The sequence below is a fragment of the Podarcis filfolensis genome (genome assembly GCF_964270895.1).
Source record: "Podarcis filfolensis genome assembly, chromosome: 3".
Lineage (NCBI taxonomy): Eukaryota > Metazoa > Chordata > Lepidosauria > Squamata > Lacertidae > Podarcis > Podarcis filfolensis.
In genome coordinates, this window is record NC_139606.1 from 97,836,320 (window position 1) to 98,050,488 (window position 214,169).

Genomic DNA, 214,169 nt, shown 5'->3' on the forward strand with positions numbered 1-214,169 from the left:
ATGTCATGAGAAATGTCTTACAGTGAGCCAAGACACTCGGTAGTTCACACCTTCCAACATGCAACAACCAGGGGAAAAAGACCAAATCAGTACAATATGTTATCAAAATAGAATCTGTAAACATTTTTTCCTCCTAAAAACATGCGGAATAATGAGTAACAAAAGATAATAGTATCCAAAAATCGTCTTCTCTTCAAAATTTCTAAAATCGAAGGATCCTGCTTCCAGGTAATCGACTCCTGGAATTCTGAGGGTGAGGGATGTAAAAATGGTACTAGAATACTGTTTGGAGGTGTTTTGTATTTTTATTTTTGCCAATATTACCTTCCTGGCAATCCCAAAAAATGGTGGGAGGAGAATGAAGGTGGATAAAGTGCTTTTTCCTACCCCCTGCTAGGACCAAAGGATTCCAATCTCAAATTTTTATTTATTTATTGAATTTATATACCGCCCTATACCTGGGGGTCTCAGGGCGGTTCACATCCTTAACTTTGGCTGGGTCTCGTGAACTTACCAGATTATATAGTCATACATATCCACATTAGATAAAGGTAAAGGACCCCGGGATGGTTAAGTCCAGTTGAATTCGTAAAATGCTAGTCAAATATGGGGTGCAACGCTCATCTCTGCTTTCAGGCCGAGGGAGCCAGCATTTGTCCGCAAACAGTTTTCTGGGTCATGTGGCCAGCATGACTGAACTGGTTCTGGTGCAATGAAACACCGTGACGGAGGTCAGAGTGCACGGAAACGAAGTTTACCGTCCTGCTGCAGCGGTACCTATTTATCAACTTGCACTGGTGTGCTTTTGAACTGCTAGGTTGGCAGGAGCTGGGACAGAGCAATGGGAGCTCACCACCATTGTGTGGATTTGAACTGCCGACCTTATGATTAGCAAGCTCGAGAGGCTTGGTCGTTTAGATCACAGCGACACCCACATCCCCATACCTACATATATATATATTTTTAAAAAACCCACATTAAAAACATATCTTCAAATAGTTATGATCTATAAATAACATCTTGAGAGACAAATACATTTTTAAAACATTTGCATTGATTTAATGCCCCCCCCAATGTATCTTACAATGACTTCCAGAGTTTCAAAGGCTTTGGCAAATGCATACAGATGAGAAATTCCTACACCTCTTGATGGGCAGCATGTCAGGATACACTGGTATACTGGCATGGCATTGTACATCGAGAGACACAAGATGGGGTTCATAGGTCAAAGGTCCCTTCTTGAGAGGTCTAGAGGGCATCCCTTCCAATAACTGCTAATGCCTGCTGTAAGTCTGTTGCCATTCAATCCCAACATGAGAGTAGCAATAGAGGAATCCCCAAACAGAGAGTGTCACCCATGGCCAGCCTGTGAATAGAAGAAACAAGAGATTAGGCAGATGCAGAGCACTAGAATCCAGTGAATGAGTCAGAGATGCAAAGCTCCTGCAACCCTAAAACACTTTAAAACTAATACTCATTTGAGGAAAGAAGGGAGGGAACACACTCATTTGCAAATAATATTTTCCCTTGATCTTTTGTTGTCCTAATCGCTCCTTATCCCCAGGCTATGGCCTCGTGTAGAAGGCTAGTCCGGGTTTAATTTGCTTTTGACAACATTGGAGGCTTTTCGGTTTAGAGAAAAGGCAAGTAAGAGGCTTAAGAGAAGCGTTTAGAACTATGCAAGATGTGGAGAAGGTGGAAAGAGGTAAGTTCCACCCCTCCACACACACCTCATTGTTGAATGGTTTCTTTAAATGTAAAGGTTCATCATTGTTCCACCCGATGTGTATGTCTTTAAGGGGCCAGAGCAAGATAACGAGACCCAGCTTTGCAGCTGTGAAGCATAGCAGGTGCTGCTGAGTTGTATTTGATTAAGGTGTGTCAGCATTTGGGTGTAGTATATAAGGAGCAGCACCTAGCTCTCCCATTACCCTGGGGGATGGGTTGGTGGTTGGGTCTGGTTTGGTTGTTAATGTATTTAGTGTAAAAGGAGTTTTTGCTTTTCTTATTAAAACCTTGTTTAAGTTATTTTTGAGTCCTTTTTTTTAATGCATGGTCTCCCCAGCAAGCTCTCTGCAGCGCTACCATACTGCAAACAGCCAACACTCATGACACTAGAACACTAGATGTACAATGAAGCTGAACGCTGGAAGATTCAGGGCAGACGAAGAAGAGTTTGGATTTGATATCCCGCTTTCTCACGACCCTAAGGAGTCTCAAAGCGGCTAACATTCTCCTTTCCCTTCCTCCCCCACAACAAACACTCTGTGAGGTGAGTGAGGCCGAGAGATTTCAGAGAACTGTGACTAGCCCAAGGTCACCCAGCAGCTGCATGTGGAGGAGCAGGGAAGCGAACCCGGTTCACCAGATTACGAGTCTACTGCTCTTAACCACTACACCACACAAACAAGAAACAACTTTTTCACATAGCCTGGAAACTTGCTCCCACAAGTGGCAGTGATGCCACCAACTTGGACGACTTTAAAAGAGGATTGGACAGATTTATAGAGGAGAAGGGTATCGAGCTGGCTATGTTCCACCTCCACTGTCAGAGGCTATATGCCTCTGAATGCCAGTCACTGTGAATGAGCTACTGCCTTGGGGCTTCCCTTTGGCATCTGGTTGGCCACTGTGAGAACAGGATGCTGGACTATGATGGACCATTGGCCCGATCTAGGAGGGCTCCTCTGAAGAATAAGGATGCCTGGAGCAGATCTGATGCTACCTGGCATCATCTCAGCAGATGCTCAAGGTAGCCCTCCAGGCCTATTCATGTAATTGAACTGATATGAGCTCAGTCCACCAGGCCCTGCTGCCTCATACCTTTGATTCATTTCAAGCTCTCTCTTTTATCTTTGTCTGAATGGAGAACTAAAAAGAAAAAGGAAGGTTAAGCACAGATGACTTTCTTTTCGGTCTTGGCAGAATGCTCCAGGCTTTGGAAGGAAGTGAAGCAAAATAAGGCGTCCTTTCATTTAAGCCATCTCTGGAGAGTGGGCATCAGGGTGAGTAGGAAAGAGAGGAAGACGGAAAGAACACAGCTCTCCAGAAACACTAAGGGGAAATTTCATTCCACTTAGACTTGATATCAAATGCATCATTACAGGTTTTTGTTGCCGAGATGTGCAAGGACTCTGTGATTTAGGTAAGGCCAAAGCACCCTTGAAATGACTGCTGTAAATGAATGGTTCGTGTGTTCTTATTATTTGATTATAGAGAAGTGTACGAGATGACATGCAGGTCATCACAGAGAAGCTGAATTCTTCGGTGACATCATTGGAGTCTGCTTGTCACATTCTCTCCTCCTCACATTCTCAGCTCTTCTTGAAGCACTTGCCTCTACCTGGATTTCTACAAACATTTCAATTTGCAAAAATAGAACAAGTGTTCAGAAGTTAGGGGAAAGTGTAGAAAAGTAGACTTTTCTTTTTTCCTTTTAAAAGTGATGTTAGTTGCCTTGTGTGCTTCGTAAGTGAGCTAGAAAGACAGGTCATAAAATATTGTAAAAAATCAGATATTAATGTCCTTGAACGAACAAGAGTTGCTAGCTTAACACTGTGAGTTAAATGAGTGATTGTGGATGTTGACAAAAGATGAGCAACGTTTCTTAACTTGAATATCTGTGCATAGACTTCTGAATGGGCAACAGGACTTTTTTTCAGCCGGAACTTGCTTTCGCAGCGATGCTGGTGGTGGAGCAATCAGGTGGAGAAGCGTTTCCCCCCCAAAAAGTGTTGCTTGTTTGCCTCCCCGTCCCCCCCCCCAAAAGCCAGGAGTTCCTGTACCTCTTTTTCTAGAAAAAAAACACTGTTGGGCAATATACATGCACTGGTGTAGGTCTCAAAAATATGTGCTTTGCTGGACACGTAGTTGAGAAAGAAGAGTTTGGGATTAATAAAGGTTGAACAAATGAGAACCCTTTGAACTTCTAGCTGGAGTTAGCTGAGACTGGAGGCAAAGCCTTGGGGCATGTGTGTGCTCTAGTAGCTGCAGGTAAGGAGTGCCTGTTTCCTTCCATTATGCTCTGCTGGTATATTGCACAACTTTCCCCTTCCAAAGGAAACTAACCCTGGGAATGCTGCTCATGGGAATTCCTAATGTTCAGGGAAGCAAGGAATGTAAAACGAGAGGAAAGAAAGCATTTCTGATCACTGCTGCTCAAAGCAAAACCAACAAGAATGTGCCGATTTTGTACAGCACCAATTTCCTTTGGAAATCATAAAACTGGAATGCAGGTTCTGCTTTAGAGTTGCAACACCTGCATTACAAGCAGCAAGGAACTGCATGTGGGCCAGTTGCGTGGAGTTGCATGCAGGCAAGTCAGGAGCTGGAGTCAGGAGATGGTTAGCAATAAAAACACCAATGCCAGTGAAGTTAACTCTACATTCATAGAAACCCAAACAGCTCAGGTGATCACAGAAACTCTTCCCAGCAGGTCTTGCCCCAATGAGCCAGTTGCGAGGACTCAAGGTCCCTGCCTCCCCACAGCTGCCTGTCTCCTCCTCTCCAGAGTTTTCCCCAAACAGCCAAAGACTGTATCTGCATGCAACTAATCTCCCCTCTGTGTGTTCTGGGAGCTCAGGGGGGGATGGGAGCTGGTCGCAGCAGCAGGGGGAGACTCTCTGGGTTCTTTTTCTACATATAATTTTTATTAAATTTTCTGTTTTACAATTTAGAATACTCATTTAAACATCCGTAAAATATCAGTGACTTCCCTTCTTCTCTTTCCATGCATCATTTTGCATATCACAAATCCCTGCATTTACATAAACTAAACCCATTCAGTATTCCATTATTGCATCCATCAAAACTTATTTACACTGCTGAATTTATCTTAATGCTGCCAACGTTTTCAAGAGTACAAAATCCGCCCCCACCATATATTCAATAAACATTTCCCAAACTTCTCTAAACGTACAGTGGACATTCGGGTTGCGAACGTGATCTGTGTGGCGCGTGGGTTGCGATTTGGCGCTTCTGCGCATGAGCAAAGCGCAATTTAGCACTTTTTCACATGCGCGACCCCCAAAACCCGGAAGTAACCCGTTCCAGTACTTCCGGGTTTCAGTGGGTCTGTAACCCGAAAAAAACACAACCTGAAGCATCTTTAACCCAAGGTATGACTGTATGTTCTTCTTGTTTTCTTATTCTATATGTTAAGTCCGCAAGTTGCACATATCCCATCAGCTTAAGTTGCCATTCTTCTTTTGTTGGGACCTCACTCATTTTCCATAGAGACTCTCTGGATTCTTCAGCAGCCTGCCTCATCTCTGTCTCCTGCCTGCCCCCTACTCTCCTGCCTCTGAGTCTAGACTGCTCTCTGTCACAGCCTCTTCCTGCTCACTAAACCCTGCTGCCTCTTCATCTTCCAACACCTCCTCCCCCTAGTCTTCTACCTCTGACCATGCATCGTCATCCCCCACCAATCCCCTAGCTCTGAGCCTTCTCCCCCTACCCCAGGATTCCCTGGGGGGGGGTTTCCCCAGCTGGGGCCTCTCACCACTCCTCTGCATCCAGCCAGTCCATGCCACCACCCCAGAAAACAGTAGGAACATTCTGAGGTTCTTCTTTTCCTTCTAAGGTAAAGGTAAAGGGACCCCTGACCATTAGGTCCAGTCGTGACCGACTCTGGGGTTGCGGTGCTCATCTCATTTTATTGGCTGAGGGAGCCGGCGTTTGTCCGCAGACAGCTTCCGGGACATGTGGCCAGCATGACTAAGCTGCTTCTGGTGAACCAGAGCAGCGCACGGAAACGCCGTTTACCTTCCCGCCAGAGTGGTACCTATTTATCTACTTGCACTTTGACGTGCTTTTGAACTGCTAGGTGGGCAGGAACAGGGACCGAGCAACGGGAGCTCACCCCGTCGCGGGGATTTGAACTGCCGACGTTCTGATCGGCAAGTCCTACCCTCTGTGGTTTAACCCACAGCGCCACCTACGTCCCTTCTTTTCCTTCTAGGGGGAAAGAATCTCAAGGAACTTTCTCGGGAAAATGTCTTGAGAAACTTTGGCTCAGCTCAAGGAAGAAGCACTAGCATTGCTGCAAGGGAGAGCCTCAGCTTTCATTAGGATACAGCGGGCAATGGGGAAAAGGACCCGACAGCATTCTAATGAGGGCTCTGAATTTCTCTGCACTGCAGCATCTGTGGAGCAAACCTGAGCAATTGCATGCAACTTCAATTGTTCTGAATAGAACTTTTCCTGCGTTAGAGACTTCTGGGCTATTCAATAAAAGCTGGGAGAAAAATCAAGCTGTGCTCCTTTGGCCCAATAGTAGCAGCACTTGGTAGGATTGTTTTGCAACGTTGTCCCCACCCCCACCCCCCACACAAACAAAAGGCAGAGTGTCCAAATGGTTGGTGCAGCTTGATTCTATTGCAAGCCCAAAAGGAACAAATAGATGTTGGCTCTCTCAGCACCTTCCAGTTATTTATTGCATTGCATTGCAGGAAAATAGGACTCTGCTTTAGGTGAAGGTCAGGCCATTTCTTCATCTAACCCGGCATTGTCTACTCTGACTGGAAGCAGCTCTCTGGGCCAGTAAAAAAAAAAAGGTTGCAGGTGATGGGAACACATGGTTCCTTCCAATTTAATTGCTGGATTAAATACCTATAGTGGTATTCAGGACACGGGTGATGCTGTGGTCTAAACCACTGAGCCTCTTGGGCTTGCCGATCAGAAGGTCGGCGGTTCAAATCCCCGCAACGGGGTGAGCTCCCATTGCTCAGTCTCAGCTCCTGCCAACCTAGAAGTTCGAAAGCACGCCAAAAAAAGTGCAAGTAGATAAATAGGTACTGCTCCAGCGGGAATGTAAACGCCGTTTCTGTGTGCTCTGGTTCCCTTACCCTTTTTTTTTTTTTTTAGTGTTATACAACACTAGTCCTACTCAGAGTAGACCCATTAAAATTAAAGGACACGACTAAGTTATGACCCATTTGAATGGGTCTGTTCTGAGTAGGTCTTATTCCACCCCTACATTTTGAGTTTTATTAACTGGTTGGGGGCCAAATTTATTTACTGGGACCTTAAAAGCCAGGAGACACTTGTTTACATTTTGAAACTATTTTGGTTCTGGTTTGTTACAGCAATAGGACCTGGAAAAACGGGAGAGCCAAAGTATGCAGGGGTGCTATTGAAGTCGTATTTGTTTAGAATTCTTCTTTATCTACTGATGTATCCACTGAGTGCTGTGTCCTGCTTATGAATAGATAATGGTTGTCTTTGACCAGGAACAATAAGGGTGGTGTTTTTTTGGGGGGGTACATTAGGAATCACCTTTTCCCCCAACCTGATCCTGTTCTTGGGAGGGGGGAAATCCACCCAGAAAAGTGAGTTTTGGTCAGGATATGCAAAACCTAGCTCAAAATCCTAAACTCTCTGGGTGTGGGTGGGTGTGCATGCATACATGCACATGTGTGTGATGCTACCTTTATGTGTATGAACAAGAATTTATTCCCTACTCAAAGCAGCATAATTAAATTTAATTTTATAAATGGGTTCAATTTATATTTCACCTTTCCTCCAAGGAGCTCAAGGCCATAGGTGTGGTTCTGCCCACCTCATTTAACCCCCACAGCAACCCTCTAATGCAGGCTAGGTTGAGAGGCCCAAGATCACCTAGTAAACTTCGTGGCTGAGTAGGTATTCGAACCCTGGTCTCCCAGACCCATCACCCTGACCACAACACACTGACTCTCACATATATATATCTGCATGGTGCATAGAAGATGCCTCTTTGCCAAACACCTTCTCCCCAGCATCTATTTATGCTGCCAAGGACTAAAGATGGCATTTGGCTCCCAAGTCCCTTTTCTAATTTGAATCCTCTGCACAATGCAGGCGGCAACTGTGCATCAAACCATACATGTGATCAAAGGGGCGGCTGCCGTTGCCAGAGCTAAAAGTAGCGCAGTAATTGAAAACAACCATTTCCTGCAGTGAATCGATGTTGCAAAACTTGGAGTGGGATATTCTGCCCCCCCGTCCCTCCCCCACCCCCATTCTTTGTGGCAGGCAATAGATCTTCAGCAGTGTATAAAGCAGCAAGCCCTTTTTAAAAAAAGCACAAAACCAGGCTGCATGAAATCCAGCACTCAGCTTGCCCCCAAATCGTTTTTGGGCTTTTTTTGTGCTTTGTCAGATGGCTATGCTGCCAGGAGGAGATTTCTTGAAAGAACAATGCCTTGCTGTCATTATTTTCTTTTCCCAGCTCGAGAGGTACGTGCAAATTAATGCAGGGAGGACTGCGGCGCAAGTGAAACGCAGAGTGCAGGGCTCAGAGGTTTCCATTAAATTTTCCACAGCTTTTTGAGAAAGCTCAGCTTTAAACAACTGCTTCGGTAATTGATTTACGCAGGGAGAGAAGAGCCCAAATCCTAACCAATCTGTGATCAATAATGGTTTTTTCTGCAGGCTGAAAAGGACGCTGGGGGCTGGGGAGTTAACAGTAGGTGGCATGTAGCTGACTTTGATGCCTTATTTTCTCTTTTCTATTTGTACTTACTGTAATAGTCAATTGAAAACGTAGATCTAACTCTGACCTCCTCTGTCAGCAACACTGATTACCAGCCAGGAGCCTGTTTGTTTTTCAGTTGCCAAAAAAAAATGGGGGCGGTGGGGGGCAGAATCAGTAATTTTCATCTGCTCCACTTGCTTCTGACATTTTAAATCTTAATTTGAGTTTAAACATCATCTAAAGCTAGGGCCAGGGTAGATAAGATTTGCAAGACTGCACAGTCAAGAGCCCGCATTGTGTACACCACAGGAAGGCACCGATAAAATTTGAATGTTGCAGATAGAAATAAAATTGGGGGGGGGGGATACAGCCCTGCAGCAATGAGTCAAAAAAAGAAGTACAAACAAAACCAGCCCTTGACCGGTGTAGTTCCAGAATCACGAAGGCTATGGAAACAAGGCAAACTCAAATGCTAAAGAGGAATGTGCCAGCCATGTTTCTGAGAAAATGAACTTTCAAGTCCTCGTTTTATCTTACTTCCTGACAAATGAATTCACAGCAGAAGCGTATTAGCTTCTAGGGCAGTGAATGAAGTGGAAGAAGAGAAAGCTTTTACAGTAAGTACCCAGGAACAAAGCAAGATCGTCGTGGCCCCATCTGCATGACACGTACAGTGGGAGAGCATCTCTTTCGCATACCTAAGTTCCCAGGCTCAATCTTCCTCAACATCTATGTGGCGTTTGCCCCCCTAGGTGGGTCATAAGGAAAGGTTTAAATGCATGTGAAGTGATTGGCCAGTGGGAACCCAAGGGGAGGAGTTAGAGTTAGAGTTGGAGTTGTGTGGAAGTCGGTCGGGTGTTAGAGAAGGGAGAGTGAGGATACGTCTGTGGGTTGGGATAGTTTGATGTGAGGGAGATAGAGAATCTGTTGAGAGGAGTCAGATAGACAGTTGGGGTAATCAGTTAGAGGAAATACGAAGGTATAGGCCGGTAAGAACCTAAGATTAAGAAACTGACAAGAAAAAATATCTGAAACCATAAACTTGTTAAGGCTTATAAAATAAACTTGTTTATTTGCTTTAATGTTAACAACTGTCTGGACTCTGTGTGTACCCAAGAGAAACAGGTTGGTGGCAGTGGGGAAGCAATCACAGTGGTGGCACAGGGATCAATAGACCGTCAAATGTCTGGGGACCCTGTGTGATCGCCACAATCTACAACTAGGGGTGGGAGAGACTCCTGCCTGAAGCTCTGGAGAGCCACAGCCAATCATTGCAGATGATACTGAACTAAATGGACCAATGGTCTGACGTGGCCTAAGGCAGCTTGCAGGGTGTTCCGAAGACAAGCTCTTCCACACAGCAATGAGAGTTTCAGGAGCCTTGTTCTCTTCTGTATCTGGCCACCCTGATAAATAATCAGTGACAATGTTGTGCTGCTCTACCCCACACTTAGCAGTAATAGTTGGCATGTTTGTTTGGCAGCATGTTCACACTTCTGTCTTGGTGGCATCTATGCTGGCTCTGTCACATGCAGAGAATGGAAGACGTCAGGATCCTCAAATAATGTGCTCTGTGGGGAGCTGTCCTCAGGCACCAGGCCTATGGGCAGACCAAGTCTGAGCCACAAAGATGTCTGTAAACATGACACGAAGGCTGGCAACATCAACTCTGCCATGAGTGCCTGGAGACACTCGACAGTCAGGTCATGTACCCGCAGCAGTGATCAGAGGAGGAACGACTGCTGGGAGAAGTGCAGAGAGAAGAAATACCACTGTGTATCTCAGCAGTGAATCCAGACGGCTTCATCTGCCCCAGCTGCAATAAAACATGTCTCTTTCACATGTGGTTTCTACAGCCACAGCAGGCACTGTAACTCACCAATGGTTTGACTTTACCCCCTCTGGTACGCTCCTCCATTGTCTCCCAAGACAGGCAGATGCCAACAGAAGACTACCTAACACTATACAGTGGTACCTCGGGTTAAGTACTTAATTCATTCTGGAGGTCCGTTCTTAACCTGAGACTGTTCTTAACCTGAAGCACCACTTTAGCTAATGGGGCCTCCTGCTGCTGCTGCTGCACTGCCAGAGCACTATTTCTGTTCTCATCCTGAAGCAAAGTTCTTAACCTGAGGTACTATTTCTGGGTTAGTGGAGTCTGTAATCTGAAGCGTATGTAACCTGAGGTACCACTGTACATTATTTTGTGTCATACAATCTTTGCAGGAAACGAGGCCAGTGCAAATTGCATTAACCCTCTTCAATATTGCATTGTTTTGGTGCAGGGCATGCAAGGAATCTTATACACAAACAATAGCTTTATGAGGGGGACTAATTAGGAGCTGCTACTCCATTTTAAGAACCAATCTGGATAGCTCCCCAGGAATGCCAGCAGCATGGATCGCTGCCCATGGGCAAGGGCTACGTAACAAGGCTTAGGAGCACATCCTACTTAGGAGCGGACCCCATTCTGAACTTCTTCAGGTGTCCAGGAAATTAACCCGGTCACTCTGGGCTTTCCAGAGTGGATGTGGATTATTTCACCCAGTGCCACATTCAAATGGTCTCTCGTCCAATGCATGTTTGCATGTTAGATATATAAGCAGATAGACCAACTGTGCAACAACCAGAACGTATAGATATTCTCATTGATTTAGACTGCAAACCTGCAACAGTTTCCTGTCAAATTAATAATTCCATTTACCATCTGCTTCAGTTTTTTGGGGGGGTGGGGGTGGCACACACATTATCACTGACAAAACAAAAAATTTTTTTTTCTTTCCAGTAGCACCTTAAAGACCAACTAAGTTAGTTCTTGGTATGAGCTTTCGTGTGCATGCACACTTCGTCAGATACACTGAAACAGAAGTTGCCAGATCCTTCTATATAGTGAGAAGGTGGGGAGGGGTATTACTCAGAAGGGTGGTGGGAATGGGTGGTTGGTAGATAACCACCCATTCCCACCACCCTTCTGAGTAATACCCCTCCCCACCTTCTCACTATATAGAAGGATCTGGCAACTTCTGTTTCAGTGTATCTGACGAAGTGTGCATGCACACGAAAGCTCATACCAAGAACTAACTTAGTTGGTCTTTAAGGTGCTACTGGAAAGAAAAAATTTTTTTTTGTTTTGACTATGGCAGACCAACACGGCTACCTATCTGTAACATTATCACTGAGGTAGACTACCTGCTATAAAAATTCAGCACAAAACCCATTTGCATTTTTAAAAGACCCTGAGAACACCTTTTAATCCATTTGGGGTGGGGATAACAGTCCATCCAATTATTTCTTGCAGTGTTTATACTCAAGTGTGGACCAGTGTCATCCAAGGCACACCATCAATCATTCCTCATAAATTATAATGGCCTTAAATGTAAAATGCTTTGCACCATTTACCGTGTAAATACAAAATCAATGTAATTTTCCCTGATAATGACAGGATCTCTCTCTTTCTGCAATCAGCATTGTTCATTTGACTGAAGTCCTGATAATTTAATGTACTGCCATGCATGAAACTGGATTGTCACAACAGATTTAGAGAGAATGCCGAGTTTTAGCATTTCATTATGGCGAGTCTGAGCTCCCAGAGTATCTTTCATGTCTGAAAGGAGATCCTGAGAACAAGCAGGCCTCAAGAATTTTGATCATAACACATTCTGGCAACCAGTAAATATTAAATAAAAACTGCAACTCGCCAATTTTATGACTGGAATGTCAAATTTCAGGGAATGCTTCGTGAAACCAGTTCACATAGATGTTGATGCGGCAGGACTATACTGTGATAAAAGAACAGAAACCGACTCGAACGTATTAGAAGCCTTCCTGTACTAACAGGTGATCTGAGAAGAAGTTCTTTTACTGCACCCAAGTTATAGAAATGCTTGTCTGCTCCCAATGAAAGTGTTTCCGTTATTAATTACATGCATTTTTGCAACATAGCAATAAAAGCTGTCAAGCTACTGTTCTGTTCCTCTGCTTCCTGCTTCCCTGAGCACAGTATAAAATTCCAAGCAAGCTTTTACATGATCAACTCCTTTGCATGGACAGGGCTGGCTCAAGGTATTTTGCTGCCTGAAGTAAAACAAGATGGTGCTCCCCTCCCCCCAGTTCCACACCCAGAAGCCAATTGGACGGGCAGTTGAATTTTGCTTTGACACTAGCAACAGGACAGTGTCATCCACTGCACCACAGAGGAGCAGGCTAACGCAGGCGCATGACAGGCCACGAGGCACACCGCACACTATCTTCCATCAGAGAACAACAGCCACCTCATGCCACCTGCCACCTGTAGCAATTGCTCCCCTCTTGTCTGATGGTAGGGTTGGGCCTGTGCATGGAGGAAGGACTGGAGACAAAGGCCACACCCACACCATACAAATAAAGCACTATGATAACACTTTAACAGTTGTGGTTCCCCCCAAGGAATCCTGGGAGCTGCAGTTTATTATACCGAAGATTGTTGGGAAAGCTCTATTTCCCTCCCAGAGATACCACTCCCACAGTTCTGTGGAAAGAGGGATTGATGATTAAACTCCGTATTTGCAGCCAGCGTCTTTGAAGATAGTATCCCAGGTACCAACTGATCCTTGGCATGAATACCTGAGACCTAAGGACACACACGGCTAATGCAAAGCAATGACTGTAAAAGCAAGCATGGACTACAGCTTGCTCCAAGAACTAAATTTGGGGAAACCTCCTGCATTTCTTAGCTCTTCTCTTCTTGCTTGCTGCCCTGGCATACAAATTGAAATCACCACATCATCTCCCAACATGTTGTTTATACACTGGGATAAATTCAATAGGTTTTGGTTATGTTGCAAGCATATCCAATATGGGGCTGTGCCAGCTTAGAAATATACACAGAGAGGCGCCATGGTGGAATCAGGGAGGCAGCCCTTTGTGTGTGTCATTCTAGAAGCCTTTTAGCCATCCACAGAATCAGCGACATCAATGCTATTGTATGCTCTTGACAGACCCTTTCTAGTAAGCACAGGTGGTGCTGTGGTATAAACCACTGAGCCTCTTAGGCTTGCCGATCGGAAGGTCAGTAGTTTGAATCCCTGTGATGGGCAGCATTGCTGTCCTAGCTCCTGCCAACCTAGCAGTTCGAAAGCACACCAGTGCAAGTAGATAAATAGGTACCACTGTGGCAGGAAGGTGAATGGCATTGTTCTGTGTGCTCTGGTTTCCATCATGGTGTCCCGTGGCACCAGAAGCAGTTTAGTCCTGCTGGCCACATGAACCAGAAAGCTGTCTGTGGACAAACATCAGCTCCCTCGGCCTGAAAGTGAGATGAGCGCCACAACCTCATAGTCACCTTTGGATGTACTTAACCATCTAGGGGTCCTTTACCTCCCCCCCTTTTTTTTAGTAAGCGGCTATAATGAGACTGTAGCTAACAAGCAGGCTGGACTTACACAAGGGATGGGCCACCAGATGTCACTGGACTTCAACTCCCATCAGCCCCAGCCAGCATGGCCAATGGCCGGAGATGATGGGAATCGTAGTCCAACAACATCAGGAAGGTCACAAGTTCCCCATCCCTGACTTACCCTGTTGGATTTGCACTGGGTGAGACTGTAGCGACAACGGAGCCAAACAACACATGTGTTGTCTCAGCTTTGTGTATCTACTAGGCTGGTGTGCAGAAAGACACCATAGCAGCTGGTGAATGTACAAACATTTCCAAAGGCACGGTAATTTGTTTTCAAAAGACCATGTTTCATAATGCAAAGCGTACAGATGCCCTGTGTATCTAGAATACCTGAAGTGCTCAGCGCTGGGAGGGGGGCAGGCAGAATACTCACAAGCACCACATGGAAGACCAGAGAAAATATCTGCTTTGCTTTTCCCCTGTCATATTAATGGTGCTGATTCAAGAGGGTTTTTAATACGTGCGAAACCAAAAAGAAATATCTTATAATTACTTTAATTAGTTTCCCTTCCAAACTACCTATAAAAATGATAAATGAAGTTGATGAAGCTGATTTGCATATATCTGCCTCTTGGTGGCTTCTCTTTCCACTTCCCTTTTTAAATCCATGGCATGAAACAGACAGATTGTGCTCCATAAAACTCTCATCTTTCTATGTCACTGACAGGGATATTATGTTTATGGCAAACTGGCAAGATTAATTAGGGATGGGCTATTTTCATTTTGGCATCTATTGCTCTTGTACACATGCTAATAACTTAATGGGTGGTGGGGTAGGAATACTACTTTATTTTTTTACCACGATGGTGAGGTCCCTTGGAAAGTCCCTTTGCAAATAAAGCGGCGGCGTCACTTATATACAGTCCAACAGCTAGACTGACTTTTATTAAGTTGGTGGCGTTGGAAGTTAAATCAGGCCTAAAGTTACGAGAAAGGCTGGAACGGTTTCTGTCATGTTCATGGGCTTAGGTCTACCGTGTGACAGACATGTGTTTGGTAAAAGTATCCTTAGAAATATTTGTTAGGGTAACAAGCACATATTCCAAAATTAGGGCAACTGCAATTTCTAACTGTTTTATTAGAAGCAGTAATGGAAGCAATTGAAATTATTATTGGGCTAAAGCAACCCTTGACCTTATGGTAAGCAATGAAGAGGAAGGGGGCAAGACTTGTTTGCTCAGGTCTGCTTCCTTCCCACCCCACCTTTCATGCTTGTTAACTAAGATCCTGAACATGGAATGGAGCAATAATCATTTTTTTAAAAAAGGTTGTTTGACAACTAGGAATGGCCACATATGCAGATTTCTGTTTTTCTTGGCTTCTTAGTTTTTTCAATCTTGACTTCACTTCTCCAATATATTCAATATCAGTCTGGCATTTCCCCTGCAATGAAAATTCACTAGCATTTTGGGGCAATTTCCCCTCCCAGCCCCACAGTATAGACATTTTCTGGATGCTATTTTGCTCAATACTTTTGCCAAGCAATTCCCCACAATATAATGCATTTTTTTTTTATATTGCACTAATATACACATTTGTTGGATAAATGCACTAATATATGCATTTTTGCACACTTTACCCTGGTATGTGCATTTTTGCAAACACCACTTGACGGGGGAGCTGCACTGCAAAATTCAGAGAAGTGCAACACAGATTAAAGTTTTTAAATGTTTCGGTTTGCTGCTTGTAGTTTCAGAAAGTGCATATTTGGTAGATCTGCCTTTAAATCCAGGTGGAATAAAATGTCTCCCCTGACCCTAGCAACAGTGCTATGATCCCGAATGCCTCCTGCCTGGTCGTTGGGCTGCCCCCATCCCACTTTGAAAACTGAGCTTGGTGCTGCAAATAATTTGAAAAGACTGGATTGTTCCCATATCTTGTGGATATGCAGTTCAGGAAGGAGACCACCGTTTCCTCAGTAGGATGCGTACTTGTCTGTAGCCAAGCATATAATATCTGCTCCCCCTTATTGCTCCCTAATGAAATGCTTCATCTGGAAAAGATAGCCGGGAAGGAAGCGAGATCCGAGGTGCTCAGCACACACAGCCAGAGGCGCAGAGAGGCTTCTGCAAGCAGCTTTCCTCGCAGCCAGCTGCTCAGTGCATCGTGATCCCTGCCAAGGCATCGCTCTGGTTCATCAATTGACAGCACCTGCTCCCCTCTCAGCTTACTGGATCAGAAACGTCGGAGAACCTGGCTGAGTAATGGCACCAGTGACTCAGCGTTGCCTCCCACAACCTCAGCCCACGGCAGCCGAGTGCGGGAGCCTGATTCCTCCCTTCTCTTTTTGCAACCAGAGAAGCAGACGCATAAAAGTCAGGCTGCACAGTGGCTCTCGCCGTCACATCCTCAAACTGTACACTGGAGCTGTCATCAGATAGTCTCGTATTTGGGTGAAACCACCCAGGGAAACCAGGGCTGGAGTTTCCAACATGGATTCAGCAGAGGGTGAAGTTTAGAGCAGCCTTTGTCAACATGGTGCCAGCCAGGTGTTTTTTTAAAAATACAACTCCCAAAAGCCTCAACCAGGTGTTTAGGAGTACAGTGGTACCTCGGGTTACAGACCCTTCAGGTTACAGACTCTGCTAACCCAGAAATAGCACCTCGGGTTAAGAACTTTGCTTCAGGATGAGAACAGAAATCATGCGGCGGTGGCGCGGTGGCAGCAGGAGGCCCGTTAGCTAAAGTGGTACCTCAGGTTAAGAACGTTTTTAGGTTAAGAACGGACCTCCAGAACGAATTAAGTTCTTAACCCGAGGTACCACTGTACTACTCCATGGGTAGGCAAACTAAGGCCCGGGGGCCGGATCCGGCCCAATCGCCTTCTAAATCTGGCCTGTGGATGGTCCGGGAATCAGCGTGTTTTTACATGAGTAGAATGTGTCCTTTTATTTAAAATGCATCTCTGGGTTATTTGTGGGGCATGGGAATTCGTTCATCCCCCCCAAAAAAAAATATAGAAAAAGTTTGCTGACCCCAGTACTACTCTCATTAATGCCCCCCAACCCTAATATCTGGAGGGCACCAAGGTCAAGAAGGCTACTTTACAAAAGCAGGTAGTACCTTTTTTTACAAGCCAAAAAGAGGGAAAATATGACAAAGTAGTTTGTCAGATTACCGTGTGCCAGAAGTGAGAAAAGATTCACCCACCAAAATTACCTCTCATGCACAACTATGGAGAGGACATGAGTCAGATCCTCAACTGTATCTCATCACTCCAGCGCAGTGCCTTCTCAGTAGTATCAAATGACCTCTTGTGCCAATATGATGGTTTCTTTTATATAATGGGTAGCCCAGACACTGCAGAACAGAGGGGAAGAAGTCTCTGGTTCCATCTCTCAGCCAAGGGGCTGCTGGTGGGTGGGTGTGTGTGTCCGTGTTCTCAGCAGCAGGGAGAATCTGTCCAGATTGTGATGACTCTGGCATCAGACTCTAAAGGATGAGGTGAGGACTCGGAGTCAGAAAGGGAGCTGCATACAAGGCCAGCCCTGAAGTGCGTCTGCAAGAAAAGCCTGTGGTGCCAATGCCCCTTTGGCGAGAGGATGTCATACTGCTGTCCTCAGGACTCCTTTGCAGAAGCTCTGGTTCAATCAGAGTCTGCCCCACTATTTTTTTGGGGGGGGCTGTTGGAGCCCCTATAACTGAAACAGCATCTGTCTGTGAAGGGGGAGCATGCAAGCTGAGAAAACTATTCTCCCCCCTCCTCTCTAATACAAAAGAATCAATACAATTTATGCACTGCTTGATTGTAAAAAAACAAACTCAAAGCAGTTTACAAAAAAGACGAAACCATAAAATCGAGAAAAATTCACGACCCTAATTTTAAACATACAAATGTTAAAATATTAAAACCTATTAACATTACTTCAACTTTCTCAGCATCTGGGTAGGCTTGTATAAACAGGAATGTTTTTAGCAGGTGCCAAAAAGAGTGAAGGGACCTGCTTGATCTCAACAGGCAGGAAGTTCCAAAGTTGCTGCCACACTAAACAAGCAAGTTCTTAAAAATGTGGAACAGGCATTATATAGTACCTGTAGTTGTAAACTTCTGCTCCTATACAGGGCTCAGCCTAAGGAAGACTGTTGCTGAAGTAACATTACAGCCTTGGTCTCTTACAACAGCAAGACCAGCGCTTGCTGGCTACACATAAGCAGTCTTTACACATGCATAGTGCTTCTAAATATGGTTTCTAAATAAAGATGCATATGATAGCAGAAAGAGTATACAAAAATACATTATACTATAGAAAGTAACTTTGCAAAAATGAGTATATTAAGGAAAATTGCATACGAAGATTTGTATATTTGGAGAAATGCTGCTGAAAGTTCATGAGGACTTGTTTTTTTAAAAAAATTGCAAGCTGGCCTGGAAGTCTGGAGAACTGAAGAGCAGAAAAAGAGAAAACAAGAGAAACTTAACTTGTCAGATTCATCCATCCCTAAAACTGAGAGCTGAACAGAAATACCATGGAGCTTACTAAGTTTCCAATAAAAATCTTCCTTCTTTTGCCTTGCACTGTAACTAGTTTCTCAAATTCTACTGCCTCTCTAAGGATATTATGGCTCCCCTTCTGTGTTTACAAAAATAAAAAATCAAAAAATCTTTGGAGGCCAGTTGCAAGATGTATAACGAACCAACTCTCAGTATCAGGGGAAATTTTTGCATGAATGAATCTGATTTGACTTTAATTACTGCTGTGAATAAAGAAACCTCTCTCTATTTAGCAAATGTTATGCACTTGTAATTGTCATGTAAGTGGAAAATCAATGTTCTCTTACTCTCCTTCCCCCCCTCCATCTGTAAACATAGCCATGTATTCTAAAAATCAGTTGAAACAGTCACAACAGGAAAAGGGATCCCTTAATTTATAAAAGTTGAAAACCACTGCTGTAGGATAAGACACTCTCTCACTTTTTGTGCACTTGGATGAACAAGCACCAAGCAGAGATGCTCAGCGACTGTAATGTGCTTAAACACAGCCACAAATTCTCAAGGCCTAGAGCCTGCCCATGGAGAAGGGGGCCGTGGGACTATACTGCTGGTCCTGCCCTGGTGTACTCAATGAAACTTGTGCAGATGTCTCTGTAGAGAGACTGTGCCCTGGATTCTCAAAATATTAGGACCTGGGCCTATTCAATGAAGACGAATGTTGAAAGGATGGACAAAATAAAGTACTTCTTCACACAGCGCATAGTTCAGGGGTCAGCAAACTTATTCAGCAGAGGGCCGGTCCACTGTCCCTCAGACTTTGTGGGGGGCTGGACTATATTTTGAAGGGGGGAAATGAACGAATTCCTTTGCCCGACAAAGAACCCAGAGATGCATTTTATTTATTTTTTATTTATTTTCCATTTCTTTTTATTGAATTTCACTTAGATAACCAAAAGGGAAAACAAATCAACAATTACAAAAGAAATATCCAAACATAACATAAAAATAACATCAGTTTCCGTTACAGTTCTTTGTCTTCACACTTGAATCTTTATATCTTTAAATGTTTAAATCATTCCTCTACACACCTATTGACCTCCATCCCTCCCAATTTCAGGCTTCTTAGTGTAAATAATTTCTTTCTCCTGCAGCCGATAATTGTTGATGGTTTACACATCGTAAGATCTATATCAAACCTGCTATAGTTTTTAAGTTTCTATAATTCCCTTCAATGTATATCATAAATTTATTCCAGTCGCTAATAAACTTTGTATTTTTTTTGGTTTCTGATTTTTTGTGTCATTTTTGCTAATTCAACAAATTCAAATAATTTTATTTGCCAATCTCTAATCGCTGGGGTGTTTGGATTTTTCCAGTTTTGGGCAATTAATATTCTAGCGGCAACTGTAGCATACTGGAATAATGTCTTATCTTCTTTTTTGATTTCGTCCCCAATTATTCCTAGTAGGAAGGCCTCTGGCCTTTTGGGAAAAGTGTATTTAAATATTTTTTTTAACTCATTATAAATAAGTTCCCAATATTTCTTCATTTCTTCGCATGTCCACCACATATGGTAGAAATTGCCTTCTTTGATTTTACACTTCCAGCAAACCTTATTTCCTGTTTTATACATTTTCCCTAGTTTTGCCGGTGTGATGTACCACCTATACATCATCTTTTCCAAATTTTCCCTGAGTGTGACACATGCCGTGAATTTCATTCCACTAGTCCATAATTTCAACCACTTATCATATTCTATATTATATCCCAGATCCATTGCCCATCTTGTCATGACCTCCTTTATTTCTTCATCTTTGGTGTCCCATTCTAATAATATATTATACATTTTGGATAATAATTTGGATTTGCCTTCAATTATTTCTATCTGAAATTTAGATTTCTTCTCGTTCATCCCTACTTTTTTATCTTCTATCCATGCTGCATTTATTTGATGGAATTGTAGCCAGCCTGTTAATTTATCTTTCAACACCTCATATGTTCTCATCTTCCATCCGCTTTCTGATCTTATCAGTAGGTCTTCATAGGTCAGTCTTTCTCCTTCCATATTTGCTTTTTTAGTTATTAAAATATCAATTGGTGATAACCACCAGGGTGTTTTCCATTCTAAAAGTTTTTTCTCCCACACTTCATATAGAGGCCCTCTAATAATATGACTTGAAAACCCTTTATGTACCTTTTCTTTGTTTTGCCATAAATAGGCGTGCCAACCAAACCTATTGTCGAACCCCTCTAGGTCTAACAAATTGGTGTTTTCCAAATTAATCCAATCTTTGATCCAACAGAGGCAGGCGGCCTCGAAATATAATTTCAGATTAGGTACCGAGAATCCCCCTCTTTCTTTCCGATCTGTAAGAAGTTTAAATCTAATTCTCTTTTCCCTTGCCATATAAATTTCGAAAGAGTTTTTTGCCGATCTGTAAACATTTTAGAGCCTCTAATCACTGGGATATTTTGAAACAAAAATAACATTCTTGGGAGTATGTTCATTTTTATTGCCGCCATCCTGCCCGTCCACGAAAGCTTCACTCTGTTCTGCGTATCTAGATCTTTTTTAATCTCCTTCCATGTTGTAAGATAGTTATCTTGAATCAGATTTATGTTTTTTGTAGTTAGCCAAATTCCCAGATACTTTATTTTTTTTACCACCTTAATTCCATTCTGTATCTCCAATTTTTCTCTTTCATCTTTTCCCAAAATTTTAGTCAGCATTTTTGTCTTTAATTTATTTAATTTGAAACCAGATAGCTTGCCAAATTCTTCTAATATCTCCAAGGCCTTACCAACACTTTTTTGCGGATTTTCTAGGGATAGCATCAAATCATCCGCATACGCTTTTAGTTTATATTCTTTCGTTCCTATTTTGATCCCTCGGATCTCTGGTGTTACTCTTATTTTATTTGTGATTACCTCTAGTACCATAATGAATAAAAGCGGGGACAGAGGGCATCCCTGTCTTGTTCCTTTTTCAATTTTAAATGAATTTGTTAGATTGTTGTTTATAATCAGTTTAGCAGATTGGTTCGAATAGATTGCTTTTATTCCTTCCATAAACTCGCCCTCTAGCCCTGCTTTCTCCATACTCTTTAATAGGAACTGCCATGAAACATTGTCGAATGCCTTTTCGGCATCGATGAAAATCAGCGCCGCAGGTATTTCGTTCTTACATTCCAGATATTCAATAATGTTTATGGTATGCCTTACGTTATCTTTAAGTAACTTATTTGGAAGGAATCCTGCTTGATCCTTATGTATTAGATTTACTAGACATTTTTTTAAGTCTGCTTGCCATCACCTCCACGAAGATTTTATAATCGTTATTTAATAGTGATATGGGTCTGTAGTTTTTAATATTTAATTTATCCGTGTCTGGTTTAGGGATCATCGTAATGTGAGCCTCTTTCCATGTCTCTGGTGCCCTTCCTCCTCTTAATATGTTGTTCATGATGTCACATAGCACTGGCGCTAATTGGTTTTCTAATACTTTATAATATTTGGCTGATAATCTGTCTGGTCCTGGGGCTTTCCCTAGTTTCATCTTCCTTATCGCATCTTGGATCTCTTCTGCTTTTATGGGGTTATTTAGTTGAATTCTTTCTTCCTCTGTTATGGTCCTCCCGCAGTAATCTTCTAGATATTTTTCTATTCGGGTTGTTTCTTCCTCTTCTTTTTTGTACAACTTCTCGTAGAATTTGAGGAAATTTTCCTTTATTTCTTTTGGATCTTCTATCAATTGCTCCTCTATTTTTATCTTGTTTATCACGTTTTGTTTTTGCCTTCTTCGCAATTGCCAAGCTAATAATTTACCCGTTTTGTTAGCTGACTCGAAATATTTTTGTTTCATTGATTTAATTTTCCATTCAATTTCTTGACTTGTTAACATTGAGTACTGTGATTGTAACATTTTTATTATTTGCATGTTTTGTTCATCTTTCGGATTTGTTGTTAATTTTTTCTCACATTCTCTTAGCTGGTTAAGAATTTCCTCTTTCTTTTGTTCTCTTACTTTCCTCTTGTAACTATTTTGCTGAATATAAAACCCTCTTAAAACCGCCTTACTGGCGCCCCAGACTATGTCCATACTTGTTTCTTTATTAAGATTCAGGCTGAAATAATCTTTTAAGGTGGCTTTGGCTTTTTCAACCACATCTTCGCTCTCCAATAGATATTCATTCATTCTCCATCTGAACCCGCCCTGTGTTTTGCCTTTTATTTCTAAAACTACCGGGTTATGATCAGAGTGTTCTAGGTTGGATTTCACACTTTATAGTTCTTAATGTAAGTTCCCTTGAGACCCAGATTAGATCAATTCTACCCCAGCTCTTATGTGGCTCTGAAAAGAAAGTGAATTGCTTCTCTATTGGATGTTTGTATCTCCAGATGTCTATTAAATCTAAGTTTTCTTCCAAATTATTAAAGGATCTTGGCATTTTCCCTTGTTTACTTTTTTTCTTTCCTGATTGTCTGTCTATTTCTGGTTTCGGCACTCCATTGAAATCTCCCAATAATATCGTCTTGTTACACTCTAACTCCAGTAAAATTTGTTCCAGTTTCCTAAAAAATTCCGGTTTATTCAGATTTGGGGCATATATGTTTATCACATTAAGTTTTTCACCCTGGAAGTTAATTTGTACCCCCAAAATCCTTCTTTCATCATCTTTACAAATCACTTTGGGTTCCCATTTTTCTTTAACGTATATCGCTACCCCTCTTTTCTTTTCCGCAATACAATTTATAAACTCAACCCCCAACTTTTTGTGTATCAGGATATGTTTATGCTTTTTAGTCACGTGTGTCTCCTGTATGCAAATTAAATCGAGATTCTTTCTTTTCAGCACATTTACAATTTTATTCCTTTTGGTTTTTTCATTCAAACCGTTCACATTCCACGACAAAACTTTCAAATTCATTATAATGACTACTTTCCAGTTTACAGATAACTAATAATTTAAATTCGAGTGGTTTTGTTTTCTCTATTCTCTTCCTCTTCTTCTTCTTCCTCTTCCACTGCTACCTCTTCCTCTTCTTCTTCGTCTACTCCTTCTTCTCTTCCTTTATCTTCTTGATCTTTTCCTTTCTCTTTTTTCCTTCTTCTCTCCTCTGGGTCCTCATTTCTTCCTTCATATCTCTCCTCTACTTTTCCTAGATCTTTCTCGTATCTACGCAAAAATTTCTTCACTTCTTGGGTCTCGGCAATCCTAAATCTTTTATCTTTATAAAAAAAGGAAATCCCTTCAGGGAACTCCCATCTATATTGTATACCATTCTTTTTTAGGACGCTTGCCAGCTGTTTATAACCTTCCCTTTTGCGCAGGAGTCTGGTTGGTATCTCTTTAAAGATGATGATTGGTCTGCCATCAATGATTAATTTTTTTTGATAGCTTATTCTTAATATCATATTTTTCATCTCTATCAAATTGAATATAACTAAGCAGTCTCCTGCGACTTTTTTTGATTTTACTTGTTTGGTCTTTGTTTTTATTCTGAAAGCGTTTTCCATCGTATATGCAACCTCTTCTTCTTTCAGTTCTAACCATTTCGCTAATTCTTTAGTCATTTTTTCTTTAATGTTTTCATTTATTTCTTCTACTCCTCTAAATTTCAAATTTAACTGTTTTTGTTTCATTTCAATCATCGCTAAATTGTCCAAAACTTGATCTTGATTTCTATTTAGTTCTCCTATCTCATCCTTTATCCTATCTGTCTCCTTTCTTTGTTCTTTCATTTCTTTTTGTATTTTTGTATTTGTTTCTTCCATAGTCTTTGACCAAACTGTCAAGTCTTTAATTTTACTTGACAATTCTCCTACTGCTCCCTCTATTTTCTTATCTATCAACTCATGCATCTCTCCTAGTTTTTTCTCCATATGTATTTCACTCTGTTTGAACTCCTCTTTTATTTTTAACCATAGAATATCTAGGTCCTTAATCTCTTCTTGTCGGGATGTTTTCCTTTCCGATGGTGTTCCTCCTATCTTTTTTCCATTTTCCCCCGACATTTTCTCCTTCTCTAATTTTTTAATTAAATCTCTTGCAATATTTGTTCTCTCCCCTAGAGGGCGCACAATCTAAACCAAATCTAATTAATTATCAAACAATATATTCAAAAGCACTTTCTTAAACACTCAAATTGCAATTTTTTACCATTTAGAGTAAAAAAATGTATGTATAGGATGACTCTATAAGTGTAGTAAATCAGATTATTCTCAGTCACTTTAGGTTCCTACAAATACACTAAGATGTTAATCCTGCAAAATTAGCTTATATTATTTCCAGCTTCAATTCTAGGATCCCAGATATCAGTTAATTTCCAAAATTAAAGACCCAGTTGGTAAACTTACAGTCTATAAACTCCAAATTTGGATAGGGTCTAACATAACCTCACAACTAATACAAGTTAGTTCAAATTATTTCAATAATAAACTTATTAGGAGATTGTTAATTATGTAGAGATAAAGGCCTTATAAGAAGACCATTAATAATCTATTAATCTTACAGGGAAGCCTTTATAATGAAAGAAAGAGCGAAACAAACAAACAAACAAAACAAGAAGAACAACAAGCAAACAGTAAGAGCAGCAACGTAAATTTAACATATATCTAATTTTTGTTTTATATAAAGGCTCCCTTTTCTTCCTTCTATTTGAACTTCAGCCACTTGGTCGGCTTAGTCCGGTTCCAATATTTCACCAGGAGAGTGCGTTAGTGTTTAAGGGTTGGTCTCAATAGATAAATCTCTAAGGCCAAAGAGAGAGCGGAGAGCATCGAAGCAGTTCGTAGAGAGAGAAAATATGGATAGATAAAAAAATAAGAAATAAACCCAATCTCTACTATACAATTTGATAGGCTCCACACAGTTAGGCCTCCACAAATAAGGAAAAGAGGGGGAGAGAGTTATTTACTTAGCTTCTAAATTCTGTGCTCTTCAGCCACTTGCTGGCTTAATCCAATATTGGGCTATAATTAGAGAAGATCCAGAGGTCCAAAAATCCAAAAATCAAATCCAGTCCATCAAATGAGTAGGAATATATCCCCCAATGATCTTAAGTACACTCCTCTCTGACTCAGTTCGAGTATATTTCAGTTCCAAAAAGATCCAAATTTCCAAACCTTTAAGAGTCCGGGGTATTCAAATTTTAATCCAGTCATTCAAAAGGAGGAAGTAGGTGTTCAAGTAAAAATTGGTCTATGTCCCTGTGAGCTCAGTTCATGAAGAATTCCAAACAACTCAGAGAAAAGAAGTAAAAAAAAAAAAAAAAAAGGGTCAAAAATCCAAGTTCTTTGGGGGGGGAGGGGGTTAGTGTCCAAATTTAAAGTTTAAAAGAGGAGGGAAAACAAATTACACTCTTGCTTAATCAATTGCCCAAGCTGTACTAGAGATTTCAGTATTTCAGTATTTAAGACAAAAATGGCAATGAGTGGAAGTTATTATTTTGTTTTAAAGCCTTTATTTTATTTCATCCTTTCTCTTCTCCCCTCCTTCCCCCTTGTGCTTCAGTATTGGCGTTTAAGGCTTCAGAATATTTGTCTCTTTATAACCACTCTGTTCAGTTCATTCTCTTGTTTTTAGTGTCTTCCCCCCAAAAAGGATACAAAGTCTCTAAAGGTCTATTCAATTACTTTTATATTACTTAGTTTCCTTCGCCTCGCTTAAAAGATTGCTGAGGACTTTCACTTTTCTGTTTTCTACAGCGGGTGAATAGCCACTTCCTTTCTTCACTCTTACAACTACGTATCCTGCGCCATTTTCACTCTGAAAAAACAGGTCGGGTTCCTCATTTGAATCCTTTTACATCCAGATCTCACTTAGTGTTTAATCAAAAGTTTTTGCACAGAATTACTCCAAAAACACTAAGGGTTCTGTTCTTAAAGTTACGGAGGTTTGTCGCTTTTTCAGTAGGAGCTAGAGGCATCGCTACACGGGGTCCGCAGAGCTTACCATTCGCGTTTCTCAGTTCCGTCGCTCTCGAGTCCTTAAGAGAAAAAACCCAAAAAAACTTCGGAACCACTCCAACGCTGCTGGATAGCTTATCCCTCAAGGGTATCCCCCTTGAGATTTTGGGGGGTCGCAGTGCCTTTGCATCGCCCCCAAGTCCCCGTGAAGCTCGGAAAAGCTCTCAGCGGCTTCTCCGCGCTCCCTGCTGCTTGCGATCCCAAACCGGAAGTCATTTTAAATAAAAAGACACATTCTACTCATGTAAAAACACGCTGATTCCTGGACCGTCCATGGGCCAGATTTAGAAGGCGATTGTGCTGGATCCGGCCCCCAGGCCTCAGTTTGCCTACCCATGGCATAGTTCAACTATGGAGTTTCCTCCCACAACAGGTAGTGACAACTTTAAAAGAGGATTACACAAGTTCTTGGAAAAGAAGGCTATCAACAGATTCTAGACACAATCAGGGACACAATGCGGGAGCCAGGCCATCTCAAAATTATGCAGCGTCTGTGCCAGGGATTGAGCCAGAGTCAATACATGCAAAGCAAATCTTCTCCCACTGAAGTGTGGCTCTTCCCCAGTATACTTCTGAAGTTGATGTCACACTCAGATCCTACTTGTGGACTTCATGCAGGCGTCTGTTTGGCCACTTTGAGAACAGGTTGTTGGGGCAGAAGGCCCTTTGGTCTGAGCTAAGCACTCTTAAGTTGGAGGATGCATGGCGGCTAATGGATTGAAGTTGAATCCTGACAAGACAGAAGTACTGTTTTGGGGGGACAGGGGGCGGGCTGGTGTGGAGGACTCCCTGGTCCTGAATAGGGTAACTGTGCCCCTGAAGGACCAGGTGCGCAGCCTGGGAGTCATTTTGGACTCACAGCTGTCCATGGAGGTGCAGGTCAATTCTGTATCCAGGGCAGCTGTCTACCAACTCCACCTGGTACGCAGGCTGAGACCCTACCTGCCCGCGGACTGTCTCGCCAGAGTGGTGCACGCTCTGGTTATCTCCCGCTTGGACTACTGCAAGGTGCTCTATGTGGGGCTACCTTTGAAGGTGACTCAGCAACTACAACTAATCCAGAATGCGGCAGCTAGACTGGTGACTGGGGGCGGCCGCCGAGACCACATAACACCGGTCTTGAAAGACCTACATTGGCTCCCAGCACGTTTCCGAGCACAATTCAAAGTGCTGGTGTTGACCTTTAAAGCCCTAAACGGCCTCTGCCCAGTATACCTGAAGGAGTGTCTCCACCCCCATCGTTTTGCCCGGACGCTGAGGTCCAGCGCCGAGGGCCTTCTGGCGGTTCCCTCATTGCGAGAAGCAAAGCTACAGGGAACCAGGCAGAGGGCCTTCTCGGTAGTGGCACCCACCCTGTGGAACGCCCTCCCATCAGATGTCAAAGAGAAGAACAACTACCTGACATTCAGAAGACATCTTAAGGCAGCCCTGTTCAGGGAAGTTTTTAATGTGTCATATTTTAGTGTATTTTTGGTTTCTATGGAAGCCGCCCAGAGTGGCTGGGGAAACCCAGCAAGATGGACGGAGTACAAATAATAAATTATTATTATTATTATTATTATTATTGTTGTTGTTGTTGTTATTGTTATTGTTATTGTTATTATTATTCCTTTGCTCACTTCTCATGAAGAAGAGGACGATTGGTTTGGCAAAGTGGTGAGTTGTGAACAGGCCACGACAAATCCAGCGGCTCTTGTTCTTCCAGATGGCAGCAGAGGCCAGAGTGTGCCTCCCCTTGCTTCTGTGGACCAAGGGCAGCTGACCATTGTAGCACAGTCCTCTTCCTGGTGGCGAGACAGAACTCCTTGCAGTTACTCCTCCTCTAGCTGATGGATGGGAACAGGTTGGTCCTCCTCCTGCTGTGATGTTCTTCAAGGGAGGAAGGTGTGAACCTCACAGCAACCCTTGGCTGCCTGGCCAGTGGCAGAGGGCAGAGTGTGCCTGCCTTCAGCTCTGCAGTCCCAGAGCAACTGCAGTTGGAGCTGAGAACTTGACATCCACACCAAAACATACATATACACTCATGAGCAGAGCTGTGGTTATGCTTCTGTGGGTTCGTTTCACCTTTCCTTGGAGGGTTAGAAAAACTACCCAACCCCGGCTGGTCATGATGGGTATTAAGAACAACAGCCATATACTGTGAGCAACGATGGCTATGCAATGCCTAATCCAAATGGCTAGAAAGCTATTGTCAGGACACAGCCTGTGTTCATCCATCCCTGCTGGTGCTTGAGAGATGGAGGAGCAGAAGGGTGGCAGGTGAGAGGCCACTATGAATAGACAGTTCTTGGCTAAACAGAGATGGCCAGGATACATGCACACTATCTAAAGCATTTAGAGCTTTGCAGAAGAAAGCCAGCAAGCTGGATTTAATACAGGATCTTTGCGCTGTGTAGGCGCTGGAAATAAAAGTACAATTACAAGGTGCTGTGACAGCTGCAAAACAGTGTTGGAGGCAGCCTCAAACTGTTATGCAAACACTGCTGTGTGTTTAGCATCATATTTGCCCCTCAGAGAGAGAGGAGCCTGAAATAAACAGCATTTGCGGCAGTATTTCTCCCCAGATCATTTCTTGTGATTTATTATATATGCTTATCTTTCTAATTCTAGCATTTTAAAAAACACACCATCATCATCACCACCAGTGTGCACTTGACCTTTTCCTTCAAAGAGCTGCATTACCAGAAGTCGCCTGCGTAATAAATGAAAGTGTCTGTCTGATAAGAAAGTCTGTGGAGGCCAGCCCTCACATTTCCATAAAATGCATTTTATACAGTTGAATTATGCCATCCTCTTAAATTTTTTCTCCTTTGTTTTAAGAGCGGCAGTGTTATTTTAACTCACCCTTTCTCCAAATATCTTAGCATGTCTGCAATGCATAAGCAACTTTTTAAGACTAGCCTACTCCATGCTGAGGGGGCGCGGGTGGCGCTGTGGGTTAAACCACAGAGCCTAGGACTTGCCAATCAGAAGGTCGTTGGTTCAAATCCCCGCAACGGGGTGAGCTCCCGTTGCTCGGTCCCTGCTCCTGCCAACCTAGCAGTTTGAAAGCACGTCAAAGTGCAAGTAGATAAATAGGTACCGCTCCGGTGGGAAGGTAAACGGCGTTTCCGTGTGCTGCTCTGGTTCACCAGAAGCGGCTTAGTCATGCTGGCCACATGACCCGGAAGCTGTACACCGGCTCCCTCGGCCAATAAAGCGAGATGAGCGCTGCAACCCCAGAGTCAGCCATGACTGGACCTAATGGTCAGGGGTCCCTTTACCTTTTACTCTATGCTGGGGGCAGTTAGGCTTGGCCTCCAAGGCGGAGAGCAGAAGAGTATGCTAGCCCTCCTTCCTGTCCTCCTTTGGAAGAGACCCTGGAGGTTAATATGAGCAGGGGTTGAGACCCCGGAACTTTATTTTGTATAATGAAAACGTGTGAAGTAAGAGTTCAAGTCTCCCACACGTGAAATTAGGTGGCAAGGGCATTAGGTTTCCTCAACCTGCTTTCTCATTTCGCCGCCACAATGAGAGTCATGTGCCCCACCTCCCTCTCTGGTCCCACTTCCCTCTCCACAGCTGTTGGAGCCAGTGTGGTGTTGTGGTTAAGAGCGGTGGACTCGTAATCTGGGGAACCGGGTTCGCATCCCCGCTCCTCCACATTCAGCTGCTGGGTGACCTTGGGCTAGTCACACTTCTCACAGAGTGTTTGTTGTGGGGGAGGAAGGGAAAGGAGAATGTTAGCTGCTTTGAGACTCCTTTGGGTAGTGATAAAGCAGGATATCAAATCCAAACTCTTCTTCTTCTTTTTCTTCTCTGACACTTCCATGATACCTGTCCCACTACCCACCCCGACAACCTCAGATACTAGGAGTAGCTCTGCCTTTCCATAGGGGGATGTTGCCTCAGCCTCAGCCACCTCTCAGGAGGCAGACACCTGCCCCGTCCCCTAGATGTAGGAGGAGCCAAAGGCACAGTGAGAGACTGCAGAAATGCCTACTGCACTAAGTTGGGCCAACTCCAATGCTATATATAGGATAGCAAGGGGTGCGTGGTAGTATTCGATCAACCCCTGCAGCTTTGACAGTTAGAGCACCTGACTTTGTTGCAGCTGTATTTTGGGTTAATTATGTGTATTGGCTGAAGTGCCTCAAACCAGCGATTTGCATATCTAAACATTAAAGCCTTTGAAAAGAATCCTCCTTTGAGTCTTTGTTCTTCATCAGCTACGAGTCAAGACACTAAGTCAGATTAAAGTCCAAAAATCCAGAGGTGTTTCGCATTTCCAGAGGGAGCCACAGCTATACCTATATCTGTACAGTGGTACCTTGGGTTACAGACGCTTCAGGTTACAGACTCTGCTAACCCAGAAATAGTATCTTGGGTTAAGAACTTTGCTTCAGGATGAGAACAGAAATTGCCCGGCGGCAGCAGGAGGCCCCATTAGCTAAAGTGGTACCTCAGGTTAAGAACAGTTTCAGCTTAAGAACGGACCTCCAGAACGAATTAAGTTCTTAACCAGAGGTACCACTGTATCTATATACATGTATCCATATATCATATGAAGGACACCCCTCTATAACACCTTGTCCATTGCTATGATAGACAGGCATTTCTCTAGTCAGCCAATCAGGGAAGAATTTTAGCTGTCAAGGACAGAGCTTGGATGTGTTTGTAAAGTAGGGTGGGGGCAGAGGGTTCAAGCCAGTAGTGGATGGCATGGTGGGGTAGAAGCTCTTCCCTGATCTTGCTGGTGCTGACCAGGAGGGAGAAGGGCAAGGCGGCAGTGCAGTGCAATTGTACCGGTAGGGGTGTCAGATTGACTCTGCTGCTGCATTTGCACTGCACCAAACTCACGGCCTCATTGCCCCTCACCTTTCAGGTAAGGAGCAGTAGCACGTCTACCAGGAGTTTGGGTAAGTTCCTCTGCCCCACCAACTACTTGCTAAAGGAGGAGACGAATGCTGCCTACTTGCCAAGCACCTTTTTATATCCACTTAATGAGCGGGCAAATAATAAATACATGAAATCTAACAAACAACTTGGCCGAAGTAAACATTATGGAACCATAAAGTCAGCCCCAACTACAATGCTAGTTTTTTTGTCTGATCATTTTGGAGGGTGGGGCTGACCCTCTGCCTCCCATTCTAACGGGAGGGGCTTCAGTCCCCCTTCCCCCCTCATTTCCAGGGACCTGTGCTGACAAGGGAGTCCTTTTACAAGGGAGAATTACCAATTCAGCTCATCTTTAGCCTTTTTTCCTCTTTCCACGCATTTGGGCTTAATGTGTCCAAACTGTGATCAGTTTCCTATCCCATTCGAGATGATATTTCAATGCTAATTTTAATTTTGAAAGTAACTGCATACTTCAAACGAAGGTGATTTAGAAAACAGAAAGCCTTTTTAGCAGAGGCTCTGAGCATTTTCCAAGGCCATCGTTCCAGCACCTGGCCACCCAACACTAATCTTATTTAAAACCAGGGAAGAGAGAAAGAGAAATATTACCATTTTGTTCCCCAGCACATCACATTTCTTGAAGCTTTTGTAATTAGCCGTGATTTATTTAAATTTGGCCTTGCTTGCATTTACTAAACTGTGATGTTCCCTACCATTCCCCAGTCTAATAGGGATGTCTGGCCTTGAATTAATGAGGGACAGCAGGAATTTCATACAGAAGCCAGCAGGCAAAACTCATGTGTGTATTTGCAGGATTAAGTGGTAAAAATGGTTCCACTTCCCTCTCTTCAATTTGTGTAATTAAAGTGGGGGGAGGGACACCTTATCTGACAATTGCTCCCACTAAAAAGGTCCCCATACCCTGAATTAAGTGTGTTCTGCACTGCCAGCAGAATCCTCCCTCACAAACAGTACAGGAGTATATAAAGGAGAGCAACATGTTTTGCTGTATTATTAGAAACTAGCTTCTGGGCATACACCTCCTGTGTCTAGAGAGGACACTTCTCAAGAGGTTGCCAGTAAACGAGAATATTCAAACTAGCAAGCAGAGGGAACAGCAGCAAGCATCACTCAGTTCTCGTTTTGTAATGTGGCAGACCCACCTGCCCAACAAATATGGCAGCAAAGGCTACAGGATATACAAGCTACAGAAGAGATCAAAGGGGAAGAAAAGTGGAAGTAGGACTTAGTCTAAAAAAAGCAACAGGTAGCCATAAATAATACAGTACTTTCAGATTTGCAAAATTGAGTGGTAAATAAGCTGGCAAAAGCTACTAGTCCTTGCTGTGGGCTGTCCTAGGATGGATGGTGTGATGGCCTGGGATTCGGACTCAGATGCTGAACCTGAGGGATCCCAGCCTGCACAGGATTCCCGCATCCAGAACCAGCTGAGCCGGGGTTGGGGCATGGGCCTGAAGGGTCCTCACCTGTGCTGGATCCTCAGGTGCAGGCACCAGCTGAGTCTGCTCTGGCTCCTGAGGTGATGGAGGACCCATTGCCTGCAGGTGCTCCACTCAGCCCCGTCAGAGGAAGCTGAGGTTGCCTCTGGGTCTGGTAACCCTCCAGCCTCTCCTGAGCTGCAGAGGCTCAGGCCAGAGAGGCGGAGCGAACTAAGTTCTCGCAGGAGGAGTGCTGGCCTCTAGGCCAAGAGAGGCGAGTCACCTGAGGATCGGGGCTGCCCTATGCCTCGGGGCAGATAAAAGCCGGCCAGCTCCAGTCCCAAGTTGTGGGAGCAACATTGTTGGTTGCTAGTTCCTGCCTGAGCTTCTGACCTGCCCTGGCTCCCTGCTTGCTTGCCTGTTCCTGACTTCACCCGACACCCTGCCCTGCACTTCAGCTACTATGGACTGCCTCCACGTTGCACCTTTGACCACGGACTGGACTTGGACCTTGCCTTTCAGGTAACCCACAGGACCAGCACAGATGGAGACCTCTGTCCCTTCCTCCAGAAGCCCACTCCAGCCACTTCATCATGGTTCCTGCACTGCAAAGGGTTGGACTTCAAGACCCTTGGGGTCCCTCTATAATTCTATGGTTTGTTTGTGGGGAGGTTTGATGAGGTCCAATCAAGTGTTATCCCACACTTCCCAATGCAAGCTCCCAGTCACTTTCCTTATCTCAGAAATGCCAACCTTTTGGGGAAGTGGGGAACCTCCCAACCAACTATAACAGCATAACCTGAATTTGCTGTTATGTGACTGAATCCCATCTGAAAACAGAGGTGCAGAAAGCACCCTGCATTCCCACGCTGGATGCTGCAGAAGAGGCCATTTTCTTCTTTTGGCTTGCTGTTGATGCTGGACAGAGTGCTCCACTCCTCCGCTGCTAGTCCACTCACCTAGCAGCCTATTGCTCTCTGTTGCCTACGGCTACCAGCTGTGTGCTTAAATACAGCACTGTGCCAATTCACAACAGCCAGCGCTGCATGAATATTTATGTCTGCAAAATAAACCAATGAATAAAGCAATAAGCCACCAGAGCTCAAGTATACCCAGATGTGCAGTGCCTGGCTACGTTTACTTAGTCGTGAGTCAAAGCACTGACACACATGTTCCTGATGTGGTGTGGCATAATGTTCTGGTCTTCAGCTGGTGGGATTTCCAATGGCATAATAAACTTCAAAGCCTCCGTTCCTCCCTACGGATTTTAATTTACAAAGGACGTTAAAATCGGCACCAAAAAAACCCCCTTCATCTTACAGTGACTCATCAAGAAGAGGCAAGCTTTTAATCTCCTCTGGACAGCATGGGAAGAATAAGCAACAAGCTCTCGCGCGTCCCATGAATGGACACAAAATGTCATCTGCCACAGGTTGCAATAAGACAGTTGAATCCCTGAACTAAATCCCTGTCCGGGGCAACGGAAATCCATCCAGGCCTAGGATCTTAATCTGGCCATGCAAAATCCAAAGCAAAAACAGAGACGATGAAAAATATTTCAGCTTTCAACCTTCTCAGGTGCCCCCTCCCACCCCATTTCAGTTCCAACCCCTGTCTAGGGGGCAAGAGAAGGTAGCTGTGCATCAATTTTAGGCTTGGGAGGACAGAAATCTAGAGAAAGAGGATGGTGGAAATTTGGGTTCCAGAGATAATGACATCCTCAGGCGCCAACATTTCCTTTCATGATCGCCATCACTTTTGAAATCAAGTGTTCTCAAACTCCACCCTCCATGGTTGAAAACTGCTGAGGGTCTTGGCAAACCACTCAGTGATTTTTCAGCCCATCATAGCAAATGTAATGTGCTGTGCTAGGTGCTGCATTATCTTTAATTGCATTTTTACAGAAAAGCTGTGGTCCACCAGCTTGGGGAGCGCTGGTGGTCTGTGAATCACATGTTTGGGAACCCCTGCTCTAATCTCTCGTGGTCCCTTGCACACTGCCAAAACAGATCATGAAAGTGGGCACAGATCTGTGTAAAATTCGCATATGCTAATTGATATGAAAATGCAAATATAACACAAACACTTAAACAGAGTCATTGGTCTATCTGGCTCAGTGTTGTCTACACTGACTGGCAGTGGGTCTCCAAGGTGTCAGGCAGGGTTCTCTACCTGGAGTTGCCAGGTATTGAACCTGGGACCTTCTGCATGCAAAGCAGATGCTCTGCCCCTGAGCTATGGACCTTTCCCATAAATATACATGAGGAGATTATCCCAGGAAGCTGAAGTATTATTCAAAGAGGGTTTTCCCTTTGTGTTATTCATAAGTGCCAAGCGTTCCACATATCTAGCATATCTCTAAAGTCAAGATTACAAAATAATATAATCGCTTTTTAATTGGACTATATAATTTAAATAGAAACCCAATCCACCTCACCACCTGCTAATCAAGGTACTAACTGCTGAGGAGCAACTTCTTTTTGTATAATTTTTTATTAAATTTTCTGTTTTACAATCTAGAATACTCATTTAAACATCCTTAAAATATCAATGACTTCCCTTCTTCTCTTCCCATGCTTCATTTTGCATATCATAAATGCCTGCATATTTTACAAAAAAACTAAACCATTCAGTATTCCATTATTACATCCATCAAAACTTATTTACACTGTTGAATTAATGCTGCCAACGTTTTCATGGGTACACAATTTCCGCCCATATATTCAACAAACGTTTTCCAATTTTCTCTAAACGTATGTTCTCCTTGTTCTCTTATTCTATATATTAAGTCTGCAAGCTGATGGGCAACTTCGAAAGCCCTGCTCTCTCTCCTTTCTTAGGGTTGAAAACCTTGCTTCCACAGGACAGGCCTTGAAATACGAGAAATAGATTACTGTCCACTGTCAAGCAAGATGCATGGCCACCCAACCCTAATCTGAACCCTGTGTAGCTGTGAGTCTTATGTGTCTTCCCCAATATCCTCTCGTTACTAGAGTATCCATTGGGACTGGTAGGCAGAGGGACTAATAGTAGCTGAAGCCAGAGCCAGTGGCAGGAAGAGCCTTCTCATGACTGGTTATAGGTCAAAAGGCAGGCAGCTTGAAGCTGGTCAGCGTGCCCCCAAATAGACCAGCTCAATGAAGTAGGAAAGAAGTGGACACATTTCAGTCTTGAGGGATCTACTCTGTTTATTACCAGAACCCAAGAGACAGATAGAAAACAGTGGCATGGATACAAACTGGCATCTAAGGAACTGGGAGGTCGCTCTGCCCAGGGATTTTTCAGTATCAGAATTGAACTCTTGGTGCTTTTATAGAAAAATCTACTCCTGATTTCCCCCCAGTCTATCTTAATTTAGAAAAAAATGGGGTTTTTTTAAATGCTGCTTCTAAACAATTATGGGTTTGCTTATCTACTGCAAATCGCCCAGAGATCTACCAGTAGATCTTGATCTTTTTTACTTTTTTTTTTTTTTTTTGCATAACCCTGGTTTAGAAAACTGCAAGGCAAAGATCATCAACATAGCCAAGAGGAAATTACTTTTGAGGTTGTTTTGAATTTGCTAGCTGTCTTCACTTTTTCCAAAAGAAAAAGAGCCAAAGCTAACATTGATTTTCTGCTTCTCAGTAAACCCCCAAACAGACAGTTGTTCAAAAGAACTGACAGAGATGTTGCTGGTGATCTTCAAGGAAGCTCCCTAGATACGGTGCCCTGGGAGACCTCAACGTCACGTTGACAAGAACTCAGAAATTGGGCCTGATATTTGGGCAGACAGTGGAGAAATCTGTTTGTTACCTATCTCCAGCTAAATATGACCAGAGCATGGATTGTTCCACGCTGAGCTGGTATCTACAATGCAAGCTGCACAAAAAAGAAAAAAAGAAAGAAAGCAAGGAAGTTGAAATACTGAGGAGAGAGGGGGAAAACAGTGTGAAGCTCCTCTTTCCTGTCTTGCTTCCCATTTTAATGAAAGCCTATATTAAAACCAAACTCCCTGTTCATAGGTCTGATTATGTTATTTTAGAATCCAATGCTTTGTAAAGGTTGATTATGGAAATTGTTTTCATGTAAATAACTTCTCTTGTAGTGACATGAAACAAGCCTTTTTCAGTGGTGGCCCCCTGTTTATGGAATGCTGTCCCCAGTACTAGCTGTTTTTAGGCACCAGAAAAAAACATTATTTTTCACCCAGGCCTTTGGACCTTAATTTTAGCAGAGTAGGGTAGAGTTGTATCCCACCTTCTCTCTCTCATTTGTGTATTTTAGGATGTTTTTTATACTTGTTTTCAACGTTAATTTTTTGTAAGTTGCTTCGAGTTTCATTTTTTGTACAGAAGCGGCTAATATGTATGAAATTATTATTATTATTATTTCAACAAATAGCTTCCTATGAGGCACCTCTATTCTCAAATTAGAAAGAGACACTGAAACAAGCATTACCCAAACAACTTTCCTAAGTGTATCTCATGTGGCTTTTTAAACTCAGGTGTACAGGGGCGCTCCTCAGGAAAATACGTAAAATGCCCTTGCGTGAATGCACATTTCCCCATGCACATAAGGCCAACATTTATTTCCCCCTCGAGCTGGTCACTCATAATGGCCCAAACTGATTCTGTCAGAAGAAAGACTAACAGATAACTTTTGTTACTATCCTGTCAGGGGTCCCTTTACCTTTTTAAGTACTAATCGTGAATTCATTCACCGTGTGGACGCTTATGAAACCAAAATGGCAACATCCTTTCACAAGGTGAGTGTATCAGTATGCTTGGTGGAACTTCAATATTTGTCGGAGGGGGGTGAGGGATAGAGAATGAGGTGGGGTGGAATGGAGTATCCTGTACAGTAAATAGGCATGGCTGTCTAGATTCCCTGATCAGGAACATTCACAATACCTGCTCAGACTAGCAGAATAGGACAATTATAACAGTATATACTGTAGATATGATTTTTAAACAAGTATGTGAAAAGGCTGGAACAGGTCAACCTTGAAACAGGCTTGTAAAATTAACCCAAACCCAAAACATATGCATCAAACTTGTTCAAGAGCCAACCTTCACAAAGTGGAGGTGAATGTAAAGCATTCATTGACTACACATGCATTAGTCAAAACTATTTCCCATATCTCTTCCCAGAATCCTGACCGCACCAACGCCTGTGTATTTCCATTTCTTATTCCTTTAGCTTTACCTTATCAGTCAGACAACAAACTTGATGATAAAGCTGAAGACCCTGTATTTTCATTTGGCCTATCAGCAAGGAAAAGAAGGATGAGAATTAAAAACCTTTCCGACAGAGTCAACAGACGCGACTCTACAGCTTCATTTTTATGGAAATTTAGAGAAGCAGAGATGTTATGTCCAAAGCAATAAAACTTCATCCTAAAGTGTGTGGTTTTTTTCTTGCTAAGGCAGGATGCAGGGCCTGAGCTGAGGTGGGGAAAGGCATGATCACATCTTACTCTACCGGAAGCCCACCTCCTCAGTAAATATATTTTCTCAACTATGCCAGAAATTGCATCTCACTCTTCCTGCATCTAAATAAACTCCTGGCTTCATTTGAATGCATTATTGTCTGGTGAGAATAAAGCAATAATTATTGAGTGCCGGTGTGATTTCTATTCTTTTCTGAATGAAACAGAGTCAAGGAAACAGTGGTTTGCAGTTAAGAAGCTATTTTGGTGCAACAAAATACATCTCCTGGAAGAGGAAAGACCACGCAGGAATAACTGTATGCTACTGCACACATTCTTCTGGCGCCGTGGTCTAAACCATTGAGCCTAGGGCATGCCGATCGGAAGGTCAGAGGTTCGAATCCCTGCGACGGGTGAGCTCTCATTGCTCGGTCCCAGCTCCTGCCAACCTAGCAGTTCGAAAGCACATCAAAGTGCAAGTAGATAAATAGGTACCACTCCGGTGGGACGGTAAACGGCGTTTCGATGCGCTGCTCTGGTTTCGCCAGAAGTGGCTTAGTCATGCTGGCCACATGACCCGGGAAAACTGTCTGCGGACAAACGACGGCTCCCTCGGCCAGTAAAACGAGATGAGCGCCGCAACCCCAGAGTCGTACGTGACTGGACTTAACTGTCAGGGGTCCTTTACCTTTTTACTGCACACATTCTTCCCCTGCAGTAAGTTCCCATCTGTAGTCTACAGTTAAAGCAGTATCATTCCATATTAAACAAAAATGGCTTCCTTCAAAGAATCCTGAGAACTGTTATTTAAGGGTGCTGACATTAGGAGACCCCCATTCCCCTCAAGGAGCTACTTCAATAGTGTTATTATTGTCTTGTTTGCTGCCCTGGTCTCCTTCGGAAGCAAGGGTGGGATAACAATCCAGTAACTCATCATTATTATCCTCCTCACCATCTGGCCCTTTGCCCCACACAGAATATGTCTTAGGCTACCCCTGACATTTCCCTTTTGTTATCACAGCGCAAGATTTGAGCAGGCTACCGCTGAGCGTTCCTCATATGCTATTTCTTTTCTAAACATTCATTATCTTTGTTGATTGCTTCTGAATCCCTTCATTTTTTTGACACTCAGTAAAGCAATCATCAAGAATGATGCAACGTTGGAAAGATAATGTGTGTTTCTGAATACAGTGCTTTTAAAGCAAATAAAAGTGGCACATGCCTAGTCACTCCTCTTCTTTGAACATGGGGTGCTAACTATGTTTTGCATAGGAGATACCTGTCGGCTGCGATAAAACATTACCAATCACATTGGCCTGGAATTAAACCCAAACTGTAGCTCTTTAAATCCACTGTGTTTTCTGGTCTTGTGTTTCCTTTCCGCACCACAGAAGTTGGTTTCAACAGGGATCACCAGTAGGCATATTTTGAATTTTGAGAATTTTGAAAGTCTTGGGGAACCAGTAAAAAATAAAAAAGACAGCGCACTAATAGCAAAAGCAACCTCAACACGGTTTATGCAGCTATGGAGTTTTCCACTAAAAAATCCCAAACCTCGCCCAACACGAACAAGACAGAGCTCATATGAATTGCGCATTCATTTCATGACATTAAAGAAGCAAACCTCTTTCCACATTTCCCTCTCCGGTACAATTAGTTTCCAGTCTCTGATATGCCATATTACAATGCATGTCAGGAGAGACACGCCAGGATGTTCAGACCTGTCGTCTCCCAAGTGGTCTCTGGTGCTGCAGGGGGCAGCTGCCACTACAGTGAAGTCAAGCGGTTGTCTTCTCTGTGATGTTTGAAGGCTCCCCCTCCCTTCCTCCTTCTTCTCTCATTTGTTCTCACTTACTAAGCTCACAGATCCAAGGACAGCCACTTACCGGTACATACTTTCTCCAGCTTTGCTATCTTAGTATTAAGTATAGAGTAAGGTAACGTGTTTGCATATCATTAAGGCGTATTTGAAAAACAAATATCACACACGAAATAGCATGCACACGAAAGCTCATACCAAGAACTAACTTAGTTGGTCTTTAAGGTGCTACTGGAAGAATTTTTTTAAATTATTTTTTTTTACTATGGCAGACCAACACGGCTACCTATCTGAAGCTGATAAAAGTTAGATTGGGCTAAAGTTGTAGATTTTGTCGGCCTAGTTCTATTAATGGGAGCTATCCCACAACCCAGTGGCAATTTTTGCTTTTGGCTGGCATCTGTCTGTCTCGGGAGACAATGGAAATGGCTTGACCTTTCTTTCTTTCTTTCTTTTTTGCAATTGGGTGGGGAAAGCCAATCTGTGTTGATTTCAGCCAGACCAACATGGTTGAAGTCAGCAGAGGCTGACTGCAAAACACAGCTGCTATATAATGCATTGCAAAGAGAAAATGCATCAGTCCCAAAAAAGGACATATATTTGCATAAAATTTGTATATGCTAGTTTACATGCATACACACAGAGAGAAATACTTAAGATACTTTAGACAGAAATGTACTCAATATAGTAGGGAAAATTGTGACCCGTGGCTGCTCCAATGGATGGGCAGTTTCCCGCACCCTGGTTCTTTGTCCTTCAGCTGGAAGTGGTTTAAACAGCTGATCACACAGAGGACTATTTCAAAAGGAAGACTGCCATCTGCAGATGGACATATTGATGAAGCTACAGGCTGAACACAATGTATAAAACTGCCTTTACTACCCTCCAGAAGTGACGCAAACTTCTTTTCTTGTTAAAGGAGACCAGTGCTGTATTTTCTTGGGTAAGTTCATTTCCAAGATGGTTAACATTTTACAAAATTGTTTTAAACAATGCAGGCACCTCACTTTTAACCTTTAAGGATGTCTTGGATTAAAAGCCTAAATAAACAAGCAGATTGAGCTGCCATAACACCGCTTAAGAATCTGTCCCATTGATCGTGCCTCGAATTACACTTGCTTTATTCTTGCGTGATTTGAAGAAACCTCACTCGTAGTGTTAAGGAAAATCCTATTTGTGAATAATCTCTCTCACTAGAGACATTGTTTGCAAATCTTTCATCCCCTTGTGTGGATTAGCTTGGTAATGCTACCCAAGGTCAGTTTGCCTACGCTGGCTATCTCAGCCAGCCATGTAGCTTGCCTGCTGCTGCCCAGGAGACTTTAATTTGTACAGTCTGATTTATAAATTCCCTTCCCCCACCCCACCATTTTAATTCTTGCTTCATGCAGGTGAGGGATATTTATTTTAGCTCGACACACTGTGTGCAATCAGATCTGTTTTGAACTTTGCACTCTTCATAGCATCCCAGCTGAATTTCCCTCTGCCTTTGCAGAGAGAATTACTCTTTCAAATTAAGGAACTTAAAATGGAATAGATGTGCATCAGGGGCCATTAATCCTCATGTGAGGGGGCAGCAGTCATAAACCACACGGGAACCTGTTTTTCAGGCTGTTGACAGCTAGGCCTGAACACAGTAGCTTGCATTCATATTTCGAGCGCTTCCTGCTTAGATTCCCCCCTGCCCCCCAAAATGAGGAGCGTTCTTTGAGCAGTTGCATCCTGGTAATTTTCAAAAGCCAAAGCCAACTGGTGCCCTCAAGCAGTCTTCTTTTTAAAAGAAAAGAAAACAAAACCATAACTTTCATAACAGACAAATTGTTTCCGCTTTATCTGTCCCCTGAGGCAGCTGCCACATTCTGCCTAACGGCAGGGCCAACCCAAGACAGAGTCACTTTCACTATGACAAGCCTTAGAGTGATCTACTCAATCTTCATGGCTGATTGAGAGTTGAAACTGAATTAGCCCGTGCTTTTTAAAAAATAGGTACCAGTGGGTGGGGGGGACATGGAGGCTGGACAAACTAGTTCTATTGCTGGGGCAGACACTGAAGACTAGGTCTTATAGATATTAGTAAAATTTTGAAAGCCTGTGTCTCTGTTGTAACCAATAAAGGTCATGGCCACTTTAAACTCCATTTCCAGTTGAAGTGTCACTCTTACTCTCTAGTTGGCCACTGCCCCACACTGCAGGTACTGGGAGAAGGGAATGACTAAAGACTGCTACTCCCCAAAAAGTGTAGCATTAAGATTAGTAGTGAAACTTTTACCTCTGGAAAGAATCCAACTGGAAAGAGTTGCACTCTGCACTATGTCCCTTCATCAACCTTATTCTCCACAATAATAATGCTTTCTGTATAAATACTAGAATGGGAGCCATTTTCATCTTCAGAAGAAACAGAAACCAGTATTTTTTTTTTGGGGGGGGGAGCCATTTTTCACATTTAGAATGTCTTTCAAAATGATTTTTTAAAAATGCGTGATTTCTGCACACCCAGTGGGTTAACGTACCCACATTCTTCTGCTCCCCACGAGAGCAGAGTTTCCTACCGGAAGGATAATCACTGTTCTTTACTGCAGCTGGGAAAAGGCGATAAGTAACAAAAGTAAATATATGTAGAATTTCCGTCAAAGTCTAGCTTCAAGAATAATGATGCTTACAGTTAAGGAATGTGTGTTTTTCTTTAAAAAAAAAATACCAAAGATATGTAATTTACAATAAGACAAAAACACTTTTTGCAAATGATTTTTTTGTGCAAATATGTGGAAGACAGACTTTGCAAAGAAATTGCTACATTTTAAACAAGTTTCAGCCTTAGTCTAATAAAATATTTAAGGCGATGGGGATTAGGCTGGAGTGTAGGGGAAGACATCAGGAGTCAGTTTAATATTATTCTGCTGCCTTCGTCACCACAATGGTGCCCTTGAGGTCTTTCCTGGGTGCTCACAAAGCCTCTGTGCCCCCCCCCATTGCTCCCTTGGTCATGAGGTGGGGAGAGCAATTATCTTTCTCTCCACTTAAGAGCACATTATGTGTATACTACCCTTCATCTGTAGATCTCAGGGCAGTTCGCAGCATAAAAATACAAGATAAAAACACAAAATGCATAGCAGAAACAAGAACAAACCAGTAACCCCATTCCTCAACCCCATGGAGCAGAAGGAGGAAGATAGAAGAGTGACACTCTTTCCCGCTTTATCTTTCAGCTCTATGGTGCTTTCCAAGGTTCGGATTAAGGGCTCTTCCAGGCTTCCACTTGTCCCACCACTCCCCGCCCCTGGGGAAACCCAACCTTTGCTGCTGAACCACAGCAAAAGTCTGTTGGATTTTCCACGGATTGATGTTTGTTCTGATTCAGTGCCAAAGAGCGAGTTTTCTCAGGGAAAGCCATGGGACAAACAGAAAACCGCTCAGACCTGCGCTTTCTAGACATGGGACAAGTGGAAGTGTAGACAAGCCCTAATTCTGCTGGATCCAACTTTTATCCAGATACATTGGGAAAGGGAATTGTGTGCACATGTGCTTTCCTTCTGTCTCTTGGGGGAAGTGATGGGGGGAAGAAAAGTGAGCAAAGGGTTGGAGCCCAGGGAACCAGCTCAAAAATCCAAATTCTAGCAGGAGCAACTAATATAACATATCCTTGTTGTTCACAGGTACGTCCAGAATATGTTGTTATTGTTTAGTCGTGTCCAACTCTTCGTGACCCCATGGACCAGAGTACGCCAGGCACTCCTGTCTTCCACTGAGTTTGGTCAAACTCATGTTGGTAGCTTTGAGAACACTGTCCAACCATCTCGTCCTCTGTCATCCCCTTCTCCTTGTGCCCTCAGTCTTTCCCAACATCAGGGTCTTTTCCAGGGAGTCTTCTCTTCTCATGAGGTGGCCAAAGTATTGGAGCTTCAGCTTCACAATCTGTCCTTCCAGTGAGCACTCAGGGCTGATTTCCTTAAGAATGGATAGGTTTGATCTTCTTGCAGTCCATGGGACTCTCAAGAGTCTCCTCCAGCACCATAATTCAAAAGCGTCAATTCTTCGGTGATCAGCCTTCTTTATGGTCCAGCTCTCACTTCCATACATCACTACTGGGAAAACCATAGCTTTAACTATACGGTCCAGAATATGTGGCAATACAAACAGCAAGAGCATCCTTTTAAACAGTACAAGCATAATTGGGCTGCACATAGTATTGCTCCTCTTTGCCCGAGCATCATCGCACCTACTCATCCAGGAATCAAAGCCCATGGCAAGAGGCTACCATGTCTGGATCCCAACTGCATGGGGGAATTGCACACAGAGATGAATGGGAAGGGAATAAAATGTCCTGCATGCTGGATACACCTTATCCCAAGTGTCTGTGTTTGACAATAAGACACTGTGGATGGCCACAGCATAAAAATGTTTTAAATAAATAAAGCTTGCTTGGTGGTGACTGGGGTAGCTGGAAATTGCACACCTCCAGGTGGAAGATTAACCTTTCAACAATTTTTGTAGTTCAGGAGAGCTGGTGAATGGAGTAGAGGCCTTGCCATGCATATTTTTTCTCCACTCTGACCCAATAGCTGGGTTGCATGTATGGACGGGGAAATCTCATAACTATAAGGCATGGATGGAGAAATCTCTCAGTGTTGGTTTCTCTCAGTTAAATGCAGTCCCCCACATTTCCACATCAGTTTGCAACGGTGATGATGTTGGGAATGATTTTAAGAAGTCCTCATAAAAATTCACCAGCAGATTTTGGTGTGAGTTTCTCCACCTATATCTGTATGGAGTCTTGCATACAAAAAGGCTGAAATCGTTCCACTTAGCATCAGAGGAACATTACAGTCTGGAGCCTGTACTAGAGCACCCAAAGAAGATCGCGGTTCACCAGATTACGAGTCCACTGCTCTTAACCACTACACCAAAGAGCTGATTAGTGAAAAGCCTGCTGTGTAAAATAGGACAACACGCAAAGCACAATCCCAATGGTGAACTCTTTCGGATCAGCACTCTGTTTTTAATTTGTGTAAAATAAAAACACCAACCAATAAATTATTGGAAGTAGGGAGCTAAGTAACATGTGTATGCAGGGAAATAAGTGTTTATTGCCTTGCGTCGTTATTTCCTTTTTCAATCCGTAATTTGTCTTTTGGCTCAAGCAGGTCCTTAAGGCAGCTGACAATCATTTATCAGAAAACAAACCACAACAGCCCATATAACAAAATAGGAAAAGAACATTAATATCTCAGCAGAACAGAGCAACAGGCCTGGCATCTCAATTATTAAATTTCCTGAGGCACGTCAGCTCACTACTCCAAGCTAACTATTGCTCATTTAATGTTTCTTGAGTCCATACTCAATATTTTATATACAGTTACTTCTCAACAACTATGCTTCTCTCTTATGTTATGTTTCACCTTGCAATATCAAGCAGAATGCTGCAGGCCAGGATGCCAAAGTCCTCTACAAAAAGTAAAGAGGCACACTGAATACTATGAGCTCACGTAAAATAAAGAATGAAGAAAATTTAGAGATCATACGGTAGTTTTGGGGTACCCAGAAACTACAAGCATTTGCAATCACTCTGACCTAAGGTGGCAACTTATGCGCATTACCAAAAATGTGGGCCAAAGAGGGCACAGATTTGCATAGCAGTTGCGTATACCAATTTATGTGTTGTATCCAGCTCTGTTGTCCTGCTCCCACAGGGGACCTCTGCTTGTACAACTGAACTTCCCCCTCCTCTTCCCCACAGGTCTGGAGGACTCTCTGGAACAAATATGGGGGGCACATGGGGGAGGAGAGGAAAGAGGGGTCCTGTTTCACATGCGGACGTCCAGTTGCATAGAACTGGAATACAACCCTACATGTACAGATGTAAGTTCAGAAATAATTACTGCAATTATTAGAAATGCAGTTGTTGCCCCACAAGGGGACAACTGGGACAAGGGGGCTTGTGGGCCTGCTCCGCCTGCTACCCACATGCTGCTACTGATGGGCAACTTCAAGGACCTTGTTTTCCCATTAGATGGCTCTTTTATCTTTAAACTGTTCTTGGACCCTCCTAACAGAGGATGATCATCTGACAGCCCTTCAAACAGAGGACAGTCCTCTGCAAAGAAGAGAACAGGGCCACCCTAATCTGATCGCAGGTCCAGGGCCTGTGAGAGTAGATTAAGTTGTACACTTACAAGTCCAAGTAGCTTTCTTTGGTTTAAAATTGCAATGTTCCAGTTCATTATTAAATACAATGCCTGCCCAAAGTCATTTGATTCAACAGAACCCTGAGCAGTCAAGACAATCGGGTAATCTGGGAGAAAATCATGCTTTCGTCTCTTGCCTCTAAAAATAGTGTGTACATCTTCTTCTTTTTAAAATGCTGTTTTACCTTCCCTATGACAATGACTGGTTTTTCAGCTCTATGCAAACAGACAGAACAAATACCAGGTTATATTTGGCTACGTGCCAGGTGGCTGAAACAAGAACAGACCTTCATACTATGAGCCTGTTCACCCAGTTCTTCATTCACACATGTAAAGGATCCTGACAGCTGAAGGACAAGACCCTTTCAGACTACTGTAATGTGTGAACTCAGCAATTCTGGATATAGGATCCAACCATTCCTGTGACCAAGCCAGCTTTTGCTATAATGAGAATTATTATTGCCGAGTTTACAAGCTACATTTGCCCTGCATTTTGCTCACAGTGAAATTTCTGAGCCGAGAGGGTTGTGGTTGGTACACGTCAGAAGACATTGGAGGGGACTCAAGGAAGTTTTGATGTAGCTGAAACGCTTCTCAAGAAGAGTGATGGTGATGGTTCCATAAACCCTTATCTGGGATGTCCAAATAACATTGATTCTTTCAACTGGGCTATGTACCTAGCAGAGGTTGGCGCAGAGAGTGGTGTTGCTCTCTTGGCTTCCCAATGCCCTGAATTGCTGCCGGTCACTGCGAGGGGAGGACAAGGCATAGGGAGCTCAACATGCTGTATGAACAGTGCCACCCTGCCTGTACCACCCTGCTCAGGCTAGCTATGTCATTTGCCTCCCGATGACATTGGATGTCCAGCTGAAGACTGCTGTTGATACGGTGTTGGTTCATGTCTGATCTGCTTTGTACATAATCTGTAACAATGCAGCCAGCACCTAATTCATAAAGATGGGCCTGATTATATAGAAACAAAACATAAAATGTCCATTCTGCTGTACTTCAGATTTAAGCTACTCTTGCAAATGGCAAGGCAGAACATTTGAAGACAAAACAAAGAAGTTCCCATCCAAGAGAAAAGTCACCTTTCTTCTGCCGGGTTCAAAGATGCAATTTTACATATTTCAACCACGATCAGGAAGGATCTTACACTTTTCACAAAAACACCAAATTCACATCATTTGTGGACTAAAACACAATGACAATTTTCAGATATTGAGGCACGTGGTTTCTACTTGCAATAACATTTCTACTTGAGCATGATATAACACAAAGTTACGTATCTCTCTAAAAACATGATATGGTCCCAAAGCTATCCTAGTGTGTTCAATCATGCAACTGTATTGTTTAATGTGTTTTATATAATATACATGTGCAAATGCACAAATGGGAGAACTGTGAAAAGTTCAGATCTGGACCTGCACTATAAGAGGCCAGCCGAGGAGTAGCAAACGGATGCTCACACATTTTAACTCAGAATTACAGCATAGTGTGCTGCAATCCCAATGCTCCCTGCTCTCTATTTATAGAGCTGCTTGGCCTTTAATGTCAGGGTTGCCACACGTTGGGAATTTCCTGGACATAGACGGTATTCAGCCCTCGTAAACAGCGTCCAGGCAGAAATTGCTTAAATGTCTGGGACGTATGAAAGCCCATGTATGGCAACCCTATATAATGTGGAAGACAAACAGCAAAGAACAGTGTCCACAGCACTATGGTGCTGCTCTGTGTTTCTGGGATGGGAAAGTACAGAGTTTTTCCTGATGCTAGTGGTGATTCCTTGCTAGTTGAAGCAATGGGTAATTAGGTGGCTGTGAATGAGGGAAGGAACCGCACAATAAAGAATTGTCGGTGGTAGACTGCCTTCTCACAAACTATTATTTACAAAGTTCTTCTTCCTCTCACATAAATGGAACAGAGGAAAGAGAGAGTCATAGAAAGATTATTTTTAACACTCTGTAATTTAATGTCTCTTACTTCTCAACAAGGAAGATGTAGTACCATTGCCCTGAGCAGTTTTGAAATTGAGTTATTCACTTTTCAGTACTATGGGTCTGACCAGCAAATTGCTTAAAAGTGATATTTCATATCCTATTTACTGCACAATGGGGGCAGTACAGAAAAACAATTATTGCTGAGGCACCTAAAAAGTCTGTATGATGCATACAGATGCAGCGAGTGCCTTCGATGAGGAGAGGAAACATTTCGGGCATCCTAGACATTCTCTGCATCTGGTGACATAGTCCCCTGCCTATGAAAGTTCATGCTACAATAAAAGTACAACAAAGGTGCAAAATGTTGTGTGAAATGAAAATACATGAGAGCTGGTCCAACTGTGATGCCTACTGGTGTAACGGCACGTTTGAGAACTCCTGGCACCGACAGAATCTCTGAGCCACCCCATACACACTCACTGCCCCCTTCATTACAAGGCAGCAAGGCTGGGTACCTTTTTCTCCCTCGAAAAACACAGCGAGCTGAAAGAGGAAGCAGGAAGTGCGACACTCTCTCCCACTTCCTCTTTCATCTCTATATGCTTTTACATAGGAACACTGGAAGCTGCCTTATACTGAGCCAGACCATTGGGTCCATCTAATTCAGTATTACTGGCATTGACTGGCAGTGGCACCGAACCCTACCTGGAGATGTCACAGGTTGAACATAGGACTTTCTGCATGCAGAGTAGAACTTAGTTGGATGCAACCCAATATTTTTTTTAATGCTGCTGCTTAGTTTATCCAACTTTGGTTTTAATGCTTGTTGTCCACTTTTAGGGATTTTATATTATTATTTTTTGTACTGGTCCATTGTGCTAAAGGACACGCCAAGTACCAGCAGGAAATGCTTCTAAAAAGTGCCTGAAATAAAAATAAATAACAAAGGTTCAGGCTGAAAGCCAACAAGCCCTGGGGAAATGCTACAATGACTACTGCTGAGATGATGTCAAGGACAAGGAGGACTAGCTGAACAAAAAGCATGTAGTGCAAGACACAGGGAATGGCGTCTGAGAAAGCTGCTCATGTGTTTTGCAATGCTGAATCAAATTCGAGGGAAGGCATGAATAATAATAATAATAATAATAATAATAATAATAATAATTTTAAAAATCAGATTGCTATAGCTTGCCTTCTATGAAGATCCTGTTCCAGTAGATTCTGCCAACATGATTCCCTCCGAGAAAGATAAGGTTGGAGAAAATCAACCACATGGTAGACACAGATGCCAGAGCTGCATGGAGTCGCCGACAGCCTCTTGGGGACAAAAAATGGTTCTGAAAAGAAGGTAAGTTGCATTTAATATACAAGTTAGGAAGGGATAATTGCTGGGCATGTGGAGAAGTAAAAGCAGATTACAGCCACATTTTCTGGAACTGTCCCCAAATACAGGGGTGTGTTTTTCCTTGGAAATAATATCAGAATCGTTAGGAACACAAATCCCTATGGAACCTAAGACATTTCTGCTTGGATACATAAAAGGTGTTTTCATAGACAGTGATCAAGAGATGGCAATCAATTTGATTACTTTAGCTCCTCTCACTACTTTAAAGAGATTGAAAAGATCTGGACCATGGTGAAAATGGTCAAACTAACCTACTACCGGAGAATACAAGCAAATAAATTCATGGAGAAACGGGTATTTTTCTTGATATATTGGAATAGCAAGTATAATAACGTAGACATTATGTTGCTTTCAGTTTATTGTTAAGTTTTCAGGTGAAAATTTTGTTACTGCGTTGTAACCTTTTTGTTTATTGCAAACCATAAAAATATCAATAAAGTGGTTCTGAAAAGCAAATTTTAAACAGGCAGCTAACAATAAAATCTTAATACTGGAAGGTTAGAAATAAATCATGGTGGTGTTAGGGTGACCGCTATAGGTATAGTGAAGTCATCAGAGTGGGGAGAAGCCCTTGCTCTCCTGTAAATGTTAATATTTTTTAAAAAGAGATGGGGAACCTGTGACTCTCCAGCTGTTGCCAGACTACAAATCCCATTACCCTGCTCCTGGCCATGCTGGCAGAGGGTGGTGGGAGTGGGAGTTCAACAAATCTGGAGTGTGGCAAGTTCCCTATCCTTGGTTTACAGCAATAGGGCATCATTCTAGGAAGAATTATCCGCTGCATTGAAAGTAATGCTGGAAAGCACCTTGGCTTAGTGCACCACATTTAAAGGAAGTGTCCTGGGATTTATATAGGTTTTTAAAAAAACACACCCCAACAGAGTCAATAGTTGTCTTCCAGGGGTACTACACAGAAAGTTTCATAGCACATACAATTAGAAGCAGCTATATTTCCAGACAACTCACTGGTTTTGCAAACTGTATGGTTATTGTGCAAACCAATTAACAGGGAACTCCAAACCCAAGATCTGCTGAGATGAGAAGGTTTGGATTCAGCAGATCTTGGGCTTTCCCAACTGAGATGTGTACTCAGCCAGGGCTATGGCAGCCTAAGTCGCTCACCCCACTTTAGCTTGGACTCAGCTGACAGAACTTGACTTACACCACAGTTAGTTCCTAAAAGGGGTTGTTCCAGCAGCTGGACAATGAGAGACTTTCATGTATTCCAACCCCGCTCTCAGCTCAGTCATGCAACTGTGCAACCCAGCAGAACATAGCTCATGAAAAGGGTGGCGTAAGTCAAATTCATCCAAGTTCCTTGTGAACAGTCTGGAACGGGGGAACTTACAATGGCGTTAACTTTCGCCATTGTAACAGTAATGCACGTGTGTAGTTATCATATAACTATGATAATTATGCATGGTGATAGTGTTACAAGATGTGGAGAAAATGGAAAGGGAGAAGTTTCTCTCTTTTTTTATAAATAATATTTATTCAGAATTTTGAAGATTACAAAGAGAAAAAAGAAAAAAGACAGAAAAAGTACAATCATTTTTTAAAAAAAGAAAAACAACAACAACAACAAAAAACAGATTAAACCTTTACATAACTTTCTTCCTTTACTTCTTTCCTTGACCTCCTCACACCTCCCATTTTTGTATTCTAATTCAAATTGTTATTTCAGCAAATCTTTCCAACCTTGTTTTTATCTTAATAATTTGATTTAATATATTGTAGTTTTACGTTCACTCTTTCATCAATTCATTTTTACTTATTCCTTATATATCATTACTACCAAAGCCATATAATTTTCTTTTTCCAACATCTTTCTAACAATCCTTAATTTTACAATATTTTTGAAGATATACTTTAAATTTTTTCCACTCTTCTTCCACCAACTCTTCTCCTTGGTCCCGGAAAGGGAGAAGTTTCTCTTTCATAATAGCAGAATTTGGGGTCATCCAGTGAAACTGAATGCTGAAACATTTAAAGCTTTCAGTGGCTGCTAGCCATGTTGGCGACATTCTTTTTTCCACTGCCAAAGGCTATGTGCCTCTGAATACCAGTTGCTGGGAATCACTCAAGTCCTGCTAGAAGGCTTTTGACAGGCATCTGCACTGCAGGGGGTTGGACCTTGGGTCCCTTCCAACTCTACAATGCTATGATCTGGTTGGCCACTGTGAGCCCAGAATCCTGGACAAGATGGATCTTTGGCCTGATCTAGCAGGCCTCGTCTTATGTTCTTGCTTTTTTCATGAGCAGGGAGTCTGGATTGTGCTTTACAGCTTGAATGTTCAATATGCATTTCAAAAACAGCAACACAGAAGTCATTATAGGCTAAGAGACGTGAGTAGGAAAAATTAAATTCACATAGCAAATTAAGCACAGGGAAGTTAACTCAAAATATAAATACCTTTCCTGTCTCCACAATTTAGCTTTATGATTATTCTTCTACCATAATTGCTTTTATTGAAGGATCCAATTAATATTACTATATACCTTCCTCTATTAAAGCTGCTAAGAATTCATATCACTGGGTTAGCAGATTGTTTTCCAAAAAATCAAATCAAATAACTTTGGAAACACAGGTTTTATGTTCAAACTTAACAACAGAGAACTAGACACATCTGCTCAGATGTTCAAGGGAACTCACTCTCAGGTAAGCAAGTATAGGTTTGCAGCCATTTAAAATGTGCAAGCAACAGTATTCCTACTTCTGTTTGTTTCAAAGATAGCAATCCATAATTTATTACATTTTTTACATACCCTTGGCCATGTTTGTGAAGCTTTCAATGTTATGCATGTATAAAACATTCAGAGCTTTCTTATTACAAGGTTGACACCAACCACAGAGTACATTAATATTAGAGTGAACAGTCTGGAAACACATTTAGCCCTTTGTTGCACTTGCAGTATTTTTATTTGAAATTTTTAAAACTAGCCTTGCAGTGAACTGGGTTAAACTAGCCATAGTTTACTGCTAAGTTACATGTTTCAAAAAAGTGAGAAATGCCATTCATTTGATCGGTTTAATTGCTGCTTTGAGTCCTCTTCTCATGTTATCCATATGAAGGGTTCTCTGTGTGTAGAAGGGTGAATGGGGGCTGACTCTGACCCCAAAGTTGCACAGATCCCAGGTACACCATCCATACGTTGATGTCTGCATAAGAGAATCCCACATTCACAGAGGAAAACGTTGTGATGGGTAACTGAAGCCGTGCTCAAGTGTTACTTTGTGACAGAAATTAATAATAGTGTAGGCAGTGCTATTTTTCTAGAAAAAGAGGTGCCAGAACTCACCATGAACACCTCCCTCGTTCTCTTAGAATGGCAATGGCACCCACCTGAGAGGTGCTAGAATGGAGTTCCAGTGTGTTCCGGCTGAAAAAAGCCCTGAGTTTAAGTCCACCCTTTTACAAAACCAGCTAATTCAGTTCAAGTTCATCCAAATAAACTTTTTCTTTATAAAAAGTTCATCCACAGCCATTTTCTTTCAGCTTTTGGTATGTTGCAAGCCGCTGGGCTGACGTATAGAGTCCGAACCAAATCAGAGTTCATACACAAGTAAAAAGATGTCTGACAGAGAAAATGTCAACAGGTGAAGCTTTCCTTGTAATTGTATTTTTATACAGGAAAAAATTTACCCTTGTTTACTTTGTGCCAGCCACACAGCTGTAAAAGGCACAAGGCACCATTTGCAGTGTTCCTGTTATCCTCACTGAAAACAGGTCCTGTTTGAAGAGAGTAAATCTCTTCAGCAGAAAAAGATACAGAAAATGCCTAACATTCATTCCCTGAATCCTGAGTTGTACTCTGGTTCCTACCTACACTCAAGCAAACACAGTAAAAACAATCCAATCAAGCTTGGAGGCTGAGTGACCAAGGCTGGGAACACTGGAGGATGGGGCCAGCATGTGCTATTTACATGAATTATTTGTTAGTAATATCACACCTTGGGGTGTCATGAGAGTTCAAGCAGGGGTGTTTGAATAGGTGAGAAATCCTGCTCAGCCAAACATCAGTTCAAATCTTGCCAAGCAGAATCAGGGCTTTGTTTCTACTCAAGCCACCTTCCGTTGCCTGAAGGACCCCAAACTTGTCTTGTGGCAAGTCAGTGGGGCAACATGAATTCCAATCCTAATGTATTGTTATAGAAAGTTCATAAAAATACAGTGGATACCAACTTAATTCGTCCCGGGGGTCCGTACTTACCACGAAAAGTCCGTATCCAGAGGCACCGCTTCTGCACACATGCATGGCGCGATAGAGCACTTCTGCGCATGTGCAAAGCGTGCAGAGTGCTTCTGTGCATGTGCATGTGGCAAAACCCAGAAGTATAAACTTCTGGGTTTGCCACGTTCGTAACTCAAAATTTCATTACCCAAAGGTAATATAATCCTGTAACTGGGATATCAAATGACTTACTTCAAGCACAGTAGGGTAACTATCGTGTGTGTGTATAACTTTTAAATATAGATTTGAAAAGCACATTTTTATTATTTCATGGACATTATCATCTTATGTATCAATTTTCTGACTGGCTATGAGAAACAGCACTAATAACAAATATGCATTATATTTTTACAAAGTGACTTATCCTTGTTAGCTCATCTATACCTATATATATCTATATCTACATCTATACATCACCAGTCAAATACAGCTTCAAAACTGAAGGCAGGAATGACTGATATCTGTACACAGACATTTATTCCGTCAATCCAAAACATTTTCAACATATTTTCTTAATATTTACAGTTGCCAAAGCTCCCGACCTATGAACAATCCATAAACATTCCAAACACGATAGGAAAGAAGCTAAATGTGGTTATTAAATATTCTACCGACAGATGTATAGATACTGATAGGATCAAACAGTGGTTCTGTATGCGGAGACAAATCATTTGTCCATATTCAAACATAAACCAAGATCATCAATCTAGGCCTATCTTCAATGGTTTTCCAGGGTATCATTAATTCATATATGACACGGGTAACTTTGGGATATGCCCAAAGTACTTAAAATGCTACAAGTCGATGTAAGCATAAAAATTTGGCAGTCTGGAATATGATGAAAACGGAAGGGTTAAGCTGCCATATGAATGGAAGGCGTGGGTATAAAAATACCATGATAATTTGCTTTTCTTTGCTTGAAATATGGTGTAAATTGATCGTCTGCCACTCCTGGTACTCAATCTAGAGTGTGTGAGTCAGCACTGTCCAGGCGAGAAGTGTTGGTGAATATTTTGCAGTAGACTCACATCACAAAAACAAACAAGATAATAACAGAAAGCAACATATAATTTCAGCAGTGGCTTTGACTCTGTGGAAGGAAGATATTGCACGCAATTCCCCGCAGGGCCAAAAATCCTATCCCTTGCAAGAGGGGCACCAGGGAGCCATCCTGGAAGGTGCTCTAGGAATTCAAACTCATTTTGCAGATTTCTGTGACAATATAAGCCACAGAAGAAATATCTTACTGCAGAAGTTGTAAATGTGTGTACATGTCATTTTCATGCCGTGATAAAAATGCCATCAGTCAACAGCATTAATCCTAGGGTGAATGTGATCTGCTCATTCAGCAAACAAATAAATCACCCAGTGGAATGTCCTCCAACCTTGAAGGCTCTATGGATTATGATCATTGTCTGCTAGTGGTTCATCTGCAAATGTCCTAATCACCAGCTGCGACTACATGAAGCAGTTTGCCACTGTTGAGAAGTAGTCACTGAAAACTAACCGGGCATGGTTTCATCACACTGCAATGCTGGCCTCCTGAAGGTGATGCCATCAGTTCATGCAAGGACACACAGCAGCAGTCTTTGGTTGGAGATACAAGAGGGATGGACCCATTCATTTACAAGGTTACTGCTGGCTATTAACCAGAAATGGGGAGAGAGACCAGCTCATGAAAAGCCAGTGTCTCCATGCTGCTGCAATTGCCTACTTATCGAGTGATGTCCTCAGTTCGTGCCAAGGCACAAAACTACAGATTTCTGTGGGAGGTACAGCACGGGACCGTATCTGCATTGCATGATATGCCTTCTTCCTTGGTCATCACTTGCCATATTTTCTTCTTGGCAACCAACTGCAACAAGAGCATAAGAACACAAGAAGAGTGCTGTTGCATCGGGCCGAAAGCCCAACTAATCCAGCCTCTTCTACGTGCATTGGTCAGCCAGATGCCCATAGGACAGCCTTTCTCAACCTGTGGGTCCCCAGATGTTGTTGAACTACAACTCCCATCACCCCTAGCTAGCAAGGCCAGAGCTCAGGGATGATGGGAGTTGTAGTCCAACAACATCTGGGGACCCACAGGTTGAGAACCACTGCCATAAGAAGTTCCACAGGCAGTGCCCTCCCCACTTGCTATTAGCAGCAGTTTCCTTAGAAGAGGACAGCAACTCATAGCCAAAGCTGACTGTGGAATTACCCATACAAAATCATCCCATCAATGAGAAACAGGCATGCAGCTCCACCTATGGAATCATGAAAAAGCTGCCCATCCATTAACCCTTTCCATACCAGATCAGGTGAGGCTTCCTGTGCTCACTGAGTGTCCATTGAGGGACAGAATTTGAAGGCATAAAAATCAAAAGCAGCAATTTAGAAAGTATTAAATCATATGTTTTAGTCAAAAACAACTTAATTGCATAAAAAGTGCATCATCTGTTGATTTCTCCCCCATCAAAAAAATGGTAAATATCTTAACATCTTTAATAGGACTAATTTTTAAAATGGGTATCCAACATTTAAACGTTACCCCCCCCCATTGAAATAATATCTTTATTGTGCCTTGTGTCATCTAAATACACCTTTCAAATTAAACAGATGGAATTTTTATGGACGTTCACATATGACTTCCGCTGGCATCTTTAGCTTCTTATCATGACCTAACTTTCAAATATCCTTCACATGTCAAGCAGAAAAAGAAAATATGGGAGTGCCTGGGCATTTATTCTGCTGGAGCTGGCACAGAGGAAGCAGTAATTTACTGGTGAAAGGAGAAGGGTGGACAATCAAGAGAGAAGGCAAAACTATTTGTGCTTCAAGTGCCTATAAATCAATCTGTTCATTTGATCAGACAGTTGAAATCCTTGCACATTCTTGTCTGCTGGATGATATTTCCTAATGCAGTAAGAACACTACAAAGTACAGACAGCTGCGGAGCATCTTGATAATCCAGTACCACTTAATAAATTCTATTAAAGCGTGTTGCGTTGAATTTTCATGAGCTCTGATTGCTGCTGTGAAAGTTGCCCTTTTGGAAAGCATGAATATTTGTGAGAGGGGATGGGTGCGTGAGGTGTAGGGTCAACGTCCATCCATAAATATAAACAAATGTGCCAAATAGACTTATCACTGCTTGACTCATCTGCCTGACACAGCAATTACAGGCAATGATTTTTGATCAACAAACCTGTGATGAGAGAGCTGTTATGAAATGTGGCCCTAGGACTGAAACACAAGCAAGATCTGCATTTGTGTGTTTGTTAGGGCTGTTGTATAGTCACTTGTAGATGATAAAAGTGTGAGTGTTAATCTACTGCAGTCTCAGGCATTCATTAAACAATAGTGGCAGCCTCAAATTTTACTTTTCAACCATCACATCACTAACCGAACAGATACAGTAATTAATATATTCCTTAGGGTCAGGGATAGGTGATTTTTTTTTTTAGCCTGAGGCTGTGCTGCCTCACAGGTAATAATAATAATTAACAACAATAATAAAAAATTGTTATTTATACCCCGCCCTTCCCGGTTCAGAAACCCGGGCTCAGGGCAGCTAACAACAAATTTAAAACACTTAATACAACATAAAAGCAGCATAGAATACAGTATAAAAGCATGAATAACAATAAAATTCAAAGTTCAAAAATCAATTTGGGGAAAATCCATCCAATAAACATTAGATAGTCACCAGAGCTAGCTGGTTAAATTAGTCCTACTTGGGCCAGAGAGGAGGCATGGGGAGAATTAGCTGTGGGGTCCCAGAGCGGGTAATCTTCATAAAAAAAGGGGGGAGAGAAGGGAAATAAAAGATCAGGCTGAGTTCAAATTAAAGGCCAGGCGGAATAGCTCTGTCTTACAGGCCCGGTGGAAGGCGGTTAAATCCTGTAGGGCCCTAGTCTCATGGGACAGAGCATTCCACCAGATCGGAACCATCACTGAAAAGGCCCTGGCCCTGGTGGAGGATAGTCTGACTTCCTTAGGGCCCGGGACCTCTAAACTATGGTTATAACCATGCCAGTGGTGGGTGGAACCAAAATGAGCTGTGCCCACACTACACACATGCACGTAAGTGGGGGGCCCGTTGCAATACAAACAGTTTCACGCCCTACAGTTGTTGAGCTCGCTCACACCATTTTGGAGCCCTTGAAATCCGTTTCCCCCCTGGACCTTTGACTCAGTGACAAGGACTTTCCACCACTCTCCCACCATTTCAGGTTAGAATAAGATTATTTATTTATTTTCCCGGCATCACACATATATACGGTCATGAGTGAGTCAATCGCGCCTAAGAGGTGTTGGTGGGGATGCCTGTCTAAAGAGAAAGCCTGGATTTATTTGTATGTTTACAAGGTAAGCTCTCCGTAGCTTTCCCCCAGAACTTATTTTCACTGATTCAGAAATGGGCTAAATAGTTAAGAGGAGAATGACTAACCTTGTTCTCCAAAGACTAAATCATAAAGCTGGCTTTTTGGTTGTTGTTGTTGTGGTTTTTTAAAAAAACTTGAGATGGATTTTTCAGTCACCCCTTAAGATGAGTCATCTGCACGTAGTTTCATTTGATGCTTGCTTTTTGCATCACTCAGTGCAGGAATGTTACTGCTGTAAAAGTGGTATGTGTCCTGGTTCTTTTTATTTCTGGTCTGCTGGGGATTGCTCTTCCGGCACGAAGATTTATTTAATTATATTTTTACTCATTTAAAATAAATTACAGATTGATTTTCAAACCCATTGCTACCCAGAGTGCTTTATAAAAAGAATAACACACACACACACGAACATATAAAGCACAGCACAGTTTTAAAACAAAGTTAAATGCAGACATTTCAAAACAGTGCAAAATGTTACTAAAGCCAGCATGAACGAACATGATTATAAAATCATAGAATCTTAAGAGTAGGAAGGGAACCAAGGGTCATCTAGTCCAACCCCCAGCAATGCAGGAATCTTAGCTAAAGCCGTGACAGATGACCATTTTTCCCCCAATAGGAAAAAACAACCCACAGCCACAACCAGATTAGCGATCGTAAAAAATCGTAAAGGTAAAGGGACCCCTGACCATTAGGTCCAGTCGTGACCGACTCTGGGGTTGCGGCGCTCATCTCGCTTTATTGGCCTAGGGAGCCAGCTTACAGCTTCCGGGTCATGTGGCCAGCATGACTAAGCCGCTTCTGGTGAATCAGAGCAGCGCACGGAAATGCCGTTTACCTTCCTGCTGGAGCGGTACCTATTTATCTACTTGCACTTTGACGTGCTTTCGAACTGCTAGGTTGGCAGGAGCAGGGACCGAGCAACGGGATTCGAACCGGCAACCTTCTGATTGGCTAGTCCTAGGCTCTGTGGTTTAACCCACAGCGCCACCTGCATCCCACTATGGTTGTTAAGAGCTGTTTAAATGCTGTCAAGGGGTGGAGCCTGCTGAACTTCACACAGAATTGAGTTCCAGTCCCCATGACTGAAAGAGCATGTGCAATGTACCTACACTGGGTATCTTCTTAAGTCTAGATCATGGATAGGCAAACCAAGGCCCGGGGGCCGGATCCGGCCCCATCGCCTTCTAAATCCGGCCCGCCAACAGTCCAGGAATCAGCGGGTTTTTACATGAGTAGAATGTGTGCTTTTATTAAAATGCATCTCCTGGTTATTTGTGGGGCATAGGAATTCGTTCTTTCCGCCCCAAAATATAGTCCAGCCCCCCACAAGGTCTGAGGGACAGTGCACTGGCCCCCTGCTGAAAAAGTTTGCTGACCCCTGGTCTAGATGCTTGCATGGGGAATCTAATGTACAGTGGTACCTTGGGTTACATACGCTTCAGGTTACAGACTCCGCTAACCCAGAAATATTACCACGGGTTAAGAACTTTGCTTCAGGATAAGAACAGTAATCGTGCTCTGGCGGCGCGGCAGCAGGAGGAGGCCACATTAGCTAAAGTGGTGCTTCAGGTTAAGAGCAGTTTCAGGTTAAGAACAGACCTCCGGAATGAATGAAGTACTTAACCCGAGGTACTACTGTATATGGAAGTCTCCAAATGGGCTTACCCAGAAGAAAAAAAGTATATGTATTGATACAGACCTTCTAACCTGCAGTGTACACACAAGGGCTGCTGATGTGGTCATGTACCCCTGTGTAAGCAGGGACTGCCCATTTGTTTCATTGTCCAGTTACACTCTGCATGCACCATTATGTTTTCTGAGTGATAAGCCTACTGGATTACACCAAAGTCACATCCAGTCCAGTATTCTATTTCCACAATGGCCAACCGGATAGCTTTGAGAAGCCCACCACCAGGACATAACTGAAATGGCTCTCCCCTACTCATGATCCCCAGTAAGGAACTGGCATGTTCTCTCTGATCCAGGAGGTAATAATATACAGATATCACGATTAGACAAATCACAGGCACAACTAGAGTGGGCCCTAAAAATGTATCTCAAAGCAAAGACCACTTGATCATTTGAAGTTTCTAAGTCGTTTTCAAGGGCAACCCCATGTAGGGTGCACTGCAATAGTCCAATCTGGAAGTTACCAAACATGAAATATCAACACTTCTGCCCAAAATGGGCTGACAAACCAGTTTTGGCCACCAAGGCCACCTGAGACTCCAGTAACAATGTTAAATCCAGGAGCACTCCCAAGCTATAGACTTGCTCCTTCTAGCATTAGTACAACCCCATCCAAAACAGGTTGTCTCTCTACCTCTCAGACTCGAGAACTCGGTACACGTAACACCTCTGTCTTTTCAGGATTGAGCTTTGATTTATTGGCCCACATGCAAGCCATCACTGCCTTAAAACACCTCAGCCACCTCTCCCAATTCAGATGGAACAGAGAGATAAAGCTGGGTGTTGTCTGCATATCAACAACACCTTGCTCTAAATCCTCTGATGACAGATTCCAGAGGCGTCATAGAGATGTCAAATAGTATGGGGGACAAGATGGAACCCTATGGGACGACACAGGACAACTTCCATGGTGCTGAACAGTGCTGCCACCCCCTTCACTACTTGCTGGAAATGGTCCTGGAGGTAGGATTAATAATAATAATAATAATAATAATAATAATAATAATAATAATAATTTGTTATTTATACCCCGCCCATCTGGCTGGGCTTCCCCAGCCACTCTTTGCGGCTTCCAACACAATATTAAAATACAGTAATGCCTCAAACATGAAAAGCTTCCCTAAACAGGGCTGCCTTCAGATGTCGTCTAAAAGTCTGGTAGTTGTTGTTTTATTTGACATCTGATGGGAGGGCGTTCCACAGGGCGGGTGCCACTACCGAGACTGAAACCACTGAAGTAGAGAGCCTCCAACCCCCACCTTATATTTCACGATTTTGTTTCATCCATTTTTCAAAGGTGTTCAAGTTGGCTTTAAAATGGTCTGTGATGACATCAACGTTCAATAATATCTGACTCATAATGCAAATGAGTTTTTGACGCAAGCTCTCTCGTTCCTCTGCAAATGGTTTCCTGCGTATCATTTAAATGGAGCACTTTGAACTTGTGTACCTACTTTGCGCCTGTACTTTCTGCATTCAGACTAAGTGCTCAAGAAAGGAAGCTGCTGTGCTGGCAGTTGGTTGACACACATTTCGTTGCTTGAATGGACATGAACTTCTCAAAACGGAATGCAATTTACGGAAGAAAATCCAGGTGCATACCAAGAGAAGAGCATTCGTTATGCAAATGCGACTTTTACAAATGCAAACCACCCTTGTGTGTTGGGGTGGATTGTGTGTGGTAGGGTAGCTTTCGCATCAGCTTCCGGTATGCTCTTCAGTGGGGAAGGTTGGATATTATGCCTGGATGCCTCTCACTTCTGCCTGAGACCCAATACCAGGAAGATTCTTGGTTGTCTCATAGCTGAATTGCCTTGCTGGTGCTTTTCTGGAAAGCAGGCAGGCGGACAGATTATATCCTTCCCTAAGTTGCCCCAGAACCAGCTTGAAGCACAAAACACAACTCTGGGTGGGGTGATGATGCTTACTTGACCTCCCAGCAGCAGAGGAGTCTCAAAGCGGCTAACATTCTCCTTTCCCTTCCTCCCCCACAACAAACACTCTGTGAGGTGAGTGAGGCTGAGAGACTTCAGAGAAGTGTGACTGGCTCAAGGTCACCCAGCAGCTGCATGTGGAGGAGCAGGGAAGCAAACCCAGTTCACCAGATTACGAGTCCACCGCTCTTAACCACTACACCATGCTGGCTCCAGGAGAAAGAGTGGAAGGGGGCAAGGTGGTGGGGAGGTTAGAACTATGTTCAATACACTGGTGGGAACATGGCTGTACAAATGCACTGGAAAGTGTGCAATAACAAGTTCCTTTGATGCAACTTCACCTAATCTCCCCACAAACAAATCAAAACGAATGCTCATTAAATAGCTGATGTCATCTAATCTTCTCGCAAACAAATGAGGATGAATATTCAATAAGCAGGCCGCCTAGAAGCACCCAGTGAGAGAAGATGGGATTTGCACAAAAGGATTTGATACTCACACAGCAAGAATATATATTGAATTGCACTTGTGGGGGCGAAGCTTCACAACCAACACTGATGAGGTGGAGCTGTTGAGCATGTGTACACTTCTGTCTCACTAGCAGGGCTTCTAGCACAGATCTCTTTCAAGATGCTTGCCTTTTAGGTTCCTCCCTTGAACTTCCCAAGCTATGAGATACAGGTAGACAGGAGACCCAAAGAACTTCCTTTGCACTAAATCAGGGGTAGCCAACATAGTGCCCTTCAGATGTTGTTGTACTACAAAATCTAATATCCGTTACAATTGGCCATGCTAGCTGGGAGTGATGGGAATTGAAGTCTAGCAACTTCAGATATATGAACAAACAGCTGCACTAAATTTCTGATGCCATAAATTATTTAGCAGAAATCTATGATTTTTAAGGGACGCAGGTGGCGCTGTGGGTTAAACCACAGAGCCTAGGACTTGCCAATCAGAAGGTCGGTGGTTCGAATCCCCGCAACAGGGTGAGCTCCCGTTGCTCGGTCCCTGCTCCTGCCAACATAGCAGTTCGAAAGAACGTTAAAGTGTAAGTAGATAAATAGGTACCGCTCCAGCGGAAAGGTAAATGGCGTTTCCGTGCGCTGCTCTGGTTCGACAGAAGTGGCTTAGTCATGCTGGCCACATGACCCGGAAGCTGTACGCCAGCTCCCTCGGCCAATAAAACGAGATGAGCGCCACAACCCCAGAGTCAGTCACAACTGGACCTAATGGTCAGGGGTCCCTTTACCTTTACCTTTATGATTTTTAAACAAAGTAAAATCCCCTGTTAGATGACCTTCAGGACTTTTAATTACCTTTTGTTGTCACTGTATTTCACAGCACACCCACTTTCTGTATTATGTAGCTCTAGAAAGTTGCCAATCCCAAAACTCGAGTCCAGCAGGTGGCCGTGTTCTGATAGCACTGAACCACCTGAAGTCTCTAGTAGAGGGAGTCTAGTCCTAAACACAGTTCTGAGCATTACAACATGAAAACCAATGAACTTACAATTAAGTCAAGGACAGCTGGAAGAGAAACCAGCCTCTTCACTCCATTTTCGGCTGCTACTCCAAGCCAATTAAGTATCGCCCAGGACCAAAGGTAGCTATAGCCGCCGTGCCAATAGCTTACAAAAGCGAACGTGATTGCTGTGGAGAACAGCATCTTCAAGATGCTGCAGCGGGATCCTCCCATCGGGATGTAAATGTACCTGCCAGGGAAATTATAAGCAGAAGTAATTAAGACTTCATTGAAATCACAGCAATACAACTACTGCAATATAAATTTGTTTTCACCAGCAGCTCTAAAGTGCTGCCTTGACTAATTACCTGACATTTTCTTTCTGAAACCTCTATAGTTTCTTAAAGACAGTGGATGAGTTCGTGTGTGTGTGTGTGTGTGTGTGTGTGTGTGTGTGTTTTTAATAATAATTCATGCTTTTTGGCAAGATGAGGCATCTCCCTCCCCCTGCCCCCACCTGGAAGATGCCAAAACTGAATACACAGGCTATGCCACATTCCCAGTGAGGTTAAACTTAAATAATAATAATAATAATAATAATAATAATAATAATAATAATAATTTATTACTTATACCCCATCCATCTGGCTGGGCTTCCCCAGCAACTCTGGGTGGCTTCCAACAGAGTATTAAAAACACGATTAAAAAATAGACATTGAGGTGGAACAGGATATTAACCAGGACCAAGCAGTCATCTACACAGCAAATAAATAATTCCATACTTACTTGCATGGTTTCTTAAATCTTTCCACAATAGGTTTCGTGAAACACTATTGTTGGATGAAATGCTTTGTTTGAAAAGTTTTGGTAAAATCTTGTTTGGTAATTTTAAGTAAATTTTAGTAATGTCTTTGCCTTCGTTCACATTGTTTCTTTTTTACTTTCTGTTTTATTTGCAATAAGTATCTATACAGAAGTATTACACAATGTTCAGAGCTGCTGCTGAGAATGGAAGCATGCAGTTCTTCCTCTCACACCTACAATTTACCTGACATCATTGCATCGTATGTGACGATGTCAAACTCAGAGTAGGCACACTGAAATCAACTGACTTAAGTGCATGGATTTCACTGGGTCTCCTCTGAGTTTGATACTGGCTCTTCTCCACATTGGCAGGGATGCTGGTGGAGTGGGGAGGATCAGGCCATGTAATGGAACCCGGAGCGAGGGTAAGTTGTAATGCATGTCACACAGAGTGGGGAACCCAACCCAAGACTTCCATATTTGTAATATGGTCCCAACTTAGGTTTTCCTTTTGAGGTAGGAAATGCAATCAGTCATTTGATCCATAATGTTTACATTTATAGTTATTATTACAGCTCCACTGGTTCTGAGGGGAAATGAAGTCCCCTTCCCAAGCGATTTCAAAGAAATAGAAACAAATTGTACAGGATTAAGGAGATATAGATCTAACTGAAGAATGCAATTAGAAGTAGCAACATTTAATTCTCAAATGCTTACGACATTTCAGAATCACTATTCATCTCTCTGTATGATGGTCAACACCAGCCTTTGAGGTCTTTCTGTTCCATAAATCAGGCTTCAATCCTCAGCATACATCTTCTTAGTGAATAAACCTCATTGTATGAGGTGGCATCTACTTCTGAGTAAACTGGCACAGGGATGCATTGTTAATTAGTGCCATTTCCCCCAGGGAATATTTGATTATTAGATCCTGGTCTCAAACACACAACAAAACTAGGGAATTGGGGAATGGGAAGTGTAGTAAGAGCACTCTACTCTTCGTGTAGTGGCTCTGCAAGTGTTATCGTAGCTGGAGGTTATGCAAGCAGCCCAGAAGTGCTTTCTAAGTGCTATCCGTCCTTGCAATTTAGACATTCCAACTGAGAGACTGCCAGGCTTTCGTCAGTAGTTCTGCGCTGGCAGAAAACTCCATCTGGGGAAACAAACCAGGACTCCTTTGAAGAACTGGACATGATCTATCCTGTGTGGTTTAGATTCTCTCATGTTATTCTTGCATACCTTCAGTATGGAATACATACAAGCCCCCCCCCCCCAATGTAAAAATCAGTTCTAATGATAGCTAAAACATGGGACATAAAAATTTCCAATTGACAGTTCAACAGGGTGCATCTTGGGTTCTTTTAAAGGGATAGGTCTCCCTTCCTCAACCTGCAGTTCCTATTGGGCCCAGCAAACACAGTCAATGGCCAAGGATTATGGTAGTTGTGGTCTAAAACATCTGGATTGCACCAGGTTAAGGAAGGAAGCTCTGTCTGGCCATATATCTGTCAGAATCAGGGTTTGGAAATCAGAAAAAGCAGCGCACTGTGTGTTTCCGCATCAGTAATATGCTGTTGTGTTTGTTAAGCTCATCTGAAGTTTTTTTAACAGCCCTAGCCAGCAAGGTGAACATCGCAGGACACAAGCTGGTCCCTGAAAGGATAATTCAAGAATGTTTTCCACGAAAGCATCCTCTAACTATAGCAGATTCAGGCTGCTTCTCATCAGGAAACTCCTCTGTTTGTGCAAATGATCTCAATTGGCACTAATGTGACCATCACTAGGAACAGCCTTAGATATGACAACTTTAATTTAAAAGCGTCCTTTCAATTACAGTTCAGTTTACACGGTGTCAATTGGCTCTCCTTAGGTGACTGCTCAGGCAGCTGTACAGGAGGGAAAGAGATTCAATTATCTGACTTTTACAATCTAGTGCCAGCAGTTGGTTAATTGAGCATTAATTCCGTTTTGCTTATGAAAAGTCTTGGATGTGAATCCTTGAGGGGGGTGGGATCTAGGTATAGTTTTAGTGTAGACAGTGGAACCATTAAGAGCTAGATGGTAACACATTGCACAAGCGGTGGTGTCCGGCTGTGACTTAAAATTGATGAAAGATTGGACTCAAGCTATACTACCAGGTTAAGTTCAAGGTGCTGGTTTTGGTGTATACAGACCTATACAGATGGAGACCTGGAGACCTGAAATGTCCCTGGGGAAACTGGATACCTGATGGATACCTCATCAATCCCTGCACTCTGCAGGTGAGGGCCTCTAGCAGACAGCATCTTATCAGGAGGTCAATTCCACCCAATGTAGGAACTGGGCTTTTAAAGTTGTGACATCCACACTTCGGAATTCAGTCAGCTTGAATATTAGCCAGGCACTCTCTCTGCTGTCTTTCCAGCACCCGCTGAAGATCTTCCTTTTCCAACAAGCCTTGTATATAAAGGTCTTTCCCAGTCTGCATTGGACTTGTTTCTAAATGTTTCATATGTTTTATTGTTTGTGTGTTTGAGGTCCTGAACACAAGAAGGAGGAAGAAGGGCAGGATATAAATTTAATAAATAATAATGATAGTGGCAGTTAGTTCCCAATGAAATCATAGGAGACTTAATTCACAGCTGATTTGTCCCACCAGCTTCACGGGAAACTGTGTAATTATAGTCCTGGTCTATCCTTCCAATCACATTTATGTAGATAATGAAGTATTTGAGTAGTACATTGCCTTGAGTAATAAAATCTGGAGAACTCAACCGTTTGCCATTAATGTGTGACATTTTGTTTGGTTCTAACAAAAGTATTGCCCAGTCATGGATTGTGAAGTCTTTTCTCTAAGTTATAGAATTTTTACCTACCTAATGAAAAAAGCCTGACAATTTAAAGTACAATAAAAAATTGTCTAGTAAGCTTTCATGTGCATGCACACCTCTTCAGATACGTTGTGTATCTGAAGAAATGGGCATGCACATGAAAGCGTATACCAGAACAAACTTAGTTGGTCTATAACATGGGTCAGCAAACTTCTTCAGCAGGTGGCCAGTCCACTGCCCCTCAGACCTTGTGGAGGGCCAGACTATTTTTTTTTGGGGGGGGGGTGAATGAATGAATTCCTATGCCCCACAAATAACCCAGAGATGCATTTTAAATAAAAGCACACATTCTACTCATGTAAAAACACACTGATCCGTGGGCTGGATTTAGAAGGTGATTGGGCCAGATCGGGCCCCCAGACCTTAGTTTGCCTACCCCTGGTCTACAAGGTGCTACTAGACAATTTATTTTCATTTTCATTTCGACTGCATCAGACCAACACGGCTACCTACCTGAATTTAAAGTATTTCTTACTGAAAAGTAGCCCACCTTGTATTGGTGGTGATTGTGCAAAGCACTCCTCCTACAACTGCACAGCATCCTTTTTCAAGTAACTGGGCAGCTTCTTAAAGTCAGCTTATCTCTTGCAGGCAAGCTGTTCCATTTAAGCAGCACATCATAATTTTAACTCACAAGATGCCCATTAGTGAATTGGACAGATTATGTAAATACTACCCTTCAAATCCCTATTGCATCACAAACATAATTACTGAAATATTTAAGAATGACATTTCTTGAAGACGTAAAACTTTCAAACCCAATTACCACTTCCTTAGTTTCTTACAACTGTTAGCTGCAGCATAGTGAGACAGCCTTTTGCAAGCATTTGTTTGTGCTTGCAAACTTTGCTGCTTAATAGCTTCAGTATTAGACTTCCCAAATCCATCATGCTTTCAATGAATCTGCTTACAAGCTGCCCCTGGATGAATAAGCACTCTGAATTCCTGCAAGATCTGCATTTCTGTGGCATTTTCACCTTATTTGCATCAAGCCATCTGGTTTTGGGTTGCTGTTTTTTTTAAAATATTTTAACACTTTCACACCAAATCTTCTTATTTCTTATTAATTAAACTTGTATGTGCCAGAGAACTGCAATGTGCAATATGAAAACATCATACATATGAAGGTGCAGTGGGCCCACGCTCCAGCTACATGCAAGATGAGAGAGAAAGGTGGGTGTATGAGCAAAATGCTGCAAGAATCGGAGTGGGGATGTAGAAGCAAATTAACATGCCTACCCCCATCTCAAATGTTACATTGCATGTGCATTGTGACTGTATGAGTAGTCTCTCTGTTCAATCGTGCACATAGGATTTTCAGTTTGGAGACTGCAAGGATACTACGAAGTCAATGATGCAGGGCGACCGCAAGGAACACTTTCACACACAAAAATTGAGGGCTTTTAATTACAAGGAGAACCAGGGCTACAAAAATATGACTATGCAAATTTGTTTCCCCCCAGAGAGGTCTTGATCAGGGTCAAGAAAACAGAATTAAAAATGGAATTCCACCTGAGCTTTGCATGCACTTTATGGAAATCAGAGAAGGTATTTATGACTCTTAATATGATTATCTACTTAAAGTCATCCAACAGTGATTTAAAGGACACACTGTCCATTATGGAACTGTAAAAATCTATGACAGCCCTCTCTACCATCCATGATTGCTTTTCCTTGGTTGACATTTGTGTCTTTGAGACATGCTACATGGATGTATTTCAAACGAAGGTAGGAATGGCTGAAATGGCTTTTGGAGAACAAGGAGCTACAAAATGGCTATACCCAAGTTTCAGAGAAGGACAACTAATTTTTTGAGGCAGAGGAACAACTGCTCCTAAGTGCATTACAATCTATCCAGTATTTAAATTCTTAAACACCTTCCTTACTAATTTAACAAGCTTGCCTAAGTGCTTGCTAGATTTTAATATTTTAATGGGCAAGAAGATGGAGAGACTAAAGCCATGAACCGTAGAAACTTTGCTAATGACCAAATGGAAGAAGACCAGAAGTTGGAAGAAGACGAGGGAAAATAACTAATGAGCATCTCCCCCCCGCCCCCCCAGGATTCACATTCTACTTTGCACTTCATTTGAAATAATACACCAAAAATCTCAGGGGTCATCATAATAATATACGGGGCTTCAATTTCTTTCACTCTTCTGTGGTCAAAGTAGGAATGGACAAATTTGTCCTTCTATTTCTTTCTCTATCTAAATGTTTCCAATCCCTCATTTTTTAATCAGTTTGCAATGTTTTTTTAAAAAATCAAATCAAATCTTCACGATTAATAATAATTATACTTCATTGTGAAGTAATTAATACTGATCTACAGCTGATTACTACACTGCAAACAACGGCAAAACAGAGTATTACAAGAATAAAGACAACCCCCCTACAACTAATTGGTTGAGGAAATCTTGTCTGATTATCTTAATGATAAAACATACAGATGAGATAAAAACAATACATGATAATCAGGAGAACAAAGTTATTGAGAGGTGGGCTTTGTTTTTACATTTTTGAAATGGCAATCAAAATGCTGATATTTATCCTTTTAATCTATTCACCGCATTTTAAAGTTTTTTTGTGGGCTGGGTTTATGTTTTTTTAATCTGCTCCCCTTTTTCTCTTCACATGTCATTTTTATTCTATTTTCTTCTTTCCCTCACTACTTGTTTTCTTTCTTCCTGACAAGCAAGCTTGTTTGATGTGTAACGATCTTGGCTACAAAGTGTAATGATACAATATTAATAAAATTATTTTTTTTTAAAGAAGAATATAAAAATTCAATGATATATTCAACTAAAGGCAATGGCATAGAAAACTTAAATTTATTAAATAATAACATCCTTTCTAAAACCATGACAACCATATTTCTCTAGAAAACGTAGGGGGAGATACCTGTAAATCTGAAACCAAGCTATATGAAATATAATCCCACCATACTGAATAAAAATGATCAGGATCTTCCTGTCCCTTAGAAATCTGTAACTTATGTGTTATTCTTTTCTGAAATAACTGAATTCCAGACAGGAATTCCATCATGCAGGCTCCATGATGCCCACACTGGTGCCCTTAGGCAGGTGCCCCAGACTCTGAGTTATGCGGCAAAATGTGCAAGTATTTTCTAGGCAATTTCTGTGAAATGAGAGTGAGTGCCGTGTGGCCATCTTGTATATTTTTCCTGGTACTTAGGAATGCTCCCTGTTGCCATTAGATGCAGTGTGTGGATGTGGGTGTGTATATAAAATCATTATTGTGTGATCCCCACAACCGGGAACAGCAGGCCATAAATGACCTCCTATGGTAAGCGTGAAATTGCTGTCTCTCTGATTTTGAGTAATACCACACTCCCCATGGCAGCCATCTTGTGTTCTGCCGTGCCCTACATAGCAGCTATTTTGCCACTGGAACCCCCAGCACTCTTGAAAATTTGCAATGTGTCCACAAGTCCAAAAAAGTTGGCGACCCCCGCTCTTAATACTCTTGTGCATACGTGGTGCTGTTTTGGCTCTGTAGGCAATGGGTCTCACAGCCTGAACATCAGAAAGATAACATCAGAAATCCTTGTCTAATATTCCAAAATGGCACAAAAGGCCCTGTCCAACATTTTACAGTCTAAACACAGAAGTATTCTGTTTAGACTGCAAAATGGTGGGCAGGGCCTTTTATGCCGCTTCAGAATGTTAGACAACGATTTGAAAACACTTCCTTCAGTGCTTTCTCAGAGTTTCTTCTGACACCAGTTAGACACATTTAATCAACGAAGTGCAATTTAATTAAGGGTGTGGAGGGAAAGAAAACCCAATAATGTGGCACTGATTACAAAAATAGATATCTTCAAAGTAATATACTTCAAAGATGATTGCTGTGTGTGTGTGTGAGAGAGAGAGAGAGAGAGAGAGAGAGGGAGGGAGGGAGAGAGAGAAGAAACTGGAATTAAGTAATGCATGCTTCCTAATGAGCAGCTGCTCTTCCATGCAATAAAATGGGTTAGAATCCACCCCCCCAGTCTTGGGATCCACTCTGGAATCCATCAGGTGATGTGCAAACGTTCCCCACGTTTCAAATGCACAGATGGTTTTGCATTAAGTTGGATGTTCATTTTTATGACCTGTGTTTGATGCTTTAAAAAACCCAACTACTGTGAAGATGGTACTGGCCTCAAGCCAAGTTCTTCTAAGTCTAAGCACATAGCTCCATTGTTTCAAAGTCCTTTTAAAAAATAAAAAAGAAGCTTTAAAAATTGTGGCTTATAGTAGATTTGTGCTGCAGGAAGGGGTGATAAAGTTGACACCTTTTTGCTCAATGTCCTTTGTAAGAATTCAGAGCCACGTCTACTTTTTTCCATGACAAAAATAAGGTTGTTTTCGGCTGCTTTCTTTTCCTGTGTGCTCTACAGAGAAATCACAGCTGCTTAAATGGAATGGATTTTTCTTTTCCTTCAGCCCATCAAGTGAATTGGTTTAAACCTGTGTAAACCCTTGCAAGATGCTTTGCAAAGATGTAAGGAATAATTTGAAGGCAATAAGACAGCAAAGTGTTTTATCTCTTGTGATCAAGCATAGAGGGAAATCTCACATTATTGTATCTGGGCTGTGCCTGTTAGTTCATTCCTTCTTTCTTTCTTTTGACCTCAATATCTGACATCCATATAATTCTACTAAGAAATCTGGTATCATGAGACAGGATTACTTAATTGTAACTAAACCTAATGCTTTTTTAAGCTGACTCCCTATGTGTACATGCATTTGTGTCTATATTGGTTCTCACATAAGGCATGCATTTGCAAAAATCACTTGGGAAATGAAAACTTTTATATGTAATTTTCAATGCACAACTCTGTGTTCCTTCACCTTCAAAGAAGACAACTGTTTGGGACCAGGAGACTGAAAGGGTCACCTTCATCCTCAAGAGCCTGACTGTCCACTGTGCCTCATCAAAGGCCATGCTCTGTGTCCTGCCTGTGATCAGAGGTTCAGCTAGCTGGGATGTATGACAGAGCCTTTTTCGTTATGGCACCCATGCTTAGAAGCTCACCTGGGCCTCTCTTTATTGGCTCACCAGCATCTAGTAATTTCTGTTCCAGCAAGCTTTTGGGTTGCCCTGAGCTTATATATGTACCTTGCTGTTGTAGAACTGGCATCCTATTCCCAGATCACTGACACATGGCTTAGACAACTACCAGTGCACCCGAGTCCATAGATACCTGCCTTGGGGACCACAAGGTCCTCTCTCTAATGCTGCTGAAATGATACTTGAAAGAAGCATTATACTGTAGTCAATGGAATAACTTGCAGTGTGTGTGTTGTATCGACAGCAGTTGGCAACTGTGCCTGAGGCTCCAAAAAGGTTGGTTATCCCAGGCTTGGCTTAATCCCCAGCTTCTCCAGCTAAGGCCATGAAGGATCAGCCCACTTTGTAGGTAGCCAATGTGGTGTCCTCCAGATGTTGTTAGACTACAGCTAGGGACTGCCGATCAGAAGGTTGGCGGTTCAAATCCCAGCGACGGTGTGAGCTCCTGTTGCTCGGTCCCTGCTCCTGCCAACATAGCAGTTCGAAAGCACGAAGTGCAAGTAGATAAATAGGTACCGCTCCGGCGGGAAGGTAAACGGCATTTCCGTGCGCTGCTCTGGTTTGCCAGAAGCGGCTTAGTCATGCTGGCCACATGACCCGGAAGCTGTACGCCGGCTCCCTCGGCCAGTAAATCGAGATGAGCGCTGCAACCCCAGAGTCGTCCGCGACTGGACCTAATGGTCAGGGGTCCCTTTACCTTTACCTTTTACCATCAGCCCTAATCACTGGCTATGCTTTCTGTGACTGATGGGAGTTGGAGTTGCAGTTAACCATCACTGCTGAAGAAAGAAGGAACTATCTGGGTCAGCGATCTGACTCAGTGCAAGGAAGTTTCATATCTTCCTTTGCACCCTGGCAGAGTGCAGCAGGGTTTTGCCAGATGGTTCAGTGCCTCCTTCATTTTGGTCTTCAGGGGGATGTGAGCAAACCCTCTGGGGTGGACTGAGATTTGTCTGCAAAGCATTTGAGTATTTAAAAAGATTGTTTGCACCTGCAGTAATCTTGGCCATACTAGTTCTGCACTTCAGTTTAGGAATGTATTCGGACCTCAACTTTCATTCACTTTTCTTTGTTCCAAAGCTCTGTCACCATTATCGTCAGTGATACTAGCTGCAAAAGTGGAGAGGGAAACATTTGGAGCCACCATGTTGAAGTATACCTGAAGGAGAGTCTCCACCCCCATCGTTCTGCCTGGACACTGAGGTCCAGTGCCGAGGCCTTCTGGCGTTTCCCTCACTGCGAGAAGTGAGGTTACAGGAAACCAGGCAGAGGGCCTTCTCGGTAGTGGCACCCGCCCTGTGGAACACCCTCCTATCAGAGGTCAAGGAAATAAACAACTATCTGACTTTTAGAAGACATCTGAAGGCAGCCCTGTTTAGGGAAGTTTTTAATGTTTGAAGTTTCATTCTGTTTTTAGTGTTCTGTTGGGAGCTGCCCAGATTGGCTGGGGAAACCAATCTGGGTAGCAGGGTATAAATAAAATTATTATTATTATTATTATTATTATTATTATTATTATTATTATTATTATTACCAGCCTCATGCAATCAGACCATGTGGTAAACCCAATGACATTGTTGAGCAATGTGGGAACCCGTAAAACATGGCATGGAAAAAAGCAGCCCTGGTGTAATTTCTGAACACAGCTTCTGTGCTTCCCCTGTATGAAATGCATCCTGCAACTACAGAACACAGAAACTAGACAAACTTTTGTTAAGTGTTTGCATAGTCCCGTCCCCCCCCACCTACTTTCCTTCAAAAAAGCTTTTTGCTGCAAAAAGCAGGAAAAGAAATTATTGGTGAGGAATAAAATGCAGCGATAGAACATTTAATTAAGATAGTGCCTTTTTTTCTGCCTCAGCAAAGTTATATAGAAGCTATTGAATAATTCAACATGCAGGGATCCTATTGCGCCTACCCAAGTCACTGGAATGTGTCCAACAAACTGAAGTCAATGGCCCAGAGACCAGACCGACAGAAGAAATGGAGCGTCCTTAAAGATGGGCAATGTTGAGAAGCAGAGGGAAACACCATAACGCTAGGCTTAAGTATTACCTCCGTTTACATTTACCAACAGAGATTTAAAGTTTACAGAAACCTCAACCATTTCCAGATAAAGTCAATGAATGAAATCCACATAGGGATCGTAGAGCAGGGATTCTAGGCCAGCCTTTTCGAGAGCAGACACACACACTGGGAACATTCCTTGAGTGTACTCTGACTTAACTGGAGATGCCAGGGCTTGGATCTGGGACCCTCCACACACTAAGCATGTGGTCCACCACTGAATTATGCCCCATATGGACCCTCCAAATAACTTTAAGCCATAAAAGGAAGATGTCTGCTGGAATCTGCTCGGGGTTTCTAATGTTTGAACCACAAGCTTTTTCCACCTGGTCTGGGAGGGCAGGGCCCTGACTGACTCCAGCTACAAAAGCTGAAGCTGCAGAGGAGATTCTTGGGCTGAAGTGCTGTTTGGGTTGTTGTTGCTGCTGCTGTTGTTGTTGTGAAAGTGTTATTGATTTTTGCATCTTTATTTTAGCTCTTATAATTATTGGTGTGGACGTTGTCCAAATTGGCTGTGTATATTTTGATGTTTTGTTTACTGCTTATGACGACTTTTGGGACAAACATGGTTCAAACTATGGAAAGGTGGCATACAAATAAAATTATCTATGTATGCAAACCTCAGAGTCTTGGGCTGGGCTTAAGCAGCTGAGCAGCCACGGAGCATGTAGGCAAAAGCTTCAAATTTTTGTTTGCAAATCAAAAGAGACAGGAACATGCATCATGAGCAGGCTGTTATTCATATGGCAAGTATTAGGAGCTTCATGTTTGCACAAGGAATCCAAACCAGAGTGTTAAGTGTAGGGGTAATGTCTGAGATTGATTTTAATGAAGAGTGATTTGTAAGTTACCCGAATAAATAAACCACTGGAACTTAACAAAGATATTTCTGATTCAGTCACCCTGAAACACCATATTGTTGAAACACTCAATTGTTGAGTTGTTATTTGGTTTAAAAATTCATGTTTGATTATATTTTATATATATATATATATATATATATATATATATATATATATATATAAAGACAGACAGAAAAACTCTTTTATAAACACTGAGATGAGTCTCCAACCAGACTGAAAAATGTTCTCCTGTGGACCTACATCCTCTTAATCTTCATTTCTAGGGGCTCAGGCTAATGGATACAGGGAAAGGAAATGCAGGCCATTTCAAGGAGTAAAAAGGAATCATGACATCCTAAAGGGCAAAACAAAAAAACCTAATATTGAAAACACAAGGGAGATGATCTTTTAAGGTGGAAGAGTAAAAGCTTTGAAGATTTACAAGTAATACTGCAGATAGACTGGAAGGTTAGATGGTAAAATAGAAAACAGGAAAGGGAGGAGTGGCATTTTAACTTCGAAAATTGTTCAACGCTGGGGCAGATATCAACAGAAACATTTATACTGGTATTGATGTTTCGAGCGAGTAATTCCACACATTTTTCCCCCACCTGCAAATATGACAAAGCATGTTTTCTATGCCGTGTCCAATGAAAATGTCAAGCGTAACTGGGTTATAGGTACCACCTCCTTTAAGTGGGCAGTTCCCAAATACATTTCTATCCAACTTTACAAGGTAACCATCTTGTAATCTTCATTTCTTTTGTTAACTGATGAAAATATTGCACATGACTCAAGTCAAGGCATTTGCCTTTAGTTGCCAAAAGAATTTCTTCAAAAGCAAAGCGAGCAGATTGGGTTAGTGCATTTCTCAGACAAGCCAGGAGGTTGCATCTAAAGCTTGGGAAAGCAGAAGGCAGCTTTGAAAAACCACTGTCTTTCTCTCCCTGCAACCACCAGAAAACTTCTCCAGAGGATTAGGGCCCCACTTCTGATTGGTGTGCACCATGTTGAACTGAGCTGCAATTTGGAGCATTGCCCCAAACCAGACAGAGGGACCCTCCATGGAACAGTGCTTGGCTGGTGCACCCATTGAGTATTTGCTCCCATGCACTACAGTGGTACTTAATTCGTTCCGGAAGTCCGTACTTAACCTGAAACTGTTCTTAACCTAAAGCACCACTTTAGCTAATGGGGCCTCCTGCTGCTGCCACGCCACTGGAGCACAATTTCTGTTCTCATCCTGAAGCAAAGTTCTTAACCTGAAGCAATACTTCTGGGTTGGCGGAGTCTGTAACCTGAAGTGTATGTAACCTGAAGCGTATGTAACCTGAGGTACCACTGTACTGTCCTGTGTAACATAAATCATGCTGGCTGAAAGGGCCTTCTAACCCTCTGGAGAAGCCATATTGAAGATTAAAAAGGTAAAGGTAAAGGGACCCCTGACCATTAGGTCCAGTCGTGGCTGACTCTGGGGTTGCGGCGCTCATCTCGCTTTATTGGCCGAGGGAGCCGGCGTACAGCTTCTGGGTCATGTGGCCAGCATGACTAAGCTGCTTCTGGCGAACCAGAGCAGTGCACGGAAACGCCGTTTACCTTTCTGCCGGAGTGGTAGCTATTTATTTACTTGCACTTTGACGTACTTTCGAACTGCTAGGTTGGCAGGAGCAGGGACCGAGCAACGGGAGCTTACCCCATCGCAGGGATTCGAACTGCCAACCTTCTGATTGGCAAGTCCTAGGCTCTGTGGTTTAACCCAAAGCGCCACCTGCGTCCCATATTGAAGGTTATAGGTGACTAAAACAGAAAGAGAAGAGAAAGGCTGGTTGTGCAAGTGGCTTTTGCTTGTACTGCCACTAAATTCAGCCCATAGTGTCAATATGAGCAGCAATCTCCCCACATTCTCACAATACACAGCCAAAACTTTAAGCGAGGCAGTGGTGGACTTTCAAATTTCAGTGGCGCCCTGTGCAGCAACAAAATTTAGTGTACATCATTGTTGTGGCCCCCCTCTCAGCTCAGCACCCAGTACTGATGAACTGGTAGGGCTCTCCTAAATCCACCACTGGACCAGGTTTTACTTCAGAGACAATTCACTGGAACTAGCTATCAGGTGGTGGCGTTTTTGACCCAGAATAGTTGCTCCCTGGGAAACAGCTAAAGAGGAATAAGCTGGGTGTGCTATGTAGCTTTCAGTACCCTTTTGGTAATATATGACAGACTGATATACCTAGCCAGTGTGACTGTGGGCCAAGCACAGCACATCTTGCAGTGACAACCATGTACCGTAAATATCCCTTTTATTAGCTAAGAAGATTAGGGGTTGTATCTGACTAAGTCAAACTCAGAGCAGATAAATAGACATGAGTAACTTAAGTGCACTGATTTCAATGGATCTGTTTTGAGTATTTCTGACACATACTATACTATGCCTGAGCTTAGACACAAATCTAAGATAGGAGAGGGCACCCAATAAGGAACTTACAGGAGTCATCTACAAGTAACCACAATAAATAGCCATTAAATGTTGAAAGAGCCACCATCAACTAGGAGGGAAGAATTAGAGGTTTTTAACCTCTATTTGCCTGACAGGCCTCTGATGTAGGAATGGCAATAAGATTCCATTTGTGGAATAAGCATTTCAGCTGAAAAGGCTCTTCCCTGTCAGAAACAGGTCAAAAGAGTGAAGGAAAGATCTTTATATCTAATCATATAAAGTGCTATTTTTCTAGAAAAAAGAGGTGCCGGAACTCACTATGAATGCCTCCTTTGTTCTCTTATACCTTGGTTGTCAAACGTAATCCGTTCTGGAAGACCGTTCGACTTCTGAAACGAGGCACAAAGAGTGGTTGGCAAAGTCAATGGAGAAAAAAGAAAAAAACTCCTTGGAAGCCATTCGACACCTGAAAAGCGTTTGAAAACAGATGCAATTACTCCCACGTTTTCGGTGTTCGAAAACCGAAATATTCGGCTTCTGAGACGCTCGAAAACCAAGGTTGCACTGTAATGGCAATGGTGCCCACCTGAGAGGTGCCGGAACCGAGTGCCGGTGAGTTCTGTCTGTAGAAAAGCCCTGATCATAGAATTGTAGAGTCGGAAGGGACACTGAGGGTCTTTTAGTCCAACCCTTTGCAATGCAGAAATCCTGCCCACACCCCTCCCTGGGCGGGCTCAAATCACCAACCTTCTGATTAACAGCTAAATGCACTGACCCATGGTGCCACTGGTTATAACAGCTACCCTTTGTGCACAAGTTAACAAAAAATACAGAATACGTATTTTTACTTACCTTTATGCAATTTAATAAAGATCTGCAGGGGAAGTTCTGCTGGTGGTTTCCACACCTAATGCAATTCTAAGTCAGGGGCCCATGGGTGGACTCTCTCTACATGGCCTCTCACCTTTGTGAGGACCTCCCCTCTGAGGTGGTATCTCACCAGTATCCTTGGTGTTCTTTTGTTGGCAAATGAAGAGGATTAGAGGGATGAGGTTTATTGGGCATTTGAATTTCTGTCACTACTGCTAGTTTTAGTTATTATCTCAGGGGTTTTTTTCAAGTAACATTCCATTAGTGCAAGGATTATCACTAGTACAATAGGATTTTCCTTCCTTCACTCCCAAATCTGCTTTGGAAGACTGGAGGAAGCCCTAGAATATATTTAGGAGGCACAGGGAGAAGGGGGGGGGAAATGCCATCACACTAGCAGTGTTTTATGCTGTTTTAATCTTATTGGTGAATTTTTTTGGTTTGGATTGTGAATAGTTGTATCCTGGGGCCTTTGGGTGAAGAGTGGATTGTTGTTGATGATGATGTTATTTTACAAACGATTGTGAGAGTCTATAGTTTGCAGTGTTTAGCAAAATGAGAACATATTCGCAATGAAATTAAAATGGTCAGAAACCTGGAGCAAAGTAGGGGGTCAAGGTCCTCTTAATTGCACACTACAGTGGTACCTCAGGTTAAGAACTTAATTCGTTCTGTAGGTCCGTTCTTAACCTGAAACTGTTCTTAACCTGAAGCAGCACTTTAGCTAATGGGGCCTCCCGCTGCCACTGCGCTGCCACTGCACAATTTCTGTTCTCATCCTGAAGCAAAATTCTTAACCCAAGGTACTATTTCTGGGTTAGCGGAGTCTGTAACCTGAAGCGTCTGTAACCCGAGGTACCACTGTACTTGTTTCACTACATTCTAGAAAGTGATGAACCTGCAGCTCTGGAGACCTTTGACTGCAGATCAAATAACAGACTTGCCTTTTGTCAAATGACTTGTTTTAAAAAGTAACTTATTAGCATTCTCTCTAGGATCCACCTTTGGTCACCAAAGTCATATCCACATTTTATTTAAACTTGAAGCATGTACATTACCATAAACAAATTACCTACTAAATAAGAAAATCTCTTCTACTACATTTTCTGTTATTGATTTAAAGCTAACCACATAATATAGTAGATGAGTGAGCTTGAAATTAAGTTGACAAGACAGTAATGTGATGATGGAAACAAATGTCCGCACACATTTGAGAGACTCTCTGTCTCCATCCCTTGCTGAAGTGGTGCTTTTAGTAAGAAGCAAGATGAATGACTGCCGTCGGGGAGGATTTACTGCTTAAGATCTGACCATCTGGATGGAATGCAGACTACTCACATCCAGGATTTGCTCCAGTGTAAGAACACCTTAGACTGTTTGTAAAGTAATACCTATTAATTATATTGCTGTCAGATCCAGCTCCTGTGCTATTGAGAGAAAGGCATCAAAACAAAGAGAAAGACTTTGAGTGCTGAGAAAGTAAGAGAAGTCTGCTGAGTTGGGCCAACAGAGCATTTAGTCCAGTATCCTTTCAGTAACCAGACAGGTGCCTGTGGGAAACCTGCAAGCAGGACCTGAGGGCAACAGCATTCTGCCAACATGTGATTCCCAGTAACTGCCCCAGTGACTAGTAGCTCCTGGTAGCCTTGTCTTCCATGAATTTGTCTTTGCATCATATAATTTTAGAGTTGAAAAGGACCACAAGTGTCCAACCCCCTGCAATGCAGGAATCTCTTTGCCCAATGTGGGGCTCGAACCCACAACCCTGAGGTTAAGAGTCATGCTTTTACTGACTGAGCTATCCTATCTATTCCTCTTTTAAAGTCACCCACCTCTGCCTCCTATAGGAGTGAGCTCCATAGTTCAACTATGTCCACAAGTTCCAGTGTTATTTGAGGGGAGGGACTTTCTGTTAGAATTCCTGCTCCATGATTGCAGTCATGGGATTGTTGTCTTTCACATGACGGTATATGTTTTGACTCCACAGAGTGGGAAGTGACAAAGACAGGATGTTTGTGTTACTGTGTTCCGTGAAGTGGGACTATTGTCCTTTGTCCTTTTTCTCTTTGCTGTCTGATGCTAGAGAGGGAGCCATGTTGCAGTGCTCCATGTGTGTTTATATGTAAATAAAGCAGATTAGCCAAAATGCTGAGTTGCTGAGGTCTGTCATCCAACATGCACAAACTCTGCGGATCCCTAAGTGTGTTGATATCTGTTGGCATCAATTGCTGTGATGTTCGGGCAGAAGAAAGCTTTTGAAGCTCCCGAATGAACGGCCAGGAGGGAGGGAGGGAACATGCCAGTCGGGCATGTGTCTCTACCAGGGTCCTACTCGAGTGTAGGCTGAACTCCTGACACTTTTGCTCATCCACTTCCTCTATGCTATGCATAGTTATGAACTTCTAACATGTCACCTCGTCCTAACCTTTTCTATAAACTAAGAAGTGTCATTTGCAGTAACTTTTCTTGACTGGGGTGGTGTGTGTGTGTGTGTGTGTGCGCTCTAGCCCCTTTATTATTTTGGTTGCACTTTTCTGAAACTTTTCCAATGCTACAATATCCTTTTTGAGGTGAGGCAACCTGGATTACACACTAAAATAATGTGATAGAAGATGTAGATAAATATATATGATTGTCTAATCAATTTCACTATGTAAACTCATTTGGCTTTAAATTAAGCATAGCAGAACCTTTTCCTTGAATGTATCTTTATTGGCATCTGGATGGATTTGTGAATTTGGGATATGTCTCTGCTCATTTCTCATGTGAATGACACCTTTGCCTTTTCCATACAAAAAAAGAAAGCTGTAACTTCCAGTTGTGCATGGCTGGTGCTGGTGCACACTGTAAAGGGGACACAAAAGTCCTGTGATCCTGAGACTTTCACCCCACTCCAGTTTACTCTGACCTCAATAGCAGCATTTTGATGCATTAGATAAGACTGCACTCCTACCTAGGAATAAACCTTGTTGAACACAGTGGCTTACATTTAACCAAGAACTGAGAACTTTCAGAAAATACCATTCTGTTCTGGAAGCCAACAGGGCAAGGTGTCAAGGCAGGTTAGGAGTTTCAGGACCATGGAGAGCTCCAAGTGAGCAACTTGCTCCAACAAAGGCTAGAGATTTACTGTGACCTTTTGGGTCTCCTGTCCACCTCTCCTAGGCTCCAACTCCTTTGTGAGAGGAGTTTTGCCTGCTGATGAGCACTCCTCTTGAAGGGAAGCTGCCTACAAGGGTTCAAACTCCATGGGTTTGGTGCTGTGGAATCTTGTCCCAGGAGCTCCTGCCCACCGGCCTTGGATTTAGCGGCGCCCTGGTCACTAGCATCAGGCTCAAAGTTGGATACTTGGTCAGACTCCTTAGTCAATGCTAATGCAGCCTTTGACTTTGTGTCCTGATCGCTGCTGAACTCTGGGGTCATGACAACTTCGCCTTATTTTTCTTATGCTAATGATGAACAAGTGCAACCGAGGAATGAACCTTATCCTATGTATCTTTAACAATTTGACGTATTAATTCCTTCTGGAATTACCTTCATGAATATGCCCTTAAGGCTCTGCACAAAAAACTCATCTTGCTAACTGATCGTGTAAAAAAGAAGAAGAAGATAGCCTTGGCTCAATATTGGATATGTAAGTGTAATTGGACAGGAGCTTAGTTGTGGCTTTTGTTCTGCTGAATAGGTGAAAGCTCAGCCTATGCAAGTGCAAACTCTGCTCTTTTCAAAACCTCATTGCATTCTCTCACCCCACACTCTGTCTCCTAGATCTGCAGTGTTTTTGCCAGAGAAATGACAGCTATTACTGTTTCTCAAATGCGAATCTAAAAGGGGGGGGGACCCCTTAGATTTAGATGCTGATTTCAAGGACCTCCAAACTGTCCAGCAAGCACTAATGCATGTGAGTAACCCAGAACCTGCCAGATGCATGCACCCCTCAAAGGCCTGTAGCGAGGCCCACAAGAGTGCCCAAGCCACCCCACCCCACTCTCCAGTTCCTGTCTACCAAATTTTGCTTCCTTCTCCTCCAGGCTCCCCCGCCCCCCATCCTGCCCATGAAAATAATGCTTCCACCAGTAAGCCAAACAGTTGTTTTACATCAAGGTGGAGAAGACTTTTCAGCATGAGCGACAGGGAGAGGCTGGCACTGCAGCAAAAGGCTGCTGAACACGCCCCCTCCATGGCACCTGGTTGGGTGGCCATCGGGGGGGCGTGAGTGCCAGCCAGGTGAGCTGGAGGCAGGGGGCAACGCCCCCTGCTGGGCGGTGCTCGGGCTCCCGCCCACAACCACTCCCCTCTCTTTCAGGGAGGAGAGTCTTTGTCCCTTCTGGAGCACGCAAGCCAGTGGGCAGAAGTGAATAGAGTAATCAATAAAAATAAAAATACTTCTGTACTATAGACTAGTTTCTTCACACTCATACACCCCTCTCTATCTTCCACCTAGGCTACCATTGTCAGGATTCAAGGGCAAAGACTCCCAAAGAGGGTACAAAGTCAGACTGTGAGGGATGTGGCTTGTGAAGATTGTGGGCTGGGGAAGATTGGTGGGATTTGATTTTCTAGGTGGTTAGTAGTTTTACTGACATGTTACATGTTTTGAATGGCTCTTACAGATGTGTTACTGTTTTAACTGTTGGTGCACTGTGGGTCAGTAATTTCTTATTGTGTTTTTTGTAAATAATAATAATAATAATAATTGTAAGCTATGCTGCCCTTAAAGGATTTTATTGAAAGGTGTGGTTAAAATTAATTTAAATGACTGTTGCACGGCTGGTACAATCTGCTTTTAGAGCAGGTTGTGATTTCACTGCCACTCCCTTTTGCTACCTTGGCATCTTGAGACATTTGGATTGTAGAGCAAAAAGTATTTGATGATTCAAAGCAGTGACAAATCCTGGCTAATAAATTATGCCCAAACTCGGCAAACACCCACTTTCCTGTCACCTTTCATGTTTTTCAAAGTCCAAAATAGAACGTATAATAAATGTAAAATATAAAAGGGCAAGAAATATGAGCAAAATGATAGGAAAATGGCACGCAGGTAGATGTGAGTTCTTTGTTTTCAACAGGTATCACCTTCTGCAAAACTGACACAACATCAAAACAGCAGAGACAGCAACTGGAAAGAACGGGAACACAGAGGGAGACAGACAGACAGATTAGTTGCACAAATTAGCTATGACAGATAAGCCCAACTGGATCCAGCAGTTGATGGTAATTAAGGCTCCAGAGTTTAGAAGTGAAAAGTTTGTTGATGGCTCTGCGTGCAACAGAACAAATGTGTTATGTCAATTAAGGCACGCAAATGAAGGCAAGGGAGAGCTAATTGACAGAGGTCTATGCAATTACTGGCGATATGAGCCATTATTACAAGATTAGTATTGTAAAGAATGGTAATGGTAAGACCTTCTCGGTGGCTGCTCCTAAAGTTTGGAACTTCCTCCCCAGAGGAATCTGACTGGCTCCCTCCTTGTTGTCGTTCTGCCAGCAGGTGAAGACTTTTTTTGCTCCCACATAGGATTTTGGGGACTGCTTTGAATGAAAGGGCTGGTGCCATGCTATTCTTATTGTGATTATTTCTATGGTTTTAATAGATTTTATATATGTACATAGTTGTTAGCTCTGACAACGTTTAATGATTTTTAATTATAGTTCTTTTTCTATGTTTTTAGCAGCTCTCATGTTTACATGTAAGCCACCTTGAGTCTCCACAGGGGAAAAGGGAAATAAAACGATGATGATGATGATGGTTAGAAATTTAAAGAAGGCAGATTTATAGTTAAATGCCAGATGGGTGAATGTCTAATGGCAAGCACGGCTCAGCAGTGGAACAAAACTGCTAAAAGAGGATATGGAATTTCCACCCATGGAGGTTTTCTTCAAGCAAAATCTGTATGGGGATCTGTTAGAAACACTTTGAGGTATATATATCTTGCCTTGGGGCATCAGCTTTATAATTCCCTTCCACTTCTCAGATTCTGTAAACATGATGATCCCGAAGACTAAAAGCAAATATTGCTTCCCTGGCTGGCTTTGGAAAGCCAAAGCACTGTAAACCCAGGCTTGAGAGCCTTTCTACAGCTGACAAGAGTGAGAATGCAAGCAGAGGTGCTTGAAACATGTAAAAATTAGACAGATGATTCTCTCCCCCCCCCTCAACTGCTTTATCTTATTGGGAGGAAAAGCTACAGCTGTGAAATTTTGGTATGTCAGCCTGATGTTAAAGTACAGGAACAGTGTCAATTAAGGAGCTGGCAAAACGAGTTACAAGCAGTGACCTTCTGGATCACAGAACACTGACAGCTTATCTCATCTCTAAGAATTACATGGAGACAATATCCTCCTTGATATTAACTTGGCAAGGGTTATAGTTCTACACTAGTCTCTGGTGGACCATAGATTATAAAGTCCACTTTGATCTATTTAAGAGAGGGAAGGAAAGAAGTTCAAGAAGGCACCTTGGCAATTAATCTGTATATTGATTTATTAATTGGGACTTGATTATTGGTGACACAACACATTCCGCCTCTCATTTTGTTCTTAGGCTGATGCATTGTTTTAGAGGGCATGTGGGAGGCGCTGTGGTCTGAACAACTGAGCCTCTTGGGCTTGCCGATCGGAAGGTCGGCGGTTCAAATCTGCCCAATGGAGTGAGCTGCTGTTGCTCTGTCCCTAGCAGTTCAAAAGCACACCAGTGCAAGTAGATAAATAGGTACCACTGTATATAAATTCAAACAACAACAACTGGCGTTTCTGTGCGCTCTGGCTTCCGTCATGGTGTCCCATTGCACCAGAAGCAGTTTAGTCATGCTGGCCACATGACCTGGAAAGCTGTCTGTGGAAAAATGCCGGGTCCCTTGGCCTGAAAAGCGAGATGAGCGCCACACCCCAGTGTTGCCTTTGACTGGACTTAACCGTCCAGGGGTCCTTTCCTTTATCCTGAGAGTACCTGCTTCTCTTGGCTACAATTATCACAGTGTGCTCTGCATTCAAACCATCCCTATTACCCCCAGAACATGCCTTGCTGCAAAGCAAACCTAGTGGGAATCCATTACCTCCAAAGATCAGGGAAGGTCTGGAGTTGAACATTGGTGTGATGGCCTGGGAATCGGATTCAGAGGCTGAACCTGAGGAATCCCAGCCTGCACAGGAGTCCCCGCCTCCAGGGCCAGCTGGGGCTTGAACCTGAAGGGCCCTCACCTGTGCCGGATCCTCAGGAGCAGACACCAGCTGAATCTGCTCTGGCTCCAGAGGTGATTGAGGACCCATTGCCTGCAGGTGCTCCTCTCCCAGCCCTGGCAGGGGAAGGTGAGGTTGCCTCTGGGTCCAGTAACCCTCCAGCCTCTCCTGAGCTGCAGAGGCTCAGGGCAGAGAGGCGGAGGGAACTAAGTTCTCTCAGGAGGAGTGCTCGCCTTAAGGCCAGGAGAGGTGAGTCACCTGTGGGCCGGGACCGCCCTAGGCCCCAGAGGAGATAAAGGCCAGTCAGCCCAGTTCCAGGTTGCGGGAGCAACATTGTTGGTTACCTGTTTCCTGCCGGCACCCTGACCTGCTCTCCTGAGTTCCTGACCACGCCTGACTCCTCGCTTTGGACCTCGCTTCACCCCTGACGGACAGCCTCCTTACCCTCGACCTAGAACCGGACTTAGACCATGCCGCACGGTAACACCCCCCCCCCCCCCGGGACCAGCACAATTGCCAACACACCGGGGAATAAATTACTTTTTTTTGGCAGATGTTTATAAATAGAAGTATTTGATGGCTGAAGCTGCTGCCGGGGTCAATTATTGCTGTTTGAGAGGGTGAGTGCAAATGCTACCAGAGTAAAGAGTTTTGAAACATTAGAATTCAAACTTTGCTTTGGGGCCTTATCCCAGAGATGGATAGGTTTTTAGGGCAACCACTGGCAATGTGGTACCTGGCATTAACGGAGAAAGTAGGGAGGAAGTTAAGAAAAAGTGCACCAATCCCAAGAAAAAAAGATGCAACTCTCTCTCTCCATATACAGCTGCCCACAGATAAATACAGCTATTTCACAGAATCATAGCGTTGGAAGGGACCACAAGGATCACATAGGTCAAAGCTTTGAGTTTCTTCTCTGGGAATTTAGCCTACGACATCTACAGGTAAACATTAAAGGAATAATCTAATGTTTCATTAGGGAGATCTTAGGGTGTGAGCCAGCATCAGTTACACACAGAGCAGACCCGCTGAAATCAATGTGTATTACTGACATTGGATATCACCCACAATCTTTTCTTTATACAGGGAGAGTATAAGGAAAGTTCTCTAAATAACATCTCCCACAGGAATGAAGTGGTGCAATGTGCCTCCCTCTGGGCTTCAGATAACCTAAGAAATTATTTGGACATTTGGACAGAGTGTTCTATTATGCTTCCTTTTTATTTCCCTCTTGATTTCTTAATGTTGGCCATTGACCATAACAATAAAGATGTGACTTGATGCTAAGAAATTGTAAAATTGCAACATCTAACAAGAAGCTGGTTTCCCACGAACAAAAGTTGCTCCAATAATAAACTATATCCCCTAACTCAAGTTCATTTTATTTTTTTTTGGTCCCCCTTCCTTTATCCTGCCTTGGCCTTCTCGTCGACAGCAAGAGAACTGAGGAACTGATGAGTTCTGCCCTCAAAAGGTTCGTCAGGAGGTCTTTGCAATCACTAAGAGAGAAGCCCTACACTCAAACATATTGTATGTCCTGGAGGCCAACCATAAGAAAATATAATGGAGAGGTTTGCAATAAAAGAGCACAAGCTGAATAGCAATATCGAAGGCCTTTATTTCAAAGTAGCTGCTGCCTGACTCCTGGGTGTACATGCTTTCTGCTCTAAAATGGGTTGGCCTTGAAAATTACTTGGACTGAGCTGTAGAAATGGATCTTTGGCCTAGCCACATGGTCAGCTAACTCTATTAAGGAGCAAGAAGGCTGCCCGAGGCAACGGGTGGGGGGATAGTGGCAGGTGCCAGGAGTGACGACTGCCTCATTTGTGGGGGTGAAGAGATACCTAAAAATTGATAGGGAAACTCTTCCTCTCAAGGAAGATAGAGGATCTACTTCTTGACAACCCAACTAGATTCTGTAACTCTCCTGTGCCACATCTTTTCTCAGGACCATGAGGGGGAGCTGCAGTGGGGTGGAATGTGAGGCAAGAATCAGGTGCTCCACCTTGTGTGAGCTTTCCGCTAGCTCAAATCCACCACTGAATACAATTCATGAATCAAGGAACTGACTAAGACTACAATCCCGAACACACTTTCAAGGGAATAAGGTCCACTGAACACAACAGGAATTGCTTCCACGTGAAGAAATGTGTAGAGGATTGTGTTGCAGAACTCTTATGTGCTGTAAAACTAACATGATAACTGGGGGGGGGGGGAGAGGTTTCTTAAACTGAATGACAGCCCTATTCATCATTCCTCTCCATGAATCCTCACACTTTTGAAACTGTTATAATATATACAGCATTTTACAGAGGTTATTTGCTTTGTTCTCAGAAAGTCATGTGAAGTTGATCGCAATCATACACATTCTATGGATGAGAAACTGAGGCTGTAACTTTCAGTGTAAGTCACCCAGCAAGCCCATGTCAGGAGACTGCTGTGAATCCCAAATACCAAGTCAAACCCAAAAGTTTTATTTACTGGATCCCACTGGGTTTCAAAAAGTTATCTGAGTATTATCAGGAAACACCCAGAGTCCATTACAGGCAAAACATTTACTTTTCCAGTAAGAATCTTACACAATCCAACCACAGCTAATTACAGATGGGCAAAGATATGTCAATAATGTCCATGCCTTATGTTAAAATGAAATATACACTGAAAATGATCTTTCTGTCATAAAAAATTGCTATAGCAAACAGAAGACAGCTATGAAAAAGTTTCCTTGTTATGTTCTGATGCTACCAAAGGGACCAAAATCTGGTTGACTAGGACTAAAAAATAACAGTAGCTTTGTCAACAGAAAGTTTTCAGCAGAACTGCTGACACCTCACTCCTTTTGTTACAGGGGGAATTCAAGGTCAAGGAAATAGGGGAGAAAATCTGGCGAATGTCCACAAGTAAGATTGGCATGGAACTGCAAGACACAGAAGACACTTGGGAGATGTTCCTGTCCTAGGCTTCATTTGAACTATTGACGTCAAGATGAAAAGCCATGCATCCTATTACCAGCAGCTGCATCCTATTATTAATTCGTGGGGTGGGGATTGCCAAGGCACACTTCCCTATAATGGGATTTCATTAATTTCCACAGAGGTCATCATCTTTAGGTTGTTACCAACCAAGCTAATAAGCATGCTTGACAGCTTAAAAAAAGAGAGAACATGTACTTTATTTATGTTCTCATTACGCTATAATAGCTCAGAGCATTGCTAACTGCATAAAGCTCACAAGTTGAGAAATGGAAGCCCATGTCATGATATCAGTCTGATAAACCATGACGTACCAGTTGGAGAACAAGTTATGTGGCTATGGACTCCCTCCCCGCTTTTCCACTCACATGTCCTACTTTGATCTTCATTGTGGTTTCTTACGTCACAGTTTCCTGTGATGCTCAAAGCAAGAAACTGTGGTTTAATCAGTTGCATGGCTGCCATAGGAATTTCATCCAGGTGATCAGTTCTGAGTAAGCAGGTGATCAGGAAAAGTATGGTGCTCTTGGCCCCTCTCTAGTAGCCCATCATGTTTTTATATCCGGCCAGAGGGAAGTGGAAGCTCCTTCTCCATGCCTGGTGTAAGAACCAAGCAGGCTTCCAGCAGAGGCATAAAAAGCTGTATCTCTCCTCCAGTAACCTACTGCAGGTTCATACCCAACCCCAGGTGATGATGCAGCATACAAACTAAGGATGTGTTCACACTCCTGCTTACTGTGCATTCACTGCATTTCCAGTGCTGGGTTTTTGATCCATGTTCACATGGTGTTATCCAAAATGCATGTGTACCCTACACTTCATTATAAGATATGAGATAAGAAAGCCAGCGTGGTGTAGTGGTTAAGAGCAGTGGACTCGTAATCTGGTGAACCGGGTTCGCTTCCCTGCTCCTCCACATGCAGCTGCTGGGTGACCTTGGGCCAGTCACACTTCTCTGAAGTCTCTTAGCCTCACTTAGCTCACAGAGTGTTTGTTGTGGGGCAGGAAGGGAAAGGAGATTGTTGGTCGCTTTGAGACTCCTTAAGGGGAGTCAAAGGTGGGATATCAAGTCCAAACTACTACTCCTCCTCCCCTTCTTCTTCTTCTTCTTCTTCTTCTTCTTCTTCTTCTTCTTCTTCTTCTGTTTTATGCCAGTTGGAGTCTTTAAGCCATTCCTAAATCATCTCTCGCCAAGGTGTGAATACCTTTGCATAGGGTAATGAGATTCCCCACCCTGCTGATGCTCCCCTGTCCATCCATCAGCAGAAAGCTTGAAATGGGGAATTCTGGGGAAAGAGAAGGATTGGGCTGGCCCAGGATTATGAACTGGCCCCACTGCATGCACATTCATTCATTCATTCATTCATTTAAATATACACTGCTTGGTTGTTTAAAAAAAAATCCTCAAAGCAGTTTACAAAGTGAATTAAGCAACAAAATTGTCTGTAAAAACAGTAAAAAAAACCCCTATTTTTAAAAATTAAAACCAGCAATGAACTAAAACAGATAAAATACACATCAAATTTCTACATATCGGGGGGGGGTGTTGCCTAACCAAAAAGATTTTTAGCCGGCGTCAAAAAGGGTACACTAAAATATTGATTTCTTACAAATGTGAAATGGGTATTATGAGGCACCTGTAATAGGGCCAGTGTCAACACACACCCAGCCAAGGAGGACAAACAGACAAAATCCTTTATTGACAAAAGCAAGCACTTACAGCAGCTTCTAAGTTGCACAGAATACACACAGAATAGCATGTTCTTCAGGCACCAATGTCGACATTTTAAATAAAAAACTGGGAAGACGCAAGGATGTGTATGTTCAAAAGCGTGAAACATTTTAAAACAACAATCTGGCCCTAGAACGCCCATTGTTCCACCTATTCTTTCCGTTCCTCATTTACAAGCCAATAGCTTATACTTGCTGCCAAATCCCACGGAAGCCAAAGCCAAACTGAAGTGAGGGCCAAAGCTAACCAGGGGCAAAAGCCAAGCAATAGCTCTCTGGGCCTGTCAAATTAAACACTTTCTAAACTAAAAATGATTGCAAGGACATCAGAATTACCTTGCTGGATCAGACCAAGGCCCACCTAGTCCAAAAAGAGTGATCAGATGATGAATAAGTAAACCAAACCAGGGGGGATTTTTCAGCTGAATTATGGAACCTCATAGGTGGGCACCATTGTCATTATAAAAGAACAAGGGAGGTGTTCATGGTGAGTTTCGGCACCTCTTTTTCTAGAAAAAAAAGCACTGAACCAAACTGAATTTCTCTCCCATTCCCAGCTTAGTCAAAACAGAGGCTGCGGTTAAAAAAACAGTGGATTATCACCATGCTTTGACATCATTTTGAAAATCTTTATTTTTAAACAATGTTTAATATTTCAAGGTCAGTTTTTAGTGCTCCAATTTCAGAGCATTGGAAGCATCCCTCACCTCCTCAAAGATGTCCATAACATACAAAATTAATCTGCTTCTTCTATGAGACAAACATGCATTCTTTCTTTCCCTTCCTTTTCTTGAACCGATAAAATAATATTGATTGTCATTTCGAGAAAGAAAACTCTGAAGCGCTTTAGAATTACAACTGAACCTGGAAATACAAAACATCACTCAAGGAAAGTGTCGTCTCTGCAACCACACAAGGAACGGCCTAACCCACCCAACGTCCTCAAAAACCTGCTTCCTAAAAATAACCTTTTTGTGTGGAGCATTTTCTCAACATTCTCGTCCCCAACATGCATATTTTAACTTTGACATTTCAGTGCCATCTGCCACTTAAAAAGTCCAATCTGCTAAACTGTCAACATTTTCCCAAATCCCATGTAGATCAGCCAAGTCACTTGATTATCCAGCCATGAATAGGGACTCTAATTTCTCCTCTGCCTCAGACCCCATGTAATAGCTTACACCTGTCTGATATGGGTGTGAAAGTCAGCTAATGAGAATGGCAGTCGTTTACACCCACATTGTTCACACGCTAATGATTGCAAATGGCAAAAGCCACACACACAAAAAGCTGGAGCGTCGGGCGCATGAGGATTGGCACATGAGGATTGCCACATTCCACTTTTACAACGCTGCATCCAGTCAATAATGTGCAATGGAACTCAGCAACCCGTTCACACTTTCCACCAAGGGCAAGGGAAACAGGTGACTTTCCAGATGTGGTTGGAATTATGATTTCCATCAGCCCCAGTCAGCATGGACAAATGCTGGAGGTGATGGAGTTGTAGTCCCAAACATCTGGTGGGCCACGGGTTCCCCACTTCTGCTTTACACAATGAGAACATTTGCTTACATACACAATGGAAGAACAAATATCATAAAGTGTGAAGCAGAAAGTGGCATTTGGCCACAGCTCCCCACCATACATCAACTTATGGGTGTGCAACCAGGGCTTCTCAGTCTGCATCTACAGAGCTTTGTTCCTGCACCACAGTTCACAGAATAGATCTTTCACAAGCATATGAATCAGCCCCACCCATGATTTCCCCCTCAACAAATTGAGATTCCCCCCCCCCCCATTGGTATCTGCATTGGCCATAAATGAATAGAATATCATTTATTACGGCCATAGGCCCATACAGGTAAAAACAACACATAAATAACAGTTTGTGCCGTAAGGAGGAAAAAAAAACGATCGCTAAAACACCACTATAACAATAAAATACTATAAAATGGAAAGGCATGCTACGCCTTAATTAGCTTGTAGAGCTCCTTGGCGTCGCTTTTGGGAAAGGACAGCAACTAGGAACCTAGCCACCTTCAGGGTCGTGTGGGTATCCTTGTCCTGCAAGATTTGGGCAAGGTGGAATTTTGGTGGGGTACCCTCTAGTTTCTGTATGATTGATCCCAACAAATTTGCCCGTGGCACATTAAACAAGGGGCAAGTGAACATAATGTGCTGGAGCGACTCCGGCGTCACCTTATCACATTCGCACACAGCGGGGGCTTGGCCCTTTGAGAACCTATGTCTCAGGACATTAGAGGGGAAAACATTAAACCTCGCTTTGGTGAAGGCCAGTCTATGGGCAACAGTCGAAAGGGAGGAGAGGTATGATGGAACGCAGTAAGTTAAAGTGATACCAATGTTCTGGGGCGAACAAACACCTCCCCCCAGCGTATAATTTCGCTGTAAATCGATGTCATCCAGTCTTTGGCGGATCAGTCTCTGAGCAGTGATTTGGTCTAGTTTTAGGGAATCTGAGGGAGAGATTCCATAACTCAGGAGTTTGGCATGAATTCTACTAGTCCAAAGGCTAGAGAATTCATCTCGCCATAAGCATTGGGCAAGGTAATGGTTTGGTAATCTATGCCACAATGATAGCCAGTAATTGAAGACTTGCTTCCACAGGCAAGTTTCTATGGATGCGACCTTCAATTCTAGTCGCATGGCTGTGTTGCTTACGCACAGGGGGAGCATTAGGAGCCGACGTAGGAATTGGCTTTGCAGAGTCTCAAGGGGAGCGAGATCTGTCATCACGGCCCAGAGCGGGGCAGCATAAGCAAGCACGGCAACCACTTTTGCCTTGAACACCTTTAGGGCCGAGGGAACATGCAAAGCTCCGTCCGAAAAGAAGAATCGGAGGAGCGCATATGACAAGGTTTTGGCCTTATTAAGTAGGTGTTGAATGTGAGCTTTCCACCCCAAATTGTATTGAAAAATAACTCCTAGGTATTGAAATTTTAGGACTTGCTCTATTTTTGCCCCACCAAGCTTCCATTTGTATAATCTCCGGCTTCTGGAGAAGATCAGGATCTTGGACTTGGCATGGTTGATGGTTAATTGATTGAGTTGACAATACGTGGCAAAGATCTTCAGAGCTCTGTTTAGTCCAACACGTGTATAAGATAGAATTACCGCATCGTCCGCATATAAAAGGAGTGGGCAGCGGTAATCCGCTAGTCTAGGCGCGTGTGTACTTGGAGATGAATTGACTAGGGGTGCTCGCATGTCGCTGATGAATAGGTTGAATAGGCAGGGAGCCAATATACATCCTTGGCGCACTCCCTTGTTTATTGGTATCGAATTTGTAAGGTCGCCCGCTGGAGTGAATCTCACTCTGGCAAGGGTACCTTCGTGGAGCTGGCTTATGAGCCATAAGAGTCTTCTGTCAATGCCCTGTTTCGCAAGTTTCTCCCAAAGAATATTTCTAGGAACGCTGTCAAAGGCTGCCTTTAGATCTAAGAAGGCAGCACAGAGGTAGCCCCGGGGGGGGGAGGAGTACTTCCGAGCCAGATGATAAAGAACTATCGCATGATCGGTTGTGGAGCGTTTAGTTCTGAACCCTGCTTGTTCATGGCCAATCTGGTTAGTCTCATCTACCCATCGCAATAATTTAGTCATCAAAAAGCTGGCATAAATTTTCCCTATGATCGAAAGGAGGCTGATGTTACGGTAGTTTTCCGGCTCCGTTGGAGAACCTTTTTTATGAATTGGTACAATAATGGCCTCCTTCCATGTTTTGGGGATGAGACCGGAAGCGTTGATTGCATCGAAGGTTTTGGCCAAGATGCCGGCCCACCATTGTGGGTGTAGTTTGATGGCTTCAGCAGGGATCAGGTCGGGCCCAGGGGCTTTGCCCGGTTTCAGCTGAGCTATTAACTTGGCTATTTCGTCAGGATCGGTGGGAGGCCAAATAGGTAGGTGGGTAAACAGGTGCATCAGATGGTCGGAGGGAGCATCTGCCTGTGAGAAGCATTTCTTCAGGAACCGTTCCCATGTCGGTGCAGAGATGACTGCCCTTGGGGAATTCCTCCCCCTTCTGTTAATCAAAGACCAGAATTCCCTGGAACTGTGTGGTTTTGAAGCAGTAATCAAAGCCTGCCAACGATTATGTTGCCACTCACGCTTGGCAATTTTCTGCGTGCGTTTGTAAACTTGCTTGGCTTGTGCATAGCTAGCTGGCAGGGTAGATGCATCAGAGGTCTTGTATGCATTATATATAGCACGGAGGCGCTGTCTTGCTTGTTTGCACTGGGAATTATACCAGGGAGCACCGTGAGTATACTCGTTTCGATTTAAATTTTTGGGTGGTAACCTGAAGAAGGACGTAAGATCAGTCATATGATGGTAGAAGCGCTTCAATACTATGCTATGCTCGTCTGAGGGAGAGCCTATGTTGGGATAGGGCCCGAGGATTTCTTTTTGAAAGAATTCCAGGTACCTTTGAGCCTGTGTCTCCGACCATTTGATTCCTCTTACTTGGAAAGATTCGTTGGTTACCACCTGAGTCACATGTCTATGAGCCTCCGGCTGCCAGTTCAGGGAAAGCTTAGCAACAAGGGGAAGGTGATCACTAAATTGTACATTCTCGATCTTAAAAGTGGAAATACACTTAAATAGATCCCTAGAGACCAACAGGTAATCGAGGACGCTGTTTGATTTAACGCTCAGGTGAGTGAAATCCCCTGGAATATCGGGGAGGCATGTGCCATTTAAGGGGACCAAATTCAAACGGATGGCCATTTGATAGAGGAGTACTCCAGCCTCATTTGCTCTGTGGTCCTTAGAAGTTCTCTTCACGATGTGTTCCAGGTCATAATTATCAAGGTTTGGGGTAACCCACCATTTGGCTTTGGTCAACGAGTCCCAATTTGCTGCCGTACGGGCATTAAAATCGCCACCAATTATGGCCGGGGTGTTAGGAAACTTAACATAGCATGAGAGCAAATGCTCTTCTAGCGAGCCCCATTTAGAGCCCAATTCAAGGGAAGAACCCCCGGGTGGCAAGTAAACATTTGTAACTAGGAGCGAGATCTTTTCCCCCGCAATCAGCCCGGTGAGGGCGTAGGGAGGCAAGGCCTGTACTAGAGTAAATTTGGAATGTAGGTTGAGGGAGATGCCTATTATTAGGCCCCCTTTAGGGCGGCCTCCTTTCAGGGAGGGGCAGGCAGGGAGTTCTAGAAGCTCAAAGCCATTTAGAACAATTTTTTCTACTTCCCACGATTCTTGGAACAAGATGATATGAAACCGATTGATATACTCCAAGAATTCTGGCTCATGTTTTTTTCCCCTCCAGCCCGCAATGTTCCAGCTGAGGACTGATAGGGGGGAGTTCCTGTTGTGTTCAATTCGCTGTCATTTCAGGGAGAGAAGTGGGTCCTTTGGAGGCAGGGCAGACCCCACAAAAAAGTCAGTTATTTTACTTTGCATGGCAGGCACCTGCTGGAGGAACCTAATCTTGGAGTTGGTAGTGGGGTGTTTAGACTGGGACAACAGAGCGGGTCTCCCGCTGGCTAACCCTAGGGTGGCCACTTCAGTAGGAGGCTCCACAGGATTTGCAGAGACTGCCCCACCGCGAGGTCTGAAGGTCGCCAATGAAACCATTTGATTTATATGTCCGGCCGGGTCTTCAGACAAATCCGGATCATTTTTTGATTTAGGTGGAACGCTCCCCTGACCTGATGCTAGCGAAGGTACTGGGGGTGCTCGACGTACAGATACCGTTTGTATGTCGTGTCTGTGCCGCTCAGGAGAATATGAGGACTCCAATTCCGGCATTGATGGATTAGATGGTAAAGAATTGTTTTGGTGGAGGGGACTCTGAATTACACTCTTCAGCGGGGGACTCTTGGAGGGCGAGTCGAAATTTATCAGGAGTTGAGATGAAAGGCCAACTTGTGAGGCAAAACCTGGGTCTGCCAAGCGTCGATGGGCTTTGCCCACAGGTGAGGGAGGCATGGGTTTAGGAGCCGGACTGAGGTGTGGAAGTCTTCCTGCTTCCTTAGAACACGACTCTGAAAAGCTGGCATGGTTATCCTGAGAAGTGGGCAGGACTTTTCCGTTCTTCTGGACATATATGAGCTGATGATTAAGTACTTCTAATCTATCAATTATTTCTTGTTGTTCCCTCGGTGGAAGGTTGCCAAAGGTGGCTAAGAGCTCTCTTTCCTCCGGCGGGGTCAGAGAATTACATGCACCAGTGGATTCCTTTAGAGCTCGTGGGGACGTAGGGTAAGTCCAGTTTCGGTACGGATGGGTATCCTCCGGAAGAGGAGGCTCAATATCCCGAGATGCTCCCGACCTCTCCGACAGGGTCCGCTCCGTGCCGTAGTCGGCAAGTAGAAGGGGATGGCTCATGCTATCCATAAAAACTCTTGTTGGGGTGATATCGTACCTAGCCAAGAGTGATTTCTGCCTGATGATAGCTGAAGGGATCCTTGGAGAGTAAAACGCAAGCATCACTCTCTGTTGCCTGAGGTGCTGGTTCAAAGGTAATACTGCAATAAGATCGCATTGTGTGATTTCTATGTTTAGGAGGTTGCTTAGTTGTTTTTTAACCCCTCCCAAGGTGAGCCACCTTGCTGACCCTACCCCGATATTTAGGCAGATTTTCTTAGGTTGCAGGGACAATGCTTGATGTTTCAGTGCAGTATTTAGTTTATATGTAGGGATCTCACTTCCTTTTTTGGTTGAGTGTAAGGTCCTCTGGCACTTCATTTCCCCTGAATCTACAGTTGGTTTAGACATTGACCCGAGGTTGTCAATTTTCTGTTCAAGGCTAGATAACTGGGAGGATAGCGCATCAATCTTCTTGAATATGCAATTAAGGGTTCTGACCACAAGATGGAGATGTTCATGTTGTTCTAGTCTAGCGCAGTCCTCGGCTCCGGCGTCCTGCACCACCCCCAGTGGGGGGCTCCCTCTTCCTCCGAGCTTGCCGTCCGCAGTTTTAGTCTGGGGTAAAAATAATTCCTCTGGAGTTGACGTTGTTTCTGGAGACGTTAGAGGGTAGAAACGGTTCTGAGTTTTCACCCTATAGCAGTGATCAGTGGGGATACTCCATTTGCCAGACACGGGGGGGTCGGTTTTTGATTGTTTAGTTCTTGGGGAGGGCGAAACCTCGTCACAATCCCTTCGGCGTTTGCCTTGGCCCATCGTTGTGAGTCTTTTAAAATAGCAGTACTTAGAAGGTAATAAAAGTGGTAAAAATAGAAATACAGCTGGGTGTGGGCCGGCGCAAAGCCAGTGAGACAAAGGTTGCTTCCAAGACTGCCGGAGAACACAGTTATCTGCTCGTTAAAGCTAATTTACGATGCAGGCTTTACAGTTATCAGTTATCAGTAATGTGAGCTCCTGGCATGGGCTCCAACACCCTGGTACAATCTTCAGCAAGAGCTTGAAGGGCTGGGAGCCGCAACACAAAGTTTAGGGCGGATTCGAAATGAACTCCGGCAAATGCGTCTTACCTCGTCGCCTCCTTGCTTCTGCCTCGCCCGGCCATAAATGAATTTTATGTATGTGCTGTATGGTGGTGATGTTTTAAACAGGTTTCTTTTTTCATTCTTTTTTTTAAAAAATGTTTTTATATGTGAAATTTTAAAACTGTTTTCATATATAGCTTTCAGAGAAAGTAACCCCTCATTTTATGTGCATTTGACTTGCACGATTTCAACCATACGCAGCTGAAGATCGGTTGATTGAAATTGAGGAAGTCAAGTCTAGCTTGGGATGCTCTCGCAAGATATTGTGGGGCAATTTGCATTCCTGTGAGATCTCGCTGAGAGCCAGTGTGGTGTAGTGGTTAAGAGTGGTAGACTCGTAATCTGGGGAACCGGGTTCGCGTCTCCGCTCCTCCACATGCAGCTGCTGGGTGACCTTGGGCCAGTCACACTTCTTAGAAGTCTCTCAGCCCCACTCACCTCACAGAGCGTTTGTTGTGGGGGAGGAAGGGAAAGGAGAATGTTAGCCGCTTTGAGACTCCTTCGGGTAGTGATAAAGCGGGATATCAAATCTAAACTCCTCTTCTTCTCCTCGCTTGAGCATGTCTAGACTTCTGGAGTCTGTGCGCTCTTTTCACACCAGGTAACCCCAAGCAGACTTGATGCAAAAAGAGCTTTCAAGATCTTGGTCTTGCTTCGAGGGCAAGGCCCACTCAGCCCAACAGCTCTGGAGGAGCTGATGATGATATCTCTCCACCCACCCCTCTCACCTGCTAGCCATGGGCTGGCTCAAGGGTTTGGGTGTATGAGATTTTTGTGTATATGCAGAACCCTTGGAACCAAACCCCCATGCAAGATGAGGGATTACCGTATAATAAATTGCTTTGGAGTCCCTCATGGGAAGTGATTAATAAACGAAACAACAATACAAACAGAGTTAAAACACCAAGAGGAAACTGCTTCTGATGAATTGGAAAGAAAACCTTCGAACTTATTGTAGGCCAATCCAACATACTTATACTGCAAAGCAATGTTAGCACTTGACACTAATTTATCACAGGGCACCGCACATTTATAAATGCACGCTGACAAACGTTATCTTAAGCATTGTTGCCAATTCTGAAGGTGAACAGCACTCTGAATTAAACGACTCTTGCATTTCTGCGTACTGGGACAAGCTAATTAAACCCTCGGTGTTCGGAGCAGACACCTGGAAATTAAGATCGGAACCACAGACAACCTTCATGCTCAAGAACACAGAGTTGGTAACAGCAAAGGGCTGGCGCACATGCTGGCTTTCCACAATTCACTGTTTTTAGGTGCATTCGTGGGCAGGTAGGACTAAGGGAGGCCTGTAAAGGCCACTTCTATTATCAAAAGGGCCCAGGGCAGGTATTTAACAAATTGTTCCACGTCTAGCTTAAAGTAATTCCAGCTCATCTTATTTCATTTCATTGGGGGTGGGGCACGGAATGCAGGTAGCAATAGCCTAGGACAGCCTTGAACATACAAGCCATAGAAAAATGGTTGTTAGAAGCTTTCCCCCAGGTGGAAAGCCAAAGGGTGGCATGTAACTAACCCATTCTGTCAGCAAAAGGATTTCCACATGCACAATGGAACTTCCTCCCTTTCTTCTCCTCCCACCAAACCTGCTCCTTCTAGGCGAGTACAACCCCTCTCAGAACAGGCCGTCTCCTCTCCTCCTGGAATTAAGAACTTTGAACACATAACATCTCTGCCTTGTCTTAATCATGATTCAGCTTCAGTTTATTGGGCTGAGGGTTTTTTTTTTATGGGGGGGTGCTTCTTGAGGAGGTTGTTGCTGTTGCTGCTGGTGGTGTTTTTGTATCTTTAGATCTTGTGATTTCTATGAAAATTGTTCCATTTGGTTGTGGGTTGTTTTTAAAAGTGTTTTATTTATTGTTTAGGATTCCTTTTGTTATGTGGCAGTTAGGTGCTTTTTCATGTTGTAAGCCACATCGAAGCATGGTTTGAACATTAGAAAGGCAGCAAACAATAAAATTATTTATGTATGTAGGTATGTATGTACTGCCACACACCCAGGTCATCTCTGCCTCCAAGGACCAGTCTACCATTTCAGCCTCCTCTCCTGATTCAGATGGAACAGAGAAATAGAGCTTGGTGTTCATCTGTATATTGATGGCACCTCACTCCAAATCTCTTGATGAGAGCTCCTAGCTGTGTTGTTAAACAGCATGGGGGAGAAGATGAAACCCTGCAGGACACCACAGGACAATTCCCATGGCACTCAACTGTAGTACCACATAACTACTTTCTGGAAACAATTCTGGAGGTAGGAGCAAGAACCACTTAAGTACAATACCTACAACCTCACTGGGCTGCCTTCAGAAAAATACCATGGTCAATAGTATCCTAAGCCACCAAGAGCTAAAGGAGAATGAGCAGGACTATATTCTTTCTATCTCCCGCAACAAGAATCATCAACTAGGGTGACCCAGGTGGTTTCAATGCCATGTTTGGACATGAAATCATACTGAAGATCCAGATTGTTCTTGTTTAGTCATTTAGTCATGTCTGACTCTTCGTGACCCCATGGACCAGAGCATGTCAGGCACTCCTGTCTTCCACTGCCTCCCGCAGTTTGGTCAGACTCATGTTGGTAGCTTGGAGAACATTGTCCAACCATCTTTTCCTCTGTCGTCCCCTTCTCCTTGTGCCCTCAATCTTTCCCAACATCAGGGTCTTTTCCAGGGAGTCTTCTCTTCTCATGAGGTGGCCAAAGTATTGGAGCCTCAGCTTCAGGATAGGTATAATTAGGTAATCAGGTAGATTATGATTATTTGACACAGGTAGTATTAACTGAAGGACTGTTGCTTATTCAAACCCTCTCTGATACTTGAAAAGTATGTGTCCAGTAAAACAAAAGTGCACTGTAATGAGCAAGGAGTGATGGTTAAAACATGCACTGTCCTGTTGTGTGTTTCTCCAAATGATTTAACTCGGTCAGCCTTCTTATTTGCAATCAAATAAGTAATGTTAATGAGATTGCTTGTTGAGTCAGCACTTCATTTTATTATACATATTAGATCTCGTTGTGTTAGACCTTCCAAAGGAAGTAGGATTAATTTCTATTGACATGTCTTCCAAAGGAAGTAGGATTAATTTCTATTGATGTGTCTCCTTTTTAGAGCCTTGATAATATTATTGGCACGTCATAGCAGCTAGAGGAAATTAAGCCTTTCCGGCTTTACATTCTAAGGTCCAGTACCTTCCATAGATTTTCATCCTAATCATATATATCTTGGGTAGGTAGCCTGTTTTCTTTTGAGGGCTGTGTGCATTGGGGGAAATTTGCTGGGAGGGCTGAAACCAGCAGTGGGCGGGGCCTGTTCTAAAGGTGGGCCAAACCACACCTTTTTCCCTTTCCAGAGACTGCTGTCTTGTGGTACCAGAATGAGAAAGCTGGATACCACCCAGCGATTACACATGTAGCACATTAATGGCAAGTTTAACACATAATTTTAAAAGCCGGAAATCCCATACATTTCTTTACTAAAGGTATTTTGCACAAAAAAATGTATTTCTTCATCTGCATTTCTTTCTGATGTGAAACTCATTTTTCATGTGCTTTGAAATTCAAATAATGTATTATTTTCTATAAAACATTTTTTAAAAAACAAACAAAACCCTAACACTATAAAGCATTAAGTGCATTGTCCTGTGTAGAAATGCAATTTGTGACTCATATATACATCTGTAGAGGATTCTTAAATGAAATTATTCTTATTTTGAAAGTGAAAAATAATTTGCCTTTAAGATGCAATCTCTGTCCCATTTTTGAAAGAAAGTATAATGAAGTTGCCTCCAATTTTAGTAATTTTTTAAGCCTTTCTAAATCATTCTCAAAGCGCTGTGATTTTTAACGCATTCATTTTCTTCATGAGATTTCTGGAGTGTCTTTATTCCTTAATAATGGGGATGTGAAAATCAGGCCAGTTGATTGGCGTAAGGTCACACCTGGAGTTTTCAGGTGCCAAGGAACAACCTGAATAACACAATAATTATGACTGGTTTGGATCAGGACAATCATTAACTATTGTTAAGGAAGCAACTCCATTGTCCGCATAGAAGTGCACAGCTGACACAGGAAAAGAGCTGCCTCTTAGTTTACCCGCCCCCCAAAACCCCCATCATCTACAATTTTTATCAAACCATATGATTTTGGGGAAACTGTCTTGATTATTGCCACACATTTTCATGCCTTGAGCCTTTAAACAAATGAATGGGGACAGGAAATAGAGCTGTAGAAAAGGTGTTGCATCCCTGTATTCATTTAAAAAAATAAATGATTGCAGTCTTGTGTGTATCATCTCTCTCTCTCTCTTTCTCTCTCTCTCTCTCTCTCTCTTTCTCTCTCTCTCTCTCCTTCCTTCCTACATAAAACATTTATTTATAATTGAGTTTCAGTTCATTCCATCTGCGCCTTTTTGGGCTATTGCCGCAAAACAAAAAGGTACCAATTAAATATTTATACACAGGCACCTGGCATTTTGGAACTGTGCACTTGTGGGAAGCCGTGCCAACTTTCGGAGTGGGCTCACACTTTTTGCAGCTGGAGCTAACGGCAGGCAGCTAGTGGGAGCAGCCTCCTTGCCCTGTTGGGAATGAATAATGTTGCTTGTCGTTCAATGCTGTTAGTGGAGGGGGAAGTTATTTTCATAGGGATTTAATAGTTAGGGGGAACAGTAGATTGAGGACACTTTCCCTCTCCTACATCAAAGAGGTGGCACAGCTCAATCTTTTCCAGCAAGCTATTTCTGTGTTTTCACTGACAAGTGACCTAAATGATCAAATTTGCCGTTGAAATGCACATTATTTAGATGCTGCTTAAATATTTGGCATTGTGACATGCACATGGTGAATGCTGAAGCTCTCCTAAAATGCTAAAAATAAAAGTATTGTATATTTATTTGAAACAGAAAAGAGCAATGGAAAAATAGGCCACTGCAATCCCAACGAGCAGTCATATAAAAAGGGTGTAGGAGACAATTAACACGAGCAATTAATATTAATGTTGAAAGAGCAAAACATTTTTCATTAGGAGGAGACATAATTACTTTACATGGTTCTAGTTACAGGTAGGTAGCCATGTTGGTCTGCCGTAGTTGAAACAAAATAAAAAAATTCCTTCCAGTAGCATCTTAGAGACCAACTAAATTTGTCATTGGTATGAGCTTTCGTGTGCATGCATGTGTGTGTATCTGAAGACGTGTGCATGCACACGAAAGCTCATACCAATAACAAACTTAGATGGTTTCTAAGGTGCTACTGGAAGGAACTTTTTAATTTACAGTAGTACCTCGGATTACAAACACTTCAGGTTACAGACGCTTCAGGTTACAGACTCCACTAACCCAGAAATAGTACCTCAGGTTAAGAACTTTGCTTCAGGACGAGAACAGAAATTGTGCTCCGGCAGCGCGGCGGCAGCAAGAGGCCCCATTAGCTAAAGTGGTGCCTCAGGTTAAGAACAGTTTCAGGTTAAGAATGGACCTCCAGAACGAATTAAGTTCTTAACCCGAGGTACATGTTTATTTGTAGAGGAAGGCATCATGCTAACTTTTTCATATGTCCAGGAGGGACTGAAACAAGTTAATAATTCTTATGAAAACTCTTAGACTTGCCTGACAGATCTTCATAAATGTAGGATGGGAGTACAATCTAAAATATCAGAGTTCTCTGAACAGTATGGGGTTTAAAAGTAGAGTAGAACTAAGGAATGGAAAAAAGTCCATGTTGCATTCCCTTAAGGGGATAATCTTAGAAGCTACAAAATGAAAACTATCAGGATATCTCTGCATTAATTCACAACAGAGTGCTTTTCATTTTAAATCAATTCATGGTAGCTTCTTGTCTAAGGGATCAATAATATTTGATCAGATCCAGACGTCCTCGGTATCTGCTTTAGATACTCCTACGTCCATTTGCTGCCCTCTCAAATACAACTGCCCATCAGACTGAGAATGTCAGGAGTGCGTGCAGGAGCCAGGCCCTGTGACCAGTAGGGCTTCGCAGGACTGGGGCCTTCCTAAGTTTGTTCTGGAGAGGCAAGGCGCAGCCGCACAGGTGAGGCCGCTTGGTAACTCACTGCACCTGGTGGCAAGAGCCGAGAAGGGATATAAGGTCAGCATTTCCCTTTGGTTCTTTGCCACAGCAACATGCTTCCTGCCTTGCTGCGTTTGGCTTCTTGACTCCTTGCTTCTCAACCCTCGGACCCTTGACTTTGTGACTCATTGCTTCCTGACCCTCAGACCCCTGGCTTCTGGACTCTCGTTCCTGCTCCCACCCCGCCATCTTGCCCCTGGTCCCGACGTCCTCAGCCGGGGCTTCGATTGCCCGTAGACCAGACCATGACAGAGAATCTTTCTTCCAACACTGAGATATTGTCGTCCACTATATCAGAGGGTAGCAGGCTGGTTTAGGGGGTGCAGGACAGGCTACATGAACTCACAACACTGTCTCCCTGTCCACTGTTTCTTTGCCACTTTCTGCTCCCACCCCAGCATGTGCCATTTGAAGAAGCCCCCACACTCTGCCTAATGGCATGGCCAGCCCTGCCGAGATTAGATCCCTATTGAATACTCTAAATCAGTGTTTCCCAAACTTGGGTCTCCAGCTGTTTTTTGACTACAATTTCCATCATCCCTGACCACTGGTCTTGATAGCTAGGGATGATGGGAGTTGTAGTCCAAAAACAGCTGGGGACCCAAGTTTGGAAAACACTACTCTGAATTAAAAGACTGAGTTGTTTGCAACTAACTCATTCCATCAGTGGAAGGATTTTCACTTGCACAACAGAAGTTCCCCCGCTCTCCTCTCTCTGTGCGTGCCCCATGTCCTCCCATGGATTGGCTCATGGGCAGGAGGCTCCCCAGATAATAAGACAGACCACTGGGCTGACATTCATTCTGACATAAAGCAATTTCCTGTGTTTCTATGCTGAGGGAGAAACAACAGAGCTAAGGAACAAAAGCTCCATTTCTACAAGTCACTACAAACACGAGAGAAAGATCTTGATTTACTTTTGGATGTTTGTTTGAAAACCAGGGTTTGGATTATCAGAAAACCCAATTTAGCCTCAGGTTCACACTGCATAGGCTGGGAACTAACACATTGACTGTCCACCCGCTTGAAATACGGCTGCTATGGAACCATAAGAAAAGGCAAAGTGACCCAGATAGTAGATGTACATGTAAATAATGTCAGGAGTAACTATATTTGGACATGACAGCATGCTTTTAAATAACATACTTGGAACGGAATGTGCCAAAACGTTGCACTAGAAGTAAAGGAAGGTGACACAAATGGGTTTTTTTTAATAAGGGCACTCGTCTTCTACAATTAGTTGTTCTAGTCATTTAAATGATAAAAGCTAAAAGGGACAATGTCTCCTATGCATGTTATATAACCCATGACACCCAGAGATATACAGTACTTAAATTAAGGAATTAAAAAAATGGGGGAAGGGGAAGCCCAATATAAATAGTAGAGATTTTGAGTTGCTTATTTATTCTTTTTTATTATTTCCATGCTTATTACATACAAAAAAGGGAACAATACTGAAAAGGGGGTACAACTTAAGAGAGGAGGGAAAAGGAAAGAAAATGAAATTTACACAATCTGTTATTTAGATAAAAATTATGACAAAAAATTATGATTACAATTTCATGTTACAATAAAAGTAAAAAATCTCATTATCTTTTACACCCGACTTCCCATTTATTCCTTAATTCTTTTTACATAAATTTACTGCCATTATTTATTCATTCAACCAGCCACCTGAATTCTTTCCTGATGTTGTCTATTAACTACTTAATAGTTAATTTTTAATAGTAAAAAGTGCCCTAAGATACTTTGGACTGCAACCATGATCCAGCCCAGACAGTACAGGAATTGTAGTCAGGAGCATCTATAGCAGAGGTTCCCAAACTGTGGTCCACTTCATTTCTTTCTTATATTGTATTTTATTTTATTGTATTGAGAACTGAATTCTATGGAAAGCAAGCCTAAACATAACAAAATACTATTAAAAATCAATACAGCCTCCAGCACAATGCAATACAATTGCTACAATAGGCAGAAAAATCATTACGGGACCCACCAAGACCATCCACAATTCTCAAGCAGGCAATGGTTGGGGGAGGGGGGTGTAGAGTGTACCAGCTTGGTGAAGGCTGGAAGAGACTATGTCACATTTCTGTAACAGCAGAATTTTTGGAACAACAGAACTTCTGGAACAATTTCGCTAATGGTCTGTGGTAAACTAATGGAATAAAACTTGTTTAAGGTCATAGGAATTTAACCATATTAACTCCCATGAAGCCATTTTGTTGCTATTTTCTACTTCTCCCATCCAGGAGCTCATTCACATTGGAGTTTAATGTGGATTAGAAGCTGCCCGTGTCTCTTTTTTATTACTTTTTTCCCCCAGCATCCATCCGGTGGGGGGAGGGGAATGTATGAATTCCTGTGACTCACGTGTGTGAGGTAAAGGACAAAAGAACTGGCTTGGTGCCTGGATTCACAATGTGCGGCTTTGCACACTCCCCAGCAAGAGAGAGCCCCCAATAGCAGAGTTGAAACTCACAAAAGTAGAAGAGAAGAAGAAGAAGAGTTTGGATTTGATATCCCGCTTTATCACTATCCAAAGGAGTCTCAAAGCGGCTAACAATCTCCTTTCCCTTCCTCCCCCACAACAAACACTCTGTGAGGTGAGTGAGGCCGAGAGATTTCAGAGAAGTGTGACTGGCCCAAGGTCACCCAGCAGCTGCATGTGGAGGGGCGGAGACACGAACCCGGTTCACCAGATTACGAATCTACTGCTCTTAACCACTACACCACACTGGCACTTTGAGGTTGTTGTTGTTGTTGTTTTACAATCAAGCCATGCATAAATTTTATGAATGAAAGCAGTCTTGCCGAACTTGATGCATTTTTGTATTTTTTATTCTATGCTGGATGTGGTTATGGCCACTTTATGGCACTTTCTGGATGAGACCTGAGTTGACCTTTGCATAGAGCGCTCCAGCTACATGCAGTATACTTGAATATTTATTTTATTTGTCCACATGCAGATCCTCCCCCAGAACGCTAAAGGCTGCTTGAGAAAAATGACTTGGAAAGAGTCGTCTCAACTTGCTACCCTACAAAGTTTTGATTCGGTTATCCAGTGGAACTGATTGGCAATAGGTACAGGACAAACAAAACGAAACAATCCTTCTCAGAACGCAATAATTAACTTATGAAACCCATCATCCCAAGATGTTGCAATGGGCACTGGCACAGATGGATTTTTAAAAACAGATTAGACAGGTGTGCCAATGGCTATTAGTTACCATCAGGAAGATTGGAAACTTATGTTCGGAGGAACTACTGCTCTAATTATCAGATACTGGGGGATAAGCAACACAAAATCCATCCTTCATGCTACATTTGTGAATATCCCAAGTCCATATGGCTGGTCCCACTGAAGACAAAGTGCTGAACTAGTTGGACCTGATCCAGCTGAACAAGTCTTCCATTCTTATATTTCCATTTGGCAGAACAGAAAAGTTGATGGGCTACAACTCCCATGATCCCCCAAGCTTGGCTGTACTGGGGAGTCCAACTAGAACTTGAGTGGCTCTCCATAGAAACAAACATGGCGGGTCAGACTCAACTAACTGGTCCTGCTAGCAGATGTCTGCTCAATGACTTTTGCTAGTACAACAGGCATTTACCCATCTCCTTGCCCTCGCTCCTCTAAATTGGTTGGTGGGAGGTCAGGAGAAACACCCCCCCTCACACACAAAAACCAACCATGTGGTGACAGAGGAGGGAAGATCATTCCAACAGGCACACAAAATGCTTGCACTCCTGAGGCAATCTCCTTAGCACTATGTTGAATCCCTCCCATCAGGCTGTATTCAACTACAGTGGTACCTCTAGTTGCGAACACCTCTGGATACATATCCTTCGGGTTACGCATGCGGCAAACCCGGAAGTAACAGAAAGGTTTCCGCCCCGCACACGTGTGCAGAAGTGGCGCCTCTGGATGCAAATGTTTCAGGGTAAGAACGGACCCCTGGAATGAATTAAATTCGTATCCAGAGGTACCACCGTAAGTCCAACTCGAAGTAGACCCACTGAAATGACTGCACCCAAATGAGTCGTGGTGATTAACTTCAAGGGGGTCTACTCTGAACAGGGCCAGCATTAAATACAGTGGTACCTTAGTTGCTGAACTTAATCTGCTCTTGGAGTCTGTTCGACTCCTGGAACTGTTCGAAAACCAAGGCGTGGCTTCCGATTGGCTGCAAGAGCTTCCTGCACTCAATCGGAAGCCGTGGAAGCTGTGTTGGATGTTTGGCTTCTGAAAAACGTACGCAAACTGGAACACTCACTTCCAGGTTTTCGGCGTTCAGGAGCCGATTTGTTCAGGAGCCAAGCCGTTTGAGAACCAAGGTACCACTGTACTACCCAATGGGCTGTATCCAACTTAGTTCCACTCAGAGCCAACCCCTTGAAAGATAGTCATGCACATTTATTTTAATGGGTCTACTCTGAGTAAGTAGATAGATCACAAGATCTTCCATTTCTTCCTCCATGCCACCAAATAATCCCCCACTCCACTTGACTGGCCCATGCTCTCTTCAAGAAGAGCCCCGTTCTTTTATTTATCAGTGCTGTCTTCCATTTTGCTCCTCACCCTTTGATTCCTCAGGCAAAAATGATATTGTGAAGATATTGTGGTTGAAGGGCCAACCTATGATTGTGTAGGACCTCAAACCTAAGCATCCCTGCTACAACATTCTATCCTAGCTAATATTTATTATGAAAAGTTATATAACCATCTAGCTACAGAACAATTTTTGATATTCAGTAGGTTTTCAGACTATTGCCAACATAGCTGTCATGCAGACAAATACTGATTATGACATAATCACCAAATGGTGATAAACAACGTTTAGCAATATACCACGTAAAAATAGTTATGGGAGGGTATTCATGATGTTGTAAATGAAGTATATAAATACTTCAAGAATTTAAAGTTCATTCTTGCATTATAATAAACTACATTAAAAATAAATAGCTTTGGGGGAAAGATAAGTATAACTGAAATATCTATGTTTTGCATGCAATATATTTATATTACTGCTGTATCTTTAACATTTATATTATCTTATTTTTCTGTTAATATGCATATGGGTATTCCATAATTATAAACCAGTCTTTGTACACCCATTTACCATGCAATCCTTTGTGCCCAAGAGACTCACTAAAACACAGTAAGAATTGAGGCAACAGTTTTACCACATCATATATTTCTCTTCATTTTCAAAAAGACTACTATGACTCAGCACCGCAGCAAACAGAGAAGGGCAGATGCCTGGCCTACTGAATTGCTACAGCACAGAAAACTGGACCAGCTGAGCTTCTGCCTGCCACATGCTACAAATTATCTTGTCTGAATTCACAAAGGGGAGGGGGATTCTGTTCCTATCATGGTCCTGTAATTTCATGCAAGTTCACATAATCAAGTGAAGACTCTTACTTGTACAGAGTGGAGTGAAAGTACGGGTTCATTTAAGATGCTCAGTTGATTTCTACATCTGATAAGTTTTCTCACCATCCAGTTCCAGAGAACTTAGAAGAAACTGTTATGGTGCAAATCAAAGCCAACTCTGATTTATGTCAGAGTACACTGTGGGCGGCAGGAGGGGGAAAAATAAGGCTTTGAGTTAGGGGGGTTTCCCTAACTGCTGTCTCCAGTGCAACTGAGAGTGTTGTTTGACACCACCAAGCATCAGGCCAAGGATTAAGTAGGTCCCTAAAATATTAATGCAAGGTTTCCCTCTAGTGGCAGCAATACTTGTAATAGCAAGTCAAAGTTACCTCACACATACTGCATTAAGATAATATGGCAGCCTCCCAAATTTACCAAGCTCTTGTACACAACTTTCAAAATTCACTATTGCTGCCCAAAGCAGAGACATCTATTGATTCTGATGCACAGTAATATCTGCCCAGGACCTCCATCTTTCGGTTTAGGAAGAGGGTTGGAGTAGTTAGTTTACTTCACAGATTCTGAAAGGATGATAGACTCTTGACCTCAGTTGACCATATGTGTTTGGTGACTGAAAAGCTTAACTGTACCCCATTAACATTTCAGAAACTTTCAATACTGTTGATAGCAGCAGTTAAGAGAAGACATGGAGGCTGACAGACATCTGCACTGGACATTTGAAGCACTGTGATAACACTTTAACAGACCCCTTATTCCCCTCACAGAGCTTGTCAAACCACTCTGGAAGTTTTGCTCTGTGAGGGCAATGGGGGTCTCCTGACAACTCTTTGTACCCTTAACAAGCTACATCTCCCAGGATTCTTTGAAGGAAGCCATGACTGTTAAAGTGGTACTATGGCATTTTAAACATACAGTGTGGATGCGTTCATAGAAGATATGTTTGCCCTCTACAGGCCACAAATCTGGTGGTTCCAGGTTTCTAGTCTCCTGTGGGTTTTCTGAGCACATTCCATAAGCCAGTTTTGTCCTGAAAACTGAAATCTTTATGAGAAGAGCTCAGCTTAACACTGGAAGGAAGCTATAGCAGTAAGTTCTTCCTCTGAAGAATCAGAAACAAGCAATGTATTGCCAAAGGGGGATGATTCTGCAGTCAAACGTGATCCGACCTTTGAGTAAATACCTTCACATTCGGATAGTGCGGCTGGTCAGAGTTTTGTGCCAACAATGCCATTGACCTTATTGACCCCTGGGAGGAGCACAGAGAGAAGAAATGCAGCAACACAACTGGATGCCTTCATCTGCCCCAGCTACAACAAAATATGTCTCTCCTGCATCGGTCCCTACAGCCACAGCAGCAAACGTCCAACAGTTTGACCTCACCAGATGGGCGGGGTATAAATAATAAATTATTATAATATTTTTATTATTCACCCCCAAAGGCACACTCCTCCATTGTCTCCCGAGACAGATAACCAGAACAGAAAACCAATAACCAAAGATCATAAATAAAACATGGAAGTGGAGTTTGATGGTTAGATAAGAAAACCTCAATGCAACTGTTACTTAAGAGCAAATGGGGGGGTACCAATTTTATCATCATCATCATATTCTCAATATCCCTTATTTCAAAGTAAATTTACATAAACCGCTATCAGTGCAAAGGTCCAAATATACAATACAAGCCTCATTTACCAGAACTAGCGAGATGCATGTAACTCTTGTTTTCCCCCCACTTTCTGCACAATTTTCTTTCTGCTCATGTCCACGTCCAACCCTCACCAACAGATGATTGCGCAAGTCTGACAAGCTGCTTTTTAAAGCGTGCTGAAAATGTACAAGTCCACGCTTATGAAATAATTGTGAAACCAATTGGCTGGCTTGACAGCATAGTAATGAGCTCTACGTCAATTGAATCCTAATCACCTGGAAGCATAAGCTGTCTTCCCGTCTGCCAAAGTCCAAATGAGAGACAAAGAGTATGAAACTAAAATGAGAGAGACAAAAGGCACTTTACAGACAACCAATTGAAAATAACTAATTTGGGAACCGATATCACTTTTAGACAGCACACAGCTAACTGCATGCAAAACAGGAGCCAGAAAGCAGCAAAAGAAAAAACTCTACACTTCACTAGCATAAAATACAGGGAACTTTTATTGACACAGATTCCATGCTAATAAATATCAAATTCTGCAACCCATGTTTGTTATAATATATAACACAAATCAGACACATTTCTATATTATTTAGTTTGGGGTTTTGTTTTGTTTTGTTACGCTCAATGCAACATTTGGGTTGGGTTGTTTTTCAAAATATTTTAAAAATGAGAGTTTGGGAGAAATGTTCCATATGGACCATATGTATGTAAAGATGCTGACAGCAACCAAAGGCCACGTGTGATGATTTTAAAGGGAGTTTTCTCCCGTCTTTAAAAGGAATTAGAAATTCCTATAAGAAAACAAAAACCAAGGCATTCAGGAATCTGAATGAACGACCAAGTTACAAAAGAAATGTTTTCAAGACCAGATACACACAGAACATAATTTCATCACAACCGCAGGGCATCTTTAGAAAATTCACACATATAGAGTAACAGCCATGTTTTTCAGATTTCAAGTCTTCTTCACTTGAATAGCTTGCATGATGTTATGATGTGCCATAGTATAGTACCGGTAATTTATTTAATATTTCACAAATATGGCACAATAAAAAAGCAGCCATCTGGTTTGCAGTTGTCCCTTGGTACTTGCCTGCAAATGGCTAGGTAATTTCCCCCTCCCCCATTGGAATATTCCTACATTCAAACTAGAAATTCATTCATGCAGATTGGACACCCTGCACTGCTCTAGTATGAGAATCAATGAGACATTAGGGGTGGAAGGAATAGTGCAGGTTAAAGTGTCTCAAATATCTAGACTATGGAAATACTGAAAGTATCCTTCTGATTCACCAGTTAGGACCAGCAGATGCGACTAAAGAACAATTTTGCTAGCAGGGTTTAGCTAACCTACACTAACAGCTTTGCCTCGGGTGGCGCAACAGGAAGTGTCGTGGATTTGCAAGCCTTTCCCTAACCATGTACCCCACCACTCCAGGAGCATCAATGGCACATTGCCATGCAGTCTATGGTGGCACCAGATTGCCCACGCCCTGCTTTGCGGAAGTTCTTCCTTAGAACAAAGTGTCCAGTGATATGAGAAATAAAGATTCAGGTAGGTAGTCATGTTGGTCAGACGCAGTCGAAATAAATTAAAAAATTGTCCAGTAGCACCTTAGAGACCAACTAAGTTTGTTCTGGGTATAAGCTTTTGTGTGCATGCACACTTCTTCAGTTACAGAAGTGTATCTGAAGAAGTGTGCATGCACATGAAAGCTTATAACCAGAACAAACTTAGTTGGTCTCTAAGGTGCTACTGGGCAATTTTTTAATATTTTTAATTATATGAGAAATAAAGATCCACATGGAGTTAGTTGGAAGTCAACTTTTTCTTTCTTTCTTTTCCTTTTTTTCTTTCTTTCTATTTTATTTTCTTTCTTTTTTTAAGGAGAATATAATGTTTATATTTTTGATTGAATTTACATTACTATGTTGGTATTTTTGTATTTTTGCTTTTGTATTTTTTCAGTTTCGGTAATGTTTGTTTTATTTGGCGTTTGTTTGTATGATGCATAAGTATAAATAAAATATTTTTTAAAAAGAAGAACAAAGTGTCCTGGGTAAAGCCTCAGAGATCATATGGCCCACTGCTACACTGCCATAGCAAACACTATTTAAAGTTTAGCATTAAACTTCAAACACTATTTGCTCCCACTGTGGCGAAACCACAGCAGCCCAGGCATTCTTCAGGGCTGCCTCACCCACAATGCCTCACTCTAGAAGGACATTCCGTAGGGGCATTTATAAAAACAATGCTTTGGATGGGAGGCCCTGGAGAGCCTTGACATACCCAGGCAGCTGTCAAAACAAAAAAAAAAAAGGATGGAGGTCAGCGTGCAGGGTAGTGACATGGCTCTGTCTCTGTGGCAGAATGTCTTATGGCAGATCTGTTTGCTGGGACGCAAGTTCCCATAAACTCCTGCAGGCCATCAGAGTTCCCCTGATTTCCATTTCAGCTCCAGTGTTGAACTGCAAAAATTCCAATAGATACACATGGCCCTTTGGATTTCAGCCACTATTATTACAAAATTACCAGGAATGCTTCAAGCTGTATACTTTCTCTTATTAATAACGGGGGGGGGGTGGATTGGATCTCTTAAAGCACCTTTAATTCACAAGCCAAGGAGATGACACAAGCATGACTATATCTACAGCTTTCTTAATCTTGACTTTGCCACTCCATCAGTTTTCAAAAGTTAAAATGCTGCATTTACATAAATATGTGCTTATGTTGATGCAAGAACGTTACATTTATTTTCGCAACATGCTCATCAGCTAATTCACTATATAGCAAACAGATTGCAGTTGGTTTTTCTAAAACTGTGGCTTAGATTTCATTCTCTTGAGGCTATAAAGGGAAACTATAACAGAAGGAGTTTTTATGGTGTCCTTTTGTTGTTTCCTAGATAACAAAAAAATCATTTCTATTTAAACTCAACATTCCTGCAGTATGTGGAAATTTCACTTTAGGATATTTGTAATAATGTGATACTTATAGAGCAGGAAGGACCAAATATCTTCCAGTCCAATTTTCTATAATCAGGATGATCTCAGATGATGCATTCTAACACAGTAGAACTGTTCCGCTTATCTATGATCATTCACAGATAGAGGAAGAGTAAAACATAATTGCACTGCTAGTAATTCAAATATTTCTCAGTTTCATTTATACTTTTATTTCACTTCCACCCCACTCTTTATTTTTCAGATAACTCAGAGCAACTCCTAGTGGGTCTCTCATCCGGGTTCTGATCAAGTTTACATGGACTTTGCTTTCACATTCACTTTGCTTCAAGAATACCACAACAGAACCTTCACTGAGCAAATCTCCGCTATTGTTAACGAACACAGACACAGTGCCAAATCATAGTTTAGCACCACATAAACCAGCCATCAACGAGTCTTGGGTCACACACTCGGTCTTCCCAATATACACAGAGGTCCCCTTCTTTTCCTGGATCTAAAGTAAACTGAATGCTTTGTGTTTGCCCTTCAGGCCAGGACTGGAAACAAGAATCAAGCTGTGGCTGTCAATCAAGTTTGCTTTATGTCTGAAACTGGCAAAGGTAAAGGAGGAGTCTGATCCCATCCAGGACAGGTTGACTGCCCAATTCCTGGACTCCAGAACCACTCACCCGCAACCCAAACACTACTTCCTCCTCCTGTCTTGATTTCCTCTTTTAATCAAACCACAGTTTGCCATTACTTCTGAACCATGGTTTGAGCAAGTCCTCCAAACCAGGGTTTCAAACCAAGAAGTAACCATGCATGGGAAGAGAAGAAGAAAGGAGAGCAAAGAGAGATGAAGACTGTGCCTCATTTCCAATTGTCTCAGTTCAGCCAATTCAATTCAGAGTCTATAGAGAAGCCTTCTACATAGTGAAGGAAGAGAAAAAGCATGTACACTTTCTCCTTAAAATCAAGCAGAAATAAATATACTGTACACTATACTCACTGACTATGCTGCACAATGCCACTTTTCTGATGCAACGGGGGTAGACAGTGTTGACTAACCAGCAGTTTCCTCCTCCTTACCTTTGCCAATTTCAGGCACAAAGCACTTAGCAAACCAACAGATGGTTCATTATCCAAATTCTGTTAGTCTTTGGGCAGCACTGGAATAGGCTGGACCCTGTGGGAGTGCCAATCCCAAACACAAAGAATGACAACAAAGGATAACTAGGCTGGAACACACTTCCCTTTGTATCTTCTGGCCTGAGTGCAGTTGCGGGGAGGAGAAGGAGAAAATGCACCTAAAACTCTACACAGACTCTTTTTTGCAGGACAAATTCTGCTTTCACACACAGGTGCTGCATTCGAATGGGACAAACAGAGGATGGTGCTGCATCGAAACAGTTTTCCATAATTTTTTCTTTTCTTTTGATGTTGAAAGAGAGAACAAGAAAATAGACATGAAAGCTCACTCCCTTCTATGCCATGATCCTTAAACTAAAACTAAACATAGTAACAAGTAGCAACTAGATCCAGAGAATGGACTGGGATCACCAGATACTATATCACTGCAGAAGCTAAGTGGATGTGGACCTCATAAGGAACTGGAATGGTTATGGCACAATCAAGCAATTCACTAAAATATTAAATACCATCTCAAAAACGGTATGTACTGTCAGTCCTGATCAGCGGGACTGATGAATCGCATGTGAGAGCATGGTAGTATTAACTGCAAAATGTCTTCAAGTTGGCTCGTCTGAAACAAACCATAATTAACACTAACCCGTTTGTACGTCTGGAAAATAACAAACTGAAGTTGAGCAAAAAGAGGAAATGACTCCTCCTGAACTCTTTCTCCCAGCCATGAGGGAGGAATACAGGGAAGGAAAATGTGAGCACTGAAGGCTCCCTGTGGTGTGGTGTATCCCTGGTCATTCACATAGCACTTAACTATGGTTCACTGTGATACGAAAACATGGCTGCAGGTTTGTGGAAGAGCATGTGTATTGTATCCACCACCATCGTTTTGCCCAGACACTGAGGTCCAGCTCTGAGGGCCTTCTGGTGGTTCCCTCACTGAGAGAAGTGAAGCTACAGGGAACCAGGCAGAGGGCCTTCTCGGAAGTGGCGCCTACCCTATGGAACACCCTTCAGATGTCAAGGAAATAAACTACTATCTGGCTTTTAGAAGACATCTGAAGGCAACCCTGTTTAGGGAAGTTTTTAATGTTTGATGTTTTATAGCTTTATTATTAATAATAATATTCGGTTGGGAGCTGCCCAGAGTGGCTGGGGAAACCCAGCCAGATGGGTGGGATATAAATAATGTAGTTGTAGTAGTAGTAGTAGTAGTAGTAGTAGTAGTAGTAGTAGAAGGCTTCAGGTTTAATCCCAGGCATCTCCAAGTAGAGCAGGGAAAGATTCCTCGTTTGACATTCTGAAGGGCTGCTGCCAGTCAGTTTAGAAAAATCCTGAGCTAGATGGACCAATAGTTTGATTCAGTACAAGGCAGTTTCCTGTGTTCCTATTGCCATTGTGTTTAGAGCTAGAAGTCATAAGCAGGTTTGCCTGAGTAAGAAAGAGCATGTCATCCACTTCAAACCAAAGAGAAGGCTACCCACTGGTACTTCTTCTGTTGTCTGTGAAAGGTCTCAGTAAATAGCCCACCAAAAGCATTATATTTATTGTTATTTGAATTTCATATCAATCTCTTGATAGATGATAGATTGATTTTCAGTGCATGAGGCTATTTTCTCTTGCTGCTTAGTTTCCACTGCCTTGGTGTCTCCTACACACACCATTAAATATGGCCACATTTTACTGGATACCAGGATCAGACACCCACCACACCTCCCTTTCTGAACAAATAAAAATACTACCTGTCACCCCAAACACATAACATCCCCTGGCACTAGTTGTTTTTTTCTTCCTCAGCCATAGCACGCTGAAACCTCAGAGGAGGCAGACTTTTGCATCACAGGAGCAAATAATCTCACATATTCAAGAACTCATTTCTAGTGGATTTATTAAAAAAAAGACGCAGAAGCTTATGAATTTCCAAAAAAGCACAGCAGTCACACCGACATCATAAACTGGCTTTGCAAAACCTGGAAAGAATGAAGTAGCTTCTCTTTTCTGATGAAAATATTCCCACAAATCCCATTATCATGCATGTCTAATCTTAATAAAGCACAGAGAAGCAAGACTGCAAATCACCTATCTATTTTTCCATTAGCAGAAAGCAAAAATATATACCCTCTTCACCTCAGTCAAGTGAGGATCCTAAATAGTTGCAGAACAAAAAATAACAGAGTAACAGCCTATGATATCTTTCTGCCAGGTACCTGCCACAGGTACACACACACAAACACATTTTTGTTTACGTTTTTTTCAGCTGGATGGGATTCTTTTTCTTTTAGGTATCTGCATTCATCCATATTGTTTTCAAAATGTATCTTTTGTTGTTTTCTGTATTTTTGGTTGTAGGGTGAGAAAGGCAATTCATTAAATGACTGAATGAATGAATGAATGAATAAACTTACTGTATTATAATAATAAAAATTATTTCCATTATTCCAAAATTTGATAAACTATGGTGAGTCTTTGGTCATGGTTGTAGGATTTTTCTGCCTACTTTTTGAAAAACTAACAAGATATTTCACTGTTGGTTTTCCAAATTTTATTTAAACATTCTGCCTCTGAAAGGAAATCATTCTCTCTGCCAAGATCTTCAAATAAATAAACAAACCTTACTGTGAGAATCATTAGGAGACCTTTCAATTTAATTTGCTCTCTGGTAGTTGAAGTTGTAGGTTATAATCAGGTCCTGTTTTCAAACAGCACTGAGAAATCACCTGCATGTTTCTTGATGTGATGTCCTAATTTGTTAAGGGAGGAAACTGACAAACACACACACACACACACACACACACACACACACACATTGTTGGATCACTTTAGAATGCATAACTATGAACAATAAACCATCAGAGGTGGTATGATGAAGCCATACCACCAATGGCAGCTGCTTGTTTAAAGTCACATAATCTAAGGTGATCCAACAGTGTATAACTGTTGTCAGGTGGCGGACTTCCTCAGAAGGTTTGCCAACACAGAGTTTGGAAAATTATCTTGAAATGACTTTGATATACAACAGAATCCAGAGGCAAATAATAAATATTGACTTACCTTACAAGAAATGTGTGCAGTCCAACATCAAAACTTCTGTAAAAAAAGAAGAAAGAAAATATTTTAATATGCAAGTGTACTATATTAGAAAGCGGAATCAAAAGCTTTTTAGGGAATAAGCAAATTGGGGGGGGGGGATTCAGTCCAATAAATGCAGAAGACCACAGAAGCAATATTTTCATAGGAGAGGCGGGTGGGCACTTTCTGAGAAGAGTCCTACGAGTTCCACTTCCATCAACAAGAGGCGTTGCAGGTCTAATCAAGCACACAATCCTGTATCCACTTCTGTACACTTCTGTGCAGAAAGAAGGATGGATTCAAATCAGGGGAAAGCGCAAAAAAGAACAATTGCAATGATTGCGATAAAGCAAATATTACAAGAGGAAGCTGAAAAAACCCTATTTTTGTACCCTATAGGTGTGAAAGGCCCTACAATAGGCTCCTGCCAGTGGGAGGGGTTTTTATCTCCCCCATATGCTGTGGGTCAAGTTTGACATACAATCGGGGCAATCACCTGATGTCATAGTGACAACAGGTGACCTGTTTTGACGTACACAGCTTGAAATCCAACTGAGCTCTGGGCCTTCTACCAGGAAGAAGAAGAAGAGTTTGGATTTGATATCCCGCCTTTCACTCCCCTTCAGGAGTCTCAAAGCGGCTAACATTCTCCTTTCCCTTCCTCCCCCACAACAAACACTCTGTGAGGTGAGTGGGGCTGAGAGACTTCAGAGAAGTGTGACTGGCCCAAGGTCACCCAGCAGCTGCATGTGGAGGAGCGGGGAATAGAAGCCTCAGAATGGCTTCCCCCTCTCCAAATCTCTAACACTGGGCTGCGTCTTTTCGTTTTCAAAGAGGCCATCCTCTGGGTGAAACTCTTTGGATTAGGGAGCAGGGCCTTCCAGCAGTGATTTAAAACTATCCATCAGGGATTCTTTACCTGTGATTCCTGCATTGAAGGGGTGGCCCTTGGGGTATGGTTACCAGATGTCCCCGCTTCCTGGGGACAGTCCCTGGATTTACAAATCTGTCCCCGGACAAAATCCGTCCCCGGAAAGTCCCCAGATTTAATTTAATGTCCCTGGATTTATATTTTAAGTGTTGTAGATTTATTAGTAGGGTGTGAATGTTGTGTGATTGGTTCAACAGCACAAGATACATCATATGGGGACTTCTGGCAAGGCAAAATGGCGGGTGCCACAGCAGCGAGCAGCTCCTGAAGCCAGCCAGAGCCAACTGTGCTACCAGGCTGGCTCCGGGCTGCTGAGACTGCCGAGGGGGAACCAGGGATGCCCGGCACGTTAACTGGGGGAACCGCTGACACAAATCCCCCATGACCCAAACCGAGCCAGGAGCGAGAGCGCCCGACCACCTGACAGATGCCCATCGGCGCTCCAGGGCCAGTAAAAACCCTGGAGCCAACGCAGGGAGAAGGAGGAAAGGAGAAGGAGAAGGATGAGAGAAAAAGAGGAAGGAGAAAAAAGAGGGGACCTTGCCGCGCCACTGCCACCACTGAGGAGAGGTAAGAGAGCACTGGGAGGGCAAGGACATGTGGCCGAGCCCAGGCCTACTCCATGGCAGATAGCGCTCCAAGAGATCAGAGGAAGGCCGCATGACAGAGGAGACCCAGAAGAGAAGATATTCTTATTTTAAAAAAAAAATAAAATGATTTTTTAAAAATAACTTTTTTCTCTTTTTTTTTAAAAAAAGATCCCCAGATTCTTTGAAAAAAATCTGGTAACCTTACCTTAGGGGTCCCTTTATGATTCTGTGATTTTATTATCTAGTGCCCTGTTTTGGACTATAGTTCCCATCAGCCTGAGCCAACACAGCTGCAGTCCAAAACATCTGGAGGGCACCAGATTGGCAAAGCCTGCCCGAGAGGATACTTCACTCTTCTTGAGGGCTGTTGGCAGTTATTTCAAAAGCCTGCTGTTTCTCCTTAGCTTGTCACTTCCGCATTGGTATTCAGCACACAGTCGTACACAAATCCCCACATACAAAAAAAACCCCCAAACCTGGGGGAGACTCAAACGCCCTCATGCAAAATGTCCACGCTCTACTGGTAGCAATAACCCATTTGATTAAAAAAACCACACACACACACACAGACACAGACACACACACACACACACACACACACACTGCCAAACAGCAAATAATAAAAAAACAGCCCTCTCCACCCTACTCTGAAATAGCAATAACATACACATCTGAAAGTCAAATCATGTGCAAAACTGTGATTAGTTTGCATTTATGAGATGGCCGTAGGAAATGATGAGTCAGCTCCAACTGTGTCGCAGGTGCCCTCAAGCCATTTCCCAACAGTTGCATTTCATCCATGCAACTCCTTATCACCACAGCCCCTTTGAAAGTAGGCTTAGCAGCATTATTGCTGTATCGTGCAGCTCGTTAAATGTAAGGTATAAACTATATTATGTTTATGATAGGCCAACTTGTTAACTGGGAAACAAAACTGGCTTAGCCTCCACCAGGTCAAATGTGCCCTTCTTCAAATTCTGCGATGCAGTTCTCCACTCAGAAAATATATACAAAAATGTATTAATTAGGAGGGAAGTCTGTATAAAAATGAACATGAAAAAACAAGCAAAAATGCATTATACCAGGGTAAATTGCTTGCAGAAATGTGTATGTTATTCCAAACTGCATATTTAAAAAAATGTGTTTCTTAGGATAAATTCACCCTTAAATAACAACTTTTCATAAGGCCGAAAATTTTAAAAATGCACATTGCTGCAGAAATGTGGAGATCAGAATTTAAGATTAGAAAATGAGAAACAGAGAGAAATAAGATGGCTAGATCTAAGTAGCACACAAAACATCACCATGTTGCAGAAGATGCCACTGTCACACACAAAAACCAAACACACTAGTCTTTCAGCTAGGCATATTCCTAAAATTGAAGAGTTGTGCACCACCACATAAACCAAGTGAGGTGACCTGAAATTTATGCCCTGCCACTCCTTCAAGCAGTTCAAGGTAGTATATATGGTCCTGCCCTTTTTATCCTCAGAACAATTCTGAGAGATATGTTAGTCTGAGAGCTACAGTGACTGGGCTAAAGCCCAGTGAGCTTCACAGTTGACTGGGGATTTTAATGTAAGTCCTTCAAATCCCACTCCAACACTTTAACCAGTAAAACACACTGGCACTATTTGTAAAAGAAAAAACAAAACTGCCCTGAATGGAATAAAGATTGAGAAATCTCATTCAGCCAAACACTTCCTATTATGAGACTTGCAAGATCTCCATAATGCCACTTTAATGGGTAAGTAATCAAGTGTTACAGACTAGCCATGAAATTCTGGCATAAGTGAAGTCTGCGGGATCCTTGCCCATTCATTCCAACGGGGCCAGAAACTCACGCCGTGGTTTTATTTGTTTTGGAAGGAAGGAGCAGTCAGTCCTAATACCACTCAAATAGTACTAATGCAGATGGAATTCAACTGCTGGAACTTCAAAGAGGCCAACAGTACTCAGTCAATCAATCAGTGAGCAGTGTTGGCCAACAATATTTTTTAAAAGTTAAGCATAATCCCAGATACCGTATAAGAAAAGCGGTAACAAACAAAACACAAAAGTGGTAACAAAAAACAACAACAATGCACCAGTTATCCACACACATGCACCTCAGATAAATAAGAAGAGCTCAAAGCCATTAGCACAGCAGGCAACAGCGCAAGCTATTAGCCACCAGCAGAAGCTGACATTAAAATGCCATATTTTTAGGAGCAGCCAGAAAGCAACTCCTTCTTCTATCAGTAGGGCATCCCAGGAAACTGATGCCGCAACTCTGCAACTCCCCGTTTGGCATGGCCACCAGTTGAACTTCAGTTGGCAGGGGAACGTGGAGTAAAAGGGTACAGAATGGATGAGGAACATCAGGTATGGGGGTCAGATTCGGTTCTCCAGGCCTCACTACCTGATCCTCGAAACTCTGCCCAGGTCACACTCCTTTTTCCAGGTTGTGCCCACTAACTGGTCCTGCTTCACCCCCTGTGTGCTTTTGTGTGGCTGAAATGTGTCCCTGAACTCTAACAAATGCCTGCAGGGAAACCAGCAAGCAGGATTCGCACACAAGAGCCTTCTCTCCTGCTGTGGTTTCCCGAAACTGGTATTCAGAAGCCTTGCTGCCTCAAAGCCATCATGGCTAGTAGCTCTCAACAGCCTTCTCCTTTATGAATTTGTCTAATCCTCTAGTACAACCATCCAAGTTGGTGGCCATCACTGCCTCCTGTGGGAGCAAGTGCCATAGTTATGCACTACATAAAAAGGTACAGTGGTACCTCGGAAGTCGAACAGAATCTATTCCGGTTTGCTGTTCGACTTCCAAAACATTCGGAAACCAAAGCGTGGCTTCTGACTGGCTGCAGGAAGCTCCTGCAGCCAATCGGAAGACACCGACGTTGTGGCAGACGTTCAGATTCCAAAGAACATTCACAAACAGGACGAAGAAGAAGAAGAAGAAGAAGAAGAAGAAGAAGAAGAGGAGGAGGAGGAGGAGGAGTTTGGATTTGATATCCCGCCTTTCACTCCCCTTCAGGAGTCTCAAAGCGGCTAACATTCTCCTTTCCCTTCCTCCCCCACAACAAACACTCTGTGAGGTGAGTGGGGCTGAGAGACTTCAAAGAAGTGTGACTGGCCCAAGGTCACTCAGCAGCTGCATGTGGAGGAGCGGAGACGCGAACCTGGTTCCCCAGATTACGAGACTACCGCTCTTAACCACTACACCACACTGGCTCTCCGAACACTCACTTCCGGGTTTGCGGCATTCGGGAGCCAAAACATTTGACTCACAAGGCATTCGGGATCCAAGATACGACTGTACTTTCTTTTATCTCCCAACTTTCAGCTGCACTGGACGTCCCCAAATTCTAGTGTTATGAGAGACATGATAAAAGCTTTTCTCTTAGCATTTTTGACATGCCATGCATAATTTTATAAACTCTTATCATGTCACTTTTACTTGCATTTTCAGTGGATTTCCAAGGAAGTTTGCCTTAGTTCACAGTCGGATCTTTGGTTCATGTACTTCAGTGCTGAATATACTGACCAGCAGTTGTTCTGTGGGGTTTCAGACACAGAACATACACAACCCTACCTAGAGATGCCAAAGGCTCAACGTGGAACATTCTGCATGCAAAGCAGATACGCTACCACTGAGCTACAGCCCTTCCATCTATTTATCTACTTGCACTGGTATGCTTTCAAACTGCTAGGTTGGCAGAAGCTGGGGGTTCCTTTACCTTACCTTTACCTACCTTCCATCACTAGATGGATCAGGTACAATGATCAGGTAGTCACTCAGTCCACTAACTGTTGATGAGCAAAGGCCCACCTTTCCCCTTCTTCTGATACTTTTATCATTGAACTGAACTTAGAAAATATTGAATCACAGAATGGCGGAGTGAGAAGGGACCCAGACTTAGGGACTTCCCCTGCATTTGAAGAAAGGCTCCAGCAGATTGAGTGGACAAGACCAGAAGTGGGTCTAACGGTCAAGGAGGAGGTTTCTGCATGTGCTGTAGAGGGAAGTGAGGAGCAGAGGGGGCTTGTCAACCTGGGAAGAAGGAAAACTCCGATCCAAAACATCAGCTGCCTTGCGGGATATTGTTGCAACAAGAAAAGACTAAGGAGTAAGCCTGTGATGGCCTGGGACTTGGGCTCGGAACCGGAGGAGTCTCAGTCCGCACCAGATCCTTTGCCTCAGGCGGCATCTGAACCAAGTCTGGGGCCTGATTCTGAAGAGCCCCAGTCTGCACAGGTTCCCCTGCAACAAGCACCACCTGGGCCGAGTCAGGGGCCTGAGCCTGCCCTGGCTCCAGATGCGGGATTACCTCATTGCCCTCTGCTGGACAATCACGTACAGCTGCTCCACTACCAGTTGTGTCAGGAGAGGCTGAGGCGGCCTCTGGGTCTAGTAACCCACCGACATCTCCCAAGCTGCAGAGAATCAGGTCTGAGAGAAGGAGAGACCTGAGTACTCGCAGGAGGAGTGCTTGCCTTTGGGCGAGACAGGGAGGTGAGTCACCGGGGGATCAGGACCGGCCATTACCCTGTCAGAGATAAAAGGCTGCCGGACCCTACCCCTGGTTGCGGGAGCAACGTTGCTGCTTGCTGGAACCTGCCTGACACCTTGTGCCCGACCTAGCCCAGTTTCCTGCCTTGGACCTGTTGGACTGACTCCTCGTGGAATCCTTGGAATTGGGACTGGATCTGGACCGTGTGGCTCGGGTTAACCCCCGGGCCCAGCACAAAGCCCTACACAAATCCAGAGTGGAGTCCCTAAGGCGGCTAGGTGTTGCAACTCCTGCAACCAAGTTGGTGTCAAACATATTGCCCTGTTTTCCTTTGGACCACACCAGTGAGGCCAAGAGGGAGGGTCTTGTCGTCTGGGCAACGGAGAGATCACTTCGGCTGCTAATGCTGTGGTTTGACTTCATCCCTGGAGGTGCACCCTATTGTCTCTCAAGACAGAGGGATGCTAACAACAACAGAACTTGGACCAGGCAGTCCTTCAAAGAGAGGACACGTGACTATTGTACATATAAGGAGTTTGGGAGACTGGATTTGGACCACAAGGATAGGCACATGAGATGCAGATGCACCATCAGAACTAGGCAGCAAAGCCAAAACATATGAGAGAATCTGCTTAGCGAGGACTGATAGATGTTTTATGTAGGGTTGCAAGAATATGCATGCCATTTCCGAGGCTGTTTAAACTGATAGTTCATTCAGTTCCCCCAAGTAGGGACCATCTAGGCTTTTAGGTTTGGATTTCAAAAGCAGCCACTTACTCACTGATGGACTGAGCCCCTGAAACTAGAATATCTCAGCACCACGGGTGTCTCTTTCAAACCCAGGCCTGCTTGACAAAAGGAACCTTCAGGGACCATCCACTCTTTGAAGTGGAACGGGATGTGGAACAGCTAGGTTTGGAAGAGCTTTGCAACATTAAAACTGGCTTTAATGAGAAGCCTGCTCCTATGGGGAGGAGTCAGCAGGATTCTAATGCCCTCAATTAGTTTGAAATATTTACTTGATTCAGCTGCTTAGATTCCTTCCTTTAATTTAAAGACAGTGCGAGGGGTGGGGTGGTGGAATATTCCCATCACACAGAAAATCAAAAGACGGGGAAACGTCACAGTGGTGCCTTTCTGAAACCGGCGCACAGAGGAAGGGAGAAGGAAGTGTCAGCTCGTCTTTGCCCTTCCTTTCCTTTTAAGCTTCAGCTGCTGAATAACTCCCAGGGGGGGTAAAGAAATGGCTGTTTGGTTAGCTATCAGGGAACGAAGAGGGCTGCAGATGGGATGCAAGTCAGAATTAGGTGTGCTGTGGAAAGCAAATCATGCCAGGCACTGCAACCCTCACATTAGCAGAACGTTAGAAGGGTTAAGGTGCTTATTTTCCACCTTTTGCAAAGCATTCTTAAAATAGATCTAGAGCAACACAGCCCCAGTGCTGATGCAGCAAAACAAAATCCTCTGCTACTTTCCACAGGATTAGCAATTATTCCTTTACTATGGGGTGGTGGGATCATTTGCCATGGTATGGGGACGCTGAGGCCTGTCTGCACTCAGCTATACAGCTGCACATATTACGTTTTAAGTGCAATTGAAGCACATTATACAAATGTGACACTAGATGGTGATGGTGAGCTTATGGCAAATTCAATATATTTTTCAAAACTTTTCTTTTTTTAAAAAAAGCATTTTTTTAATATGTGTCTACATTCCACTTCTATCTGGTTTTTGGAAATACACCTTCAATGTTGCTACCTAAATCATGGTTCAGTCAGTTGTGCATAAGACTTAATCTTAGGGTCGTGGGTTTGTGACCCTCATTGGGCAAAAGATTCCTGCATTGCAGAGGGTTGGACTAGATAGCCGTTGTGGTCCCTTCCAACTCTACAATTTTATGATACTACGCAGTGCTTTTTTTCTAGAAAAAAAGGTGCTAGTACTCACCATGAATTTGTTCCAGTAAGTGCCAGACTTTTTAACAACAACAAAAAAGAGGTGCTGTTGATACTGCGTACCCTGGAGTACCCCTTGGGGGGAACACCACTGATTCTATTAATGTCCCTGCTTTGCACCGCCAGGGTGAAGCAGCAGCAGGAACAGGTAATTTTTTTGCCATTTCTTCTTGCTTTGTATTTCCTGCTGCTATATTTGCAAGAGTTCTCAGACCATCTGACTTACAGCACAGCTGGCCTTGATGCTGGACTTCTTGGAGGAGAAGGTGAAGAGACGGAAAGAGTTAAATTGTTTTGTTAAGTTGTCTTGAAGAGAAACTGCTAAAGTTAAAGGTAAAGGACCCCCGACAGTTAAGTCCAGTTGCAAACAACTCTGGGGTCGCGATGCTCATCTCGCTTTACTGGCTGAGGGAGCCAACGTTTGTCCGCTGACAGTTTTTCCAAGTCATGTGGCTAGCAGGACTAAGCCACTTCTGGCAAAACCAGAGCAGCGCACGGAAACACCGTTTACCTTCCCGCCAGAGTGGTACCTATTTATCTACTTGCACTTTGACATGCTTTCAAACTGCTAGGTTGGCAGGAGCTGGGACTGAACAACAGGAGCTCACCCCGTCATGGGGATTCGAACCTCCGACCTTGTAATCGACAAGCCCAAGGCTCAGTGGTTTAGAACACAGAGCCACCCGTGTCCTAGAAACTGCTAGGTGGGAAGAAAACAATGCCATGTTTGATATGATTGAAAGGGAGCGAGCAAGCTATGTTACTGATAAGAGAACATTGGAGACATCGGGAGAAGGAGAAGGAGAAGGCAACAAGTCATGCTGTAGGCAGGGTCTTCAAGAAGAGCTGCAGATTAACCACTGTGCATAGCTGATGCCTGAAAATAAGGTAGCAACACAGGGGATTGACTGTGCATGTGAAAAAGTGTAAACTGCTAATTGGTTAGTGGCTGAAACGAGGCTTTACGGCTGTGTAACAAAGGGGTGAGTATGATAAAGTTTACACTGCTGTATCTATGCTTGTATTGCCTTTGTATCCTTTGTAGTGACTTCCGCATTGGGGTCGCCACTTTGCACATGCAAAATAAATGTTTACTTATATATTACCATATTGTTATTGACCTCCAGCAAGGGAACCACTGCAGAGGAAGCTACAAACAAAAACTGGGTTGATGTGGCTGACTTTTTTGGGTTAAGGATTTCTGAGCTAGGGAGGGGTATGTGATGGTGCTCAAGTTCTTATTTTTCTCCACTGGCTAGAGGGTGGGGGTATAAGGAGTTTTTTTTGCTATCGTGCTGCCAATATTGTTATTGCTGTTGGCAGGGTACGGTTTTACACACACACACACACACACGAGTATGCTATGTTAACATTTCTACTACTTTCCTTTTCTATTCTATAATGCAATTATGTATACGTTCCTCAGTGTAAGTCACCTGAAGACCTACAACTAATAAGTTCAATAAATAAATAAATAAATGTTTTTGCCTAGCTTGAGTGTACCACTGAAATCTGAAATTGCCTGTCAAGATGTGTCTGACAGGGATTTTGTTGTTGGGGGCACCCATACTTCAAGATCCAAAGGGGGATTCAAATCATCTTCTTATTACTGCGTTAATGTCCAAATCAGTCCCAATCAGTCCAGACAAAGTTCATAATTCTATTCAGTCTTATCTTGGTGTTTCCACATCATATCTTGTTCATATAATTTCTATTTTTCCTTTACGATCTCTTCTGTTAGTCTCCTTAAGCCGATAAGCAAAATAATAATCCTGTGTGGATTTCCCGTTCCTCCACTAAGTCCAGATGGTTTCCATATATCTCCTTCGTAGATAGCATCGCTCTTTCCATCATGAATTTGGCATTTGTCGCTCTTAAGTCCCACCAATCCAACAAAATTTAAAAATTTGTCTTTGTAATTTGGAATTATGTGATGTGATTTAATTTGATGTGATTGGCCAGTTAATAAAAATTATTTTTAAAAAAATGACAGGGAGAGGAGAAACTAGACTACTGTACAGACATTTGCCACTGGTTCTTTCCACCACTGACATGTGGCCCTTGGAAGATTGCCCAGAGGGGAATATGGCTCTTAGGCCATTGCACTAGATATACTCTACCTGCTTCAGTTCAAACCCAAGCACCACCACAACTACCAACTTCCATCAGTTCCCCTTTTGTTTATATTCAGAATCAGTGACAAAGGTCCCCACATACCTGCTAGAATTGCAATCCCAACATGCTCTGCACTCCCGTGAAGAGGATCCCTGTCCAAACTGATTGCAGTTGAGTAGCGAAATGTGAAGCTACTCAGAGCCAAAACAGCAATGCAAATGCCTTCCAATTTATTAAACACTTCTGCCTCCAGCCGGATAATCTCTTAATCGCCATGAGCCTGGAGGGAGCTGTCTTTAGGGATTTCGAAAACTTCAACAATGCCAGTTTTCGCGCTATATAGGATTAACAACTTTGATGTTCTAATACACTTGTGAGTACTTCAGAACAGAATAAAAAATTATACTCTCCAAGTAAAAGGTTGTGTGTATTTTGGGGTGGGAGGAACAAGACTCATTAGGTCAGCTCAGGCTCAGACTACAAGGAACTCCATATTAGTGATTTGTTCATGGTGTTTCTGGAAATCCGCCCAAGCAGACTAAAAGCCAGAACAGAGGAAGGGTGGGTGGAGAGAGGAGGCTTATTTATTTCCCTCTGTCCCCCCCCCCCACACCTCTGAGTTGCTTTCTCTCCCATGGGGAAAACCACAGAAAAAAATATAAGGATCTCATATATCATTTCTCCCATAAGTGGAAAAGGATGCTTGAGGAAAGAGAGTTTGACTCAGAAAACGCCCAGAGGCAAAAGTGTTAAATAGCACTTCTCCTGCTGTGCTTCTTTTCCCCTGATTTACAGCTAAAGATGGGTGAATTTGTCAATTTTGTTTTCTATCAGTTTCTCTTCCCCCCCCCCCCTAGAAACTCCCTTCAGGTCTTTGCAACAGACACACACAGGTAACAGAAGCAGGTGGGTTGTCCAATGTACAGTACAGGAGCTGGTGGAGCTGGTGTGTGTGTGCGTGCATGGATGCATGGATACATGGATGTATAGATGCATGCCTGGCCTTCATGCATGTTTAGCATCCCACCCCCAATCAGGCTGAATGCCCAAACAGGACTATTGTCCTCCGTTTGTGGCATTCCAGTCTGAATCCCAGGCAGTGCAATCCCTTGCCACCTCCAAAGCTTTCTGATATTGAAGTAAGTTCCATTTCAAATTGAAGTAAGTTCCACTGAGCAATGTTTGACCTGCACCTGCAATAGCCCAGACTACGCTCTCATTGTGAAATCTCTGTTTCTGCCTTCCATCACTGACGACCAAATTCCTATAAAAGGCAGCGGACAAATAAAATATCTCTCTACCCTGTGGGTAGCCGTGATCCATTATTTTAACTGTAAGGGCATGAAGGAGTCATAATTCAAGAGAAGCAGAGGGCAAGCTGGGTAGGTTTTCTTAGATAATTGAAATTGACCCATAATTCACCGGTAGCCATGGGAGATGTTGCTCCTCGCGTAACTCTTCATAACACCGTTCGGCATGAACTGATTTTCAAACACACACAGACACACACAAAATCCCATCTGTGAAAAGATCACATTTAATTTTTTTGGACAGGCGTTGCTTGCTATGCATAACGGGACAAAACAGCAATAAAAAAATATGTCTGCTGAATGAAAAATAAGGACAGAAGAGGCTGCTGGATCAGGACAATGGCCAATCTAGTCCAGAATCCTGTTCTCATAGTGGCTAACCAGATGTGTGTGAGAATCCCACAAGCACCTGAGAACAAACGTACTCTCCCTTCCTGTGGCTTTTAGCCTCCAACTATGGAGGCAGAACATACCCATCATGGGTGGTAGCCACTAATAGCCTTTGAACAATCCCTTTTAAACCCACCCTTTGGTGGTCCAACAGTCAATCTCTCTTCCCAAGTAACTCTGGGACTTGCAACTCTGTGAGGGGACGAGAGGTCTTCTCAACACACTTAAACTACAGTTCCTGAGATTCTCTGTGGGGAGCCAAGACTGATTAAAGTGGTACGACACTGCTTTAAACATATTGTTCCTTCCTGTGATTATTTTTTTCTGGGCACTCCTGTGATTTAGGGTTAACATTTGAACTAGCTACCTCAACATTTATGCTAGAACATACATAATTTCAAGATGCTTGTTCAGACATTTCATCCCCTTCACACCAACATGGCAACACCTGAAAGTTTCTTCAAAACCAAAGAATTGCCCACAGAACAGCTCAGAATGCAACTGTGGTGTACATATGGAGGTGGTTGCAAAATTCAACCAGTTCAAAGATTGAAGATTGGCAAGTGATTGAGTCATCAGGAGGAAGGTTGTCAAAAATTTCCTTTCAGTTGGAATAATTAAACAAGAGCAATTGAGGAGTCTCAAAACAGCAAATTTAATTCAAATGGGTCCATTGTTAGCCACTCTAATGATTCTCTTTCTTCCAGAATTCATTACTTTCTTTCTTTCCTTAAAACCACAGAAGGCAAACACAGAAGCGCTTCGGTAAAGAGTTTTTACCCTTTATTAGTCTTTCCTACAATATCTCATCAAAATCAATGGAGACAACACTGCATTGTTTGAGGTTATTGCTATTTAAACACTAAGAACCAGAGAACGTTGTTTCTCTATTACAAGGAGAGGTGCATAGAGTCTCATGGAAGGAGACTTACTAATGCACCTTAAGACATAATAACTATAACCTGTTTATTGGAGAAGCACAGGCAGTTTGCTTTCTAATAAGGGGATTTACTGAAACAGAAGTCATAATTCCCAAATTTCCATAGCTAGAATTGTACTAAGCACAGTTAAAAACAATTTTCAAGATGAATACCTTAAGGCCAAATTAGACTTTATATGCAAGGTGTGTGTGAGAGAGAGACACTTTCAATTATTTTTGTTTTTAAAAATAATAATAATCTGGTTTGAGAGATTGCAAGCAAGAGCAGAAATGTTACTTTCATCACACATTTTTCTCAATCAAAACACACACAAACAAACACACACAGAGAGACAGAGACTTTTATTCCTGCTATGAAATATTTTCACCCATGGAGGGTGAAAACAGCCTGAAAGAGCTGGGTTTGATCAGCAGCCGAAACGAAATCCTTTGCAGAAATAACAGCTCCTATCACCACACACACATAACACAGATTCATATACAAATTTAATAACTAATTAAGAATAAGAATAAGAACCTAGGCTGCATTTCTGATCTACAAAGATTGTAATCTCACCCCTTTCAGGTAAACCTTGCTTCAAAAGCTGCCAAGGACCATTAGATTTCTAATAAAAACCCAACTGGAGGTGCAAAACCAGATAAAAGCCTATGGAAATCAGCAAAATTTTGAGGCATCTCTAAAAGTTACTTTTTTTCTGAAGCAAACCCATTACCTTCCAAAAAGCACAGTGAAAATGATCATCCTCAACACTTTTGCTGCAGGGTCACCTAATCAAATATTACTTATCCTTCCCTGCATGAATTTTCCACACAAAGTGTCTTTTTCAGGGGGGACAATAATGAAAAATGAATCGTATTTCATAAAGATGTGGGGAGAAAATAATTATCCGATCAGTGGAGCTAAGCGGTTTAGATCCAATTCTAATCATTAAGATGATGAACATCCCAAAGGCAGCCTTCTCCTCACCTCTGTGGCAGGAGAAAAGTAATTATTAGATGGAAGGGCGTTTTTCAAAAGATTAGAAAGAGAAGCAGTTGGGAATGGAAACGCAATGCTGCTTATCAATTTGCAAGTTCTCCTGTAGGTGCAATGTGTCATGTGGCACACAGGTGGAAGGCCACACAGCCCATACACGCCAGGCAGCCATTTTGTGAAAATTCAATCTGCAATAAACCTTTGCAATAAAAAGCAAAACTAACCTCCACATTCCGGAAAAACTGTACATGGTGCTCACACAGCGTGGCAAGTCGGGAGACTTCAGCCCATCCAGTCGGATAACAAGTGCAGGAACACCGAAAAGGACGAGGTATTTCACATAAAAGAAGAGGACCTGAGCCAACGCCAGCCCACCTGAGAAGAATGCAAGGCGGGAATATTCAAGTCATTATTTTAATACTCATCGTCCTTCCCTCTCCCCGTAAATAAGGTCATATCGTCCAAATATACATCATTAAGGTGGTCAGTGTCTATTATCTCTTTCTGCCTCAATCAGTTGCAGATGTGCGTGCTGCTGGGGTTGGCCTAGTTGACACCCTGAGTCCCTTCCAACTCTACAATTCCATGATTCTGATGCATGGAACACGTACACCAACTGTGCCTATTAAACAGGTCAAAGCAAAACTTTTCCTTTGGCACTCCTTTCTTGTGGCTTGAAGCCATTGGTTCAAGTCGTACCCTCCAGAGCAGGAGAAAACAAGCTTGCTCCATCTTCCATGTGGCAGCTTTGTAGATATTTGAAGATGGCTGCCATATCTCCTCAGATTCTCCTAATAATAATAATAATAATAATAATAATAATAATAATAATAATAATAATTTATTATTTATACCCCGCCCATCTGGCTGGGTTTCCCCAGCCACCCCAACAAAATATTAAAATACAGTAATCCATCAAACATTAAAAACTTCTCTAAACAGGGCTGCCTTCAGATGTCTTCTAAAACTCTGGTAGTTGTTCTCTTTGACATCTGGTGGGAGGGCGTTCCACAGGGCGGGTGCCACTACCAAGAAGGCCCTCTGCCTGGTTCCCTGTAACTTGGCTTCTCGCAGTGAGGGAACATCTTGTGTGCAGTTGTATGCAATGAAGTTGTCCCATTCAAGCAAGGAAGTCTGCTTGCATAACAGAACTTCCCTTCCCTCTCCTCCACCCTATGCTTCGCAAATAGATACCTTCCACATCAAATGGGACAGGCATGAGGAGAGAGGAAAGGGGCCGGGGAGTTCCATTGTACAAGTAGAAGTTCTTGTGCAAATAGGACAAACTTCGTTGGATATAATCCAATGTTTTCAGAACTCTGTCTTAAGGATTCCATCATTTTCTGGATGGATATTCCAGCCCTCTGTGCTTCCACAGCTAAACCACTCCCTGATCTCTTGAAGGACTGTTTCAGGAAAAGCTAAGTTTGGAACAGAACAAACTGTTTCAGTGATTCTGATCACAAGCTCAACCTGGGTGGAATCTACACACATATAAAAAAACGTTGTGAAAATGCTTTTTTTTTTAAAAAAATTGAATTTGCCATAGCTCACCATCGCCATCTAGTGTCACGTTTGTATAATGCACTTTACAACACACTTAAAACGTTTTATTTGCAGCTGTACAGCTGATTCCCCAGTGGCCACAGTGCTAAACATGGATCTTAAGATGATTTTGTCAAGAATCAGCTGGAAAGCAAAATTTCTTCATGGTTCATTAGCATAACTGGCAGTCATCTCTGGACCTGCAGTAAGCCACCCAGGACAGGATCCCTGACACATTCCCACACAGAAAGATTGATTGCAACCACACTGGAGTCTGCTTAACGTAAAGCAATGTTCCCTTTTCAAGTCGTGTTCTTCAAGGAGTAAAACATGGACCTGAAATCTCAGGTGCATCTCATATATACACATAGAGCATCAATATGTTAAAACCTCTTCCTTCACTCATTCTAGTTTATGAACCACAGCAGGTGTAAGAAAACATCAGAAATGTCACACTTCCTTCCAGAATCTCAGCTGGGACCTCCAGGTTTGGATTGGTATAATAAGCAAATATTGATTTTCAGCTCAGCGGAAATCAAGAACTATTGATCTGGGAGATAAATATTTACCCTCAAAGGGCTATAAATCTTCATGTGCCCTAAATATAAAGTCAATAGCTGGTGTGTTCAGTGTTATTACAGACATTGCTCTACTTGTCCGTCCAGAATTCTCTTGGTCTTTTATAGCGGGTGTTCCAAAAAAATGTGCTTTAAGCTGCCCACACCCCACCACACTAGAAAAAAAGCCTGCCAACTGGCTTTCATTCTGTGGAAATTTCTGAGCTCCTAAAGACAATCTTCCCAACATTCAGTTCTGAACATTTGCTTTTCTGTGAATTCCTACAATTCCCAGAGCAGTTTAAAAACTAGTTCTTCTTCCCAGGGAACTCTAGGGACTGTACCTCTGTGAGGGAAATGGAGGCGGGGGTCTTTTGGCAAACTACAGCTCCCAGGATCCCTTGTGACTGTTTAAAGGGGTATCACAGTATTTTCAATGTATTGGATAATGTAGTGGGTTTGGGACAGAGAGGGAGAAACACACTTTGCACATTTCAAAGGCACTAAATAAATATTATTGTTGGTTTTGAAAAGTATCACACAGTTAGAAATATTTTAGCATGCAATCCTGAGCATACACACTCACTGACCTTGGTGAGCTTTACTTGAGGAACGGTGGTAGCCTAGTGGTACCTGCTTAGCATGGAAATGATTCCAGATTCTCCAGTAGGGGGTGGGAATGTCCCCAGTCTGAGACACTGGAGAGTCACTGCCAGCCAGCGTTGACAGTACTAAATTTGATGTGCCAACGGTCTGACTTCGCATACGCCAGCTTCCCACATCCCTACGTTCTTCACAAATGAGGCTTCTGCATGCACGTTGGCACCCATGAAGGCCACCAAAAAGAAGCGGGAAAATTGTGACTCTTAACTCTGCCCGCTTTGCCTCACACAAAATATTGCTGTAGTGGTTGCTGGGCAACACCACTCACTACAGGAGACAGGAATTGCAGGCTTGCTTTTTCAGCAATGGTGGTGGCTAAGCCAAATAGTCGAGTCACCAACCCACCACTGCCACCGCTGTCTCCCGAGGGAAAGGCCAGAAGGAACACGCACAGTTGGATGCTCCTTTCCAAAGATGCAGAGTGCACCCAAGTAGCAATAGCCAATGCTTCTCCCTCACCCAACTGTTGTGCTCTGGAATAGGAAACGGCAGCATGGCTAAGGGTCTTGGGGTGTTTTTTCCACTCTGCTATCAAAGAACCCCCTAGCCTTTCTCCCAAATCTGGAGCTGTGGAGCACCAAACAACTGCTTACCCTTTCCTCCACACATCTCACTCGCTGGAGGGTGATGCTGTCAGTTTGCATTTCTTAGTGCGCAAAGTATTGATCTGATGTACAGAGATCTTTCCTTTTCTATTCTATCCTATTCAGGAGGGTTCTGGAAGCTTCTCTGTGTGAAAGCAGAAGGTTCACAATGTTTGGGTTATTCCTTCAGAGAAGCTGAGTACAGTTGGTTTAAACTGCTTCTGTTCTCTCTTCTGTCGAGGTCATGATGACTATAAATGTAGGGCCAGAAGGAGCCTGGGTTTCACTTTCTCCTTCTATCACTTTTCCTTCTGGTGTGGTGTTCTATACATAGTACAGTGGTACCTCAGGTTAAGTACTTAATTCGTTCCGGAGGTCCGTTCTTAACCTCAAACTGTTTTTAACCTGAAGCACCACTTTAGCTAATGGGGCCTCCTGCTGCCGCCGCGCTGCCGGAGCACAATTTCTGTTCTCATCCTGAAGCAAAGTTCTTAACCTGAGGTACTATTTCTGGGTTAGCAGAGTCTGTAACCTGAAGCGTATGTAACCTGAAGCTTATGTAACCCGAGGTACCACTGTATGCTTAGTGTTAAGGTTTAGACTTATTATACGTTTAAGTTAAGTCTGCTGCAACTGGATTTCTTATGGACAGTGCAAATCCTGAATGTATTGTGACCATTATGCTCATTTGCTTTCAGTAGCAGTAAATAATTTACTTCAGTAAATATCACACACTGATAAAAACGAAAGTTATTGCGCTAACTGTTTCCCATCATTCACTTTCTGGGCATGAAAAGGTCACTAAAAAAATTCAAACCACAATTCTAGTTTATCCAGGGCTGGTCCTGGACTTAGGCAAAGTGAGCTCATGACCTTGGGCAGGAAATCTGTGGCAAGAAATAGTTAATCGTTAATTATTTACCAAATGATCCTATTTTTTTACTTTGAGGTCATCCCTTTGGATTTTCTGCCTCAAGCACCAAACCGCCTTGGGCCAGTTCTGCATTTAGCATCAAGGCCAATAACCAAACTACCTTGGAAAACATACATCTCCTTATGTGTAGGTGTGTATAGATAACTATTCTGAAGTTTTCCATGTGAATGTTTTCTCTCCAGAGAGTTCTCCTGCAATACATGCAGCAGCAGCCACCATAACAAGCACTGTTAAAAACAAGAGCGTTGGCCCTTAAATAATTTACTTACAATTCCAACCATCCTTATTTAGCAAGTGGCTGTTGGCACACCTGCTTGAGTCATCTTTGTGTTAGTACCAGAGATGCTCCTCTCAAAAGAGAATATTCTATGCGCTGCTTCAATCGATCGGCAGAAGCGAGTAAAAGATTATGAGCCAGGGATTAACAAGCTGCTTCGTTTCCAATATAACGGGGTGTCTGGAAACCATATCGTTTTTGATGTAGTTAGGCTAGCCCTGCAAAACTGCCAGCTGAAAACAGCTGCTTCTGCCCCTAAAACAGTACTGATATGTCCAGGAAATGGGACGCGGGTGGCGCTGTGGGTTAAACCACAGAGCCTAGGACTTGCTGATCAGCAGGTCGGCGGTTCGAATCCCCACGACGGGGTGAGATCCCATTGCTCGGTCCCTGCTCCTGCCAACCTAGCAGTTCGAAAGCACGTAAAAGTGCAAGTAGATAAATAGGTACCGCTCCGGCGGGAAGGTAAACAGTGTTTCTGTGCGCTGCTCTGGTTTGCCAGAAGCGGCTTAGACATGCTGGCCACATGACCCGGAAGCTGTACACTGGCTCTCTCGGCCAATAAAGCGAGATGAGCGCCGCAACCCCAGAGTCGGTCACAACTGGACCTAAGGGTCAGGGGTCCCTTTACCTTTACCTTATGTCCAGGAAAACATATGGGGCAGATGTTTACTGTGAACAAAACTTTGCCGTATTTCCCTTCCCTGGACAAATCCAATCCCTCTCACCACAAGGTATCTTTCTATTTGTTCATTTGAAAGAGTGTTTCCCCCCTTTTTGTAGGAAAGCCAAGACGGCTGATGTCACTTTTGCAAGATGCAATCAGAACAATTATGAAAAGAAATGAAAGTCTAAAGAGCAAAATAATCACGAAGCACCGCACTTTAATACAGTCAAACGAGTAAACTTGCAGAGAAGCTCCACTGTGTTCAGCGAAGCTTATCCCAGGTGCAGAGGATGGAGACCTAAATAGAGTAGTGTTTCCAGTTCCTTCCAGAGGCCGGTAACTGTCAAGCTCAGGCAGGTTTGCTGGGGAAGGAATTTCACTGACTGATTTCACACAATTGATAGATGGTATCTGAAAGCAGGGCCTCCTCAGGGGAGCTAAATGGATGGGAAGCGTTTGTATAGCGAAAGACGCATCCTCAGATATCCTTTCAACTTTAAACAGCCTTGATAAGCGTTATCTAGATGCCCCTGGTAAGAAAAGCGACCTGACATTAGAAAGAGACTTACTGGGATAAAAACTGCTGTTGAGAGTTCTCCTCTTGCAACTGGGAAAGAAAGAAAGGGAGCTCCACGGCCAAGTGCATGAGGTAGAATTGGGCCTGCTTCAAGCAACCAGTCATGAGGCCCTCTGGGCTCCAGCAGGAAGGGAACTAAGCAGCCTAGCCAGTGCTCAAACTGCTAAAATGCAGTAGCTGGATCAAGATTCAAATCCCCACGCAGCCCTTAAGCTCACTGGGTAACCTTGATCTAGTCTCAGCCTCACCTGTCTCACACGGCTGTTTGCGGGAGTTGCATGGCAAACAGGATGTACATCACCTTGAGCTCCTTGGATAGGTGGGATAGAAATGCAATAAATAAGTAAATAAATAAGCGAGCTCCCATTGTGTTCACAAGCAAGCTGCACAGAAATGCATTCACTAGTCAAAGTGTGCACATATGAGCGGAAATATCATACAAAAATACACTGTATTAAGGGAATTTGCTTGCAGGAATGTGTGAGGAAAATTTTGCACTAAAATGCTGACAGATTTTCATGAGGAAGAATGAATTTGCATGATTATTCGTTTATTAATAAAATCTAGACACACACACACTCCTCACAAAAGACCACAGGGTAGCAATGTAAAAAGTGTCAAGCTGAACTTAAGCCTGAAAAAATGAGTAACTGGGAAAAACTGGAATCGTCTGATTCACCCCCTCCCTAGTTTATAGTGCTGTGAGCCTCTTTGTCATGTATCTTCTTTTGAAAAGTGGGTATAGAGTTGAGATTTTATGAGTGAGTTTTCCTTTATCGCTCTGGGTCGCTCTTCCAAATCCAACCTTGAAAGAAAAAAGGAAGGAGTAATTTTTGCTGTGTGTCTTTCACAGCTAATTTTCTCCTTTCAAAAAACACATACTGGAAGCGCCTTCAAATTTCCCTCAAATGCAGGAGGAGAGAGGGAAAAACATTTTGATAAACAATGAAAAGCAAAGTTGTTTAAAAGCAAGTAAATTATCTTTAAATCATGGGTCAGTGTTTGGGGTGGGGTCCAATGTTTCCTTTTGCGATTACCTCACAAAAGAAGATGGGAGGCACCAAGCCCTATTCGTGGAAGAATCTAGAAAGTGCATGGAAAAATATATCAAGCCCAACACGCTTCAGGCTAGAGCCCTTTTTCAAGAGGGAAACTAAATACAAGTACATTTTAAAAAAACCAGTTCACAGTGCCTAATTGTCTGAAACTCAGGGAAAGTTTTCTGCCCACAGCATCCCAGGAAGCTGTTGCCAGATCCAACTATTAAAGGCAGAATGGGTTACGGGGTTTCTGAATCCCTGAACATACATCCTACATAATAAACCACCAATCTGAATTGGCTTCAAAGAGTGAGGAAAGTCTTGAAAGAAGTATCATCAAGATATGCAATTTTCTTTCCTACTGCCTCCGCAGTGCTAGCACTCCTTCGCATCATGACAAATACACCCTCAGCAACCTTCCACTTATTTAGAGGGTACAGACTAGACAAAAGATGAGAAACATAGCTTGTAGCAGCATTCTTTATATGGATCTTCAGTCTTGAAATCTGTCGCATCAGAAACAGAATGCAACATAGCTAAAGACAGTTTATTGATGCCTCCCCTTGATCTATCCTCTGGGCTTCAGCTGCTTAGTATTGATATTATTACATCTTTGTAATAATGGGCATTCCAGATATCCTTTGAACGCTTCTTGGAAAGTTAATCTGGTTGTAGTGGAAGGGTTTCTGAATTTGGCATAGAAAAAACAACAACACTTTTTGTAGTTATTTCAGGAAAACAACTTTGTTCACCAAGCCCATTCCTGAACTGAGTCCAAGGATGAGAGCCGTCTGCCAGTAATGAGGAGCTTAAACCAAGAGCACAGAAAACACTGCAGTTTTTTTCTCTCCAGTCAAGATAATCTCAAAAGGCTTGAGAAAAACAAGCACCAAGCCGTGAACTATTCAACAGTTGTTACAGACTTTAAAATGTTCTGCATGGATAGCTACTTTTCACCTGCTGGAGGGCTTTATATATATATATATATATATATATATATATATATATATATATATATATTCCTATTAATACTTTTTATGAAGTCCTCACTTGTCCCTTGTTTCCTTGTTTGGGGAGGAACATCTCATTAAGCACCCTAAATTATATTTTGTATTGTCTGTTTTCAAATGCAAGATGCCAAATATTTCGCTTCCTCCTCCTTATCTCGTGGAATAATAATATCACACCAAAAAGCCCAAAACAGCAGCGAAACAGATTCCTTTGTTGACTTTCCATTAGTATGTAGATGAATGCACAGACACTAATATGTTCAAAAACAAAACACTGGAAGCTTTAAACCTGAACTCACCCAATTCTCACTTTATCTTCTGGATTATTAGACAACAAATTAAAAGACACCAGCTACAGATAGTATTCTTAGACACAATCAGAATCAAGCTCCACTTTTAATTTGACAATAATAAATTAAACAGCAATAAAATTTAGCAATTATAGAGCACATGACAGTGTGCAAAGCAGTTCACATACATCAGCTCAATTATTCCTTAGCACAATCCTGTGCACCCGCCCCTGTATTATTAAACACTATGCTGAAAAGGCTGAGGACCACACAAGATGGAATGTAAAATGAGTCTTTTAATGTTATGTGAAGGTGTTTTAAAATGCAAATAGCATCAACTGGGCATGTTCATCAATATCAGGATTGCAGCAGGCAGAGTGGCCTATCCTGAATAATCACAGTGGCTTCCAGGAGTCCTGTAAATTGAAGGGATTTAATGCATTGCTTCTGTGGTCCTGAGGAAACTTCCACCTCTGAAGGTGCTCCCTGCATTAAAAGGAGACCCATCAGTGGTGCAAATGAAAATAACAGATCAGAGGAAGTACCTTCCTCAAGACCACAGCACAGAAAGAAAGGGTTAAGTTTCCCCTTCCCTCCAGTTCCAATCCCAATAGTAATCACACACCCTTGATTGATGCCATTTGCATTTTTAAAATATCGGGATGACCCTCGGGATCACTTCCATTTCTAAGATTCTATGAAACTGATGAACACACAGGCTTCACATGAAAAATAGATACTGCTCTCACCACAAAGAAACCCTCTAGATTCCACGTGGTTGCTTTCAATTTATTATCTTTTGAAGAAGAAAAAAAGGACCCCTGAACAATTAAGTCCAGTCAAAGGCAACTATGGGGTTGTGGCGCTCAGATAGCTTTCCAGGTCATGTGGCCAGCATGACTAAACTACATCTGGCGCAATGGGACACCGTGACGAGTGCACAGAAACGCCGTTTACCTTCCCGTCACAGCACTGCTGTGCTTTCAAACTGCTAGGTTGGCAGGAGCTGGGGCACAGCAATGGGGGCTCACCCCGTGATGTGGATTTGAACAGCCGACTTTCCGATCAGCAAGACCAAGAGGCTCAGTGGTTTAGACCACAGTGCCACCAACTCCCATCTCGTAAAAGACCTAGTTTTAACATATGCAGTTTCAGTCCTCCAAAAATAACAGATTAAGCAGAGGTCTGAACCATTACAAAAGTATACAACCCTCCTTAATCCTCAATTGCCTCACAGATTGGGGTTTTTTTGTATTTATTTTTGTGTTTTTTTACTAATGATGTTATCCATCTCCACTGCCTTCAGGTTTACATTGCTAATTGGCCATTGCTTCTTTTCATACTAGATGAGGCTGAGTAGTCTCCCGCTTCATCCTGCCTAAAGAAGGTTCTATACATTTCAAACCTTCCCAGAATCCAGGGACACCAACTATAGGGGCCAGAAGGGGCTTCAGCCCCCTCAATATTTATGGGCAGGGGGCCAAGCCCCCACAATATTGAGGGGGCCACCATTCCCCACCACCAACAGGTGGGGCAGGAGGCATGGAGGACGATTTTCACCCTCTGCGCCCCCCACTGCCGATGGGCGAGTGCTGGCCTGCCGGGTGAGGAGGGACAGGTCACATGACACCAGGCCCCCTCAATGTGGGGGGCAAGTTGGCACCCCTGCCAGAATCTCAGTAAGAATCACATTTAGCGTTAGGGACCACCTGAGCTAGAACCAGGGATCACTGACTCTGTGTACAGGTGCAAGTCCTCATGATCAACTGAACGTCGGCATGGACAAAATATGGGTCACCTGACATCTTTGTGACATCAGGTTATTGACAAGTGGGTGGCTCTGCCCAAATGTCAAACTTTGCCCATGGGGATGAGATGATGAGGAAGGAAAGGATCCAGCGCACCAGCTAGAACCAGTTCCTCACACCTAGTCTATATAAAGAGCTTTGTGTAAGTTGGGTATGACCAACAATAGCATTCCTTGTTCTGTTCTGTTACTTGCAGTTTGAGGCTCAGGGAAAGCCTGGGCAGAAAGGTAAGCATTCACAGTTGTGCATTACTACCACATTTAATTAACATTAGACTTGTTTTAGAATGCCCTACTTTCCCTTCCCCTTTCTTTCTTTCTTTCTTTCCTTCTTTCTTTCTAACAACAAAAAAGCAAGCTCAAGCTTACATTATCAAATGATCACCTGATTGATCACCTGATTCACCATCAATTTCAAAAATCCACCATATGACCATGCATCTCATTTCCAAACACCTGGTCAAGATTAACTTGCGGTTATCGAGATCTGAGACCGATTGCATTAAACGAACTTGGCGGCAATCGATTTCACAACGCTGCTTGTTCCACGTCGTATCAATTTCTTCTTTATTGTATTGAGCCCAGATGTGTGGAACTCACAAGAGAACGGGTTCCCTATATTTGGTCTCTTAATTTACCAGTAAAAGGATAAGGCTGAGGAATATGTTCCATCAGTTATTAATTTTCTGTCATTTAAACATGAAATGTGCCAGCAACTAGACCTTATTTCGCTTACTGAATGGTATCCTTATTTGAACATTAATCATCAGTTCTGAATTTCCATGAACTACTAATAAAGCTGTAGAGAAAAACATGTCTCTTTGTGTGGGCAACGTTCTAGGACTTGTTATTCCTGCCTGAGGTGCAAGATGAACTGGAGCTTCCTCGGCTTATGTATGTCACAGTGTTGGTAGAGTTGCCAGCAAAACCCTCCAAACCAGCAAATTCTCTCCTTTCGGGTATTTTCAAAAGGATTAAAACTGCCCAAACAGCGTAAAGAACTATTTCAAAAAACACAGCGTCCCCATGCCATTTGTGACTGTTTCACCTGCCAGCACCCAAGACCATGGGTCAGGCTGGCCAAAATGGATATAACACACTGGCAGGGGGAGAGCAGGTTTGGGCCAAAGTTATTATCAAATGGCTGTAAGCCACAGTTCCATGCTGCTCCAATCTGCACATGGCGCAAGGAAGGCCAGCTTTTTCCCAGGACTGAAGATAATAAGGTAGCCCCGCGCACTAAGAAAGCTCCATGGGCCTACAACAGCCTCAAATCATTCATTTATTATTATTTAAGTCATCGTTTCCCACCCAAATATCTTGAAGCAGAATGAAATTCAACACAAAAATGTCAATATAACATATATATGTGTGTGTGAGGGTAGCCAATAGATCTCAAGCCATCGGTGAATTATGGACAGATTGAGTGAATGAGACCAACAGTGGGTCTAATGGTCAAGAGGGCAGTTTCTGCATGTGCTGTAGAGGGAAGTGAGGGGCAGATGGGGCTTGTCAACCTGGGAAGGTAGCTCATCTAGGTAAAGGGAAACTCTGATCCTAAGATGGTTGGATGGTGCCTTCTATGCCTCCTTTCAGCAGGTCTTGCAGCCAAGCTGGTGCCAAACATATTGCTCTGCTTCCCTTTGGACCACATCTGCAAGGCTGAGAGGGGGGCTTTATCATCTGGGCAGCCCAAGACCTCCATACACACAGTGGCGTAGCGTGGGGGGTGCAGGGGGGGCCGGCCGCACCGGGCGCAACATCTGGGGGTTAGGGTTAGGGGGCGCAAATCCACGGGTTAGGGGGCGCAAATTACTTGCCTTGCCCCGGGTGCTGACAACCCACACTACGCCACTGCATACACACTGACCAGGCTTGCACCCTGGGAAGTCACTTCGGTGCTGCAGCAGTTTGGCTTCACCCTTGGAGGCACAACTCCATGTTTCTTGAGACAGATGGATGTCATCAACAGCAGTGGTGTGTGTGTGTGTTTGTGTGTGTGTGTGTATTTGGGTTTTATGTATATGTTAATACATATCATACACATGTATGATATGTATTAACATATACATAAAACCTAAATAAATTCAGCAACAACCAATGAACATTGTCACAATATCTAAAATGGGCTAATAACCAAGCTGGGGAAAGCCTGAGCAAACAGGCTTTGTTTTTAACAGCCTTTGGAAGCACCCGTACATTAAAAACAAAACACGAGTCCTGCTGGATCAGGCCAAAGGACATTTGCTGAACCTTTGCTGCTTACAGGCTGCCTGTAGGCATCTGGTTGGCCACTGCAAGAACAGGATATTGCCTACATGGAGCCTGCAAGCAGCAGCAACCTTAAACTGGTGCACTTCTCTTAGGAGGAACAATACACTGCAGATCTCACTGGTTTACTGCATAAAACCAATAGACAGGCACTAACCTAAGGTCCAGTAGGTCACTGCTTCCAGATGAGAAGGACTGCTGCAGATGGCATGTATATACATAAAGTGAATCATCGACTCTGCCAGCCACCACCAAAGCAAAATACGAACGGAGCCCCTGATGAAAACCCAGAGGCTGAACTTCAAACTGCAGGTTTCTTGTTTATTCATCTGTATTAGAAACAATAACGACAACGATGATGATGATAATGAATGGTGATGATAACAATACTGTATAGAAAAGATGGGAAACTTAGGCTGCAATCCTATATACACACTTACCCGGGAGTGAGTCCTACTGAACTCAGTGGGAATTACAGTGGTACCTCAGGTTAAGAACTTAATTCATTCTGGAGGTCCATTCTTAACCTGAAACTGTTCTTAACCTGAGGTACCACTTTAGCTAATGGGACCTCCCACTGCCGCCGCGCGATTTCTGTTCTCATCCTGAAGCAAAGTTCTTAACCTGAGGTACTATTTCTGGGTTAGCGGAGTGTGTAACCTGAAGCGTCTGTAACCTGAAGCGTCTGTAACCTGAGGTACCACTGTACTTCTGAGCATTCGGGAGCCGATTTGTTCGGGAGCCAAGCTGTTTGACTACCAAGGTACCACTGTATATGTATTTGAAGTGTAATATTAAGGCCATTATTGAAGTGTGGAGTAATTAAAAACCTGAGACATGTGGATAGCACTTCTGTAAATAAATGGGCACAAAGACCAGACTTTCCCAACCTGGTGCCCTTCTGATGCTTTGAACTACAACTTCCATCAGCCCCTGCTGTAGTATAAAGTACCTGGAGAACACCAGGTTGGGTGTAGACCAAACGTGGGGAACCTAGATGTTTCAAACTACAACTCCCAGCAGCCCCACCAAGCATGCCAATGGTTGGAAGTGTAGTTCAGCAACAACTGGAAGGTTAAAGGTTCCCCACACCTGATATAAATCATGGTGTGTGATGGGGGACTCACACGTGGCATTTTGCTGTTTGTACCCATATAATTATGACACACTGTGGGCTCTACTTTGTGTAACCAATTTCCAAACAGAATAAGCAGGAATCCATCACATTTGAAGTGCTTCTGACATGCTCCTGATCCTAAAACATAAATACTTCAAAGTAAACCAATTTCAACTGAATTTTCCTATGGCCCTTTCTTGTGTGAAGTCTACTGCAGGAATGCAATTTTAAAGTCCCTTTTCCAGTGCTTTGTTCTAGAAAAAGAGGTGCCAGAACTCACTACGAACGCATCCTTTGTTCTCTTATAATGGCAATGGTGCCCAACTGAGAGAAGCTGGAACTGATTTCCTGTGAGTTCCGACTGAAAAGAAGCCCTGCCCTTTCCTGATCTTGCACACCAGGTTTCCTCAGAGAATCCAATCATATATCGAAGGAGGACCAACCAAGATATTTGTCTAACATTATCAAATCCCCACTTTAAACTCTCAATGTTTTTTTATAAGTGCCTCATCGACTCACACTAACTCTGGATCACGTACGTCAACCAACGCACTTGTTCTGTTAGCGAAAGGATTTCTGTTTCCACACCTTGTGCCCTACTCCACAGAGTTGGGGCAAGCCCTGGATCAGGTTCAGGGGGGATATGGGGAGAGAAGTTCTGTTGTATGGCAAGAAGTCATTGCACTGATTGAATGAGTGTGCTCTCTTTACATTGTCATATTTTCTAGCATTTTGTTCATTAAATGGTTTAAATAGAGTAAGTCTATCAGGATTTCCACGCTTCACCCTTTATGACGATCTTTGTGTAGTAGTTATGAGTCTGGTTGTGTGGATATGACTTTATTTAAAAAAAAAAAAAACCTGACCACATTTTTATTCCTTAGTAAATTACTAACACATAACAAAAGCTTAAAAGATTTAGGCTTTCTTCCCCCTTCACTTTTATCCATCTCGCTAATGTCTGCTCACATCATGCAGAGATGACTCACTTCTCTGAGCATCATGCTTAATCATTCTGCAAAGTTCCCTTCAACCCATAATGGCCGGTAGAATTCGCCTCCCCCACCCCCAAAAGGCATGTGGGATTAGAATAGCCTCAACATCTAGTCTTTATCACCTGTTGGGATAATTGTTTCTGAAAAAGCATTTTGTTCCCTGACCTCTCAGGAAAGAGATTCTGAATGAATAAAGGCAATTAACCAAAGAGAAATGTGTTTATTTCCCTTTACACCCAGGATTTGCATTCAGGATTTCAAGCAGGAATAATTAAAATGTTGTTTTGAAATATTAAATTTGGAAAAAGTTGCCTTTATAGGAAGATATTCAGGCAACCCAATAAAGGAGGAAAATGATTCATTCAGAAGTATACTCATGTGTTAACTCATTTTTTGTTCAATGTACGAATACCACTTTCTATTATTATTATTATTATTATTAAGCACGCCCTCAGTTAACACTGCCCAGCTTACACAAAATATTTTTAAAACACAGTAATAATTAACACCCCCCCAAAAAAAAACCCACCTTCCTTGCATAGAGGCAGCCTAAAATAATTTTCAGCCCAGATGTAGGACACAGTTAGAACACCTGGGTTAACAAAAAAGCATTTGAAAGGCCTTAATTTGTTTTAACTGATTTTAACAGTGTATATCTTAAATCTACCCTGGGACCTCACGGTGAAGATAAGGTAAGAAATCTAATTACAATGACTAATAACAGAAAAGGCAAAAAAAGTGAGCTTCTTTGAGGAGGCTATTTCCCACGACACAATGAACTATGTATTTTTGCACTCAAGACAATTTTGTCCTCCACAACAAACTCATTTGATGAGCCCTGATGTGAAGATAGCCAGAACCTACTTAGAGAGCATACACTAAAAGGGGGGGGGGGGCACTTTCAAACTACGGTAGGCCAGAAGGTCAAAAACAAGAACCTCAGGTTGGACACCATTCTCTTTCTTGCCCCCCACCCCTGACTTCTGGATGTTATATTCTCTTTTCAGAACTTTGTTGCTGAGAATGGCTTCTCAGGGGTTTGACAGACTGCAAAATGTTTCTCATAGGGATGCTTTCAAGTTAGTAGGACCTTAACACTAAGAGCTAAGGTAGCTAACATTTCCTTTATTCTGTGCGATTGAGTAATGGTTATTAGTTTTTCCTCAACTATGAGACCTAACCTTTAATGCAGTATGCATCTCTCGCTCTCTCTTCACAGATTCATGGAAGATACATACTCTTTTAAGGAAGCATTACATGCAGAACAGAAGTATAAAACATAAATGGAGTTGCCAGAATAGTTCAGAAGTACCTAACTGATATATATCTACACAGTGGATTTAGCCCAGCATAGGCAAACTCGGCCCTCCAGATGTTTTGAGACTACAACTCCCATTATCCCTGACCACTTGTCCTGTTAGCTAAGGATGATGGGAGTTGTAGTCCCAAAACATCTGGAGGGCCGAGTTTGCCTATGAATGATTCAGCCTAAATCTCAAATCATCTGAAATTCCGCTATTCATCCCAAAGTTTCCAAGATCTTTCAGGTTTCCCAGTTTTCTTTCTTTCCTTCGGAAAAAATCCAAATGTCCTTCATCCAAAGATATCAGGGGTGGGAACAATAATGAAAAGCCATAGAAGCAAAATGTAGCCCACCATAAAAGTATAAAAACCAAAAGGCAAGGTAAAATCACACAAATGTGGTGCCTTTAAAATGCCTGAGCAAACAAGGAAGTCTTACAGCACAATCCAAGCCCAACATCTGCTGTTTGGATTCAACGGATTTTGGGCTTCCTCAGCTGAGCCATGAATCAGCAATAGCTATATTCTACAGCAGTGATGGCCAAACTTGGCCCCCCAGCTGTTTTGGGACTACAACTCCCATCATCCCTAGCTAACAGGACCAGTGGTCAGGGATGATGGGAATTGTAGTCTCAAAACATCTGGAGGGCCAAGTTTGGCCATCACTGCTCTACAGCATCAAATGTTGCTATCCTGGCATAACTCTTTCACCTCAGCTCAACTGGCACAATTTACGCCAGCTTCCTACAGTTAGTACTGTTCTTTTAACCAGGCACTGAAAAGATAGTAATGTTGACACCCACTGAGCTTCTCTGGAAAGGGCAACTGTAAGTTGTGGCACCACCACAGAAAAGCTCCTCTCCTATATGCAAGCATTAACACACTCCAGAAAGTGACAACACCTGTAGAAGGCCCTCAGAGTGGTTCTGAATACAGGGGTGGAAATACTATAAATAAGTCAGAATTTAAATCGTTATAACAAAATGTTTTAAAAGCTATGTATAAATCGCTTAGAATTTTTTTGTTTGCTCTCTGGCACCATCTAGTGTTGCATGTTTATAATGAATTCAAAACGGTTTTTGACTAATGTAGCTGAGTTGAGATTCTTAATTCACAGATAAAATGATATAGGAAGAGGCATTCTTCCCAGTGTTTAGGTCCCAAGCCATTTAAGGCTTGAAAGGTAAGCGTCTTCACAGTGAATTGGGCTGTGCAGTGAATATGACGCCACCTTCTCGCATCTCCCTTTTGCAGGAAATTCTGGACTATGATTATGAGATGACATGGATATTTAGAACCTAACGAAATAGATTATTTCATGATAAAGCACATCAGTCCAGGCAGTCAATTTTTGCGGTCCTTCTCTACCACAACAGCTGTAAATCCTTATCATCTTTCATGCAATAATCCATAAAGAACCTTGGAAGTTAATGCAATTTTCTGGAAGCTTCCCATACCACTAACACAGCCCCCGAAAACTGGAAAATAAATTCTACAACATCGCACATGCTTAATATTCAACACATAATTCTGCTTAATTAAAAAGAAACTAAGATAATGTTGTCCAGCTAAAAAAATGAAATCACATTTGCTCATCTTTCAGCTCTGGGTAAGGCCTCTTAAATGTTTACTTAATTATGGATTATTAGGCTATTGTGAAGAAACCCGAAAGAAAGAATTTGACTTTGTATTATTTATGATGATTAATTGATAATTTTCATTGCTCATTTATATTACAGATCTTTAAATCATGTTATATGTATATTTGTACATTAAAACGTGGTGGTGGTGGTGGTGGTGGTGTGTGTGTGTGTGTGTGTGTTGCTCTCCCAAGTTAGATTCAAGGCAGCTTCTAACATTTAAAAATAACATTATAAAATACAAAATAATAAAAAGAAACTAGTTAAAAACAGCAACTAAATTACACAGAATTATAGAATCACAGAACCGTAGAGTTGAAAGTGACCCTTGTCCAACCCCCTGCAATGAAGGAGTCTCAACGAGATCATACATGACAGATGTGTTAGAATTCCTGCTCCATGATTGCAGTCATGGGATTCTTGTCTTTCACATGACGGTATATGTTTTGACTCCACAAAGTGGGAAGTGATGAAGACAGGATGTTTGTGTTACTGTGTTCCGTGAAGTGGGACTATTGTCCTTTGTTCTTTTCCTCTTTGCTGTCTGATGCTAGAGAGAGAGGGAGCTATGTTGCAGTGCTCCATGTGTGTTTATATGTAAATAAAGTAGATTAGCCAAGATGCTGAGTTGCTGAAGTCTGTAACACAAGGTCCACAAACTCTGCGGATCCCTGAGTGTGCCGGTGTCGGTTGGAATCAGTCGCTGTGATGTTTGGGCTGAAGAAAGCTTATGAAGCTCCCGAACGATCGACCAGGAGGGAGGGAACATGCCAGTCGGGCATGTGTCTCTGCCAGGGTCCTACTCGGGTGTAGGCTGAACTCCTGACAAGATGACCATCCAACCTCTGGTCAAAAACCTCCAAGGAAGGAGAGTCCACTACCTCTTGTGTCTGTTCCACTGTTAAACAGCTCTGAAGGTCAGAAAGTACTTCCTGGTGTTCCGTCAGAATCTCCTTTCTTCTAACTTGAAGCCATTGATATGGGCCCTACACTCCAGAACAGAAGAAAACAAGCTAGCTCCATCTTCCCTGTGACAATCCTTTAGATAGTTGAAGATTGCTTTCATATCTCCTCTCAGTCTCCAGGTTAAACATACCCAACTCCATTAATCCCTCCTCCCAGATGTCAAAGAGAACAACAACTACCAGACTTTTAGAAGACATCTGAAGGCAGCCCTGTTTAGGGAAGCTTTTAATGTTTGATGGATTACTGTACAGTGGTACCTCAGGTTAAGAACTTAATTCATTCCGGAGGTCCGTTCTTAACCTGAAACTGTTCTTAACCTGAGACACCACTTTACCTAATGGGGCCTGCCGCTGCACCACCGCCGCGCGATTTCTGTTCTTATCCTGAAGCAAAGTTCTTAACCCGAGGTACTATTTCTGGGTTAGCAGAGTCTGTAACCTGAAGCGTCTGTAACCCGAGGTACCACTATATTTCAATATTTTGTTGGAAGCCACCCAGAGTGGCTGGGGAAGCCCAGCAGGATGGGCAGGGTATAAATAATAAATTATTATGATTATTCATTGTTCCACATAAGATTTTCCAGAACCAGCAATTAAAATACAGTTTGCCCAGTGATCAGCGTCAACAACTTTTCTAAGATTTGGGTTCAACAAAACAGGGGTCTTCTTATACAAGGGGGCATCTTATACACAGAAAAATGTGGTAAATTTCCCACATTCGCCATTGACAAGCAGGCAGGAAGGCTTATGCACCAAGGGCACAGAGTCCACAAAGGAGCCTTTCTGGAAGACCAAGTCAGCCTCCAGCACAGCCAAGTCCTTCACCTGGCAAAACTCAGCAGCAGCCTCCTCAAGACTGTCGGTGATCTACGATTCTGATTATTTAGTAAGAAACTGTAAACACAGCAGATATTAGACTATAATGTCCAGCATGTCACTTGTATAATATGTTTGTTTGCCTGCGTGTTTGTTATCTAAAAATTAAGCATTTACCTTCATTCATGCCAGGACACCTGGAATGCCCACATATCTTTTAGCTGGTGTGTGTGTGTGTGTGTGTGTGTGTGTGTGTGTGTGTGTGGTGGTTTATACTTCTGAAGTAAATTAAGTATTTGTGGGGAAATAGGGAAAAAAATTCCTCAGTTGTTAAGGGTAAGGGAATGAGGAAACACCTCATTCAGCTAACTTCCCATTTCTTTATTTTATTCTTTCCCCTTTCTTTCCTTGCTCTGTTCATCGCTGGCAAATGATTACACAGATGATTGGCTTATTCTCCATAAAGAATGGAAGATTACTTAATAACTCTTATTACATCTTTCAGGGAGCTTGCCGGATGCTTTCACTATTCTGACTCATCTTTAATGACATCTCACTAGCAGCGAATACTTTGAAGAAACTACCATTCTTCAGAGTGCTTGGTGGGGGAGTCTGGAAATTTCTGGGCTGCTGCCAATTCAGTGGTGATGCATGCCAATCAGACTTCTATAGGCATGTTGACACATCTGCTTCCTGTTCGTGCACCAAATCATAAAATAAAATATTCATTTAGGCACATCAGCAGAGATCTATCGAGGCTGTAGAGTGTTTCCTTTTAGTGGGAACCGGGTATCGACATTCCTTCAGCAGCTTTGAAAATCTTTCGTTTGGAGGTAATTTTCCTTTCGTTTTATGGAACTGGTAGAAAGGTGCTTACAGCAGCTGATGTTCCTGCTATAGACTTGCCGATACAGCAGCTGCAAATTCAAGATGAAATGGAATCTCACTAATGCAAGCACACAGGTCTCCACCTTCTCTCGTTTATTTCCTGAGCTGCCGGTTCTTTATTCTATATTGCAGAGATGGAAACCTCAGGCCTGGGGGACCAAATGCAGGTCTCGCTCTCGCTCTCTGGCCCTCAGGCCTCTTCCTAGGCTACACACCCTTTAGAGACACATCCCTCAGCAGCCCTTGTCTTTCACCCTCTTGGAGTGCTTTTGCCTGGCTGGAATAATACTACTACTAATAATAATAATTTATTATTTGTACCCCGCCCATCTGGCTGGGTTTCCCCAGCCACTCTGGGCGGCTTCCAACAAAGATTAAAAATACATCAAAATATTGCACATTAAAAACTTCTCTGAACAGGGCTGCCTTCAGATGTTTTCTAAATGTCAGGTAGTTGTTTATATCTTCGACATCTGATGGGAGGGTGTTCCACAGGGCGGGCACCACTACTAAGAAGGCCCTCTGCCTGGTTCCCTGTAGCTTTGCTTCTCGCAGTAAGGGAACTGCCAGAAGGCCCTCAGAGCTGGACCTCAGTGTCCAGGCTGAACAATAGGGGTGGAGACACTCCTTCAGGTATACAGGACCGAGGCCGTTTAGGGCTTTAAATGTCAACACCAACACTTTGAATTGTGCTTGGAAATGTACTGGGAGCCAATGTAGGTCTTTCAAGACCGGTTTTATGTGGTCTCGGCGGCTGCTCCCAGTCACCAGTCTAGCTGAACTCTGTGTCACTGAACTCTGATAATGTTTCCTGTTGGCTTGGACGGAGCATAGAGAGATTGAAGAATCTAGGCTACCATAGAATGGTAACACGGGCATTTATTGCTCCCCACAACGGACCCAAATGGCAAGTGAGCCACAGAATGTTGCCCAGAAGGGATTATGGCCTGTTGACTCATGTGGTCTACTAAGACAAGAGATTGCTTTTAATTGCTTAATAGATAGAAATTTAATTGTCCCCAAATTTAATCCTCAATATCTCCAGGCAGGGCTGAGGAAAGCTTTGTCTGAAACCCTCGAGGGCTGCACAAACAGCCTAATAGCAACACCTGTTAGCACCTAATAACAACAAATATTATCAGTGAAGCACATAAATTTTAATGCACCTTCCCCCAAAATTCAAGATTTGTCTACACCTGTTGCAGAAACAGGACCGTCAGGCTGTGTCCCACTCTCCCCAGCTTCCATCCTGTAGAGAGCGCTGTCATGTAAAATTATGTAAATACGCCAATGCTTAAAACATTTATCCACTTAAAATCTCATCAGCGAGAATTTTTGAAGTAAGGAAACATGCATTTTTAAGGAGATAATGAGAACAGGAGTTCAGCATGATCTGAAAAGAGCTTTCTGGCTTTGCTTCCCAAAAGGCTAAAAAATCCTTATGATTAAATGACAATCTCTTTCAAGGCATGCAAGAAAATCTTATCGCCTCCTATTTGGAACACACGCAACCAGCTCCCACGACATCTCCAAGACGTCCCAAAAATTCAAAGCTATATTCCATCGAAATTGGCCTAGATCTGATGGCCAAGAAAAGAGGTACCGTATTTTTCGCCCTATTGGACGCACCGGCCCATAGGACGCACCTAGTTTTCAGGGGGGGAAGTCAAGGAAAAAAATATGATTTCCCCCCCGCAGCTCTGGGAGCAGCGGACAGGCTGCACGCAGCCTGTGCGCTACTCCAAGACCTTCTCCCTGCTTTTGCGGGAGGTGGCGGAATTCCCCCACCTCCCGCAAAAGCCCACAGGAGGGAGAAGGGACGGACTCGGCCAGTCAGTCCCTTCTCCCTCCTCGTGGAAAAGCCCCCAAGAGCGGTGCACTCTTCAAAGGCTGCGCGGCTCCTACGGGCTTTTCTACGAGGTGGGGGAATTCCCCCACCTCCTAGAAAAGCCAGCAGAAGCCGCGGAGCTCCTTTAAAGAGCGTGCGGCTTTTGCCCACAGGAGGGTTGGAGAGTAGCGGGAAGGCGTCACTCGCCTTCCTGCTGCCCCCCAATCTCTGGGGCAGGCGATGGGGGAAGCGCTGCTTTCCCCACCGCCAGCCTCCAACCCGGGTTGGAGAGTAGCGGGAAGGCATCGCTCGCCTTCCTGCTGCCCCCCAATCTCTGGGGCTGGCGATGGGGGAAGCGCTGCTTTCCCCACCGCCAGCCTCAAACCCGGGTTGGAGAGTAGCGGGAAGGCGTCGCTCGCCTTCCCGCTGCTCCCCAATCTCTGGGGCAGGCGATGGGGGAAGCGCTGCTTTCCCCACCGCCAGCCTCAAAGCCTGGTCGGAGAGTAGCCGAAAGGCGTCGCGTGCCTTCCCCCTGCCCCCAATCCTCTGGGGCTGGCGATGAAGGAGGCGCTGCTTTCCCCCACCGCCAGCCTCAAAGAGCAGACTCTCCTGGCTTCAGCAGAAGCAACGCAAAGCCTCCGGAGCGCAGGCTTCGGAGGCTTCGCGTTGCTATCTCTGAAGCCAAGGAGCCTGCATTCGCCCCATAAGACGCACACACATTTTCCCTTCATTTTTGGAGGGGAAAAAGTGCGTCTTATAGGGCGAAAAATACGGTACGCTTTCCTGGATCTGATGGACGATTCTAAAAATGAGCATTATGAATTCTCACAGTTGAACTAACTTAGTCATTTGCAACCTGCACACTTGGGGAGGAATTCACCATTGCACGGTGCAAGATTTTCAGTTTGCCAGACAGAACAATTCGCCTCCCCCCACCCCCACACACATGCTGTTCTGGGGGTTCTCTCAACCCTCCCAAGCCAATTTCAGGGGGTGCACAGGGGGAGGAGGAAAAGTCCCATTGCATAAGCAGAAGCCCTTGCACGGAGCTGCCACTGACCAGACACATTAGGTGAATCCTGCCCTTAGGGGTTGGGGACCTGACATTTTGCCTGTAGACTTTTCCTAATTATAGAGCTGGGCGGGATCTTGTAGGTCACCCAATCCACCCGCTGCTCAGTGCAGGGAATCAAGAGCTACAGCAGGGATGGGGAACCCTTTTGGCCGGGCAGGGCAGATCGTTATCTCCCCTCCCCCCCATCCCACAGACCAACTCTGACAAGTGGGTGGGGCCCATCAATCATCCCGTGCCATGAGGGCTCCACCCTGCTCTCTGCAGGGGTCTGCTTCATGACAGAGAAAGTGCTGGTGAACATAATAAATAAATAAATGAATAAATAAATAAATAAATAAATAAATGTGAATTGAATACAGTTGTGCCGCGGGTTAAGAACTTAATTCGTTCTGGAGGTCCGTTCTTAACCTGAAACTGTTCCTAACCTGAGGTACCGCTTTAGCTAATGGGGCCTCCCACTGCTGCTGCGTCGCCAGCGCACGATTTCTGTTCTCATCCTGAGGTAAAGTTCTTAACCCGAGGTACTATTTCTGGGTTAGCGGAGTCTGTAACCTGAAGCATATGTAACCCGAGGTACCACTGTATAATGAATGACATGTGAATTACAGTGGTACCTCGGGTTACATATGCTTCAGGTTACAGACTCCACTAACCCAGAAATAGTACCTCGGGTTAAGAACTTTGCTTCAGGATGAGAACAGAAATCGCGCTCCGGCGGCGCGGCAGCAGTAGGAGGCCCCATTAGCTAAGTGCTCTTCGGGTTAAGAACAGTTTCAGGTTAAGAACAGACCTCCAGAAGGAATTAAATACTTAACCCGAGGTACCACTGTAGAGAAAAATATGTAATATCAAGCAGCAATGGGAGGAAGTAGGGAAGCATCTAATACAAAGAGCAGGAAGTCAACTTTTTTTGGGAAATTGTATTAAATTTGATGTAGTTTGACACTGATTTGTTAAAATTTTTGAAAACCAAAAAATATTTATTGCGGGGGGAGTGCTGGAGAAGCAGCACCCAGCAGGAACAAACTCTTCACTCATCAGCTGAGGAGCAGAGGGTTCAATCCTGCTCTCTGCAGGGGTCACCCACAGTTGACTGGCAGGTGTGAGGGATGTTGAGGAAATGCCCCCCTGGGCCAAACCTCCACCCTGTGGGTCATCTACACCCAGCCCCCTGCTCCATGCATGTAAGGTCTACAACCATCTGTTTTACATGCAGAAGGTCCTAGATTCAACGCTGGCGTCTCCAGGTAGGGTTGGTAAAGATTCCCTGTCTGAAATCCTGGAGAGCTGCTGTCCATCATTTTGAACAATAATGAGCTAGACGGACCAACAGCCTGACTCGGCATAAGGCAGCTTCCTATGTTCCTAACCCAGGACAAGAGCATCTCCAACAGATTGCTGTCCAATCTGTTCTTGAGAACTTGCAGTGAGGAGAAGCCACCAACCCTCTAGATAGCTGGTTCCTTTGTCAAACTGCTGTTAAAACATTTCTCCTAATACTCAACTGACATTTCTGCTGTAGCTCTGAAGCCCATTAGATGTAGTCCTGCAGCAGTAAACAAGTCTTTGTCCTCTTTTCATGTGGCATCCCTTCCACGACACTCGCCATCTTTGCTGCCACCTCTCAAAATTTGATAATGATTCCCCAAACGCTTCCCCTACGTCCCAGAACAGAGTCTATGCAGTGCCACACTAAAACAAACACCCTCGCTCTAGCTGCTGAGGAACCACCGATGATCACTCGGTTGAGTATTTCTTCCCAACCGGCTGTTAATCAACACTTAAGCAGTTTGTTAACCAGATTATCCTGGGGAGCTTTGTCAATGCTTTGCTGAAATCAAGATGAATTGCATCCACAGTATTCCCAAAACCCATTAAGCTAGTAAAGTGGGGGGGAAATAGATGAGTCTGGATTTATTCTTGTGGCTGCCTTCAGCTCTTTTTGCGCCTTGATCTTGCAAAGACAATTTTGAATCACAGGATTCTTTGATCCAGCCAGCAGGCCCTGCCAGTGGCTACACTGGTCTGAGGCCATGCCAAAGCTCCTACTTGCATGGATCCACAGTCAGTGTGTTTAGCATGCCACAAAAGCAACACAACTCCCAAGAGGCTGGGCATCACATAAGTGGTAAGATCAATATGGTGTCAGAAAACCATGTGGCCAGAGGCCTTCTGGTGAGTCCTGACTGGCATAGGCATGAGAGAAAGCTATGGCAACAAAGCAGGTATATATGTTGTTATGAAGTAGGGTTTTGCCAAAATTGGGTCCCCAGCTATTGCTGGACTACAACTCCCTGTCAACACGCAGAGAGCCGGGAGGCCAGCTGGCTAGCCCCAGCTGGGCCGTCTCCTTCCAGTCCTCCCTCTGTGAAGACCATCGGCCTCTGCTCTGACGTAAATCAGCGACCCGGGCTTCAAAGCCAGGGCACACTATCAGCAGATCGAACTGTGCACACAGAATAGGTGTGAGGCTTGTGAAAGCATACTACAACTATAGATTTATTAATCATAAATCAGGACAAAGAAACATGTCATCTCATTCTCTCTCTCTCTTTGTCTTCTCAGAGAGAACAGGAAAAACAAAACCTATACACACAACGGAAGTTCCCAGCAAGCTGTGCTGGAATGTGAACAGACATGTGACACGCAACAGTTCCACACGTCAGCTCCTTAAGGTGGAATGGAAACCTCAACACTCCCATCATCCCTAGCTAGCAGGACCAGTGGTCAGGGATCATGAGAATTGTAATCCAAAAAGAGTTGGAGACCCAAGTCTGGGAAACCCTGTTATAAAGGGACTTAAGAACCAGCAGCTGTGAGCAGTACAGAAATCGCTATTCTGCCAGGATCAAATAATAATAATCATCATCATCATCATCATCATCACCATTATATCAATCACCTTCTAAACCACCATTTGCATATAAGATACCCAAAAGTGCTGTCACCTGTTTATAAAATCCATCGAAGGTAATAATGGGTCCGTTGTGAAAGACAGGATAATAGAACACATACGCCAGCATCCAAAGGAATGGGTGGTGAGTCATTTCGGCAGACCTGTACCAGCAGTACTCTAGACCAAAGCTTGTGTAATAGAGGCAGCGGACAGTCAGGGTGAAAAGAAGCAAGTAGTATTCACTTTCACTGGCATACCAGCCTCTCTGTAGAATAAAAGCAGATCAAAACTTATGTGAAATATCACCCACACATATAAGGAGATAAAGAACATTGTGGATTCAATGCCACACAACCACAAACTAATCATTTTTACAATACTCGGTGTTTATATAACTTTGGCTCTAGTGCTCAGTGTATTAGGTACCACTATCTAAAATGCTACTTTGCTACTTTATTGAATATACCAAACACTGGTGCCATCTGGGTGCCCACTCGCTGCCTTACTGCTTTCTGGTACCCTGGTGGGGACTAGACAAGGGCCTTTGTCTCCGCCACAGGGCCTCTGTTGGGACCTTCCTGTGGTTGCAACGGGCCTCGCTGGGCTTCTCCATGGCCACAGCGGGTCCTGTTGGACCGCCTTCTGCCGCATGATGTCACACCCAGGCACCCACAAAGTTGGGCAGAACCCAGCATGTATGATACCAAAACCTACATGGTATATAGCAAAATCCATATGAATCACCAGAGTAGATACCGCCTCGGGCAGATTTGAGCTACCATCAAATGTTGGCGAGTTGTTGGGTATTTAACCAGGGAACACAATTTGAATCTTCTGTGTTAAACACCCAAAGGTCTTGAGATGGCCTGCTCTTGGAGAGACTGACAGCTTCCGGAGTGCTGCTATGCCTCCCCATCTGAACAGAGCAGAGCACAAGCTCATATACTATACGTATAAAGTTGTATAGGAGCCGTTGCATGCTCTGGAACAGCACCGAAAATCATTCTCTACTCAGAGAGAGAAATCAATATTGAGATAAGGCCTGAGGAGGATGAAAATTAAGGCAGAAATAATAAACCCAGCGGCACAAGACCCACATGCACAAAGGTCTGTAACATTATTCAGACACTTTCTGTATCCTGCTGTGGGCTGTAGACCTCTGGGGAAAGAATCCACAAAAAAGCAAAAGAAGAGCTGCATTATCGTGCACTTTGGGCCTAAAACTCCTGTCTGCCTTTTTTAAAAAAAGAAAAACCCAAAAACCCTCCAGTCTGCTGTGCAATTAAGACAAACTCTGCCCAGGACTGTAAAAGGAAGATCAGAGATCTGATGCTGTTGGAGATAAGAGCTTTAACAGGGGAAGTGAAAATTTCAATGGCACAGAGAGGGCTCATTTGGGCAAAACGCATAACCACTTCCATCTGTACAGGCAGCAACCATTTTGTGTGGGGGTTCTGTTCCCATCCCCCGCATGCCTCCACAGAGCATGCATAAACCTGCCCTGCCCCATTATGCCCCTGCTACACCCCATTCTGCCTCCCATTCTGCCCCCGTTCTTCCCCCTCCTTGGTCCAAAAGGACCTGCGCATCAGCGGTGACACGTCAATTGGATGCACGCAAAACCGTCGCTGCCTGTAGTTTCACGGGTACAGCTTCCAGAAAGGTTTGTACCAGAAATCTAGCATAATATCTTATATGATAAGAACATAAAGTGAAAGTTTAGACTTCCTCCTCAAGGCAGACTTTCTCAGGCAAAGAACACAACATAAAGAATTGATTTCATTATGACCAACTTGACCTACTCTTAGACCTGGCCAAGATTTGCTCACAGACTACTGGTTACCCACTCCTGTGATAAAGGGTACCAGACGAATGGTATCTGCGCAGAAGAGCAGAGAACAAGTCGAAGAGCAGGGAAATGCTCTTTGGATGACCCCAGAGGTTGATAACGCACATTGGTGTTGGCCCCGAGCAAGGTAATACAAAACAACTCTTGGTGTCTATAGAGAGACAGATTTCATATTATAGTGGAAAAGCTGGAGGCACAGGTCATTGAAAGCAGTGTTAACAGCAGAAATTAGTCCCAGTGGGTTGCATGGGAAACACTCCACCAGTACAGTACTAATGTTAAAATAGCAAAAATCACTGCTTCATTATGAGAAACCCTCATTTCCTCGCCCATTTTCAAACGTGGGATAGGTAGGTAACAGGAACAAAGGCGTTAGCCAGCAGCTGTAAGCTTAAAGTCAGAGGGGATTTCACTGGTACAATGAAAGTTCTGAGTCAGAGAAAACCAAAAAACTTATCTAGAAAAAGTATCAGGTTGGCAATGGGAGTCACGACAGATTGACATTTCCTTAATTGTTTCCCATTGAAACTTAAGAAAAATGATCCCAATAAGACTAGAAAGCAGTCCACCAACCACAGACCATCGCTGACGACATTGAAAGGAGCAGGAGAATGCAGAGACCTCATAAAAACAGAGTGGTACTAGGTTTGTGGGGCCGATTAGTGGATGAGAGAACACTCAGGCACTTATTATCTCCATTATCCTGCTGATTCGAAAGGTCAGCACGACCACAGAATATGGAACCTTGCAGAAATATAAAAAGGAGACATGGATCTGCAACTGAATACTTCTACAAGTCTTGTCTTCATTTTATGAAATCATGAATCACACTATGAAAGGCCCAGCTTGACAAAGAAAATGATGATTAGGGTATTTAAAAGAAAAGTCTACTAACAGAGCTAATATGTGAAGCATAAAAAAGCCAAAGTTCGGAAACCAACGAACCATGGCTTCAAACTGTGGTTTGTTGGCAGTAAGCAAATCATAGTTAAGCCATTAGGCAGAATTCAGGCAGCAGAGTTTGCCTGTCCAAGGTGGAGTCCATCCCTAGCATGAGTTACTGTTCTAGACATAAGCTTCACCCTCTCCCACACTGCTATAAAACCCCTCAAAGAAGTCCTGCTCTTTTTGGAGATAGCAGCAGCTTGGTCATAAATTTATTGTTCAGTTTGTTGCGCTAGTTCCTCTGCTGGTTGTTTGGGACACTGGTTTTTGTTTTATTAGATGATGTTTTCAGTCATTTTTGAAATCACCAAGAGATTTTATGGACAGCAGCATAAAAATCTGAATAAATAACAGCAACAATGCTGATAACACTTCTTCCTAAAATGCACCTGATGCAGAGAAACAGGGAGGACTGCATAAAACAGCAGCAGAGGCAAAACCAGAACAGTACATCATGCAGAGAGACAGTGACTAACCCCTCCTCCGAGGATGGGTACTTTGTGCTAGTTCGCCCTAGCACACATGTTGGAAATTCCTGAAATGAGAGGGGTAACTATTCTTTAAACCTTAAGCTTTCTTATAAAAGAAGATTCCTCAAAATGCACATTTTCAGAACCAAATTGAAAAGTGGTTATTTCAACAATAAAGCGCTCGGTATGAATGAATTTAAACAAATTAATCACAGTATTATTTTTATTTTTAAAAAACCAACCAGTTACCTTTATTTCTTCCAGGGCAGACACACGCAAAGTTGACAACAGAAGCAATGAGCCCAGCCACATCAGAAAGGGGTTCTTAAATTGAGCCACTCCGTACGAGAAAGTTACATGTAGAAAAATCACTGCCAAACCATTGGTACCAAGCAGAAACCAACAGGCTGCCATGCCATACACCATCAGAAACCAAGGTTTGTACTAAAAAGACAGGGAGGACAATAATGAACAAAAACACTCGCTTTCGGTTCAATGGATGACTCAAGACTCAGCTCCGGATTCAACTCAGTTTTGCATCAGTTTGTACAAAGAATGGGATAGGAGTACAATTTGATCCCCTACTAAATTTGCCCATTTGCCCTCTGACAAAGAAATGACCAGTCCATAATTTTAATGGTAGGTTTACTGTAGCTGTGAGAGACAGAATAACAACAGGAAAAACCCCAGAAACCCAGAAGACCAACGTCAGAGATTGATGTGCATTATAATGAGTGAAATAAGTGTTTGATCCCCATTAACCAGCCAGATGTCAGGCTACCTGGTATCTTCACTGTATGTAACAAGCACCTGCTGCAAGGGAGAGGTCTTACCTGTAATCCTAGTTCGTTAACAGTACCTGTACAAAAGACACCTGTCGAGAGAAGCAATCAATCCAGCAGATTCCAAAGTAGCCACCATGACCAAGACCAAGACCAAAGAGCTGTCCAAGGATGTCAGGGACAAGATTGTAGACCTACACAAGGCTGGACTGGGCAAATTTAGCAGGGGATCAAATACCTTTTTTCCCTCACTGTAGATTTGGAACCAACCCATTAGTCACACTTAGGCTGCGGCGCTTGGAAAAATGTCAGCGCCTGCCTTTATTACAAAAACACAGTGTCGACCTGTAGCATATAACAGAGACATCTGTGGAAAGTGTGTGATATTTAATTTCAAGCTACTGTACAACCACTCCCCCTCAAATATTTAAAATAGGAAGAATTCTTGAAGGAATAATTGAAAATAAAAGTGGCTCACTTCTAATGAATTCCATGCTGAGCAGTGTTGCAGGCTCTCTGTTCTGTAAGATTATTAAAACTAGAGGAGAAAGAGAGGAAGAACCCACTGAACTATGGCACTGAAACAGGCGAGCAAAGGGAATCCGTGCATTTCTACAAGGACTGGGGAAGAAATGGGTTCATGTGGCCCGAGGGGGAACTAATTTCCCCACCAACATAAATAAGAGAGTTTTTCTTCTTCTTTTCTTTGCCTTTGCAAATGTGGTTGTTCCTGAAAGACTAAGCGCTTCTTCTTCTTTTTTGGTTAATCTTTCAAACATGCATCCAATAAAGATATATTTATGCCTCTTGTCTGCTTAGATTTTGAAGCCCTTACAAAAATTGGCGGTTGCAAGAGGATAGTTTTCTTCGCAGTTGGAATTGCTACAGTGGTTCTTTCTTAGCTTCAAAGAGTGGCTAAGAAACCAGCAGACACCTAGACAGGCCTCTTGAAGACTTCCAAAGAACAGCTGAAAAACACTGAATATTATCTGAAATGCTGTTCCCCTCCGCTGGGTCACACGATGTCCCTTGACTCTACTTAGAGCAGCACTGGAACATTATGTGCAGCTCTTAACCATGTCTTTCTACTGACTGAGTTGTAATTTTTGATTTTTGATTTTTTTAAAAAAAACCATTTCACATTTCAGAATGTGTGGTTGATGTAGCACTTGCTATCCATCCCCCGCCATGCTTTGTTCTAGACCAGGCATAGGCAGACTCGGCCCTCCAGATGTTTTGGGACAACAATTCCCATCATCCCTGACCACTGGTCCTGTTAGCTAGGGGTGATGGGAGTTGTAGTCCCAAAACATCTGAAGGGCCGAGTTTGCCTATGCCTGTTCTAGACCCTTCACACATTAGCCATGAGAAATGGGAGGGGCCCGTGCAGAAGTGGGGCAGCTAGGTACACTTATCCCAGGCCTCAGAGGGCTAAATTGGTGGGGGCAACCCGCTAGGGACCGGCAGCATTTTAGTTTGAGTTTATAACTTTATTCTCCCACCTCCAACATCAGACAAACTCTACCCAGGACTGGAAAGGGCACCACATATTTAAAGGGTACTACAGCTGTGCCCCTTGATCCAGCTTCCGATGTTGAGTGAAGCTCTGTACCCCTAGAGGTCACAGGAGATCCCATTGGGCAGGCATATATCCCACCTTTTAGGGTTGCTACCAGGATTGAATGGCACTTTGTGCTACCTATGGGAAGGGAGGCCACAGAGGCAACAAAACACGTCTACGCTACTAGTACTGTAAACCTAGAGCTTTCTTATTCTTAGAGATAATGTCAATATATTTGATCCAAAGCAATTTCCAAATTAGAGCAGGTCAGCTCAAAGTCGCCTACCTTCTCCATGTAAAGGCTGGACAGCTGTGATACCGTGAGGTGACCGAAAAGAAGCCACAGGATATATCCTTTACCCCATTCCATCCAAAAATTCCATTCAAAATCCATGGGATCCTAGGCATAAATTGAATCCATCATAAAATGGGTTTAAAGCGTGAGGAGGAGACTGGAAGTACATGATCACTGCTTGCATTTCGATTTAGGTCACAAACCTGGAGAAACCATGGCTGAAGAAGGTATCCAACATAACACATGAGGGCTTTTTCTATCACTGTTTATTGAGTTATAACTCATTATTTTAAAATTGTAAACCACCTTTGAGTGCATTGGAAGAAAGACAGTATATAAATTTAAGTACTATACTTCCTCCCTGCTCTCTCTCTCTCTCTCTCTCTCTCTCTCTCTCTCTCTCTCTCTCTCTCTCTTCCTCCCCTGGCAATGTATCCATCACAATCTGTATGGCCACATTCACTTTCTGAAGATATTCCCAGGACGCCTGCCAAGAACAATGCCATCCTTTGCACAATGTTGATCAAAAGGAATTTCCAAATTAGAACAGAAAGCAGACGGCAATCACTGTCTGGGTGTCTGTATGAATTCATGCTGTTAAAAGCGTGGCACAGTTTTCAAGTAGGTGCTGAAGGAATTTTTCCTCCCCTTTGCTTTAGCTTGAAGCCTATGAAACGACCACGAAATCTTTAGCGCCAACAAAGCAGCCGTATAACATTTCGCTGTCTGCGATCCTCGTGAGAGGACAATAGAAAAGGTGTGTGAGGCTAAATTAATATGTTATGCACCATATCCTTCTCTTACAAATATATATGCACACACAATAGGCATACTTAACACACACCGTTATATATAGGGGCATACACATATGCACACATCCGTATAAATTAACCCAGTAATATGCTAAAGGATTTGGGTTGTCACAGTAGCAATGACGCCTTCAGGAGTGGCTGGCTAAGCTGCCCATCATGAGGGTGGGAAGACTAGGTAGTCACACAGGTCACAGGCAGTGCTTTTTTTCTATTAAAAAAAATTGTTTGGGGTACTCTCACTTTCCTACTCATATTGAAATACTGCTCCTCAATGAGGCCAAACTCAGATTCACAAAATGTTTAGGGGTATGCGTACCCCTATGCGTACCCCTGCAAAGGTAAAGGTAAAGAGCCAGTGTGGTGTAGTGGTTAAGAGCAGTGGACTCGTAATCTGGTGAACCGGGTTCGCTTCCCTGCTCCTCCACGTGCAGCTGCTGGGTGACCTTGGGCTAGTTACACTTCTTTGAAGTCTCTCAGCCCCACTCACCTCACAGAGTGTTTGTTGTGGGGGAGGAAGGGAAAGGAGAATGTTAGCCGCTTTGAGACTCCTTAAAGGGAGTGAAAGGCGGGATATCAAATCCAAACTCCTCTTCTTCTTCTTCTTCTTCTTCTTCAAGGGACCCCAGACCATTAGGTCCAGTCACAGACGACTTGGGGGTTGCGGCGCTCATCTTGCTTTAATTGTCGAGGAAGCCGGTGTACAGCTTCCAGGTCATGTGGCCAGCATGACTAAGCCGCTTCTGGCAAACCAGAGCAGCGCACAGAAACGCCGTTTACCTTCCCACCGGAGCAGTACCTATTTATTTACTTGCACTTTGTGCTTTCGAACTGCTAGGTTGGCAGGAGCAGGGACCGAGCAATGGGAGCTCACCCCATCGCGGGGATTCGAACCGCCAACCTTCTGATTGGCAAGCCCTAGGCTCTGTGGTTTAACCCACAGCACCACCTGCGTCCCACTGCATACCCCCCCCAAAAAAGCACTGGTCGTAGGCTTAGCTGCTCTGCTGCTAAGGTTCATTGCTTGCAATTTGCTGAGCTACTCTAATCCTTAAGAATCTCTATCGCCAACTGCTGAGCTCCTTAGAAGCTAGGCGGGGCAGGCACTGTTGCCAAAGCATGAGGAACAGACCCATTCTAGGAAAAGAGCAAGCGGGGGCTGAGTCAGCAGCAAGGCATGGGACGCAAGGAGGCCTAGGAAGAGAGACTGGGGGGTCGGATGGGGCAGAGAGATAGAATGGTCCAGAGACTTCCGGGTTGGTGCCACTGTTTAATGGCGGATTCCCTCCGAGCTCCGGAGGGAATCGGCTCCGTAGTGTCTGGGTCTGGCCGCTGCGGCGAAGCGGGGACCCTTAAAATCACAGGCGCGGATGCCTGTGAACACAGAGACTCGGCGGGCACCATTTGCGCCCCCCCAATCCGCGACGGAGCCTTTTTAAAGGCTTCGGAACGGAGGCAGGGTAAGGCGTGGTGCTGAGAGTACTCCCTCGTCTACGGAGTGAAGCCGCAAGCCATTGACAGAGAGCGCCAACTTCTTCTAAGAGTGATTGGATCCTAAAACATCAACCCGTGAGTAATACGGAGATTGAAACTTTAAAAAATTTCTTATCTTGGATTTGGAACGAGCGGGAAGGGGCTAAAAAGGAAGTCCACCCCCCCCTCTTTGTAAACAACTTAAAGCAAAGGACTGGGCAGCTAAGGTCGAGAGAATCTGTTTCTTGTTTTTTTTAACAAAAGATCCTGACCTCACGGTTTGGACATTATAAGAAGATATTCTGGAGGATAAAAAGAATTTTGGGAGCTGAAACTACACCCCCCCCTAGACCCGGGAACGTCCGATGAGAAAGCCTGTTGCATGGAAGATTTTGACAGCTGTCAAGTGAGCTGCTAGTCAGCTAGTTGTCAGCTGGAAAAAGAGAACATTGTTTCTGCTGTTTTTGCTGGTTTATTCGGGATAACTTGTTGAAAATAAGGTTGATACAAAATAACTGGACTTTTGGTTTTTGAGCTGAAAGGAAGATCAAGGAATTAAATCCCCCTAGAGGGGTAACAAGGATACTACATTACAAAAATGGCTGGAGTGTCTAAATTCCAAGCAGAATTGGACAGAGCACTGGTTCTCTTGGGAAACTTACAAGATGAGTACGATGCTTTGTCTACAGAGGTATCGCTATTACACTGGACAGTAAACAACAGCTTGGAGTCTGATAAGGATTTGAAACAGGAAGCCTATTCAACTGAACAAATAAATGAAACCGAAAGCGTAGACACGATGGAGCAATATGTTCTTTTTGAAGAAAACGAAGGAGGAGATGGAGGTTTGCAGGAGTCAAAGGAGAGCTACAATATGAGGCCTGACATGATGATAAAAAAGGACAATAAAAACTGGATGCGGAAAGCCTGGTTTGATTGGGAATTTGGAAAATGGAGAGATCCTCTTTTGAGGAGATCTGAAGACCTGAGGATTATAAATTTGTTGAAGGTGGAAGCTGGAGCTGTGGGGACATTTGGATTTGAAAGAAATTTGAAACAAGAGTTGGAATACCCCATAGGCTTTGCTTTTGCTTCTAAGTATGGAAGACTGGCTAGAAGCAACACCGATTCTGTTGGGCCGGAGCCCCTCCGAGACCTGGGGCTTAACATCAAGGTCTATCAAAGAGACCGGCAGAAAGGAACTGAGAGAGACATAAGGGCCTCGGACCTGAGATCTCCAGGCTAAATAAATAATATAAAGACTGATGGATATTGGTTGGGGACTGGAACCGGGAGAAGGGTGGGTGGAGGTTGGGAATCCAAAGGGTACATAAGGATAATTTGCATTGCTTTGTTTGCTTTATATTTTGTTAGTGGTAAGGAAATTGGGTAAACCGTGGAAGGGAAATTTTGGTCGATCTTAGGAAAAAGGTTTAAGAATAAATTAATGAGGTATAAGTATTGATGTGTAATTTTAATAAGGTGAAATTGGTTTTTTTTTTCTTTTTTTTAAATTAAGTGAAAATAAGGCTGTTAAAAATAAATGGAGGAAATGGAAAAAAGAAGTAAAGTAAAATAACAGTATGTTAGAATAAATGTTTAAGTTAAGGTGAAGAAATAAGTTAAGGACTTGCTGAATTGACAATTTAAATTGGAATACAAGAAGGGGAGGTGTGAGGAGGTCTGAGAAACAAGGTTGAGGAAAATAAGTATCAGAAACTGTATGTGTTTTTTCTATTTTTCTGTTTAGTTTTGAATATGCTTTTTTGTGTTGTTTTTATTTTGTTTATTTTTTTGTTTTTGTTTGTTGTGTGTTTTTTGAAAATACCAATAAATATTTAAAAAAAAAAAAAGAGATAGAATGGTCCAAAAAAAAAAATTATGGGAGGAATAGAAGGCCGATCTGAAAGAGGAAGGAATATTGGGTGGTCAGGGAGGCCACCCAGTTGGTGGAGAGATTGGTGGGGCTCACCCGACCTCCTCCTGCTGCCTGTGTCACTTTTTCATCTTGGGAGTAAGATGGGGAGGCGAGGCAGCGCCAAAGTTAGTACAGTGGAAGCACCAGATTAGTTCTGCGGCTATGTTTGGCCCACTAGCCTTACCCCTCCCTCTGTACTTCCCAGTAAGCCGCAGGGATGAGGAATGAAGCTCCCATATTGATTTAAAGGAAGCGGTGTGGGGAGGGACCGTGGCTCAGTGGTAGAGAAGAAACACACAGAGGTCCCAGATTCAATCCCTGGCATCTCCAAGTAGAGCTTCCTGTCTGAAACCCTGGTGATATGCTGCCAGTTAGAGTAGGCAATACTGACCTAGATGGGCCATAACATAAAGGCGACTTCCATGTTTTCAAACCTTTGGCCTAAGTGAAATACCACCAGTTCCTGCGATTATTTATGAACAGACATGGCATATAAGAGGCAAGTAAAAGAAGCCAACTAGTTAAAGCATTCCCTCTCCGAGTATCTGAGCATACTGTCACAGCTCTTTACATTTCCAGGTGCAACAGATCCAGAATAGATAGATATCTCATTAGAATAGGCTTACAAAATATGTAATCAGGCCTGTCCCATCCCTTATTGCTATTCCTGCAGAAGCTGAGAAAGAATACAGTCAACAGCAGCGATATATTGCAGCAACCTGGTGCCCTTCAGATGTTTTGGACTACAACTCCCATCGGCTCCAGCTAGCAAGGCCAATGGTCAGGGATTCTGGTAGTTGTAGTCCAACAAAATCTGGAGGGCACCAAGTTGGCAAAGCCTGCATTAAGGCTGGAGATGGGGCAGACCCTTTGTGAAACACTGTTTTGTTTGAGGAGGAATTTCCAGATTTGCTTCAAATTTCACCAGAGGTAGAAATCTAGAGATAACCAAACCCCAGCCCCACGGATTTTCATTATAAAATACAGACAACGCAGCAATCCAATCTTATGCATGTTTACTCAGAAGAATGCTTCACTGAATTCAATGGCAAGTCTGCGTAAAACTGCAGACTAATTCTCTTTTGTCTCCTCTTAAAATTCTGCAGATGTTTCAGCTCTAGAAAAAAGCTACCCAAATTTGTTTCACGTTTTTGCTTTAGGCTGAACATAGGTGGCATAACTAGTTAAGGGGAATTGTCAACAATATCTTCATCGTCATGTCAAAAGCTTTGGGTAGGCTGGCCTAAATAATAAGTTTTATTGTTATAGCAGACATCAAAAACAGGAAAACAAAGATGCCTGACTAGTATTAATAATGATTGTATATACTGAATAATGCTGCGTGGTTTTTTAACTGTTGAGTTTTTAGTGTTTGTTCCACTAAATATGAAAAAAGGGAGAGGAAATCTTGTTGTTGCTTTTCCTAATAGTTTTATTTAGCTCATATGATGATAGTAGTAACAGGTGCTTGCGACATTGACTCCTGAAAGACGAGTGTGCAAGCAAATCTGAATTTGTTTGCACACTAAAGTCCACACAGCTGCACAGATCAGATCTGTAAAGTTTAATGCAGCACTTAGTTCAATTTCTCCGCCAAGCAACACAAGCCATATTAATTGGCAAGCCTAACCATGCCAACCTGACAAGCCATATGGCACAGGATAGCATTGGGGCTCCATCACAATTTGTGCCAAACTGCTCCTTCTTCATCCAGAGCGCAATTTAACATACCAGTCATCAAAGCCAATTACAGTTCACTGAAAGGCAATTCAAGCTGCTTATTCCCATGCTTATTCAAATTAAAAGTAATATCTCCGCAATATTCATTGACCTTACCTTTCTAAATCCTCCAAACAGTGAATCAGTTTCCAGCTCAAATTCTCTATCAAGTTCCTCTTCATACTCTGCCAGGAATAACAGATCATTAAATAAGAAGTTATTATCAGGAAGTAACAGAAGTTGGTTGTTTCTTATAAACACCTCAACATGTACATCAGTTTCTGTTACACAACAACTGCAACCTAACCCAAATTATTAAACATGAAATCCCACTAAGCCCAGTAGGGCTTATTTCCAAGTAAGCATATATCCTTTCCTAGCAAAAAACAACAACCAAACAAAGCCATGGCTGACTTAGAAGGGCAAAAATCCATCAAGCTGTTTTGGAATAGAATGAAAGAAATGGACTGGGTTTCAGCAGGGCTAAAATGTCTGAAGGTGAGAAGTTAAGAGCAGGTCTTTCAGGACCCTGGACAGAGTCTAGGAAGCATAGGACTTCTTTCAGTGAATGCATCTTCCCAGCCGAGTCATGTGCTCCTTGAAACTGTCCACTCCAGCTCCACCTCTTTGTTGAGAATTGTGGAGCCTTAAAAGGAGTAGCCTTTTGGAGCAGAATCTAGCATGTTCCAGGCATTCATGCAAGGCACCCGAGCTCAAAGGATGCAGCCTTTGATCCAGTCTCAGGGGGTCTCGGGATCAGTGGGAGTGTTCAGGCCCAATGGCCTGCTCCTCAGACAGCCTCTGTGTCATTGCTGGGTTTCAGGAGCATGGCAACATGTTTAGGCTGAAAATGGAGTTATTACAGATTGTGTTTCTATGTCAGAGGGGGCCAGCTGTCAGATTCAGTCATCACCAGCAACTCCATCTTAGTCACCCACAGCCCTACCAAATTTTAAAGCAAGATATGGTGTAGAAAACCTTGTGTTGACTTTCCTAAAGGTGAGGATGGGCACAACATTTCATATCCCTGCCACAACCTGACGAGTTCCACTTGCTGAAATACTTAGTGCTATTTAAAAGAGTCAAGGAGTCAAAATGTTAACAGGCCAGTGCCGCCAAGCCTTCATTCTCTAGGCATTTCCCCTTACTAAATAGTGAAAAGGTGCAAAATGAAACCAAGATCTTTCACCAGAAGTGGCCACTCACTGTGTGACCATTAGACCCGGAAAGGACTAACAATCAGTTTGATCAGGGCTTTAAATTCATTGCACATCTTTTAAAAATAAATAAATGCTATTTTCGTTCTACCGCATAGCATCACAGAAAACACATGTTTAAAAGCATTGAAGTAAGTGGTTCCTTTCTAAAGATGCATGTCTATTTTGGTTTATTGCATTATCACTTAAATTTACACATAAAAGCCAGAATAATTAGATTTTTGTAATATTCAGCAGCATTCATATTCCATCCTTCTACTGTAAAACCAATGTTCAGGGTGGCCCACAGCATACTAGCAATAGTCAAAAAAGCATGTGAGCACTGTGCTAGATAGTCAATGTCTTTAATTTCACAGAATGTGCAACAGTGACCTACTGAATTGATCAGATAGCTTATTCACAGACAAAGTAACAAATATAGGCAAAAGGAGCATCAATAATAAATACAAGTGGTAGGTAGCAGTGAAGCAATAGTTGAGAGTTCAGTCTGTAAGGTTATCAAAAGCAGAATTCCCTTCCAACTTGTCCACCCACGGGCTTTCCAATTAATTTCCTCTCTCCCTTGCATGCCCAGCAACTTCTGTTACAGCTCCACATCCATTTCCTGGGCTTCCTTCACAGCTTGTTGGTGTTTCAAATAAATACAGATTTAACCTGAATTTAATCAGTCAATTAATTAATCTGTTAAAAGCCAGATCTGCTAACAATTAACAACAGCCTTAAGACATATAGGGGTGTGTGTGTGCGTTGGTATTGCCCTTGAACAGCTATTGCCTACTCAGAGCAAAATTTTCAACATGTATAATCCACTGAATATCAAATGCACTCTTGCCCACAATTTATCCCCAACAAAAGCCTGTCAAGTCCTATTTTGGAGTCACACGGAAAAGAAACTGCCTCAGAGGTTCAAACAGTTAACTTTGCTTAGCTGAAGGGGGAAGAAAAAAGCTCTTCGAGTGAGGAGCCAAACACTTGATTTATCACCTTTGCTTTTCTGAGGGGGATTCTTAATTTCTACCTGAAGAAATTCATCTCTCAACAGAATGAGTTTTTGCTCTCACTTTGTGACACCCAAGATAAATCTCAAGGGAAAGCGTCATCTTCTCTGAGGGATTTTTGCTGCTTCTTTTTCCTTTTTTCCCTGGTCAACCTGCAGACCCTCTTAATCCGGCACCACTGACCTTGCAGAGAGCAACCCAAAAAATGTAGATTAAGAAGTATTTTATTCAATAGACGCAGAACTTTAATGAGTTACTTTGGAGATTCTTTAATGGCATGGCACGTGAGGCTTTATCCCTGGCTGCCTCCAAAGCATGATTAAAAGGTGCTTCTGCAAGGCACAGATAGGGCAGCGCAGGCAGAAATCAAAGGTTTAAAAGAGGAGTGAGGAACCTTTGGCGCTGCAGATATTACTCAACTACAACTCCCATCAGCCCTAGCGCTAATGTGAACATGCCCATAATTCACTTTCAAAGCATCACTTCTCCAACATTATGCTATCAACTGCTAGGGTCAGAACAGCCTGCAGATTAGTGGGAGAAATGAGTGTGCACAAATGCTTACTGACAAAGATGGTGCCATGATTGAACTGTACAACAGACATAGATAACTGTATCGACTATTTGTGGGCAGAAGGCAGGGGGGGAGCGGGGGGAACAAACTCACAATCAGAGTTATTTGGAGTTCCCAGGTCCATCCTCAGCCTATGGGACAGTTAGGGCAGGCAAAAGAAAGAAACATCAGGGAAATATCAGGTGGATTAGCCATTCTTCTCCCAACTCCTTCTGAGTTTCAAAGCGAGTATTAATAACAACAACAGCAGCAACATGTGTTTATCACCCTATACCCACAGGTCTCAGGGTGGTTCACAAGAGAAAATCACAATATAAGAATGTAAAATACACAATAAAAACAAAAACAAGAAGAACCCAACTATCCCCCACCCTCCTCAGAATCTCCTGTTCTCAGGATAACCAGCAAATGTCTGCTCACACTGTCCTTCATGAACGGTGTGTGCTTTGTCCCATCTTATTTTACATCCCCTGCATAACATTTTCTTCCTGCTTTACTCTGGCAGATTCTACTGCATGCTCATCCACTTAAATATGGCTATTTGCTGATTCTAAACCTGCCTATTAAGCACAGTTATCAAGTCTGCTGCTCAAGATTGCCCTACAGCAGACACACTCTTCAACCCTCTACCTGGTCTATCCTTCCTGCAAATGCCCAATCAGCATCCTCCAGTCTCTGGGACCAAAGTGACAAAATGCTGCCACAGCACTGGAGGACTTGGATCAGCCAAGGGAGGATGTGGCAGTGCCCGAACAAGAGCCTGAGGGTGTAGTCTTGCCATCCTAGAGCCATGTGCCACTTTTGCAGATGGGAGCAGCAGACTGACGTGGCCAGAGAGAGCACACATTTGCAATCCCATCATTCCTGCAAGGTGAGCAAGTGTCATGAGTGAACATGCCACACCTTGTCATTAAAAGCTCGGCAGGTGCGGCAAGGAAGCCTGTTGGGACATCTTCCTTACTTCTATCAAGCTGCAATCTTAACCTGCTCATGAACCATGACTTGTGAGCCTTGTATCTGCTGCTGAGTCTGTACCATTACATACTTTACTTCCAAGTAAGAATCTCTCTCCGCATGTGTCGGGCAGAAACCTGGACACAATGAATGTTTTTTATATAAGCATGTATCTTAAGCAAACCTTGCTTTATTTTTATAGTTATTTTTGGTATATAATGACAGAATGCAGCACAGGAAAAAAATGAGTGCAAAAGTTGAAGAATCTATGTCTGCTTGCCCTAATCACAACATGCAAGATAGGGATTGCATTTCCAACATTTGCAAAGACTGTTTTGCTATCTCCCCCTAGTGGGGAAAAAATAAGCATGGCAATTTACGTCGAGACAAAAGTAAAAATGTTTCGCCACAAACAAAGGTTGCGTATTCTTTTTATAGATACATTAAAATATCCAAGGCACATCTGAATTAAGCCATCAAATTGCCAGATTCAGAAAGCTCAACAAGGAAGAGGAACACTTAATATATTGAGCATATACATGAATGATTCACACGCGGAATGCTCATATCTCATGTGCATGTGTGCTCCTGCACCACACAAAGAGGATATGTGGACAAGAGAAGAGTGTTAGCCAACCCACTGAAATTGGTAGGAACGTAGTTATATGTGTTTATGGAACAGCAGCAGCTATGCATTGCTAGCCTCATTGGAAATAAAAGGAGAATTATGTTGTTAGTGACTTGTTCCCAATAATGGAAACTGCCTTTAAAAAGAGATCAGTCACCCAATAGAGCTCTTCGTTGGCATCCATCTGCCTCAAGAGACAATGGAGTGTGCCTCCGGGGGTGAAGTCAAACTACCGCATTAGCAGAACCAAAGTGACCTCCCTAGGATGCAAGTCTAGGCAGTGTGACTGGGCTGCCCAGACAAGACCACCACCCTCCATCAGCCTCACTGATGTCGCCCAAAGGAAAGCAGAGTGATACGTTTGGCACCAGCTTGGCTGCAGGAGTTGCCAGAAGGGGGCACCATCCAACTGTCTTAGGGACTCTACTCCCAATTTGTGTAGGGTTTTACTTCTTAGACTTTTCTTCTCCCGAAGATGTCCCACAAGGCAATGGAGGTTTAGATCAGAGTTTTCTTCTCCTTCCCAAATTGACAAGCCCCGTCTGCCCCTCACTTCCCTCCACAGCACATGCAGAAACTGCATTCTTGACCACTGGACCCACTATTAGTCTCGTCCACTCAATCCACCAGAGCCTGTCTTCTGATGCACGGGAAGTCCCTAACTCACTAAGGGTTTGAGGCCCATCGGATACCCTCACCTGGTTTAGCCGGTCAGGTGAAGCCGTTTCCCAGGGTGTAGCCACAATTGCATCTTGGCAGCTTCTAGGACCAGTAGTGATGTATGGATGTGAGAGCTGGACCATAAAGAAGGCTGATCGCCAAAGAATTGATGCTTTTGAATTATGGTGTTGGAGGAGGCTCTTGAGAGTCCCATGGACTGCAAGAAGATCAAACCTATCCATTCTGAAGGAAATCAGCCCTGAGTGCTCACTGGAAGGACAGATCGTGAAGCTGAGGCTCCAATACTTTGGCCACCTCATGAGAAGAGAAGACTCCCTGGAAAGATTGAGGGCACAAGGAGAAGGGGATGACAGAGGATGAGATGGTTGGACAGTGTTCTCGAAGCTACCAGCATGAGTTTGACCAAACTGCGAGAGGCAGTGGAAGACAGGAGTGCCTGGCGTGCTCTGGTCCATGGGGTCATGAAGAGTCGGACACGACTAAACAACTAAACAGCAACAACAACAAAGCTTCTAGGAGTCACCCACAATTCAGAACAGACAACACGCAAAAAGGCCTGTGACACACTTGAGAACCATGGACACAGCAGCAAGACATGTTCAACAGGAACAGAAACACCACAAGACAAACACCTGTGTCTTCCCCCTAAGTACATACCGATGGGTAGGAACTCCACGCCCAACTGATAAATTGAGACAGCAAAGCATCCTTTCTTCAGTTCTTAAGCAACATATCCCATGAGAGGGAGAAAAGGTCCACAACTCCAATAAAATGTGCTATCAAAGCATTCTCTGACAACTGTGACTTTCAACAGGTATGCATTTTAATGCTATGAGAGAATCAGGAAAAACTGATGTACTTATGCCAGAAGCATGAGGAAGAGAAAGGATTTGGTTGCATTACAGTGGTACCTCGGGTTGCATACACTTCAGGTTACAGGCGCTTCAGGTTACAGACTCCGCTAACCCAGAAATAGTGCTTCAGGTTAAGAACTTTGCTTCAGGATGAGAACAGAAATCGTGCTCCGGCAGCGCGGCGGCAGCAGGAGGCCCCATTAGCTAAAGTGGTGCTTCAGGTTAAGAACAGTTTCAGGTTAAGTACGGACCTCCGGAACGAATTAAGTACTTAACCCGAGGTGCCACTGTAATTTCAAAGGTGATATCCAATTGCAGCAGTCCATTACTGCCACAGCCATTCTGCAAGCGGGGGACCTTGTTCTTAACATAATGCAATAGCCAAATTCAAAAGCTGTGTTGCCCTTGGGAAAGATGCCGAGCAACACCGAGCGCAACTGCTGTTATTGCACTCAGCAACACTCCTGTTCTGCAGCTGCCAGCGCAACAGCTATTGTTATGCCTGTGCAACGTCAGCTCTCAAAATTATTGTGCTGAATTATGTTCAGCACAAGTCTGCTTGTGCTGCTTCAAAGCACCAAGTCTGCTTTGAAGACTATTCTTAAAATATATTTATAGAAACCTAACATTCAACAGGTATCAGCAAGGTGGGTTCTATGCTCAAGGTGTAAACATTAACATAGATAAAGCACATACACCGTGCAACTGAGGCACACAGAGTACACAAGACCAACCTTTTCACAGGGTGTGCAATTTACCAGTGGAATTCACTGGCACACAATGAGTATAACTATGGATAACTGTGCTGAAGCAACGGCTGCAAAATTAATGGGAAACCAGACATCAAACTGGAAATTGACAAAAACAGAAATGATCAACAAGGACTGCTAGTGTCACATGCTGTTAAATACTCTTGCTGAAATAGCAGGAACAGACAACTTCCTCTGAAAATGGAAATGGCTACACACCCATGAGAAACTCATCACTCTGAGTTTCTAATAATCCAATCGCTTTAACTGCTAGGAGACCACCCCAACCTCAGACGCACAAGCTGATATCAATGTGGCCCCTAAGGAATGGCCTTCATCTTTTACTTCTTCCTTGGATGGCTCCCTCCTTCCTTAAGACCTTCACTTTCCATTAAAGGAGTTATCATCCTGAGAGTGGGGTGCATCCCCAAATCCCAGAACTCTCTTAAACTCTTAGCTTCTGCAGGTAAGCTACCTTGGCCAAAAGGTGCTCAACATGCCTGAGCTATTGTGAAAATACAGTGGTACCTTGGTTCTCAAACTTAATCCATTCTGAAACCGTTCGAAAACCAAGGCGTGGCTTCTGATTGGCTGCAGGAGGTTCCTGCAGTCAAGTGGAAGCCATGTCTGACATTCGGCTTCCGAAAAATGTTCGCAAACCAGAACACTTACTTCTGGGTTTAGTGCATTCGGAGCAGAAATGTACAAGTATGAAGGCGTTTGAGAACCAAGGTACGACAGTACAAATCAACCAAGTGGTAAAGTATGTGATAGGCAATAAAAAAAGGACTTAACCAGACCAGAAACTATACACAGTGGCATATTATGATCCAAGTAAACAGTTTCGTACAAAATTTTAGTGCCACTTCTCAAGAGTTAAGCAAATGAATTTAAGTCACAAACATCCAGAGCTCTTCATCACGCAAGAAAAATACTCTTGTTAGGAAAATGAAAACAAATTTCCATTGTTACCCATTTGAAAACACATTAGTAGGCTAACCTTCAGATTTACGTCATCTTTTCCTTTTACAAAGTAAATGTCAACTGACTGCTTCTAGTGGTCCCTGACTAGCTGAAGTACAAACCTTGAATTACACTTTCATTAAAAGGAGATGCACAGCTTGTGTACCTTCCACCTGGCTCTGCTGCCGCTCTCGGCTCACACAAAGGAAGGGTACCCGCAAGCTCTGGGCAAAAAGCCTTTGTAGGGTGCCCTGCTGGGAGCTGTTACAAAGTACTCCATTAAGACATACTATTTAAGTCAATACATTGTGAACTACAAAAGCAAAAAATAATAATAATAAGTACCTAACGAGAATGAGCCTGAAATAGAGCCTTACCTCGAGAGGCTTGGAAGACTTCATAAAAGGAATAAAAATGAAAGCCGAAGGAAACGAACAGGTAAAGAGACAGCTCCCATACCGGCAGCAGTCCTAATTGTAACGGCATTTTTCAGGGTTCCCAAAACCTAGGACGACAACATCCTGGTAGATAGCGCCTGCAAAACAAGAAGATAATTTTATGAATTTTTTTAACTAGATTCAGTTGAGTCTCCAGGATAGGGCAGAACATTTCTATGTGGAAGATAATATTCATCTGAACTGTCATTCATGAGCAATGGTGACTGCATTATTATAGAACAGTCCAGTTCAGGACCAAATGCACATAGAACATGACTTGCCAGTGTGGCACTCACAGCTGTGCATGTTGCCCTCAGAGGCCTTTCCAGGCACCCACAGAGTCCCATCCACCTACCCCTCCCGCTGCTGAAAGAAGCCTTCTTCAGCCTAGTTGAAGCATGGAGAATGATTTCGAGGGGAGCATGGTGCTACCAGCACACGATGGCCTTTCCTCTAAAGGAGAGAAGCCTGTTAGCATCTCTGCTGCTGTTTGCACCAGGGAAGATGGGGCTAGTGGGTTCTTTGCTTGTGTCTCAGGGCTTGCAAAGGAGCATGGTCAGCATGGCAGGCAGGCACTTCAGCCATTGTTCACCATGAATAGAATCCTGCACTGAAAATTATTTTCAGGTCAGTGTTCTGTAGAACGAAATAATGAACGGACAAGCAGAAAAATGTATCATTCTCAGCATTGTTTTTCTAGGGAAAAGGTGCCAGAACTCACCATGAACACCTCCCTCTTGCAGTACCAGCAAGTTCTGGCTAAAAAAGGGCCCTGATTCATTCCCATTTTATACCATCCCCACCCCCCTGGCAGGACACAAAGCTGAATGGATATGTTTCCATAAGCGATGGGCTGTAGCTCAGTGGGAGAGCACCTGCCTTGAATGCAAAAGGTCCCAGGTTCAATCCCCAGTATCTCCAGGTAAGGCTGGAGGGAAAGTCCCTTGCCTAAAACCCTGGAAAGCCACTGCCAGTCAGTATAGACCAGGAATGGCCAGGGATGATAGGAGTTGCAGTGCAGCAACATCTGGAGTAGACACTACTGAGCTAGATGAACCACCTATGTTATCCCTATGAGTAGTTTCTCTTCCAGGCACGGACCACCTCCAGGCCCAGCTAACTTCACCAAAGTTGCTACATGATACACCTTGAAACTATGCCCTTGGAGTCAGGCCAACCATGACAAATTCCATCTGCTATTCTTAAAATCCATGGCTGCTTGGTTTACTACAGCTCTTGCGGGAGCAAGGAGGGGGCAGGTGATGTTCTTTCACCACACTGCTGCCCTGTGGCATTTTTGGGAAATGATGCAATGGGAAGGGAAAAGGCCATGGGGAGAGACTTTTTGTTGCTGTCCCAGCCCCCCCGTTTTCCTACAGGATTAGTTCACCTCCTCAGATATTCCCAGAATGTTTCTGACCCATAGATTGTTAGTTGTGGGACTGAGAAGTTAAACTGGACACCGACCGAAAATACTAATTTTATTTTATTTTTATATGTCATCCCGGAAAGGTTTGCCAACTTTTCTGTTCAAACCATTCTGGAACCTCAAGTTGAGTAGCTCTGAGCATGTGCAGAGTGTCCTCCATCTATGGAAGGTATCTTCAACCATTACGGAACCAGGACCCACTTTTAACCTAAACATGCATGTGGGGACCCATCTGTTAATCTTTTGCCTTCTATTTGCCAGGTGGCAGTGCGTCTTGGAGCAGCCTGCAATCCACTAGCGGGAGCTGACCCAACAGATAAGAAAAGCTACAAAAAGCTTTCTAAAAAGTGTACGTAACATCTTCAAACAGAACGAAGTGCTCCTCCTCAAAAAAAAAACATGGTGTTTTCGAAACCACACTGTAGAGGAAGAGCTACAAACACCAACCGCATGAATTCCTTTGGGATTCTTATCATTTTCTGACAACTAGGAATGAGAGTGAAATTCTGGCCAGCTGATAAACCTCATCTCAGATCCGTAAGACTGGAAGCCACTCAGCAGGCACTCAGGAGCTTTATCAAACTTTTGCAAAGTACTGTACTACAGGAAAGTCCACTGTTTTTGGTTGCACAACAACCTTACAGCGCAAACTTAAGCCTCACTTGAGTTCAACGCTACTTATTCCCAGGTGAGTATGTAATATAATTGCGGCCCATAGCTGTCAACTTTTCCCTTTTCTTGCGAGGGAAACGTTGGCAGCTATGTTGCGGCCCCACACGTTTATTTTAGTCGGGACTTTTGAGGCTCGCGCGCGCCTGCTCGGACCTCTAGGTGCTGAACTGTGCTGACTCCTCTGCCCATGCCCAGAAGCAACATGTCCTTGCGCATCTTTGCGCGCGCAGCCCTCCTGCGACCGTCAAGCGGAGCTCCGGGGCATGACGCTTTCAGAGTCCCCTCCCGCTCCCAGGGTCCTCAGACAAAGTTTTCCGCGACAGGAATTTCCTTCCCGCTTGGAACGAGCATGCATTGGTCTTCTGCGCCCGGAGCGAGACGCTCCTCGACTTGCTCGGCTCCTCGGCGCCTCCCTCCCGCCCAGCTCCCGGCGCAGGAGGCGGACCTCCACTCCCCGCCTTGACGGTTGGTAGCAACGAGTGGCTCGCGGAGCTGCGCGGAACAAATCATAAGCACCGACCTGCGGCGGAGCGCGGCTCCATGCGCGGCCCGGGCGTCCCTCCCCGTTTCCGGCTCCGGCCCCGGCGAGGCGCGCACTCGCTCCGCCCCTTCTGCGGAGAGCGGCGGGGCGCGCGCGGTCTGGGCCCGGCGCGGGTGGCTTGCAACAGCTTGCGAGACCGTGGGGCTGTTTACTCGAGTGTAAGCCTCGCGGAGCGCAATAGGGTTGGTTGGTTTCCTTCCTTCCCTGCGCACAGATCAACTTTGCAATGGCGAGGCAAGCTGACCTTTTTGCGAGCGTTTCTTTAGCAGGCTGGTGTTTTTTAATGAAACGGGGAAGAAGCTAAAAGCTGGCTGCAGCAAATTTTTAAAATGGATCCTCCAAGATACCCCTACAAGGCCAACAACAGATCACAGTTCCGGCGTTTTCCAGTGCCACCGTGGCACGAAAATAGGGATCTGCAGCTTGCACAGTTTTTGCATGGGAGGCTCCTAAAATGAGTGCCAAAAGTACACTTCTCATCTAGCCCGGTGGACTGGATCTTACAAATAGGGATCTGAATCTGATTTGATGGTGGTTTGGGTGGTGCCCTATGTAAACATGCACTTTCAGTAAGATCTCGTTTTATTTGCTGGAACCAGCTTTTGCCCATGTCCATAAAAGCTTGTTTTCTCTCTCTTCCATCCTTCCCCTGAAAAATCCCACACGCAGACGTCGCTCATCATCTAGCCCAATATTTTTTCGGTATATACAATCTCTTAAATAAAATAAATACATCAATTCTGAGAGAGGGGTGGTTTTGGTTTAAGAAGCACCACATTAAAATGTGAGGTGCATGTGTCCCCATCATTATTGACTTTCATGAGCAATTTTAAAACGTTCCTGTTTACCCAGTTATTTGATGACTGAAGAGCACTGTGCCTGACAGCCCTAAGATCACTGGATGAGAAAATAGTTTTGGAATGTTTTAACTGTTTTGGGAAATCTTTTTTAAATAAATAATCGTTTTGTTGTGGAAATGTTTGCTACCCTGGGTTCTTTCAGGAGGCAGGGTGGGATATTAATTTAATTTAATTTAATTAATTAATTGAACATGCAATAGCATGCAATAAAAATAAAATTATTCCCCATTCCTAGTGACCAAGCAGCTCAGGGTGTCTGAATCTTGGGCGGGGGGGGGGGGGGAGATGCAAGAATTTCTTCCCTTCTTCTCTAACCCCACTGTAGGGACACCAGAACCTTAGCTGGGACAAACAAGCATACACTGAGAAACATGAGGTACCAATAGTTACCCTGGTATTAGTTTTAGTAAAATAGTACAACTCCTACAGCAGGGGTCAGCAAACTTCTTCAGCAGGGGGCTGGTCCACTGTCCCTCAGACCTTGTGGGGGGGCAGACTATATTGGGGGGCAGGATGAACGAATTCCTATGACCACAAATAACCCAGAGATGCATTTTAAATAAAAGGGCACATTGTACTCATGTAAAAACACACTGATTCCCAGACCATCTGCGGGCCGGATTGAGAAGGCGATTGGGCTGGATCCGGCCCCCGGGCATTAGTTTGCCTACCCATGTGCTACAGAGTCAGAACAGCCACCAAATGATATACAGTGGTACCTCGTGTTAAGTACTTGATTCGTTTCGGAGGTCTGTTCTTAACCTGAAACTGTTCTTAACCTGAATCACTACTTTAGCTAATGGGGCCTCCTGCTGCTGCCGCGCCACCGGAGCACAATTTCTGTTCTTAACCTGAAGCACTATTTCTGGGTTAGCGGAGTCTGTAACCTGAAGCGTATGTAACCTGAAGCGTATGTAACCCGAAGTACCACTGTACTGTATACAGTGGTACCTTGAGTTACATACGCTTCAGGTTACAGACTTCACTAACCCAGAAATATTACCTTGGGTTAAGAACTTTGCTTCAGGATGAGAACAGAAATCGTGCTCCGGTGGTACGGCGGCAGCAGGAGGCCCCATTAGCTAAAGTGGTCTTCAGGTTAAGAACAGTTTCAGGTTAAGAACGGACTTCCAGAACGAATTAAGTATGTAACCGAGGTACCACTGTAACTTCTATTGTGCTGCTTTTTCCTTTACTTAGAAGAGGACAGCAGTTATTGAACAAGGAGCCCACTGGATGGCAGCAGACTACAACGAGTATTATGTGCAAAAGTCCTGTTCTTTCCCAGATTAAGCAGCGCTGCTGTAATAACAGGGACACGCCGTCAGCTGATATGTTTGGGAAGGAATCGCTGGGAGGGAAAACCATGCATATTTATTATACTGATGTCAGCCACCATTCTGCTATAGGTAAAAAGGCACTGTCAAGTTAAGTAGGTCAGTACATTGATCAACCCTGACAGTGATCGCATCTGGAAGAGCTTACTGTCTTGGTCTCTCAAGGTGGAATACGTCTTCCGTCTCTGCTCAGCCTGGGTTCGCCCCCCCCCCCCACCTCTGGAAGAAAGAGAAAACAAGTGACAAGTTTCCTGGAGCCTTCGTTTATTAGGCTACCTCTAAGTCAGTTTGCATACATCATGCCATGTCTGACACACACACACACGCGCACACACACACATTTTTCTATGCATCCAAGCTGCAGTATTTACAATTTGGGCAAATGCTGTGCTTCTCCCACAGGGATGCTTTGAGGGATTTGTTCTTTGCAAATTATGATTATGAACTGACCTGATCCGAATCTCCCAGGCTAAGGTGTGAACCGGAATGCCATTGTCCTTCAGATTTCACACTTGGGATGTGGTTCCTGACTCAAAAAAACAACAACACAAAAGGTACAAATATGTTCACAAGCATGCATATTTTAGGACAAAGTATGTTCAGCAATGCGAATTTAGTGAGAAAATACTTTCTCGAGAATACATATTTAAATCTGAATTTTAATACAAGCAATTTTTATTATTATAAAAAAATGCAGATTAATGGAGAAACAAGATGTAACAGATTTCTGACTGGACAGATGTGAAACTGACCGGACCAGAAATAAACAGAGTCACTGCTTTTTTCAGGGGGTACTCGGATACACAGTAACTGCACCTCTTTTTTGTTGTTGTTAAAAAGTGTGGCACTTACTGTAACAACTCCATGGTGAGTACTGGCACCAATTTTTCTAGGGAAAAAAGCACTGAACAGAGCCATCCATTTTCTATACCCGGACACTGCATGTATTGCTATTAGAGGTTTGTAGCCCAAGATGTGTCTATTTCAAATCAATATGCAACAGGAGCCTTTTATTATGTCCAAAATTATTGGTAATGTACAGGCTTTTCTGTACTTAGTATCTCTTTTAGCTACTTTTGATTCATTTGGCTTCCTCCTCCCTCCCTAGGTCTTTGCCTTTTCCGCCTGTTATCTGTAGGTCAGGGCCGAGGCTTTTCCTGGACTACAACTTTAAGAACTGTATGAAATGCAGGAATTCAACACAAGAAGTTTTTCTGGGCACAGAAGCACAGCAATAGGGAACGCCTCAAGGGATGGTTTTTCTGCCTCTTGTTAATGCTTCAAAGGTGTAGAGCCCTGCAAGTGCGGTGGGTGGGAACCCGACAAATCAAAAACATACCTGCGCATAGGCGAATATTGCAGAGAAACTAGAAAAACTAGTTCTGTCTATATCTGTAAGCAAATTATGTTGTGTATTTTTAGTAACTTATAGGGTAAGAGCATTGTTGTTACTCGTGAGAAACTAGGCTAGGGGGAATGAAATGGGGAAGGGCGTTCCTCTCCCCCCCCCCAGTTTAAACTCTGCTCAGAATCTTGAAAATCGCTAAAGAACAAGTTAAAGGTGGGAGAACAGAACATAAAAAAGGTGTGGTATTTGCCGAAAGAGCCAAGTGAGCGATTTCAACAGCCAAGTTAAATATGATGCAGTCAAGGCTGACATGCACTTCCTTTCAGAGCTCCCAAGTGTAGGGCTGTGAATTCCGAGAGGAAAATACGCAACCTCATCCCACTCGGAGCCTCCCCAGCCAACCGTTCCTTGTTTGCCTTGGCCGAGTCTGGGGCTAGCCTTTCACTCACTGGTCTGGTTTCGAGGACAATTGCCTCTCTGCAACGGATATCATTCTCCAGCTCTCAGCTTGGTTGCCTGTGAATGGAGCATTTATTTTCATTGACTCACAGGACTGAACGGATGCCGAGAATATATTTGAGGACTTCTACAAACGAGTGGAAAAGCACACAGCCTTTACCGGGCACAGAACCCACTGGCCTGCGTTCTCTTTCGAGCCAGCAGTGTTCCTCCTCTTTTGCAGCTAATGCAGAGCTCGGGGATGGGTGGGTAATGTAAGCTGGGTAAGGGTCTTATTACGTGCAGGGCTCCCGAGGATTTAGAAAATGAGCTGAAGACAAAAGTGAAACATCTGGTTAGCATCATTGTGTAGCTGAGCAGCTGATTTGGGGAGGCTTGCTAAAAACCGTGGCTGTTTCATCTTACACATGCCATGTAATCAGGCTGCACAAAGGACTCTGAAAATATATGGATCTGAACATCTGGGGCTGTTTTCCTTGCGCTGCTCCCTTCCCTAGCAAAAACCCATTTTGTCTTTCATTAAAGGGGAGCTGCCTGTTCACGAGACATAGGAACCTGCCTTTTACCAGGCTAGACTATAATTGCCAATCCAGTCCAGGATGGTCAGGGGTCAGCAAACTTACCGCGCCTCGGGCCGGTGTCTCCAGCGCCAATCACGCGGTGGGCCGGAGGGCGGGGGAGCGCATGCCCATACGTGTGTGCACACACTATTTCCAGCGCACTTCCGGGTCGGAGGAGCACCGAAAATAGCTTGTGTGCATGTGCACGGGCCTCTTCCAACCCGGATGTGCACTGGAAACAACGCTTGCGCATGCGCAAATAATGCTTGCGCATGCGCAAATAATGCTTGTGCATGTGCAAATAATGCTTGTGCATGCACACAAGCTATTTCCAGTGCTACTCCGACCTGGGAATGGGCAGCCAAGCAGTGCAGTGCCGGTATGAGTGGGCGGTGGCAGCAGGTGGTGGGGGTCACCACCGGCCGGATAAATGAGTCCCTCGGGCCTTATACAGCCCGCGGGCCTTAGTTTGGGGACCGCTGGTCTACCCTGACTGGCAGTGGCTCGCTCTCCTGGGTCTCAGGCAGTCCTGGGATAGCTCAGTCAGTAGAGCAAGAGACTCTTAATCTCAGGGTTGTGGGTTCACGCCCCACATTGGGTGAAAGATTCCTGCATTGCAGGGAGTTGGAGTAGATGACCCCTGTGGCCCCTTCCAACTCTACAATTCTATGACTTTCCCATCTCCTGCTACCCAGTCCTATTGTTTAACTGGAGATGTCTAGTCTGAATCCAGGGCCTTCTGCAAAGCATGTCCTCTGCTTCTGAGCTATGGTCCTTTCTTCTTTAGTTGCAGCAAAAAGTAAAGATGTGTCATAAATTAAATAGCACCAATAGACACACACACGTATTCTCTCTGTCTCTGAATATTCCACCCTATTGTGGTTTCTAATGAAGTGCAATGTGCACAGGGTAGATGGAGGGTGGAGGGAGGATGTTTGGTGATGTCAGGAGCTGCTGGAATGTGTGTGTGTGTGTGTGTGTGTGTGTGTGTTGCAGTCTTCTTGGGACTTCGCCCACCCAGGCTCTCCTAATCTTTCTAGGGAGGGAGGAGAGAGGTATCAAAGACTAACTTTGCCAGATAAGCCTTGCTTCAGCAACATGGTCTCCCTGAGCTCTTGCATGTTTTGAGTTTCTGGTGTTCCTCCTTGGGCCTGACTCCTGGCCTGTTCTTCTCTGGTCCTGATTGTTCACTGGTTCTCTTTCAGTGTTCTTGGCTGCTGGGGGTCACAGCCACACCCAGTGCTGAGTGGTTTGCTAGGGTTCCTGGGACACAGCCCTCCCAAGGAGAATGCCATGCAATTCTTTAAAAAAATAAATCTTGGAGTGGGACACTTTCTGTCCCCACATATGTTATACTTCTACTTGAACTCAGAGAAGTTCTGCAAACATTTCTGTTCTCTGATGGAGCAGGTCTCTGCAACACTTAAAAGGTAAAGGTACCCCTGACCGTTAGGTCCAGTCGCAGATGACTCTGGGGTTGCGGTGCTCATCTCACTCTATAGGCCGAGGGAGCTGGCGTTTGTCCGCAGACAGCTTCCAGGTCATGTGGACAGCATGACTAAGCTGCTTCTGGCGAACCAGAGCAGCGCATGGAAACACTGTTTACCTTCCCTCTGGAGCGGTACCTATTTACCTAGTTGCACTTTGACGTGCTTTCGAACTGCTAGGTTGGCAGGAGCTGGGACTGAACAACGGGAGCTCACCGCGTAGCGGGGATTCGAACTGCCAACCTTCTGATCAGCAAGCCCTAGGCTCTGTGGTTTAGACCACAGCACCACCCGCGTCACTTAGTTCATCCTAATCCAGGCACAGGCAAACTCGGCCCTCCAGATGTTTTGGGACTACAACTCCCATCATCCCTGACCACTGGTCCTGTTAGCTAGGGATAGTCCCAAAACATCTGGAAGGCCAAGTTTGTCTATGCCTGTCTTAATCCAAACTCACTGAGGGTTTGAGACCCATTGGCTACCCTCACCTGGTTTAGCTGGCCAGTTGAAGCTGCTTCCCGGGGCCCGGCCCCTGTCACATGCTGACAGTCTCTAGGAGCCACAGGTGAGTGCTGAGTGCAGGGTGGGGACCAAAGATGGACAACCTACCTCAGAAGAAACACAATGTGCCCCCCACCAGAGGTCCTACCCCTTCCCTAACACCCCATACACCCAATGGGAGTTGCAGCTGAACAACATCTGGAGGGGGGCACAGATTCCCCACTCTTATAGGATCCAGTTTTTTGTTGAAAGGTCCTGAAGGACCTCAGTGTCCACACAGCAGGGACCAGTCACTCGATAAGTAACTCCAATATTTGCCAAAAGAACAAATTCAAAACTAGATTTGGACCAAGTTCTTGGACCAAGTTTTATATATAAAAAACACATAGAAAGGACAGCATGTTGCACACACGCTTCCAGAGAAGCTTGTACGTGATTTGGAGGAAACCTCTCATTGCTATGTGGAGCAGCGAAACAGAAGGGTGGGAGGGAATGCACAGCACATCAAAGCTGTCCTGATGGGAATGATTCCAGACAAAACAAAAAGGCTGCCATTTTACACACACGCAGAGGTCCCCGCTATGTGGGACGGGGATAGATGCATGATGAGTGGGCACTTTCGGTTCCTTAGCGCATTGCTTAGAAACTGGATGGTCTAATAGCTAGATCAAGGATTTTGAGTTGGGTTATATATCCTGCCCGAACCACAAGTCTTACAGGGCGAGTCACAGCCTCTCAACTTGACAAAACACCGCAGTCAGCTGGCCAGCTACCTTAGGGGAGTGAAGCGAAATGAATACCTCCTTCATTTAGCACACACTGAGTGCCAGATCAAGAACAGGGAAATGGGGAATTTCACAAGTTGCACTGCTATATTCATATGAGAGGCGGCATATTAGAATCATAGAACCATAGAACTGCAGAGCTGGAAGAGACCCCAAGGGTCACTGAGTCCAACCCCCTGGGATACAAGAATCTCAAGCAGATCATACATGACAGATGGCCATCCAACCTCTGGTCAAAAACCTCCAAGGAAGGAGAGTCCACCACTTCCCAAGGGAGTCCATTCCACTGTCAAACAACTTTTACTGATTTTTTTTTTTTTAAGAAGTCCTCATGGAAATTCACCATCATTTTAGGGCAAATTTCTCCACTTTGTGGAGTACAATTTTTCATTGTTGCAAAGCAATTTCCCCCAACACAATACATTTTGCATATTTCCTCTCCCACTAATAAATGCATTTATATGCACAAATTGCCCTAGTATATGCATTTGCTTGGTTGGAGAACTCAGAGGAGTGTGTATTTTGAAGGAGGGTTGCGTTCTGGTTTGCACGTTATTTTGGAATGTGCAAATTAGGCATACGTCTAACTGCAAACTTGAATCACATTTCTCTGCAGTCCGTAACAGCATATACAGGACTGTGAATGTGCAAGGTTGCTTCTGACTACTTTTCCCTCTAGAAAGATGTAACGGAGAATAAAACACTGGAAATGAAACATGATAATCAGTATGAAAGTGTGTGTGTGTGATCCAGGTGTTCCTCCCTGTACAAAGCCAACTGCATGAGAGGCCAGACTGGAAGAATAATCCCTGACCTCATCCTCTCTGTTGTGTCACCACCTCTGACTTTGTGTATTTGAATAGAACAGAGATGCCCAACACCCCCAATGCAGCAAGAGCGCAGAGAGCTAGTGTTTATTTTAAATCAGATTATCGATTTGTCATGGGATATGCTTTTTATCTTAGGGTCTTTGAATTTCTAAGCACTTGCATATAGTGACAAAATAAAAGTCAACAATGCTCCAGTGCGATCAATCAATGGTCCCTGGAAGAGTGTCCCTGGGGACACAGGCAGCAGCATCAGATCTCCTTCTCTAAGGATAGAGAGGGAAGACTGACCTTGGAGAGGAAGGTCTGGTGCCAGATTCCCTTTCTCCGTGACCACAGAGGCTTCCACTTCCCTTGCCTTACCCGCAACAGAACAGCCCAAATGGGGCCTGGCTGGGTAGACCAGGGACCATGTCACCAGCCTAAAACACAGCTAGGTTAGAGACTTCTCCTGCATGTGAAGAAAGGCTCTGGCAGATTGAGCAGATGAGACTGATAGTGAGTCCAACAGTCAAGAAAGCAGTTACAGTGGTACCTCTGGTTGAGAACTTAATTCGTTCTGGAGGTCCGTTCTTAACCTGAAACTGTTTTTAACCTGAGGTACCACTTTAGCTAATGGGGCCTCCCACTGCCACTGCACAATTTCTGTTCTCATCCTGAAGTAAAGTTATTAACTCAAGGTACTACTTCCGGGTTAGCGGAGTCTGTGACCTGAAGCGTTTGTAACCCGAGATACCACTGTACTGCATGTGTTATAGAGGGAAGTGAGGGGCAGTTGGGGCTCATCTTCCTGGGAAGGTAGCCCATCTAGGAAAAGGAAATCTTTGGTCCTAAACTCCCACTGCCTTGTGGGATATCTTTGGGAGTAGAAAAGGCTAGGGAGTCAAACCCTACACAAATTGGGAGTAGAGTCCCTAAGAGAGTTGGATGGCGCCTCCTTCCAGCAACTCCTGCAGCCAAGCTGGTGCCAAACGTATGGCTCTGCTTTCCTTTGGAGCACATCAGTTAGGCCGAGAGAGGGGTCTTGTTGTCTGGGCAGCCCAGTATCTCCATACACACTTCCCAGGCTTGCGCCCCAGAGAGATCACTTCGGTGCTGCTAACACAGAGGTTTGACTTCACTGACCTGGAGGTGCACCCCATTGTCTCTCGAGACAGATGGATGCCAACATCAACTCTCATCATCCCTGACCACTGGAAATGCTGGCTGAGGCTAATGGGAGTTGGAGTTCTACATCATCTGGAACGGAACACAGGTTCCGTTCTCCTGCTACAGTGTTTTGGAATCATGGCACACGTTATGCTAAACCATGGCTTGCAGTGACCCTGAACAAAACCTCAGGTTTGTGTTCTCCCTCCTCTCCCCCCACAGGGCCAGGAGACCCGCCCTATTTTTTGGTTGTAGATTGTTTTAACCTTGTATTTTTATATTGCTGCAACCTGCCCCCGGGACATTGCTGTGAAGGTCAGGTCAGATACCCGACAATATTAACAATACTCCTCACACCTTGTTCCCACTGAGTTACTGTGCTTTAACACACAGCGTTCCTAATGCGATGCATGCCTTCTTCTTGAATCTTAATATCTATGCAAGTAAAGAAATTCTTGGGAGTATTATTTTGCATAACAATAGCATTTTATTACCCTTCCCATCTAAAATAATGCAGGGTAATAAGTACTGGGAATTTGAGGCATTATCCCTTGAAAATAAGTGCTTCAGGCATTTGATCTTTAGACATGATTACATAATACGATGCAGAATGAGTGTTCGGAACAACTATTAATATTAATCTTAGCGCCTACACAGTGTTGTTCTCACATCTTCAAAGTGCTTTCCTTCCATTAGCTATAAGCCTTACAATACTTTGGGGACAGTCCCTGGTAAATAAGTAAATATTATTGCCATTATATTGATGAGACAACAGAGCCAGTAAGGCTGCACGATGTGCCCAAAGCCAGCAAACAGAGACACCACTAACTTGAAGCGAGGTTGGTAGGGTGGGGTGGGTTAGGGGGAGAAATTGGGCTCAAAACAATATTAAGGAAAGAGCCATAAAGAGACTTGGTAGCAAGTGGGGATGCTCCACATTGTGTACCATACAATATGCTGGAAATGTTTTGCATCTCAGGAACCCATGAGAACAGAGTAGGTGCATCACAAAAAAATGCACATGTGCTTTAGCTAATTAATATGTGCATATGCAAATTTGGAAGTAGCGGCTGTTCTATAAATAGAAATACACTACACTTCACTGCCATAGGGAAGACTGTGTCCAGGTTACCTGTTGACCTGCTCAGTCTACTGTCAAGAAGCTAACTGCACGCCCTCCAACATGCTCCAGAATAAAACCAGGATGCGTGTCTTTGGGGGCCATGCTCCTGTGTGAGTTCACATGACTCGCACGAGAGAACGGCCCCCGCAAATGTGCATCTTTCAGGGCCATGACCTTGTGGGAGCCAGGTGACTCGCGAGAGAGCATGCCCCCCCCCCGCCAAAAAAACAGGAGGTCCCATTTAAATCGGGACAGTTGAGGGCATATGTAACTGTTGATGGGCAACTCCTTCCACTGGTTCTTTAGCCTTAAACTGGACTCAGACCACACAGTCCTTCAAATAAGGGAGTATCCTTTGCTATAAAGTGACAGATGGCCACCCAGCAATGGATGTGCCCCTGAAGTCAACAGATACTGTTTTTGACCATTCCTACATGGGGGAGGGGGGAACTCTCTGCAAAGAGAAAACTTAGCACATCTGGAAGAGATGTTCAAGGGGAGCACTGCATTGCTGGCTTTCTGTTTGCATGGCATTTGAAACCTAGGAGACTTCCCTCACCCACAGTCTGAAGTGGTGCAGTCCGCGTTAGGACTTTGGTGTGTTTCCATCTCATTCCATTGCATTTGGATGCCAAGTCCCACAAGACTGTGCCCCAGTTCCATTCCCTTCAGGGTTTTGTTTTGTTTTTTCCTCCCTGCCATCCAGGTCAATAGATGTCATTTACATTGGGGGTGGGGCGGGGGAGAGTAATCAAAGGGCTGCAGTCAAAGGCATCTCTGAGGAGAAACCAAAAGCTGGCCTGCAGCCCCCAACCTGGGATTGATGCTGCAGGGGCTTTGCAATTCAAAACCCCAAAGTTTTCTTGATGACTGCGAGCTTATTTTTAAAAATGTGAGCCAAGAGCCATGTAAACCAGAGAAATCATAACTCAGGAGTTGCTATGTGGATGCAGATTTAGGTCAGTTAAGTGGCTTCATGCAGAGAAGCCTCAGGTCTCACATGAAAGCAAGGGTGTGTGTGTGTGTGTGTGTGTAAAATTGACATTTTTCAAAGGCTCATAGAAACATGACAGCCCATGCATATGTTGCATATAGAGGGGCGATTGCTTGCTTATTTATTTTATTTCCAGGATTGCTAGACTGTGTCCTCCACTGCCAGAAGGAAGACAGTGGAGAGCCTTGAAGTTGCCCCTTCACAGGGAACACCTGGGCAGCGGACTGAGCAGGCTTGGCCTTGGCCTTCCCTGCTATGGTGAGCCATTTGAGGTATCCTTTTAAAGTATAGCCATTATAAATTTATATAAATATACACTATATATGTAAATGTTATGCAAATGTATCTCCTGTTTTTGTCTCTTGGAAACGCACTTCCTCATTTTTGGCGATTTGTAAGTGACCACCTCCTCAGCATTAGTTACCCAACTCTCCTTCCGGCACAACCAGGCTCCGTTTACACAAATAAGGCCAATCAACAGAAAATAAAGAAATAATTCACAATTTTTTGGGTGGGAGTTGCAGGGAGGGATGGAAAAAGAGAGATGGAGGGAGAGAGAGAGGGAGAGGAGATAAACTTACCATAACTTGAAAGTGGGTAATTTTAAGTGGCGGGTTTTTTTTCCTCCCCCAAGAAAGCAAGTGAAATAGACACAAAAATGAAACATTACTGTAAAAATTGCCTTAAAAGGGGGTACTTATGCACATTTGGAAGAGAAACTAGTAACATAGTGCACATTAACAATTTGGGGCTTAAAGAGATTCAGCACCACTTCAGGAAAATTCTCAAATTTTATGAGGAATTTCACAAGTGGAAAATACATTATAGTCGGTGAAAATACTTTACTAGAATAGCTTTGCAAAAGATCTGAGCTATTCAAGGCATTTATTTTCTGCCACATCTTAAAAGAGCAACCAACCTTTCCAACTGGAGCATACAGATATTCCTATACAAGACAAAAAAAAACTGCAAGGGATTATATCAGCAAGGCCTGTTCATGTGAACCTCTCAGGAATTGGACAACTTAGCAAATCTGGTCATCTTTTTCGTTGATTTATTTAAAATGTTTATATCCTGCCTTTCCCAAAGAGTTTGAGGCAGCTAAAAAAGCAGAACAAAAAATAAAAATAAAACAAACATATCCCCCTCAATATTTTTTTTACAAATTATTATTAAAAAGAAAGAAGCAAGGGATCACCAGGTAAAACAAGAAGAACAGCTGAAACTAGATAAGCAGGTTTAAATGAAGCCACTAAAAGCCCAAAGCTCACATTAGCAACGGAAGGTGATCAAGGAAGGGGTAAGGCAGGCCTCCTTGGGCAGGGAATTGCAAGCCTGGGCCTAGCCACCAAAAAGGCCCTCTCGCTTGTCCCAATCAGCCATAACTTTGGGATGCCGATCATAGCCCTACTGTGATCCACAACCCACATAAAGCCAAGAAATTCTCACTAGAATCGGTTTAGGTGCCTGAAAACCAATGGCAGTAATAGCCGAAACTCACAGGTCTGTTTTAAAACAGTGGTGTACTTGGATTAAAGAGGGTGATGATGATTACTGCAATTATCATTAGTTGCCTCTAATGTTTTGAAACGGCCAGTGAAGTCTGCCCCACTGGTGAAGGAAGAGGAGTGTGGGGGGAGCGCACCGCCCCTGGCAGCAAGATCCTGGTGGGGTGCCATCACGCATGAAGCTCCGCCACTGGTCTGCCCTGGATCCAATGGTTCCCAGTTGCTTAAAAAACAACAACCCCTTTTGGGTGAAGGTGATCAAATTTATTTTATTTATTTGGGAGTTGAGAGGGGGTGTAACTGCTTGCACTCTTGGCATATCTGGTCACTCTGATAGATGATATGTGGACCGCAACATTGCTGTTAAACCTAAACCATAATATACTACTGCAGGCATAGGCAAACTGGGCCCTCCAGATGTTTTGGGACTACAGCTCCCATCATCCCTAGCTAACAGGACCAGTGGTCAGGGATGATGGGAATTGTAGTCTCAAAACATCTGGAGGGCCGAGTTTGCCTATGCCTGTACTACTGGCTTGGCTCTCAGAGTGGAGAGCCCTGTGAGGCCCTTCTTCATGTGCCTCCTACACAAGAGGTCTGGAAGGTGACAACATGAGAACGGGTCTTTTTTGCTGTGGCTCCCTGTTTGAGGAATGCTGTCCCCAGGGAGGTTTGCTTGGCACCTTCATCTTTAGCCACCAGGTGAAAACATCCCTCTTCAACCAGGTCTTTGGCTGATTAAACAATCCTAAGTCCTTTTCAATGTGTTTGTGGGAGGAGGCTATTTTATTATGTACTTTGTGGTTGTATTCTGTATTTGTATGCCGTGAACCACCCTGAGATCCTCAGTTGAAGGGCAGTATGCAAATTGAATAAATAATAATACCTACAGGGAAGATTCCAGATAGTCGCAATGGATGGTTGTTTGGGGTCTCCTGGGAGCTGTCCTGCCTAGTGCCACAGGACAATATATTGTTCCCAGTACTATTCAGCATGTATATAAGGCCCCTGGGTTCGGTCATTCGAAGCTCATTGTCTCCTTACCCATGTCTGCATGCTGCTCAGCCGTCCCAATTTAAGCAGGACATCCTAGAATTAAAGAAGCCATCTCGACTTCTGATCGGATCCTGGAATGTCCCGTTTTTTGGTCCAATGCTATGGTGTGAGTCAGCGGGCTCGCTCCAGAGCAGCAGACAAAAATACATTGGGGTTTTTTTTATCTCACATTCTCACACAAGTCAGTGGGCTCCTATGAGAGCTAAGGTCCAAAAAAAAAAAAATGAGTGTTCCGATTTGGATCAGCTGGATGTTGGAGGGTATGTTTCTGTCTGCCTGTCTGCATATCACCTGTGGATATCACCTTGCTCCATGCAACTGAGCAAGTGAGCTCTAGTCCATTAAAGCTTATGCCACAAAGGATGTACATGTGCACATATGCTACATTAGATATCACTTCTTTGTCATGGCTGAATCCATGGGAAACCTGAGGCAACTCCCCGTTGAAGAAGCAGCAAAACCTCCAAACCAGAACTTAGGCAATGGCAATCTTGCCTGGTTGTGTTTGCAGAGAAATTTTGACCACTTGTTCCCATCCCAGCAACATGTTTTATATTCCACAGAAGCAGATTCTTTAGGTGTGCATGGCAAAATAATAATAATGCAACATCTGTTGGCAAGAAGGGAAATGAGTATTTATTTATCCAAGACATCCAACACGAACATGTCCGGGCTCATTAAAGTGTGAGAATTAGGCAGATTTTGTTAGTTCCTTTTCTTTGAACTGGCATAGCCCATCATTATTAGGCATTTAGAATATATAAAAGAGCAGATTAAATTACTTGTAAAATGTGATTGCATGAATAAAACTATTGTGACAGACCTCCCGAGGAATGGGTGTTTCTCCACCCCCACTCTTTATTTGTGTAGGTCTGTAAAGGATTTTTGGCAGAATAATAAAATGCCGATTGAGGGGTTTATTCATCATCAAGCATCTGACAGGGAAGCTAGGTGCAAATCAAATGGCTAAATGAAAAAAGGGAAGAACCACCCCCCTCTGGCTCTGTCTCGGAGGCCTGTCAGCACTCTGCCTTTACTGCCTACTTCTCTTGAAGTCATGTGAATGTAATATATCTGACCTGCAAAATCTGCACAATGCGAAAGCACTGAGCCCAAATCAATGCAAGCCTTTCAGGTATTTATAGCTGCCTTTCCATTTAACCCCCACATCCCCCCACCCCAAATAAACTGAAAGGTAGCTTCCAAAGGATGAAAACACAGCGGAATGTAAGAGAGGAAAACAATAAACCATTATTGCAAAAACAGGGTGGGGAGAAGGAAGCTGCATAAAACCAAGGTGAAGCCACAATGAAGCTCTGCTACTGCATAACTCTTTGGCGGTAGCAATAAAAAATATTACCATCCCTGTCCAATTAAAAAGCTCAGGTAAAAAGAATCGTTTTTGACCTGGTGGCCGGAGGATGTGGTTAAGGAGACGGATGAATCTATCAGTTTTGGGTTCTCTCTCTTTCTCATTTTGCTGTTCTTAAGTTCAGTTGTCTACATTTCCACATCAGTTTGTGACTTCTTTAAAAGTCACATGAAAATTCCGTATCATCTTAGTGCAATTTTCTCCTGATATATATATATGTTTGTATGCAATTTCCCCTAATATAATATTTTTTGCTAAGTAATTTCCTTTAATATAATATATATATTGGTTCTGGAGAGGAACAATCCTGAAGTTGTTGGGAACTGTCACCAGGACATTTGCAGGCTGCCACTTGCCTTTATTACTCATTTAACTGGTTGTCCTGTTTTTGATGTTGCATTGGAGGGGGAAAACTCTCAGTGATGCATCCCAGTGTTGCCTCTGCTTTCTCCTAGACAATGGTGGCCTGGGTGCAGGGAGGACAATGACATTCCTGCACGCTACAAAGAGGATGAGGAGGGGGTACAAGTGACTTGGGGGGCATCAGCGGCAAGGTGGCCGATTGCCCAGACTATGCTGAGGACCCCTGAATATGTTGTTTGCAGAGGATGCAGCCTTGACAGCACACTCCGAGGACGCTCTACAGAGACTAATCAACCGTTTTGCCCAAGCCTGTGGGGAATTTGGCCTTTACCATCAGCCTGACGAAGACCAATGTCACCAGCACTCCATGCATCAGCATTGGTCTACCTGGGTTCCACCATAACCAGCAACCTCTCCATTGACGCTGAGCTGGACAAGTGTTGGCAAGGCGGCTACGGCAATGGCCCGCCTCTCCGAAAGTGTATGGGAGAATGTGATCCTAACTCCCAAGACCAAGATGGAGGTCTACCAGGCTTGTGTGTTGAGCATGCTGCTTTGTGGAAATGGTTCATGGGCAACGTCAGAAGGATCTGAAGCGCTGCGTCAGAAGGATTTGGGGTGTCACATGGCAGGACAGAATTCCAAACAAAGATGTGATATCTCAACCCCACATTTCCAGCATATTCACACTCATGTCTAAGCGACGTGTATACTGGTTTGGTCATGTCCACAGAATGAAAGATGGCAGGATCCCCAAGGATGTGCTGTATGGGGAGGTGGCTTCAGGGGCCAGGCCCATTGGCAGACCAGTTCTGTGCAACAAAGATACCTGCAAACGTCATGCGAAGGCTGACAACATCAGCCCTGCTCTGTGGGAATCCCTTGCAGACAACCGCAGTACCTGGAGAGAGGCAGTCAAGTCATGTATCCATAGCAGTGACCAGAGGAGAAATGAGGCCACAGGGCAGAGCAGAGACAGAAGAAACCCCATGACACATCTGCAGCAGCGCTGTGAGTTAACCCACAGAGCCTAGGACTTGCCGATCAGAAGGTCTGGGTTTGAATCCCTGCAACGGGGTGAGCTCCTGTTGCCCCATCCCTGCTCCTGCCAACCTAGCAGTTCGAAAGCACGTCAAAGTGCAAGTAGATAAATAGGTACCGCTCTGGCGGGAAGGTAAACGGCATTTCCATGCGCTGCTCTGGTTTGCCAGAAGCAGCTTAGTCATGCTGGCCACATGACCTGGAAGCTGTACGCCGGCTCCCTCGGCCAGTAAAGCTAGATGAACGCCGCAACCCCAGAGTCGGTCACGACTGGACCTAATGGTCAGGGGTCCCTTTACCTTTACCTTTAACCTTCATCTGCCCCAGTGCAACAAAACATGTGTCTCCCATATCACTCTCTACAGCAGGCTCTACAACCTCCAACAATTTGATCTCATCCCCCCCCCCCACAAAGGCATGCTCCTCCGTTGTCTCTCAAGACAGACAGATGCCAGCCACAGGTTTGTTCAAAACAAGTCGTGAGGGCCTGAAAGCGGCAAATTCCAGAATCCTCCTCGTGGTGATGTTGGATGAGGAGTGGGGAACCAGAAGTATTCGGCTCATGGCAACTCATCCTCGTAGTTCTGAATAGTGACTTCAACATGACATCAGAACTAGGCCAGAAAGAGCAGAGAGCAATTCTAATGGTCGGTCTGTTAATTCAAGGGTCGGTCATAAACATTTGAAAAGCACCTCTTCTCATTTCAGCCCTCTATATTTATGACTGCACAGATTTATCCCCCCCCCCCCGCCGCCTGTTAATATGGAGATTTCTGGTGAGAACACTTTTCTGTGAAACTCTCCAGAGAGAGTTCCCTTTGGAAATAAGGCTTTTTGCTCTTTTCCTTGAGCTGCTGAAAAGTTATTCATAGCACAAAGATTGTTTCCCCTCCCCACCCCTGTTGCCTGCATAATGGCTTTTGTCTCCAAGATGGGAAGAGAGGGCAGCGGTTTATTTGATTGCTCAAATGAATAGCCAAACAGACATGGAAACATTTAAACTTTTGTGTGTGTGCTTTGTGCCTGAATATTCAACGTAATGGAATAACATAAAATTATTAGTAGTAAGTGAGCAGGCTGCTATATGCCCTTATATTCTCTCCTGGCTAAAACTCTGAAAACATTATACATTCTATCTACCAAATAAAACATCTTCCAGTCTTTAACTTTTCACTACAAATGTTCAAAGGGGGAGGGGTGGAGGAGGAGGAGGGAGATGTAAAACAGATGCATGATGCTGGCACACTTTTCAAGACATCTTGACTTGAACAGATCCCGTGCATTAATAATGTGCAGTTGTGATAGGTAACATGGTTTTAATTCCTGGAAAAAAACCCATAAAATTCCACAACTTCCTTTCATGGTACCCATTTCTTTCGAAATGTTAAATTGGTATTAGAGTAACCCGCAACAGGGATAACGATTTGGCAAGCACAGGAACAACAGAGCTGCCTTATGCCAAATTTATTTAATAAATAAAAATAATATGTGTTTGTCAGAGGAGGGTTATTGGCTTGTTTATCTTTTGCTTTTGTTGGGTATTTTGTGTTCTCATTTTGTATTTTTATGTGGTGAACCACCCTGTGATTTTCAGACGAAAGGCGGTATTCAAATTTAATAAATATGTAATATTTTTTAAAAGTCATACCACTAATCTTTCTTACCCAGTATTATCTATATTGACTAGCAGTGACTCAGTTTTAAATCCCTTCTCCTTTAGTGTATCTTAGCTCAAGAAAATATTGTTTTGTCACTGAATAGGAAATAATTATGCATTATTTGATCATGTTTTCCTTGGGATTTTTGTTGTACTGTTTTTTAAACCTTCATACAGTTTGACCAGTAGTGATGTATGGAAGTGAGAGCTGGACCATAAAGAAGGCTGAGTGCTGAACAATTGATGCTTTTGAATTATGGTGCTGGAGGAGACTCTTGAGAGTCCCATGGACTGCAAGAAGATCAAACCTCTCCATTCTGAAGGAAATCAGCCCCGAGTGCTCACCGGAAGGACAGTTCCTGAAGCTGAGGCTCCAATACTTTGGCCACCTCGTGAGAAGAGAAGACTCCCTGGAAAAGACCCTGATGTTGGGAAAGATGGAGGGCACAAGGAGAAGGGGACGACAGAGGACGAGATGGTTGGACAGTTTTCTCGAAGCTATCAGCATGAGTTTGACCAAACTGCGGGAGGCAGTGGAAGACAGGAGTGCCTGGCGTGCTCTGGTCCATGGGGTCATGAAGAGCCGGACACGACTAAACGACCAAACAACAACACAGTTTGACCAATATATACTATGGATATTTATCAACGGTGGCCTGCCTAGCAGCCTCAACCATAGTATTTCCTTTGCGCAACTCCAAAATCTCTTCTCAGTTGCCTGCCACTTAGGTAAGCAAAGTTGGCAGGTATTAAGTTTTTTTCTGTGGTGGCCCCACAACTCTGGCACTCATTAGCACCTGACTTCCAAAGGCTACTACACTCCAGTCCTTTTGAAAGGCCTTGAACAGCTCCCTGTTTCAGGTCACCTTTGCATGGCCAATACCAATGAAGGCCGAGAGGTGCTTCGTTTAATTGTTGTGGTGTGGCATTCTGTCTTGTATCTTGGGCTGGTTGTGTGTTTTCATTACTACTGGCCAGTGGCGTAGCGTGGGGGGTGCAGGGGGGGCGGGCCGCACCAGGCGCAACTTCTGGGGTTAGGGCAAATCCACGGGTTAGGGGGCGCAAATCCACGGGTTAGGGGGCGCAAATCCACGGGTTAGGGGGCGCAAATTACTTGCCTTGCCCCGGGTGCTGACAACCCACGCTACACCACTGCTACTGGCTTAGTAATTTAGGGGATATTGTAGGATTATATTGTGTTTTCATAGCTTGTATTACAAATATTGAATTTGGGTGAGTTCTACTGCAAATATTTGAAAATGAAAATAAAAAATAAAGGTTGCTCTTTTTCGTCTCAAAGTCACATTTATCTTTAGCATCTTGAAGTACTCTCCACAAAGATCAGGTTGTTTTTTCCGAGTTCATTTCCTAATTTCTAGATACTGTTATACTGATAACCAATTCTTCATATTCTCAATGTCCATATCCACTTCTTTATCCCATATTTGAACATTGCCATAAATAGTATGTTTTGTCACCAATGATTTTTTATTTGTTCTTTCTCATTGATCACAAAATCCTGTTTGTTTATCAATAAGTTGAAGCTCTTCTTGGACCACAAAACTTGCACGCCTACAAGAATTGAGATAGACTGAGATAAATCGCTTTCGTTGCAGTCAGATCTATAGCATATCTTTACCATTTGATCAAAACTGAAAGCCATTGTTCCCAGTATTTAGCATATGTCAATAATGCTTTCACCAAAAAGGATTGCAATATTGGCTGAAATCCCACTAAGTCAGAGTTGGAAGGGACCACAAGAGTCACCTGCAATGCATCCCCTGCAATGCAGAAATGATTTTGCCCAATGTGGACAAACAAAAGTTTATTGCTCTACTGACTGAGCTATAGGCCCATTGAAATCAACAGGTTTATATTCATTGTTATGGGCTTCTTATTAAGTTCTTTATTTCAGTGGGCTTTCTCAGAGTATGACTAATGCTGTATATCACCCATTGTTCCGAGACATCATATTTTATCTATTTTTTAAAAAAAAGATTTGAAGATGGCAAACTGATTTCATTAATATTAATATGCCTAAATCTGTAATATGATATTCTAAACAGTTCCGCTGGCCCAACTGGAATTGTTTAATATATAATCAGAAAGATTATTTATCTCTGATCTAATGATTCAGTATTTTGTTCTCAGTTTAACAGACGAGGTTCTTTTAAAAATAAAAAAAATCCAGACTATAGTATAGCCACTAAATAAATCTGGGTAATTGATCTCTAGAGGGAGTTTATTAAAAGCCTAAGCCACAATGCTTTCCAGAGCATAGTTGTAGTAATCATGAACTTAAACAAATGTTCAGTGTGCTATCTGTATTTCATCACTTGATACTTTCTGACAACTGGCTTGATAATGGCTTTAATCCAGGAGGAGCGAAATACATCCTGGTGGATTACTAAAATAGCTGCAAAGAATTCGCTGCACTGTTTTACGTAGTTATAGCTCTTTGCCAAAAGAAGACAGAGAGATTTTACCTGAGCATAAACAGAATACTGGGAGTTTTTCAACTACTACAGAATGAGCACATGTTTTTCGAAAGGTTCTCCCTCACACAAGGCATGCCTACATCCTTACTCCACCAGCAAACTACACCAGTGTTTATGTCTGAATTCAACAGGTTTTAATAAATATGCAATCCAGTTAAGTCCTTGGGCTTATTCAGACTTAGCTTCGTTTTCATTCTGCAGTGCTTTGTTTACCTGCAATAATAATAATAAAATTTTATTTATATCCTGCCCTCCCCAGCCAAAGCTGGACTCAGAGCAGCCAACAACAAAAAAAGTTACACAGGATCTGCTCACATATTAAGTCGCCCTGTGCCTGATTCTATTGGGCTTGTTCTCAGTCTGCCATTAGAGGAAGGAATACGACGGTCTCATGAAGGAAGCTATCATGTGAAGGAAAACATTCAAATGGATGAAGATGATGTGCTGTGGTGATGGCTTTGGATTCACACACATAAATACCCCTTTTCGGAGATCACTTCTTTTCTTTTCTGACAAGGACAGGGGGCATGAACTGTTGGAGCAGTCTTTCCACACCATTTGGTAACGCATGAGCTATATGGATAGCTATATTTTTTTATAATCTGCTTTATATTTGTTATGGTTATTTTCATATTCATTGTCATTTTGCTACGGACTTGTGATTTGTTTTTGTGAATCGCCTTGGTATCTCTTCTGAAAATGAAAGGTGGCATACACATTATTTTATAATTAATAATAATATAAATAAAGACAAGAACATTTAGGTAACAGAATGCAGAGTAATAAGATTATACAAACAAGACCAACAAAATAGTTATTTCTGATACCGTGGTTATTTTTGTCCTTCAGCCTGTCTATCACCAGGCCAACTCACTCGCATGAGAGACTAGGTACACAATTGAGGCTTAAAACACAGTGATTTTGTTCTCCCCTCCCCCACCCTTGTATTTTAAGTCACATTTGTACATCACTGTACCCACCAGAGATGGTGCAGGGAAGTCTTCGCCTGATGTGCATTAGCTGTTTGGTTTCCCTATGCCTGAGCATTGTCATCTGAAGACCTGAGGGAGCGTCCTCACCCCCATTGTTCTGCCCGGACACTGAGGTCCAGCGCCGAGGGCCTTCTGGGGGTTCCCTCACTGCGAGAAGCCAGGTTACAAGGAACCAGGCAGAGGGCCTTCTCAGTAGTGGTGACCAGATGTCAAAGAGAACAACAACTACCAGACTTTTAGAAGACATCTGAAGGCAGCCCTGTTTAGGGAAGCTTTTAATGTTTAACAGACCACTGTATTTTAATACTTTGTTGGAAGCTGCCCAGAGTGGCTGGGGAAACCCAGCCAGATGGGTGGGGTATAAATAATAAAATTATTATTATTATTATTATTATTATTATTATTATTATTACTATCAGTACGGGTGCCAACTTGCATAAAATATGGGGGGGCAGGTAAACCCAGCCCTGCATAATTGGTCACATGTACCTCGGGTTAAGTACTTAATTCGTTCCGGAGGTCTGTTCTTAACCTGAAGCTGTTCTTAACCTGAAGCACCACTTTAGCTAATGGGGCCTCCTGCTGCCACTGCACCGCCAAAGCACAATTTCTGTTCTCATCCTGAAGCAAAGTTCTTAACCTGAAGCACTAATTCTGGGTTAGCGGAGTCTGTAACCTGAAGCGTATGTAACCTGAAGCGTATGTAACCTGAGGTACCACTGTATTGTAGTTCTGTACTGCCCAGCCATGGCAGAGCTCAATGGCAGGAGAGGCCGGCTGGCCAGCAAAGTCTCAGAGACGTACTTGCCTGGAGGCGGAATCCTTATGCAAGGTTCAGTCCAGTCCTAAGGTCAAGAGTATCTCCGTTCATGTAGTCAAGACGATCCGGAGGTCAAGAAAGCCAAGAGTCCAGGGTCATGAGAAGCAAGAAGCAGTTGTTTCCAGCAACTGACTGAGGCCGGAATCCCTGGTTACGAAAGCTGAAGCCAGCTGGGTCACATCAGGAGCAAGAAGGCTGACCAGCAGCAGGTGGAGTCACTCTGCCTTCTGCTGCTTCAGGTTGCTGCTCAGCAAGTGAAGCCAATTTCCTGACCCATGAGAACATGATGCAGGGCGCACACACCATTTGAATGGCAATGCCCAACAAACTGGGGGGAGGCAGCCCCTTCAAATATTTTATTTGGGGGGCCAAAGCCCCCTTGGCCCCTAGGAGTTAGCTCCTATGACTTGTGCAATGGCTTTCTTGAATGCGCGCAGCTCAGCTTAACTGCAAACTGAATGTCATAGGGTTTTTTAATTAGATGGCAGCTGGTTTCAGGGGAAATGCATCCAACAGTAGTATTTCTCAGAAAATTACAGGATACGTATAGGTAAAGGTAAAGGAATCCCTGAACATTAGGTCTAGTCGCGGACGTCTCTGGGGTTGCGGCGCTCATCTCACTTTATTGGCCAAGGGAGTCAGCGTACAGCTTCTGGGTCATGTGGCCACCATGACAAAGCCACTTCTGGTGAACCAGAGCAACGCACGGAAACGCCGTTTACCTTCCCGCCAGAGTGGTACCTATTTATCTACTTGCACTGCATGCTTTTGAACTGCTAGGTTGGCAGCAGCAGGGTCTGAGCAATAGGAGCTCACCCCGTCACGGGGATTTGAACCGCCGACCTTCTGATCAGCAAGCCCTAGGCTCTGTGGTTTAACCCACAGCGCCACCCGTGTACCACAGGATATGTATAGATAGTGGCTAATGTTATGTGTACACAGCTTCAAACACCAGTGGTGGGAGTGCACTGGAACAAGAGTAAATGGTAGCGTGTACACAGCCTACTTCTCTTCTGCTCTATGCATCCTGAGCTGATTTTATATGGAACAGCAAACAGCAGGTGCAAGAAATGGTGTCCTCTGTTGACGGATAACATGGGAAGTTGATTGTACCCAATAAACGTTTGACTAACTTTTTGTTATTCCTTTAATAATTTGTCTTCACCTTGAAAAATTACTTTCCAAAACAGAAAGGACAGTTTTGAGATTATCGGGTTTTTCTGCCCTACTATAGGTGTTTAACTTAGCAAAGCAAAACTATTGTGCTGTTGCCATTTGTGAATGATACCTTTGAATCGTTCACGCATATGGTTTTACAGGTCCTAGTCTAAAAACATGTATGCCACAGTACATTCTTCAACATGCAAACAATTTACCTGTATGGTATTAGCTGAAAGTGTGTCAGCTGCATTAACTCTTCCTAGTATCTAGGGCTGTAAGCAAGACCAAGTTTGTAGATTTATCATAACTTTTCCCACACTGGTTCATAATTATTTTTAAACAAAGCTGGACTATTAGTTGTCCTAATCCCAAGCACCTTGTTGTTTGATTCATCCAGGTGAAATTCACATAAAAGCCTTAATGGATTGTTTTTAAGAGACTCTCGGCCACAGAGGTTGTAATGAAGAGGCCTCCATTGAAAAAGCTCTCACACCAACATTTACTCTTCTGTGGAAGGGAACTCTTGATCTCCACTTGATCTTTACTGATTGCAGAACTCATGTAGAAAACTCATGTATCTTCTTCTTCTTTGTCAATCACTCGTAGCCGAGTAAGATTGTCTTCCATGAATATGGTCTTAACAGTTAGTCCATAAGTGACTGTGAAGGCCAATTCTGGATCCATGCATCCTTCCACTGTGGGGACATAGGTTTCCGGGTTGGAGTTGATCACGGTGAGGATTTGCCAAACATGCCTTCCTCTTTGCTCGTTTCTCCCTTTCGTCCTGAGTTCCTACTACTTCAAAGTCCATGGTGCCTTTGGTAGAGGCTATTCTCCAATTGGAGTGCTCACAGGCCAGTCATTCCCAGTTGTCAGTGTTTATACTACATTTTTAAAGACTTGCCTTGAGAGCATTTTTAAACCCTTTTTGTCGCCCACCAGCATTACGCTTTCGATTCTTAAGTTGGGAATAGAGTCGTTGCTTTGGAAGACAATAATCAGGCATCCTAACAACACAACCAGTCCAACGAAGTTGATGTTGAAGAATCATCACTTCGACACTGATGATCTTTGCTACTTCCAATACACTGACATTAGTTTGCCTGTCTTCTCAAGTGATATGTAAACATTTTTCAGTGACACTCTGACCACGCTGGGCTCCATAGTCCCAAATCTGCACATAACCTGCCTTTTAATGCAGATAGTGCAGTTGACACATAGGAAAACCTGTAGCCATTTGTCTTTTTACATATACATTTATTTGTTCCTGTGTTTCAGACCAGGCTTGTTTATCTATTCACTACATTTCTTTCACAGGTCTCCTCCAAGGAGTTCAAGGCAGCTTATATGGATCTTCCCCCATTTTATCCTCACAATACCTTTATGAGATGGTCAAGACTGAAAGCTGTGTGATTGGCTGGTCCAAGGTCATCCTTGGGGATGGCTGAGTGGGGATTTGAATCTTGGTCACCCCAATCCTACTCCAACCCCCGAACTGTTTCACCACTCTGGCTTTCTTAGAAACTCAAGAAATAAGTAGGCCAAAGTTGAGGCAAGATTTGGAAGAAATTCTGTTCCTTTTTGCATTTCGCTGAAGAAATCTTAGAACTGCATTAGGAGCTTTGTACATTTGGGGATCATAGAATATGACCCTTTGCTGTCTGCATACATATTTGATTATTTGTTCGGCAGAAAGCAGGCTTTAAAATTTAATATCTTCCTAAGAGTTTTCTTTCTGGAGACAGGTTGATCACTTTAAATTTTAAATATCCTCTCTCTTACCAGTGGAACCTCAAAAGCCTGTCCAAATAGAAATTACTTGTGCTGCCTTAGAAACGTGTTCAGAGAAGCTGGTGTTCTAGTGGATTTCCAGAAGGCAAGTCCATGTCTTTGCTGCATTTTTAAGGTGGCACTTTTGCTCATCTTTCAGATTGCAACGGAATTTTTTTTTAAGAAGCTGAAACAAAGGTTTATTGAGCACATGACAACAAAGGACTTGCTTTCCAACCCTGAGAGGACACTGCCATCTCCACAAGTGGCCTTTGACAGCTGAGGTATGTGTTTTCAGGACACACCCTATTCCTATGACAACAATTTGTTTTAAATGTTTTAAATAATGAATTTTAAATTGCTGTAACCCTCCCTGGGACCTCCTGGTAAAGGGCATGTAGTAATATATAAAATATAAAATATAAAAGTACAACAGCATTTAATACCATTTCCAAAGAATGACATTGAAACAAAATGCAACTATGTTTTATGAATAAAACAGAGCAGTGTGCAAAATAAAACAAAATTTAAATTAAGAACCAGAATCTAGGAAAACCTGGGTAAATGTGAATTTTTATGAGGTCATTACAGCCTCTGCCTCACAAATTACGCAAGGGAGGGTGTTCCAGGCAGTGGGTGATATTACCAAGAATAACCACTTCCACATTATCACCAGCTGACAAGCTGCTGACCACCTGAGACTCTGTTGACAGTGATGGCTTTAGGAGAAGCCCCAAACTATGTACTTGTTCCTTCAGAGGGTGCCCTCCCTCCAGAGCTAGCACACAACTCAATTCCTGGACCTAGGAACTGATCTTTCTTGGAGGTCTCCATCTTGTCAACATGAAGACAAAGCCTTCTTCCAGCCCATGACTGCACCCAGGCATCACTTTTCGATGTGCATGGCCTCTCCTGATTTGGCCATTATAGGTTGCTGGGTAGCATCAGCATCCTGGTGACATGTGTACCAAATCTCCAGTGGCTTCATTTTTGTATTAAATTACACTGGGGACAAAATCATGCCCTGTGAAACCCACAAATCAACTGCAAGGGGCCTAGGAATTGTCACCCAGTACTACTTTCTGGAGCTGACTTTGTAAATTGGGTTGAAACAGGGGTAAATACTGGCCACAATCCACAACTCATGGGAATGGTGTAGAGGATAACATGGTCAATAGTATTAAAGCTGCTGAGAGAGCCAGGAGAAGCAACAGAGTTGCGCTCTTCTTGTTCCTCTCCAAACGAAGGTCATCCATCTGTCCTGATCTGTCCCCAAACTGGATCTAAACCCAAGCTAGATTTCTGTATGCTCGGGGGGATTTTCCAGTAGCCCCTGCTGGGAATTCTGTTAAGGCCCTAGTCTTTTATGGAATGGTGAGGCACAGTGGGACAACACCACAATTGCCCCTAAGTGCCTTCTAAGTGGAGATTCCATATAGCTCTGCACAATGAAACAGGTCAAGAGAGAGCCGGAACGCAAGGGGCACAAGTGTTCTTCTTCTTTCTTCTTTGGCGATCACTCGTAGCCAAGTAAAATTGTCTTCCATGAAAACACGGTCTTAACAGTGAGTCCGTAAGTGACTGTGGAGGCCAGTTCTGGATCCACACGTCCTTCCACAGTGTGGACATAGGTTTCCGGGTGAGAGTTGGTCACAGTGAGGGTTTGCCAAACATGCCTTCCTCTTTGCACATTTCTCCCTTCTGTCCTGAGTTCGAGCATCTTCAAAGTCCATGACACCTTTAGTAAAGGCTGTTCTTCAGTTGGCGCGCTTGCAAGCCAGTGGACAAGCAAACACACATGAGAGCACATAATCACGATGTGTTTGGAGACAACAGATGACAAGTAGCTGATTATGTCACACGTGGAAAACTAGCGAAAGAAAGCTACCCTGGCTAGCAAAGGACTGCATTCAACTAAATGGTTGCACTAGTGGAAGCTAGTCGAAGAATTCCATTTATCACAATGGAAATTTTCCTCCCTCACCTCTCCTTGCACAGTCCACAACTCTGGAGACCAAGAGTGTGTGCAGAGGGGGGAGAAGGCTCTGTCACAAAAGAAAAATCCTTGCACTGACGGAACCTTATCCTTAGCGCTACATTGAAAGCAACTTATGTACTTTGGCTCACAAAGTTCACTCCACCTTCCTCTGATGTCTGGCAGAGAAGTGTGCGCAAGGCCCGAATGATTAGCGCATGAAAAGCATTACTGAAAAAGCGAGTGCCTGCCGAACGCTCCTCGCTACACACTGTGTTTACAGAATGAGGCTTAAATGTAAAACAGGCAGCTTGCTATTCAAAGCAACACAAATGTAATCTAAGATCAGATAGCGTTGTTAGATAAATGTCTGAAAGGGCCGAGCCCGGTAAAGAATAAGCTCTTGACATCGTTCTTAATGAACTGTGACATCTAAAATAAAAACTGCCTATTTACTATTCCAGCCCTTGCCAGAATAAGCTATCGCAGTGCAACATCGTGTTATGCACGAGGAGGCAGGGAGAGCAGGGTACATATGTGCATCGCAATGTAAAACCAAGAGACGGGAAAGGAAAACAAGCACTGCTAGGCTTGAGGATGTGGTTCTTAATAAGGCAGCGCATTGCTCTCCCATCTGCTGTGCTCTTCTGCAGCTCACAGTCATTTCAAGGCGGCTGTGCAGATCAGCCCCTCGACATCGGCTTCTACTGGCACAAGAAAAACATTGCTAGTACTACTGAAATGTTCATTTAGCACTAAAGGAAAATGACTAAATTGGTGGTACATATGATGTCAAGCCCGAACGGATCCTCACACAACCTTTAGAAGGAAGGAATGGCAGGTGTAGGTGTAGGTGTGGAGCTCACAATCTGTATCTGTACTGTGTTTTGGTTCTCATCTCATTTTGGAAAGTGCCAGTATTATAAATCCGTCTCTAAATGTGAATTTCCAACCAACCCTACTTGAAGCTGGCCTAATAAAGGTACTGCCCTAATGTGACAGTGGGTGGCGCTGTGGTCTAAACCACTGAGCCTCTTGGGCTTGCCGATCAGAAAGTCGGCGGTTCAAATCCATGTGACGGGGTGAGCTCCCATTGCTCTATCCCAGCTCCTGTCAACCTAGCAATTCGAAAGCACACCAGTGCAAGTAGATAAATAGGTACCATCATGGCGGGAAGGTAAACGGCGTTTTCGTGCGCTCTGGTTACTGTCATGCTGTTCTGTTGCACCAGAAGTGGTTTAGTCATTCTGGCCACATGACCCAGACACCTGTCTGTGGACAAACACCAGCTCCCTCAGCCTGAAAAGCAAGATGAGCGTCGCACCCCATAGTTGCCTTTGACTGGACTTAACTGTCCAGGGGTCCTTTACCTTTACTGCCCTAATATGGGTTTTGGAATCTGTCTCAAGGGACAACCTTTGCTGCCACAGATGCAGTGGCGTAGCGTGGGTTGTCAGCACCCGGGGCAAGGCAAGTAATTTGCGCCCCCTAACCCGTGGATTTGCGCCCCCTAACCCGTGGATTTGCCCTAACCCCAGATGTTGCGCCCGGTGCGGCCGGCCCCCCCTGCACCCCCCACGCTACGCCACTGCACAGATGCATGATGTCTGCAGCCAGTGCAGGAAATGCACACAGGGGATTGGTATTGGGTTGAACTAGACCACAACTTTATTGATTACAGGTAAGAATAGGTTTGGCTGATGCACTGGGCATGCATGCAGCACCAGGCAGCTTGCATGCTCCCCAATAGGAACCAAGTGGAGTCAACCGTGTGCTGCAGAGTCACCCCCAACACTGATCAGGTGCTGTGATCCTGCACAGGCCACCATTTGGAGAGGTGTTTTGGCCCATCGGTCCCTGTGTGGACTCCCAGACAGAGTCACCTCTCCTGGGCTAAAGATCCAGTCCAATCCCTTATCCACCAATGTTGCCATTAGGTAGGCGGAAACCTGCAAGCTGGCCAATTAGCTTGCAGGAGAAAATTCATCCCTGGCCCCAAATATGGTGACCGAGTACACCATAGCAAGGTCCTTACATCAACTTGCCCACTCCCCCAATGAGAGGGCCCCAAACAGACTGGGTGGGTGGGTGAAAAGTCCCATAACAGTCAGCAAAGAGGATGGCCTGCACATGATCACCCTCTTAAGCATAGCAGGAGCAGGCAGCACCCATCCCCCATGCCCCTGCCCTGAGTGGCCTTCCAGGCAAGGCCCACCCCAGAGAGGAGGTCTGGCACAGCCAAAGGAGGTTGCTTCCAAGTGACCATCCTTTTGCCCATCTGTGCAGGCAGATAGCAGCCCTCTGGAACCAGCCATTTTTGGGTAGGAGAACCGCATTGCAAAATTTGGAGAACTGTCCCATTTGATGTATAGCTGTCTTTCAGTTTCTTTCTTTTTCAGGAAGTACAAAAATTCAGAAATTCTGTGTGAAAGGCAATGGTGGGGAGAGAGAGGAAGGGAAAGGTTTCTTCAAGCTCCTTTGTGTAGCATCTTGTGTGCTATTTTGACTCCTAACAGCATAAGAACTGCTTTGCTAGCTCAGACTAAAGTTTCAAACTACCCCAACCTTCTGTTCTTTCAACACTAACCAACCAGACGCCCCCTGGGAGATTGCACTCTTAGAAGCAGAGTGTGGGAGGCTGGCACAAACAGGCCCGGACCATATTTAATAGCATTAAGGTTAATTTATTGGCAATCAGAAGGGAAAAAATTCACTGACTCTGCCTGCCTTGCTGACTGGAAAAGGCTCAGGTTTAACATTCAGGCATGCAAATCTCTGCATACTTCTGCAACTGATTCCTAGGACCAGATTGCCCAATGCCCTTTATAAAAGCGCTCTCTCTCTCTCTCTCTCTCTCTCTCTCTCTCTCTCTCTCTCTCTCTCTCTGTGTGTGTGTGTGTGTGTGTACCACTCCACAAGTGCAATATGATACACTCGCTATGCCTCAACTTAAACAGAATGCGATACTCATTTTTAATATTATACAGCTCGATGGTTCCTCTACTTTCACGCCACCTTTTCAAGCCATTTGAAACCCAGCTTCTGTTTTACTAGACTTTTTGCAAAGTATTTGCACTTGGGGAAATTTCTGTTTTGCTAAATGGTATGTAATTCCAGCATGTTTGCACCAAGATAAATTAACTCAAAATCCCCAAATCCCTGGTATTTTCACACCAAGTTGCAGGAGGGGAACCACCCCAGCAGGCATTTCTGAAGGTTTTGTTGTGTCTGTTGCTTGCATAACTGGCAGTGGCAGGTGAGGAGGGTCTGTGGAGAACAATAAAAAAGTAATTTGTAAAAACTTGAATTCTACTGCTGCCAGTTATAACAACATATCTGAGTGCATTCCAGCCCTCTAAAGAATTTTCCCCACTTCTGCAAAAACAAAACCCCTGCAAATTTATGAAAGTAAGCATATTAAGCCCTTACAAAATATATTCACATGGTAGGAAAGGGGTAATCATAGAGAAAATTAAAATACTTAGTAGACTACCTCTTACCACTCATCTAGATAACAGTAAGAACACAATTCTTTCTTACTTGGACCACACAAATTACTTTAAAGTCATTGGAAATTCTGGCTCTCACCAAAGACATTTACCTCGTGCCAGGAAAAATACAATAAAACAGCAGACAGGGAATCACTGAGCAGGAAAAAATAAAGATCTGGCAAATGCTCAGGGAAACAATGTTTTTAACTGCCAGCGAAAGCAAACTACTGAGGATGCTTGACAGATGCCTGGGAGGGAGACTGTTCCATTACGTAGGTGCCACCACTGAGAATGCCCTGTTTCTCATAGTTGCCTGGTGGACCAAAACAGACTATGACTTCATCCAAAGCTCTTAGTGAACAGGCAGTTTCATATTGAAGAAGATGCTCTCTTTCAGGTAAGCAGGTCCCAAGTTGTTTAGGGCCTTATCAGTCAAAAATAAAATCTTAAAGTGGGCTCCAAAGAAATCAAGAATCAGCACAGCTCCTGTGGGAGAAGTGTCACATTTGTGCAGCAACCTAGCTATCAGGCATAGTAATAGTTTACCATATAGACTTTAGAGGTATTCCCTAATTTGGCACACTAGTCACCCTATTATTGAAAGCTGGCAATTTGTGGGTGTGCCCTAATGTCACATGGGGCCAAGGAAAACCATGGACTGACTCAGAACAGTAAAATTCTCTTTTGTGCTTATTGTGCTTGTTTTTGTGCTGACCTTTAAAGCCCTAAACAGCCACAGTCCAGTATACCTGAAGGAGTGTCTCCAGCCCCATTGTTCAGCCCAGACACCGAGGTCCAGTGCCAAGGGTCTTCTGCTAGTTCCCTCACTGTGAGAAGTGAGGTTACAGAGAACCAGACAGAGAGCCTTCTCAGTAGTGGTGCCTGCCCTGTGGAATGCCCTCCCATCAGATGTCAAGGAAATAAACAACTATCTGCCCATTTAGAAGACATCTGAAGGCAGCCTGTTTGGGGAAGTTTTTAATGTTTGATGTTTTATTGTGTTTTTAATATTCTGTTGGGAGCCACCCCGAGTGGCTGGGGAAACCCAGCCAGATGGGCGGGGTATAAATAATAAATTGTTGTTGTTGTTGTTGCTGCTGCTGCTGCTGCTGTTATAAATTTTTGTGGGCCCAAAACCAGGCAGCCCACAGTTAACAGATGCGTGCAAATTATGGGCCACCAGGATGCCTCCTCCAGAGGCCAAATTTAATCTACAATAAGCATGATATTGTTACTGAGTTACTGCTATTAATTGTTGTTTTCCCTCAGAATAATTTTATGGGTGAACACATTAATCCTGTGTCTTTCATGGCCCCTAATTTGTTGCTTGTGGATCTCTTTTGTCACTCTCCTTTGCACCCCTTTTTCTGCCGTGCATTATTTGAGAGGAGTGAAACAGTTAACCAGGGCCATGCTAATCTAAAGAGCTGGCATCTGAGTTAGCATGCATTAAAATTAATGGGACAATTCACACCTCAGAGGCAGTGCCTCAGGGTCTCTGCCAATTCAGGCAGCCACTTCCTTCCACATCACTTCATTTGGATAATATTGTGGTAGTTTCCTTTCCTGCAACCCCCAACAGCTAGTACAGTGGTAAACTATGCCTGCAATAGCACCTGCTAGGTGTTACCTCCATCCCAGGCCTCCACTAGCAAGGGCCGATGACCAATCACAGAAGGAACTGGGCAGCACCATCAAAAATCATGTGACGTCATATTATCTGTAGCAGTGAGACATGTCCTCATCAAGGGAAGTAATAGCACAGCTCTGTTCTGCCTTGGTCAGACCACACCTGGAATACTGTGTCCAATTCTGGGTGCCACAAATTAAGAGGAATGTTGACAAGCTGGAACGTGTGCGGAGGAGGGCAACCAAGGTGATCGAGGGACTGGAAACCAAGCCTTATGAGGAACGGTTGAGGGAGCTAGGTATGTTTAGCTTGGAAAAGAGGAGACTGAGAGGAGATATGATAGCCATCTTCAAATATCTGTCAAAGGGCTGTCACATGGAGGAGGGAGCAGGCTTGTTTTATCCTGCCCTGGAGGGTCGGACTCAAACCAATGGCTTCAAGTTGCAAGAAAGGAGATTCCATCAGGAACAACGTTCTGACAGTAAGAGCTGTTTGACAGTAGAACGGTCTCCCTTGGGAGGTTTTTAAGCAGAGGTTGGATGGTCATCTGTCATAGATGCTTTAGCTGAGATTCCTGCATTTCAGGGGGTTGGACTAGATGACTCTTGGGGTCCCTTCCAACTCTACAATTCTATGATTGTTCTCCTCACAGAAGCCCACTATTACACAAACAAACACACACACACACACACACACACACACACACTTCTGTTCATAAGATTAAATTACAGCTCCCATTATCACCAGTCCAAAACATCTGGAGGGCACCAGGTTGGGGAAGACTGGCTTAAGCAAAGGCCCATAGTAAATAACTGATTCCTGTTCCTTAAAATACCACTTCAGTTTTAGAAATGGGGCAGGAGAGACAAAAAATGTGTGGTACAATATACTTTTTACCTGTATTATTGTATCGGTTTTGTTGTATCTATAACTGTTACCAAGCTTGGGAATAGAAGTGTGATTTCTTCTTCTTCTAAACCTTCTTTACTAATGTAAAATTAAATGTTCCTGAACTATATGGCAACATCACAGACCATGAACATTCCATGAACAGAACAGAGCCTCTTCTGTTTGTTGTTTCTTTTTGCTCACAAGTCACTTTTGGAAATCAAAACATTGACAGCAAAAGTACAGCCCTATGCCCGTTTACCTGGAAGCAAGTCCCGTATAGTTCAATGGGGCTTGCACTTAGGAAAACGTGCCTAGGACTGCAGACTAAGTTTACTAGTCCTTTGTTCCATTTGTATGGTTCGTACCGCCCTTTTAGCATCTTGGATTTCACATTAATAGATTTAACATGCTGCTTAACAGAGCAGTCAGTGAAGCAAGCAACATAGTTTCTGTTCTTTTCATCTGCCTCAGTAATTAAAATGTGTCTTTTAAAATACAAAGGAGGAGGGGGAAAAGCAATTTCTGCAAACATATTGAGGTGTATTGTGCTTAGCACATTTATTCTTTTGTAGCATTTGATCTTACAGTGTTACAGCAAAAAAGGAGAAAAAAGAAAAAAAGGTAACTGAAGTCTAGCCTGGGATTTCCCAAGCCGAAAGAGCCAAAATGGAATCCTGAGCATTCTGTAAATTGCTGAGGATATTAAACGCTAAGTATAAGGTTACCGGGAAACAATAGCAGCCATTTTGAGCTGCGCTTTCCCACAGCTTAAAGTTCTGTTAGAGGTCCAAATAATTTTGGCTTCAGACACTAACTCAGGGGCTGGAAAGTTGGATATCACGG

The 214,169-nt window shown here is 43.5% G+C and overlaps 1 protein-coding gene across 5 annotated transcripts; it reads right to left on the reverse strand.

Annotated features, from left to right (window-relative positions):
- Window positions 1-960: 960 nt before the first annotated feature.
- On the reverse strand, window positions 961-180,583 carry HHAT (hedgehog acyltransferase). Of its 5 annotated transcripts, none has more exons than XM_083605328.1 (12): window positions 179,651-180,581; window positions 176,970-177,127; window positions 169,092-169,159; window positions 163,047-163,160; window positions 160,667-160,861; window positions 157,206-157,418; window positions 143,789-143,960; window positions 131,634-131,784; window positions 117,686-117,721; window positions 63,102-63,303; window positions 49,154-49,298; window positions 961-1,366 (listed from the first exon to the last, which is right to left on the reverse strand). In XM_083605328.1, the coding sequence occupies exons 2-12, from the start codon at window positions 177,076-177,078 to the stop codon at window positions 1,275-1,277; spliced, it is 1,497 nt and encodes a 498-aa protein (XP_083461454.1). In that variant the 5' UTR covers window positions 177,079-177,127; window positions 179,651-180,581; the 3' UTR covers window positions 961-1,274. The 5 variants fall into 5 exon arrangements, with proteins under 5 accessions (XP_083461454.1, XP_083461455.1, XP_083461458.1 ...); XM_083605329.1 differs by lacking the exon at window positions 179,651-180,581 and adding an exon at window positions 179,284-179,633; XM_083605330.1 differs by lacking the exon at window positions 961-1,366 and adding an exon at window positions 35,192-35,480 and having other exon boundaries at window positions 179,651-180,582.
- Window positions 180,584-214,169: the final 33,586 nt, after the last annotated feature.

Bases quoted from the DNA above. Each gene is read 5' to 3' on its own strand.
- HHAT (XM_083605328.1), bottom strand. From the start codon at position 177,078: ATGCCGTTACAATTAGGACTGCTGCCGGTATGGGAGCTGTCTCTTTAC. The intron at 117,722-131,633 runs GTTAGTTTTGCT...CTTTTTTTACAG, and splicing joins AGTTTTTCCGGAATGTGGAG to AAGTTTTGATGTTGGACTGC. The intron at 49,299-63,101 runs GTAAGTTCATTG...CCTTCTTTTCAG, and splicing joins CAGCTGTCCTTGACTTAATT to AACCATTTTTTGTCCCCAAG.